Below are 263813 nucleotides of genomic sequence, written 5' to 3' on the forward strand. Positions count from 1 at the left end.
TCCTGGCTGTGGCAGACAGCACGGTGGCCATTCCTACACTATGGGGTTAACAGTCGTTGGGATTGGGGTGGGGGGGCAGCAGTGACTCACCAAGATAGGCATCACAAAAATGCTGTCCCATGCGTGAATGATCACACCCCCTGGAGGCGGGGGACATGCCAGTATGATCCCTCCCACCTTGGCCTGCTTGCATGTTCCAGCTCAGCACCCCCACCCCCCCAGGCCAACACACACTGCGCCATACACCAGCCTCCCTCCAGCAAAATGCTCTCCAGCGCCCCCCTGTGATGTGCTCCTCCTAGCACCACTATGGAGTATGAGGCAAAGCATGGTGACATGATTGGGGGGAGGGGGTAGTGACATAGCTGTAGCAGCCAGAGTAACTGAACAAGATGGCCTTTAAAGGTGGGGAGAGACTCAAGGCTCCTCTTACAGATAAACCCCGAGAATCACTGAATAAAATCTCTTGATAGTAACAGCCGACGGTGGCATGAACCTTGAAGGAATCATCATCTGTTAGGACTGTGACATTATCGCACATACTCCTCCAACATTTGTCTTTAAAAGGGAGAAAAAGCTTTTTATAATCTCCGCACTTATTCTGCCTCTTCATAAGCACTTATTTATAAATGCAAAAATGCCCCTCAGTACTACAATGATATCCACTCTGCTGGCCGATTGTCCCTTAATGTGTAAACGAGTGCGGTCGTTAATGGGTTCTTTGAAGGACTCGTGAGGTTTTGGCTGTGATGTGCTGCGCCGAATGCCGTAGGGTGTTTATCTTTATTGTTCACCTCTGCGGGTTCAACCCTTTGTGTCCGTGTGTCTTTCATCCTTAAATACCTGCTCAGAAACATGTGTAAACCTGCATGTGAACAGGCTTCAGTAATGACGCCACACAGTTAACAGAGCATTAGCCACCGTTAACTGAGTGCCGTATCATTTAGCTCATCAATCATTCATGGCTGCTTCGCACTCAGTTGTGTTTCGTGTACTTGGCGCCAGAGTTTCTCGCTCGAGAGAGACGTCTTAAACGTTGGCACCTCCTGAAAAACTAAAAAGGCAGAAGCCAGGACGTATTCTCATGCTGAGAGACGTCAAATCTGAGACATTGTCACAATTTTTTTCACGCGTGGTTTTATGGCTTAAATACTTCACTTCCACAGAGAGAAACCAAAGAAACTCCTCTTGCAGCATAACAAGTACAGCAAGGTTCCCCAGTTCCGGTCCTGGAGAGGCTAGTCTGCCACACAGTTTGCGGATTTCCCAGCTCTGACACACCAAACTGGCAGTTAGGTGGAGAGCTGAATAAGGTGTGTTTCAGCAGGGAAATCTGCAAACTGTGTGGCAGACTGGCCCTCCTGGACCGGAACTGGGGCAGCCTGAAGTAGGACATTCTGCTAACAATGCAAAGATTGTGGGTTAATTTTCTAGGAACTCCACCTAAAGTGTAACCTTTTCCTTGACTGTGCTTTGATTTAAAGTTAGGTAAATGAGTAAAATATGAACACACATGCACCATGTGTAATGTTTCTCATCCAATATTGCACTTCTCTCTTAATGCATCTTCTCTCTTAATGCACTGCTGTCTGTCCTATTGTCCCCTCAGGCATCTGTCCTCCGCCCTGCAACTGTGATCGGAGGCGTTGCTAGAGATTTTGGACCCCATGAAGACATATCATATTGGCCCCACCAGTCCAGACCAATCCAATTATTTTCTAAATTTTCTAGGCCCCCTGTCACTCAGGGGCCCTTGGAATCGTCCGTACTTTCCCACGCCTTGCGGTGCCTCTGACTGTGGCATACAAGGATGCCAACTTTGGTCAGCTGGCTGGTATGAAATGTTCAATGTGAGACAAGTCTGCCCACACATTTACATGCATGTAAGAGTTTTATGACCTTGTCTGTAGGGTTTGCAAACTGTCCCAGTGCTTTTGACGCAGCTTATTTTAGGTTCGTAATGGAATAATATAGATTTATCGTAAGATCTCATGCATGTGTTGAGTGTCATGCCTGATGCATGAAAGTTGGTAACCTTGGGCATAAGATTTTCACTGTGTTCCTTGGATCACGTGTAACAATAAAAATCTGAGACTTGAACATGGATGTAATTTTTGGAAATCTTCGTCACTCCAACCTCTGTGGGATCATGGAGAGACTCTCCACGGTTTTCCAGTCCACAGCACAGGACAGAGCTCCTGAGGTTATGGATCACTGAGGCTGATTCTCACACCAGGCAAGAACTCATGCTTTGGTGGGTATTCTGTGAGATTTCCTGTAGAATTTTAAGTTCACTCTGCAACTAAAGACACTAAATGTGCAGAATGTTGATTGTCATAGACCTCCACTGGATCACGGGGGAAAACAGCTTTTATTTGCAGACTGAAACATTTGAAGGGGATGTGCTCTGCTTCCAAATGTCCGAGGTACATTTTTCAGGCACAGACTGAACAGAATCAAATGGGTATGACTATATGCATACATACTGTTATTCAGCACAATTAACAGTGTTTCACTAAAACCTGCTAAACCATAATAGGTGTAAATTACCCAGGAATACTGCTATTTGACATGACTCACAGTTTTTTGGGTGTCAAATGATTCCTTCTGAAGTATATCATTGTAACTTTCAAAGCACATGTGTAACATTACTCTATCGGGGGACCTCATGCAGTAAAGCGCAGCACTGATGTGTGATGATGCAGGGTGTAGTAACGGTGGTGCCGAGTGCATGTGGCAGCCAGGCGGAGGTGCCATCGAACTGGGAGCGTACCGGTAAGAGTACAACAATACTCACACCTTTAAATGAAAAACGGTTGTAGTACTCAAGACCACTTTTTCATTTACTCTCGTCTCAGAATTGAGAGCATTTCTGTTCTGTCTTGAATCAGACTCTACCCTTCAAGGTCTCGGTGTTGAATCAGGCTCTGCCCGTCAAGGTCTTGGTGTTGAATCAGACTCTACCCTTCAAGGTCTTGGTGTTGAATCAGACTCTACCCTTCAAGGTCTCGGTGTTGAATCAGACTCTGCCCTTCAAGGTCTCAGTATTGAATCCCCTTCACTAATGCAGTGTTACTCATTTTTAATCATTGACAAATTCTTAATAGGCACATAGAAAACATCACACGTTTGTTCTTGACGTTATTGTCCCTTTATTTGTTTTTTTTTTTTTAGGAGACAAACCCTAAATTGCCGCTGAAATTAATCAAGAGCTAGTAATGATTGCAAACAGGCTACCTATTTAAAATCATTCCCAAAATGTGCACTAGCTAATCGTCATTCAAATCATCCCCCAATTTTGTTTGATTAATTAACAGCCCAACTGACTCCAGCACCAGAACACAATGTGAAGATGAAAGGAACTGTTACTATATCAATTTTTAGGAAGGCAGGCCAGCTCTGAACAGTAGGCCTCTCTCTCACTTTGTGTCCACAGCTCTTACCTCCACGCCTCATCCCAAAGGCACCTCCCTGTGTCTCAGTATAGTGATTCCCCTGTGGTTAGTTATATCCTTGGGTGAGGTGACTTTCTAGGGTTGGCACCGTCCTCCAGCCTGCCGATGGGCATGGGGCTCCTGTAATGTTCATGATGGGATTATGCTACAGCAGGAATACGTAAATCCAGCAGACTGAAGCATGCCTGGAGAGCGGGTAAGTCACCGAAAGCCTCTTATATGTGCAGTTACAGTTATTTTTTATTTATTTCTCAGTGAGTAATTCATGTTTTCATTGTTTCAGCCTGCTGGGTGTTTGATGATGTTTTCTTCACATGGGCCATGATCTCCAGGTTTCTCTATCCTTGATTTCCTGGTGCATTATCTGGCGCATTGCCAACACAAAGGATAGCCCAGGACGCTGTAGAGTGGGCTGCGTCTCATTCCGCATTTAATAATCCTTATTTGCGTCCCGTCTCTCGAATAAATCTAGACGCAGCAGTTTGCCTTCAAGACATTTCCGGTGAACTTTAACAAAAACAATTCCGTGATATTTTAGCTTTACCTCCCGCAGTCGGTCATCAGCAGCTCTTTTGAGAACAATGAGTGTGAAGAGGTTTATTTTTTTTAGTCTGCTGTGATTAAAGGCATTTAAAAAAAATGTGTCAAGTAATGTACACTAAAAAAGCACATTGACGACACATAACAAAAAGTAAAAATGACCCCGGATGAGGAAAGGCAGCTCCCTGAATGAGATAATATTGCTCAACAACACCAACATTTGACCCACCCAACAGTTTGTTTAATTCAGCAGTAATGAACATTAACTCATGACCTGCGCAACGCTGACGCGTTTGCTAACGATTAGACAAAAGAGCTTTTGCTGCGAGTCCCGCAGGCCAGCAGCACACTTGAGCAGCGCAGCTTTAATTGCGAGTGCACTCCATTCCGTAATTGGCCATTTGAAGTCCCTTTTGACGAGCAGAGGTAACTCTGTATGACTAATTCTGTATATTCCGCTTTCAAAGCAGCTCATCTTTTAAACAAGAATGCACACCTGATAACAAGTGTAATTATTTTGCTATGGAGGCAAACATGGCGGTTTTCATACTTGCGCACTAACAGAGTCTGGGGTGGCAGATACGTTTTGCACTGAATCTCGTGTGGTGGAGACAGAATCCCAAGCAATTTCGGCCATTGTTCAGGGTTAGCCAGACAATCAGCATGGCTATAAGCCACTGTGACCGGATAGGAAAGTAGGTTTTTGTACTATGCCACCAGCTAAGATCATAAATATTATTTTCTGTGGCCTTGTCTTCACTATACTGTAGTATTACAGCACATGCTGAGCATGAAGGTTTTTTTTAAATACGGATGCTGTATTACAGAGACTCACAGGAAACTGGCCCGTCCCCAGCCAATATCTGCCCAAGCTGTAAACATTTCAGCAGCTGAGTGAAAATGCAATGCTCTTAAGCATGAAAACTACAGGAAGGGCTGCTTTAAATAATTCACTCAAATACAGCAACTTTTAAACTATTTATTCTGCAGATGTCTAAGCACAGCCTCTGAGCTTAATGACCAAATCCGTCCTCATTTCTGGAGACTGTCAGTGATGTTAAGTAGTTTGAATGAAAAGTGCATAAAATAATGCCCTTGCACAAATTTGCTGACAGTAAGGCTATATCATCCATTCATTTACGCCTTCTCGACATGTAGGGTTTTAAAAACAATTACATAGGATGTGATTCATGGAGCTGAATTCGTTTCCAAGAATCAATCCTTTTCAATTTCATCTGACAAGAATATGTGATGGCGGACTCACGTTTCCTATGTGCCTGGAAGACTTTGCTGTTGTACCCTTGATTGAGGTACCTAACCCTTATTACACGTGTAAAAGATCCAGCTGTATTACATAAATAAAGGAAATTGCAAGTTACTTTTGGATAGGGAGGTGCAGACAACCAGCATCGATACCCAGGATCAGCAGTCACTCAAAATGTAAGCTAGTGCAAATGATAAAAAAACAATCAATTTGTGGTTGTTGTGGTAGCTCTGTCGGTCGCACAATTAAATTACTTCATCCGTTTTTGTGTTGCCGTTCAAATCCCGCATGGGTGTGTGGTGTTTCCATGTTTTCCCTGCGTCATGGAGGTTTAAGCCTGTGAACTCCTAGTTGGTGTGCGTCCTGAGATGGATTAGAACCCCACAACAGTATGCCCATCAATCTGAAAAAGTAGGTAGGATATGGAAAGACAACGAAGTATTTATACGACACCTAGTGGAGAAAATGCGACCTAGCGCTATGCGATTGTAGTGCTCTATCAGAGTCCGAGTCCATCACACGCACAAAAACAAAACCACGCTGATGGTCCATTTACAGACGACTGGTTTATATACTTGTGGACCTGGGACGCCCCTCCAAGGCAACGCTATACTGGATACGCTTCTGGAGGATGGATGGATAATTATTTCTTCAAGGGTGTTTAAGAACCAGCCTGACCGCAATGGATTGCTACGCAAAAAGACAGTCAACTTTTCCGTCACTTAAACATGAAAATTAAGTTATATTTAATATATTTAATATTTACAGAAAAATATCGGTCATGAAATGGAATAACTAAGAGCCATAATGCTACTGTAGCCTACTTCTCATTTTGCCCGGTTTGACAGAAGGCGAACTTCAGGATAGTGATAGTGTGCATACACAATTATGTCATCTGAGTATACAAAATACTGTAAAAACGTGTTTAAAGACGTGTCTAGACATATGGCCACCCTCCAAAGGCTGGGATAAAGCATGGGTTAAGGCGGAACGTTTCTTTGAGGGTTCTGGTGGGTCACATCGATATTGTTCCCCCTCTATACAGACAGCTGGATGAGAATAGCCGTGTGATTTTCCGGATCATATCAACACAAAGTATTGCTTTGTTTTATGGAAATGCAGCTAACCCAGCAGCTGGAATTGTTTCCCGACAGTGTCGTGACCCAGTGCCTGTTTAAGGATGTTAAAAACGCGGCGGAGCTGCGGAAAGCGGCCATTGGAGGGGAGATCAGCTGCGCACTAATAAACCCGTCAATGGTGAGACACCGTGCCTATAAAAACACATGTGATTAAAACGTGTGATTAACACAGCGTTATGTCGAATCTTTGCAGGTACAAACTTAATGCGGGTTAGACTAAACCACTCGATACGCTGCACGCGTAAGCTTTATATAAACACAACATCTAGTAAACATCTGTTTACAGCGTGCATGTCCATACAGTAAGGGCAGCCTTTAATAGAGTCTTAAGGCTTTTTCTCCCATCACAGGTGGTCGGTCCGTTTCAGGTTCAGATTGCTGCAAATAAAGCACTTCATCTGCAAAGGGTTGGGAAAATGAAGACAAGGAGTCTTTATTCTGAAGTAATATTTAATCTTTGTCCTACAAATAACGTAAGTTGCACAATTATTCGTATTAATATGTTTTAAAAACACGATAATATGGGCAGGTTATGTGTGTCTAAGCATGTGGCATGAGTTTTGGGTTTTGATTTTCTTCAATTTCAGATATCAGAGGCTTTCAAAAAGTTTGGCACCTCCGACAGCGACAGTGCCGTTCTTATTGCCCTGATTCATACGGAAGAGGACAGTCATAATATAGATGCCATTTGTGCCAAGGTGGATGGTCAGCAGATTCCAGTTGAGCATCTTGCCACCATCAGCGACATCCCAAAAGTGAAAAAGGTTAATCTGCTTCAATCATCAATGTATCTTTCCGTAGGTTTGTGAGAGCTAACCACTGGCTACATACTTCCATGAATTCATGGCACTGCTGTCTGACAGGGTTTGGATCCATTCTCAGCCCCGTCTGTAAATTTACCCGTTTAGCTATGAATACACTGAGGTGGATTGGTGTCCGTTCGAAACTGTGCCCTTGGCTTCAATTCACAGCGTCCCCCTTGGGGTTGTGGAAAGAATATCCCAAAAAATGCAGTAACTGTTGTCTGCCACTAGGTGGCACAATATGACCATTAACTCCTTTCAGTAATTCACAAACTAGCACCATTCATCCCCAAATTCCAAATTACACGTCGTATGTAAACAATTGTCAGCTCCCTCTGGAAGGTGCTTAGATGTGGCATGTAAGGTGTGGTTTGCTGTTTTCAGTGTGGGCCCTACAGGAGTGTTTCTCAAACCGGGTTTTGGGGACCCCCAGACAGTCCATAGGATTGGGTTAGGAAGCACTGCCCAACAGCATCGGAGGACACGTGACGATTAGCGCACAGGGGCTCCCCTATCTGCGGACTTGGTGACCCTGAACCCAGCTCGCGCTCCTGGTAACCAGTGCAGCTTGTTGTTCTTCCTCCAGGTGTATAAGGTGACACTCGCAGAGGAGGCTTGTGGAAGCTTGCTGGATGCTGTGGTCTGCAGAATGGCAGTGAAGGATGTCCTTTAGCTGCACACCATCTTGGGAGAGGCGTTACGCAGTGAAGTGTGTTATGCAGTAAAGTGTGTAAAAAGTACAGGGCGGCAAATGGACATTACTGATGCTGTGGGACCTACCTGTGTTTCTGCTCAAACATTATGATGGTACCTCTGCAAAACACGGTCATCTGCCTTTCATGCTGGAACCCACAGATGTTCTCCTGGTAGGAAGTTTGAACTGCAATTTGTTAATCTGTAATATATTTTGTGACACGTTCTTAACAAAAAAGGGGCAGCTTGCCATTTTGGTAGAATAATACTTAAAAAATTTATGAGGGAAAACTGTCTTTTGTAATATGCTGTAAGGTATATGCACTTACGGGAGTTTATTTTGATGAAACTTGCAGTCCATTGGGATTCATGGCAGAACTGTAACACAGACGATCTGTGGTGAAGTGCAGGCTGTTCCTCTGGGACGGCTGCCATCAAGCTCATTGTTTATAAGCGTAAACAGGCTGCAAATTCATTAGCAACATTCAAATGTACCCTCAGTATAAACAAATGTGCATCTGTTTAAATGATGTGTGATATAGTCATTTACTAAACAAGCAAAGTGGTGCTTATGGTGTCTTAAATGGAGATTATGAATATGTGGAACATCAGCTGCTTGAAACATTTGTATAAAACTGGAGGTTTCCTCTTTAATGCCAAGTGTTCTGCCCTTTTTTTTTTCCTACCCAACAAAAGCTGCTTCCCAGCACTGCAGCAAAAAATAAAACAGCAGCCGACGCTATACATGTTTGAGGCCGTAAAAACCGTATTACTCACTATTCCAGCTCACCGGCAGTCATTTGGGTTAAGACTCATCTCTGTTTCTCCACTTTATGCCTCTGTTCAGCACATCCCTCCAGACTGTGTGACAGAGGCACCAGCTGTCGTGCTTCTGCGTTACTGGGCAGTGAACATTTCTATTTATGGGACTTATTTCCTCATTAAGGAAGCATAAAAGACTTTTGTACACTTCGTTTTTGATTTACACCGTATTGACAGTGGAAAAGTGCTGATGCGTTTAAATATTTCACCCATACAGTAAATTTAAGTGATGCTTTCATAGTTTTTAAACACTTAGTTGTTTCTTCTGTATGCTGTTTTAAACACACCAGAAAAATGCTGATGAGCAATCACTGATTGTCTTACAAAGTGGATTTATTAAAACTATGATACATGTGTTTAAGTGAGGTTTGCACTATCCTCTCAGAAAAAAGGGTAAAATTATGTACCTTTGTCACTGGGGCTGTACCCTTGTAATGGTACCATTTAAGGTAGAGAAACAGGTCTCTGAGGAGCATCCCAAAGGTACAAAGATCATTAATGCTGCATCAATGGTACAGAAATGTTCTGAGAGTCCATTTCTGTACCTTAAAAACTACTATTACCTACAGCTAAGGGTACAATTGGCAGATCCTGGAAGGAACAGCCCCAGTGACAAGCAGAGGTACACATTTTTACTCTTTTTTTTTCTGAGACTGTAGAGGATCATATTAGCTGGTAGGGGGCTCCAGTGTGTTTACTGTGGTGATTCCTCAGGTCTCCCTCATCCACGGGTCCCAAGTACAGTGCCATGATTGTTTGCCGGAATGGCAGTCGCGGTGGTAAACGTCTCCTTTTACATTGGTTTCTCCTCTGCATTAGTGCTAGGATGGACTGCATGGTAAAGGTTCAGCACAGCCCTCCATCATGGTGCATCTTTTCCCACATTCCTGTTTTCCCTCCAAAATGCGAGCGTCAGTTTAGAGGATTTAAGAAAAATTCATTTATTGAACAAACGAAATTGTACTTACTGTAATCAAACGAAAGTAGCGAACAGTTAGGCTTTAACAGTAAACATCAGCGGGTTGTTTCTACTGAAAATTCTTTATAAACAGTCAATCCTCAAAATAATGTCATTATTTAACTGGCAAATGCCTATAATTCACAGGGTCGTCCTTCCCTCAAATAGTAATAAAAACCAGACGTAACTTATGAATGCCTCATCTTCTGCTCGAGTTCATTCCCCCATCATAATGTGAGAGAATTGTGTTTTGGACTACTTGGAAAACTAAACTAAATGCGTGTGCTTGTAATGTGTTACCTGCCTCATTTGTACGTGGCTTTGGACATACAGTGTCAGAAATATAAAGGCAATCATTTAAATAATGTGATGCAGCTAGTTGCATGTTCACTTTACATTGCAGCTAGAAAACTCATCCCTGGAGTCCCCTGTGCTCTGAGCTCAACGGATTAAGCGCAGGCTCCCCTCGTGCGTCAGATTAGCGGATTGGATGGATGGATCATTACACTAGAATAATGTAGTAGTCGATGTTAATTTCTTCCGGCTAAATAGACGTATTGCTCCACCAGGTGGCGCTGTTCTCCACTATGGACATTATTGTATTTGCATTGAAATCATCCATCGTCTTCCATCAATACAAGTAACCCTGCAAAATCTTCAGAGATTTTTAGAAAGTGACACCACCGAAGAAGAATTCATTCGGTGCTGATGCATTTAAATATTTCACCCATACAGTAAATTTAAGGGATGCTTTTATAGTTTTTAAGATTATTAGATTATTGTCATCATTCTCGTCATCAACGTTCAATGGGATTCGCAATCACCATGTAAATTTACCTTTTCGTCTCTTTTTAAGTGTTAAACTCTTTGTTCTTCATTTTGATGACATGGGACTGCTCAGCGGTTCCAGGTAACGCAAAACAGAAGCTGTTCAGTTTTAGTTAGTTTGATATTGGTTCAAAATTAGTGTGTCAGAAGAATGCCTTTGAATTATCGTGGATTTTAAAGCTGCTCAAAGTTTTAATAGGGTTGTGGAGATGAAATTTCCTTTTCACAGACATGATTCGAGGTATGTAACATGACGTATCAGAGAATGACAATAGACAAAGCATTCCTATGCCAATAACTCACCGAGCAAAGTAAGAAGCAGGCAAAAGCCCATAATTCCAGGGTCTCGCATTACATAAAGAGCCAGAGAGGGAAACTGGCAGAATGGGGACGCAAGAGGGGTCAGCAGACACAGCAAAATCCCTGAGAGCTGCCCGCAGCCTCCCTTTCTGGCAGGACCTCACATGAATTCATATATATTCATGCTTATATTCATAAGGCAGCAAGCCTCCACACCGAGGGCGCTCAGCGAAGCCTAAATGTCTTTCTGCGCCACTTGCTGATTGCTGCCCCTCCTAAAAAAAGCAGGCCTACCTGACCAGTTAGTGACATGTATGTGTATGTTACTCCGGTGTTTAACACGGGTGTTTGCGGGGAATTTATGTGCTGATAACTGAAGGAAACATTTTGACCGCAATGGGAAAGACAACAGTTACAAAAAAGCCGACTGATTATTTTAAAGTCGTACTCCAGCTCTTGCAACAGTACAGCATTTTAAAACACGGACATGAGAATGTAATTTTCAATTTTTAAAAAGACTTTAGTTATTTTAATTGGTTGCGTAGGAAAAACACTTTAAGGCAGAATTAGTTCGATTTTTATCTTTTCACTAGTTGGATGTCAAATTACCGTGATACACCATTTTTCAGTAGATTCTCGTTTTAAATGTTAATAGTAAGTTTTATAAACATACAGTCGTTACGCGCCAAAGAATTATTACTTTAATAATTAATTTCTACACGGAGTGACAGTAATATTGTTCTGAAGCGTAATAAAACAGAATCTGCTGAAATGTGTCTATGCCGGGTTTAAGTGAAAATTGTCTGTGATTTATAAATACTTTTTACAACTGCATAAAGTAATATAATTCAGTTTATAACTAATGAATTCCTATAATTGTACCGTTTTATTGTATGAAATTTTCCAGTTCACGCATACGTGAGAGTCAGAATACGGCAGGCAATCAGGAGGAAGTTTCAGTGGCAAAAAAGCTCTTGATGTAACGGAGCTGGGAAGAAAGAGCATTTAAAATACAATGCATGTTAACAAACCATCACAAAGATGAGTGAGACAATGGTGGCAGATACCAGCCGATATCCATACGAAAGCCCCGGAGAGGAGTCCCCAGTGGGACACGCACAGCAGGTTTATGCTAATCACTTTCGGAGGAGGGGAACTGCGGAGCCATTTTGGAGTCACTTTAAAGTTAACGTGGAGATGATGGGACGCGGCGTGAAGGTGCCTGTTTAACGAGGCTCACGGACGGGGAGAGCAGCACGATGCGCCGGCACAGGTGGAGTTAAGGCACCTTCTCGGTGTTTTCCTGCACTTGCGTGGATTTGTGGACTTTTTAAGCCATGGAGCTGCCGGTGAGCTGGGTCTGGGTCTGGACTGCGCTTCTGCTCCACGTCCCCATGCTGGCATGTTTCGATCTACACGTTTCGCACTCTCTGCGCCCGGGCGCCGTTTTGGCAAACTTATCCGTCGGTCATGGCTGGATTTATAAAATCGACAGGACTTTAACCCCCAAATATCTCCGGAGCGTGTTGGAGATTGAGAAGCAAGGAGGAGCTCTGAGCCTGTCCCGCAGAGTTGACTGTGCGCTCCTGGAGAGGAACCCGGCGCCGCTCCATGTCAGGATCTCCTCCCTGACATCTCAGGCTCTCCTACGGGCGCGCTTCAGTGTCTTTGCACATGGCCAGGGCTGCTTCATCACATACAGGCGAAAGAGTCCCCTAGGTAAGCCTGATATCTACATTAATCACCTTTCAAGACTGAACGCAACATCCTGCTTCTCCGCAGGTAAATTGCCGTTGAATGTAAAGAAATATGTACCCGCATTTGCTCGCGATTTCCAGTTTTCTGATCTGACGTGCACAGACACTAATCCTCAGCTGCATTTAAATTTGCCATCATTGAATACTAAGGAAAGTTTACCACAGTTAAATGGGAAGATCTGTGTGCGGTCCGGGGACAAAAGCGAGGTGAATTTACACTGCTGGATGCACACCGCGAAGAACAAGCGGCTCTCCATGCGGGTGAGGCTGCGCTTCGTTGTCACTAATGGTTCATGGTCAGGACGGCTTACGGACCGCGATCCAAACCTGTGGATCAGACGGAACAAGAGAAACGTGAACTTCGCTCCTCAGTTTCAGCTGCCCAACTATCAGGTGTCAGTCCCGGAGAATGAGCCGGCCGGTACCCGTGTTATTACACTCAAGGCGCATGACCCGGACGACGGAGAGGCCGGCAGAGTAGAGTACGGGATGGAGGCGCTTTTTGACAGAAGATCCAGCGACTTCTTTCAAATCAATCCGCAGACCGGCAGTATAACCACCGTGCAGCGCTTAGATCGCGAGGTCAAAGACACGCACGTATTTAAAGTTGCTGCGACTGACAATGGCACTCCACAGCGATCAGCTATCGCCTACCTTACGGTCACTGTAAGTGACACCAATGACCATGGGCCTGTTTTTGAGCAGACAGAATACAGGGTCCGGATCCGGGAAAATGTTGAGGTGGGTTTTGAGGTGCTCACCATCAGGGCTACTGATGGAGATGCACCATCCAACGCTAATATGATCTATAAGATAGTGAATGGAGACGGTGTAAACTCAGCTTTTGAAATTGATCCCAAACATGGATTAGTTAAGATCAGGGATCGTCCGGATCGAGAAATTATGTCCCGGTACCAACTGATAGTGGAAGCCAATGACCAGGGCAAAGACCCCGGACCTCGCAGTGCGACAGCTACTGTGCACATCACAGTGGAGGACGAGAATGACAACTACCCACAGTTCAGTAAGAAAAGGTATGTGGTTCAGGTGCCGGAGAACGTGGTCGTCAACACTAAAGTCGCACAGGTAGAAGCTACTGACCAAGATGAGGGCAACAACGCCAAGGTGACCTACAGCATCATCAGTGGCAACGTGAAGGGCCAGTTTTACATCCACTCCCCCACGGGCGTCATCGATGTCATCAACCCGCTGGATTATGAGATGATCAGGGAGTACAACTTGAGGATAAAGGCGCAGGATGGAGGTCGCCCGCCTCTGATTAACAGCACGGGGCTGGTGGTGATCCAGGTGGTGGATATTAATGATAATGCCCCCATGTTTGTGAGCACGCCTTTCCAAGCCACCGTGCTGGAAAATGTGGCCGTCGGACACTCGGTGATTCACATCCAGGCCATCGATGCAGATTCTGGAGACAACGCCCGCTTGGAGTACCGGCTGCTGGACACCACCCCGGGCTTTCCCTTCACCATCAACAACAGCACCGGCTGGATTACAGTCAGTGAGGAGCTCGACAGGGAAACCACAGAGTTTTACACCTTCGGTGTGGAGGCCCGTGATCTGGGGTTTCCCACAATGTCATCATCTGCCAGTGTCAGCATCACCGTGCTGGACGTCAACGACAACATTCCCACCTTCAGCCAGAAGTTGTACTCACTGAAGATTAACGAGGACGCCCTGGTGGGCACCAGCGTCCTGACGGTCACTGCTGTTGACCGGGATGTCAACAGCGTGGTGACCTATCAGATCTCCAGTGGGAATACTCGCAACCGGTTCGCCATCACCAGCCAGAGTGGCGGCGGCCTCATCACACTGGCACTGCCGCTGGACTACAAGCAGGAGCGGCAGTACATCCTGACGGTCACCGCTTCAGACGGCATGCGCCATGACACGGCCCAGGTGTTCATCAACGTCACTGATGCCAACACCCACCGGCCCGTGTTCCAGAACACCAACTACCAGGTCACGTTGAGTGAGGACAAGCCCATTGGGTCCACGGTGGTGGTGATCAGTGCCACTGACGAGGACACGGGCGAGAACGCCCGCATCACCTACATCATGGAGGACAATGTTCCCCAGTTTAAAATTGACCCTGATTCGGGTGCCATCACTACCCAGATGGAGATTGACTATGAGGACCAAGCCTCCTACACACTGGCCATCATCGCCCGTGATAACGGCATCCCTCAGAAATCAGACACGACGTACGTGGAGATCATTGTCCTGGATGCTAATGACAATGCACCGCGCTTTCTTCGTGACATGTACCAGGGCTCTGTGTTTGAGGATGCACCAACCTACACCAGCGTCCTGCAGATCTCTGCTTCTGACCGGGATTCCGGGTCCAATGGGAGACTGAGCTACACATTCCAGGGTGGTGATGACGGCGATGGTGACTTCTTTATTGAGGCCTACTCTGGGATTATTAGGACGGCCAGGAAGCTGGACAGAGAGAATGTGCCCTTGTACAACCTGAAGGCCTATGCTGTGGATTGGGGCGTCCCTCCTTTGAAGGCCGCTGTTAATATTCAGATTTCGGTTCTGGACATTAACGACAATGCGCCAGTGTTTGCTGAAGATGTGTTGAACATCTGGGTGAAGGAGAACAGTGCAGTGGGTTCTATTGTGGCCCGGATCACTGCCACGGATCCGGACGAGGGCTCCAACGCGCAGATCATGTACCAGATCGTAGAGGGAAATTTCCCAGAAGTCTTTCAGTTGGATATTTTCACCGGTGACTTGATCGCGCTGGCAGATTTAGATTACGAGACCACCACGGAGTATGTGATTGTGGTCCAGGCAACATCAGCGCCGCTGGTCAGCCGGGCTACCGTGCACATCCAGCTTGTGGATGTGAACGACAATTACCCCATCCTGCAAGACTTCGAAATCATTTTCAACAACTACGTTACTAACAAGTCAAACAGCTTCCCATCAGGGGTGATTGGGAAGGTGCCGGCCCATGACCCAGATGTATCGGACAAACTCCATTACAGTTTCCTGGAGGGGAATGAGCTGGGTCTTCTGGTTCTGAACCAGGACAATGGCGACCTGAAGCTCAGCCGGGACCTGGACAATAACCGGCCTCTGGAAGCGACCATGAAGGTGTCCGTTACAGGTACGGTGCCCCTCCTGTCATCTCTGAAATAATGCAGCCATTTCAGTTTAATGTTCTGCTTTGCTTTTGCATGACTGACTGGCTCAGAAGTGTGAGGTAATCGTTGGGCAATAGGATGAGTTTTTTTAAAAAAGAGGCAGGATTTTGTTCCAGGTTTTGTTCAAGTGCTTGTGACACATTTGCTTTGGGTCGCAGTCTCTGATTGTGTCACGTTATGTTATTGGGCAACAGGGGCTATAATAAGCAGTTGTTAGTGTTCTTGGAATTCCGGAAGGATCGTGACAATGAACATGACAATGAACAATGAATTCTGGCTGATGAGTGAGGTTTTAAAAATAAAAATATTCTTTATTTGCTGGCGGACTGTTTTTATGCCTAATTATGATTAAATTGCGTGGCAAGATGGTGTTGAATTGAAAGCTGTCATTTATGCTAAGTGAACGTCCATATCTGCAAGCGTGTTCCTGTGATCTGTCCCTGGTAGCCCTCTGGGCTTCAGCAGAATTAGGCCGAAAGTTCTCAGTGATAAACTGGTTGACCTGGTGAGTCTATGTCTGCATTCTTCTCTTTTTTTTGGAAGCATAAAAGAGCAGGAAGACGCTGGTATTTCTTTCGTCCTGCAGGCAGGCTTCTTCATTTTCAAAGGTTAGCCGTCCGCCGGCTGAGAGCCTGGTACTCACGCTCTCCTGCGACCGGGGCGGCAGCTCACCGTGCAGCTGAACATCAGCATCTGAGGGATTCGGCCTTTGCTCAGAAAGCGTCTGTGTTTGTGTCGCTTGCTGTTGTCCTGCCTGGACCTTGTAATCACACCCTGAACACTGACCCTTCATCTCTGCTTATATAGCCTCTTGTAGCTGCTTCCATTTCTGGAAGTCGCTGTTATATATCAGCTTTTAAACTGCTACCTTTTCTCCTTGGAAATAAAGCCCCAGCAGACCCCTCTGAATGCCTCTGTTCAGGCTGTGTGAAAGGCTTTATCCACGAGACACAGCCATTATCAGTATTAATGAGCTGTCCAATCAGGTTCTTCCATTACGGACCTGACTCTGTGGTTTCCCTGTCAGTCGTGACCCCTGCAGTCCACCCTCAGAGCCCCCACTTCCTCTCCCTTCCTCTCTCGTGGCACCATGTCAAATGTTAGGTAACTGTTAGTGCTGAAGGCATGACCTTTCACCTCTGCGGTGTGGAGGTGGCCCGAAGCGTCATGGCGGAGGAGAGAAGAGAGGGCTGCGGTCCTACTAATTGACTAACTGATCCCAAGACTCTCAGAGCACTGCTGTTCTGGATATGAAGAGTAGGGATGTCCAGCCCGAGCAGTGAGCTCAGTGCCACGGCCGCCTGCAATAGATGAATACAGACGCTTCTCTATTTACGAACTTTCAACTTATGAACTTTCAGACATACGAACGAAGAGGACTGTAAGTCCAAATTGTGTTCCTTTGGGCTCCCGTTTCCTGTCCGCAACATCAATTTTTTTTTCTGCGCACCAATTCCGCCTAGCATGACTTCTGGCCGCTACTCCCGCCGCGCAGCAGCGTAGCTACGTACTCCCAGCATCCTAGTCGTTTGTACTTGCGTATACCCTTAAAATGATGTTGAAAAACGACTTACGAACATTTCAAGTTACGAATGGCCATTCGGAACGTATCTCGTTCGTAAGTAGAGGAGCGTCTGTACTGAATCTTTCACTTTTATCTGACTCCAGGTTTGACAAAGAAGTGCAGATTGCCTGTTTTTTCAGGCATCAGAGTCACTTATAAAGGCTTAAAATAATATGGCAGCCATGTAAAGACAGAAATGCTGTGCCGCTTAAGTAAACTAACATTCCAGGCACTACAACAGTGAGTCAGTCCCGCGTAGTGCGTGGAGATCGGCGAATAAATGACAGGGCAACAATGTGGGTGCTCTACAGATAACCCAGTCCCTCTTATCTCAATCTGTAAACATCTTACCAGATTTCCCCAAAGTGAGTCTTTTTTGTTTTTCTTTTCTTCTGAGGAAAGGAACGACTGAGTATTCCTCCTTTCTGTACATTGTCATAGTGAATATAGCACTGTACTGGGTGCGTTTGTTACCCTCATCTGTCTTTAGTTCTTTGTACATTCTGCCCTAGGCTAAGTCATTTGTCTCTAACTTGATATAATTATGTTCTGTGTGTTATACAAATAAAAATAAATAAAGAATCATGCGTGCCCAGTGATCAGCGGCACCTCCCCACCGCCTGGAGTGACTCAGTCTACCTGAGATGTGGGACGAGTTAAAACCAGACCTTCATTTCCAACACGTGTTATTTAAACCTCACCCCCCCCCACCCTCCTCCCCCCAGAGCAGCTCTCAGAGTCTCATAAATACAGGGCAGGTTTTAACCCTTGTAATGCTTTGAAGGTGAGTACGGCGGCCAGTTGTGCACTGGCTTCGTCCCCACTGGATGTAGATGGAGATATGAATTGTAGGTGTGTCGCGAATCGACAAGACAAATGGGTTTGAGTTTGACATGTGGCTTAATTGATGGATTCCTTCACGCCAGTTCTGCTCTCACAAGCGCGTCAGTTGCCATGGCTGGATGATTCATAGGAACCATCAAATGTGAAAATTTCATTCGCTGATGCCACGGTGTCTGGTCCTCAAACCCAGTCCTTGCTCGCCTCCTGATGAATATCGACACCAGCAGCAGCGTTTAGACGGCTCAGAGTCTCATGCCCCGATAGACCAGGGTTCTGGTTAAGGGGTCAGTAGCGCATCTTTATCTGCCCCACACAGTGATTCTCCTGCCCCACACAGTGATTCTCCTGCCCCACACAGTGATTCTCCTGCCCCTCGCTGTGTCTCCTGCCCCACATGGTGATTCATCTGCCCCACACAGTGATTCTCCTGCCCCACATGGTGATTCATCTGCCCCACACAGTGATTCTCCTGCCCCTCGCTGTGTCTCCTGCCCCACATGGTGATTCATCTGCCCCACACAGTGATTCTCCTGCCCCACATGGTGATTCATCTGCCCCACACAGTGATTCTCCTGCCCCTCGCTGTGTCTCCTGCCCCACATGGTGATTCATCTGCCCCACACAGTGATTCTCCTGCCCCTCGCTGTGTCTCCTGCCCCACATGGTGGTTCATCTGCCCCACACAGTGATTCTCCTGCCCCTCGCTGTGTCTCCTGCCCCACATGGTGATTCATCTGCCCCACACAGTGATTCTCCTGCCCCTCCCTGTGTCTCCTGCCCCACATGGTGATTCATCTGCCCCACACGGTGATTCTCCTGCCCCTCACAGTGATTCTCTTACCCCACACGGTGATTCTCCTGCCCCACACAGTGATTCTCCTGCCCCTCACAGTGATTCTCTTGCCCCACACAGTGATTCTCCTGCCCCACACAGTGATTCTTCTGCCCCACACAGTGATTCTCCTGCCCCACACAGTGATTCTTCTGCCCCACATGGTGATTCTCCTGCCCCACACAGTGATTCTCCTGCCCCACACAGTGATTCTCCTGCCCCACATGGTGATTCATCTGCCCCACACAGTGATTCTCCTGCCCCTCCCTGTGTCTCCTGCCCCACACAGTGATTCTCCTGCCCCACACAGTGATTCTCCTGCCCCTCCCTGTGTCTCCTGCCCCACATGGTGATTCATCTGCCCCACACAGTGATTCTCCTGCCCCTCCCTGTGTCTCCTGCCCCACATGGTGATTCATCTGCCCCACACAGTGATTCTCCTGCCCCTCCCTGTGTCTCCTGCCCCACATGGTGATTCATCTGCCCCACACAGTGATTCTCCTGCCCCTCCCTGTGTCTCCTGCCCCACATGGTGATTCATCTGCCCCTCACAGTGATTCTCCTGCCCCTCACAGTGATTCTCCTGCCCCTCACAGTGATTCTCCTGCCCCTCCCTGTGTCTTCTGCCCCACATGGTGATTCATCTGCCCCTCACAGTGGTTCTCCTGCCCCTCCCTGTGTCTCCTGCCCCACATAGTGGTTCCCCTGCTCCACACGGCGGGTTACTTCTGGGCCAGATAGTTGTTCTTCCGTGTTTTTCACTTACATCACAGGCTCCTTCTCGTCCCGGTTACTATTCTGATTCCCTTTGGCAAGCATGGTTATATTGAACCCAGAGCCTAGCAAGATGACAGGACTCTACACGGTGTGCCATGTTGAGGGGGGTCTGGGGTTTTCACCAGATGCGGCTCGGCCCCCTGCAGTGACTTTGCTGCCTTTTGGATTGTGTCTAGCCACTTTGCAGTGCGCAGTGCGTAGGTGTGTGTGTGGCCATGCTGTAATGGCGCGCTGTTTGCACACCGCTCACGTCTGTGTGCTGCTGAAAGTGGATATTTGCCTTGTTTGTATTTAATTTGACATTTTAAACTGTTTCGCCCAAAGGCTTTGGATCTGGGCTGTGTTTATGAGCGGATTTCAGCATGTTTGCTAGGTCGAGGCCTCTAGTCTGCTACTGGGAATGTGAGCCTCTCACACAGTCGGAGGCTTTTCAGTGTTTCCTGGGAGTGAGACGGCCAGAGTGCTTGTAAGGTTAGGAACCTGGGAAAGTGAATGGAGTGCAGGGACTGGGGGGCCGTCTGTCTGTGTCACATGACTCCTGTCACATGATCAGGCTGTTTGTTGAGTTAAACATTGTATTTCTCTCCCAAATTCACCTGCTTCTTCACTTAGAGCCCTTACCACTGCACTAGGTACCGTATTTTTGGTACGGTACTTTCAGTACTTTCTCTTTTCCATTGATTTCTGGTAAAAGTTCCAGCACCAAAAGCCTGCTAAGCTTTGCTTCACCATGGCCATACCTGATGAAGAGAGGCCAAATTCATTTTTATGACTGTACTTTTTTCCTCGTTTGTGCACAGTTCCCCGTCTTATTCATACAGCTTCATAAGTCTCGCTAATCTTGTTTTAAGGTGGTCCGGGATAAAGTGAGCTCGTATACTCCTTCATACTGTTCTCCTGTTGGTTGTGAGGCCACAGTTGTTGTAGAGGTGTAAGATACCAAGGGCCTCTGTTTTCCTGTCTGTCATCCTATTGTTCTCCAGTGGATAAGTGAAGGTTCCTGTCTGTGAACCTGAGGATCTCCATGTGTCAGGTGAAGGTTCCTGTCTATGAAGTGATCCTTATCAGCAGTTTCTGTCACTGTACATGGTGAAAGCCTACATTGGTGTCCACAGGAGCAGCTATTAAACAGCACAATGTCTGGGGCTTTCAGGACTTGAATACAACCCTGGACCAGGTTGTATTTGGCCTGTTGGAACCGGTTAAAGTCTCCTTTGTGATTGGACAGTGTAACATACAGGCAAGGCCCACACATGCCTGAAATTAGCTTTATTACAATACATTCATGCTTTAATGTGGCCCTTGCTGCAGGGTCCTCTTGTTGAAAAATGAGGAATGTTTCTGCATCACAATAATTGGACCAATAACAGATGTCTTAAGCTTGATGATTGAAAATGCCTTTTCGAATGTTTAGTACTGAAACAGTGAAGTGATTGTTGTTTGCACTGGACAGAGCATCGGGTATCCCAGAGTAAGACACCTGGGCTTGTGCTTCGAGGCCAAATGGGTGGAGACTCCATCTGATTCCATCTCACAGCATCGTTCAGAAAAAGCAGTTAAACATGGGAGGATTTAGGGTCTCTTGGCTCAGAAGCCACGTAGCTGCAACTCGATTCGGGGTCATTCGAGCAGAGAGATTACTGTATTTCGATGAGTTACCTCTCACATGCCAGAACATCTTGTTAAGAAATTGAGGAATTAGCAGTGCACAGTGTGAGGTTAAGTGGACTCCTGATCACTCTGTCTTTTGTGTGGTCTTGACCTTATGAAGAGGTGAATGAAGCAGGATGGTAGAATCAGAAGCTTGTCTGATGTCTCCATTCTGCTCCAGTCTGCCAGCTGGCCTGGGATTCAACGTAAAAGCTTCTGAGAAGCTCTCCCTTCATGGAGAGGATCTGATTCCCAGTCGGGCTCTGCTGTCGAGCACTGAGCTGACAGCTCCTCTGCTTATGGTGTGTGTGTGTGTGTGTGTGTGTGCGTGTGGATTATGTTTAAATTACATTGTGGGGAAATTATTTTGATGTCGTGGGGACATTTTTTCCGGTCTCCTCAAAGATCTATGAATGCAATCAAAAAACTAAAAATTCCAAAAACCTTGTATATTGTTTGGTTTCTTATGGCTAAGGTTAGGGCTGGGTAGGGGTTAAGGTCATCATGTTGGGATTAGTTTTCCCCATAGAAATGAATGGAGAGTCCCCACAAAGATATAATTACAAACGTGTGTGTGTGTGTTGGGTGAGGCCCAGACAGGTGCAACCACCACCCCTGAGTCTGAGGTGACCCTATCATGCCCTGCAACCCCCCCCCGCCCCCCCCACCTTCCTGCTCAGACTAATGACCGTGCTAAATCTTTACACCAGCCGCTCGTGTCTGAATGCTGAGCGGCAGAAAAAGCTAATTCTGGGGAACTGTAACGCGAGACACTCTTAGCAGGCGGGGGGGGGGGGGGGGGGCTGGGCCTGGGGGGCATCTCGTCACTCTTTGTCAGAGACCCCCTGTTCAGGTATGGCTCGCTGTCAGCTACAGAAGCACAGGAGAGAGATTCTGGGAGACCCGGCTCGGTGAAACAGAACCCAGCCGATCCCGGCTCCCTCCTGTCCGCACAAAGGCACCTTTGTCCACCGTGCCTCGCAGCGAATGCGGCATGCAATTCCGCCGGTGGCAGCGAGCGTGTGACATTACATGCGGCCAGTGGTCAGCGAGCGGATTACCGATGTCTGGAAAATGATTAATATCTGCTTATTATCATAGAATGAAAAATGAGATGTAAGCAGCGTTGTGAGGTTTGGTGCAGCCGTGTTGGGCTCATGTAACACTCGAGATGTTTGCTATTGTGTTCCCACGTGCGCTAGGGCCGCTTGAGGCTGTGAAGCCCCTATAAATATTCTCTGTCTGCTCCGTGTTCAGGCTTCTTCTTGATAATGCCTCCTACTCCTCCTCCACACTGATTCTATCTCCAGCCCAAAACTCCACCAGACAGATCCGTCCTGGATATGCGACCCTGACTCACTCCAGGTCCACGCCTATCTTCAGCCTCGGCCGGCCTGAAGATGCCTGCCTTCGCTTAATCACCTGAGAGGAGAAAGCTGGGTGATACAGTTGTCATCTGAAGATGGCTGCTTAGTTATGCTGGTGATGACGTGGGCTGCGCTGTCCCGCTTTCAGTTAATAACGCGTGGCCTTGCTTACGTATGCCCCCAGGTGTGGATTCAGGTGAAGGTTTGCCGAACGGCCGTCTACAAACATATCCGTTGTTCTGGGCCCAGCGATGTCTGCCCCGTCCGGCTCTCTCCACTCGGCCTTTGTGCCCCGCCCCGCTAAATAAACCACTTCGCCAGATTACCGGAACAAAGGATCCTGGGATTCCGAGCTCGTTCACGTTTTCCTCACCTTCAGGCAAACATTTCTCGCTGAACTGCAGCGATAAGGCCGGTTCACGAACGACTTTGCCGCTGTCATGTTTTGTCTACGAGTGCTAGATAAGTGAGATTCCAGAAGCAGCACTGTGTGATGGGACAGACATGGGGAGACTCCCCGCCTTCTCTGTCACTGCTTATTGGTCAGTGATAGCGTTCAGCGCTCATCTTGGCCGGCGTGAGAACCGGCTGAGCGAGGCCGGGGTGAAGGCAAGGGCTGCTGTCAAGTGGGAGAATGTCAGTATCAATCACTTTCAGTCAGGACCGGGAGTCTCCACTGACAGGCTGCTGATAGGTTACGCTCTAAACTGCTCAAGAAGCATGGCACAAAGTCAGTAATTAATGTCATTAGTTACACAAACTTCACGTCTAGGAGCACAGAGCTGTGTCACAGCTATTGTTAAGGTTTCCTCAGATGGACTGGGTCTTTAAGCTTTCTGCTGACTTTATGTTACAAGAAGTAGTGAGCAAGATGCGGAGAAGTGTGTGTGATCGGGAGGATGTCGATTCAGATCCTGGAACCTGCAGAATGATGTCACTTGCAGAATGATGTCACCTTTGGGCCTCTGAGCATGACCCTTAACCCCCAGTTGCTCCTGGAACTGTCTGATCCTGCTTTGTAAAAGTATCTACTGAATTAATAAAATGTGATGTTAGCTTCACCTCATGAAGGATGGGGATGAGACCTTCTGGTGGGTCAGACTCATTCAGCTGGATGTTGGAGAAATAATCTGCAGTACCTCTGGCTTTCATCTGGGTCCCTCCCACTTTCCAGGCCCCAGGAAGCATTGCCCTATGGGGGGAGGGGTGGCGTTTTCCATCTGAAATGGGGCTTTGTTGCATGCTAATCAGCTGTCTTTGTTGGCCCACAGTTCACGCTGCTAACTGGGTGGCTCTGAGCTCATTGGGACGCCGAGTATGAAAATAGCTGCATAGAGAACGACTCTGTTTACCTCAATGAACGTCACTGAAGCCACGCAGAATCGGGAAACATCTCGTTTTTTTGAAAAGGCAGCTTCTTGCTCTTCGTTCTGTAAAATGTGATAATAAACAGTGTGATGGACTTCAAGCTGAAGGTCATGCTGATGGAACCGGCTCTTTGTCAGCTTTGTAATTCATTCACAGCATCCTACACCAGGTCATCTCTGTAAACACCAGCATCTGATGAAGCGAGTCCTTGGTCATGAAAGGTGCTGGAAGGATGTTTGTGTTTAAAACAAACAGCCTGAATTGGAGGCTGAAATATGTTATTGGTGCTGGCAGGATGTGGGATGTGTTTTATCTGAATTTGTGTGTGATTATGTGAGCAGAGCACTGTCAGCCATCTTGGCCAGGAACGTGTTGCTGCCCCTCCTCCATATTTGAAAATAGCCCCCGCCACACTCTTGATGAGTCAACTGGGGGGTGTCGCCAGGACCGGCGTGAGGTGCGGGGGCATCGCAGGAGCGAATGGGGGCCGAGGCCACGGAGGAGCTGGGTGTTGCCGTGGCAACCGGAAGCATTCTTGGGGACTCTGTGAATGTGGTTTAGGGCAACGGTGTTGGGAAGGGTGCTATATAAGAATAAATGGAATTGAGGCGGATTGAAAGGGGCTGATGCTGGCGGCGCTGGGGCCCTTTTGTGGCGGGGGAGCGGCATCGGGGGCCCCTCTCAGACTGAGAGCGGGGGCCTCATTGTCCCCATGTAGATCGCTGTCACCGTAAGACAAAGCAACAGCTGAGGGCCGGCGGGCTGCCAGTGAAGCGGGCTGCCAGTGAAGCGGGCTGCCAGTGAAGCGCGCAGCGTGGAGGAGAGCAGGCCGCGGACCCCTCCGAAGGGAACTTTCTCTGTAGAGCCTCAGATGCGGATCAGCGGGCCGGCCCGGATGGCGGGAGCGAGGGGCCCCAAGGGGCAGCCGAGGAGCCTGGGACTGCCCCAGTGCCCGCCAGCCACAATGAGCCGGAGAAGGAGGGAGGGGCCCGAAGGTGCAGCCAGGGAACTAGGGGCCAGCCGTGTCAATGAAGGCGTATGATCCCCCCGTCCTCGGGAAAATGGGGGGCAGGAGTTAAGCGGGCCATTCAGCGGCTGCCCGACTTGCTGGGCCGTGACCACAAAGCGACTCTTTCAGTCTGGCTGCTTGAGCCGCCGGCTGACCGCAGAGACTCACCGCAGAGACTCACCGCAGAGACTCACCGCAGAGACTCACCGCATTCAGGAGCATGCAGCGTCCGCGTCTGGCTGACTCGCTCTCGGCTTCAGTACGCAGGCCCCGGCCAGTGCACCGGTGGCAGTATCAGATCATCCAGCTCTTGTCCGCCGGCCTGCAGGCCTCTCATTGAGGGGGTGGTGGTGGTGGGGGTGGGGGTGGTGTGCATTGTTCCCCTGGTTACTGATAAACAGGCAGCTTAGTAACCGGCTGCTGAGCCATTGGCTCGTTTCAGTTTGAAAAAAGCTCCGTTGCCGGGGGAACGCAAGAGCTTGTGTAAGTTTGAAAAGGAGAGCCGACAGCAGCACGGGGGTATGGAGGCATTTTCACAGTGATTACACACACATAAGCAGAAGGGTCAGAACCCCCCCCCCTGCCCCCGGGTTCCCTGCTTCAGAGGGCCAGTGATGTGGTGCTCTGAGGGGGCCATATGCCTGCAAGGGGCTGCTTGGAGACCCAGCCACCTGACGCACATTCAGAGCAGAACGCAGCTTTACTCACGCTGAGGTGCGTCACTGACCAGCAGAATTTTTATACCCGATTTGTTGGTCCAAAACCCATTATTCGGATGTTAAGGCTTTAAATTCATCTGCTGGCAGGACTTGTCCCTGGTTAGTAGAGTGTTTCACCATGTCATGGTGAGTAGAGTGTCATGCCTTGTCCCTTGTGAGTAGAGTGTCCCACCCTGTCCATGGTGAGTTCAATGCTTCACCTTGTCACGGTCATTACAGTGTTTCACCCTGTCCTGGTGAGTAGAGTATCATGCCTGGTGAATAGACCGTTTCACCTTGTTCCTCGTGAGTAATGTTCACCAGGGGTTCCTTCATACTCAGGCAGCACACCTCAATTCCCAGACTTTCTTTCTTATCCAGTCTTTTATTAATGTAGCAGATTCCTTTGTCCAAAGTGATGTCCCAGCGAGGCAGACAGTACAACAACCTGCAGGGTCGCACAGCCTTCCTGCACTCATTCCCCGTGAAAGGCAGTGAGTGGCTGCCCCCCCCCTGCCCCGGGAGACGTCTTAGCAGGGGGACCGTCAGCTGAAACATTGCAGTAGCAGTTTCTCACCCCATGCTGTTGGCTGCTGTGTTTTATTGCCTGGCTGAGATCAAAACAAAGCGGTCTATACTGGGGGGGGGGGGGGATGTGGGGGCGTCCTGGTGCTTTTTAAACATCCGGGCTGGTTGGTGCCCTGGGCTGGACATGTGCTTCTCATTCTTGCGGACCTTACAGTGCTGTATCATTAATGAACCCCCCCACCCCCCGTGTATTATTACTCTTAATGGCGGTCCTGGGGGGTGGGGGTGAGGGCTCACCTGAGTGCGCCGTTTCATTAATGAGTCCTAGAGAGGAATGTGAAGTACTCAGAGCCACCCTCACGTGTGTGAGGATGATCAGGCATGGGGGTCAGGGCTGGTGTCCCCCCACCCTGTCCCACCCTGTCCCATCCCACCCCAGAGGCCCGTGTGGCCCCAGCCCATTCTGCATGTGATGGATGGGGTGACGAACAGGAATTGCATGACCTAACCCTTCGTCTGCCCAGGCAGGCTCCTATCACTCTGAACATGGGGGGAGGAGATAACCAGGAATTCTGGATCCCACTGCTCTGCTGTGCTCTGCCAGACAGGGAGACGGCAGTGCTCCGTCCTGGGAATCCGCGTGCCAACCTGGAGTGGGGGGGTGGGCTTCTTAGCTGTTCACAGTTCAGACCCCTGGCCGCCCCCCCCCCAAACAGGTTGAAGCGGGCATGTAGACTGTCTCTCAGTGTAAGAAGACCAGCTAGCTGGCAGGAATGGGGGTTAAATTACCTGTCGGGCAGGAGCTGGACTCTGCCCCCCCCCCCCCCCACTGCCCTAAAATATAAGCCCACGGCGCCGAGGGGCTCTCCGTAACACCTGGTTACTGGCAGATAGAGAGACTCCGGGACAAAGGAATGCCTTCATGAGGACCCCGGACCCAATGGGCCAGCAGGCTGCGGACGGACACGCGATAGGGCAGGAATTCCTGACTTATGAAAATTCCTGTAACTCACAGGCTGGTGAACACAGTGCATGAAGATACCGTGAAGGGAAGAGGTCCTTGTCAATGGTTCAGCTGAATAAGGGCACCAGAAATCGTACAGAGAATCTGTTTCCTGAGGTCAGAAGTTCACCTTGGTTAGGGCTTCAGGTCAAATCAGAGGTCAGGCGTTCAGAGAGGTGCAGTTTGTCTGGCTGTACGGATGAAGCAGATTACAAGCTCAGCAAGTCACTATGTTTGCTCTGAAAAACAGTCCCCATGAAAGTGGAGTTTAGCAATGGTTCCATGTGGTATGCAGGATAATCATTTGGTTCATTAATGTGCAGGACAAAGTCGATCATCCCTGAAGACTCATCATGCAGCAATGAGTCAGAAGGTCATGCATCCCGTCCCAGACTGCCAGCTGCCTTTATCTGATGTCTCTGGGAGAGGTGTTTGGGTCACGCTCCACTGGAAGGCATTTAGGTGCCGTTCACTTCCCGGAGGGCTTTTGACAGGCCTAGTGGTGGCTGCATCACAGTTTAGTTACACTCCTTTATATTTTTTTAGTAGATTAGGCTGTTTTTTCACCCTATTCCTGTTGTCGTCTGAGTGTATCGCCAGAGGCTACAAAAGGCTCAGATATGCCCCCACCATCCTTCAAAACCTTTCATTCTCCGTCTTGTCTACAGTTCCAGACCACACTGTTTGTGTTTTACCATCCTACTAGCATCAAATCTCAGTTTTTTTATCTTCTATCTTTACATGACATACTGTGTGAAGCACTAACACTGCTAATTCCTTTGAGTCCTGTTGCTTTCTCCTTGCTTGGGGGGGTTTGAGTTTTGAGCCCCGCCTATGGCCTGCCTTCTCGGGTCATGCCCCCCCCTCCCAGCCACCACAGATAGGAGAGCGACTGCCCGACATGTTGACATGGCTTTAGCCCTTTTGTGTGTGGACGGGTGGTGGCTGGATGCCAAGGTGTGGGCAACAGGAGATTATGTAGGTCAGCCATGAGACGGGTCGTTGCCGTGGACACTGAAAACGAGCTCCCTTTGGGACGTGCGACTCCTTTGGGGGGGAAGACGCACTAATTCACCCAATGACCCCGCCCACCCCCAGCCCCCTTATAACCACCCTCTTCTTTGGCGTGGCGGTGGGCAGGGGCACTGCTGATGTTTGGTCTGTTTTATTAAGCTAACTGGCGTAGCTGCTGTGGGGAAAGCAGAAACGGGAGGCAAAGATAAACTTCGGCTACTTTCCCAGATAAGCTGAATGGGACCTGATTGCTCTTATTCTGTCAGTGTTGGCTGGATTCTAATGTTCTGTGCGATGAATGACATTAGCTAATTTGATAGAAAATAAATACATTGAAGTCATTTATTTAATGGTCCACCTCCCTTTGTCTGAATTCTTCCCCAGAATCGGGCACCTTGGCTACAGCCGTCCTTATGTGGTGAAATTGATCCCATTTGGGGAACGTTACTGTTTAGCACATAATGGTCTGTAGTCAATTGCAGTAATGAATGATAAGATCCCAACAACAAGCTACCAAATACAACCAATGTTATCTTATCACAAGGAAAGGCCATTTAGGGATGGGTCTGTATTACCCTTTGTCAGTGTAATGGCTGTTCTGAGAGTCAGGCAGTTTGTTTGTTGTCCCCAAGCTGCGTTTGGTGAGGAAGGTGGGGACCATGTAGACCCTTCGAGCTTCTGCTTCAATGTCACTGTAGAGCTTTATGGCTCTGTGGAGTGTGGCTCACTTGCAGAATGTAGACCCCCCCACCCCCAGAGAGATGTTTTGATTTGGACCGTGAGCGTGGCCCACTTGACCTCGTGCAGTCCCATGACAGATACAGATGTTCTGGAAGTGACTCCAGCTGTTTTGAGTAGGACACACACCCCCCTGAGACTCTTCAATAAAGACATGTCTGAGTGATCTCTGTGGTCTTTCAAGGAGAAGCTGCTTGTATATAGGAGTGAAATGCACAGCATTGCATTTACTTTGGCTTATCTGTTATCAAGCAGTGAATTTCATGGGAAACCGTGATGATTACTGAATGTTTTTCATCCTGCTGTATACCAGAAAAAATCGGCTCAAGCTGCCTTCAGACCATCTACTCCGCGGATTTCTGTTGTGATTTTTTTTTGCAATCTGACAATATAATATTCAGTACATGTTTTAAAGGCAAAATAATGGTCATAGTACACAGTACAGTTATTTATCTGATTTAGTGGAGATTGGCTCAGCAACCTGTTGTTAGATCAAAATGAAAAGTGTTTGTTTAGTGATTACAGTCCCCAGCACAATGGGTAGCTGTAATATATAATTAAAAAAATAATATCATAAACATTTCAGAAAACTTAAGAAAAGGGATAATATGTCTGAATATAGCAGGATTTCCTTACTTTCTGGTTGCTTACTGGTGTTTTTTTGGGATGCTATGCTGTGAAATTAGTACTATAACTAATTTAACTCCTTGTAACCAGCAAATTGGCTTGTGTTTCTTCTGGGCCTTATGGGGAGGAAACAGCGCACAGTGACCTGTAAGTGTCTTATGCTTTGCATGTCGCAGCTCGATTTGCTTCATTAACCACACCTCCTTATCTATAATGCATCATCGTGTTGCTGAGTCATCACCATGTCCCTGCTTGCAGCTTCTGATTCAATGGCAGACCCTGTATTACCCAGGATTAGACCTGGGCAGACGCTCAAGCCGTGTGAACACAAGACAGTGTGCTGTAGTCTTTGAGATACCTTTTAAGCCAGTCTGCAAGTCATCCTAACCCAGGGTATCCTAATCCCACCTATCAAACCAGTCTGCAAGCCATGCTAACCCAGGGTATCCTAAACCCGCCTATCAAACCAGTCTGCAAGCCATCCTAACCCAGGGTATCCTAAACCTGCCTATCAAACCAGTCTGCAAGTCATCCTAACCCAGAGTATCCTAAACCTGCCTATCAAACCAGTCTGCAAGCCATCCTAACCCAGGGTATCCTAAACCCGCCTATCAAACCAATCTGCAAGTCATCCTAACCCAGGGTATCCTAATCCCACCTATCAAACCAGTCTGCAAGCCATCCTAACCCAGGGTATCCTAAACCCGCCTATCAAACCAGTCTGCAAGTCATCCTAACCCAGGGTATCCTAAACCTGCCTATCAAACCAGTCTGCAAGTCATCCTAACCCAGGGTATCCTAAACCTGCCTATCAAACCAGTCTGCAAGCCATCCTAAGCCAGGGTATCCTAAACCCGCCTATCAAACCAATCTGCAAGTCATCCTAACCCAGGGTATCCTAAACCTGCCTATCAAACCAGTCTACAAACCATCCTAATGTCCAGCCTTGTGACATTCTGGAAGATCTTATAGATATGACTGCAGTGCTTCATGCCAGCTCCTGCTTATCTGCATGTGAAATTCCGAAAGGTTCCGTTTTTGTGACCGACATAAATGTTAGCCTTGTCCGGTCCACTTGTTTTGAATGATGGCTCAGTTTTCTGTGTAGACCCTGCTAGTAGTTTTTGTGCTAGTTAGTGATTACTTTTGTTCGTGGGGGTGGAGTCGCCCTTTTTGACTCCCCTTTGCCCCCCTCCTGCTAATTATTGACTAGCCGATGTGTTTGTTTGAGCAGGTGAGATTCCCATGGAACAGGCCATGTTTCTCATTGCATATCTGCTCCTCTGTCCCTCAGTACCTTGGTGGCTCGTAAGACCCATACAGCCGGCGCAGAGCTAAGTGCATTGAGTTCGGTGTATCTGTCATCCATAGTCTTGAGGCGAGAGAGATGCAGTCCCCAGGTGTGCCTCCTGTCACTTTGGTCACCTGTCGATGCCTGTCTGCTGTCACCAGTCCTCACTGGTATCGCGGCTGCATTCAGCATATGGCAGAAGTTATCACTTTGTATTCTCCTTCCCTTCACTCCTGAGTCAAAGGTTCCATTCAGATGCTAGCTTTCGTTTCCATTTTGTTTGTATCTGTGTCCACATGAAAAAAGAAATTCGTTATCTGTGATAACTTCCCCTGCCAAAAGTATCCGGGACGTTCCTGACTGTTATGTCCGCCAGCGCTATGTGATCTGTGCTATACTTTGGCAGACTGTGTGAGAGAGACGCCATCTTACTGGCCAAGCAAGTGAAAAACCTGAGCGGTTCGCCCAGGACTGATTCTGTAAAAATGTTATTTTATTAGACCCTTTTCATGTGGAATATGTGGCCAAGCTGGCTGAGCCGTCCCTGTTTGACAAAGCCTGCCTGAGTGACAGTTTAATGATTTATATTAACGGTGTGCAGTTTATCACTGAGGAGCCGAGCAGGAATGACTGGTTATAGTCGCAAATCAAATTTTGGTTAAGTGAAGTGCCTTTTGCTTATACATGTCTGTTTTTGTATCTGACAGTTTTTCTAAAAGACTTCATTGTGTTTTATGGCACAGAGTATAGGGGAGAAATAACCTCTTTGTGTGACATATCAGTCCAACGTAAGGGCACCATTTCATAGTTTATCGTGTATCCCTGAAGAAACCTGTGAAACAACCCGTTTTGTTTAATTGACACTATTGTTGAGAGCTTCCTGAAAGCTCTGAACTTTTCTTTGCACTGCGTGCGTTACTCTGGGAGATTTATCACACCTGAGAGAGCAGGGTGGGCGTGGTCTTTTTCTCACGTCTGATTGGCTGAGAAACAGGTGCTATGGAAACCTTGTTTTGATTCAAATTTTTTAACTTTGCTGGAACAGTCTACTGGGGGTTTTTAACAGATAACGCTTGGCCCTCAACAGCCATTTAAAGCCCTGTTTTTATAGTGATTACAGTGCAGCTTATCACTGGCTTTTACAAAGCACACTAATATTAAGAGAATGATCTTAAGTAAAATTAAAAAGTAAAGTTCATGTTTATACTATATGTGGATGTGAGTGGATAGGCTTGCGATATGTGTCCCATCTATAGGGCTAGGAAAACCCCTTTGTCTGTCATTTGTGGAAAAAGACCAAATTAGAAACTAATTCCATTGAGGAAATCCAGTTATTTTTAGAATGGACTAGAAGGGTAGACAGCTGATCATGTGTGGTCCAGAGATAGCGATTGCCTCAGGGTGACACTGGCTAAGAGCTCTTTCCAGTTTGTCTGACCATTGTCTTTGGGAAACCTACCTGCTTCTTTTCTGGGGGGGGGGGGGGGGTCTATGGTGGTTGAGGAACTGCAAGAAGAAAACACATTAAGCCTGAATGAGGGTGTTACCTGGTTTTGTGGTTGGGGACATCCTGTGCTGGCAATGGGGGACTCTCTGAGGGGATAAGGGCGCAGGGAACCCTGGGTTACTGTCCGTCCATCCATAGTGCCTGCAGTAGGCTCAAAGACCATGACAAATCAGCCAGGACGTCCCGTTTAGGACTGTAGCACGCAGACCAGTCCATGGAGGAGCAGAACTGGTGACTATTTGCCACAGTACTGAGATCCCCCAAAGCAACCTGTCCCACGGTTTCTGGGGTGAAGGCGGGGGGGGGGGGGGGGGGGGTGGGACGTTTCAGCAGTTTGGTGTGTCCCACATTCACACAACGTCCAGCTGCAGAACAGGAATTTCTCTGGGTCTAAAACAAACAACAAGGTGTGTGTGAAATATGAGAGCCTGTTAAGGGATTATCGTTTTGGGCTAAGTCCAGGTTTACAGGCATCTAGCTGCTTAGAGAAGTCCGACGGGAATTCAGCTTCACCGCTCCTATAGGGTTATGTGCCTTGGATACGTTGTCATGGGAATCCAGTGTGAGCTGTGCGTGTATTTCACGCAGTGCAGACGAACACAGTGTTGTTTTCAGAGTGTAGAGTGTAGCTTCCGTTTCTGTTTGAAATAACGTTTCGTTACATTATCGGAACATCTCTAGGAAGAAAACAACTTTGCATATTTCAGCTTAAATAAAGACTTTTGTTGAAACTTCCCGTGATGTCGGATACTGTAACCACAAGGGACAGATGATTAGCTCGCACTTCCTGGGGATGGTCAGTCTGCCTTACCAAAATGAAACACCTTCCCTGTCTGTCGCTGCTGGTCACTGGCTGGGACTGTGACTATGGCAGTAGTTCAGGCGTGTTTTCTGTGACTTGTCATTTGTGCTGTACACTCTCTCCTGAGCTTCCTAGCCATGAGCAGAGTGGCTCTGTCTTTCAACAGCTTGCTGTTTCTTTAAGGGGCCTCCAGCAGCTGTTGCCATAACCTACTTGAAGTTTTGGTCACAGGTGACATTTGGTCTCTGTTTTTTATTGGTTTCAAGGGAGTCACCTTGTGTGTGTGTGTGTGTGCCTGGGGTCAATCTTCAGGGAAATGGAGCTGAATGAAGCCAGCAGGTGGAACAACAGACACCAGAGAGTAGTTGGCTGGGGGCTGGACCCCCCCACATCCAAAGATCTGTTCATTGGCGTCTCTTTGGACATGGTCACTGCAGCACACATGCTCATCAGGCGGTCAGGCAGGGCGAAAATGGCTGCCCTCCCTCTGTCCTGATCGTGGACGGCATGCTGAGTAAGGCCTGCTGAGTAAGGCCTGCTGCCTTTTGACCTGCGGGTCAGGGGTCCCACGAGCCGGGTGACACGCCAGGCTGCATCTGGGCTACGTGGCTCGCTGGTTAAACCCTAGATCCTGCTTTACACAAAAAGGGGGGGAGTCTGTCAGTTCCTCTGATCTAGTGGAAGCACAGTGACAGGTTCTTAGGTTGGGACATTAAGTGCCGGTTAAATCTCCCCGACCCGTGTGATGGGACACTGTCTCTGTTTCAAAAGTGTGTCCTCTGCAACTGCTGTTTTCTGTGGTGACGTCCGGTTTTTGGAAAATGGGGCCTGTGGGTAATGTGATTACAGAGTGATTATGGTGTGGCAGTGATTATGGGTCAGTAGCTATGAGAACTGCACTGTTTTGATGTAAAGCCCCTCTGTTTGGACTCCGTGTCATTTCTGACACTCTCCTGGGCCTGTGTTATGTTTCATTTCACCAGTGTTGGGAAACTTATTCACAAAAATAATCCATTACAGACAGAGGTGTAAGGTTCAGGTCCAGAAAGTACAAATTCAGATCAGGGTTTTGTTCCAACCAACCAGTTGAGTACTCTCTGGCAGTGACTCTTTATACTGAACTGGTTAGTTGAAACAAAACCTTGGTCTGGATTTGTACTTTCTGGACTGGAACTTTCTGCCTTTGTCTTTAGTGGATTACTTTTGTGAGCTGCTTCCCCAACACTGCATGTCGCTGATGTGACTGTCATAACCCAGTGCCTCCTCGTTGCAGACGGGCTGCACCGCGTGACGGCACTGTGCTCACTGCGCGTCACCATCATCACGGACGACATGCTGACCAGCAGCATCACGGTGCGGCTGGAGAACATGTCGCAGGAGCGCTTCCTCTCGCCGCTGCTGGCGCTCTTCACGGAGGGCGTGGCCGCCGTCTTGTCCGCCCGCCGCCACCACGTCTTCGTCTTCAACATCCAGAACGACACGGACGTGCGCGGCAGCGTGCTCAACGTCACCTTCTCGGCGCTGCGGCCCGGCTCCGGCCCGGCCCGCTACATCCCGTCGGAGGAGCTGCAGGAGCAGGTGTACCTGAACCGTACGCTGCTGCGTCTGGTGTCCGGCCAGCACGTGCTGCCCTTCGACGACAACATCTGCCTGCGCGAGCCCTGCGAGAACTACATGAAGTGCGTGTCGGTGCTGCGCTTCGACAGCTCGGCGCCCTTCATCGCCTCCAACACCGTGCTCTTCCGGCCCATCCACCCCGTCACTGGGCTCCGCTGCCGCTGCCCGGCCGGCTTCACCGGCACCTACTGCGAGACCGAGATCGACCTGTGCTACTCCGGGCCCTGCCGCAACAACGGGCGCTGCCGCAGCCGTGAAAGCGGCTACACCTGCGAGTGCCTCGAGGACTTCACAGGTGAGCCGGCCTCTGGGGTCCCACCCTGCATCCACTGTTGCTCCTCTGTGGTCTGTGCTCTGTACTTTGTGTTCTGTGTTCTGTGCTCAGTGCTCCGGGTTTTGCTTTGTAGTCAGTACTTGGTCCTCATTGCTCAGTGCTCTGTGTTTAGTGTTTGGGTGTTCATTGCTTAGTGCTCAGTGTTTGGTGCTCAGTGTTCAGAGACGGTGTTTTATGACTCTGAGATAGGAGCTGGTTCCCAGTGCTGAGCACCCAAATGGCTTCACGGGAACCTTCCAGGTTCTACCATTCCATTCCATATCCTGGTGTATTATGGGAGCAGTAAGGTCCACTAAAGTTGGCAGGAAGGGTTCCTCAGCCTGCAGCCAAAATGTGACAGTGACACCCCCCCCCCCTCATCAGCAGCCTCCACGGCATGGCTCCACCCTCCTCTGCCCACATTAGGGTCTATTTCCCCTCCCTGAGCCCCTCCCCAAAGTGGGGGCCTTCGACCTGCTCCTCGACTTCCTTCAAGGGGACAATTACCAGCTAATCACCCCTGTCCGGTGGGGGGACCAGCCTTTGAAGGTCACAGTTCAAGCCCAGGTAGATTCTGGTCATTAGGGTGCTGATGACAGCCCCTTCGCGCCCCCCCCCTCCATTCTCACATTAGAGGAAAATGGATCCCCCTAATGGAGGGATTATCTGCCCCCCTAGTTGGCTCCTTCACCATCGCAGCAGCTACATCCTGTGTGCGGATCTTGTGTGGAAAATATGCGGCGAGTTAAAGCTGGACTGACAGGACTCCCGTCCCTCCCGGTCCAGGAGCCTCAGTGGCACCGCCGATCGCACGATCACTCATCTCCGGCGGGACTGCCATCAGAAGCCCATGGTGTCCCATCCGGGCCATGGGAGCCGGGGACGACAGGGGTCTGCTGTCAGCAGACGGGGCCCAGTGCTCTGGGGGACATGCCAGCCTGTGGACCAGGATGTAAACGAGGAGCCCGGCCTGGTCTTACACACACTTAGCTGTCGTTAAACATTAAGCAGGTCATCAAACATTAACCGCACATTCCAACTGCTGACTAAAGCCCCAGTAAACTGAAGGGAAGGGGGACGTTCTGCCAGTGGAGGAATGGGGAGGGGGTCAGGGGGTCTGCCAGTGGAGGAATGGGGAGGGGGGAATCTGCCAGTGGAGGAATTTGGGGGGGGGGGCGGTCTGCCATCTTCATTCCGTGTTGTAGATGGCTGAGCTGGTCACTGTGTTTCCTGTCTTTGTGGAACAACCTGACAGGGTTCTTGTTAAAATATATCTTTCGCCAAACAGATGCCTCTGTGTCCAGCACTGAAGTCTAGAGAGAGAGAAAGAGAGAGAGAGAGAGAGAGCGAGAGAGAGAGAGTAAGAGAGAGAGAGAGAGCGAGAGAGATATGGTGCCTGTTACTCTGTCTCATGCATCTGGCTGTGTTTGTCTTCTGCATGGACATCCTTCCCATTCCAGTGCTTGTTTACCTCCTTAACCTGACCCCTCCTAAGGGTCACATGGTGTTCACAGCGAGGGGCGGGGTCTGTCTCGTAGGCCGGGGGAAGCTCCCTGCGGGTTAGAGATACACCCCTGCTGCAGAACGCCGGGGTCAGGTCAGGGCGGGAACAGGGGTCCAAGTGCAGTTTGCTCTGACATGCTTCAGTAAACCTTCAGAACAAAAATATTTGCTAGGTATCTAATAACATATTTTCATGTGCATAATTACATAAACTGTAAGGTTTCACCCCTCTTTAACAGGTATTCAAAGCTGTACTCCAAATAGAGGTCGCTCAGGATTATGGGTAATGGAGGCTGTTGAGGCTTTTGATCAGACCTGCTGGGGGGGGGGGGGTGTCCATGATAACGGCTTTGACCTGTTACTTGTCCCTTCCAGGTGAGCACTGCGAAGTGGACACCCGCTCTGGGCGCTGTGTGCCGGGCGTCTGTAAGAATGGGGGTAGGTGCGTGGACCTCCTGGTGGGGGGGTTCATGTGCCAGTGCCCCCCGGGGGAGTACGAGAAGCCGTACTGTGAGATGACCACCCGCAGCTTCCCAGGGCAGTCTTTTGTCACCTTCAGGGGCCTGAGGCAGAGGTTCCATTTCACGCTCTCCTTCATGTGAGTATTCTGTACCATGTCAAGTGAGTACTTTGTACCGTGTCATGTGAGTACTTGGTACTGTGTCCTCTGAGTACTCTGTACTGTGTGCCATATGAGTACTCTGAACCGTGTCATGTAAATATTTTGTGCTATATCATATGTGTTTTCCATGTTATGTCCTGTGAGTACTCTGTACATTGTTGTGTGAGTACTTTGTACTGTGTCCTGAGTACTACAGTATATGTGTGCCTTACGACTATTGAATACTGTGTGTAATATAATCCCTTAGCCATGAGAGAATGGCAGAGAGATGATACGTGCCGGTCGAGGTCGTTTGGGCAAGCCCCTAATTGGTGGAGCATGGATGCACTGAATAGCAGTGTGCAGAGAGCCTTGTTGGTGTCCGAGCTGCCCAGCGCAGGCAGACCACTGTATTTTGTCCCAGCGGGATATCAGTACTATGACTGAAAAACAAAGAGCAGCAGCTTTCACACATCTGTGGAATCAGCGTGGTATTACGTGGTGGAAACAGGTCACCACTGGGCTGAGGAGCAGAGCGGCATGCAGGATGCGAGCAGATGGTACTGGGCAGTCTCACTGGCAAACGGGAGCCTCGGGGGCCTCGGCCAGGGCTGCCGGCGGCAGTAAAAACAGGAAGCATTTGCTGCGTGCCAGTGCTATCGGCGTTTGCGTGTGTAGACAGCGGCTTCCTGATATCCTGGCCTGAGCCGCCTGGTCTCTGACTCCTATACCCCCTCCAGCGCCCCCCCCCCCCGCCTGGGTCACTGCGGTGCCCACTCCTGACGTTGGTCACCCAGCCCCCAGCATCGCCCCCGCACATGGCGGCCCGTCCTGCCCATTTTCCTTTCCCTGTTTCCGGGCTTTTTCCCTGCTCCCATGACCCTGTCTGTCTGCACGGGCTGCTGCGCCTGCCGGCCTGCGGTGGACCTGCCCTTGGCTCTGTGACCGCAGCTGCGCTCTCTTGTGTGCTGTGAGGCTGACTGAACCCTGATTCCTTGCAGGTTTGCCACACAGGAGAGGAACGCCCTCCTGCTCTACAATGGCAGGTTTAACGAGAAACACGACTTCATTGCCCTGGAGATCGTGGAGGAGCAGGTGCAGCTCACCTTCTCCGCAGGTAAGATGCTCATGCCATGCAACACACTTCCGTGTTTCCCACATTTGTTTTTCCTGCGTGCCTTCCCCACCTGCAGTGATCGTTCCTGTGTTTGCAAGCAGTGCATTTGGGCGCCTGCCCTTGATCGTCATCCTGCAGGCGCTCAGCTTAGGAAGCATCTGGCCCAAGAGCAGTAACAGGCTTCCAGGCCTTTCCGTAACCTCCCTGTCCCCATGATGTTCCCTGCGCTCCAGCTTGCAAGGACAGCTGTGACAGGACCCTGATCCCGGTGCATCGAGAATGTTCCTCATAAAGGCGGGATGCTAGAGAGAATGTCAGGGAAATGGGCACCAGCACAAGGCCCAGAGAGCGTGGGGCCCAGAGAGCTTGGGCCCCAGACAGCGTGGGGCCCAGAGATCGCAGCGGGCCTGGAAAGTGCAGGGCCCATTCCGAGACAGAGGAAGGCAAACAGATGGATGGATTGAGTGTCGCACTGTTTACCAAGCCTGCGAGCACATTCCTGCCTTTGGCAAATACTCACTAAACCCCCCCCACCACCACCCCCCCCCCCACCCCCCCATTCCGTGACCACACCGCAATCGGTTTTCGAAATCCGATTCATCCGTGTATGGTGCGTTGGCAAAAACAAGCACAAAGTAGGCAGATGGATCATGTAGGAACATGAGCGGCGAGCTCAGCGCATGCCTGACATTCCTGTCCCTGTCACCTGCAGGCGAGACCAAAACCACAGTGTCCCCACATGTCCCCGGGGGGGTCAGCGATGGCCAGTGGCATTCGGTCCAGCTGCATTACTACAACAAGGTAAGCAAGGCCCCCAGCGGCTGAGGCAGTCGCACGCTGTCACAGTGTGGATGTCTGTGGGGACATAAGGATCTCCTTCCTGCTCTTCTGAACCATTTGCTGCTTGGCTCTTACTTGCTGTCGGTATTTGGGGCCTCTGCCTCTAGTTTGGGTCGGGATCTTTCTCATCCTGATGTTTGCGGTCAAGGCTAGTGGCAGTGTACTGTGATCAAACAGGACCGCCCACTGCATGGGGGGTGGGGGGGGGGGGGAGGACCAGCTGTGGGGAGCCCAGCTGTCAGAGTCTGTGGGGGGGGGGGTGTGCTCTACTGTGTGTGGTTGATTTACACACACCTTTGATCGGGGGACGGCCGTCCAAACGCTGCCCTGTGGGGTATAGCTGTGTGATTTAGGTGCTCTCTCGGTGAATGGTGCTGTTTAACACGCCTAATGGAAAAAGTGTGTTACTGCCTTCAGGATAAAGCTGTGGGGCGAGTATCCATCACCTAGGTAACTGTCTTGGGAATCTTATTGGCTCTTTATTAACACACAAGCTGCCAGGAAGATTAAAGTTTCCCGACTCATGATGGAAAGGCTCCAGGACCCCAGTGGCCTTGGGATCAGGGGAAAGTGACAGAGGGGCACTGGGTCGTTGCCCTTCTGCGTGCTGGGTGGATGGAACGCCTCTCTGGTTGACCCCTGGGTTCAGAGTTTTGGTGGTCGTCCTAGCAACAGACATCTCTGTGACATGGCTGGAATTACAGAAGGTGACAAATCAGTGAATTCCTCTTGTATTTTTTCTGGGGCTTGTGCGCAGAAACAGGCGGCCCTCAGTGGGTCATTGTTTTTGTGGGAGAATCCTGCGGGAGGGATCAGGAATGGGGAATGTGGAATTGGGAATGAGGAATCAGGAATGAGGAATCTGAAAGAGGGAATGGGGAGTGTGGAATGCTGAATTGAGAATCATGAATCCAGAATAGGGGATGGGGAAAGGTAAATGGGAATATTTGAAGGAGGAATGTGGAATAAGGAATGGGGAATGCGGATTTGGGAATAAGGAATCTAGAAGAGGGGCGGCTCTGTTTGCACCGAGGTCTAGACACAGCATCTTAATCTGCTCGCCGTGATCCAGTTCAGAGGTAAATGTGAAGGTCGACTGCCTGGAAATAAGGCTCAGACCAGGAGAGCCTGACCAGACTGAGCCAGCTTTAATTTGCTTGCTTATCTTCTGAGAGAGTGAAGTATGTTTTCATGTGGGATGATGGGGGGGGGGGACCCCAGATAACCCGGCCTAGTTGGACTCACATCGTTGGGTCAGGGCCGGCTCTCGGTCCTCTATACAATCTTTCACTGAAATGAGATGAAGATGCACAGATAGGGAACCTAGATAGGGAACCTAGTGACCAGAAGCTTCTGTGGACATCGGGGACGATGCTGGGTGCCGGACAGTGGGTGGGGCTCAGCTTCTCAGCGGTGCTGGGAGCGGGACAGGGTAGCAGTACCAAGGTCTGTCCTGTACTACACAACCCTGAAGGTGTCCTCTGGTGTGTGAACATGTCGTTCTCCTGTCTCCACACCCCGTGTCTCATGGTGTAGCCTCCACTGCCACCTGCCTTTCGGCCTTGAGATGCCAGCTTCAGGTCATCATTTCACTAAAATGGATCATTATTTTGACGGTTCTATTACTGTTGTATAAATATCATGTTGAAAGAATATGTCAGTGTTAGAATTTGGGTTAGTGTTCAGATTAGGGTTATGGGTAGGGTGTTATGGTAAACAAGTAGGGGCTGGTGACCTGACAGCCAGTGCCTACAGTCTCGCTGGACAGTGATTGGGTGATGTTTTGGGCGTAGCATGTGGCTCAGCGAGATAGGCCTCTTTGCTTCTGATCTCTAGGTCATCAGTTCGATCCTCACTCTTGGCAGAACAGGCACGGCTCCACTGGGGCCTTGAGCAAGGCTTTTAATCTCTCAAATCACCGGATAAGTGGCCTGACCCTGTGCTAGAACGACATATGATGGGAAAACAAAAGACTTCTGATGCAACTGTACTTCTGCAAATGGCAAGATAAGGCATCATTTCAATGGGAATTGAGTTGCATGTGAAAGGTTAGGGATGTGGGTTTACCAGCACTTATGTGACTTGGGGATGTGATCCAGTCTTGTGGTGGTGCTCACAGAAGGTCAGACTGACACCCATGGAAGCAGAGCTGCATTCCAATACATCTGTAGGTGCTGGGGTCCCAAACCTTCTGGGGCTTGGCACTAATGGAGAGACGCATAGCAGAATGAGTGATCCGACATGCAGTGAGGCGTCTATCAGTAACAGCAGTGCAGTCGACAGACCGGCTTGGAGGTTTTGTCTGCTCTGCTGCGGAATCCTAAACGTGCTGGAGGTGTGCACCTTCATCTCCTCACTGGATTTATGACGGGCTTCAAAGAAGCAGCCCCTCCCTGACTAAAGCGGCCCGACCGCTGAGAAATTTATGACGTCTTGGCTTTCGTGGACCTTTGATGGGGCGTACAAAGCGGCTTGGTGTTTTGCTGCTTTCAGGCAGGGAGGTGGAATCGGAACACGATTTATGGGATGTTTTTATGGACAGTGCGGAGAAAGGGGGGAAGATGACCTTTGTGCTCTCATGGGGTCAATGAGCCGGGTGCAGCTTCGCCATTTCTGCTCACATTTTGTGTCAAACCTATGGTGTAAAAATGTCTATCATCTTACTGAAGAATCTGTTGGTGAGGAGGTGAGTTGGGTCGGGGTGGGGGGTGGGGGGTGGGGGGGATAAGGGTTTATTATCTGCAGAGAGTCACGTTTCAGCCGATTACTCCCATCAAAATGGCGGTTTAACGCAGGCCTCCCTGCTGACAGATCTGGCCGGATAGTGCAGGTCAGGAGACTGCTGGAAAACCAGAGTATTAATAAAAGGTGGAATTTTATCTCGCGGCTCACGTCCATGTTTCTCAGATGGGCACGGAGATGGGGGCACGGAGATGGGGGCTCAGAGATGGGGCCATGCAAACAGGGACATGGAGACTGGCGCGATTACCCCGAGTCACTCCCTTGTCAGCATCACAGTCTAATATCACACAAACTGAGCACAAGAGTGGCGGGATTTGTGCCAGCAATCGGAAGGTTGCTGGTTCGAATCTTGTGAATCCGGCAGTGATCTTCCTCTGTTGGGTCCTTGACCAAGGCCCTTAACCTGCAGTTGCTCTCTCCTGGGTATGATGTTAATCTGCATCCAGCCCTGCAAGCAGGTCCTCCAGCTTATGGGGAAATTTGGGAGTTGGTGGCAGGATTGGGACCACATCCACCAGAAAAAACTCACACTGGTCCATCTGGACTGGTGTGGAGCTGAGGTACCACCTACTGCATGGCTGCACTCAGGTTCACATCCCTGAGGTGGTTTTCATGTGGTGGGTACGGCAATGTGCTGTAATCAGTGCGCACCACTTACCTACCTGAGGACCAGCACAAGTCTAGATGTCTGCAAGCTCCTGTATGGACTCCATCTGACTCCTGTTCATGTACCATCTAAGTGTGACTTTTGTGACTTGTCTCCTGCAGGGACTCCCTTTGACTTCTGTATGGGTTCCACCTGATTCCTATATGGACTGTTTGTCTTTGTCACTCTTGTATGGGCTCCCTCTGACTTGTATGGACTTTATATGACTCCTGTATGGACTCTTTTTGACTTGCCTCCTGTATGGACTCCATCTAACTCCTGTATGGAGTCTTAGTGACTTGCCTCCTGTATGGACTTCATGTCCTATAGGATTGTATGTGTAGGTCAGAGGTCAGCATGAAGTTCTCCCACCAAGCAGGGAGCTACATTTTCCTGAGAGCGGCTTTGCTTTGTGGACCTTCTCCCGAGACACTGTGAAGCTTCAGTGCAAAGGAGCATTAGCAGTGTGAGCTGGTGTTTCTGAAAAGTATCCCCCCCCCCTCGCTCCAACCCCGCCCACCCCGGGGCATGGATATTAGCCTAAACCACACTGGGATTTTCCTTTAAACCTCAGAGCATGTTTTTGTTGGCAGCTTTCTATACAATCCCATCTGCCAGCACAGGCTAATCTACACACAGGTTGGTCCTGTAGACCTGTCAAGTATTTCAAACAGAAACCCACGGCATAATTACTCCTCTGGCTCTAATTATGAATCTCAGTGTTGAATGTATATGTACATTAGTTTAATGTCGGTGCATCTGTGTGAATGTTAGAGGGGACTTTATTTTCCATTAGCAGTGGCATCCTGTTGAACTTCTGCCTGAGCATTATCTGGATGCTAATGCTAACCATTAGCGATCCTGACCTCATAAATGATACCAGATCTACAGGTGAGTCAATTATATGAGGGAGCGGATGTTTGTTCTGGGATGGATAGAGGGCACAGAGACACAGGGGTGGTCTGGGTGGGCGTGATCCACACGATTCCTCCCAGATCCATGTCCACCCAGATAGTCTCCTCAGCTTATAGATAGTAATAAACTGGAAGCTGGAGCGTTTTGGTGCATTTATGCTGTGGTTCATTATGGAAAATGCGGTTATTCCATGGATTATTATGGAAAGTCTGGTTATTCCATGGATTATTATGGAAAGTTTAGTCATTCCATGGATTATTACAGAAAGTCTGGTTATTCCATGGATTATTATTTAAAGTGTGGATATTCCATGGATTATTATGGAAAGTGTGGTTATTCCATGGATTATTATTTAAAGTGTGGATATTCCATGGCTCATTATGTGAAGCGTGTTTATTCCATGGTTCAGTATGGAAAGTGTGGTTATTCCATAGTACATACAGAAAGCATGTGTATTCTGTGGTTCATACGGGAAGCGTGTTTATTGCGTGGTTCTTTACAGAAAGTCAGGTGTGGTATGAAGGTATGCACAGCCGACACCTGCTGAAAAAAGCACATGTCTCACTGTTACCGTATGTTACATGAAACCACAAGACAGAAAGCATGCTTGTTTCTCCTGCCTTTAAATGGCCAGACGCCTGATTAATGGCTTCTGAAACAGTAGGTCAGTAAGGAGATGCTGTAACGTATAGCTCTGAAACACGCCTCTCGTACGGCGAGTCATTTAGCGACACGGTCGCAGACGTGTATGACCCGGGGCTAGCCCTGTGCTGGGGGCCTCCCGGCCCACACCCCTGCTGCAGGATGAGCTCATAGAGCCTGGGGGGCGCCGGTGCTCCAGGTGTATCCGATCCCAAGCTGCTAGCCCCACGGAGTCATTTACATTCTTCTTTCATTCTGCAGCTGGGCGTTACTGATCCACAGGTGTGATGGCGGCTCTGTCCCGGGAAAAAGATCCACAGCCTCACCATTAGAAATGCAGCTCATTTACTGCCACCCACTCCGCTTGGAGCATGGCATTCTGGGATCCCCTTTTTTAGGAACACGCCGCGATTGACTGGGGACGCGGCGGGTTGCAGATATTTAGCCAGAAGCGTTTCCCCCAGAATGCCCAAATAAAATGCTGCATTCACAGCTGCCTTTGTTATGGAAATGGGGCCTTTGTTTGCTGTTCGGGCTGCTGCCGCTTTCCTGCCGTTCTTAGGCGGCGAGCTTCACCAGCACAATCTGGATAAAAATAGTGCTCACATGGTTCCTGAATAGCTGCGGTGTTTCTGGCTACCTGTCACAGTGCCATTTGCCGGGGGGGGACATCACCCTCTGCTCTAAAGTCCAGTTGTATAGATGATCATTTGTGTGAATTATAAGATCTCTATTGTACACCTTTCACTTTCACAATAATCTGTGCTGCTGATAAACCTTCAGATTCATCAGTGATGGAGGTATGAGAATTTGGTGGGTGGGGTTTTTGTGTCCATCACTTATTTACCACTTCACATCAGTTATCCGATTGGCTGCAGCTGTTGACTGACAGCAGAAGCTAATCCTGCCCTCCATGTGTCTGACTGACACTGTTAATGGCCTGATGCTGTATTTGCTCTCTGCTAGTAGCAGGGTTCTGTCAGCACACTTTTGTCACCCATCTGTAACAGCAGCTGTGATCCAAGCTCAGAGCCAGAGGTCCAAATGGGCCTACAGGCCCTGCCCATCCCCCACACAGGGTCCCTAGCTGGCCCCCAGTTATCCGACTCCTCGTTTGTGTGAGAGCACTGGGGTTCTGCAAGCTGATTTCCCCGGGAGATGCGCGCGAAGAACAGGCCGGGGAATGGTTAACAAGACGGAAAGAGGGGAACCAAACGGAACCCTCTGAAGGCCCATCTCCCGGAGCCAGTGCTGGTGCTAATTAGGGATTTAGAAACAGCATAGAACTCGATCTGCAGAGATCTGTGGAGCGAATCTGAGACATTCGGATTTACGGTGTCCACACAGCCATTCAGCGGCATGGAAGCTGTTTGAATGAGGGGATGATGCCTGGAAAACGCGCCCGTTCTGGAGTCTGGCCTGCGCTGGGGGGTGGGTGGTTATTTGGGGTTGAGCGGAGCACTTGTGGTGCGACAGCTGGACAAACAGGAGTGAGATCCCAGAGCAGGCGGCCCCAGACTGGGCGGCCCAGGTCCCCGGGGGGGAGCTGCTTGCTGGGGGTATGCAGGAATGCAGGGGGCTGTGTTTCGGGGAAAGGGGGGTGTGCTCCCCACACCTGCAGCCCTACACCTCTGACAGGGAAGCCCCCATGCTCCACATCTGGGCCAACATCTGCGAGCCTGGATCTGCAAAGGTAACTCGGGTTCAGGTGGCTGATAAAATCACGGCGGTAAGAGGCTAATGAGGCCCCCATAAAACGACTTGTTTTGCTGGTTCTGGGGAGTGGCTATTTGAACTGCAGATTGGACTCTTCCCATCATAATAGAGTCAAGCTGGGGACCTTTGAGCCACTTTCAGCTGGGATCCAGTTTGTTAGCTCGCCCCCATGGAGGCCCTCATCTGTCAAGCTAAGATGGTTACTCACACACTTGTGTTACCCACAATGCTCTTTGGTGGCAGATCGAGGTGGAGAATGTGTCCCTTCACCTGTGGTACGGTCTTCTATGTGCCCCTGCCCTTGTTTATAAGCACCAACCGGGGCTCCCCTGCAAGATTCCCTGTCAGCTCAGCTGTAGCTCTCGTTCTTTATGTGACGCCACAGGAAAGCTCTGCACTTGCTTGTGTTTGCAATCAGGTGGGAGTAGTGATGGAACATTATCTTGGCTGTTTGTGGCACCTATATCCATGGGGAACACAAACTCTCAGCAGAAAGCTTTTGCTGCTAAACCTTCCCCTGGTGTGAGCCTCCTCCTAATGTGGGGGCCTCCCTTCTCCGTATGTGTGAGCCAGCTCTTGGTGTGTGATCCTCCTCCTGGTGTGTGAACCTGCTCCTGGTGCGTGAACATGCTCCTGGTGTGTGATCCTCTTCCTGGTGTGTGAGCCTCCTCTTGATGTGTGAGCCTCCTCTTAGTGTGTAAGCCTCCTCTTGATATGTGAGCCTCCTCTTGATGTGTGAGCCTCCTCTTAGTGTGTAAGCCTCCTCTTGATATGTGAGCCTCCTCCTAATGTGTGAGCCTCCTCCTAATGTGTGAGCCTCCTCTTGATGTGTGAGCCTCCTGTTGATGTGTGAGCCTCCTCCTAATGTGTGAGCTCCTCTTGATGTGTGAGCTTCCTCTTGATGTGTGAGCCTCCTCCTGATGTGTGAGCCTCCTCTTAGTGTGTGAGCCTCCTCTTGATGTGTGAGCCTCCTCCTAATGTGTGAGCCTCCTCTTAGTGTGTAAGCCTCCTCTTGATGTGTGAGCCTCCTCTTGATGTGTGAGCCTCCTCTTAGTGTGTGAGCCTCCTCTTGATGTGTGAGCCTCCTCCTGATGTGTGAGCCTCCTCTTGATGTGTGAGCCTCCTCCTGATGTGTGAGCCTCCTCCTGATGTGTGAGCCTCCTCTTAGTGTGTAAGCCTCCTCTTGATGTGTGAGCCTCCTCTTGATGTGTGAGCCTCCTCTTAGTGTGTAAGCCTCCTCTTAATGTGTGAGCCTCCTCTTAGTGTGTAAGCCTCCTCTTGATGTGTGAGCCTCCTCTTGATGTGTGAGCCTCCTCCTAATGTGTGAGCCTCCTCTTGATGTGTGAGCCTCCTCCTAATGTGTGAGCCTCCTCTTGATGTGTGAGCCTCCTCCTAATGTGTGAGTCTCCTCTTAGTGTGTAAGCCTCCTCTTAGTGTGTAAGCCTCCTCTTAATGTGTGAGCCTCCTCTTGATGTGTATGCCTCCTCTTGATGTGTGAGCCTCCTCCTGATGTGTGAGCCTCCTCTTAGTGTGTAAGCCTCCTCTTGATGTGTGAGCCTCCTCTTAGTGTGTGAGCCTCCTCTTGATGTGTGAGCCTCCTCCTGATGTGTGAGCCTCCTCTTGATGTGTGAGCCTCCTCCTAATGTGTGAGCCTCCTCTTAGTGTGTAAGCCTCCTCTTGATGTGTGAGCCTCCTCTTGATGTGTGAGCCTCCTCTTAGTGTGTAAGCCTCCTCTTAATGTGTGAGCCTCCTCTTGATGTGTGAGCCTCCTCCTAATGTGTGAGCCTCCTCTTGATGTGTGAGCCTCCTCTTGATGTGTGAGCCTCCTCTTGATATGTGAGCCAGCTCCTGGTGTATGAGCCAGATCCCTCTTGGCTAATCTCATTGCCATGGCTGCCACTGAATGGGTCTGGAATTGCTCATGCATTGTGTATGAGCATGTGCCGAGTGTTTCGGGGAGGGGGGTGGGGGTAGAGTTTCTGTTCTCAGATGAATAAGAGCATCTACCTGTCCAAACAAAGCCTCCATCCCCTCTTGCCTGGCATACTCTACCAGAGCAACCTTCTGTTGGTCCTGCCTGCACCTTCACAGGGAGGCTAAAGATCTCCCTGGAGACCTGTTGAACCCTCAGCAAACCGCAGGCCCTCTTCAGATAAGCCGTGTTTGATGGCCTCTTGACTCTGCGGCCCTGTGGGCTAACGGCGTTTTAACCACAAGCGCCCACCGGCCAGCTGGCACTGGGATCCCGTTTCCGGAGAGCTTGTCAGCATCTGGCCTTGAGTAGACGTCCATCTTGGTCACGGTGATGTAGAAATGAGAACATGAGAGCTGTGTAGGAGTTACGGGACAATGGGTATGTGCTCTCCTGGTGTGTAAGCTGAGGAGCACATGTAGGAGAGGGATTCTGTTGAGAAGGTGCTACTCCTTCACATCCGTCCTGCTGACAGCCTCTGTTTGATCTTGTGCCTCAGTGTTATTCAAGACACCAAGAATGTGGCCATAGTCAGGTTTCTGCACACAGTGAGTAATATGTCAGGCATATAAGTACTAAAATCTCTCTGTGAAACCAGTAGGACACTGTGGTGACTTTCTGTTGGGTCTCAGTGTGGTAAGTTCAGGCTGGGGAAACATCAGTATTTCTCAGAAACGTCTGGGATGCCCTTGGCCTGTCATTCTCCATTCCTTCTTGTGACATTGTGTCCTGTTACCATGGAGATGGCCTTCACCGCATCCCTGGTGATGACTTTGTCATTTCCTGTTCTGTAGTTCTTGGTATTCGCTGCTTTTTGGTGACAAGCTCTCTCACAACATGTATCTGTAACGTTCTCAGGGTTTGGTTAAATCCCTGGTCTGTACCTGATCTGGAGGAATAGCAGTCATGCTGCTGGGGTCATGAAGAGTGAGGTCAGGGGTCAAAGGTCAACTGCTGGGTTCCTCTCTGTAATGTTTGCTGAACCAGATTAGTAGGGACTGAGATGCCAGCTAAAATATGTAGTTACATTTGAAAAAACCCACAACTATAAATGAATGTCATATGAAAAGTTTTTTTTTCTGTGGGGCTACATGCAGATAAATCAGGTAAATCTCAGACGTAAATAAATATTAAGGAGCAGTTTGAGCCGAGCGGCTAATTTTAGCCAGACATTGTTTTGTCAAAAGGTAAATCTCAACTACTATCTTCTGGCAGCAGGACTTGAGGAACATGCCGACTTAATTCAGGGTTTCTGCTTGTCTATGTCATAAATCTAGGGCAGCAAGTTTGACAAAAACAAATGGTCTTCAAAGCTTTGTAGCTGAAAATGGCGGTCGGGTCACGCCCCCTGGTCCCACCCGTGTCCCCATTACCGGGTCCTTCTGTTTGGGCCGGTCACCATCTCCATAAGAAGAGGTCCCCACAGCTAGGCATGCCCGTGCGTGTGAGAGTAAACATAGTGGAAAGCGATGACCTAGGGTTCCTACCCATAATGCTCAGCGTGGCTGTCGCTTGGGTGATAACTGCGGCTCGTGTGTGAAGGTGCTCTGCCAGTGTGGCCTAGCGGCGCTGGTATCAGGTTACTGGGATCCAATTACGCAGGAGTCCGATAAACACTCAGAGCGGTGCGTTTCGCGAAGTTAAACATTCAGCTGTTTGGTGGAGCTCAGACGTGGCCTGGATACTGTCTCACGCATGATCCAGAGCAGGGATCCCAGGTGATCTGTTTGACACCTCCTTACAAGCCCACACAGAGAGCTCATCATATTCAGATCCTGCGTTTTGTAAAACTAGCAACATCTCTCTGCTCTGATATTCAGCAACTGTTTAAGAAATGAAAATGAGATTAAACATCGACCTGTTTGTTTTGTAGGTAAACCAGTAACACGGCTACAGCTAATCTAATCTTGGCTTCGTAGCTTGGGAAACAAAAACAGTGCTGTTCTGAACTGAAGCCACATTGCTCAGGCTCCAACTGCTTTAATGGCTTAGAGTGCAGAAAGGCCATGTTTGATGACACTGCAGTAAAAACTCTGCTGTGTGAGCTTTGCTTTAAGTGCTCTCTGGCTCCTGCTCCTTACTATTAACTGTAGGTGAAAGTTCCCAAATTCCGTCAATATCTGTCTGACATATTCTAAATGTATCCTTTGGGATGGTTCTGTCCATCGTCCTGAGCTTATTGCAAGAGCTGCGCTTGCTATTATGATCTCACAAATTTCTTTAACGGGAACAGTGACAGTGATGTACAGTAACTGCCCGTTAACCTTCCTGCATTTTGATTTCCGTCTTTTCTCTTGGTTTATCCGATCGACAGCCCAACATCGGAAGGCTGGGAATTCCTCATGGACCCTCCGGGGAGAAGGTGGCTGTGGTCGCCATCGACGACTGCGACATCGCCATGGCGATACGCTTCGGCGGTCAGATCAGCAACTACTCGTGTGCGGCCCAGGGAACTCAGACTGGCCTCAAGAAGTGAGCGAGCGACCTTCTGTTTCCGTCCCATTTGGGTCCGTTAATTCTGCCCCCTCCCAGTTTCTGGGGTCATTTCAGGAGTATTATGTGGATTCTGAAGTATGAAGAAGCAAATGTTTTAACGCTGAATTATGTTCCTGTTCCCATGCACCTATTATGTCTCTATAATCTCCCTGGATGGATGTGCCCAGTTCAGTTAAGAACTTTATGAAGCTGAAAATATCACAGAACTTAATCTTATCTCCCCTCTGTTTACATTCTCAAGTAATTGCTGAGCTATCTAAGAGCGGTGGCTGAGATCGCAGGGTGGAGCGATTGTGTATTCAAGCCAATTTAATAAAAATCTGAGAGCAAACACTGGAGACATACACAGCCAGCCCTCGTCTGATAAGCGATGACCGGGTTGATAACTGCCATTTAACTCCTGATCTTCAAATTCAAATTCAAATTCAAAAAACTTTATTTGTCCCTGAGGGGCAATTAAAGCACACAGGGCAGTTGAACAAGGACGCAGTGACGTGAAGTGCAACAGTGATTGCAGTGTTTAGAAGGTTCTGTGCAAAATTGCAGTCAATCAGGTAGATGGGAACTGAATAAATATGTAAAAGGGAGGGATTGTTAGTGGGCATGGAGGAGGGGGTCAAGTGCAGGCTGAATGACGGCTTCCAGTGCAGGGAGGCGGGGGGGGGGAGAGAAGTCTGTGAGTTGAGGAGTTGAACAGCCCTGGGAACAAAGGTCACTCTCCTCCTCTGTGTCCTGCAGCCGGGACAGCGGAGCCGTCGTCCTGAGGGAAGCCACTCAAACTCCGGGTACAGAGCATGGGAGGGTCCTGCAGAATCCTGCATGCTGCTCTTACAGTTTGCTGCTCACACAGGGTTGAAAGTGCTTTGACCGGAAGTCTGATGATCTTAGATCAGAATTTCCCTATGTTGTGAAGGCGGGTCCTGTGCTGCAGGCTGGTGGATTGATACCAGCAGCCGATGGAAAAACAGAGGACACTCTCAATGAAGGAGTAGTAGAAGGTTCTAAGCATGACCTTGTTGACCCCAAAGCTGTTGAGCTTCCTTAGGAGATATTGCCGCTGCTGACATCTCCTTAGAATGTCCTCGGTGTTGGAGGCAAACTTTAGGGTGCAGTCAAAGATGGTGCCCAGATATTTGTGCTCCTCCACCACCACTGTTTGCCCGTGGATTATGCTGATCTGTGGGTGACAGAGGGGTGACAGCAGAGTGACAGGTACACTCTGTACTGCCTATGCCTGCCTCACACATTTCAACTTGAAATGCAGTCAGAAAGCTGCAGTCAGAAACACACACACACAGCTCTCAATGAGGACAGCAGTCAAAGGTCACTTAGGGTCCTCGGTTTGTGAGTATATAGCTGGGGTTAATAAATCACATGGGCACACAATAATGCTGATTATTTTTCACACCGGTCTTTTGTTTGCTCATTATATGACTTTTTAAGCATCGGATGTGAGGGTTTGCTGGTACCAGTGCCTCTCTGATTGAGTCTCTTGTGTGTCCTGGGAAGATAGCCAGTCCCCCTGCCCTGATAAGTGACCCTCAGGCTCCATCACTGCAGAGAGCGACATTCCCTAGAGAAGCTCTCTGCTCACTTCCCTCCAGGTCCCTGGATCTGACGGGGCCGCTTCTCCTGGGCGGGGTACCCAACCTCCCTGAGGACTTCCCGGTGCGGAACCGGGACTTTGTGGGCTGCATGAGGAACCTGACGGTGGACAGCCAACCCATGGACATGGCGAGCTTCATCGCCAACAACGGCACCATCGCAGGTCCGTGAGCTGGAGGGGAATCGCCTGGCACCGTCTCAGAGCTCCCTGTTGCTTTGTGACGCTGTTGTACTTTATGATGAGGTAACATAGAGACCGTGCTTCATTCTCGCATCTCCTGTATTCCTTCCCGAAACTCCCACGCAGGCTGTGCAGCGAAGCGTAACTTCTGCTCCACCAGCGTGTGCCAGAACGGCGGCACTTGCGCGAACGAGTGGAACACATACTCCTGCGACTGTCCTCTACACTATGGGGGCAAGAACTGTGAGCAAGGTGAGGCGGGACGGAAAGTGAGGCGTGAGAGAGTGAGACACAGTGACCACCGTGTGGGTAAAAAAATGAGGAAATGAAGGACTCATCGGATTAAAGCGAATGACTGGGAATTCCCCTTTAAGACACCTCGCATGCGTGATCGTCTGGCACTGTGGAGGAAGCTTGTTTGAAGGAGAACCGTGGTCTGGGGGCAATGCTGGAGAGGTTAAATCTGCTGATTACACCAGCCTCGTGTGCAGGAAGCAGACGGAGGGATTAATGTCTCCCAGCTTCCTGTGACGGAAAAGTCTCCTTAACCAGTGAAATAACAGGAGCAGGAAGAGCGTCTCTGCTGATGTCTGACCGCCTCACCACCATGTGAAATGGCCAGATCTGTCCTGTTTTTACACAAACGGCAGAGGCAGTCAGCGCATTTACAGGCGAACCACTGGGAGTTGTTTTACTCGCCTGGTCGTCTGAGCACAAAATCGCAAAATGGCCTCTGTGATTCTCGCAGGAGGTTATCTTAAGTAAATGACAAACTACCTGTAGTCCTCTGTTTTACTGACAGGCAGGTAGCAGTCGGCAGGGGCGCCGTAAGGGGGAGGAAAGCTAGGACGATTCCAAGGGCCCCTGAGTGACAGGGGCCCTAAAAAATTAGGAAAATAACTGGATTGATTTGGACTGGGGGGCCTAATATGATATGCTTTCATGGGGCCCAAAATCTCTAGCAACGCCCCTGGCAGTCGGTGAGGAAGGGGGTGATGATTCACCCTTCAGTTTGTGGCGTACCTTGATTCGCCTGTCAGTTTGTGGCGTGTGATGAGTGCTGTTTTGTGAGCTTCTCCGATGGTTTAATGCTGAGTGACACGCCGGCCCAGTTGGAACAATTAGTGTGACGAGCTTCCGTGTTGCGGTGGCTTTGTGGCGAGGCCTGGGTTATTCTAGGAGACACGTCAGGAAAAACTCAGATAGAGTCACAAGAATGGATGGGGAAATTACCCAGGATTCCCTATGAGGCTGGGATTACCGTCCCTCGTATTACTGTCTATTACTGCATATGATGGTATATCCCCATGTGCAGTTCAGCTTAATTCCTTTCACCAGGTGAAGAGGTTCTAAGATGTTTCATCCATTATGGAGAGAGAATCCATGACCAGGAGTGAGACTCTTTTATGCACTCTGATGGAGGGAATAGGCCTCACAGGGGAGTGCAGACATTTTGAATTGTTCACCAGTTTCCGGGTAACGATGACAGAAGCAGCACGGTAACGCTGGTGATACTGTGTCTGCTTCGGGCTCATCAGTCTTCCGAAGTTTCCTCTGTGAGACGATCCTCCTGTCAGTCACTGTCTCGGACATGTCGGCTGCCGCTGTTAAATTCCGCATTTTGTTTTTCTTCTTTTCCTCTTGTTCTCGTGTGTTTTCTTTTTTCTTTTTTTTTGAGGAACGCTGGCTGGCGTGACCCTCATGCTCTCTCCTGCCATCCCACAGCCATGCTGTCCCCTCAGTTCTTCGACGGCAACGCGCTGGTGTCCTGGACCGAGCCTGACATCACCATCGCCATCCCCTGGTACTTGGGCCTCATGTTCCGCACGCGGCAGAGCGACGGGATGCTGATGCAGGCCGGTGCTGGCGATACCTCCACCATCAACCTGCTGGTGCGTGAAGCCTTCGCCGTGCCCGCAAACATGAGTGTTCGTTGTGATTAGTACTGGTGTTGTATGTCGTCTTTCTCTCTTCAGCAGACAGGGAAGCAGATTATCTGCTTTATTTTTTTCTTTTCTCTTTTTTTTTGTTTTTTTTTTCTCTCCTCTCTCTCCCTCTCTCTCTTTCCCCCTTCTTCTCCTTTGTTTCCCCCCTACTCTCTCCCTCTCCTTCTCGTGAGGAAGTAAATAAAAAAAAACAAAAAAAAACATGAGTGTTCCTTATTGGCCAGGACTGCACTGAGGACCCCGCCCACGATGAGTCACATTCAGATGGCATTAAGGGTGCAGTGTGTGTGTCTTGTGGTCTTTTCTAGTTTTATTGCCAAAATTATTAAATAAAATGAGGAACAGCATAATTACCCAAGTTCTGACCCTGCTGTGTGTTCCTGTGGCCTTTTACCTTTTTTTGTTTTTTTTTGCTTGAGTAGGCAGCATTCCTGAGCTGACAGGAAACAGATCCTCGCTTATTGTAACATAACCGCGTTGGTGTGTGGCCTTGTACACTGGATCCTTTTTGATCTTAACCATAATCCTCGTGTTAAGCCCTGTAGGTCTTCTGTGTTCAGTCATAAGTATATCATAAACATCTCTTTCAGTTTATAGAAAAAATCTGTGTTTAGTTTGCATGTTTTGGGAGAGTGTAAAGTACAAAGCAGGGGCCAATAGGACAGAGAGGCCAGAGTGTGTACCTGACGATCCAGGGAAACAGATTAATCAATGTGCCCTGTACCGGCATATTGTTTCAGATCAGAAATAAGCACCTGCATTTCGAGGTCTTCCTCAGGGATGGCCAGATTGCCTCGCTGGAGTTCCCCCAGGTCCGCGTGAACGACGGCGAGTGGCACCATGTCCTGGTGGAGCTCAAGAGCATCAAGGATGGAAAAGACATCAAGTACATGGCCAAGGTGTCTCTGGACTACAGCATGTTCCAGGTGAACATCCTGAGTGCAAGTCTGTCCACCTATACCTGTTCATTTCATCCCATATCCCCAACAAAGTCCGACTAGCTCCTCCCAGTGCTGTGAGGTGCTGCAGTTGCTCCTGCGGATGCAGTAATGTGGCTGTATGGGACACAGCTTCAGGGGAGAAACACAGGGTGGCATTTTCAGTAGGTGTGTCCTGTCAGGTGCATAATGGTAACCTCAGGCTCTGCCACACAGCGCACAGTGGAGATCGGCAATGAACTTCCGGGTCAGAGGTTAAAGAGGCTGTTTGTGGGAGGCCTTCAGGGCCAGGGTGACTCGGTCCAGCATGGCTTTCAGGGCTGCATGCAGGTGAGTCCAATTCCTGCCTGTAGAGGCACTGTCTGCACCCGTCACGCATCCTCACAGAATCCAAGCGTCTTCATGCATGTTCTGCAGGGCGTGCGCATGGGCGAGACGGCCACCAACACGGGCAACGTCAACATGCTGCAGGGGCTGAAGGTGCGGGTGCAGGAGGGCTGCAGCATGTCTGACCCATGCGACGCCACTGTCTGCCCAGAGCATAGCCACTGCAGCGACGACTGGAATACCCACACATGCGTCTGCGACCCAGGTGACCCTCTGACCCAGCCTCAGAAAAACACAATCTTTCGCTTTCCATTTTTTCCTTAGACACAATAATCAGCTGCATGACTCCTTACCTGCTGTGCAGATGTAGTCACTGTTTGCTCTCTACTGCCCCCCGCAGGCTATTTTGGGAAGGAGTGCTTAGACGCTTGCTACCTCAACCCTTGTGAACATGTGTCCAGCTGCGTGCACAAGCCAAGCTCCTCTCATGGCTACACCTGTGAGTGTGGCCAGAACTACTACGGACAGTACTGCGAGAACAAGTATGACCCGCACACCTACTCTGAACCTCACAATGTGTGTCTGTGTGTATCTCTGTGTCTATGTATATGTCTGTATCCCTGTGTGTGTATCTCTCTATATTTGTACTTCTGGCCCTACCTCCCTTCCCCATCTCACTGTGTACCCGTGTGTGTGTGTGTGTGTGTGTGCCTGCGTGCATACCTGTGTCTGTCTGTGTGTAACCATGTGCGTAGCTTGGTGTGTACCTATGTGTGTATACCTGTGTGTACCTGTGTGCATATCTCGGTGTGTATCTATGTGTGTGTGTGTCTGTGTGCACCCATGTGTGTACCTGGGTGTGTACCTATGTGTGTGTGTGTGTGTCTGTGTGTACCTGTGTGCACACCTGGATGTGTACCTATGTGTGTGTGTGTGTGTGTGTACCTGTGTACACCTGGATGTGTACCTATGTGTGTGTGTGTGTGTGTGTCTGTGTGTACCCGTGTGTGTACCTGGATGTGTACCTATGTGTGTGTGTGTATACCTGTATGTGTACCTCCTGCTCTCGCTCCCATCCCCCCCTGTCTGAAATCTCCCTCAGGCTACTCTGTCGCAGTTCTGGCTGCGGCTCCACAGCCGGAAGAATCGCACTAACCGAGTTCCTGCATGTCGCTACAGGCGTCTTCTGTCCCGCCTGCCTCGCTGCACCCCCCTCCCCCCTTCTTTAGAAGAACCCCTCTCCCCCAAAGATGTATCTAGCCCCTCCCGTGGCCTTCGTTTGCTAGCCTCTTGCTTGACGCTCTGCTCCCTGAGCCCAGCAGACTATCCAGAAGCAGATCAGGTCTTTTGAACCATTTGGTGCCACTTGTATATGTTGTGATGTGACGTAGAGCAGGTCTCACGCTCGCTGGTGTGTCACGGCACTGCTGTCAGCTGTCACCTGTCCCTACTGTCCCCTGAACCTGTTGCGAGCCATGATTCTTCTTAAGTGATTTATAGCAAAGTGTCCCCTATGGCTCAGTGACCAGAGTGACAGCCGATATGAAACATGTGCTGATAAAGGGAAACCTGAGATGCTGGGACCCCATGGGCCCCCAACAGGCCCCCAGCTGCTGGCGTCAAGCTCCACTTAGTCTTGGAGGCCTGTGGGCAGAGGGGCTTCCCGCCCCAGCAGCTGCCTCTGATTGTTTATTCTTTGGTGGGCGGAGCCAGCATCTGTGGGGTTATCATGTGCTTCTGCTGCTCTTCTCCCATAGAATGAATCAGCCATGCCCCCACGGTTGGTGGGGGAGCACTGTTTGCGGGCCATGTGACTGTGATGTCACCATGGGCTTCAAATCGGACTGCAACAAGACAACGGGCGAGTGCTCCTGCAAGGTGAGGCCAGCGTTCCTTTGATGGGGGCTTCTTTGGGCCTGGGGGAGACTTCCTTACTCCTCTGATGTCTGTTAGAAGCAGAAGCTTGTGAGCTTTATGAATGTGTTACCCCTCTTCGCCCCATAGGACAACTACTACAGACCCAAGGATGACGACACCTGTTACCCATGTGACTGCTTCCCCTTGGGGGCCCACTCTCGCACCTGCGACCCCGTCACCGGCCAGTGCTCCTGCAAGGCAGGGGTCATCGGCAGGCAGTGCAACCGCTGCGACAGCCCTTTCGCCGAGGTGACCGGCAACGGCTGTGAGGGTACGACCTCGTCCCGCAGCGTCATTACAGAACATCCACAAGCCATTCCAAGATAGCTGAGCCGACTTCCTGGACACAGGGCAGGCATGGATCCTGCCGTTTAAAGATGGCACGAGAACCTGTTCTATCTTCTCAATGGAATGTTATTTAAGATACTTTAATAACCGTGCGACGGTTTGTTGCTCGATTTTGGCGGTTAAACAGACTGGCTCATTGTGGCTTCTTTGGGTGTACTGCTTCTGAATGCTGTCCTCCACCCTCTGTTTGATCTGCAGTTGTTTACGAGGGCTGCCCTAAGGCCTTTAATGCAGGAATATGGTGGCCCAGGACCAAGTTTGGGCGTCCCGCAGCTGTGAATTGCCCCAAGGGATCCATCGGTAAACACCTACTGTCTTATATCCTTGGGAAAGTTATTACATGATTTCCACTTATGTTTGCTGTGAGCAGGAAATTCTCGCAAATGTCTTTCATTCTGTCGTCCTTAGATACGCAGCTAATCTGAGCCGTAAGGTTCCTCAGAGTCAACCAAGCTCTGACGTGCTGTGTTTGGTCGAGCTTTCCGATTAATCGCTCCCATTGGCTGCGAATATGACTCTTGTTGGAGCTTGCTGAATGTAGTCTTCGTGGTTTTCGAGCGCTTGCAGCAGCTCAGATGGACAGATGGAGCCTGAATGCTGTGTAGATTCCGAGTCGATTCTATGTAGATTCTGAGTCAATTCTTTGTAGATGTTGAGTAAATGCTGTGTAGATGCTGAGTAGATGCTGTGTAGATGCTGTTGGTGGCCCACCGGGCCAGCAGGTGGCTTTTCTGCAGGACCTCAGCTAACACTGGTTTTATCAGTGAACCATTCATTTTACTGCTCTGTCTGATGGGCACTTTGAAGGGGTTTTGGACCAAAGCTTCTCCTGCTTGTGATTTTGTACCTTCTAAAAACCTTACCTTCACTGGGTGATGTTCCCAGCTGTGACACTGCATGTCTCATCGCTCCGTCTTGTCTCCCAGGGACAGCCATTCGGCACTGTGGTGACGAGACGGGCTGGCTTCCCCCAGAACTGTTCAACTGCACCACCATCACCTTCAGCCAGCTCAAAAAACTGGTATGTGTCGCTAGCGGGAATCCGGCGTGCTCCTCCATGCCATTTCCACATGTCCCCCCCTTTCCACATAACCCTCACTGGTGTCTCACATGACCTCCCTCCAGAACGAAGATCTGCATCGTAATGAGTCTCTGATGGATGGCAAGTGGTCCAAGAGCATTGCCCACATGCTGCAGAACGCCACCCTACACACGCGCAGCTTCCATGGCAATGACGTGAGGACGGCGTACCAGTTGATCCTGCGTGTGCTGCAGTATGAGAGTCAGCAGGAGGGCTTTGATTTGGCTGCCACCCACGACGTGGAGTTCAACCAGGTGCTGTGCCCCCTGTTCCCAGGACGCTCCTCTATGGCTGCCCCCAGTGGCGTCCCGGTCCAAAGTCAAATGACTCTAAATGACATTAGCAGTCATGCTGATAAATGAGGATGCATTTATCATAAAGGAAGATGTGATTCATAGAGGAAGATGTGTCACTTATAAAGCAAGACACATCACTCATAGAGGAAGACACATCATTCAGAAAAGAAGATGCCTCCAGCCAGTATGGCCATTTGGTTCTTCTGGTTTTACTTCATGGGTGGTGTATGCCGTGCAGGTTTATACTGGCTGAGTGATGTGGATGGCCTGTTACATGTGCCCATCAGTGTAGGTTTCCCTCTGGGAATCAGGCCTGACTGTTATATGAGAGTAATGCAGCGTGTGAGCGTATCGTGATTCATGAACTGTCTGGGACCAGGGACAGCCTGACATGGGTTTAGAGACTCTAGGTCAGCAATAGGCATTTGTGGAATCCTCTGCAGCAGGTCTGGGGCAGGGAACTGGTGATGAGCTGGCCTTGACACTTGACCCTCCTTCGGTCCCATCTGCTAACTGACCTTCTTGTGAACCTTCCAGAACATCATCAGCGCAGGCAGTGCCATCCTAAACTCCAAAAACAAGGAGCACTGGGATCAGATTCAGCGCTCTGAGGGTGGTACTGCTCACCTGCTCCGGTACTTCGAGGAATACACAAACACCGTGGCTCAGAACATGAGGAGGACCTACCTGAAGCCCTTCACCATCATCACAGAGAACATGAGTATGAGTGTTTCAGATTTTACCTGGCCAAGTATGCGCCTTTGTTTAATCAGAAATGCAAATGATTCTTCTAATGAAGTCAGACCATGCCGAAGGTGTCTCATCTAGGTCATCTGATCATTATGTGTGTGCAGATGCGCAAATGTATCCATGTCTTTCTGTTCATGCCCAGTTGTTGCCGTCGAGTACCTGGACACTTCCAATCCAGACCATTCCAAGATCCCCCGCTTCCATGAAATCCAGGACACTTACCCCAAAGACCTGGAATCTTCCGTCCTATTCCCTGAGATTAACTTTAAGGCAACAGAGAGCAATGGTACGTTCGTCCAGTTCTGAGGACATGTTCTGTTAGTACGGTGGTGTGTAGAATCCATCCGGCTTGCTTGTGGTTGTAGTACAGTCCAGGTTAGTCTCTGCTCACACATAACCACCCAATGCAATATCAGTCCTATGTTGCCACCATATATGGCTGCTCTGATTTAATGTATAAACATTCCACATACAAGCTGCTAGTTTCACCTCCACATATTATTGTTCCGATGGTAGGAGCTCACACACACAGGCCTTCATCTAGATAAGACTGTCAGCCATGAGTTGATCTGTCTAAGGAAGACTCCCCACTCCCTGGTGTAATCCCAGGCTTTATTTATCACTGAAATAAACTCCTCCCCCAATAGTGTAAATAATTTGCCTACAGGTCACCCTAAGCTCTCTCTATGGCCTTCCACAGCGGAGTCCACAGAGACTCCTCCATCTCAAACGGACGCCATGGACCAGGATGGGCCGGCAAATACCAGGAGGAGGCGCCATGCGGAGAGCGGCAGACTGCCTCCTGTCGGCATGGTGATCGTGTACCGGTCCCTGGGTCAGCTCCTCCCCGAGCGGTACGACCCGGACAGACGGAGCCTCAGGTGCGGTTTGTTTCTGTGACCGGGATCTTTAGCGGGCCAGGGGAGAACAAGAGTCACGACAAGTGACGGGAGCAGACGTGAAATGGCCTGTGTATAACAGAACACAGGCCCCAGGCTGAATCGTAAACGATGCAGCACAGTGTTGACCCAGTAGGCACAGAGCTGACAGCGGGAAAGACTGTATTTATACAAATGTAGAAATGTCTAAATATTTAACTGCACTAATGAATGGTGGATTGAACAATGCACACAGATACTGCTGTCAATTGTGCAGCGCCTAAAATTAGCCTCTTCGCATTGTAGGTATGTATGAGTAGGTGTGTTAGTGGGCAGAACGTAGCTCAGGGTGGCTGGTGCAGTAATAATATCTCCGCTGAGCCTTGAGCAAAGCCCTTAACCCCACCCTAACCCTAACCCTAACCCTATCCTTAACTCTAACCCTGACCCTGCTCTTTGACCTCATCACCTTTAACACAAACAAACGGTCTTTTCCTTTTTACGTTCAGGTTGCCAAACCGGCCTGTCATCAACACCCCCATCGTGAGCACCACGCTGTACAGTGAGGGGGGGGGGCTATCCAGCCCCCTAGAGCAGCCCATCACCCTGGACTACACCCTGCTGGAGACCGAGGAGCGCACCAAGCCGCTCTGCGTCTTCTGGAACCACTCTATCTCGTAGGCACCATCCTTCTACCCTGATACCCCCACCCACCCCCCCATGCATTACATGGATATGTCACGCCCCCGCTGTCTTCTGGTTCCTAACAGGGTTGGAGGGACAGGTGGCTGGTCCTCAAGGGGGTGTGAGCTGGTCTACAGGAACTCCAGCCACATCCGCTGCCAGTGTAATCACATGACCAGCTTCGCCGTGCTCATGGACATCTCCAAGCGAGAGGTAGACCTTCCTCTGTGCAGATCCTCTTCTTCATGCATGGACCTTCTTCCCCTTCAGGAGACCTGGTTAATAACCCCCCCGCCCCTGCCTCCCCTATCCAGCATGGGGACGTCCTTCCCCTCAAGATCGTCACCTACACCACGGTGTCTGCCTCGCTAGTAGCCCTTCTCCTCACCTTCATCCTGCTCGCCGCCGTCCGCAAGCTACGCTCAAACCTGCACAGTATCCACAAGAACCTGGTGGTCGCCCTCTTCTTCTCTGAGCTTGTCTTCCTCATCGGCATCAACCAGACTGAAAACCCGGTGAGGCTCCATCCCTGACCGCACACACATCAGTCCAAGAGCACTTTGCTGGTGTTCTTCACATCCTGGTCTGGGGTGGCCCACCCTGTGGCCTCCAAAAGGCTGTGATAAACTGAAACTTCAGCCCTCCAGTACCAGGGGGGTTAAGTTGTCACAGTGAAGACACTTTCTCTCCATAGTATGGTGAAGCTCCTTCAGTGCAGTCACCCGTGATCTTTCAATCTGCAAAAATATTTGGTGCCTTAATGAAACGTTTTAGGTAAGCCCAAAGCCTTGATTAGATGATTCCTCATTGGTTACTCCTGTCCTGGAAAAAATAGAGAGATTAACTGGTGATACATCTTCTGTGTCCTTCTGTGATGGGATTATCAAATGATTAGTAATACTAGGAGAACATGGCACTTGTTAGGGGCAAACCGATTTGACTGCATTCCTGGTCCTGCCGAGGACACACAGATACAGCGGCTGCCTGTAGCTGGGTGGATCTGAGGCCAGCGTGGCAATTAAAGTGGAGATTTATGGGTAAAGAGCAAGTTGTACTTCTGTCGACCGTGTTGAAAGCAACAGCCTTGGGCAGAGCCAGGTACAGAACTGGCATTGTTTACCCAGAGAGCTCCCATATGTTAGGGATGAAAGAATATTAGTACTCTGTAAAACTGTCTGGCAGAATGTACCTCTGTGTACCGATTCTTACATTTCCTCGTCTGGCCTACAGTGGTAATTATTAAAATATGTATTCTTAGCATCAAGTATAACAGTGTATTAACTATGTAAGATGCATGTATTCACATCAAAAAATATATTTGTAATTCTATACACATTGGGAGGGTCCTTTTCCCCCATCGTGCAGGATTATTTGTGATTTACTGCCAGCTCTGTAATTATAGTTTCACACAGGTTAGGGCAGCTCTGTCCTTGGAAAGGTGCCAGCGTGAGATTATGGTCTGTTTGCTGCTTTCGATCAGTGCTCAAGGAATGCTGAAGGTGTGGCTTCCTGCTCTGCTGGGGGGTAGGGGGGGGGGGGATGAGGATGGTCCCCGGGCCCCCCGCCCCTCTTCAGAAAGGGGTGGTGGGGGGGGGGTAGTTGTCATGTACAGAATGACAGGTTAGGGGGTGCTCACTTAGGGTCTGGGGTGGGGGTCCAAGCTGAATGTCGGGGAGTCCTTGCTGAGTGTCTAAGAGAGTCCAAGCTGAGGGTGGCGGGGGGTGGGTCCAAACTGAAGGTCTTGGGGGGGGCCTAGCCATACCTGTTGTGGAGTTCCTGAGTCCTGCAGGAGCACCTGGTGGCCTGAGATGAGTAATGCGGTCACCACTTATGCCCCCCCACACATCTTCATGCTCAGACCTCCTGCAGCTCCTTGCGTGGGTGACCCACCTCTAAATGGGTCGGGCCATCACGCAACTGGCCTCTCACACCAGGCAATAGACGTCAGTCCCTCTGACTGGAGTTTCTCCTTAGAGGTCCAGGAATCTGTCTACTCAGGTTCTTCTGATTTGGGAAGAGGGTCATGCTCATCCTGATTTCCCATCTGCTCTCTTGCAGTTCGTGTGCACTGTCATCGCCATCCTTCTGCACTACTTCTACATGTGCACCTTCGCATGGATGTTTGTTGAGGGCCTGCACATCTATCGTGTGCTAACCGAAGTGCGCAACATCGACCACGGTCATATGCGGTTCTACTACGCCATTGGCTGGGGTATCCCTGCCATCATCACTGGTAAGAGCCGCCTCTTGCCCGCCCACTGGCTCTCTCACTATTGGCTGCTCATATAGGATGTCCTCTCACACCATGGAAGCACAGTGGGGAGGAATGCTAAGTTACCAGGAGGATTTGCTTTCACTGCAGTTGGTGCAGTTTCTTATTCGTTGTGGAGCCCCTGATGTGTTTTTTTGGGTCTTCCTGCAGGTTTGGCGGTGGGCCTTGACCCACAAGGCTACGGGAATCCTGACTTCTGTTGGCTGTCTGTCCATGATACCCTCATCTGGAGCTTCGCCGGACCCATCTCCATCGTGGTTCTGGTAAGCCCACGATGGGATCTCTTCCTCTGTGGGCATTTTCGTTAATCTATGGGTTTTATGTCTAAAGTAATCATACGTATAAAATGAATTGCAAACCTGAAATCCACAACTTGACCTGTAGCCAAACATTTTGCAAGTACACTTATACTGTGACATTAACAACAACGGATTCACACATTCAGTTCTCACTGCATGTCTTGCACTCTGGGTTTCTCATTTTATGATTATGAGTAATTTAGACAATTTGTGGCCACTAATGTGCAACTGATTTGTAGGTGTAAGTAGACCGTGCTTGCTAATCATTGTGGAGGTAATCCAAAATTGTTGGCATATCACTGAAACCAATTCCTTTATTCAGGAATCCAATCATTCATCCATTGCACTGTTTTTATTGTACCATCATTAGATTCTTTCAGAAGCTTTTTATTTCATATTTGGAAGGCTTGCTGGGCATGCATTGTACTTGTATTTTATTTGTAGCTTCTCGTCTTCTGCTTTCAGCCCTGCCCCCTCAGCTCTCTGGAGCTCTTCAATTGGCTTACGCTCATCAGAACTTGATAACAATGAGATAATTTGTCAAAATCCATTGGCCACTGGCAACGTAACTTTCCCCACATATCTAGTGGTTTGTAGTAGTCGTACAAAAGTTGTAAATGCATGAAATGCGATTTGTAATCGCAGCCTGAACATTGTAAACTCGTAAACTCGAATTCGCAATTGTAAAATCAGGATTGTACTCATGAAACTTAGGTGGCAGGCAGAGGTGCACATTTGCAGCTCTGAATATGGGTTTGCATTTCATAAAATTACAAGATCATCATGACATTTATGATAGATATCTTTAGATGGTAATTTATCTCCATAGAGCTCTGCCTGAGACTCCATATCTGTCCATCCAGAATCCAATTTCCATATTCCGGGATCTGCGGTTTGGCCGAGAATCTGTCACCACATGTGTGCTGGTTTCACTGCTGTCTGTTATCATGAACCAGTTCCTCACCACCTCCACAGGTCAACATTGTGGTGTTTGTGTTGGCTGCGAAGGCCTCTTGCGGACGGAGACAGAGGATGTTTGAGAAAACGGGCATCATGTGAGTGCTCAGAACCACTGAAGAATTCCCATGAAACAGGACATTCAGCCCTGCAGCATGTGTGAGATACGGGCCTCGTTGGAGGCGGTCCCTGCTCCAGGCCCCCTCACTGACAGCCTCCATTTCCCCCATCTCCCTTCCAGATCTGCACTCCGCAGTGCCTTCCTGCTTCTGCTGCTTATCAGTGCCACCTGGTTGCTGGGCCTGATGGCGGTCAACAGCGATGTCATGACCTTCCACTACCTCTTTGCTATCTTCAGCTGTCTGCAGGTGGGGGCTTCCTCCCCAGAGCACTGTGTCCTTTGCACCTGGGTCTCCGGCTACCCTTTGTTACTCTAAAGCCAACAATACACTTGACCCAGCACTCAGCATTTAATTTCATTTGGGGGCTGAACACTGAAGATGATGCTGTGTCCGTATCTGCAGGGGTGTAGTGTAGAGGCTCATGCTTATGGGGTGGGGGTAGAGGGGCATAGGAATGTCTACTCCTGATAAGAGAATGTGCTTGTAAGGCTAAATATGGCTGGGGTCTCACATAGATTTTCTCTATCTCCTTTTTAGGGCATATTCATCTTCTTCTTCCACTGTGTTTTTAATAAAGATGTCCGAAAGAATCTCAAGAATGCCTTTAAGGGCAAGAAGGCCCTGCCGGAGGAGTCGGGCATCACCCGCACCACCCTACTGACTGTAAGCGCAAACACAGTGTCTGCCCATCGCAGGATGCCCACTCTGCCCCCCCAAATGGCGGTGCTCATCAGTTCTTTATGATGTTGGAGTACTTTGTCCAATGGGATCCCATGAGTGGATGAGCAGGCGTGTAGGAGTTTGGGAGGAGGCAGTGTGGAGGAGAGGATGAGCAGGCGTATAGGAGTGTGGGAGGAGGCAGTGTGGAGAGAAGGAGGAGCAGGTGTGTAGGAGTTTAGGAGGAGGCAGAGTGTGTAGAGAGGAGGAGGAGCAGGCGTGTAGGAGTTTGGGAGGAGGCAGTGTGGAGAGGAGGAGGAGCCGGTGTGTAGGAGTGTGGGAGGGGGCAGTGTGGAGAGGAGGAGGAGCCGGTGTGTAGGAGTGTGGGAGGAGGCAGAGTGTGTGGAGAGGAGGCGGAGCAGACATGTAGGAGTGTGGGAGGAGGCAGTGTGGAGAGGAGGAGGAGCCGGTGTGTAGGAGTGTGGGAGGAGGCAGTGTGGAGAGGAGGAGGAGCCGGTGTGTAGAAGTGTGGGAGGAGGCAGTGTGTATGGAGAGGAGGTGGAGCAGACATGTAGGAGTTTGGGAGGAGGCAGTATGGAGAGGAGGAGGAGCCGGTGTGTAGGAGTGTGGGAGGAGGCAGAGTGTGTGGAGAGGAGGCAGGGCAGACATGTAGGAGTTTGGGAGGAGGCAGTATGGAGAGGAGGAGGAGCAGGTGTGTAGGAGTGTGGGAGGAGGCAGTGTGGAGAGGAGGAGGAGCCGGTGTGTAGGAGTGTGGGAGGAGGCAGAGTGTGTGGAGAGGAGGCGGAGCAGGCATGTAGGAGTTTGGGAGGAGGCAGTATGGAGAGGAGGCGGAGCAGGCATGTAGGAGTTTGAGAGGAGGCAGTATGGAGAGGAGGAGGAGCAGGCGTGTAGGAGTGTGGGAGGAGGCAGTGTGGAGAGGAGGAGGAGCAGGTGTGTAGGAGTTTGGGAGGAGGCAGAGTGCGTGGAGAGGAGGAGGAGCAGGCATGTAGGAGTTTGGGTGGAGGCAGTATGGAGAGGAGGCGGAGCAGGCATGTAGGAGTTTGAGAGGAGGCAGTATGGAGAGGAGGAGGAGCAGGCGTGTAGGAGTGTGGGAGGAGGCAGTGTGGAGAGGAGGAGGAGCAGGTGTGTAGGAGTTTGGGAGGAGGCAGAGTGCGTGGAGAGGAGGAGGAGCAGGCATGTAGGAGTTTGGGAGGAGGCAGTGTGGAGAGGAGGAGGAGCAGGCGTGTAGGAGTGTGGGAAGAGTCTGTTGTTCTCTGTTACTCTGCTTTGCTGTGTCTGATGTCAGTCAGATGCTGTCAGTTACACATCATGGTGCTAATGCTGCCCCTCCCCCCACAGCGCTCACTGAACTGCAACAACACGTACACAGAGGAGGGCGCCCTGTACCGCACGCCTATCGGGGAGTCCACCGCATCCCTCCAGCCCAGCGTCAGGTCAGCCAAGAGCCTGCATGGCTACCTTGCTTATGCGCTCAGGTAACAGGTGATGGGTGCATGGCACTCTTGGCTTCTCTACCTTTTACTTCTCCGCCCTCACGCTCCTCCAGCCTCCTGCTTCTCCACCATCCACTCTTCCACCCTCCCACTCCTACCTTCAGTCCTCCGCCTTTCGCTCCTTTGCCTCACGCTCCCCCACCGTCTGCCCTCACTTTTCCATGCAGCTTCACACCCGCTTCTGCATGCACACGGCAATGGTTTCATGCAACAGCTCTCTCTGTAAGTGCTCACTTAACCTCATGGCCCAGCACCCCCCCCCCCCCCCCCGGCTCAGATGGATGTGGGCCTCCTGGGGTCTGTTCAGTGTTCTACCTCAAGGCGCTGAACCACATGAGCGATGATGTCACGGTATGATGCCGTGGGCGGCCTCGGCCTGGCCCCCCACTGACGTACGGCACTCCCTCTTTCCCCATCCCCCCCCAGCAGGGACGACTCGGGGCAAAAGGCCAGTGTCTCCTCTGGCACGGCCAAAGCAGCACACCCCGATGGGGATTCCTCCGTCTTCCACCGGAAGGGCATCAAAGAGGAAGGTAGGTTCACTGGCGGCTGTGTCCCAGCGCCGTTGGGCTCCTCGCGTGTGTCTCCACCGTGTGTCACATTCTGACCCTGTAACCCTGCTCACCCAGACTCGGACTCAGACAGCGAGCTGTCTGCAGACGAGCACAGCAGTTCCTATGCCTCGTCTCACTCCTCTGACAGTGAAGAGGACCAGCCAGATTCCAAAAACAAGTGGAACCCCAGCACACCCAAGAACAATGAGCGGCAGCCACTTCACAGCACTCCCAAAGGTACCCGACCCAGCCTCTGACCCCGCCTGAGCAACCAACCAACCAATCACACTCACTCACTCACTCATTCAGCACACTTAAAGGTACCCAACCCAGCCTCTGACCCCGCCCAACCAACCAACCAATCACACTCACTCACTCACTCATTCAGCACACTTAAAGGTACCCAACCCAGCCTCTGACCCCGCCCAACCAACCAACCAATCACACTCACTCATTCAGCACACTTAAAGGTACCCAACCCAGCCTCTGACCCCGCCCAACCAACCAACCAATCACTCTCTCACTCACTCATTCACTCACTCACTCAGCACACTTAAAGGTACCTGATCCTGACCCCCGCCTGTACACTCATTCACCCATATGGTCACTCTCATTCACTCACTCACTCATTCACTCAGTCATTCATCACCTTTACTCATGCATCATTCACTCATGTATTCACTCACTTATACAAAGACTCACTGATTCATTAGCTCATTCACAAATTCATTCACTCATTCACTTACTCATTAATTCACTTATTTACTGTCTCACTCATTCACTCACTCACTCACTCACTCACTCATTCTTTCCATCATTCACAAATAACTCATTCATTGACTCACTTTCTTACTGACTCACTTGTTCACTCCCTGCCGCTGCCATCCAGTGGATCCTGTCGCCAATCACGTCAAGCCGTACTGGCCGACAGAGGCGATGACGGCCAGTGACAGCGAAGAGCTGGGAGGGGTGGAGAACCTGCGAGTGGAGACCAAGGTGAACGTGGAGCTGCACCTGGAGAACAAGCTCAACCACATGAGAGAGCCCACGCAGGAGAAGGAGACACCCTGCACGGAGGCCATAGCGCCCCCTAGCCAGCTGAACAGCAACCATCACCCGGAGCAGAGGAGGGGTGAGGGGGATTAGGATTATTGCCTGGGGCACTTGCTTTGAGTATTTGGGGTACTTACCGTGTTTCCTGCCTTTTCAGGGATTTTGAAGAACAAGATCAGCCACCCGCCTCCCCTGGCCGACAAGAACATGAAGAACCGCCTGCGGGAGAAGCTCTCTGACTATAATCCCCCCACCATCTCCAGCAGGCCGCCGGCGGACATGCCTAAGGAGCACGGGAACAACCACAGCATGATCATCAAGCCCCCCCAGAGGTCCGCCGTTATCCTCAGGGAGCAGGCTAACGGCATCGGCGTGAACCTGCAGGGCGGCACCGTCAACGGCGGAGATGGCACTGACTCCGAGTGAGTGGTCACCTGGTCCGCAGGGGCGGATGAAGGCCCGCAGAGTAGGGCTGCACGATTTGGGGAAAATATCAAATTGCGATTTTTCTGACAGAAATTGCGATTACGATTTGATTTGCGATTTAATTTTTTTTTATGTGAAGCTTCAGTTCAATATTCAGTGTGTAGTAATTTTAAAACATATGACGCAGCATGAGATACCATCAGTATTAACTGGTCTATATTCTAATGCAAGGATGAGTATTTAAAGATGTGATGTGTCAAGTTAAATAAAGTAATAATGAAAACAATGGCAGCAAAAAGAAAAATAGCGATCTTGTAGGTAACGCTTATTACCATCCTAATAACACTAGAACCGCCTTTTCCCAAGCCAATGAACAAGCAAGAACTACTCTGGTGTATGCAGCCCTTTTGTTTACACTATTGTGTTGTTAGCTGCTGTTATAACACTAATAACACTCAAAAAACCGTAATGCTCATAAGAGTGGCTGTTCTGTCCTGAAACCGTAAAGCTGGAAACATAGTATGCATTTTATAAAATATTGAATAAATAGAAGTCGTTTATTGGTGATTTCATGTTGGTCGAAGTTTCCGCTTCTTAACAACTGTATACGGATATTTTCTATACAAATCAATTCAGGTGAAACAAAAAATGTACGTGTTCATGGCTGCAAACTCTTTCAGACTCACGCAAGAAATCTTACGGCAAATCTATATTCTGTTCTGAACTTAAAATTAGCTGCATGAAAAACATTACGGCAGTTTGCAAACCCTACAGACTATTTACAAGGTAATAAAACTTACATACATGTAAATGTGTGTGCAGAACAGAGAATAGAAAATCTCACTCCATGCGGCTGACCGAAGTTGCCAACCCGGCATTTTCTTTTAAATGAGAAGTAAAATGCAGTTTTCGACTGAAGCAGCTTATCATTCCTTTGCTTTCTTACTCGGACAAATACAAAACGAATGATTAAACATTATATGCGTCTCTTTTTGTATGTTTTCTAAATAAGACCGCGTGCCCATACCCAACTGTAACAGCAATTAAAGCGATCTATTCTTTTAGTATTTATGTTAAAGCAAGATTTTTATTTTATTAATGTTGTGGGATTAATATTTGGAAACACTTAAATTTAATAAGCACAAAAACATATGACATAAACACGACTGTATTGTGGGTTTTACGTCTTTTTTGGAGGTCACCGACTCCGCTGCTGTGAGAATTATACGGACTGTCTCGTTGTTTTGATGGGTTAGCGGTATACTAATGTTATTGCTTATTAACAAAAACCAAAGGTATGATACCCTGAAGTATATTGCAGCTTGTCAACTTTGAATGTTGATCTGGTCCCGGGCTAGCGATATGCTGAACGATCATTTCCACTGATGACAGGCAGCATCCAGCCAGCCAGCCACACTTACGGGCGCTGTCGTAATCGCAAGTGTAAACGTTTCTTAGAGTGTTTAACAACGTAAGACGCGTAAGGTATTTAACCAAATTAACTTGTATTCATTTATTTACATTTTTTTACTTTTCAATTACTGGTATTCACTTAGTTGCAGTACTTATTAACTCATTCGGGGACAGTGTTTATATACTGCACATTTATTCACATTTATTGTTTGTCTATTCATATTCGACTTAAATATTTTCCATTTACGGTGGGCTAAGCCTCTGTGCCTGTGATCCGAGGGTTGCCGGTTCGAGTCCGGTCTTGGCACGTCTGTGACCCCTTGAGCAAGGCCCTTAACCCCCAGCTCTCTGGGTGCTGCCACAGGTGGCTGCCCTTCAAAGCCAACTTGCTTTCACCTACAGAGAGCAAGTTGGAGGAGGTGTGAAGAGAGTTTCTCCATGGGGATCAATGAAGTATCAATTATTATTAACTACACTGTCGAGGAGCACCTGTGTTTTGTCTGATCTGGATCAGGGTTATGACAGCAGTTGGCTGACGGTGTGTGTGTGGGTGTCTGTTTGCTCACGTCATCCTCACTCTGTCTCTCTCTCTCTCCGTATGCAGTGGCAGCAATGAGACTTCAATCTGACTCATGAGGATGCCGATGGAGGTCCTTCACCTGTGAGGGGAGGGTGGCTGGTCTGAGCCCCCCCCACCCCCACCACGACTTTGCGCAGGGACCGGTGTGCTACTCAGCTCCTGTGGAGAACAGTGTTACACAGCCAAAAAGGGAAAGACTGTGAGCGACTGGCCGTCAGACAGGCCCATCCACTCCGTGCCAAACCTCTGCGTGGGGAGAAGAAGGCCTTACTGACTACAGCCAGCAGCCAGGAGCATGTGCCTTGTTACACTATACTGTCACTAGGGGGGGCTGCTTCCCACTGCTTTTCATCACCACTTTCAAAAAGACGGCATTGTGTTCTTTCTGCCGCCAGAGAAGAACGCAGTCTCAACAGAATGGCCTTTGCGTGTAAAATTAATTTGTAGATACTTTTCGAATGGTTTATTTTGTACTTTATTGGTTTTATAGCACAGATGGAGAGGAAAATGCTAATTTGTAAATTGTAATTAGTATTTTTTTACTGAGTATCAGCACGAGAGGATCTGCTCTTGACTTAAACTTTACTGCTCTGTCATGTTTAGATTGTACATTTGTGTCTGATGTTACTGTGACGTGCAGCTGGGTGAAGATCAAAGGCTGCTTATTCTGGGAATGTGTGGAGAATGTAAACTATTAGAGAGTCAGGAGATATACTGAATATGGGTGTGGTCTACACTAGTGCCTATTTTGTGATGTAGGTCCACTTGCATCATTTAAACTGGGAAATGCACTCAGTTCAGATAATGGAGGAGCTGATCTTTAGACTACTGTGGGCATGTGGAACAATACGGTTATTGATGTCTGGCTCCATCAGAACCATGGAACCTCAGATGTTCTGGAGAACCTCCGTTCTCTGTGAACTGGCCCTTTGTACAGGGTTCTGCTTCCCTCAAAGCCACACCATCTCACATGTGGTGGGTAAACAACAGCACAGTCGAATCAGGCCAGCATCCAGCTGGAGACACCATGTTCCTGCTGCTAAGTCCAGGAATAATGAAAGTCTGGAAAGTGTCCCAGTATCCAGGAATGGGGTAACTGGAGAGTGCCACCAAGGCCCAGAATTCACACACTGCTACGATACGAAAAGGCTTGGAAATATGAGAATCCGCCTCCTGGGTGCATCGTTCGGACGTCATCGCTTCATGGAAATGGACTTGTAATCCAAACCACCTTCCACATCAGGCGAGGCCTACAATAGTGTCACATAAACCCATTTGTATCACTCACTGTTGTCGTAGTATTATGATAAAAAATGTTGCCATGGAGACGGCATGCTGGAAGGGGGGGTGTCCCTGTTCTATTGCCACAGAGCAAAGCTGAAGGACTCTAACTCAAATGCACAAGCTCGGCTATGAATGTAGTGTAACTACTTTAACCGGTAGCTCTTGCTCTGTGGAGTGTCCACATTGGCCGCTTGCAGGGTTGGTGCCACGCCCCTAACGCCCCCCTCATCCAATAAATCTTTTTTTATCCCCAGAAGTGACCTGATCTCTCTGTTGTGTTTCTGAAAAGCTGGTGATATTTTCATAGACACTGGAATCCTTTTGTAACATAAGTGTATTTATTTTTATTGCTTAAGGACACTGGAAAAGAAAACATGGTAAAAATTAAAATGAAGCAAAATTTTTAGACGTCTCCTGTCTTTCATGAAGTTTACGGGCTAAAGGTGATCATTGAGGTCTTGATGTCAACATCGTTGGCTGTTATGAATATAGGATCTGAGCTTACCTGGTTCTTCAGCTGTGAATCACTCCTGACAGAAAGCTGGTGACCCTCTGTAGGTGGAGATGAATCCCAAAGCTTCCTGTCAGCACCCCCCTCACCGGCCCAGATTTCATGTTTCATCTACGGGTGCGAGACGCCAACTGCCAGCCCCTTATTCCAACTGCCCTTGTTTTCCTTCCTAACCACAAAAAGACCTTGCAGCTCTTCATCTGGGTCCCATGGCAATCATCCTTTCCCTTTATTGTCTTTTTATTTATGGAGGCTGAGAATTTGTCCCCGAGTGAAATTAAGGAGCAAGACAGTTACTGAAATGCTTCAAAGTGCAAATGAAAGCTGGTTCTTGGTGCCTGGAGCTGTGAAGCATTCCAGTGGAGAAGTATCTGAGGTGCTTCAGGATGTGCCTTCAGGAACGGGAGCATTCCAGAGCCAGAGTGCTGGAGAGACCCACAGCCTCAAGGAAATCCATGAGCAAGCCCCAACCTTCATATGAAGGAATGTGCGTGATGACCCTGGGCTCTGTCTATCTGGTCTGCCTGTGTTCTGCCTCTCATCACCGGACAGCTTTGAGCCTAGTGGGTGGGCATGGACGGCCTGGAACACAGGAATGCAGGTTCTGCCTAGGCTAGACCTCCTCGGTGGGATGAATGAAATCACAAAACCCCCTATCTGTTCACGGGGACTTATCATCAGAACCATGAGCATATTGAAGGAATGATGACCTCACTTCTGAAGAGCGATGATATAACAACATTTTTTCTTATATTTTTTTATATGTAACTCTCAGTGTCCCTGGGATTAGAAACAAAAACATACAATCTATTACAACTTGCATAATTTCACTGGTTTGGATTAGCTTATATTTTTTATCCATTTATCATTTAAGGTGAGTTTATCACCAGTGATTACATCATCATTGACGGTCAGGGTGAACGTAGCCTGATTGCAATGCTTAGAGGTAGTGAGGCGACAATCTGGAGTTGCAGATGTGGAGATTTAGAGTTTGGAGCGTCTTTGGCAAAGTCTGTGCTCATATTCAGTGACACCAAATGTATTGAAGCAGCGGCGTAGTGGCAGCAATCACTCGTAATCGGAGCCATCGTTTACATATCATGGCTGAACCAGTTTTATAACTATGTCTTCCTGGCCTGAAATATTTTTTAGTTGACGGACAAATCAAACTTCTCCTGACTGAGGAGCACCAGTAATAAGGAGCTGAACCGAGAGCTTATAGCCAGGCAGCACTGCAGGCTCACACCCCCACTCTGCGTGTGGAAATTCCCTCTGTATGGTGCAGGTTTCCTCCCACAATCATACATCTTGGAAAACCGGTGTCTCTAAATAGCCCCTAGTGTCTGAGTGTGTGCACCGCAGTGGAGTGACTTCCTGCCCAGGGGTGTCCCCTGCCCTGTGCCTTACACTGCTTGGGAAGGGGTCCAGCCCCCCAGTGACCCGGTACTGGAGGCTGGTACATGGGTGGAGGTTACATCTACATATATATACTCATATATACTATTGTATATATTGAACAAAAGTGAGTCAGTGAGAAAACTGGTATTGAAATATATGTTAATTCAGCACATATCCATTCATTTATTTTTCTAACCCACGAGATACTTTGACTAATTTACTAACTTTATTTTGGATGCAATTTAAATTAAGGACAACAATCCCAAGGTGACTCAACAGGTATCACTGCTGTCTCAGACCTCCATGGTTGGGGGCTTAAATCTGACCACTGTGTGTGAAGCTTGCATGTTCTCTCTGTGTTGCAGAGGTTTTCTCCTGCAGCCCCAGTACATAGTTAGGCTAATGGGTGTCTCTAAATTGCCCACAGAGTATGATTGTGTAAACAGTATTGGTTTAAGTTTCACTGCGCCCATTGTCTGAGACAAAATGAAATTGGCTTGGAAGTCGGTGCCCCCTGAGGATGTGGCACACTATAGTCGCTAATGGGTTGACCAGCACTGACTGTATATATTTGCCCTACGCTGAACGAGCATCCCAGCCGTGTGCCATGTGCTGCGTGGGGTTCCAGGCGACCCTGTTTGAAAACGGATGGATAGACAAAGGTCCCCATCTAGTGGTGTATTTAGGAATTTTCCAGAATGACGCAGGTGTTACTTTCAAACGCGGTCCGAAGATACCAAGACACATAATTTTTTTCTTTTCTAAGTTCATGTTTATGCTATTTTCAGTAAAAAGCACCTTATTTACTCCCACTTCCTGTTACTTGAACAGCAATGTGCAATTTCAGTTTACTCTTACTGCATTTTCTGTCCACCTGTAATTTTAACATGTTTCAAGGCATTACTGCGTTTTTTTTTATATGAATAATTCATACATTGATAGTAATTTATGAATAACGACTGAAGGTGAGTCAGCGGCCTCAGGTACATCTAATAAAATATATTACATAAGCAAGGTTTAAAGGAAAGCAGGGCATCCCCTAGACATGCGGCTGTGAGTCCACGCATAGCGGCGCAGGGGCGACCGCGCGGTCCCTTTAAGAACCGCGCTCACGCTGACGACATTTCCGGGCCGAGGCTGGCGGAGGGAGCCGGACGGGCAGCGTTTCGGACGGGCTCAGGTGCCCAGCGGACACGGCCGGCGGTGCCGCGTTTGCCTATCCGGACCGGGGAGTGGAAAACGGCAGATAAAGCGGAGACCCACATTGATGAAACTCCGCTGCCGTTTACGAGTTGGGTAAGAGACATGAAGAGGCTCGGGGGAGGCGTGTCGGTACCGACGCGACCCCGACCACCCCCTCCGCGCGGTTCCGAGGGGCCGCTGGATCTCTTTATAGGGGTCGGCGTCTGCCGCCCTGTACTGCCGTGTCGTCCACTTGTCTGAGCTCGGTCTATGCCCGGACCCTCCGCCTGGTCCGTTACATGATGTCACAAGTGTCTGGCAGTTTGTTACTCAGCCGCACGTTCGCCGCGGCGCCTCTGGACGGGTTTGTTTATCTGTGTGTGTGTCTGTGTGGGTGTGTATCGTTGTATGTGTGTGTTTATCTGCGTGTATGTTTGTATATGCATCTGTATGCGTATTTGTGTGTGGTTGTTTACATCATATCTATTCATTTATGAGATATGAGACTGGAGGAGGACGTCATGGGTGTTTTTCCGGGAGATAATGTTCATGATGATGATGATGATTTATGACTGAACTATTGTTTCCTGGCCTTGAGAAACAAGACTGAATTGGAAATATGGCTTCACCTTCACAATGTCTCTCATTAGTACAGGACCAGCAGTCCATTTCTGCTTACCATCATTATCATCATTTTTGGTAAATAAGTCATAGAGAAGGAACTTCTTGATCTGTAGTGGGGGTAGGAAACACGGCCCCACCCACTCCACCCTCGCAAAGAGGCTCTTTGAATCCAGTCAGCAGTGTGGGGGGCCTGGGGTAGTTTTCTGTTCACCCTCCTGTGAGTCTCTCTGAATTTTGGCATTAATATTACAGGGATTTTCAGATTCACGTGTTGGTAATGTGATGCTGTTTAGGGTCACTTGTCTGTTGCCTGTTTGGACTGAATTGGCAGGCAGTCTGACCTCTGTAAGGTCTGCAGATTGCCCTGTAAGACCAAATTGTGCTTCCTGGTCGATCGACAGGGCGAAACAGGGCCTTTCACGGGGGCTGATGCGAGGCACGTTTCACATGCACTGCTTCTACCTGCAGTGAGCATGTGCTCGCTGGCTGTGTGGGCTGCCTGCTTTCCTTCTCTGCTGTCTCTAAAAATGGACCTGGATGGTGTTTCTGCTCTCAGCTCCATGTCCTGCCTCCTGTCTGGCGTGTATGCGTGAGCCTGCCGATCAAACGCCCCGTGTGTAGGACTGATATGGGAACCAGCCATCTGGCTTGACCCGCTGGGGCTGTCAAAGGACTGTCATGTTGATGGGGTGATGAGGAAGAGTTGTTCAAAGGCTGTTAAGAACAACCAATAAAGGGGCCTTTATTGAGTGCAAGTTAATATTTTATGATTGCTTTCAGAGTAAATGATTCTGTCGACTTTAGAGGCATTAACAATTCCATTGATAGTGTTAGGGAGGGCTCTGCCTGTGTATACACCATGTTGGAGATAACGTCCCATCTAGTCCTGAGACCTCAATGCTGTATGGCTGCCGGGCAGGCAGGTTGTGCTGAAGTGTGACGGAATCTCGTAAATAAAACAGGTTTCCTGTTTGGAGCTGCACTCTCGCCAGCTGCCGGAGCATTCATTGTATGGCTGCTCTGTTTACAGTGGAGGTCACTTTGGTTAGGCCTGTAACACCTAAGGTAATGGAATTGTGAGGAAACTATGTGGTGACTCTGCTCTTGCACAGCGAGTCGCCTAACATGCCTGAGCCTGGTGTAGGCACAGCAGCACTGTGACCTGAGGTTTTGTGGTTTAAGATGACTTGTCATGTACCTTGAAGTAGAGTGATGTGTCATGTTTGCCTCTGGAGCTGGGTGTCAGGGCATTGGTGGGGGGTTAAGGGGAGAAATGTGAACCTGGTGAGTCTCACCTGAGTACAAGCTGACTTTCTCCACCTGTGGTGGCATTAGAGTGAAGGAAAGCTACCTTCTGCCTCCTGAGTAGAGCATGGCTCTGAATCCAAGCCCTGTCATCACCCTCTGCTGTTCACCACTTTGCACTAGGCATTGCTGTCAGCCTCCCATTTGATGGCATATTGCTTTCTAGTTGTTTTCTTCAAGACTCGTTCTTGTATTAATCATTTTGTGCGTGATTCCTTTTGATGCTGATGGAAGGAATTTGACAACCTTGGATGAGCAGTTGGATGGATGGATGTTTAGAAGGACTTTGATTCCTTAGTAAGGGGCTAAAGTTGGGCTTTGTTGATGTCAGTGTCTGAAACTCTGCAAACAAGTTTTTTTGGATAATCTACATTTTCTTTTCTGTCTGGGATCCAAAGAAGCCACCTCAATGAAACTACTCATCCATGTACCTCAGTCATTGTAACAATATCCTGGTTTCTGGTTTTGTGTGGAGTATAAAATTCAGAGTAAAGTCAGGGTTATGAAAGATTCTGTGGGATATTGTGCTTACTGATAAAGACCTTGAAGCACTTCAGAATGTGTTGAATTCTTGAGATGGGAATTCAGCGGTCGTCCTCCATGTCATCGCTGTATGGAGAGCATGTGCTGTTTCTGTGGAAGGCCTTGTTGTTATTGTGCTCTTGTTGTCATGCATGTATTGATCTAGAACTGGGCGCTGACAAGGTAGTGACATTTACTGGCTTCAGAGAGCTGTGCTGACCCCTCGCTCCGCATGCATGTGCGGAGTAGGCACAGGGCCTTGACATGACAGTTGTATAAAGGCAGAGAGTGGAAATTGGCGTCCCCAGTTCCCGGGAGTGGGAGTCATCAGATACTCTGTGTCCTTGTGGCTTGAGGCACTGCTTGTTGCCTTTTGTCTTTTATGTCATTCTGCTGTTTCAGGAGGAGCCTGAAGTTTGTGTCTCTGTTCGAGCAGAGAGATGGTCGTTTTGGAGGGAGTAAGCCAGGTTTTGTGGGAATCCATCCATCCAATCCATCCATTCCAGTTTCTGTAACCGCTTGTCCTGTTGAATGTAGAAGAACTTGTGACATAGAAATAGAAAGTGATTCCAAACCGCAGCTGCCCTGGGCTGTTTACCTGAGCCACTCTTCCTCTTGACCTGCTGATGCCAAGTAGCCTGTCACAACCATGCCTAAAGGGTTGGGATGGCTGCCACTTGTCCCCAGGTGGACACATTGTCTCATGTGCACTGTCACAGGCTTGTGGGGGCCAAATCATGGAGTCTCCCTGTCTCACTGTAGCTCACTCTTTGTTGATGGCAGGAAGAGCCAAGCAGACCAGGTTCTTCAGTGGTTGATGTTACAGACTGAGCTCTTCTGAGAGGTAACCTCTTTATCGCCCTCTAGGGACCTTGACTTGGCGAACCAGAAAAATATGGAAAACTATCTGTATTACTCCCATGAATGTTAGCCTATTCTGCTGAGAGTTATATTACGCGTCCTGGTTGACCTGTGACCTTTTGATATACAGCTTTATATCGAATAGGGGTGAAAATTCATCAGGTTTGTGTGTCCTGCACTTTGAACGAAGAGTGATGTGATCCTCATAATGTCATATTTGATTACCCTGATGTGCCTGCAGTGACCTCGTTGGGATGATTCAGCTTTCAGGTGGAGTGAGTCTCAGCTATGGCCCTGTCTGTAATGAAATGACTCTAAGCTCAGAGATTTAGAAGGGCTCTTAGCATCAATCCAGCCTGTGCTGCTAATCTTCCCACCAATTTCCTCTGACTAGCAGCCAGCAAAGTGATGAGATAAGCCTCACTTTAAGAAGAAAGTTGCTCTTCTTGCAGAGCAGTGTAACACCTGGACTCAGCCCCCTGTGACCTCCCATTAGTGAGGACGGTCCGTTTTCGTCCTGAGCACCTGGCTGCCAGCTACAGCTAATTATCACCCTCTTTGAGCTGATTTAGCTTTTTGGCCCACTAGCGACAGTTCTTTGAAGATCTTCGGGACGCTCAGTTTCTTCACGAATCACCGCAAAGGATTGGTACCCTGGGGATTACGAGCTATGGGATATTCAGTAGTTTATGGTTTTGTGGTGATGTGTTTTTTGTCCCCACAGGAATGTCGTACGCCATGTCAAGATAAAGTCGAAGAACTCTGTTTTGATCATGCTAAAGCGTTTGGACAAAATACGGTTCAGAGGTCAGAAGCGAGATGAATTCCTGGACCTCGCAGAGTCCCCAAACACGTCGGACAATGAATGCAGTGACGACGTCCCGGTGAAGCGCCGTCCTTCTTTGAGAGACCCGGAAGACCTGCGCGACTGTGTAAGTGTGGCCGTCTTTAGGCAGAAGTCCAGGTGTGTGGAGTAAAGGGTGGTACAGACCACGGCTCTGGTTCTCATGTGAGATGGTGGTGCAGGAGGTAGTGCTACCGTTCGGCAACCGGAGGGTTGCAGGTTTGAGCCCCGGGTCCTCCTGACCCCATCGAAGTGTCCTTGAGCAAGACACTGAACCCCAAATTTCTCCCGGTGAGCTGGTTGGCACCTTGCATGGCAGCCTCCACCACCGGTGTGTGAATGTGAGTGTGGATGGGTGAATGTGAGGCATAGATTGTAAAGCGCTTTGGTACTCGTAAGAGTAGTAAAAAGCGCTATATAAATGCAGTCCATTTACCATTTACCATCTCAGCTGCTTCATTCACTTTGTTGAATGTCTTCTGAAGCTGGTATCGGAGCATTCAGACTGGCTTCTTTAGGATTTTTTAAAAAACTCTAATGTCCCAAACTTGTTTTGTCATTGCCTCTTGACATGGTTTGTGTTTGTGTGTGAGAGCGCCCCCATGAGCTCCTCTCAGTGCTGTCATCTTTCCACTGGGGTTCCATTAAACAGTTAGAATATTGTGGCCCTTATGGTTAGATGCGCAGTTTTGTGGGAAGCCTCAGACTGGCTGTTTGTATACAGAGGAGCCTTTCCATTTGGTATCCACTGGTGGCCCCGGCACAGAATCCTGTCCCCTAAATTCTGAGCTGAAGCTGTCCACTGCTTTTCTGCCTTCTATCTAAATGTACAAAAATGTTTGCTCCTGGTTTTCACTTTAAAGACACCATGCTTTAAATGGGTCATGAGAAGAATTCTGTCATAAAACTGCGTTTTTTTTATAAGAAGGCGTTTTGTCTAACTTCACATTTAAACAGCGTTTCTATTACAGTTTCACTGTGTTAGGTCTACATATCTCTGCAGGTTTAGCAAGTAGTTGATGGACATGGTGCCATGTTTATAATTTTTAAAGAAATTTGAATAATCTACAAGTCCTGTTCTATGCTAAGAGATCTACCCCTAGACTGAGACTGTGTAAACCCTGTGACCTGATTTCTGAATGCATGCAGCAAGAACATAGTGCACAAACAAATATACATTTAATGCCAAACAGACAAGGTGCAAAGGCTTACACATAATGCAAATGACGCAAAGGTCAAATAAATTTAAAAAGTATGCAATACACAAATAAAATATCCTGAAAAACAGGATATTGTGATACCACAGAAATATTTAAAGATACAAATAATAAATTAGTAGATGTGTGTCTGCAATTATAACAAATAGAGCTGGACCTTTACTGTAATGAGAGAGGATGTTTCCTGTTATGGCTGAGGGTGGGACAGTGGAAGAAGGCAATTTGGTGTCTGGCTGTAACAGACAGGAAGGATCCCCAGTAGCATTTTTTAGCTCCAGCATAGCGCCCCCTGAAGCCGACGGGCAGAATTGTTCATTGTATTGTCCATTTTTGCCAGCATCCTCTTCTCTGCTACTGCCTCCAAGGGGTCCTGGATCAGTCCTTTGATGAGCTGGCCTTCCTGATGAGTTTGGCAACGCCAGACCTAACACCACTTTCCCAACAGGCACAGTGTTTAAAAAAAAAAAAAAAAAAAAACACACACACTGGCCATTGTGGACTCAGACAACATACAAGGCTTGCTATACACATTAAAAGTCTTGAGCTTCCTGAGTAAGTAGTGTCTGCTACTCTGCTTTGGCCTTGTTTTTGTCATCCATATACAGGTATATAGTGACATGAAATGCAGTGTTTCTCCACTGCAGTCTTTTTGGCAGAAGGTTTAGCTCCTGCTAGCAGGATTTGACAATGCGACACAGGCTTGTGCGACTGTGTGCTTCTGAGAAGAGCTTGGAATGACTGAACAGAGTAAAGTGAGGCGCGGACCTGTATTCACATAGCCAGGACCAAGAGGCAGGGTGTTGCCCCCCTCCCCCAAAGACAGATACACGCTCGGGACCCAGGGAGTGCAGTTACTGTTGATGTGAATCGTCTGTTTTTAAAGTGCACATATTTTATTTTGGAAGTCAGGAAGATTTTTAAAATGAGCTGTTTTCATGGATGTAATATTTGGATCTGTGACATGATGATATGAGCTGAAGTCAGGCCAGTCTTGTGTCCTGTTTCAGTGGGTCCTGTGTTTGCTGGGGGCGGAGGGGTCTGCTGCAGTCTCTCCATGCCAAACCATCTGGGCAGGAGAACCATGAGGTCTCACTCAGGTTCATTGAGAAGGTGCCTTCCTTCCAGAATGTTCCTCTCTGCATTTGCTGCTGTTTATCATTTTAACTAGATGAAGACTTGGGGAACTGAGAGCCCTTGTGGGAAACTTTACCCTGCAGATAAGGTTCTGCAGGAGGTGCCTCCTGACCGCTTGCCTGTGCTCTGCAGTAGGTGAAGCGGGGAACCCCGCGTGTGGTCAGGAAGGCTGAGAATTGCATGGCTCCTGGGTGGGAGAGACTGGTTTTCAGGGGCCTGCTGTGCTGTGTATGGAGACGAAGAGCAGATTGGCAAGATCGTATAGGAGGAGATGCGGGAGTCCCAGTAAGGCTGTGGGCGACGCTGCAGGTGACCGGTCAGGTGACTCCACCCCTCGCGTGTGCCTGCCTTCCCGCCGTCGATTGGCCGGGTAAATAACCGGCTAAGTGTGTGAAGGGGTGTGTCCACACCAAGCCAGGGTTGGCTCTCAGCCTGCAGAGCCTGCATATGGTAACATGTCGCAGCCGGTCTGATTATGTTTAACTTCAGCATTACCTGAGAAGCCGCAGTACTGCGCATACCGGCTTAGGCTGCATCTAGTCCACAGGGCTCTGATTAATGCTGCTGGATGATTTCAGTTTGTGTCAACCCCCCCTCACTGTGTGTGTGTGTGTGTGTGTGTGTGTGTGTGTGTGTGTGTGTGTGTGTGTGTGTGTGTGTGTGTGTGTGTGTGTGTGCGCGGTCATGTATATTTTACATTTTGGGGACCAAATGTCCCCACAGTGTAATTAAAAACCTTCTAATTTGACCTTGTGGGGACATTTTTTCAATGCCCACAAGGGGAAACACCGCGTTATAATAATCAATACTTTATATTTATAGTTATATTTAATCGATACTAAATGTATGTGAATGCAACTGAAAAACTTATAAATATAAAAAGTTTTATATTTCGTTTGGTTACTTATGGTTAAGGTTAGAGCTGGGTAGGGTTTAAGGCTGTTACAGTTAGGATGAAGGTTATGTCCATAGAAATGAATGGAGAGTCCCCACAAAGATATAGATACCTAATGTGTGTGTGTGTGTGTACAGGTGTGTGTGTGTCTCCTTTGGGTTTCCTAACCTCTCTTTCCATGCACCTCAGGCATCTTTTTGGCCAGCCTCTGCGTGGGGCTTTTAGGGTGGTCTCCATGGAAACGGGTCTTGCAGCAGCCCAGCTCTGATCTGATGCTATTTATTGAACAGTGAAGCACAGGATGAATCCCAGCAGAGCCTGACTGCTCTCTCTGCCCGGCCCTGGGCATCTCCCGAGGCAGGAACGTGTGACAGAGGGCTGCTCTGAAGCTTGCTGCTTCTCTCTGCATATCGTTCTCCTCTGTTCTAACGGCCCCTCCCTGCTCTGTTTTCGGGAACTTGTGTGAAGCATAGCGTGGCTTCAGCTTGCTCTGCATTTGACCTTTTGGGAGGGGCGTGTTTGGCATTGCTGATGTTTTCTTAGTTTTCCATCCCTCTGCTCTCAGGCTGCCTCACTTGTCGTGTTCAAGGGGTGGGTGTGCAACCTCACACTCTTCCAAGAGTATATAAAATAGCCCGTTTTGCGCAACCCCCCCCCCCCCGCCACCTTTTTCTCCCCATTTTCAGCTTCCTTAGAGCTCTTCCACCTTCCCGCTCATAGGTATAACTGCTTTCTTTCTTCATCTTTCTCTCCCACTCCCTCTCTTTAATCTCTCTCTCTCTCTCTGAGGGAGCTGAAGGTGTGCCTCACTCTGGCCCTCCCTCTCTCCCTCAGACAGAAAGCAGACAGTGCAGAAATCCCGCCCATTGCCCCCCATCACGCTCCCCGTTGCAGTCTGTGCTACTTCATGCTCTTCGCTCTTAAAGGGGAAGCCCTTTGTGCCTGGGCCCGCAGTACGTCTTTGCAGTGCGGGGGGGCATGGGGTAAGGGACTGGAGGGAGTCAGGCGCAGTTTGCTCCCCGTGTTCTGACCCCGCCCCCAGTGGCAGGAGGCGGCAGAGGCGTTCGAGCTGTGAGTTACTACAACTGCTCACATGTGCGGATGTTCAGCTGATTCATACGCCTGTGTGTGTGTGTAACTACTTCCAGGCCAGCCCTGCGACTCTCCCCATGGCTGCCACCATGCAGGACTTCCAGAGGTCTGAGTCGGACAGGCTCAATGAGGTGAAGGGCCACCTGGAGATCGCCCTGCTGGAGAAGCACTTCCTGCGTGAGTATGGCACTGTGGGCCTCGCTGCTTGAACATCATGATGATGATTAAGAGTACAGTTTGTTTGTTGTTGGATATACCTGACAGGAACTCCTAAGGACAGTAGTTCAGTTCTGCTGACAGGACTCCACCCTGTACCAGTGCTGACCGCAGTGCGGCTGGTTTGGGTCATGCTGTTCCGGCAAACCGCCTGTCTGAGTGTGGGTTCTTGGCAATGTGGCGGCTCAGCTGGGGTCACCCGCTAGCTTTAGTGTGGGACGTCGTTTCTTGTGTGTGAGTGTGCTCAGTAGAAGCACTGGGCTGACCGTGGAATGTGAACCAGTGAGATTCATGAGCTGGGACATATCCATCCTGCAGTCTCCGTTGTGATAAACGACTGCTGATCTTTCGATATGACCCGACACTCTGGCACAAAGGGCAGATAGCACTCCACGTGCCTCCTGTCTCACATGCCCAGTGAGCTTGGGAACTGGTAATGTCTGCTCGTCTCCCAACGTGGCCCCGCCATTGTGAAGAGTAACCAGTTTGCACAGTGCTGTGCCTTTTGACTTCAGGCTTCGCTGCGAGGCATCACGTTTGGGGTGTGTATCCCTGAGCTCTGCATGTTGTGAACTGCCCGGGCTTGTCCTGGGAATCTGTTTACGTTCTAAAGACCGTTTGCTGTCACTGTTTGACCCTTGGCAGCAGGGAGCATGAGCATTCACGTCTCTCAGGGACAGATGGGCACTCTGTTGGTGTCTGTTGGTATCAGTGAGGATCTCCATGACAAGATGTCTGAGGGATTCACTCGGGGGCTCTAGCCTGGGGGCAACAGGAAGCGGGTAACGTGGTTCTAGGAGATCGAAAGCAGAAGCCACACTCTTGCAGGTGGGTCACATGACCTGCAGTGCTGATGGAGTAAGGCTGCTCTTCATTTCTCAGCTCACTTCCTTATGATGTGAGGATGCTTGCTTTGTCGTCAGACAGTGTCCCATCTGCTGCACATGCTGGGACGGGACCCACGGGGTGACAGACCCCAGCAGCAGACGCTTGATCTCCAGTTTCATTCAGTTTACAGAGGGGGTTGGGGGGGGTGGGTTCTTCTACTAAAAGATGTAGCACTATCTGCATTAATTAACTATTTAAATGATGTTGTATAGTTTTTAACATTGATGTCAAAGCTTACCCTAATTTCATATAAATTTATGCTAATTTCTCACCAATTGTTAACCGTAGCTGTTGTTATTTCCTGCCTCAGTGGAGATCAGTGGTAATGTTTAACAGATTAAATATGTTAATATGGAGAAGCCAGTAACTTTGGGAATGAATCAGCATCTGTGAGTGTCGTCCTGTCTTGGGTCCATGCCCATCCCTTTCTAAATGGTTCTGGCTGCATGGGAATCATGTTGTGTCCTATCTGTGATTAACACTCCAATGGCTGGTAATTATTTCTATATTCATTAACTCTCCTGGTGTGTTGGACACTACAGGGTTAGCTGAACCTCTATGGATGAGATGCTGTTGGTTGTTGTTTCTAAATCTCCAGTGTGGCTTTTGCTTATTTGCTTATTAAGGCCAGTGTATAGAAATTTGGAGGGAGGGGGGAGTTATTTGTTGGGGAGGCAGAGAAACAGCTGGTCCGCTTGTGTGCTTTTTGGGGCGACGGTCCTTTTCCTCATAGGCACAATGTCTGGTGTGAGTGTAATGGCAGTCAGATGAGGGTTTCCTTTTTGGACAAATGCTCTGAGTAAACATGGTGTTTAAAAATAGACTCTTACATGGCTTTTCCAGGTCAGATGAGAGATTGATGAACGAGTCGATCCACCGCTAATATCCTTCAGAGTGGTCTGACTGTGGTGGGACAACATTCTGATTTTGCAGGTGTCCAAACACCATCTTCATATACGGCTTTGGTTGTTTCTGAGTCTACCATGTAATGGATCGCAGAAAACTCTAGAATCGTTTGTGTGGCCCAAGTCTGTTCTGTTCGCCAAGTTATTTACTTCTATTTGCAGTACTTAGTTAACAGGCTGCAGCACTGCTCTGCCGTAAGTGACATAACAACTTAGGGGTCCTTCCAGAAGCGTTCATTTGGGAAACGGTCACATGAAACTGTTCCGCTTCTCAGAGCTGTTGAAAATTCCTCACTGCTTTGGAGAATGACTCTAGTAACAAGTCTATACTGGGACCAGATGCTTGCGGAGCGTTAGAGAGCCCGTTTTTTCTTACGAGAGTATGTGACATCTTCCAATGATATCCCGCCTGTTGTCAGAAATTCTATCTTTAATGCAGACCACACAGGTGTATCATTCAGAGTACCAAAGTCTCTGCGTCTTCACGATGCCTGTGATGAAGGCACCTGTGATGAAGGATACTTAGGGGTGCACAGTATCACATTGTGATATGTGAAATTTCCATGAGTAACACTGCAATATTTATAAATCATAAAAGGAAATAAAACAAACTACAGTCAAATAGAACATATCTCCCAATAGTGTGTGTCAAATAAGTTGATGTTGTTGCCACGAGTTGTTGAAAGATACAAAGCAGTGCTGACAAATGCAATATGATTATTGAGCATGCATAGATATATTGTGCAACCTTACCTATACTTGCATTTATTGGTTTATCAGATGCTTTTGTCCAAAGCAACATACAAGCGAGGCAGTTATGTCTCAAGCTTACAACTACCAAGCAGCCATCAAAGCATAGTAGAAAAATGCTGAAGCACCTGGTATAGCTAAGGAATAGCAGATGAAGACAACGCAGTTCAGTGGTTGGCTGAGCTAGTTTAGATGCTCCCTGAAAAGATGGGTCTAGAGGCATTTCTTGATATTTTAAGAGGAATTCTTATGACAGGACGTGAGTGGGTAGATTGTTCTACCTTTGAGGAGCCACACACAGATTGTGTGATTCATTGGAGATCAAAGTCAGGATCAAAGATTTGAACATGCTCCTATTGCTTATAGGGAACCAATGATGTGAGACAAGGAGGGTGTAACAGGAGAAGTATTTCAGCTTATTGAATACCAGACTTGTTGGGTTTGAATCATTTGCAGTGGTGAACAAGCTGGTTGCCTTATTAGCAAGGAGCTGCAGAAGTTTAGTTGTGAGATGACAAGTGCCTGGACAAGAAGCTGAGTTACATATTCTGGCAAGGCCTGATCTTCCTGATATTTTACATGGTGTATATGTGACTGTATCAGGGCTACAAGACTGGGAGATGAGAGATGATCCATGTGCCTAGCACAGGATAGCCAGTCATCTGTTATTACCCCTAGGATCCTGGCTGACCTCAAAGGAGACCATGGCGTGTATCCAAGGGGTACAGTGATGTTGTGGTGGATGGTAGGGCTGGCAGGGAAGATGAGAAGCTTGGTTTTGTAGAGATTCAGCTGTAGGTGTTGACAAAGCACAGACAGCAGTGTCCTTGGGGTGGGCAGGTCGGACTGAATATCTTCAGCGTATGAGTGGTAGAAGCAGCCATGTAACTGGATGATCGGACCTAGAGAAACAGTGTACAGGGACAAGAGGAGGGGACCAAGGAGTGAACCTTGGGGCACACTCGTTACCTGATGTAACTCTGGTAACCACTGCACTCCAAGACACTTGGAACAGTTTGCCTGATGGATGAGAGACAAACCATCCCAGAGTAGGGTTTGGCAATTCATTGTGTCAGTATTTGCAAAAATGTGCAAGATAAGAGCAAACGACTGAAACACAGCTCTTGTAACTTTTGGTGCATCATGACAGTCAAGAGTGTGGTCTGAGTTGAGTGTTTAAGCCCCTTAAGATAGTCTGACAATGGCCCAGGAAGATCTTATGTGTGAGTCAAATCAGACACTTGATTGAGGACAGTATGCTCAGAATCTGAGGCAGAAATTAAAGGAGTGAGACTGACCTGCAGTGACAGGGTGAATGAGGTGGGGGAGGTGTATGTGGGGGTGTGGAGGGGGACTGTGAGTAGTGGATGAGAGGAACCGGCTGCCAATAGCTGCTACTTTCTCTTTGAAGAAAGTGGCAAAGTTATAAGTAGTCAGGATGGTGGGTGGGGTGGTAGTGGAGGGTTAGGTGGTTTGTATCTGTGGTGGTGGTGCTCTTATGATAGTAGTCGGTTTTAGCAGCAGTGATGTCAATACAAAAATGTACGTGACTGATAATCAGCAAGGTCCCTGAGGTTCTCTGTCATTTTCTCTAAGCTAGCCATAGACAGTGCTGGACAGCCAGAGGTGAGAGGGTTGTGAGCCTGCTGACCTGGAGGAGAGGGGGAAAGGGGTGTTAAGGCATGAGTTTGGAACAGAGCATAGTGCCAAGCACTTGAAACAGAACTCCTTAGGAGAAGGAAGGGTAGAGGACATACAGGGAAGCAATTTTTGCAGAGAGTGAAGGCTATGGCAGATACTCGAGGAAGGCAAGTAGAAGGAAACTAGGGGAGGAAGTCAGGAGGAGATGTAAGGCGTGACAAGGATACCTGCGTGAAGCAGTGATCAGAGACCTGTCAAGGGGTGATGAGTACAGTGTTACAATGTGGAGTGGAAGGTCTTGGAAACGTTACCCTGAGTGGACCTCATCATGGTAGGTAAAAACGTGACACTTCCCTCATTGCTCTTCCTTTGTTTTGTGATGCCGTTTACTTGTGTAGGCAGTAATGGTGTGAAGCTGAGGATGGGACCTTTTGTCCCTGAGGTATTCAGCCACTGACCTCGGCAAGGTTCATATCTGTGTGCAGATTTCTATACTGCTCTATGGCTGCCCAAGAATGGACCATAACTGTTTCAATGAATGACACCACTACCTCTCAAATATCATACAGCAGGTTCCTAACTGCATGGACAATCCACTCTCTAAGGCAACTTCAATGCACACTGCACTTTGCACAACATCACCTCATGCGCCACCACTTGCCACTATTTTGCATTTTGTATATGTTGGATATTTTGTTAATTTTTAATCTTATTGTCTGCACTTTATATTTATATTTATATTACCTTATCTGCACTTTTTTTTAATCTTTCTCTTTCTCTTTCTCTTTCTCTTTTCTTGTCTTTGGATCGGTCAGGGTTCATTTCACTGCATGTTGTACCTGTTATAACTATGTATGTGACAAATAAAGAATCTTGAATCTTGAATGTGTGCTGGTATTAGGACCGTGAGCATGGGGTCCTGTCCATGAGATTGTCCTTCTGCTGAAAGAGGATTCATTCAAGATTTATACTGGGAAAATAATTCTTAACCCCATGAATTCCAAAATGTAATTATAAAATAACCTGCCTGGCTATGAAGTATATTTTTCCAGCTGCATCAGATTCCATGGCAGAGGTCACTTTGCTCGTTGAGGTATGAGCATCCTTATGCGTTTGAGGGTAAAATGATCTCTGTAACAGTTCCCTCTGCCAGAAACCAGAAAAGCAAGCACAGTGTGCTGCTCACTGGTCTGAGTCCTGAGAATCCAGTTCATGTTCATGAATGGGGTGAGAATGCTTGAGTGAATCCTGGGCTGATTTGTTCTGGAAATTGTAAGCCACGCGTGTAATGAGAGAGTGCTGTTCTATAAAGGCTAGTGTGCAAATGGCGCTTACATGACAGGAGGGGAATAACCCTCGTCATCCTTTCTGCCCCTTCTGAAACCGGAGACCTCTGTGGGGCTGTGTGCATGGCCCAAGCTGCCACATGTGATGTGGGTGGCTGGATATTCCGCTCAGAACACCAGCGAGAGGGCTTGGAGCTGACTCACTGCTTATTCACTATCTTAATCACATCAGCCTCACTGAAGCTGGCATGGCTTCAGGGGAAATGCACTGATTTTGTTCTGTAAACAGTCAAACCGCTTTTCTGCAGTTCCTGTCTGCTCCCGTGATGGGGTTTCCTTCAATGCACTTCCTGTTTGACAGGCCAATGATGATGAGATGTGTCTGCTAGGTGCATAGGTATGGGGAGACCTGCTCCTGTCCTTCTTGTTCGTTTCTGTTTGTTGGATTCCTCTGCATATGCTTCTCTCTTCTCATGTTCAATGACTGTAATATCTCATCTCATTAAATGGATTATGAGCGGATTAAGGAGGTGCCTGAAGCCAGAGCCTGCCTTTCCCTGCCTGTGGTCCAATGCAAGCTGCCTTCTGCTCATTATCTTCACCGTCTCTTAGGATCTCAAGGTTACGCTCCCATCAGAATTCTCCTGGCCTCTAGCATCCTCAGTGGTTCCTACCTCCACCAGCTGGGCAGTGGCACCTTAGTGACAGGAGGGGATGGGGTGATGACATCACAGCCTAGTAAAACACTGATGTCGGCCTGAGTACAGTTCTTGCAATCTCATTATTGTATTTTCATTCCGGTTTGCTCTTGTGTGAACACAAACTGATATTACAGCTTGGTATTTCCATAGCAGCAGTTGGCAGCTTCGAAAGCATGAATGAGCCAGAGTGTCCAGTACACTGAGGATGCAGTGGCAGTGTGTCTCTGTTCCTGTGCCTGCAGCATTCCCGAGCTGGGCCAGCCCCCGCGGGGAGGCACTGCCATTGTGGGTAATAGTCATGTCCGGCTCCACAGGGGGACCAGGCTCACCCTAAATAATCCTGTGGCCCACCCAACATGTCAAAGCTGGGGCTGGGCCTGGCGATGTTGTGGACAGGGAGATCCCAGAGAGTTGTTGGTTCAACAAAGTACTTAAGCATGAAAAGTAAAATACTCAGCTGTGTAATTGAATCCAAGTGACCAAGTGGGTTTGGGTAGGAGAACAGCTAATGTAACTGATGCGGTGATTTAGATTATGTAGATATTTGGCGATGTAGATATCATGCTGTAGATGTAGGTGTGTTTTCAGATGGTGTAGGTGTGGTGGTATCTATATGCTGTAGATATAGCCGCTGGTGGAGTATCGCCATCTTCCCTCCATCAGGGGGTATGAACCCATTTCGACACTCTCACTTGCCGTGACATGATCGTCCCCTTTTCTCCATTTGAGCTCCTCTCGGGGTAGCGGAAGGGAGACGTAAAGGTGATTTAAGGGACCCCCCCTTGTTGTGTGTTGTCTGCCTGGCATCCTGCCACACTGCACACATTATCCATCCTGCCAGTGGCGCCGAGAGCCAGTGCAGTGCGTTAATGTTTAATGACTCCTAACAGGTGCAGCCTGACTGCTTCTTCTCTGACGTGCGTCTTGTCACCGCGTGTCTCCCAAAGCTCACTTTCTGATCTGCACACGTGCAGCGAGTGCAACACGTTCATGAATGTTGTTTGGCACAGCTTAGCTCTACTGTTGCTTTCAACACCAAAATGGAAACTTCCGTGTCCTTTTAACTTCGGGGGGGCACACACCTCAAGAATGAGTGTCTGCAGTTGTCATGGAGGTTTGATGAGATGGTTCAGTCTGCAGTTTGGTTTTGTCGTGCCATGGGTCTGGAATCTGTGAAATGATTGTATGATTGTCTTTTTGTTTGGATCGTTTGGTTCCAAGTTTGCAGAACTCCCAGTGAGTGTGTTTTATACGATGGGGTTTTCCTACCACTTTTTTTTCCCCCCGGTGTTAAAATTTTTCTGATGGATGGGAGTTAGGGTTAGCAGATTTTCCTCAGATTTGTTTCTGTGACTGTTTTCTGCTTCTAGATAAAGCAAAGTTGTAGTCTCAATGCAAAAAAAACACCGTCAGTCCTATTCAGCAGCGCCACCTTCGTTCTGGTGGAGAGCTTGCAAGGTGGTCTTTTATCCTGCCGTGCTTTGTTTCCTTCTGAAAGGAGCCACTCCTGCTCCTCAAATATTAACCGCGGTATGCACAGAACAAAGAGACTGGAGAGAGATGCCATGGTCTGACTTGAATTCTCCTGCATGGTTTGCAGGACTGGCATGCTGCTTACGTCTTAACTGTAAAACAGCACTCCTGTGTCTGTTGATTGTCTTTTCAGGTCACATTTATGTGGATGTCATGTTTCATACACATCGTGTGGTGCTTCTGAACCATATAAAATGAGGCAGTGAATCATATCCTTCATGTTAAAATTCTTAAACATGTGCCTTTAAAAGAGAAAGTACGGTGTTAAGTATTTTTAGGCTTGTACATCCATCTTCTAAATCCTGATGTAGATTTCTTTTTTCTTTTTCCCCCCCAGAGGAGGAACTGAGAAAATTGCGTGAAGAAACAAACATTGAAACTTTGAAACAGGAGCTTGAAAAAGAACGAATGAAAAGATTAGACCTCGAGCAGAAAATGAACGAGGTCATTAAAGCGAGGTGAGTGTGTGCTGAGTGTTTGCGCCAGCCCTTCCGGACCTTTCTGCCGCTCTCTGTGTGAATGTGCCATGTGAGCACATGGCTCTGCCTTCCAGGCTATAGCAGGCTTGTGCTTCAGCAGGTTTTACCGCAAGCGCTGCTTTAAAAATAGTCCCGCCTGCTGGTCGCCCTGGGAGACCGGGGATTCCTCAAGGAGAGGCGGGGACCAGTGTGTAGCCGGACGTGGGCACGGACACGGGCAAGGGCACAGACAAGTGTCACACTGAGCAGCCTAATTGGGCCGCGGTGACTCATAAGCATGTAATCCTGAGTGACCGTGGATCTGGACCCGTTAATCTGTTTACAGTGACACGTGGTGTTCGTTTTTCTGGTTTGCTTTGGCAATCATTGAACATACTCATCAATCTCAAGACTTTAAGAGCATTTCTCAAAAAAGTTCATGCATATAGCACAACACTACGGTTTAGCTGCAAAAGCCTGTAATTTACCCAAAACAATTAACTTGTGTCTCAAAAGCAAATAATTCCACCAATGAATTAGTCAGTGCCAATCACAAGTACAATCAGCATCGTTTTAACCATGAGAGTCAAAATGCTTAGATATATTATCAAAATGTCAGTGTAAGGATACTCCTGAACTAAAAATTGTATTAGTCAGTTTCCAATTTCTCATTGTCACTGATCAGTCATTCTTTTTTAGCAAACTGATACTTATTCATGTCAAACACCTGTTTCAACTTTAAGCTCCATATTACACTATGTACAGTTCACTGTTGAAAGCACATATTTTTTATTGCATATATTTTTCATATCTCAAGTCACTGTACAATAGCTAACAAAAAAGTCACACAGCACTGTACAACACAAAAACAACAAAATGGCAATACAAGAACAACAAAACAATAATACAAGTAAAAAAAAATACTGTGGGAACCAAAAATGCAACAATGCTGTATCACTGCAATATATGGAACATATATTTAAATATATAAAAAAAAATTAAATCATATATATATATATCACAATATCTAAATATATTTAAATCATTTTGTAAGCTGGGTTAACTGTTTTGCATGTGGTGCAAGATGATCAATTATTACAGTAGGAAACATAATCTCTTTTAACCAACAAGGCTAAAGCAACTGAAAATAGTGCCAAATGATGACAATTGTACAAAACTATTTCCATATATGTACTAAAGCATTTGGAAATTTGTGAGGCAATAAGAAATAATGTTCTGCTGTGCAGAAGTGACATTATGGTGTGGGGATTACACTTGTTTTGCAAATGTTAATTGTCATTTGAGAAATGCTCCAAAGCAAATCTAGGAAAAACTATAATGCATGGTAAACAAATGGTGTGGCTGCTGTGTCATCCTCAGCTTGTTGATGCTTTGGACGATGTTGGATGTTGGCCGATGTGTAGAATCCCAGGGGGTTTGTGTGTGTGCCTGTCTGCCTGGGACCCACACTGGCAGTTTTCTGCATGATTGTCACAGGTTAGCGTGTCACCTCTTCTGATCGTCTCCCCCTGCAGGTTGGAGGACTCGCCGGCACAGTCCCCACCTAAGGCGCCATTACCAGTTGCCAATGGGGCAGGTGAGTCCGGGTCTCGTGCTGTCAGTCTGCCTGTTTTTTTTTTTTTTTTTTACGGCTTCTTTTATAGATGGTGACATCATCTTTGGAAAATGGCATTAATCCGCAGCTAGCTGTGCTGGTTCCCACTGATTAGCAGGTATCACGGCACAGAGACGATGAAACAGGCCCCCACCCCGGGTATTCAGTGCTGGAGACTCTGCCTGCAGTGAGGGTGGCTTGGGGGGCTATTCTAATAAAAGGAAAAGTGTCACCATGGTTATCAGAGAGGAAGTGAGTGAGGCTGGTTAAAGCATATCGCACCTCCACACACACACACACACACACACACACACACACACACACAGGCACGCGGTGGCAGCAGGCAGCCTCGTTCGCATGCGCCAGAACACCAGCACGCTGTTCGGCTTCCGGTGAACAGCACATTATTTTAGGAAGTGGGTTAAATGTGTGGATCACAGGAATCTAGGGCAAGTGGCTCTACGGAGGGGAGCTCAGAAAATCCTCTGGATGTGGGACAGGCGGACAGGGGTGGTGCTGTTAGCCTAAACTGGGTCTGTGGGTTACAGGTGCAGTGACGCAGCATGGAGAGCCCCCTGCTGGCCTTGCTAACCTCACATCTTTCGCCGCAGATAAAGGCCAGGACACACTGTATTACCGGCTGCAGAAGTGGCTATATGACAGGCTTGGCGTTTACATTGAGGACTTCCGCTTTCAGCCCGAAGAGAGAACGGTGGAGGCAGATGAGCCGCTGAGTGCCAAGAGGTAAGTAAGGAGACAGAGCACAGCACCCCCTGCTGGCTGCGGGATGAATTAAGATGGCGGGACTAGACATACAGGACAGCCCCAGCAAGCTGAAGGGAGGTCTGATGGCAGCTGCATGTGGCTGTACCGGTCTTTGCTGTGATACTGTCACTTCTGGGTCCCTGATCAAGGCCCTCGTCCCAAAATGCCAGCTCCAGGGGTGCCGGAAAAGTGGCTGACCATGTGCTGGGATCCCAGGTTTCATTCTTCGCTATGTGAGACATGCGAAAACTGTACAAATGGCAAATAAATATCAACAGCACTATTAATTTCACGGTATTAGCAGATGGTCACCCCAATTCTGGATTAACACAAATAATAATAATAATAATAATAATAAATTTAATTTATAATGCACTTTACATTTTACAAAGAAGATCTCAAAGTACATACAGACAGTGAGAGAATATCACAATAAAAACAACAATGAAAGAGGAAAAAAAAAAACAATTAGTTAAGTAGTCATTAAAAACATTGGTTAAAAAGAAATGTTTTCAGGTTTTTTTTAAAACGTAACAGTCTGTGGAGCCCTCAGATGTAGAGGAAGGGCATTCCACAGCCGTGGGGCAGCACTGGAAAAGGCCCTATCTCCAGTGTTACGGGAACGAGTCCTGGGAGGGAGGAGAAGGTGTGTGTTGGTGGAGCGGAGAGTGCGTGGGTGACAGTGCGGAGTGAGGAGTTCTGTTAGATACACAGGCGCATCACCATGCAGGCATTGGAAGGTAAGCAAGGAAATTTTGTAGGTGATCCGTGCAGCAACGGGAAGCCAGTGAAGGGAGCGGAGCACGGGAGTGATGTGCTCATGTTTCCTTACTCTCATCAGGACTCTGGCAGCGCAGTTCTGAACATACTGAAGTTTTTGTATGTTTTTTTTTCTCAAGCACAAATGTATGACTGCCCATTTAATGTGAAACCAGGGCAGTGACAGGAGCTGATTGGCCAGCATGGCCTGGGGCCCCCATCCAACAGATCAATAAAGAAACAGCCATGTTTTCACAGATAACGAACACACCGCTGTGTTCGCTGTCTCCGTTTAGTCCCTGGGGTCTGTCTGGTCCAATTTTTCCCATCTTTCAGATTGGCTGTTGGTGGTGCCTCTGTCTGTCTGATGCTTCAATTCTCCACAGTCATCTGTCGAATTTGGAGCAGGTTATGGAACAAGTCAATGCGATGCGTTCTGTCACATTTACAGGAAGTGACCTGATCTCATTTAACAGGCTGCTGCACTGTAGGACTGTGTCAAGACAGTTCTGCTTGTCCTGGTCCGTTTCACATGGGTTACATGTGAAGAGTCACACTTACTGAAAGTACACATGAGAAGAAACAGCTTTGCTTCCTTTCAGAGCTGCTGGGTACAAGAATCTCCATTTGGTTTTTATCATCACACACTGTTCCCCTGACTGGTGCAGTGAGAAAAGCAGGATATTGTGTGCTCTGCTGCCCCCTTGTGTTGCTTGGGCCACAGTGCAGCTGCTCCTGAGCCTCTATTAGTTGTGAAATTCTCTTGGATGCAGTGAACAGCTGTAGTCTCTAGTGCTGCATCAGCATCCTCATGCTTCCTGGCCTCCCGCACAAACCGGTTACTTGTCTCTCTCTTCTCTTCCAGGTTAACGGAAAACATGAGGCGACTGAGTAAGTGCCTCCCTGCTGACTTTGCTGTGCAATATCAGGGACTGTTCTAGAACATTGTGCTTTAGTGTTGGATCACGTGTTGTTCTCAATGGGCATCTGGATGACACGGTTCTCCTCTGTGGACAGAGAGAGGAGCCAGACCTGTCACAAGCTTTATGAGGAATCTGTCCGCCTTGTCCAACTGGCACTCTGTATACACGTCAGCCATTGCATTCATTGTAAGTATCAACCCCTTCAGTACGGACAGCCTAAGTTTGTAAAATTGGTAAAGGCTTCATAGGCGGGTGATGCGGTGTGTGTGTGTGTGTGTGTGTGTGTGAGCGGGTTTACCTATCCTTATGGGGACATAATGTCCCCATAACGTGATAAATATCTGTTTTTTTCCCCCTTATGGGGACCAGGAAACCGGGAAAAATCGGTGACTGCTATGAAAAAACTAAAAATGCAAAAACTTGTATTTTGTTAGGTTATGGTTAGGGCAGGGTAGGGGTTAAGGTTGTCATAGTTAGCGTTAGCATTTTTCCCATTGAAATGAATGAGCGGTCCCCATAAGGATATGTTTACCCTACATGTGTGTGTGTGTGTGTGTGTGTGTGTGTGTGTGTGGCAGATGGGTGGCAGGGTGTGTACGTATGCGTGTGGATTAGTGTCTCACGTGTGTTCCCGGCCTCCTCCTCAGATTTACATGAACGCGGCCTGGTATGGCTGGGCTATCCCCATGTTCCTGTTTCTCGCCATTCTGAGATTGTCCTTGAACTATCTCATCTCCAGGTAGGTTTCTTAGCCCCGCACTCAGGTCTTGGGGATGTTCATGCTTCTAGTGGCATCATCTGAGATGGGTGGGAGGCATCACATGACTGGGGCATGAGGCGCTCAGAAAGGCTGATGGTGTTCATTTGTAGCACATTTGAATCTTTGTTTTGGTCTTCAGGGGCTGGAGGATTCAGTGGAGCATCGTGCCTGAAGTTTCTGAACCAGTGGTAAGGACTGCCTATGCTTACTGAGCACTGCCTAGAGAAAACTAGAGGGAGCTGTTAGCATTGCTGCCGTCGGTCATGTTTCCCCACAGAGGAATGCTGAACATGCTTTTCTGTCACTCAGGAACCCCCGAAGGAGGACCTGACTGTGTCAGAAAAGTTCCAGCTGGTTCTTGATGTGGCACAGAAAGCTCAGGTAATCTGGTAGACACAAGGGTTGCCCTGATTGCTGCCACCAGATATCCTAAATCTGTAATATGTGCACCCTTGACACCCACAAGATGTTTGAGCTTCAGTTCTTAATATTTGTTTCTTTGATTATTTGGCAGAATCTTTTCGGTAAGATGGCAGATGTCTTAGAGAAGATAAAGAAGTGAGTATTCAGGGTGTATCTCTACTCTATGCCCATCCTTGTGTGTGAAAAGATGGAGAGACGTGTCTTCCTGACCATTTTCTTTGTGTGTGCCAGCCTGTTCATGTGGGTGCAGCCAGAAATCACCCAGAAGCTCTACGTCACACTCTGGGTTGCCTTCATCTCCTCCTGTTTGCTTCCCTACAAGCTCTTAGGCTTCATCATTGGTGAGATCTTCAACATCCTCATATTTTGCTCTTGTTTGTCTCCTGGCCTGCCTCTCTGCAGGGGGCAAGTGTCGCTGACACCCCTCCCAATTTTCCCTGCACCCAGGACTGTACGCTGGCATCAAATTCTTCATAATCGATTTCATCTTCAAGAGTTGCCCCAAGCTAAGGCGGAAGTATGACACACCCTACATTATCTGGACCAGCCTGCCCACCGACCCGCAGCTGAAGGAGCGCAGCAATGCCGCTGTGACCCGTCGGGTGAGCCCACGGGCATCGGACCCCTGTGCTGGGGTACCATGCCTTCATCACTTCAGACACGCAGTGCCATGCTGACGGTCATGTGACTCCCATGATTATTCATTACCTACGGGCAGCTGTATGTTACCATTCCTGTGCACCCCATTCATAATGTGACTCATCAGACTACTAACTTGTGGTGTTTGTGTTACTGGAAACCAGTTTGTACTACAGCATATCATGGGATGTTGTACATACATGTGTTTGTCATGTTGTTCCAATCCTGGCTATGTTGCAGCCTGTAATGTAGGGGAGGTTACATGTGTTACATGCGTGTTCTGCTGTCTCTCTCTCTTTCTCTCAGCTCTCTGCGTGTGAGAAGGTAGGGTCTGCAGCTTGTGTGAGTCTGCAGTTTAAAAGTGTGTGTGTGTGTGTGTGTTGTTTACAAACACACTTAGTGCCTCAGCGTGTTTCTGTACACCTGGGTCTGAACATGTCCTGCTGGTTTCATCTTAACAACAAGTAAGAAAAATGAAAGCCTGAGCTGTTTATTGGGGTAGTCATAGCCTGGTTAGAGGCTGCATCACCATCCTGGGATGACATGTCAGATCCATGTTCAGGGGTGCGCTCGGCCGTATGCTGCTCTTGCTGTGTTTAGATCAGTGGTTCTCAATCCTGTTCCTGGTGCCCTTCCTTCCAGAATGTTCTCGTTCCAACCCTACCTTAATCAGGCTCAGATGGTCCTTAATAGGCTAAAGCCGGTTTCAGACCGAACGCGCTGCTCGCGGAGCTTGTGCGAGCTCTGTGGTCAAAGAACTTTGACCGCTGAGCGCTGTGACGCATTGTCGCGCGATCAATAGAAACAAGGCACCGAAATCGAAATAGAGGGAAATTTATAGCTCTGGGAAATCAGACACGGACAATATATCACATAAGCGTAGAATCTTTTCGAATGCGAAATATACATCGTCGCTACTGACCGCGAACCGAAATGACAGGAGAGTGTTTTGAAAACCGCGCCTACTCTTTGCGCAGAAGCCCCGCGCGAGCACAGCGCGTTGAGCGGACACCGCTGTTTTTTTTGAATAGGGCGCGCACAGCGCATGCCGCGTTTGGTCTGTAACCAGCTTTAGCCTATTAAGGTAGGGTTGGAACGAAAACATTCTGGCAGATGGGGCGCCAGGAACAGGACTGAGAACCACTGGTCGTAGATGATGTGGCCTTTCACTGCAGCCCTTAGCTCCATGCTGCTTCTGGTACTGAACCTGATGGCCCTCTGTTTTAACCAGCTCCCCTATGGGTCAGCATCCACTTTAACCGGCCCTTCTGCGGGATGCCATTTGCCTTAACCGACCCCACTGCAGGTCACCGTCTGCCTTAACCAGCCCCTTTGTGGGTCCCGTCTGCCTTAAACGGCTCCCCAGGATTGACCTCTGCTTTAACCAGCACCAATGTGGGTCGCAGTCTGCCTTAACCAACCTCACTGCAGGTTGCTTTAACTGGGCCCACTGCAGGTTGCCATCAGCTTTGTCTGGCTCCTCTCTGGGTCGTGTCAGCCTTAACTGGCTGTCCTATGGGTTGACATCTGCTTTAACTGGCTCCCCTGTGGCTCACCATCTGCCTTAACTGGCTCCCCTACGGGGTTGGCATCCACTTTAACTGGCCACTCTGCGGGTCGCCGTCTGCTTTAACCGGCCCCTCTGTGGGTCGCCGTCTGATTTAACTGGCTCCTCTCTGGGTCACTGTCAGCCTTTTCTGGCTGTCCTATGGGTTGGCATGTGCATTAACTGGCTCCTCTGTGGGTTGGCGTCTACCATAACCATCCCTCTCTGCGGGTCGCCGTCTGCCTAAACCCACCCCTCTGCAGGTCACCGTCCACCTTAACTGGGTCCTTTGTGGGTCACTGTCTGCCTTAACCGGCCCCTCTGTCAGTTGCCATCAGCCTTAACTGGATCTTTTGACGGTCACCGTCCACCTTACCTGGATCCTTTGCGGGTCACCATCTACCTTAACTGGATCCTTTGCGGGTCGCAGTCTACCTTAACTGGATCTTTTGACGGTCACCGTCCACCTTACCTGGATCCTTTGCGGGTCACCATCTACCTTAACTGGATCTTTTGACGGTCACCGTCCACCTTACCTGGATCCTTTGCGGGTCACCATCTACCTTAACTGGATCTTTTGACGGTCACCGTCCACCTTACCTGGATCCTTTGCGGGTCACCATCTACCTTAACTGGATCTTTTGACGGTCACCGTCCACCTTACCTGGATCCTTTGCGGGTCACCATCTACCTTAACTGGATCTTTTGACGGTCACCGTCCACCTTACCTGGATCCTTTGCGGGTCACCATCTACCTTAACTGGATCTTTTGACGGTCACCGTCCACCTTAACTGGATCCTTTGCGGGTCGCCGTCTACCTTAACTGGCTCCTCTGCGGGTTACTATCAGCTTTAACTGGCTCCCCTGTGGGTAACTGTCCGCCTTAACCACCCCCCTCCGTCAGTCGCCATCGGCCTGCTGCCTGTGCACCTTAACTGCAGTGCAGGTCCTATGTTTATGTGGCCCAATGTGGCCCAGCAGTGTTTCATACGGAATCCCCAATCAAATGACCCAGCCGGTATTCAACTGCTTGTTGAATTTGAAGCTACAGGCTGCCAGGACAAAGGAACGATTTTATTATTTAATGAAAATAAACGAACAAAAATGATACATGGATTATCTCCCCAAAGTCACAATGTTGTTATGAATCCATCTGCTTTGTTCATTCTTTGAATGTTTTATTAAAATTATACAAGTTTGTTTTTTTGCCTGGTATGTAATCATCTCGTCCTTTGGGACTTTTGGTAAGGGGCACACACATACATGTGTGTGCACACACCTGGACACACATGCACACAGAGACACACGCCGTATAACTTTCTGTCTTCTTCTGGAGGTGTTTGGGCTCTTTAAGCTCAATGTATACTGTATTTACCTCATCATTCTACACATCTGACCAGGGCTGCTGCTAACGACTATTTTTCTAAGGATTAATCTATTGACTATTTTACAGATTGGTTGATTAATCTAAATTAATTTTCCTCCAGAAAATCAAATAGACCATTTTAATTGAATTTTATTTTGACAACAAACTGTGTTTTTGCAGGGCTTTAGATAATGCTTTTCGGCACTATATGGCCATTATTTTTGCCCACAATCCGATAAGCAAGTTACAGTACCTAAAATATCAATGTCATGCGTATTGTGATGCCCACAAGTTAGTAATCTGTAGAAATTTGGTATATCTTTATGCTTATTAAATACGATTAGCAGAGCATGCCACATGTACGCTTTTGGTTTCTTCAGGAACTCAGGTACTGTGTAAAACCACCTTTTTGTTTTGTGATAATCTTGGGAGTAGTTCAAATTATGTAGTGATATTGAAGAAAAGCATTAATTATAATGAACTAAAGTGTTTTAGAAATCATAAAGGTAATTTAAAATAATTTTAAAAAACGATGCGTCGATTTTTAAAAATATCGATGTCAACACATTTTCAGCATGAATCATCTGCAGCACTTGAACTCCCTTAATTTAATTTAACTCTCTTAATTCCCTTTCCAGAATATTTTATCTCTCTTGTCCTCATGGATGTCTTTTGGACCCCCCCTTATCTGTACTGCTTCTACATGTTAGGTACCCCCTCTTCCATGCGAAGTGTGTCTGCAGTGAATGAGTGTTTTTTTTCCTCTTCTGTATTGTGCTGGCTTGTTTGTTCACTAGACCGCACTCCAGCGTTCTTGAGACTGCCCTTCAGCATTCACTAGGCCATACTCCAGTAGTCACTAAACGATTCCTGGCAATTCTAATTTTACTGTCGCAATGGGTTCTTATAGCTTGTGGTGTGTGACCTGGCTGGCCCTGACTGTTGCCTGACCACCTTCCCCACAGGTCCAGCCGGTGACCTCCCGTGGTAACCTAGCAACCAGTGTCCCATGTGGCGTCAGCCGTGACGAGGAGAGCACCCGACCACACAGCACCAAGAAGGGTGCCTTCCACGAGATCTTTAACCTGTCTGAGAACGAGCGCCCCCTGCCGGGTACGGTCACAGCAGAGTGTGTATATATGTACCCTGTGGGTCCATTATGGTGTGTGTGCTTATATGTTGACCCGCTGGCCCATTCCAGTGTGTGAGAATGGCTGGAGGTGCTGCCTGATCAACCGGGACAAGAAGATGCCCACAGATTACATCCGCAATGGGGTGCTGTACGTCACTGAGAAGTAAGTCTCCATCACGTGTGCCTACACCCACACATGCACGTGCATGCAAGCACATGCACAAGACTGTACTCGCGCTGTCTCTAACCCCACAGCTACTTGTGCTTCGAGAGCTCCAGCTCCCGCTCTGGCTCGTCCAAGAAGAATAAAGTCATCAAACTGGCTGACATCACTGACGTCCAGAAGGTCCGTCTTTAGCCGTTCTCCTACGTGCTGTGTGGCGACTGTTTCCTCCCATGTACAACATGTGACCGACATGCTGATGTCTCTCACAGTACAAAGTTTTGTCTGTGTTGCCGGGATCCGGAATGGGAATTTCGATCGCTACACCTGCCACCCAGAAGGTAGGACTCTGATTCAGTAAGCACGTTAAAAGAGAGGGCAGTATTAAAACTGCCCTAAAACTGCCCTCCGCTTCTGTGAGGCAATGACTGTGGGGAAGCCACCAGTGAAAATTAGTGTGTCTGTCTGGATATTTTAGCTTGGGGAGTATCTGTGTATGAGGGTATGTCTACAGAGGTGTGTCTGTGTGATGGTGAGTGTAGGGGCATGTCTACTCCTTCCTGTCCCCCCCCCCAGCCCCTTTGCTCCCAGACTGTGTCCTTTCTGACTGTCTGCTTCTCGCTTCTTGTGTCCCCCAGCCCCTCGTGTTCGGCGCCATGATCCACCGTGACGAAGCCTTCGAGGCGATCTTCACACAGTACATGAAAACTGTGACCAGCACCAGCCCGGACACCTAGCGGCAGGCAGACGGGCAGCCAAAAAGCTGGGGGGTGGGGGTGGGGGCAATTTCCTGCAAGCTCTACCAGCCTCTGAGCGACTGTGCTGGTGGTGGGGGTGGGGCTTGGGCCTGTGGCTGACCTCCCCCTCTCGTATCCTTTGCTCTCTCGCTCTGGTCATCTGATGTGGGCTTGGCAGGGGGCAGAGCAATTGGGTATTTCCCTCCTTGTTTTTGCAGAGAGGCCGGGGCTGGGGGGTTCCTTTGGACACTGATGTTTCATGGCGGTGGGGGGGCTGGATCTCCCTACCCACCTGCAGCCCCTTCCTGTTACTCGATGTAGATGTATGTTGGATGCTCTGGCTCTTTAGTACTGGCTTGATGAGCTATGTGCTTTGCCTCCTGGTCATCACCATGGCCACCATTGCCCTGAGAGGGACTCTGCACCCCACAGATGGAGAGAGGATCACCGGTAATGCTAATTTGTGTCACCGGTTACCAGTAAACTCCTGAGTGACCAGTGCAACTATTATTATAACCTGTAAAATATTTTACATATGGCCTTTCCTTTGAATTTTTTATGTTTTTTTTTTTTTTTTTATAATCCAAGATCTACTGAATGTTTTCCTAACTAAAGCACACATCCTTATGCAGAGGAAATCTAAACGGGAGGCTTTTGGATTGCATACAAAACCATTATTTCCCAGGATTTTACAGCTTGTTTATAATGTTTTTACAAATGTTATACATGTGTAAACTGCTGCATCTCGTAAGGGGCTTTGACATGCTCAGCCCAGTGTACTTCAACCTGCTAAGGACTTCCTGCACAGTATTTATGTGACAGTCAGTTGTAGAGTGAGCCAACCTTCCACCTAATGGCATGTACTGCATGTCCTCTTGGACATTATCATAGGGGCATAGATTTGGAGGTGAGGTAATTGATACAGGCATTAGTCGGACATCATTTCTTAGCATAAGAAAGTAAAAGAATTAAAACTGATGCTGATTACTGTTAAAGGTGAAAAATTAGCTTAATTAGCCGTTTAACATCTGATTACTACTTATTTGGTCAGTACAGATTATTGCCTTATTTTGTTTCATCTGCTGTTCGAGTTTGCCCTCGAAGTGTTATTATTAAAAGCTGGAATTTTGAAAGTTTCTGAATTCAGTGCTAAGCCATGTGCTGACCTGCAGTGTAACCATGGTTATATCTCCCTATCAAATTTTCACGTGCTTCCCGTCAGGTCTGAGGCCCTGAGGTGTCCTGTGTTGGACAGTGGCCTGTGCCAGCCTCCTCTATGTTTTTGTGTGTTTTTATTAACAACAATTTAGTAGCGTGGAAAAGCAGGATCCTGACCATCCCTCGATATGTGACCGTTGATGTCCTCCTGTACCTTTTCATCATCAAAGCTCCGTCCTGCCTCCTGCCCAGAGTCCTCATGCATTTTTTTTTTCATGGATAACAGAGCTTTTGCCAAATGTTTATTTTATAATGACCTGCAGTATGTACACAGGAGGCCAGTCAGGGTTTTGGCCTGGCCATGATGGGGGCTTGGTTAAGGTGGGATGTGGTTGGGCGTGATTGGTAATGGGCGCGTGACCGCTGCACATGGCTATGCGGCTTCGGTTTGGCCAGTTACAGGACGGCTTCTGCTCCCTCTTGTGGCTGGAACCTCCAGTGGATTTGTGCTGAGAAGTGGTTGAATGAGTTCCGGCGATGGTAGTGGAGAACTTTTGGTTCTGTTCCGAAGGCACCTGCCTGTCCTTGGGCTGGTGTACAGAGGAATCCACTTTTTATCTTAGTAGAGCCAAATTTGTCCTGGTATTAGGATTTTGTCAGGTCTCTCTGGCACCAAGAGAAGTTTTTTAGTGGCACTTCATGCCTCTAGATAGGGATGGTGGCATGTCTGTTAGGATATGAAGGCCTGACATGCTTGAGTGGGGTTCTGATGGGTCCCCCTCCCGGACCGGGGTGCAACGCCCATGCCGTGTACTCACACACTCTGCCTTAGTGTAGCTTTCAGTGTTCATGAATACTCACTGTAACCCTGTGTAAATGTAACTCTGTGATTACAAATCTGAGTGTAACCGCACATCTGTTATTGGTGTCACTGTTGTCTGATGACAATGGAAGAATTTATTTATATTTCAAAACATGTTCTGTTGGGGGTGGTCTGTAAAGTTTTTAAAAGAGTATCTATTGTAAAAATGTGATGTATGTTTTTTAAGTAAATGAATTTAAATGACAGCTTTCTTCTCTTCATTCTGTACCTCTCTTCTGACTCTTTATCAGTGAGTGACATTTCTGTATTTACCTGTGGTCCAATAAGACTGTCGAGTTATGGGATGTAGGCTCCACTCCCCGTGACTGTGACAAGGATAAATGGATGGATGGATATGGGGGATGACATACTTCTGTACTCTGGGTTGACTAACATGATGTTTCACATATCAGCTGAGTGTTGTACCTCAGCACTGACAGTTTGTCAGTGATTTGCTGGAGGAGGGAGAGACTGTCAAGTGAAAGTGGGTCAATGAACCATCAGTAAATATATGGATTTTGCTCATTTGGCCAAGGGCTTAGCTGAGATGTCAGCAACTGCTCACCCCCTCAACTGTTCAACCCCTGGAGTCCCCCTCATCTTAAAAGGTCAGGTGGCTTCTGGACCGGTTTGCCCCTTCAAGGTGTCAATGAAAATATTGATCTGGTGTGGCCACCCCAGAGCTGCTCTTTCACATTTCCTGGTGTTTACATCGTGCCATATTCCAGCTCCTGGGGGCATTGATAATGCATCTTCTTCATCTGTGTGCTTAAAGCACTGAGCATCATTCACAACCTCCTAACTCCACAAGGGAGTGCACAATGCTGGGGCAAAAGACAGAATTTCTCAAGGTCCATGATAAAAAGAGACTTGAAGCGACATCGCTGTTGGGCTGTCTGTCCTGGTTACGTCTCTTGGTTATATCAGTACCACATGGCTAGACATAAAGAGATGTTTGTTTAATGTTTAGTGACTTGGTAACCTGAGCTGAGTGTAATCCTGACCCTCATCTTCACTTCATCTGGCCTTTCAGAAGAGTTCGGGACACAGCTGTACCTTGATGTAAAATACCAAAGTGGATGCAATGCTGCGCCACAAGGGGGCACTAGAGTACAAAAATATAACTGCACATTTGCTTGAGGCTGAGCATGGAAAATAAGGATTTATGTACCCTGACGAATGGCTCCAAAGGGTGTACATACATTTACATTAAGCTCCTAATCGCAGGGGAGCTATGAAAGATGCGTGGGAGATCTTTCATAACCGTTTTGTTGTGTTTTCCAAGCCTAGTGAGGGTACATTTGGGAAAATGTGTAGATTAGTAAATCCCAAAAAACAAACCACCTGCCATCGCTGTGGAGTAAAACACCCCCCCCCCCTGTTCTTTAAATAAAGCCTACAACAACAAAGATTAGGTGACAAGTTGTTGATGTAGCTTGCAAGCATATGTTGCATGAAAATGGTACACTATATAGACAAAAATATTGGGACTCACCTCTTAATCACTGAATTCAGATGTTTGATTCAGTCCCATTGCCACAGGTACATAAACTCAAGCACCTAGCCATGCAGTGAGGATTACACACATTTGTGAAAGAATGGGTCAGTATGAAGAGCTCATTGAAAACAAGCATGGTAATGTCACAGGATGCCATCTTTGTGATAAGTGGGTTTGTTCATTTTTTTCCCTGCTAGATATTCCACGGTCAACTGTAGGTGGTATTACTGCAAAGTGGAAGTGTTTAGGAACATAATAAACTCAGCCATGAAGTGGCAGACCATGTAAAGTGACAGAGAGGTTGCTGAGTGCTGAGGCACATAGTGAGTGGAAGTCGCCAACACTCTTGAGTAACTGCAGAATTCCAAACTTCCTCTGGCATTAACCCCAGCACAAAAACTGTGCACCAGGAGCTTCATGGAATGGACTTCCATGGCTGAGCAGCTACATGCAAGTCTCGCATGTAAAGCATGCTGACACTGGACCGAGGAGCAATGGAAACGTGTTCTGTGGAGCGATGAATCATGCTTCTCTGTCTGGCAGTCTGATGGATGAGCCTGGGATTGGTGGATGCCAGGAGAACGTAACCTGCCTGACTGCATTGTGCCAACTGTAAAGATTGGTGGAGGAGAGATAATGGTATGGGGTTGTTTTTCAGGAGTTGGGCTAGGCCCTTTAGTTCCAGTGAAGGGAACTCTTAATGTTTCAGCATACCAAAATATTTTTGACAATTCTGTTTCCAACTTTGTGGAAACAGTTTTGAGAAGGCCCATTTCTGTTCCAGCATGACTGAGCCCCAATGTACAAAGCAAGGTCCATAAAGACATGGTTGGGTGAGTATGGTATGGAAGAACTTGACTGGCCCAAACCTCAATCCCATAGAATTCCTTTACGATGAACTAGAATGGAGCTTGAGCCAGACCTTCACGTCCAACATCAATGCTTTCACAGAATAGTAGCAGCTGTTATAGCTTAAGGGGGAACATACTCCATATTGATGCCTATGGATTTAGAATACGATGTAATAAAAGTTCCTTTAGGTGTAATGGCCAGGTGTCCCAATACTTTTGTGTATATACTGTACCCATTGTGATAGACTGGTAACCCTGGGTCTGGGTTTTTGAAGGTATTCTGTATACCTTGGTTGTAATGATTGGGTATTTCAGTACTGTTCCCCTTCTATCAGCTTGAACCAGTCTGGCCATTCTTCTCCAACCTCTGCCAGCAACACAGCATTTTTTATCCAGAGAACCGCTGCTCTCTGGATGTTTTTTTTTTTTTACATTTTTGGCCCATCCTTTATAAACCATGAGATGGCTTTGCATGAAAACTGCAGTAGATCAGCACTTTCTGAAATACTCATACCAGACTGTCTGGCACCAACAACCATTCCGTGTTCAAAGTCACTTAAATCTCCTTTCTTCCCCATTCCAGGGGGTATTCCATGAAAGTAGCTAAAGAAAGCCAGACGTTCCCGAAAAAGTCAGACTCAAACTAGTGCCATCTCTAAACTTAGCCTCATGTCGTTCCACTAATGCAGTTTAGTTTTAACTAATCAAAGCTCATACAAGACAGACTTGCATAGTCTCAGTGCACACACCCGAGATATTTAGAAAGCCCAAATGAATGGATGAACGATAGATCGATCAAATGAGTCGGAAAACTTGTAAAATTAGAGCGTTGTTTTTTTTACTGCTGCAGAAAAAACGCTGCTGATGGAGCTTATGAAAAATACAAAGATGTAATGGCTAAAAATATTAACAAATAAATAAAGCCAGGGAGTTGGCTTGGCAAAGAATTGCAGACAGACTAAATGCGTAAGTTATATAAGTGTTACAAGTGCCTAGTATGGTGGTACAGTGGTTTATGGTGTCGCCTTACACCACGAAAGTTCCTGGTTTGATCCCCACATAGTCAACGGGGACCCGTCTAGGTTAAGTTCACATGTCATTCTTACTGTATAATGTTATTGAATGGAATTTCATCCCACGAAATGATCTTTTGGGAATCTGTTCCCACACGTTGGACGTTCTTTGAGACAATGCTTAACTAAGAGTTAACCTGGGGCCTGTACTACGAAGCGGGGTTACTGGCTTATCGGAGTAACTTGTCGGATTTTAGGTAGTCTGGGCAAAATGTAAGTGAACGAATATGAAGTCCATAAGAACATAAGAAATTTACAAATAAGAGGAGGCCATTCGGTCCATCAAGCTCATTTTGGGAGAACTTAAATAATAGCTCAGAGTTGTTAAAATCTTATCTAGCTCTGATTTAAAGGAACCCAAGGTTTTAGCTTCCTCTACACTAGCAGGAAGACTATTCCATACTATTCCTACACGCTGTGTAAAGAAGTGCTTCAAGTCCATTTAAACTGTGGTACCTTAAATCCGACAAGTTACTCCGATAAGCCAGTAACCCGCTTCGTAGTACAGGCCACTGGTCTGGAGCAGACTTGTTCACTCGCCTAAGTTACCATGGTAGCTCAGCTGGGATTAATTTAAGACACGTTGATGGAACAGAACTCCCACTTAAATGAGCCAGACTTGTCGAAATAGGTCAGACCTTCCCTTAATCCTGCTTCGTGGAACACCCCCCTGTTGTTTAACGTAAACCTTAACTGAAGCTATATATATATATATATATATATATATATATATATATATATATATATACACACACACACACACACACACACACATATATATACCACACAGTCAAAGTAAAAAGCTTGTGAACCCGTTGGAATTTACTATATTCATGTGTAATTCCCATATAAAACATGGTCATCACAATAATGAACAAACACAGTCTCTTATAACTAAAAATACACATATTTCCAGAGAATTTTTGATCATATTGAATAATTCATTCAAACTGTGAAACTGAAGGTTGGAAAAAGTAAGTGAACCCTAAGCTAATGACTTTTAAAAAAGCTCATTGCAGTCAGAACCAGGAGTCCATTTAATGAAAAGAGGTCAGAGGTGTGGCCTAGAATTACTGTGACTGATGAAAAACTGAAAAGTTTGAGTTTGAGCTTTTCAAAAGAAGCATATCCAGATGGGAATCATGCAGCCTTGCACAAAAGAGCTACGATCAAGAATTGTTCATTTACATAAGGCTGGAAAGGGTTACAAAATCATCTCAGATATTTTAGAGATTCATCAGTCTACTATTAGGCAAGTTGTCTATAAATGAAGACAATTTGGTATTATGGCTACTCTGCCTAGAAGTGGGTGTCCTATCAAGATGACCCCAAGCGTACAATGCAAAGTCATCAATGAGGTAAAGAAGAACCCTAGAGTGACAGTGAATGACATGAGGAAGTCATTAGAACCGGGTAACATCACTGTTCATGATTCAAAAATACACAACACACTGAAGAAGAAAGGAGTCCATGGCAGGACACCAAGGAGGAAGTCACTGTTGTCAAGGAGAACATTGCTGCATACCTGAAGTTTGCAGTAGAGCACTTGGACACTCCACAACAGTACTGGGAAAATGTTTCCTGGAGTGATGTAACCAAAATTGAACTATTTGGGAGGAACAAGCAGAACTTCATTTGGCGTAAAAAGGGCACTACATATCAACATCAAAACATAATCCTTACAGTAAAGTATGGTAAAGGGAACATCATGATTTGGGTCTGCTTTGCTGTGTCAGGACCTGGACAGCTTGCCATCATTGAGAGGAAAATGAATTCCCAAGTTTATAAACAATTTATCCAGGATAATGTGAATGTGAGGCTGGGTGATGGGACAGGACAATGACCCCAAACACCGCAGCAAATCCACAGCACAATGGTTTCAGAAGAACAAAATCCACCTGTGGAATGACTTGCAGAGAGCCATATACAGAAGACAACCAAAGAATATGGAAGAGTTAACTCGTTTGCTAATTGGCAAGACTTCTGTGTGAGGGCATTTTTTAATTTGCAGCCGACGCTATAATCTGAGATAATTACTCGTTTGTAATTACTACTAGCGCCGGCTGTCATTAAGTACTATACATTTTAGAAGTAACTTGAGTATGTCGGGCAGACGTATGTGTGCTATGTGAGTATAAATCAGGAATTACTGCGTACCGAAGCACATTTTCCACACTACCACGAATACCACTCGTTTTAGAACGAATCGTACGGCCACATCTAAAAAACACAATTTCGTAGATAAGTAGGTACTTCTTTCTTTATAGAGAATATTATTCTGGTTGCCTGCCGGACGGGGACACCCCGAGCCGGTCGATGGTCCGGAGGATCCCACTCCTCCGCCGAAACTCCCAGGAGCTGTGGCAGTGCTGGTCCGCGGTCGTGGCCAAGTACTTCTAAAAGTGTCTTTGCCTTGTTAGCAAGTAGCTGGCAAGTCGGCGCACAGTCGCTATTACCTCAGAATGACACCACTTTGACCGTTTCCAGGTATTACACCTGTAAAAGTTCTCTATAATTCTAAAAACACTGTAATCATTTGCAGTGTTTCCGCTATAAATAGAGGAGACACTGAGATGTATTCTTGTATTTCTGTTAACCATCCGTATTTGATGTTGGTAAATTTACGTCTAAAATAGCATCAAAGGCAGTTATTAATTTTCAGATAAACTTTCTTACCGATATCTCTCTCGTTATCTCGCGCTCCCTCGTGGCCCTGCTCACACTCCCCACCTGTTACTACACATGAACAGAATTTAAAGATAAGAGGCTAAATAAAATTTAACATTATAAACAGATATACGAGGATTGACAAATATCCAACCATTGGCGGATGGTTAAAAATTAGCCGATATTTACCGCCGATAATTTCCTTTACAATGGTGACCCATATTGCTTTGCACACCCGCGCACGAAATAATCAGTTGTGTGTAGTTATTGTAATGTTAGCGAAAACGACGTTAGAATTGTATATTGTAAACACGGCACTGGTAACATTCCAGGAGGAGGATTTACAAGTCAGTCCTGCTACAACGGAACGAATGTGTTCCTGACATGCCCTTCGCTAAAATCACGTACTAATTAAGATACACATATCCAATGGCGAAAAGCGGGGTTAGGGGACTGCGATTCCAAACTCAGTAACTTATGGAAAACAAAATGAATTAAATAATAAAAAACAGTGATACCTGCAGTGGCCAGTAATGTAAGTATATGCATTTTTAATAATAAATAATACTAAGACATTAATCAATTATATCATATAGCTTTCATGGGTCACGAGAATTGAACAGCTTAAACCGAACATGCCAAACTCGTTATCTTGTCGATTGTCGAGAGTTGGTAGTAGTGATGGCCAAAAGGAGGCATTATGAACCATTTACTGTATTTTCTGACCGCACTAGATGGTGCTCTTGGTTTACTTTGGGGCATGCTTTGTGTAATTTTTACACAGAGAGCACCATCTAGTGTGGTCAGAAAATACAGCAAAGGGTTCATGAAGCATTGTTTTGGCCACCATTAGACTGGAGTAGGGAGCCACAGCTCCAATGTGGCCGGACATGCGCACAGCACAGATACAAGGGATTATGGTATGTGGAGGGGCACGGAAGGCAACACTACGGAGCTACAAAAAGCAAATGTAAGTGAATAAAAAAGGTTGCTGTGTTATATGATGATTTGTGAAATATTTTTATAATATAAGACTTTGGCGTGTGCAGTGGATGCATGTACATAAAGTTTGACTCAGATTTGAAAACAAGTTCAAAAATAACAATTCATTCACAAATGGGACATCACTGTCGCTCACTTGAATAGCTGTCTTCGCGTGCGAGTTATGTTTATCTCTCTGACCATATCATGTTGTAGTTCGCGTATTAATTGCTTTTCTCTCCAACTGAAAATCGTTCAAATACTAATCTGATTCCGCGTTGTATTTTGACTTGTACTAATATATCAATTATTTTAGAACAGATTCTCAGTGTGATAAGAAGCATTTCAACATAATAAATTTGATTGCTTAGTTTAAATCAAGTGAAGTACAGTATATGAAGAGTTTGTGAAAAAAATTCAGTGCAGACAGTGTAAAATCAAAAGATATTACTCAGAAAATTGGGGCGTTTATCACACTTAATGAATTTAAGATCCCAGAATCTGATATCCTAAACTAATGTGAATCCTGATCTCACCTATAATCTAAGATCCCCATTCCTCTGATCATATGCATGGCTTCCCTACCATCTTTCACTGTGATCCCCTCACGTCGAATTGACATTCTCCTTCTGGTGCATGTCCTTCATTTTTCATTCACGAAGGCGAGCTGTGTGGTCCCTGAACATCTTGTCAGTATAAAGTGCGGGATCTTTGTGTGGTTTGCATTAGAGAAAGTCTTTTTGTTTCTGGACACACATTCATGTCCCTTGGGTAACTTACCCCAGATGGGTGGGGTGTCACACACTGCTACTGGGACACGGTACACGGTTCAGTCCTGAAGGAACATTGTCAGGCATGGTAATAACCTTCAGCAAATACGCGTGTCCTGTTTACCATGTGCTATCATAGCTTTTATAGGCAGGGCTACCAGGTGGGGGGTCTGTTTAAATATCATTTCATCCCCAGGCGTTCGCTGGAATTTGGGCGCTGTTCCTCCGCCACCATAGCAAGGCCTTCTTCAGCTGCTCAATATGAATAATTCAGGGCGTCCCCATCCATAGTGTGTAAGTGTGTCCGGACCGACAGGCCGTAAGCTTCACTCCCTGGTGCCAAACTGGGAGCCAGGCTAGACTGCCGTGTCCAGCAGTGTCCCTTTTGGACACAAGGGACCGTCCCTGGGCGCTTTCTGAGTGCAGTCAGGAGCCATGCTGTGCTAACGTGGGTCAGCTGTCTGGCATCCCAGACTGAGGCTGAAATGCAGGAGCGCAGCCAACACTGCTGCACTATTAAGGAGACACTGCATCGCTGAGGTCCTGCTCCTGTTCTCCTTATGTCCCCTCTGTAACGGCTCCACCTGTGATTTAGCTGCTCGCACAGGCCCCCCCCCGCTCCGTCATTCAGAGAGTCGTCTCTCTGCGTGGAGGTTTAACATCTCCCTCTCATGCCCAGCTTGGCGGCCTGAGTTGGCCTGTCATAAGGGAAATCCCTCTGGCATGATCGGCTGACATTTCCCAGCTAATTACAGCCGGAATCCTGCCCCAGTGCCCCAGCTGTTCCTCTTAATTGCTGCGTAATGTGTTCTTAAAGTTCAGTTCAACAGGAGATTAGAGAAATTCTCCCCGAAAGAGGTGTTTTAGGGCCATTAATAAGCACTCCGGCTACCGGGCGGCTAAGCGGGGTCAATGGCTCCAGGCTCCATTTGGATCCGCTCTGTCTGTCTGTTAAAAACTAGTGTGTCACACCGTGACTCATTTTGTTTACAGGGTCAGCGGTCAGGGCATGCGGGTGGAGAGTCAAACCTCTGTCATATACTAAGCTTTGCTATTAAGTATCTCTGTTTACTTGCCCCACAGGGGACACTGTTATGTGATGTTCTCAGTGCTTCCTTTGTAAACCCCACCCCTGTGTGAATATGACATTATGACTGGAGACTGGCTCCCATTTGCATTTCTTATTGGACAGGATGTTGAGGTGCCCCTCCCACTGAGCAGAGCAGGACAGTGTTTTGTGTACGTGATTTTAGGCTCCAGCGGCGTCTAAATACTGTTTTCACTGCACTCAGAGGAGGAATGGTCCTCAAGAATACCAAACTGCTGAATCCTCCTTGCTGATGGCTGCCATTCCTGGATTACACAATCATCTCATCCTCCTCTAAATGATGGTTGTTTGTTTCCCTTCTGTGGTCTAATTATCGCATCACATGGGATAGGTGGTACTCTTGAATTATTGGCATTTGCCTAAAAGAACAGGATCAGACTGTCTGTTCTAATTAGCCAGCCGACAGAGGAGAGCCTATTGCCCGGGAAGGAGGAGGCAGTGGGAGTGTTTTTAATGATGTCGCTTTGCTTCCAAGCCAATCAGTGGCCTTTATTAGCCAGCAAATATTAAAATGAAGAGGCATGCACAAATGTGTGGGTTTCTCTATTGAAATCAACACAGGTCTTTGGAGGACAGTGGGGTTCTGGACTGCGGTGTAGTTTGTGAACTCGGGAAAAGTTCTGAGCGGCACGAAAGGCTCTCTGGGTGACACTGATCACAGCCAGATTCTTTATTAATTGAAGGGGAAGTGACAGCATGTCCAGTGTCACAGCATGTCCAGCGTCAGAGGCCCTACATCAATCAGGAAGGGCAGACACCCCCTGAACTGGTCACTCGCCCAGTGGAGTTAATTCCAGAATACCTCTGTTATTTTGTAATAACACAGGGTTGCCACCACATGTTACCGTGACATTGTGATTCTCCATTGTTTGTCACTTTCTCAATTTCTGCTGTCACCGGGGGGGTATTCGATTCGGGGGGGATGCACGGGCCAGGCAGCTGTGAGACAAGGCGCGTGTCAGAGCTGTCAGTGTCCATCAGTGAAAGCTGCATATTTTCTGGTGCGACGCCCCCTACAGGTCAAATCTGAAGTGCTTGAAGAAGAGAATGACATCCTTTCTTCTGAGCTCTGCTACTTTAAAAAACGAATTTGCTGATCACCAGGAGAAGGGTCTTACGACACTTTAGGGAACACAGACCCTTCAGGGGGGCAGAGGAGCCAACCCACACAGGATATGGTAGGTCAGGCTGCTGCTCCTCTGTGCTCTGGCACCCAGTCAGGTTAGACTCCCCCTTTGTCTACACAGTGTAGCTGCTCTCATTCACTAATTTGCCTGTGGTGTGTGTGTGTGTGTGTGTGTGTGTGTGGGGGGGGGGGGGTTGCTGTTGTTCACCCCACTCCTCAGTGCCCCTCATATACTGCCCCTCCTTGACCCATCAAGCTACCCTCCAGGGTTTGCTGCTGGTGGTTCAGGGTTGACTGCCGCATTTCTTTGGCCGTGAAGTGCACTGATGTCACATGGTTGTGTGGACAGGCTGGCAGTGCCTGGGAGGGCATGGCATTTATGGCACCCACCCATGTAGAGCACACCGTAGAGGGCTCTGCATACCCTGTCCCCCCAGCAGTGGCTGATGGTGAGTTATTAGCATGTGTTGATTGTGTTGTGCTTGGCGTCTCGCTGCTCAGGCAGCCCCTGCAGGCCTCTGTCCTTCTCTCCTCCTCCTACTGGACTTGTCCGACTTTTCCTGGGGCTCTGAGGGTCTCCTGCTTGTGGATAATCAAAGAGCCCTGTCACGCATCTGGCCTGACCAAACCCTGCCGGTTTCATTACCCTGGATGGGGGCAAAATCAATTCTGGTACTGGCTCTGCAAGTGGAGTATTGCCTGTCAGGGGCTCCTGCTTTGTTAAAAAAAAACTAAACAGCAGCATCACTAAGGTGATACGACCATCTGGAAGGACTGTGAGTGGGTGATGGAAAGCTGCACTGTGTGAGTGAGGAGACCACTTGGGGGCAATGCAGCACACATAGGAGTGTCTTTGGGTTGCTGTCCGTTTGGGCGTCCTGGATTTCCCAGATCTTCCCCTGGTCTCTAATCATTCTGTTATATTTGGCAGGTGGGGTTGTTTACGGACTGCAGCCTTTGCTGAGGCGTCAGGAGTAGAGATAGGAACCCCTCTCCCCACACCTCATGACACTCAAGGTAAAGTGTAGTCTGTGACAGTGTAGCACTGTGTGGCTTGAACCCAGAGCCCAACACAGAAGAAGGTCATTGAGTGACTGATGAACACCTATGGTCTCTCCCTGTATGCACCATCTGGGCATTTTGCCTGGGCTATTTATCTCCTCAGCACGGTGGAGTCAGACCCATGTACATGGCAGAGGGATTGGAGGGTCGTGTTTGACACAGGGGAACAGCATTGAGTGGTGGAAGTGGGAAACTATGAGGAGATGGGGCCTCACTGCAGACATGCGAAAAGGGTGCAAGAAACCACACAGATCCAGATGTGAGATGCATTCCTGAATCTCTGATTTGCTCTAGTGCTAGTGGGATGACATCTTCAGTGAACATTGGTCGGTTATGCCGGTTTGCCTGCCGCCTGGGCTTGGCTCTAATTAGTCAACAATTTGCCTCAAGGCTATGAGCTATGCTTTTGGACAGGAGGTCGGCACCAGGCCGCGATGCTTTGCGAAGAGCTCAGAAATCAATGTGAGCCCCGTGTTTTGTCTCTCTTGGACATTTCGCTCGTAATGCAGACAATGTCTCTCAATGGACATCTTCACAATGCAGACAAAATGTCTCCGGACGTCTCGTAATGCAGACCTGCCTCAGTGGACATCCCTCTTGTTGGACATCTAATGTCTCTCAGTAGTCATCTCTCACAATGCAGACAAAATGTCTCCGGACGTCTCGTAATGCAGACCTGTCTCAGTGGACATCCCTCTTGTTGGACATCTAATGTCTCTCAGTAGTCATCTCTCACAATGCAGACAAAATGTCTCTCTCATTAGGCATCTCTCCTAGTGGGCATCTCTCTATACCCTGGTCAGGAACTAAATCAGTGTCAACAAACCAGTTTAATTGTCTGTGCAACAGGAAAACGCTAGTGAACAGTGTCCCGGTGAATCCAACCACCCCCCCTGCCCCGGACATTTTAAGTGTGCCCATCGCCCTGAGTGCGTAACGCAGCTCTAGTTACACTGTTGATGAAGGGGAGTGTAGACTGCTTGTGCCGCCCATCCCCAAACATGCCACGCTCCTGCCTTTAGAGGGCCACTACACTTTAATTAAACTGACCTTCTGACCTCCCCCTCGTTAGACATTCATCATGTAATTACTGCCCCCACAGTCCATCCCTGTCTCTGTTCATTCCCGGGCATGTACCAGCTTTCCACTGGGAGGCAACCTTGTAGCAAAATACCATCATGGTCAACAGGGCCAGGGAACTTAAACCCCGGGGCAGTGTGGCGCCCCCTGTCTGTCTGACAAGTTACATTACCATGATGTAATGCCACGGTAAAGGTGTCCTTCATATCTAGCTATAGTGTAATAATTAGCTTGGCTCTAACAGGCCCTTGAGTCTGGGCCCACAGACACTCCACGACATGAGGAAAGAGAATCATCTTGCACTTTATTTTAATCTGTGTGTGAAAAGCTTTGAGCTGCTGCTGGAATTTTAATATCAGAAAAGTTAGAACCCAGTGGAGAAGAACCGATAAGCTACTGAGACTTTTCCTTGAGGACTAGGATACCAGCCGCCCAGCCCCCAGGATATGTGTGATCTTGACCAGCTGCCCACCATAGATCTTCCCTGGGCCTGTGTGAGAGGCTGGTGCTCTGGGGAGGCCGTGATGAATGTGTGCTGGTCCAGCAGCTGTGATGCACTGAAGTTCGCCGAATGCAGCTGCCTGACGGGATTTATTGCTCCGGGGGCACGGCTGTCTCGGTGATCGGTCTGCCACAAGCCAGCTGGGGCCTCCCACCATGCTGCCATCGCTCAATGACCGCAGGACGAGTAGCTGTTTGTTTGTCTGCTGGAAGCTCTCGTCAGGATGTGTGAGGACCAGGATGGGCCACCAGGAGGCAAGTTCTTCTCTGCTCCATCCATGAGGGATGGACTTGGCTTGTGGGCCGAGGGCGAGCAGAGTGCTGATTGAGCTGAAGATTTTATGGCCACATAATAAGAATGTGTATTTATTTTATCACAGCGACACTCCACACAGCTCTCCGCACCCTCCACCAGAAAGGAGCTGTGGCCTGTTCCAGCTGAGCCTGGATTCTGCTACGGCTGCTAGTCCCAACTGAGCCTGTATCCCAGTCTGGCTCCCAGCCCCAAATCTTGTTCTCCGCAGTGAAAGTAGATTCACATTCACACACACAATGTTTCTAAGCATGACTCCCAGGTTTATCACCTGCTGTATGTAGCAGAACCAGACCTCTATTCTCCCCATGGTGGTTTTCCTTGGTGAAACAGCATGCAGCTGATTTTATGTTTGTGTTCATCATTGTGGATTTAAACTAACCGAGCGTTTGGCCTGGTCAGTCCATCATATGTCTCTGGCTGCTCCCCGAAGTGCCATCTGGCTGTGATCCTAGGGTGACTAGGACCGGATAGAGGACATCTGGTAAAGAGACGGATGTATTTGTTCCCCTGAATCTGATGGGGAACCAGCCTGCCTCTTCTGACCCTGCTCCAGTGTTCCCAGGAGAGCGGTACCGCCTGTGTGGGCTGTGTCCTCACATCGGGGTCAGAACACTTCCTGCAGAGCTGTTGATGGCTCTCGGAATACCAAGTGAAATTAAGGTGGCTGCATTTGATGCTTGGATCTCTCCTCTTGAGTTGTTAGGCTTATTTATGTAGTTTTCTATTTTAGCCCCCAAGCTCATTTCTGATTCAATCTGATCTGTTGCGTAAATGGGAAGCAAGTCAGTTCAGTAGTTAAGCAAGGAAAGTTGCCCTAGATAGATCAGTCAAGCAATTACAGTCATCAACCCCCCCCCCCAAATCGTATAATGCAGAGCTTACATGGTCAGCCCAGGCAGGATTCTATTCATTTTTATATAGTGCCTTTTTTTGATACATTCTTCCATCATTTATGCAGAAGGACACTAGTAACAGATAATGTGTGAAATTAAGTCCTGATGGCTACTAGGATCTCCTGTCTCACCATCCCACATTCAGGGCTGTCTGTATAGTACTGTGTGCTTTTCCACGTAGGACTGAGGAAGAGGATTTCACACATGTGCTGCTTTCTTCAGGCAGAACCTCAAGCTGGTCAGTGCGTGCTGTTCCCATGACAGCACCAGTAAGACCAACAGCCGTGAGTGGAAATGGATCGAGAAGTTGCCTTCATGTGAAGCCAATTCCTAAGACAAAGATGAAGCTGGAATGTTATTACCTAGCAGGCCCTGCACAAGTGGACCTTGTTACCACAGCAACGACACCATGCTTCATTCAAACATAGGAATCACAGGGATAAAACCCCTCTCACAATGTGGTGCTGTCTTTATGGATGCTTTGGCTGGCGGGATGTCGATCAATTACAGTAGTATGTTAGTCTTTGTCTTTGTGCAGAAACATTAAGGTCTTCATCTTCTCCACCTCCTCTCGCAGTACTGAGCAGATGAATGTTATCAGTGCAAGGAGCAGTGTTTGTTTGTCTCTCCTGGCTCTCCTGGGTCCTTGCCCATCCCAGGAATGGCTCTCCTGCACCCACATGTGTCCCAGGCATGGCTCTCCTGGTTCCTTGAGTGCTTCAGGAGCAGGTCCCCTGGGTCCTCACATGTCCCAAGAATGGTTCTCTTGGGTCCTCATCTATTCCCAGCTTTCCTGGGTCCTTGTCCATCCCAGGAGTGACTCCTGGGTTCTTACATCCCAGGAATGGCTCTCCTGGGTCCTCTTCTGTCCAAGGAATGGCTGTTCCAGTTCCTTGCATATCCCAATAATGCCCAACTTGTGGCAATAATGCGGCAACTTCGTTGTCCCTTGGTTGTTTACATGTTTCAGGAACAGCTCTCCCGATTCATTGCATGTCCCAGGAATGGTTCTAAAGAGTCCTCATCTATCCAAGGAATGGCTCTCCCGGGTCCTTACATGTCCCAGGTATGTCCCAAGATTGGCTCCCCTGGGTTTATATCTGTTCAAAGTATGGACCTGTCAGGTCCTCACATGTCCCAGAAATTGCTCTTCTGGATCCTCGTGTGTCCCAGGAACAGTTCTCCCAGGTCCTACTCCATCCCAGGAATGGCTCTCTCGGGTCCTAGTCGTCCCAGGACTGGCTCTCCCAGATCCTGGCACATCCTAAGAACAGCTCTTCTGGGTCTGTGTCCATGTCATCCCCTGACCTATCAGAGGGAACTTCACAGATAATTGTGGCATCCCTGGTTTGCTGTCCTCGACAAGAAGATCGAAATGCACCTTGCCTGGCAGGATGGGAGGTGTACCAGACCCAGGACTGATTTGCCACCCCCCCACCATGGGCTTATTTCCCACAGGTGTCAATTTTAAGACAGGTAACTAGAGCTTGGGAGGGACAGTGGCATCTGTATCAGCAGAGGCATATATGGGTGGCAGCCGTGACCTTTGACCCTGAAGCAGGTGACCCACGGTGCACAGCCACAAGAGAGTGAGACTTGAGGATGAAGCTGCTGATGGGGGGACGGGGAAGGAAGAACAGATGAAGATGGGCTTTTGATTGTGTGATGGGATGTCAGGCCATCTGTGTGATGGATGTAGTCATTACAGCTCCTCTCCCCACCGCGGGGTTGATGTACATACCCACAGCCTCGTCCCCTGTCTCCTGACTGCCCCCTGACTGCCCCCTGTCTGCCCCCTGACTGCCCCCTGTCTGCCCCCTGACTGCCCCCTGTCCACCCCACTGTAGTCTTAAAAAGCCATGCTGCCTCTGTGAGTTTGCCTACATAACCTGTCGCCAACAGTGTGGCTCAGAGCCCCTTTCTGTTCAGCTGTACACAATCCCCTCCATTTGCCATTTTCCAGATTCTGGTCCTCTCAAGCTGTCGGGTGACCAGGGGATGGAGGGAAGTTTCTGCAAAACTATCAGTGACATCTGAGTGCTGATTGGCTCATGCTCTATAATGGTGTTTTAGACTTTACCTTGTTACTCTGTCCATTTAATGGAAAACTTATGGAAATGTTTGTTTACCTGGGGATAATAATCTGCACACATATTCACACACACAAAAAAAGAAAATCACAATGGTTAGGAAAGGAAGCCTAACCAAGCCAAACACAAGGGGGCACTACAAGACAGTATTTCACAGGGAAGGGCCGCCCTGGTTACACTTGTGTGTCTATCTTCCTGTGCATCTGTATCTCTGTGACTGTCTTGTTTCAGTATCTGTGTCCGTACCTCCTCACCTCTGTTTCTGTCTCTCTGCATCATCATATCTGCACACTTTATCATAACAGTGACTGCACTCGGCTGAGGGCCTGGTAATACCCATTCTGTAAATATGCTGTTCTGTGAGTACACCATACTGTGAGTATGCCTGTCTGTGAATATACCCTATGGTGAATACACCATGTGAGTATACCCTTCTGTGAGTACACTGTCCTGTGAGTATGCCTCTCTGTGAATATACCCTATGGTGAATACACCATCTGAGTATACCCTTCTGTGAGTACACTGTCCTTTGAGTATTATGTTGATTAATGAGTTGCAAAACTCGCGCACATAAAAACCACACGCGCATATGTGCTTGTGAGCAGAAAACCCACCCATTGGGCCAGTGGTGCAATGAATAACGCATCTGACTACGGATCAGAAGATTCTGGGTTCGACTCCTGGCTGGCTCGGCCATCGCCGCCTTTGTGGGCAGTGGTGGCTTAATGGTTAGGGAAGTGCACTTGTAATCAAAAGATTGCAGGTCCAAATCCCTGAGCAGTAAGATACCCTGAGCAAGGTACTGCTCCCTGGGTGCTGAATTAGCTGCCCCTGCTATGTCACATATGGGTTAAATGCAGAGGACACATTTCATTGTTGTGTGCTGTGGTGTATCAACAATGACAATTGATCCCTAAATTCTAAAAAATAAAAATTCTCTGCGTGCTTGCTGGGCCCTCTCTACATGCATGCATCTGCACAACACTCACTCGCTCCACAGGTTGAGTTTTGAGACTTTGGAGGCGGGAACAGTGGCTGATTTCTCCACTTTGTTGACTGGTTACTTTGAATCCTGTGATTGGCTGTTTACTTTGGAAGAAGAAGATGAACAGCCAGTTTCACACTCTGTCATGATCTTGGAGCAAGGAAGTCTTACACTAAGTGAACATCTTTCGGAAATCCTATTTTAATATTGCACGTTCAAGGTGGTAATCAGAATCATACATATATGATTCAGAATGTAATACCAGTTGATCAACGTGAATAAGGGGAGTACCAGCAATATTTTTCCGACTTCATCTATCTATGAATACTTTGCATGTCACAACATGCTTAATCCTATGAATATTCCATTTGCACATTCTGTACAGATGCTCTATACTCCAAACAAAAAAGGATACATATAATTGCTGTGCACTTTGACAACATTACCTTGTCAATGTGAACTGAGAGTGCGATATTAACTCAACTTATCGTCGGTAATACTACCCAGAGATATCGCTAGTATCAGGGGAGTGCTGCTCCCAGGATTTAATCTGGTTCAGTGATGTTGTAAGAAGAAAGATGCCTTATTCTTCACTATGAAATTTACTGTACGGTGGCCTATTCTGCAGTGATTTTTATATACATTAAGAGGATGGGGGAAATACCAGCAATCCTTCGCTGAATTTCAAGCGCTGCCTTAAGTACACACAGACATCAGATTCCGATTACCACTTTGAACGTGCAATATTAAAATAGGATCTCTGAAAGGTGCTAACTTAGTGTAAGACTTCTTGCATCGACTGGTCAAGGATCATCTTTCAGCCACTGCTCCCGCATCCAAAGTCTCAAAACTAACCCTGTGGAGCGAGTGAGTGTTCTGCAGACGCAAGCACGTAGAGAGGGCCCATCGAGCGTGAGACTGTAGAGAGGATGGGTTTTCTGTGTGCGTGGTCTTGGGTTTTGAGACTAATTTAGCGTGGAGAGGATGGGAGAGCATACGCATACATGGTTTTTATGTGCGCAAGTTCTGAGATTAATTAAACGCCATAGAGTATGCCCTTCTGTGAGTACACCATCCTGTGAGTATACCTTTCCGTGAGTGTGCCCTTCTGTGAGTACATCCATCCTCATTATATTCATGCCCCCCATGATTATGACAGCCTGTTGTGATAGGGCCTCCTGTAAACGCCGACGTGCCAAGAGGCTGCTGGAGGGGGCAACCGACAGACTCTTTGGGTTTATCCATTTTCCCCTTTGGCCTCGTGGAAACATGTGATCATTATTCTCACAGCAGGACAAAGATCTGATCTCTGGTTATCAGTCCATGACCTCTGAGCATGAGACCATCAGATTAGCTGCTTTGATGCATAACCAGTGCAGCGTGATGCAGTGTTGGGTCCAAGCTCCTCTAGGACCCAGGTTCAGCAAATTTGCTGTGCCTGGTGCCTTGTTGCACTACGCGACTCCAGTTGCTGTCCACTATTGTAAACGATAAGTGCTATTGTAAGCACTTTGTAAACTCAGTGGTTAAAAGTGTTATTTAAATAAAGATTGATTGATTGATTGATATTGGTCTGTGTAGGTTGCCACCTACTCTCATCAGGCTATCATGTCCAGGAACGTGGTTCCTGTTTTCTTAGCCGGATCTGTTTTCTGGTAGATTAGCCACAGACTCTGTGATGTGAATTTGTCTGGCAGCTCCTGAGTCAGCAAACGTGACATGGTGAATCGTGTTGTTTGGCGTGAAGCCCTGGAGAATTTTTGAGCATCAGACTTGGGATGATGGGTCCCGTAGGGGGGAGTGTATAATTAGTCTGAGCATCGTTAGGCATGCAGCTTAACGAGTCTCGTGGGCCAAGTGGAGCTCAGTTTTGCCTCCTTAACCCATGTTAGATGACGGCCCCACGGCACCTCCTGCTGGCTGCTCTGTGGAGGCTGATTTGAAACCAGCAGCAACAGTGCCTCATTTGGAGCAGGTTCTGTGCTGGGATGCCTGAACCATCATCTCAATTTACAGCTTGCTGTGGAACCCTTTAAATACAGTGCAAATAGAGAGATATTTTATTCATCCCTGGAGGGAAATTCAGGTGTTTCAGCAGCAAGTGGACAGGTATACGTTGCTTAATATCTCTGTTACGTTCTGTCCGATAGGACACTAGGCGACTTGGACGCTATGCCAACATCATATACACTGTATACAACCTTATGCATCATACTGTACTTGGACTGCCTAAATTGCCAAGATACTTTAAATGAGAGACTACGCACCAAAATAATGATAAAATTACTGTAAAGCAAATACATAAATGTGCAAAATGCATGTCATCGTTATCAAGTATTATGGGCAGGCCTGGAGTAGCTAATCGGGAGAGCCTGGAAAATTCCCGACAGACGGCTAAGCTGTTGTGCCGGTCAGAAACAAAATAATTTTACAACTTAAAAAATCTTCAGCAGTGCTTCAGAATGTTAACCAGCAAGTTTTCTCACGCCTGTGCACACGCTATCGACCACGATTGCCCTACCTAGAGGAACACGAAAAGATGCGGCACACGCGTGTATGTGACAGGTCACCATTTAGAACTGAGTGAGCGCAGTGCGCAGTTGCAGTGCCACAACTAATCTCTTGCTATTGCTGATCACTGGAGATTTCTCAAACGATGGATGTGGACCAGGCGGGGCTGAAAAAGTCAAGCTGCTTGAACAGTTCAATATTCTTTTCAATTTTCTTCTTGAAATGTCAGTAATAAATTTATCGGGATAATAAGACTTGAACTGTGGCATCATTTATCAAAGTTCCCCCCAGAACGAAGACAAAACCCCTGGGCTGAAAATGAGCCCCACTCTGTGCCTGATTATGGGTATTATAAGGTAGATATGGACTGTGCCATTATACGGCCGACAGGGCAGTCGCTTTGTTTACGGCAAGTACACATGGTGCAATATGGCCACTTACATCTGCTGTGTCTCATTAGCCAATCAGGATTTTTCAACTCTGTTTTACCCTTATGGGACCTTGGATGCTATGTCGAAGGAGATTGAGTGACACATGACTGTATAATTAACATGTTAGAGAATAAAAATAAAACTCATAAATAAAACTTAATAATGAAGTGTCTTACTATGTACAAGGAATAAATACAAATGTGCGAAAGGAGCCGTACAGTTCTGTACAGCAGTGTTTCCCAGTGCTGTCCTTGGGGACCCACACAGTCAGGAGCTGGGAGGGAGCAAAAATGGAGACTGTCTGTGGGGCCCTGAGGACCGGACTGGGAAACACTGCTGTACAATAATGTGACCTGTGACACCTGACTGAGAAATCCCCCTTCGAAAGCCGAGGAGAGCCATCTGTCTCACGTTACCAGTGACATCAGATGTGTGGAGGGTTTCCTGTCCTGTTCCCGGACTGACCTGGTGCTGCCGCTGTAAGGATTTGCCTGGTGTGGCTGGAATTGCATTGCTGTCTGCCAGATCGAGGCTTAGGCAGCAGCAGTGCCCCGCATTCCTGAGCTTAACGCAGCGGGGGTCCAGCTCCTTCCCACCTGCTTGGCTGTTTTCTACCTGGCTTTTCATCATGTGTTTGATTAACTCTGTGCTGTACCTGCTGCTTAATGGACCATCACCATCAAGGCTCTATATATACACCTCCCTGATTCTCAGCAGGTTGTTCTTATGTGAGTTTTGCATTAAAACTCACTCCCGCTGAATATGTTTTCTTGACTGATTCTTCAGAGAGACGGTTTGTTGTGGCTGACAAGTTCATTAGCGAGGAAATCGATGCTGGCGCATGATGGAGAGAAGCCCGCTGTTATGTGTCCCGATTTGCTGCCCGTATCCACGGCAGCTCAGAGCCACCCTAATGACTGGCTCGGAGCACCGGAAAGTGTTACTTAAGGGCCTGTAGGTCTCACCGCCTCCTGGGCATTTTGGAGGAGATCCCTTAAAGGGGCCAGGGAGTCGATCATTGATATAGAGTGACTAGAGGGGATGTCCAAAGCAGCTGCACTTCTATATCTATGGCTGGAATTATGCAGATGGATCCTCAGAAAGGGACGGGTTCACTGCTCAGACACTCGACCATTGGAACACCATGAACGACTGGCTAGCTGGTTTCATTTTTGACTTCCTTAACCTCCATCCCTGAGCTGAGGGTCAGTCTCGATGACTCACCTGCAAGGCACATGATTAATCGGCCGGCAAATACTGCAGTGCATGGCCAAGAAGCAGGGCAGAACGGGTGTGGGGTGAGCTGGGGTGAGCTGGAGTGAGCCACAATCTTCTGGAGTCACTTAGAACAGGGGCCCCAAACCACCACATCTGACATGCACGTCTGCCTTTGGTGATCCGCTGGTGCCGGGTAACCTTAGACAGTATAAACCGTACATTCCTGAGTGATCATTTCCACACAGCAGCTGCTGATACTGCCATCACTGGCTGACATTCTGTTAATGTCTGAATCCTCCAGCATGTGAGCGATCATGTGACTGCTGCTCTCCTGGCCTGAGCACTGAATGGACCCACTAACAGAGTATGCAGGCGAGTGGGTGCAGAGAGTGTCACAGTGTGTCCTCATACGCTATAATGTAGAGGCTCGGGGAGCTACGCTGCCCTTTCACAGGTCCCGGGTTCGAATCCAGTGACAGGTTAGTGTGTGGCGCAGGTTGTTTCCTAAGGCTATGGAGGTGTGGACTTAATCCAGGGAAAGAAGAAAGCTGGGAAATGTTTCTGAAGAACCAGAGGCTGAATAACTCTGGGGAGAAGGACCACAGGAAGAGTCACAGATGTGCATTTACACATTCTTTATTTAACCAGTTCAAAAGGACAACACAGGTCTGTTACACAGCCATCCGGAAATCTGCAGGACCTCCACCCCACCAGGGTCAGCCAACACTACTGATGGATTTATCAAGGACTGGCCTCCCCATTAGCTTCAGAATGTCAAAAATACACATTTATATGTCATTAAGGTGGCATCTAGTGGAGAGCAGGAGTGATGGCGTCAGACCAGCTGAAGGGTACGGAGAACATCTGCTAGGCAGCGCCTCGGCCTCCCCTGATGCCACCCGGCCAGATGTGCTTCTAACGGCAACAGCACCACCCAGCCCCGTCCTCCCAGCAGGCATGCAGCTGGATTTACAAACCTCCTTCGACGACCTCTGGGGTCCTGTGACACGCGGAAGGCTGACACTGTGACAGGCCTGATCAGCCAGACGGCCTAATTCAGAGAAGAATAATTTAAGACATTTGGAGTCATTCATATGTGCGGTGACCTGAGACGCCATTTCTAATCTACCTACTGCCAAAATTCAGCTGACTTTTCCCAGAGACAAAGGTGCTGACAGCGGAAAGCTAACAGAACAGGAATACAAATGGACGCAAGAGGAACAATAGAATCTTTCAGAAGAGACGAAAGGTCTACAAAGAAGCAGGACCTGCTGGATACACACGCCCCCTGCTGGCCCCAGATGCCCGGCCCACATGGCCGAGCAGCCACAGGAATGCGGATTTGTGCCCCCATGCAGCAGCTGATTCACACAGTGAGCTTCGACGTTTGCTGTTCATGAGGGCAAACCCTGCTGGTGAAAGCTGCTACAGCGACGTGCTCTGTAGTGAGCCGGGAATCGGGGTCAAGGACCTTAGGCAGCTGGGAATGTGACTGACGCGACACCGGAAAGTCATTCCCGCTCCTCTACATCTAAATCCAAACTCCAAACTGTGAGCTAAGCTTCCAATACACATGAATGATATAGTTCTTCCTTTTCTCCAGTGGCTGATGTTGGCAGGAATGCATGCTGCATTCATTTCATTTGTGATGCTAATGCTGTGTTCCCTTTAGGGGGATCAGACGCACCAGGCCGGTCAGTCCATCCACTATAGCAGGTGCAGCTCAAAACCTCAATGCTACAGTATATTCAAGCTGACAGCAGATACCCTATCAAGTCAAACAGCTATTTAAAATACGTCTTTGGCATAGCGGCAGTAAATTACATCTTCAAAAATATTCTGAGATTAAAAAAACAAACAAAAAAAAAAAAAACATGGAAATGAAACCATGAAGGGCTCCTGTCTGGATTCTGCTTAGTGGATTTTCAAGCTTACGATATGAATCTGCAGCAGAAACGTTAGATAAACGTTGCATAAAAGTCAGATACACATTATGTCTGCCCTCCACAGAGAGCTTGATGAAAGTGACAAGCCTCGTCAATCATCATCCAAGACAGCTCAGCAGAATTCCTGGCTGCCTCTATAGAGTGACCAGACTTGCTTGGAATGCCCTGTCCAGGCCGGGATAACGTGCCCGCGATATCCCGCTCGGCGCCAGGCCAAAGTCTGGGAGCCGGATCACTGCGCGGTCAGTCACTGGCTGGATTGCGGAATCCACCAAATCCACAAGGTCCTCCAACTACAGTAAGACCAGCTTAACTGCTCAAGGTCATACCGCCTACATCTCCTGGAAGCCGTGGATGCAGTAACAGCAGTGCAACCCAGCAAATAATGATTAGAAAACAGGAACGATGCACAATGCCTTCAAATGACAGGGAAATGGTTCACACTCTTATACGAAAGCCTGAGGGTGACTCTACAGCATCCTCTCCAGGCAGAATTCACCGGCGCACACAGTCACTGATGCACAACCCCCAGATCTATTTACATACAGGTAGCATTTTGGCAAAGGTTGTGCATGTGAGACGCCTGAACAGGACGCGATTACAGCAGCCCAGGTGCACGGCAACACACGCAGACACACGCTCACACATGCTCATGCACAGGCTCTCCGGCTCATTGCTGCTTGTTTTGCGTGTCAGTAAGTGTAAATAAAGGACGCTGTTTATTCTACAGTACATTATCACCAGCATCAGAAGAATGGTCCGGGTGGGCATGTTAAGGAGTGTGAGTTTCACTTTAATAGGGTTGGGAAAGTGGGAAAGTGGAAAAGTAATCCATTACAGACAGGTGGAAAGTTCAGGTCAAGAAAGTACAAATCCAGACCAAGGTTTTGTTTTAACCAGTAAGTTGAGTACTCTGTGATTGTGACTCTTTATGCTCAACAGGTTGGTTGTAACAAAACCTTGGTCTGGATTTGTATTTTCTGGACCTGAGCTTTCCACCTCTGTCTCTAATGGATTACTTTTGTAACTTCCCCAATACGCCCTTTAATGAGAAAGCCGTGAGGGGGGGGGGGAAATACACACAAACTGAACCTCAGGACCCCTGCCCAAAAATCCTTTGTTATCCCAGAACATTCCCACAGACCACATTGCCAGTGTACCAAACCGATGTCTCTGAAAATCCACACTCGCCATATGGAACAAGCAGGCAGGCAGCAAAATAGCCACCCGAGGTGAGCAGGGGGGGTGGGTGGCCTCGCCCCAGGCCCCTGGTGTCCAACAGCGCTCTGATGGAGACGTGCTCTCTACGTCACACTGCATTCAGGCCGCGCATGTCCTCAGTGATGACCGGCTCCTCGATCCCACGAGCAAACAGCCTGATCAGCTGGCAGTGCACCCTGGAGAGACAGAAGGGGGTGCACTGGTTAAAAACCAGCACCCTGAAGGGGCTCTGCTGCTGAAACTCTGACTGAGGTCTACACAGTCAGCTGTGTTTACACTAGTGTGTCATTCAGGATCAGTGACTCCTAGTAGTTCTGCAAACGTGATCGGTAAGTCACCTCAGACACAATTACTGTAGATAATAAAAATGCCACCAGTGGTCACTGTGTTTAATTGAAGACAGCCAGTAACGCATGGAAAGGGGTTATGTAGACGAAGGACGATTGTCTGCTTCTGCACTGATGACGTCGTGATTCAAGGATTTGCTGCAACGATGCATCAGGCAGTCAGATTCACTGGCAAACAGTTACATAATGAAGTCATTCTTCACCCACTGATTACAGCATTGCAGAGTTTACACGGAGACGACGGTGGGTGGGGCTCACAAGGTGAGGTTCTGAGACAGGCTGCAGCACCTCCCCCACCTGCCTCTCTCTCATTCACATATCTGTACCTATTTCTCTGGGTTGACGGCCACCTTTGGACCATGCGTGACATCACCAGACTGCACTGCCTCATGGGTAGCACCAAGGCCATCATCTCCAGATGCTACAAGACGGACCCCTGGGCAGGACCACCAGGACATAGGTCCTGCAGGTCATGTGACAGGTATGATGTCCGGAGGCAGGTGAGGCTGAAGCACGGGGACGGGCGGGGCAGGCAGGGCAGGCGGGGCAGGCAGGCATACCCGACGTCAATGGCGGCTTGCTGCAGGATCTCGCCGTCGCAGTTCCAGCTGCTATTGAGCGCGGTGCAGCCGCAGGCTGGGTGGTCCCTGCAGATGTGGCCAAACAGTGTCTTGCCGTGCTCCTTTAGATCCAGCTCACTCTCGCAGTGCCTGGGCGTGAAGCGGAAGCGGCGCACGCGGTGCACCTCCACGAAGTCCAGATCAAACTAAGGAGACCCAGCACGCGATACCCAGGTTAGGAACACATCTGTCACGTGCACACAGCCACTCGGAATGCTCAGGTCCCTTGCCTGAGATGCACCACCTGTATATATATCATGAAACCATTCTTCCGCCCTAACTGTCCTTTCCTTTCATCACCTCTCGTCTCCCGCAGCCCCTTGAACACCCTGAGCTTCCCTGATGACCCCCCCCCCATCTTCAGGCACCACCCACCTGGTCATCCTTGCTGGTGTGACGCAGCAGATGCCGCAGGAAGTTGAGGCGGGAGCACTTGCGGACGAGGATGAGGTCGGCCGTGCCGTCGGCCAGGTGTGCGGCGGGGGACAGGCCCTTGGGGCTGCGGGGGCACGCACAGCTCATACTGGCTGAGTTAATGGCCAAGAACTTCCCCCGGAGCACCTGCCAGCCCCCGGCACCGTCGTCCTCTGCGGGACACAACGAGAGGGAGGTCAGCCACACACTCCCTTAACACCCCCGACACAGCAAGAGAGGGTGACTGACCCGTCCCCAACATGAAGCAGAAGGTAACCCATCGTGTGCTCACTCACAACCCCCGACAGGCTTGCATGTATGTGGATTGTGCTGCCTGGGACAGGCTCCAGCCCCCCCCCCCCCGACCCTGACTGTGACCGGAAATCGGATGAATAGTCACAGACCAAAGATCAAATGGTCCTGGTTTGAGGTTTCCATGCTCAGTAATGAACAGCTAAAGCTGGCATCTACTGATGCTTGGACATGGATGCTGCACCCGCCACCCCCCTGGGTGCCACCAGCTCTGACCCACAGGAAGGGGGCTTCCTAAGCTGGAAAACGCTACCTTATGGAAGAAAAAAGGTTAGGAAACACTGTGCTAAGCTACTGTTGGGGGGGGGGGGGAGCAATCTGTTTTCTGTAAACAGCAGCTTCTCTTTTTCCTGGTGACAGGAAACGCGAGGCATTTTAACAGCACCCCTGCGACACCCTTTCCCCCAAAGTGTCAGACCTGTGAGACTGGAAGATGTTTTGTGCTGCCTCTGGTAATACCCCCCCCCCCCCCCATTCGGGGCCTGCACTCGGTGTCCTGGTTAGACATGGGGGAGTGCGAGTGCTTTCACTGGAGATGCTTTGATGTCGGTGGTGTCGATGCCTGCTCCTCACCTCTGCCGGAGACGTCCTCGTCCCCCTCACACGCCCGCCTGTCCCGGGAGTGAAGCTGCCCGCTGTGCAGGCACACGTAGCACCTGTGCGGATGAGGGGTGAAAGGTCAGCGCCGGCATCACCCTGTCACACCGAGGACAGTTTCCGGAACTGCCCACAGCAGCTAGGTGTACCCCTCCTCCAACAATGCCATCTCCGAACATAAATCCGGACGACTGTCTGTCTCTCGTGGCCCTGTTACTATGGAAACGTCCCCCTGAGCTGACTGAGAGGGACTGGGAGCCTCTCGGGGAGTCATTACCCGGCACTGCATCTCGTCTTGTCCCGCGGACTCCCCAGGCTGCTCTGCGCCGGCAGGAACGATACCGTCCCTTCGTAGTAGTTGTGTGTCAGAAACGTCTTGACGCCTGAGACACCAGGGGACAAAGGGGACGGAGGGGACTCTGTCAGTGCTGGGGACAGAGCGGGGGAAGGGTCTGTGCTGCAGGTGATGATGCAGAACATGTTTCTCGCAAGGACTCACCTGAAATATCGTATCTAGCTGGCCCCATCCACTGCTTGCTTTCACTGTCTGCCAGGACATCGCCGTAGAAACCATATCCGAGCAAGGAGACGGAGTACCGGAGGAATGTGTTGTTGTGGTGGATGGAGCAGACATCCATGGGCTGGGAGTCCCCTGCGGAGGCATTCACAGGCATCAACAGCGTTTATCATGGTGACTCTATGTCACATGATCCAAAGCTACAGGGGGGTGGGGAGCTCACTCACCCACGATGATGTGCAGGGCTGATGTGATTGGGTCGTTGATGCCCACCGTCGCATAGCAAATGCAGTCGGTCGAACCTGTTTTTAAAACAGCAAGTGATACTGAGTCTGCAGATTAAACATTTAATTATACATTACAGGGACGGCTGCTGGGACTGGGCGTTACCCCAGGCGACAGGCCCGGTCCCTCAAATCAGCGGAACCCAACCCCCTGCTTCACCTGCAGGGATGATGCCGACCCGCAGAGTGCACGGCACCAGGCTCTCCTCAGCACAGTTCTGGTCCACGCCGGCATCCCTCTGGGTTCTGGCCAGCAGCCCATGAATGACCTCGCTGAACATGCCATCACCTCCCACACACACAACACTGGTGGGGGGGCAGAGCTTCTGTTAGGCGCCGCGCACTCATCCGGTCCACCGGGTCACTCGAGGTTAAAGAAGCGCTTTCAAGTATGTTTACACTCATTTTACTCTAAATGCTGGTGGTTCAAACTCATTGGTAAGGATGTTTGGTGAGGAAAGGGGACGTGCCGATCGGCACACCACTGAGATGGTTCCTGAGTTCGCATTACGCTGAGAATAACCCCGACTGACTGTAACGTTTTGGCACCCCTAAGCCGCCACCTGATGGCGCTGGCGTAGCCTTACCCGCTGTATCTCCTCAGGTCAGCTTCGGTGTTCAGGTGGTCCCTGGCGTGATTGGCCCGCTCCGTAACTATGGACACAGGCACAGTCATACATGTGCACCTGTCCTGTGACACAGTGCCAGGCCCAGCCCTGGGGAGTCTCAACCGCGACATGGCTGTGTGGCAGGGAAGAGGCTCCACACACTTACACAAGACACCAGCAGAGAGAGGCTTGTGTGGCTGATCGATGCTGTGTTTACCAAGCATCACCCTTTCTATTATTGCATTCCTGTGACAAATCGTGCAGTAAATAAAAACATATTCCTGGCCGTGTTGGCCGGGCTCGGTCATTTGCCTTCCCGGATCGATTTGCATCCATAAAATCCCATCGCTCATCGAAATGCTAATGTGCGCCAAGGAGGCAAACCCACCGATCACCTCGGTGGATATGGAGGCCCGCGCAAAGAGGGGGGCCACCTTCTGCTCGTAAATCCGCTTTCCCTGCCGCTTTCCGCCGTAAGGATTAATATAGACCAGCAGGCGTTTCGGTCGGCTGGCTGTGAAAACACATGGGTGGGGGGGGGGGGTGAGGGAGAGAGGCTCGGTGTCATGACTGAACCACAGCGGCGCCACGCTTCCCTGAAAATGTCACTGGGCGTACGGAGGAGGACAGGAACGTACTCAGAAGGGACAGCTGCTCCTTGATAGCCTGGACCCAGCGCTGACACAGCGCCCCATCCGGGCATTGGAAGGTCACGTCCACACACCGCCAGCAGTGTTGGCTGCCTCGCTCCACGTAGGACACTGCCAACAAGACAGGGGGCGCCACTTGTCACTGTTGCTGAAAGGAAGGGGCTCCATCCCCAAAGAGACCACACCCCCCCATACCTGTGAAAGCACACGGATGCGTCTGGGCCATCTTCTGCCATCTCCCATCCTCCTTCAGGCAGCTGTCCGGCTCAGTCTCTCGCACGGCTATGATCTCTGACACAGCCACGGAGCGGCTGCCTGTTTGAAACAGAACGGCTGCATCAGGAAGCCCTTCACACGGGGTAATTAGTCTATAACGACCTTTGGAGGGAGAGAGAGAGACTGGAGAATGTCCCAGAAATCAGAATGTGAATTGAGGTTCCTCTAGTTCAGTAGAGCAAGGTGATGGCTGACTGAAGGGGGCGCTATAAGCATAGTCAGATATCTAATCCACTTCCACAAGGCCTCCTCTCCCTGCCCTCATGCGAGCTAAACGTACATTTATACCACACACCGAGGTAACTGGGAGCGGCTTGCACGTTGGCATGGAACCCAAGACACAGGTGTTCCCACGGTAACCCTTGTTGCGTGCCTAAGCTGATTCGCAAGTCATCATCCTCCAACTCGACGCGGGAGTCGGAGAACCGAGATCAGATTATCGACTGTGAAGCATCACGGTCGCCACAGCTTATGCTGCCCTGGGGTCAGACAGAAGGGAGGGTGGAGACGCTGGAGCATGCGGGGGGGGCCAAGCCCTGCTCAAAATAATGCCAGCGTCCCCTGTGACCCTGAGAGGGCACAAGACAATTCCTCAGCTTTTCGCTTGTTAGATGCCGATCGACACGCTGGAATTTACACAGCTCACTCCAAACTCCAAAGCAACAGCAAATCAATCATGGCAAATGAAATACGACATTTATATGCTTTGATTTACATGAATTAGCAAAACAAAACTGCAGTGTGAGGCACGTGGCAAATGACAATGTTTTCACGTCTACAGGGCGGAACCAGCGGGATAGAGCAGGAGGGGAAAAAACATCCCATCCAGACGCCAGCTGAACGTTCTGGAAATGTTCTGGGACACCAGAGAGGGGACTGATGCCCCAGAGGGGAGGAACTTTAGCAGACAACTGAAAGCACCACCTCTAAGATCTGACGTGAGCTTCTGTCTTCCACACTTGAGTGACCATGTGTGACAGGTCACATACTCTGCCGCTGAACATGATCCAGGAGCCAAGGGCCATGAAAGGCAGGAAGCCGTCTGGAATTTCGCCCTGCTGAACCCTTTGAGCGCACCTTCTCTTGGCTGTGATGGAAAATGGAAATTCCACAGGGCCTGTGGGGTCCTGACATGGCCTCTTTATTTCTACAGGCAAGGCAGGAGGAGACAGGAAGGGGAGGCCGGGAGTGTGTGCAGCGCACAGTAAACAGGAAGTGACAATGAACCACATGACCAGAATATGGAGTTTACAGGGTGATGATTACTGTACATATACTAATTAAACTAAACACACAACATGAACAGCTACTGCAATCTACACAGACATACTGACGTACTGCGTGACCTTGACTCACCCCTAGGCCTGCTGTCTCCCTCCAGAAGGGTGCTTAATCATGCATAACCTCTTACACACACACATGGTCACGTGACCTGCTTGAGCTCCCGACGTAAACTCCACATTCAAAAGGGAAGCCAATGGTTTAGCTGCTACTACAACTAGAGAGAGAGGTAGCGAGAGAGAGAGGGAGAGAGAGAGAGAGAGCACTACAGGAAGCCACAACCACGGCTGTATTTGATGTGAGGCGTCCACATTATGAACGGCCACCCGTCTGATTCAGGGCTTCGCTGGAATTGTTCTAATGCTCTCATATGAAAGCCTCACAGTGACTGCATCGGTCTGGATCCAGCGATCGAGCGGTGATCAAACAGCTCATCAAATACAGCTGTTGGAGGCAGCAGTCCTCCCCCCGCTGAGGGGGGTGGGTCCTACCTGATGTGTCTCTGCTTCTGTGCAGAACCTTTGCCAGGCAGAACCCTGGAGAGAGACAGCAGGGTTCACTACACCTGGTCGGAGTCCCGTTTAAAGGTTAGCATGGCACGCGGCGGGCAGTAAGCGTATCCGATGCCCAGGCAGACACCTCGCTTCCCTGGGCGTGGACCGGAATTAACTGATAAAGACTCCCTTCACAGTGGAAAACCACCACTTTCAGTTCCCTGGAAGCCAAAGGCTTTATTATGGGGTAGGAGTGGGAGGAACCAGTCTGTCAGGGAGTGTGCAGGACAGCCGTCAGAAGGAACCCGGCACTATGTCTTTCCACGTCGATGGAAAATGAAACACAATAACCTGGGCGATGACAGGGCTGCATGGCTGTAAATTTCTGTGCTGCTTGATAAGGTCATTTGCAGGCATCTGAGATGCCTGTTATCTGGCAGGCTCTCGCTGGGGTAGCCTGATTTCTGACTTTACCGCTGTTTCAGACACGCCTCAGAAGCGAACGCTCCTTCCTATAAATGTAAAAACGAATCAGCTTGTCGAAAGAGCCATTGTCCTCAAATGAAGCTACTTCGGATGGGAGAGAGATGACAGGGAGTGATGTCAGCGACCACGTGACATGGCCTCCATTATATACAGTGAGCGTGATTCCATCTAGAACAATCCATCGTTCACGGTGTCCGCTCATATCGTTACAGACCTGAATTAATATAACGAGGTCGTTACGCAGCAGAATGTCACAGATAAGTGCACCACCGGGATCAGCGCACTGAAGCGGTGACGTCCTAATGGAATGTGATCTCACTATTGGACCGACTGCCAGGCCAGTGACACTCATCCTCTGGACCTTGATCAGAGACCAGAGCAGGAATGATCCTTCACAAACACATTCCGTGAACCACCATCACTAAGAAAACCCAGGGAACCCACACTGGGCACCACGTTCTTACTCTCCTTTTGTTCCCACTAATGAAACTCCTTGTAGTTCATTTCAGAAAAATAAAAATGCTATTAATAACTTTAGTCAGACTTTATCTAAATGCAACGTACTTTAAACAGCCTTCAGCAAAGATAATATAAGAACAGTTTCTTTTATGCAGAAATTTAGCATCTATTCTGAAAGTGGCCCTGTTCTGTTCCCTTATGTTAGGGAGGAGCAGAGAGATGCAGAGGGGGGTCACATCGAAGACATACCCGGGGGGGGGGGGGGGGGGCCTTAACTCCCACTGTCCCGGTAAGGAAAAGGCTACATACCTTGTCCCTCTGGGACCTCTGGGATCAGCCTGTACATTCAATCCTTACTGGGAATAAACAAGAACATGCATCTATGCTCTGAAAGGCTGAGCTTCAGAAGCGCTTCATCTAGCATGAAGTCCACCGCGTTTTTAAAACCCTGACAAGCGGAGCTTTGTGTACGGAGATACAGGCCGCTGACTTGTGAAGCGATCTTTTTATAGCTGATGGGTAATGTAAGCCTTCAAGGGTAATGGGAACTCAATCTCCATTAAATGCAAGGCAATGAATACACTAAGGGGGAATTATGTGGTGAATGCCATTGTGCAAAATACCAAATGTCACTTAAGTCAATGAAGGTTTAAATCATCTTTACTGTGCTGGTGTCCTGAAGCCCCAAATTCTGTAAACTTTCTGAGTGGCTGATGGTGCATTTTAAAAAATCAGTATCAAAACTGTGAGCGGTAATACCTCTGAGAAACCAAAGAGCAGACTGTGTCTATTATGGGATGGCATGAGGTGACCGGCAGGAAGGTCCCTGCTCAGAGCCATCTCCGGAGATTGAGACACACAGCAGTGGGTCCAGCTGGCTGTCCCAACAATCACACCTAGCCCAGATCATCAGCCTAAATCCACAGCAAGCAGACCTGCAATCCGCCTCAAGAACAACCCCTGCACCCTGAACTGGGGAGTGTCAGCATAAAGGGACATCCAAAGTCCAACTCTGCTTAAAACAATCCTTGACGATGCAGGTCCTTTCTTAAATTCAGGCGTCTAGTTTAAACACAGACGCTAATCTCTCTATCTTGCTTACATTTCCCCCACCTGTGACAGAGGATAAACAGCCCTCCGTGAGAAACGGCAGTCCAGGCACAGGTTGTTTACACAGTTTTCAGATTATGCGGTTTACCTGGACTTGTGGTTAGTGTTTAAAAATGAAGGTCGACCATTCGTCTTTGAAGTGGAGGACGGACGCTCTGCATTGTGGGAGCTGGGCTCAGACGACATCAAGCAGCATTTTCTGCTCAGTCTACAAGCCGTAAGCAGCAGGCTTTCCTGACTAACGGTGACAGAAAAGGCCACTAATATCCTGGCGTTTTGCTGAGACTCAACATAAGGCTTATTACGCTATTTTTGCAGGCTCGCAGTGAATTACCTATAGTTACACCAAATATGGCGCATTCTATGTACACAAGTTTAATATTAGGTGGTGACTTGCATTAATGTGACGTGAATGTTGTTTTTGGATAACTAAGTCACCTCTTCAAGGACAAGTGAGTTAATTTTACAAAACATTTATTAACAACAAAGATGTGCAGTGTTTCTGAAAAAGTCAGAAGCTTCCTCTATTAATGCACGGCATGCTATTATTGACACTGTCCAAGTTAGATAGGATAAGAGGAGATAAAAAGAAGAGGCAAACATTATATCAGCCATGAAGACCCTGCATCTGATCCGGCAGTGGAGACTGCAGATATCAGAGAACATGCAGACGTGCACAGTGTAACCCTACCTGTCACACTGCACCTCTGATACCTCTGCTAGATATTCATTAGTCTCCCTTAAGAAAACGAACATCATCCTGCTGGTAGGACCATAACGCACCATCTTTAAACACCATCCTGTCCTCTTTTGTTTGGCTTTATTCGCTCTCAAAGTCTTAACACTTTCCGTACATTTAAAGGGACTGCGCCCCCCATCGACTTAATCGAGAATCGCAGTCTGTGACTTTGTATAACAAAACTCACTACAATATTAGACTCATTATATCGTTAAAAATATTTTCCGCGCGCTGACACCGAGAGCTCGCAGCACGATGAGCGGTACAGGGCTCTGGTGGTACCGGTATCGAAAGCGAGGTTGCGGCGGTTGGCTACAGGCGGCCGAGCCCCTCAACCGAAGGGATAAAAAAACGCCGGTTGGCCTCGGGCTCTGCTCGCACTCACCGGCTCTCAAGGCGTCCCTGACGCCCCCAGAGATGCGCGTCCTTCGCACCAACTCCCTCCAGGAAAGCAGATCGCCATCTAAGGCCACTTCAAACACCCTGTTCTTCACCAGAAGCTGGGATGACAATACCCCTTGCTTCTCCATCTTCCCCCTCCGAAATAATAAATAAAAAGGGATCCCAGCAATCGGCGTGCGGCGGGTTATCTAATCCCGGGCATGGCGATGAAGCGGCGGTGCTGGGCGGTGACCGGGACCGAGCCGGGACGTGCGAGGTACGTGGCTCCGGGCTCCCATCGGCGGCGGCTCAGCTGCGTAGCGGTTTCCTCTTCGCGGAGGGGAGATGGGGAGGGGGGCCTCTGCGCGTGTCGTCAGCGCGCACGCGGATCCGGTCACGGGGGCGGGGTATTCTCTCGTTACCTCAAACACAAAAGCCTTCTGGCAGTCTGCGCTTGGGGAAGCACTGAAATAGAGAAACATCCCCAACCAGCGCAGGGCATATGGCTTTGTTTTTATTTTTGGGGAAACAGAGTAAATAGTGTAGCACAGCGGCAGAGGGGTCAGCGCAGTGTCCTGGGAGATTCTGAGGGGGATGTCGAAGCATATTTCCTGTCCCTATCCACGTGGGCTACAGTGCCTTGACCACCAAACCCCAGCGGCTGCTATCTGGGTTTTACATTAGACGCAAGCCTGGTCACCAGGGGCAAACTCCTGCCCATGACAGCGGGTGGCGTAAGCTCAGTCACATCATGCCGGAAAGAAACTTAATTAAGACACATCTCCTAAGCTGACAATGCGGTCAGATCTAAAATCAATTCTGGATGAATGTTTACAGATTAAGGATGCTGACGCACCAAGAGCACGGCGCTTTAACACATGGGAGCGCTAGTAAAATGTGATAAAACACACACCCCCTTTTACCTTTGACATTAAGCTTTTACATTTGTTTAATGCCGCTTTCAATTTTCACCCATTTGTACAGCTGGATATTGCACAGAAGTAATTCATGTTCAGTACCCTGTTCAGAAAAGCAAAGTGGTAGATTTATTTTAATTGCTTAGGTAAAATGAGCTTTTAAATTAAAAATAGTACACCTGTAGAAGTTTAATGTGTCTGCTACAATGGGCACGATTGGTAAATGTCTTATATTAATACATTTAATATCTGTTTTCATAGCGATTCACCACTGTAATATTGTCAGATGGTTAATGATCTTTATCTGTTTCCATTAATTTAAATGTAATTCTTTTCCCTTTTCAGCCCTAGATATTATCAGTTAAGTCTGTTAGCAGGTCTTACAGAGATGAAATGTAGTGCTGACCTTAGTTAAATGTTTATCAGAATCAGAATTCTTCATTGTCATTGCACCAATGTACATACAATGACAACATGTTTGGCTCGCTCCCAATAGCTGCATCAATAAACAAACAAACAAGGACACATGGCAAAGGACAGTTACGGAAACAATAAATAAACTGTAAATAATAACACAAGACAGGGTTTGCAATAATAAATAAGATCACAATATACATAATAAAGCGGCCGCAGTGTGTCAACAAAGTGACAATTGCAAAACAAGTCCAAGGTAGCAGCGTTAATAATAGATAACCTGCATAAAATACTAAACTAATTAAATAAATATCACTTTTCTTTATTTGTAAAATAATATATGAAATAAACAGTATGTTTTTTTTAAATGTGAGGCCTATGTTCTAATGCGTAGTTTTTTGGCTATATCATTGCAGATTTTTTTTTGTGTTTTTTAATGTAAAGTTTTGTGGTTTTTCTCGAGTCACGTCCCTGTGGCATAACATACATGAAGTATATTTGTCAATCACATCCAGATTTCATGATAAAGCGCACGGCTCCACATATTACAATATCAGAAGCTATTCATCGAAAGACGAAGCGTACAGGCGCTCGACCTACATTCGTTAGAAAGTACAGAGTAGCGTACAACTCCCAACGTAATGCGAACGATGTACGCATTTACTTATTTATAAAAAACAAACAAACATATAGTATCTAAAATTCCATCCAAACGCTCAAGGATAGTATAAATAAGTCCGCTCGGGCAGTGACACGCCCAGTGACGCACGCTAATCCGTGCGTCGTACGTAATAGGCCACGCACGCCCGGCGTTTCTTTTAATTGGAGTATATCGTCGCGGAACTAGCAAATCTGGTGGCTGCTTTCTCCGAAGAGGAGAAGGAACAATGGTGGGATTAGTCAGAGTAGAGGGTACAAGTATCATTAATCTTTTGTTTTGTCGCCTTTTACCGTCTACCTTAATATACTGTCGCACAGTAGACATAACAGCCCGCCTGCTCCTGGAAAGGCAAAAGGCAGGCGAAGTTCTAGGCAGGTATGCGGCGCATTTTAGCTCTTCCGTGTCGCTGACGCGGTAATAATACGGAGCTAAATAGCAGTTTTGACCAGGTCTGCAAATATACGGTTTACAGTAACGAGAGCAACACTGTTTACTGTTATTATATAAATACAATATTTAATATGGAAATATGGAAACGGCACTGCCGCTGAAAAGAAGTCCCTGTAGCGGATAGTGAGGACAGCAGAGAGTATCATCGCGGTCCCTCTACCAGCCATCTCCCACCTGTACGAAAAGCACATCATCCGTCGTGCGAACAACATAGTGAAGGACACTTTACACCCCTCATATGCACTGTTCTCTCTCCTTCTGTCTGATAGACGGTTCCGCAGCATCAAAACTGTAACTGCCAGACACTGCAAAAGCTTTTTTCCTCGAGCAGTCAGAGCTCCCAACTCACTGCCACCAAAGGAATGTTAAACCCACAACACAGAAACACTACAAACTGGACTTTCACACTATGCTTATTTGCACACCTCAATTGAATATTTGCTCAAATTTTGTATTGACTTGTATTAGTACTAGTTCGTTTTCGTTTCTATTCATAAAAATTTAGTTAGATTTATTATTTATGTGAAATTTCTGTTTTATATTTGTTGGTGTATTTTATATCTTTATAATGCACCATGGAGAACCTATGTGGAACAACATTTCAGTACACTGTATACTGTGTATATTGTTGTATTGACAATAAACCAATCTCTCTTCTCTCAATATATACTGTGAATTATGCTGGTGTCATATTTGTGGCCGCAACGAAGCTAGTGGGATCGTATCTGAGGGAGTTCACAGAGCCCACCCCCCTTAACCAAAACTAAATTGTGTTGAGCACTTCTGATTAAGTCCTTTTACGCTGGCCTTCAGGTGGGACATAGTGGCCTGTATTTGTCACCCTGCTCATCCCTGCCACGCCCAGCCTCCGTGAGCCCTCCCCAAAGAGAGTTTAGCATGGAGGAAGTTCACTCTTCCCTCAGGCTTACTTGTGCGTGACTTTCAGAAATGGTACATTTAATTTGGTTTACGTCAGTTTGGTAACTTCCTGATTTTGTGACCTGTGGCTGAGAAAAAAACCTCTTTAAAACAAATGATTACTTGTTAAGTTGGGGAAGCTTCTTTAACATTTTTGAATGGCACATTTTTTATTAAACATATGGCATTGCTTTTAAACAAAAGTCTATAACATGACCCTGTTTAATGATTATTTGATGATTAGAAGCACTAGGACTTGGGACACTGTTGGATAATATGTATTTTTCCTGAAATTCCATACAGCCGTTGCAATTTGGAGAAGCCCTGTTGTCAGATTTACTGATCAATGTGGGCTAAAAGGCTTTAGATTTGTATTTCTATGGATAGAAACTTTCAAAAGAATAATACAAAGACCTCCTTTAGTCTCTGCTGACCCAAGGCAGTCTGTTTTTGAATCCTTTCATTTTCTCACTACCCATTCAGCTTTATTGTCAACCTTTAAAATAAATTGGATTTTCTTTTCACCTGTTTAATGATTTTCTTAACATATGAGGAAATTTAATCACAAAAGACAATTAGATTATATATCCCAGTTTCTTTACCTGCCTATTAATGTACTTTGGTTGAAAGTCTCTCATTATGCTAATTTTGGTTTTGGAAATAAACCTTTTCATTGCTCTTCAATTCTATGGAATATAATGGGGTATCCTGGACCTACAGGGGACAGAAAAAAACTTTAATTTGTTTTGTGTTAATATTATGGAAGTTCTTTCCCCTACTGAACAGGAATATAAAATATATTTTTTATTCAAACAGGGCTCCAGACTAACTTTTTCCACTAGTAGCTCTGGTGCTGCTTACAGAAGTTTAGGTGCACCACTTAAATCAATGTGCAAACCAACATATTCATATTTTTCCCATCTTGTGATGTTTTAAAGTCACAGACTGAAGTAGTGCTTTAAAAGAAAAGTTAAACTGTGCTTTTTTTAAAGATAAACACTGAGTTTTGTTTCATTGTCACCAAAGGGCTAAGTGAGATCAAGAGTACTTATGGCCCGGACACAGGTAGATGACATCGTGCGGAGAATCATCCCCAACCTGCTTTGTTATGATGAAAACAGCCTCGCGTGAGCTCTCCATTCGAATCACTCTCTGTCTCCCTCACACACACCAATAGGGTGAGGTATTGTTTAGATTTTATCCATTCCAAATCTGATTCTGATTCTTCTCATCCAATCTAGTTATCATCGATTCTTGGTTCCAATTATAATATGGTAAAAAAAAAAATTGTCAAAATATTTCAGTAACAAAACACTGCATGTATTCTCTTTGAAGAGTTCAGCTTTTACAACAAAAGTTACTTGAAACAGTTATGTCATTTCTATAATTTATTCAAACAAGAACACGGTGTTTCAAGATAATTAAGGTTAACAACCTCACTATGAATCTTGGATGTGATACTTAAATAAGTCGGATTTTATCCATAATGCAGCTTAATACCAGGAGAAACATAAAGCTGAATGAATGAAACAATGGCTGGATGAAAATTGAGTCACACTATCTCCAAAAATGGTTACAAAATGCAAATAAATGGTCCTGTTGGCAGAAGAAAATGTGACTAAATTGCTCACTGTATGGAGCACTGTTACACAGCTCTTTAAAAAATGTCCTATTTGGTTTTGAAACGACCCTTTGTACTGTCTATATAAAGGTCTTAACTACTAAATGTAAATAATGTATCAATTTTTGGTCTGTAGCTAGTATATCATGATTTGGTGATAGTTTTTAATCAGAGCCCGTTCTCTGTTTAATTTCATAGTTGATGCTTTGATCTGAAGTTGTTTTCCATCATGTGCTGTCATTTAGGTGACTCTGTCATTGGAGCACTTCAGGGTACATTAAAGGTCCTTTCGATGGGCTTCTGTTGTCCAGGCCCTAAACCACAATGCTACCTGTTACCCTTGGACAATGCTGAGAAAGGCAGCATTGTTCAATTTCAATTCAATTTCAATTCAATTTCAATTCAATTTCAATTCAATTTCAATTCAATTTCAATTTGTACAGCGCATTTTCGCACCATTACATTGTCTCAAAGCATTTTACATAATCCCCGCCCAAAGCCCCCAGTGAGCAAACCAGGAAGGAAAAACTCCCTAAAAGGAAGAAACCTTGGAAGGAACCAGACTCAAAGGGGGAGTGCATCCTTCAGGGGCCGGCAGAGGAAGTCAAATGGGCAAGATGGCAAAGTTCCAATTCACACAGTCCCAATATTAACATTTGATTCTCAAAGTGGGGGGCAGGCAGGTGATGGTGCTGATTCAGATGGCAGGACAACAGTGGTACAGCAGCAGGGCATTCAGGAGATACGTCACAGGTAGTGGAGACGTCGCAGGCAGCAGGGAAGGCAGAATATCTTGATAATTTGGGGTCTCCAGGCAACACACCCCAGGAGGAGTAGGGGAAATAAAATGTGCAATTAGCCAAAGTCAGGGAGATTAGTGGCAGGGTAGAGTCATCTGATCATGTGTGCCAGCGTTTAGGGCACAGTCATATGCAGAAATCAGCTTGGGTTCCGTGATCAGCACTGTTGTCATTTTTGCATGGTGTTTCAGCCAATTCGCACCTGCAAAACTGATGAAAGCACTTCTTTCACATTGGGAAGATGGGATCATATCAAATTTAATCGTTGAGAACATAGCGGAGATACAGTGAGGATGAAGAGGACTAACCAAGCTACTGAACTTAATGGAGAGCTTGTTTGGCGATGGTGGGACTTTAAAGGGTAACATCTCGCGTCTCCTCTGATTCAAAGCATGTTCTCACCGTTCTCGACTTATCCCAATCTTTGGAGGTGAAAACATAGCACTGTTTTGTTGTACAGGCTGTCATTCACAGTTTCACTATTGATTGCCAGTTTTATAATTAATAGGAGTATATGTGTTTGCCTCAAGGTAGTGCAGTCTGCCTTTGTTATGTGGTAGTATCATAATCTTTGCCCAGCTCAGTCTCGGTGGAACTTTGCCGGATCAGTCGCTCATTGGGTTCTGTGAGGTTTGCACCGAAAAATGTGTCCACTGTTGAAGTATTTCTGCATCCTGCCTGAAAACGTCGTAGGGTGCGGCTTGAGCTGAGGCGTCGGGTGCGGCTGCTTGGTGCGTCAGATGTTATCGTTTTGTCTATTGCTGACAGGCCCAGACTGCGCTTCAAGTAGCCTGTGTGGACGTTCACCGCAGGCACGGTCCCTCATTGCAGCCCGAAGCACCCTGCGTACAAATGATCCAGTTTACTGCAGCATAAAACCTAATGACATTTTGTTGAATGAACCCATTATGCTGCGTGTGTGAGTGCTGTATAGAGCTGTGAGACATGCGGCCGTGCCATAGTCCCCTTCAGTCTGAGTTAGCGTTTAGCCTGTTAGCCATCGTACCCTCAGACTGTATACACACACACTCCTGTGTTTTGTGCTGCTGTTCTTGGTCTTATTCAGTAATGGAAATGAAAGCAGTATGATGATGGTTATTTCAGTCCCGATCGGAATATGATGCTCAGCAGGCAGTTGATTCCCGGTGTTGAATGGAATGTAAGAGTGCTTGACCCTGGATATCGTAGAGCTCACAGCTAAGCAGACTCTGTAGGGGGCGCTGTGGCAGAGGACAGGGGGCGTCCGCGTCCTGCCGACGTGGCCTGCGGTGATACCGGGCCGGAGGTAATTCGTGAAGTGTCATTTCCCATTACGCCAGTGAGGCCGTGAGAGGCCATCGGAATGTTGGTGTTGACAGTTTATTAAATACACACCCTGGCTGCCAAAAAAAGCCGGTTTAATTACATGTATGTAATTAAGCCAGTGTGAGGGGGCATGACAGAGATGAATGTGTCTGCCGTCATAATTTTCTGATTCCTATGGCAGACTCATCAGAACGCTGCTCTCCCTGAACGTAATTAAACACTGCCTATGTATTTAACTCTCATTGTCTATTAATAATCCCCCCTATATACCTTGCACTCTACAGAGTGTAGAATACTGCCCCCTAGTGTATCCTGCGGGCCCTGCCTCTCCTGGACTGAACTCTAAATGAAGAGTTGTGTAATGCATGTCTGACTTATGCTGGAGCTCAGCAGTGAAACCTTTCAAACCTTTAAAAGCTGAAGTGTCCTGGCAGTGGGTCTGTACTGTAAATCAAAGATTAAAAGCCGTTCTCTTCTGGTAAGTTGATAATGGTGTGATGCGTTTGGACAAATACAATGTAATTAACGTCATTACAGGGTGGCTATATTACATACTTGTTTTTTTAAAGAAGATACTGCTGGTAGTTGAACATTAAGATGCCATTTAAAGGAGGGAGAGGGGCTGGCGCCACCTGCTGGCTTCCTGGGTCCCTGCTTCCATTGTGTGTCAGTTGACCGCCCTTATTTTCGCTAGAATAGGAAATTGGGGTAGAGAGTGTGCTGGTGTGTGTCAGGTAGGTGGTGGTGGTGGTGGTGGGGGGGGGTCGTTGTACCAAAAATCCCCACAATGTGCTAAATCCTGTTATTTTTTAGCTTGTGGGACATTTTTTAAACAAAAATTTGTGACTGCAATGATAATAATAAACCGAAAAATTGCCAAAAGTCTTGCATTTTGTTTCAGTACTTATGGTTAAGGTTAGGGCTGGGGTTAGGGTTTGTCATAGTTAGGATTATGATCCATAGAAATGAATGGAGAATCCTTACAGTGATAGGAATATATAACTGTGTGTGGTGTGTGTGACAGATAAAGAACCACGCTGCTCTGAGGTATTGTCTACGGATGGGTTTATACCTGAAAGTTTCTGTACTCTGATTGGATAAGCAACTATGGACGGTGGATAGTTTTTAAACACTTATACACACGAATTGTAGTGCTTTGGCAATACTAATGTAACATCATGTCAATAAGGACAGACATGGGGTCAGAATGAGGGAGGGCAGTGAATGATGCATTATGGGAAATGCTTTTAGGAACACCGGTGTCTGTTTGCTAGTGTGCTTCCTTGAGAGTGGAGAGGTTTTTGTCGGTGTCGACCTGGTTTGTGTGTGGTGCCTTGTGATAGTGGCAGTCACCGACTGGCAAATGGATGCTGCAGAGCACCGTGGCTGGGCCGCTTCTTTAACTGCAGCTGAGCGCTAATTCCATGACCTTTTGCATTTTCCCTGAAGCAGGCAAAACAGTTTGTTCTCCGATGTCTGTTGGCCGGATGGCCGGATGCAGAGCAGGACGAGTTCCCCGGCATCTTCGCCGGAGACATTTAAGTGCTCCCAGACCTCCTCTGAGCTGCAGGTGGAACCAAACGCTTGATTCTTACCGCATTTTAGTAACGGAAGTGAAAACATCCACCCGCTATCAGTCAGCGGTGGCGGTTGTGCTGCCGTTACCATGACAACTGGGAATCCTTGCCTCGCTCTCCGTGCTACTGCTGGGGGAGCTGCTGGTCCACTCAAAGCATCCAGCCCCGGCTTTAGGTCCCCATGCTAATCCCCTCAGTCGCCTGCTACACGCCGCTTCTGACATGATTCCCAGCTTAATAAGTGACGGTGCGACACAGATCTGCAGGGTACTTCAGCCCTGTACAATGCTGATGCATTCGAAGAAGTTTGCGAGAAAACAGGATATTTTGGTCACTTGTGTGCTTGGGGAAAACCTCATTATTCGCAACGATGCCCAAACTGGGGTATGTGTGTGGGGGGGGGGGGGTGTGGTACCGCGCTGGGCTGCTTGTTTGCATCATAGCAGCTAACTCCAATATCAGGGTGTGGTGCGTGTGAATCCGGCCGTGATGCGAAATGGAGGAATGAGCTTGAAATCAAACCGGAATCCAATTTCTGTGCCAGCCTTAGTGATTTTGGGTAACTCTCAGTCTGCCGCTAATTTCAAACTATCCAGCCCAGTGAGTGTTTTTCCTCCCTTACTGAGTCCGGTGGAGGTTAATGATTCATGGCAGTCTGGTGCTGTATACCTCACACAGAGGTCTTTGGGGTCCTTTGGAAACAGGAAGATGGTGATCTTTGACAAGCAGAGTATGGTCCCAGGGCCTGAATCTCCGACCACTTGTGTTCTTTGGTTGAATCTCTTGTGTCTTTCACTCTTGTAGATGTCGTTTGCTGATACATGTCCTTGATTTGACTTTTCAAGTGTGCCTCCTTCTACTTTGAAATATGTGAAAATGTTTTTAAAATGTATAAATCTAAAGTCCCTTCTGGAATTATTGTCTTTCCCTGTGAGCTATTTTACGGCAAAATCTGTAGCTGGGGTCAAAGTCTTTTTGGTTTGCTGCATTCCCTGTGACCCTGATCAGATGGATATTATAGGATGGATGTATGTTTTGTGTGTTTTTGTCATCCTCCGGATGCAGATCCTTGTGAGGGCGTGTACGAGCGATTGTTGTGAACGTGCCCCCTTTGCCCCTTGCCACTCTTGGGTGAGCGTTGTGTCAGAAGCCCCCGACCTGCCTGTCCCCCCTCCCGAGACTCTGTCCCAGCTGTGCCACCTGTCTGCCAGCTGCATGCAAGCTTGCATACTGATTTCCACGCACCAGTACCTGCACCCAGAACCTGGCTGCTGGATCCTCTATGGCCAGGCTTTGGGTCTTAGGGTATGTCAGTTCTGGCAGTGTTCTGTGGTCCTGTCCCAGAATGCACCTCTCTCCTCCCAGCATAACAGCCATCACTGGGCTCTGTCGTCATGCAGGAATAACGGTTGAATAGTTCATGGCTCTGGCCTGTCACCTCTTTTCCTTCAGCTCAGTGCCCCGTACCACACTCACCCTCGCACGTGTGAGTGTGACTGACAGCTCTCCGTGCACCCACACCTGGATGGTAGATATCTACCCCCTCTTACCCTCTCACCCGCTTGGAGGAATTTCTGTCCTCCAAATGCACTGTGTCCGTCAGAAAATCACATCCCCGAGACTATTTGGGTTGGGAGGGGCCTGAGCCCCCGAGGAAGACTGCAGGTTCGAGGGCGATCTGCCTGAAAGGTGCGGAACAGGAACCGGCACCTGCTATAAAACTGGCTCGTCGTGATTCAGCGTGTCCAGCGGGGAGAGCTGAAGGTGACTGAGGAGGCAGTGTGAAGGCAGCATGCAGTCGCCATGAGCTGTAAGCAGGAACGGGGTGTCCTCCTGAAGGAGCTGCTGGTGTATGAAGACAATCACGCTTCTGTCACAGGACCTGCTTCTGGGCAACACCGAGAAGTTTGGGCTTTTCTGTCCTGCAGTAACTTACATGCTGTTACCCTGATGTCTAAGCAATCCATTAGTGCAGATAAAAGCTAAACTTGTGCTTTTGTAGAAATGTAAAGCAGAATCAGTCTGAACCAGGGAAAAGATGGAGACCTCTAACAAGCAGGTAGGTCCCGAAGGAATCATACCGGACAGCTGCATAATCTCTCCCGGACGCTGTCTTATGGGTCTCAGGCTCATTGCGGTGAGCCTCCCCCCTCTCTCCTGCTCAACACATGGCCCTCTGCATCTCACATCATCGCTCTGCTGACAGTCGGATGGTTGTTTCCCCAGTAACGCCCTGTCCCATGAGGCTGCCTGTACCCGGGGGACTGTCCGTCCCCCCCAGAGCAAGTCGGCCACCTGGGTCTAAAGCCTAATGCTGTTGGGGACTGTGAAGTGGTGCAAACGTCAGTCTCCGCCTGGGGTTATGGATGCTTGTGACTGCTTCGCCCAGAGGGATGTTGGCTCTTTTTCTGCCTGTGTTCTAGTAGCATGTTCCACAATGAAACTTGGGATCTTTAAAGGGTGGTGGTGAAAAGCAGCAGAGCTTGAGGCGACCTGTTGGGTTGAAGCCCAGACCCTTTATGCATCAAATATAAAACTGCAGAAGCAGTCGCCGTTCCTCAGATATCTGCAGATGCCAATCTAATGCATCAGCGACCTTGTGGGAATTTTATGCTTTCCAAGTTAGGGTAATGCTGACTGACATTGCCGTGTTGCACGGGGGTCCAAGATGACGATCCTGAATGAATTTTGCCGTTTCAAATCAGCCCCTGTTTGCTTCTGACACTTTTTCCTCTTTCAAAAACATTAGTCGAATTCATTCCGATCTTTTTTTCTGTTTAAATCTCACAGGGTCTAGTTCTTTTGTCCGCTATATCTGCAGTGTGTTTATTTGAATATATATTCCAGGAAAAACAATTTGTTGGGAGAAATGAGACGGTCGGTGTTAATAAATAGATACATATCATGCAGCAGGCCGCTTCGCATAATGCATTTTGTAACTTTTCATCACGGCCCAAATAGAATTTCTACTTAGATAAATTATTCATTTGTAGGACATAAGAAGCCGTTTCTGCCTCCTTTAAATGTTATCTATTTATAGATTTAATCAATGCGGTGGCATTGAGCAGAATTAAGTCGCACGTTTCCTGGAAACTCGACAGATGGAAGAAGATTCGTCCGGCTGAAGGAGTAAACAAAGTAGTTGGGATGCGGAGGCGTCTGGGACCTGCTGCCCGGCGCTCGCCATGCTGACGCTCTCCGTTCCGCCTCTGTCCCTTTAGCTCTGCTTTGCATCACTTCTTTCTAACAGTCCTCGTGTTTCGTAGCTTGTTTACTCCTCTGACTGTGGGGGGAAAAAAAGCAGCATTTCCAGCTTTACATCAGGCTCGCTTTGAATATACAACAGAATGGCCACGGTTAGACCTGTCAGCGAATGCTGCAGGAAACTGGCAAATGACCATTTGTTGTGTATCTTCCAGATTGTAGTGTGTGCGGGTTTCAGGTTAAATATGAGCCGGCTGTCTGAGCGCGTGCTTCCTCGCTGCCTTTCAGCCATCCTGGCTCCGAAGAGCCGCAGGCACTGTGGATTCATCCTATTTCAATGGGCTGGCCTGTGGCCGCCGCTAAAGGTAATCACCACCAGGCTACAGAGAGGCCAAGATGGCCCCCGATCCCACCGGCTTGGGACTGCGCATACCTTGATCTGAGGGTAGGCTAAGCCTCACTGGCCCCTGCGGAGTCCTGTGCGTCACAGTGATGGGCTCTCTGCGGTGTCACGTGGGTATGCCGTGGAAGTGTCCACAGTTGACCCCATAAGTCTGAACTTGCTCGAGTTTTGTGACCTGGACGAGCCACCTACACAGTAATAGATAAATGGTTCAGACGCGGCCTGTGTCTGCTTAGCAGGCCCAGGTGAGCAATATAGCTGAAGGATGGCTGCCCCCACCTGGTAGAGGGCAAAGGTGGAGTAGCGCTGAGGGGAATAGCCCTAGATCCCCCCCTGGCAGGCCAGCAAGACAGTGCAAATGGTGGGAGGGGGGGGTTGTGATTGCCGTTCCTGAGGGCTAGTTGAGGTGGGGGCATGAGGGGAGGATGTAAGTTTGTGTCTAACTCCTCCTACTGGGAGATTAATGTCATGGGGGGAGATATAACAGTTTAATTAAAGCGCTGGGACACAAGATTCATTGACTAATTTCTTCAGCTGACAGCACAAAGGAGGGTTTCAAGCGGCAGTCTGAGCAGGAGCGCTGGAGCGTGGCTCTGTGTTTAAAGACTCGGATTTACTTGAGCGTGTTTGCGGTGCTCGCCCGAGGTTAGGGCGGCCAGCAGACATAGCTGACATGTATTCCTCTGGTCGAGTGGTCGGTCACTGACTGGTGGGCTGTTCGCACAGCCCCGCCGTCTCGTAGCTGAGCCGCTGAGCACAGATGATTCCCTCCATCTTTGCCTTGAACAGCCCCCATCATTTCAGCACCCTGCAGTGCCGCATTATTTAGGTACGCCCGATTCCCTGTGTGGGTTTAATTGCGTTCGATTGGTGCCCATGCGGGGTGCAGTAGCGCGGGTCGCTCTGTGGCTCTGGTAGGAAAATGTGAGTCGCCCCTGTGTAACTTGCACCAGTGAGGGAGGGGCATGCAGACGAATCACCAAGGGCGAGTGCAGCATCAGTGTTGTGTGTCACATGTCACACGGTGACGTAACTGCACAGGGCCAAAGGTCCGTTTCCCCAGGTTTGCCAGTGTCCGTGCCAGTGTGTTCCTCTCAAGAATCGGTGAGAACGCGACGCACGTGCATGATGAATAACAGTAATTTTAAGTCCTGAAGGCTTGTCAGATTCCCCCTTTCTTGCTTTATTAACAATCCCAGCATGCAGCCTGAAGCTATTGAGCGCACACAAAGTACACACTTTACAATGGGTGTAATTGGTTGGGCCAGCATGAGTGAAGTTCTTCACATTGTTGTGCTTCACTGCATTCTGCTAATACTGACGACCTGCAGTCATTACCGTTAGAAGTCTGCTAACCCTAATGATCTTCACTCGCCACGGTTAGCATTCTTGTAAGGTGCAAGTAGGAGGTAAATTTCAGGTTGAAGCTTGAGCGCTAAGAAAAGCCTATTTGATTATATATATGGTATTGAGAGCATATTCATGTGGCACAGAGCTAAAGCTGGCCATTAGGTCTTATTGTATGGATGTCTTTCTATTGATGCCCTATGATGAGGAGGTGAATTGTGGCTGATAGAGCCAATAAACTAGGGTATCCTCATCTGGGACCTGGGTCTCTCTTCTCTCTCTGGTCTCCTGCCCCTGCTGCCACTGGAGCACATCTGGGACCCGGGTCTCTCTTCTCTCTCTGGTCTCCAGCCCCCAGCTGCCACTGGAGCACATCTGGGACCCGGGTCTCTCTTCTCTCTCTGGTCTCCTGCCCCTGCTGCCACTGGAGCACATCTGGGACCCGGGTCTCTCTTCTCTCTCTGGTCTCCTGCCCCTGCTGCCACTGGAGCACATCTGGGACCCGGGTCTCTCTTCTCTCTCTGGTCTCCTGCCCCTGCTGCCACTGGAGCACATCTGGGACCCGGGTCTCTCTTTTCTCTCTAGTCTCCAGCCCCCAGCTGCCACTGGAGCACATCTGGGACCCGGGTCTCTCTTCTCTCTCTGGTCTCCTGCCCCTGCTGCCACTGGAGCACATCTGGGACCCGGGTCTCTCTTTTCTCTCTAGTCTCCAGCCCCCAGCTGCCACTGGAGCACATCTGGGACCCGGGTCTCTCTTTTCTCTCTAGTCTCCAGCCCCCAGCTGCCACTGGAGCACATCTGGGACCCGGGTCTCTCTTTTCTCTCTAGTCTCCAGCCCCCAGCTGCCACTGGAGCTTGTCTGGGACCCAAGTCTCTCTTCTCTCTCTGGCCTCTGGCTCCATGCTGCTGTTAGATCTCTTCTGGGACCCTGGACTCTCTCTCCTTCTCTCCACCTCTCGTTTTTCCAGATGCTTGCAGCAGATGCTGACCCAGTCTGGGGTTCCACTGAGGCCTCGTCCAATCATCTGAAGACTTCTCTCTACAAGTTACCCCCCCCCCCCCCCCAGGCCCGTGCGATTGTCATTTTAATGAACACGTTCATGGAGTGTACAGTCTCTTAAGTGATTTGTGAAAAGGCACACTGTTGTCCCTGTCTACACCCCATAAAATATTCATTGCAACATGCAGGTAATTTATTTATGGAGCTGCAGGCTTTATTCATTAGTTTGTAGCTTTTGTCTATTCTGCTCTTGCTTCTTCTGCCTTGGATAGCCATCGGCTTCTACCTTAGACAGCTGCCCGTCTGTCTCTACCCTCTCATCTTTGATGAGGTTTGCTAGGAGTTTTGTCTGGTTACATCTTGAGCAGGTCAGATCTCATAAGACCCAGCAAGGACTCACCTCAGTCGCCTCCCTCTTGAATCGTCTCCACTCCGACAGGTCGGTAGAGGCGTAATCACGGTATCCTTCAGCTTACCTGTCTTATCAGGGGAAAACGCCCAACATGTGGCTGAGTGCTATGCAGCTGATGGATAAGCTATTACCTTCAGAAACTTTCCTTCACCTAAGATAAGACCGTCAAAACGTGTGGGATGTTCTCTGTGAAGGTGACGGCTCTCTGGTAATGCTTCGCTTGATCATGCCTCTCTAGATTTCGACATGTTTAGCATGGAGGTGAGATTAGGACCGCCTTTCTCACGGCCCTGGGTTGTAATACATCAAGTTGAGAGGAACGATATGCAAGAAGGCTGGCGTTTTGTGACACTGTGTGCTCGCTGGGGGATTTAAGGGGACGTATTTTTAGCTGGTCGGGTAAAATAAATGTGTTATCCCTGAAAACAGCCAAGGTTGTACATTCCCAGGAAGCACTGCTGTCACATCGTCAGATGTTAGCGATTGGCTGCATTTGGCATTCATTTTAAGAGGGAGGCAATGTGCTGATGTGTTGGGCCACCTTGGTTCTAAAGTGTGGGCTGTAATGCTAGGTCTCAGGTGGACAGTCAGCAGGTCTGGCCCCTTATTTTTGTCCCCGGAGGACTTGAGCTGATGCTCCCACTGCCGTTGTTTAACTCTTCCTACATCTCTGCCCATCTGCTGGCCGTGTAGCTATTCATAACTGGGCACCTTATTACTGTACCCTGCATGAGTAACTCACAGTGCTTCTGCTGAAAGTTCAGTATCTAAATCTTACCCATCAGAGCTCTTTGACCTCTTAATGTAATGATACACAGGGAAACTTTTTGAGTAGTGTTGCAGAGAAACTGCCAATCAGGTGAGACAAATGGCAACTGGATCTGGATGATTGTGAAAAAAAGATTAAAGATTAAAGATTTTCAGATAGAAATTTGTTGCCTGATATCAATGGGTAAGTGCCCAAACAACATTGGTGAGCAACATTGCTCAAGAAGTTGCCTTGTGTATCATCACCCTAAGTATCCTTCATAAGAATAGGAGACATTGCTAGATACCTTGTGTGACACTGAAATCTTGCATCAAAAATCCTGCTCAGGTAGAAGGTGTGAAAAATGTTTGCTCTGATCAGTGATGAAAGGCAGAAGAAGGTTTCGTGTTCAGTGAATCCTGAGTCACGGAGATGGACTGTGCTGTGATGTTCCTCCTGATCTTTTTTTGTTCAGAATTGTCGCTCCTCTTTCATTTGTTCTCTCTGATGGCTGCTTAACAGTGCTGACAAAGGCCATTTTCCACATTTTTGTTCACCAGTTCCTCTTCTTTTAACAGGGGCAGAATCAAAGTTTAATTTGCAAGTAGTGTTCATCGGTAATGCCTCTAGAGGGAAGCTTTTTGGCTCTTTCAGATTGGTCCTCAGGAAGAGCTCTAACTATAGCCGTGCGTTTCATTAATGTGACTTGCCTGTTCATCCATCGTCCAAACGCTGGGGTCGGGTCCCGAGAAGGTTCCAAACAGACCAGAGTGTAAGTCAAGGGTATACTCTAGACAAGATGCCATTTAATTGCAGGGAGGACACACACACAAACACACGCACACACACACAAACACAAACACACACATTCATTCATATCTATGTGGGGACCCTGCATTCATTTCTATGGGGAAAAACCCTAATCCCCCAATAACAACCTTAAAACTTACCCAGTCCTCACCTTAACCATAAGTAACCAAACAAAATAACATTCTTAACATTTTTAGGTTTTTATAAAATTGAAATTCCCTTGTAGAGACCAAAAATATCCCCCAGGTCAAAATAACAGGTTTTTAATCACATCGTGGAGGACTGGCGAGGCGGCCTCCTGGGATGCTTCTCCTGCTGTCCCGAAGGGGCTCCCACATATGCTGAGCTCTCATTGGCTGCTTTTCCTTCACACTCTGCTCAGACTCCTCCCAAACCATCCCAACTGTATTTAGGCCAGGCCATGTGATGCAACACTCCATTATTATCCTTTGTAAGAGGCTTGGCGTATTCAGACTTTTGAGTGGTGCTGTTTACATGACCACATACACAGACACACTGGCAACCCTGTTTAATCTAACCACACGTCTGTGACCTACAGGAGGGACCAGGAATACCTGAAAGGTGGGATTTCATCCCCCAACACTGGAAGTGAAGCAACAGCACCCCCCCCCCCCCCCCAAGTGAGGGTTGTGAAGATGTTTAGCATAAACCCAAGTACCAATTCTAACATTTGCATCTTATTATCTTGTGCCGAGAAGCTTTTGGGAACCTTCTGGCTGCTTGCTTGCTGGTGCTGGTTCTGAAGGTGGCCACCTTGAGCTCGGTTCTGATCAGCTGAAATTTGCTGCAAGGTAACTCGTCTTAAGGGAGTTGAGCCAGAGGTAATTGTGCATCATAGTGCTGGAGAGCGTGGAGTTCTGTTGAGGATGAAGATGCTCACGGGACAGGGGTGATGAATTCATATTTCAGGGCTGGTAGGGAGGGGGGCGAAACGCATCTGATGAGGACTGAGTGTCTGACCTTTTCTCCTTCGAGTGCTTGCAATACCACCCTTTGCCAGGTCTTGTCTCTGCTTGGGGTAAGTTGGGTGGATTGCAGTAGTGAATCAGGAGAGTGGAACCGCATGTGATGTTCAGTAAGGTTACTGCTCTGCCAGAGCCTGAGTTTTAAGGCACAATCAATTCTCTCATCCTGCTGACTTGACACAACTGCGGAAAGTCTGACCACAGAATCACACACAAATGCTCTGCTAAGTAGAAATCATTTCTGTTGTCACTTCCTCGGTGCAAAATAAAGATTTAATTTACTCCAAAAATTGATTCCCTAAGCTTCTTTTTAAACAGTAGAACAGAAAAAAAGCAGGATGTTTACCGTTTACTTCAGCATCTATTAGTATAGAAGACGGGAAGGCAGGAGGCCTCGGAAACAAGCCGTGAGGTAGCGAGGAGCTGCTGCTGCTTGGCTTTCCTGGGCTCACTGCATTTTTCCTATTCGTTCTGAAGCCAGTGTCTTGTTGGATGCACTGGAGGCCTTCACACAGCTGCAAAGCCTGTTCCCCTGCATCTGAGTTCCCTGGTAACCTTTTCATGATGCAGGCTGGAGACCAACCTCATCACTTATGCCAGCATTCCTTTAAAAAGCTGTAAAAATGATAGATTTCAGAAAGAACTGCATGTTAATTGATTGAAGAATTGCGGGTGAGTCACAGACACACTCAGAGTCAGTGATGCGGTCGTGACCCAGCTGGACGACGCTGTACCTGACTCATGGCTGCAGCTTTTCTTTGGGTGAAGTATGGAGGTCCAGCATCACTGTAATTTGTGCAGCCTGGTGTCATTTTGAACCATCCAGTGAAATGTCCAGCTCCCCAAGAACAATGTCGTCCAATTTTAGCAGTGTGATTGTACATTATGTCTTCTATCCTTGTAGTTCTGTTTTTGTGTTCATTTTTAAATCTCTAATATAGCTGTTGACAGAACAGGTATGTTTTGTTTTGCAGATACATTCACTGAGCACATAATCTGTCAAAAAATTCTTAACAAGGATTTCTTAAGGAGAGCTTTTATGAAGATGATGTTCTTTAAAGGCTTTCAAAAGCATGTTTTAAATACAATGCATGTTGTGATTTTTGTCCAAATGTTGTGCTGTGTTCTTCTAATAAGAGTAGTTCCATTCTTCCTGGCCCTTCCCTTCATCTGTGTGGGACATCTCATCTCCATCGTCACGTAGGTGACTCAGTGTCCTCTGGACGCCCGGCTCCATGTTCACATCAAAGCCAAGTTCTCCCACTCTAGCAGAGTGCTGCACGCAAGAGAAGGTCCCGCTGAAACCATCCCATGTCTCGGCTATGCAAAGGGTTTCGTAAACCCCACTCATTTGCATTCAGGTGAGAGTGGAGTGTCCCGGTGTGGAGCTGAGAATGTTCTGCATTCAGAGCTCTCTTCACCACACTGCGACAAAGAAAGAAGGCTTTGTGTGAGTCTTTGTTTTCATTGTTGTTGGAGAACATCAGCCTTCTTGATCGCATCTGTGCGTTACATAGATGGTTGTGATGCTCCTCTACACATCCACTCCTAGGGGGCTCCTCAGGTGCAGAGCTCTGAGCTGAAACGAAAGCTGTCCTTCTCCTCAGTCTACGGGTGCCTGTTAAATCTAGACTTTTCCAGCTGGTGATGGGACACTGGGCTTCCCATTATGCCAGTCTTTCGGCATTGGGAACTTGCTGAAGGTGACCGGCTCCACTTTAGAAGTCTCCACCTGCCACCGCACTCTGTGTCTGCAGAGCCATGGAATGCATTACCGATTAGGGTTAATTATGCCAGCATATGTTAATCGGCCCTGTTTCTGGTGGAACGGGGGCCGCGCTTCTGCACATACATCTTGTTTAAAGGCTGTCTGAGCGAGGGTGTAAAAAATAGTTGCACAGAAAGCGACTTTACTGATTAATGGATTGCTGTGGTGGTAAATTTGGCTGTAATCAATTATGGCATCACGTGGCCGCCGTCTCATACGGACATCTGCTCGGTGTTTCTGCAGCACATTAGTGGCCCTCCGCTCGTCACCGGCAGAGCGAGCATTGAAGATGAGGAGGCCGTCCTCTGATGTACTGCAAAGCTTCTTGCTCAGGTCCAGCTCTGCCTCTTGCAGAAATCGAATGATGCGCTTCCAGGCATGATGATGCCCGTCTCTGTCGATTTGTGTGCAGACCCAGCTGTCCTGTTTGGGCCTGGGTCGTGCCGATTGATATGCGCCCCACTCCCCGACGGGAACACCATTACACCCTGCCAAGCTCCGTGTCTCCCCCGTTCTGCTTGCTCCTTGATGACCTGACATCCAAATTCAGATGGGCGAGCGCCGGTAGTGTGTGAGCTTTACGCAGCACAGCGAATGCCCGTAGCTCTTATCAACAGGTTGGCGGTTTGACTTTCAGTTATGGTGACCTCAGTCATGTTTGGGGCGTGTGGGGCGAGCTGGCTTGCAGTTTTCATGTTCTTCAAAGACAGAGGTGCCACGTTAGCAGCCCCTCGATGCTGAGTTGCATGGGGGATGGAGAGGCCCTCACGCCAACCTGCTATCCTCTCCCTGCAGGCAGTGCCTGCTGTGCCCCTGACTTCCTGTCCCAGCATCCATGCTGCAGACTGACTTGCTTCCTTTGGGTACCTGAACCAAGCTTAGCAGTTCCGTTTCCTTGATTTGCGCTGATTTCTCTTATTTTATTTTTGATTTTTGAGGGAAATTTAGTGCCCATGACATTAATTCCGGGACACACTCGACAATGTATTTTGTTATGTTACTAGAGCAGTCTGCATCAAAATGTCAAGAGCACGTTTCTGTGGAAGCATCTCTGAGAACGTGAGGTGATGTCTGTGGCTCCCAGTGAGGTGATGTCTGTGGCTCCCAGTGAGGTGATGTCTGTGGCTCCCAGTGAGGTGATGTCTGTGGCTCCCAGTGAGGTGATGTCTGTGGCTCCCAGTGAGGTGATGTCTGTGGCTCCCAGTGAGGTGATGTCTGTGGCTCCCAGTGAGGTGTACCCAGATTCCTCCTTCTTGGGACGAGCTTCAAGCTCAGGTCCATCTGGGACTATTAGTGGTCTGGCCTTGTCACATCACTCCATAGGTTCTCACAGGGAGGATCTTAGAGGTGAAGTGCCTCAGTGATTTTATATATATAAACAAGAAGAAACATGACACAAGAAGGCCATTGTACACACATACATATATATACTGTAAATACACACATATACACTCTGTGTGTGTGTGTATATATATATATATATATATATATGTAACTATATATGTATATATAGTTTTCTGTGGTTTAAGGCACAAAGATCTGAAAATTCCTTGTTTCTTCTTGTCTCTATTTTGAGCCCCCCCCTGCCCCCCCCCAATAATGAAGGGGTTACAGATCTAGCTGCCTTTATTCTAGGCCAGTCACAATTGTTAGAACTGAAACCAATTAGGTTCCTATGTCATCTGGAAGGTCGTGCCTGAGCTTATTAATAATGGCCATTATTAATGTATATCTTACCCATCGAGGTTTCTCAGTTTAGGATTTTGGGTCCTGGCTTCTGGCTGCTGCGCAAATATTTTTCATGGTGTTAAATATACTTGCTGTCTGTCAGCATTTCCTGTAGAGGGTTTATATGGAAACCTGCCATCCACCCAGCAGCCCACCTTGCACTCATCCTTTTTATGGTTATGGGAATGATGAGTCCGTGAGGGCAGACCTCTGAGGAAGAGCAGCACCTTCATCACGCCGGCCCTTGATGACCTGGGTTAATGCCTGGCTGTGTTCCAGCAGGGCAGGTATGTGACGATTTCCGCATCTCCTGGGGGCGGATGTCTGCTTGAGCGTCAGCTCTGATGTTGACCCGCTGCGTTGTAGCCATGCTGAGTAACGCGTCTTGGTGTCTCTCCAGCTTCCCCTTGGCTTTGGGTGCTGTGTGTAGGTGTTGTGAGGCTGAGACTGCATACTAATTAACACGGCTTTAGCAGCAGTCTTAACGAGCTGGGGAGATGGTCCCCAGCTGCAGCACGCCTGGCGCTCCGTCGCGCTAATGAGAAACTGGTACAGGAAATGAGGCCCAGAGTGACTTTTGTGAAATTAATGAATGGCTGGATTAGGCAGGGAGGCCGGGGAGGACCAGTGCTTAGTGTTCAGCTTCAGTGCAGAGTGTCTGGAGCTGCAGCCTCGTCACTCTGGCTCCCGGCAGCTGAGATGTCATGTTTGCATCTGCGGTGTGTGATTCCTCCGGGCTCCTTGGCTCCCCCTGCTGGGGCTAATTAACATCAAAACTACAAAAAAAAACACACCAAAATGACATCTGAGCTAAATAAACCTTCATATTTTGTAATTAAAAAAAATTCCATGTCACCCTGACTTTGACTAAGACCTGGACGTTTCAGGACGGTTTCTGTGCCCCAGGGCACTTGTTTATTTCTGGCAGTACTGACGTTATGCTGCTTTGGGCAATTTACCCGAGATTCTTCATCCCTTAGATCCTTCAGATATAAGAATGATGACCAGGGGCAGGAGGCCTTTCGTGGGGCATTTGCTGGTGCACCTGCAGAATGTGCCTCCTCGGTTCGGTGATGGATTTCTGTGGCCTGTTTTAGCGCCTCCATTCCCACCGCCTGACAGCGGGTTGGAGCGAAAACTCCGGCCTTGAATTCCCCTGGGTCATGCGGAACACAAACCGTTAGTGTGCCCCCCTCCCCCGACGGTGATAAATGTGACTTTGATGATGGAGAGAGCTTGGTGCCAGGCTGATGCAAATGCCATATGGGTGGGCAAAAAGGAGGCAGCTAAAGCACCGTGCTGGAGAATCGGTCGTTTTCAGGAGGAATGGCAAAGCTGTGTTACCCAGAAGGTCGGGCGGGCAGAGGCGTAATGGGATGGACCATGTTTTTGCATGAAATTTAGGAGGAACCTCAAGCTGCTTTTAATTTGGGTACGCTGGGAGCCATAGAGTCGGCTTTAATGAAGATATGAAGATGCGGGTGCTTGCCGAGGTGTGTGGAATGCGGGGTGAGGTGGTGGCACCAGAAATACGAGCCAAGCGGGCATGATGGGTCGAGCGTGAAAGGTACCTCTTTCTTTCTCTAGGTAAAGGGGCATCTTTATCATGACCCACATACTAAATGCATTCGGCTTACTGTCAGGGCAAATAACCAAACAGACACGCTCCTCTTGGTCTGCTGTCTAAAACTGGCCTTTTGGGTCATTCCAAAAGTCCCTGAACACTATGGATATTTTGGGGATGTTTCCACGATGTGAAGGAATCCACAGAGCGGGAAACCTGATATTTCACATAAGGCCACGCATTCCAAATATATGTATTTCAAACACAGTAAGATATCCGTAGGAAGTTTTGCTTGGAGTGCAGATAGTAAATGAGGTAGAAAATGAAAAGGAAATGAACTGTTATGTAGTTGGTTTTCTTTTTTTCCCCTATTTTCTGTTTTTTGTTCTTAAATGTACTTGCTTTTTGATAGTTGTTCCCTTTGCAGGTGATACCATACTGATAGACAGTCCCCTGGCTTTGTCTTAAAAAGCGCCCCCCACCCCCTCGGATTCTGCTGCCCCCGCTTTCTGTAGACCGGCTCTGCCACTCCTTTGGGCTCCAGTGTTCCCGCTTTCTGTAGATCGGCTCTGCTGCTCCTTTGTGCTCCGGTGCTCCCATTTTCTGTAGATTGGCTCTGCTGCTCCTTTGGGCTCCAGTGTTCCCGCTTTCTGTAGATCGGCTCTGCTGCTCCTTTGTGCTCCGGTGTCCCTGTTTTCTGTAGACCGGCTCTGCTGATCCTTCGGGCTCCGGTGTCCCTGTTTTCTGTAGACCGGCTCTGCTGATCCTTTGGGCTCCGGTGTTCCCGCTTTCTGTAGACCGGCTCTGCTGATCTTTTGGGCTCCGGTGTTCCCGCTTTCTGTAGACTGGCTCTGCTGATCCTTTGGGCTCCGGTGTTCCCGCTTTCTGTAGACCGGCTCTGCTGATCTTTTGGGCTCCGGTGTCCCCGCTTTCTGTAGACCTGCTCTGCTGATCCTTTGGGCTCCGGTGTCCCCGCTTTCTGTAGACCTGCTCTGCTGATCCTTTGGGCTCCGGTGTTCCCGCTTCCTGTAGACCTGCTCTGCTGATCCTTTGGGCTCCGGTGTCCCCGCTTTCTGTAGACCGGTTTTGCTGCTCCTTTGGGCTCCGGTGTTCCCACTTTCTGTAGATCGGCTCTGCTGCTCCTTTGGGCTCCGGTGTCCCTGTTTTCTGTAGACCGGCTCTGCCGCTCCTTTGGGCTCCGGTGTTCCCGCTTTCTGTAGATCGGCTCTGCTGCTCCTTTGTGCTCCGGTGCTCCCATTTTCTGTAGATTGGCTCTGGCACTCCGTTGGGCTTTGATGCTCCCACTTTCTGTAGATCGACTCTGCCACTCCTTCGGGCTCCAGTGCTCCTGCTTTCTGTACACTGGCTCTGTTTTTTGATTTTTTTTTATGAATACGAAAAAGTAAAACAACCCGATTAGTAGGAGCCAGCAGGTGATGGCCTAGTCTTTCAGCCATGCCAAAGGCTCTGCCGTTAATCTGTCCCACCACTTGGCTCCTCCTCCCTGCTCTCTCTCCTTTATTGCAGGACGCCCACCTCGCATTGCACCTGCCGAGGAACATTGTTCACGCTCTTAATGTCGACGGGCTGTGCGGATGGCTGCCTCTCGCTGGCTTAATTGAAAATTAATTGGGCAAATTAAAGTCTGAAAAGCTGCCCGAGTCACGGGCTCTTTGTGATCGCTTCCGTCTGACATTTTCACCCTCAGGACGGCAGTTGCAAAATCATGTGTTACCAGGACTGCTGATTTGCCTGCCTCGTTACCGACCGGGGGACGGAATTTTCCAGAAAGCAGCTGTGCTCTGCTTCTTCTGGCTTTGCCTCTCTCGGTTCCTCAAAGGCACCACCACTTTTCATCTCCTTCAATTCACAAGTTCTGTGAATATCATAGAATATCACCCTCAGCCTGCTCTGAGATTTTTTTGCCGCATGTCACATGATGCACCTGGGGTTTACATCTTGAAGAACCTGATTGGCAGCAACAGGGATGGGGCTGTCCATAAAAACTGGCGTTTCTCCTTGGGTCTCTGCCATGGCCACATGTTCCCAAGCTGTCAAACGGCTTGTTCGCGAGCAGCATGGTTCAGCTGCTTCACCCTGTATACCTTACGAGATGGAGACCACACAAGATGCACATGGACTTGTATGTAATTAACTTTTATTTACAGGATTGGTGTACAGGGGGACTAACATGTATCATAGTCTTTACGGAATATTAAGGTTTTAAAGGAACATTGCCCAGGGTTCTTACAAAAATCCCCAATAAAACAAATAACTCCCAAAAGATGACGCTGGGCTTTCTGACATGTCCTCTGTGATTCCACAGAATTATGTGGTTAATCGTGACCAAACACTCCCAAAATTCCAAACATTATGCCAGAATGATGCACTATGAATAGGTGGGATTTTGGTGGTTTCCTCCACATTTGCGCTCCTAAAAGATTCCGATAATTTCTGGAGCTCCTGTGGAATACTGTTACCTATCTGGACAAGATCTGCCTTGTGTTCGGTCACGAGAGGGTATGGATTGGGGGACGGAGAGGGCTGTAGGGCACGGTGTGATTAATGGTGATGTTCTCCAAGGGTCTCCCTGAGTGCTGATAGTATATGAATGGTGTGAGAACACTGCAGTGGACTGGTGTGACGGGGGGAGCTGGTGCAACCTGGCTGGCCCTAACATCCTGCATTATCGGAAAGGGGACGGTGCCCATGTTTAACAGAAGGAGAGATCTTAGGCTGCCAGCCAAGGGGAGAGCAACTCCCAAGGGTGTCCACCGGGGGCAGCAGTGCATGTGATCTGTCATTAAGCCTATAGCAGCACTGCGGGAAGTCTCAGCCCCGGTCCAATCATGGCGGTGTAAATGAGAGTTAGAGTGACAGCTGTGGGGGAGGAGGGGGGGAGTGATGAACTGATGAAGGTCTCATCCAGAGAGCTGTTAGATCAGGAAGCTTTTATTGTCTGCTGTTCACAACTGCGTCAGCCCAAACTGTGTACAAACATGCGATGTGATGCACCCACGTTAGAGGCATCGTTCCAACATTTCAAGCAGATGTGCAGCACTTTCTAGAAAGATCCTTGTATTGCGGCAGTGACATCAGTGAAGGACTTGGGTAGTATTGGGTAGTAATGGAAGGGTGTAAAGCTTTTACCTTGGAGAATAAACAAATTATTTAAAAGGTATGACCTACTTTACTAACTTTACAAATGCCTCCAAACCAGATTACAGGATTTCATGCTGGCTCTCAGAGATGGCCTTTCATGTAAATAATCAGCACAAGCCATTTAGACACATTTTGTCTCACTGTGTTCATCAACATTAATCCAATGCATGAGTATGTGTGGAATGCTGCCTTCATTCATGGCCTTTAAGGACTCCTGACATAGTATTTCCACCACCTTTCATCCTCTAAACGTCCAGCTGTGACCAGGCATGTGGAGTCTGGGGTGTGAGTTCAGAACTCGGGCTCTGACCTTCACACCTGCGGCCATGAGGAGTCCGAGGTCCATGTTTGGCAGCAGGGGGCGGAGCTCAGAGAAGAGGCAGCGTCGACTAAAGAGTTTTGACCTGCAGCCAGAGGTTCTTCCTTCCACAGGTGTCAGAAACCAGGAATTACGAAGGGCTTGAAAGATAATTGCAATTAATGTAATTATGAGGGAGGAACGTGCTCTGACGGGGGGCTCCGTGGACGGCATTGGTGTGAGCTCAGCCCTCTGCACCCCGCTGATGGCCACTGTGCAGTAATTACTGCTCCTCATTTGGCCCTGTCCATGCATCCCTCACAGATGGTGGCTGTCCTCACAGCACCTCCATCAGTGGAGTTACTCAGGAGCAATTGGCCCAATTAGGGAGATGCAGGACAAGCAGAATGCTTTGAAGGAGTAACGTTTTTAGGAGGTCTTATCTTCATTCCTCTAGAAAGGTCCACTCTTTATACATGTGCTTCTGAATCGGCAGCCAGGATTTAAGTCATACTTTAATATGTGCCGGACATCGCTGTGATAATGTCTATCTCTCTCTCAGGGAATTACAGGCATTAGGAGTCCGGATCCTGCATGGTGTACAAGCCTTGCTGTCCTAATAATCAGTTTCAAAGTAAGACATGACGAGGGCGGGGGGCATGGTCATGTGACAAGCCCCAGTTATGCCCCCCCGTGGCTGTTTTGCAGGTTCTGTTGGCCTTCCTGCCCGGAGCACATCTTGCATGCTGTAGATAATGTGCCCCTTGGGTAGGACTCAGCATGCGCTGCGGCGATATCTGCGAGCGCAGTGGGGAGAGCGGCATCTCTCTGTGAAAGGCCGTACTCCACGTACGGGCCGGTCTGACCGTCAGCGAGCTCAGCGGGGTGACTGGGCGGTGACCCCTGCTGTGTGAATGATAGCATGAGAGGGGGGGCTTCCCATCCAGAGTGCGGCCTTTCCCCTTCAGTGATCCCCCCTCGGCACCTTGTCATCCCTCTGTCCCATATCTGACCTCGGTTCCACGTCTTTGGTGCGAACGCTGCCAGTGGTGGTATTCGGCTTTCCGCGGCCCGTGTGTGACGGGCACCGGGCAGGTAAGGCTTCGGGGCCCCCGGCACGGCGAGAGGCACGAGCAGACCCTGCGGGATTTCATGCGGCTGCTGTGCATTTGCAGCTGGCAGAACGTGGAGAACCGACGCGCCTGGACACCCTGCCGGAGGAATAAAGGGAACCAAGTGTCTGATTAAAAAATGAACAGGCGTTTACTTATTATGCATCTGTAACTGTCAAATTGGAATCTGACACGCCAGGACACGCAAATTATGGTTTGATTACTTAGATATTTAATTATATCATTCCACTTCATGTATCTTCTTTTATGCTATATTACAATGTAATGCAGAACAGAAATTAATAGAGAAATTGTCACAAAATCATACTTTTCTTTGACTAATCACACCTATTAAATATTTTGGGCACTGGTTAATTACTCTGCTATAAAAAGCCATAAATTGAATTTCAGCATAGATTTAATGCATTGAAAAATTGTACTCTACCAATTTGCATACAACGTATATCATCTGTGACCTAATGAAATTTATAACAATTAAATAAGTCATGTTTTCATGAACTTGTATCCTTTCATCTGTTTGTCAGTTAGTTGTCAGCTTAAGTTTATTTGTGGCAGCATGAAATATCCGGTCATGTGTTTGTTCATTTGAACCCACTCAAACTCTGCTTCTCCCTGCTAGTCGGGATCTATATCCCCTCTTTTCCATTACATCTAATGATGTCGGTGATGGCAGATTACCACAAATTAATTCCTTAATGGACAGATCTTTTCTCATATTTCACACTCAGTCCTCCCCTCCGCATAGAAGTTAATTTCAAACTGCAATTCCTCTTTCCTGAAAGTTTTTCCCTCCCAGGTCACGTTCTTGGTGACCAGTGGGGATTCAGCTGTATCCTGCTTGAGAATGTCACCCCGAGATATGGGGAGACTCAGCATTGTAGCCTAGTTAGGAATGTTACCCTGAAATACCTGGGATCTAGCTTTGTGGCGTGGTTAGAAATGTCACTCTCAGATATGGGAAATCATGGCTTTCTAGCCAGCCGGGAATGGCACCCAGAGATACCAGACATACCGGCTTTATAGCCGGGTTGCCGATGTCATTCCGAGATACAGGGGATTCAGCATTGTAGCCCAGTTGGGAATATCTCCCCAAGATATGGGAAAATCTCGGCTTTATGGCACAGTTGGGAATGTGACCCTGAGATACGGGAAATTCTGGCTTTGTAGCCCGGTAGTGAGCGGCACTGTGAGCTACAGCGGGGAATCCAGCTTTGTGAGGAGGGCCTGCCATCAGATTAGAGGCCTGGAGGGTGAGAAGGTGTCTGAAGACCCAGCAGGAGGTGCAGAGGCTGGTCTGCGTGATGGTGGGAGCCCAGCGTGAGGGGCTGGCCCACAGCTCGCTGCTCTTTTGATGTGTAGATGAGAGCAGGTGTCCAGGAGATGTTGCTTCCACACTCCGGCACCCATCGGGGGCTAAGCTCCCAGCACGGCGCGGTTTACCGTGGGCAGAGCCTGCTACTTTGCTCCCGGTAATAATGGGATTTATGGCTCAGAGCTAAGCCACGACCTGCTGGAGTTTGTGGATCTGATGTCATCCGCACCTGTGGCATTTTCATACTCATATATTAAATAGTCATAAATAGTCAACATCCCGCTGGCCACCCTGCTGTCTCCCCCAGGTTTGGGCGTGGCTCTGCAGGGTCAGCACAGCCCTAACAGCAAGGGACAAGGGGGGGTTAGGCTCCGCCCCCTGGTCTCCTGCCTCATTTCCTACTTTGTTAAAATCATAACTTCACTTAGTGCATTTGCTCTCATTAATTAAGTGCCATTCCAATTATATCTTTGTGATTTTCAATTAAAGCTCGTTAGACAGGTCTGGGAACGTTCGCTTTAGTCTAATTTGATGATTTTGGTGAGAATAACTATCCCAGTGTCCAAGGTGATACATTCCCTCTTTCTTTGACCTGTGCCAGTCTGAAGGTCGTCTCCCAGGCTTGGTCAGCTCCTGTAGCTGCTCAGCGAGCCCCCTTGCCACCCTGTGCCACGCTGCTTCGGGTGGTGGTCTCACAGACACCTCGTGCCTCCTCTGAGTCACCAGCGAGGTGCCCCGTGGAAGCTGTGCAGGAATCGAGTAGATGGTGTGTAGATTGGAGACGGCTTCTAAGCTAGCGGGATGGCGGAGGAGGCGGGGCTTATTGCTGTGTTAATTTACACGCTCTTTACTCATGCGTGTTTACTGAGGTGTAGCGAGTTTTACATTTGCATGTCTGGGCCTGGCAGCACGCCTGTGTAGGAGCGCAAGGGGATATCGTACATGTCCTTCCATGTCTGTAGGTGATGGGGGTAATCGGGGGGTGGAGCCTATGATAACCTCCTGGGTAATTTAGCCCCACACTGCTGTAACTTGCTGAGTGCTTGATGCATGACTGCCACAGGTACAGCTCCTACGCTGCAGGGTTGCCCTGATTAACACCGCCGTGCAAGTGTACCGGCCCCAGCCCATCCTGGCCCAGCCTGCTAAGGGCGTCCCCATGAAGGCTCCCTTCCCTGGAACCCGGAGGGGGTGAGAAACGACAGGAGAAGCGCCTCCCAAAACAGGTGAGGACCCCGATATCGATGTGGTCAGTAATCATGCTGCTTTATTAGCAGATTTGCATATGTTTTGTATATATGTGTTTGTATAAACCCATCACACCGCTAGGTGTCTGCAGTGTGTGCTTACAGAGGGTCAGGTCTGACCGTAGCATGTGCTTACAGTGTAAAGGGCCATATGAACATGTCTATCCATCACGCAGGCATTTACACGTTACACTGAACAGCTGTGCCGCGCCTTTGCGGTAGCTGCGATGTTGGGCTGCCCTACTGCAGATGTGCACCCGGGGCTCTCACCATGTTTGGACAGATGGAGCGATGCTGTCCTGCCCACAGAGAGCCGTGGTGCAGAGACTGGATCTGGCACCTAGGGATTATGGGAAATTAAGCCTTTTTTTTTTAATGAACGGTCACCATCTTGTTTTTCCATGGACCCAGCCATTTTTAAGTGATACTGCTCATGATCTTGACATGCCTCTTTTCTCATTTGTCAGGAGAACCAGCTGCTTGCGTGTGCTCAGAATACTCAGTCGCGACCCTAAGTTTCTGAGTTTAGCAGGGTCTCTAATCCCATGTTCCTGGCCAGGGATCACTACCTGAATTGCATTTTATCTGCAAGTATCAGATAACCAACCAAATAAGCAGGAACATAAATATTATATCCACTTGTGATAACCCTGCAGTGTATACTTCTCCAAGTGACCACAGGGGGCACTGTGAATCCTCATCATAAACTTCTTCTGCTGCTGCCTGTAGCCGTCTCTTTGAGCTAAGTTTCTGTGGCTAAGCACTAAGCACTGTTCTGAGATCAGCTGTGCTCTCTGATTCATCCCCACACCAGTCCTTGTGCCTCTAGGATGGTGTCCATCGGATACTCAGATACCAGCCCACCTCAGAACATGGTAATGGGCCTGGTTATCTAGTCACCTGCCTATGCGCTGGTCTCCCAGCATGCATGTCTTCTTTCAGTAACTGTCATTTCTTACAGCCTGCAGTAGCGGATGGTTCAGCCAACCAGCTGAGTACTCCGTGACTGTGACTCTTTATACTCAACTGGTTGGTTGAAACAAAACCAACGTCTGTATTTTTACTTTCTGGACCTGAACTATCTACCTCTGTTGGCCTGTAAGAATGTAAATGTGGGGCCAGTGTTTCCATCAGACCTCATTTCCGCCTCTGCACTCCTCACTGTTGGGGGGGGGGGCGGGTTCTGAAGGAGCAGCGGGGCTGGTGTTTGATCTCCCCCCCCACCTCCCCCATGCTATCGCCACAAAAGCACTTCCAGGTCCTGCTCATATCACACAACGGGAACCAGCTGCTCGGAAACACTGAGATTTCATCCACATGCAGTCTGTCCTGTAGCCAGGAATGCAAGCTAAGTGTGAGAATTACATAATATATATCTGCCTATGTGGTTGATGTGAATGGCGTCCTTGTTTGTGACTCCAGGAGTGATGGATGCTGACTGACCCTGCCTTGTGACTCCTCAAACTTGCTCTCGCCTGTATGTGTATGTCTGTGTGTCTCATGGAGAGCGAGACGGGACAGGCAAAAAGACTATTTCCCCGTGGAGATGAATAAAGTGTCTCTATTCTATTCTGTTCTATTCTATTGTTGCTCTGTCAGACCGCTGGGGACCTACTCTTTCAGAGATGTTATTTACGCTCGATTTTCAGGATGTGCACGGCATCCAGAAGACTGATAACCCCAGACAGCTAACGGCCTGTGTATATTAATACAGGTGCTGCTGAAAAGGACAATAGTGGGGGGGCTCTTATCGCATAGCATGGCCCGCGGGATTAATCCGCGCTTCTGGAAAGGACAGCCGTTTTCCTGTCCCTATGCAGGCTGTCCCCCCCCCCCCCCATTTTTCTGTGGTCCCAGTAGAGGAGGAGGCGGAACATTCCGATATTTTCAGCGTGCAGGAGGAAGTCCTGTGGAACTTGCTGGGTGACGGCTTGTGCTGCTCAAACAGGCCACTGGATGGTATTCAGGTAAATTGATTTCCCGTCCACGGGCAGCACGCGGCCTGATTAATTTCACGGTTGTGTCTGGGGGCCCCTGGGGAGAGCGGGTGAGCGAGCAAGTGAGCGAGAGGAGGAGAGTACACGAGCATTTGGGGGTCTCACTCCTCCCTCCTCTTCCCTCTCTCCAGGAATAAGAGGTATGATGAATATCCCCTCCCACTGTGGTGTGAGACGCAGCCTCGTTACCCAGGAGGCCCGGCGGCGTGCGGTCGCCCCGGGAGGCAGGCTCCGCGTTCTGCCCGTCTCTCCGCCTCTTGTTCCGTCGCTAATTGATTGAGAGCTACGGAGGCAGGAGTGTTGGCATGGTCGCCTTTGTGTGCCGGGCCCCAGGGATCCGCCGGGGAGATGGGGCCGCCAAGTGGGCCGTTAGCTGGGGCTAAAGCGCCCAGCCCGCCGTGCTCCCCGGGGGCCGCTGCTCGCATCTGCCACCTCACTTGTCTTCCCTCCCTTTTTTATATGTACCTGGTCTCGGCTGTACCAGCAAGTCTGGGTCCGGGCCGGCTGGTGTGCAGATTTCACACACGTCCTGCGTGGTCATGTGTTGTGTGAGCATTGGGTTGGGGCTGTACGGCATACCTCACAATAGCCACACACAGGTGGCGCCACTGATCAGCTCCTGTGGATATTCTGGGATTTGCCTTTTCCCCTTGAGATGTGTTTAAAATGCATGGGTCAGAGAACCTTCTGTTGTGTTTTTTACTTAATTGCTGTGGTAATTTGAGCATTCGAGGCCGACTGTGACTGACGGGCGATTTTCAGGGCATCCTCTCCCCGCTATCTCGCTGGCCCCCCACCCACCCATGACGCCATAGCCATACCTTCATAATGATTATGGCTGTGTGCCTTCAGCTCGATCTTCTGCTCGCTCTGCTAATAATCAAGTTCCCATTCAAAAAGTTTCCATTCAGGGTCTGCTTAGGAGCTCAGTTTCCTTTTCTGGAGTCTTAATGGCCACATTAAGGGATTCTGGCCAGGAAGAATAGCCCCCGCAAGCCGTGCTGTGTTGTCCCCGTGCCCCCCACAAGCCCCCCCCCCCACAGGAACAGCCCTGAGACGGGGACCCTGGATGACTTCTCCTCAAAGACCTTTTTTTTTTCTGCTTGCCTGGACCATTAGGGTTGACAGGCACGAATCCATCTGTATATTTCCTGCCTGAGGTGGAAATGAAAAATGTATGTAACCATAGCAGTTCAAAACAGCAGCGATTGCCTGAGATTTCTGTCCCCCGAGCGACACCGTGACAGCAAGGGGGCCTTGAAGATCACCACAGGAGTATGAGAGCGGGGGGGGAAAGGCAATCGGCACAGCCTGTGTGGGGCTGCCTCTATGTGTGGCCCGGCAGCACACGGCCAAGCGATACCGCTGCACCCATTTCACTCTGCTGGCGGAAGCATCATCTCTGGGGTGCGTCTTATTAGAGAAGCTTCAGCCCAGAATCCCGCTCACCTCTACCCGCAGGCTTGGCCAGCTCTTCTGCATAATGACACCAAAGAGTTGGACCTGGTCTATTTGGGGCTAAACCTTTTCTGGACCTAGACCTCTGGCTTTCATACACCATTCACACAGATGGTCATTTTGCACTGTCTGAACTTTAATTTGGCCATCGGGTCCCTGTCATCTCTCTAAATGACTGAGGGAAACCTGAGCGAGGGGAACTTCCTGTAGCATATGCAGTGCAGTTCTCTGTCAGAGATTGATCCGACTTTCCTGGCCAGCGTGTCAGGGTTCGATGGCCGTCTTCATGGTTGATGGGTAGGTCCTGTACCCCTGCAACAGGAGCTTGGTGATACAGCTTTTTGATAATGACAGTCTCATCCACAGAGACCCATGCATGATAGAATGCTAGGGGGGGGGCTATGGGCCCACACTGCTGATAGGTCGCCACCCTCAGTGATTTGTTTGCATTGCACTTGCACATTAATGTGTGTGTGTGTTTGTGTGGGTGGGACCCAGTTTAATATATTGATACATTATACTCAAAGAGTTTTACACACTAGCCTCCTAAGCAACCCCTGGAGTGTCAGCTGTCTGATTATTATGCTCATAAGTCCAGTCTGCTGGAACTTAATGTACTGGTGTGGTTCCTCCCTCACTTGTCCTTCCTCACTTGCCCTCCCTTTCTGTTCTCTCTCTCAGTCCCTCACACTTGTCCCTCCTCACTCGTCTTCCATCTCCATCAATCCTTACTGGTCCTCACGCACTTGTCCTCTCTCTGTCGTCCCTCACTCATCCTTTCCCTTCTCTCTCGGTCCTCCCTCACTCATCCTCTGTCTTTGTCGATCCTTACTAGTCCTCACTAGCCCATCCTCCCTCTCTTTTCCTCCCTCACTCGTTCTCACTCTCTGTCCTCTCTCTCTGTCCCCCTTCTCACTCATTTGCCCTCCCTCTCTCCTCCTCCTCCCCCCTCACCCACCCTCCCTCTCTGTTGTCCCTTACTGGTCCTCACTCATTTGCCCTCCTTCTCTTGTCCTCCCTCTCTGTTTTCTCTGTCTCATCCACTGTCTCTGTCCTTCCTCACTTGTCCCCCTTCCATCCTTTATGACGTCTCATCTGCTCATTTCTGACTTGGTTGTGACCGATGTCAGCCCCCCCCCCCACCCCCAATGGATTCCTCACAGGGGTCAGCCTGTGTGCCATAGATGCGCTCTCGCTTTGGAGAGCATCACTCACCCCACTCCCATCATTTCTGATACACGGTAACTCCCCTTATTCAAGGTAACGCTTCTGAATTTCTCTCTAAGGACAGTACACCTCTAGAGATCATTTAAGCAGCTCTTTGAAAGTCTTCCAGGGGGAGAGAAGACCTTTGGCTGTCCTGGTGGGTTCACTTCCAGGTACACAGCTGGAGATGTTGAATATAAAGTTTTAATGCAGATAGCTACTTAGACCAGCAGCCGCAGGGCACATTTATCGGCAGACTCACTAAGGCACAGTCAATTTGCAGGACAGAAATGAGATTTTCTGGGAACATCACAAGTAAACATTAAAGGCATACTCCAGAAAGTGGAAGCTGAAGCTCTTTAATGACCTTTATTTTTCTCTGTGCTTGTTTTGCTTCTGAGACCCGCAGTGACCTTGCTGTTATCCATGACAAACACACAAAGGCCTAAGCCCTTCATTTCTGCACATGATACCTGCTTCACACGTGCATGGGGTAGTTGGTGGTGTCGACCGTGATTGACTTCTGTTCTGTTCTCCCTGAGCACCCTGTGCATTAATCAGTCATTATTGCGGTCATGTGTCGCAGATCACCTCTGCACCTAAGCCACTCTGCCTACGCCCTGTTTATCTGTATTAATTATTAATGACATCATTAACACCAGACACACGCATTAGCACAGTTTTCCGGTTGAGCAGTCTGAGTCCTCGGGTCCCAGTCTGTCCGTTATCTTGAGCTTAGCGTGGTTCTCGTTCACAAAGCTGTAGTTTTATTTTTCAGGCCCCCGTCTGCCCTGTTTTCATGGGCCACCAATCCTGCACTGAACTGTGCTCCTGTTACGGGAGGCAGCCGGCCAGAGTGACCCAGAATGCATTGCATGAGTGTGGAGCCAGTCCTCCGTCTGTGTCAGTAAGATTAACGGTCCTCCAGGAAGCCCCCCACCACACCACCACTGGCTGAGGGATTGGGGCGGGGCACAGAGGGGGCCACGGGATCACAAACTAATTAAGGTCATAATGGAGCTGAAGACTGTTCAAATTGTTTATAAATCATTAGGGGGAAACGTGGTTCCCCGGTGTCCTGGGCGTAATTAGCCGGAGCCAAGGTCAGGATAACAGGGCAGGCTTCCCCGCGTGGAACAGAACAGGCCGGCACAGAACCGCGGGCGGCTCGGGGGTACAGCGCCGGCTTTGTGCTGCGCGCCTCATTTTCCGGAAAACAGCCACACTCTCTCAGGCCTTTCGGGCTGTGAAATGCACTTTCTCTGATATTAATGAGCTATTCGTTCCTTTTTTTATACCCTATTTATTATCTGCTAACTAAACGAAAAGGAAGCCATTTACAATATCGCCCGAGGTGTGATTTTTAAATGTCATTGACTGTTTGGTATAAACAATGCAGTTGTGATTCTAATATCTGCATATTACAGGTTTAGCTTGCTTTCATTTATCAGAGTTGCAGAGTGCAGGATACAGATGGGTCATGCTGGAGGCCACATTCTGGGTAGAAACCCCCCACCCCGATGACTAACAGCGGAGACTGGACTTCCAAAGACACGGGAGCACTGCCATTCAGATTCAGAACTGGTAGGTTTGATCAGACTGGGATTTATAATCAGTGGGATAAGGTTGGGTAGATCAGGAGGGTATTTCTGAAAGGTGGCATCTGATCGAGTGGTTTCCAGTGGCATTTCTGACAACTGCCACCAGGTTGGGTAGGTGAAGACATGATTTCTGTGAGGTGGCATCAGGTTGGGTGGATCAGGATGGGATTTCAGTTGTTTGCTGGTTCCATCAAAGACCTTCTGGTCGTCATTCTTGGTGTCACCTGTTTCCATCGGAGACCTTCCTGCTGTCTCCTTTCGTTCGCTCACAACCTCATGGCTGCCTGCAAGGTGAGAGATCAAATTCTATCTCTGTAAACTCATTAAATAACACACATCAATGTATTAATGTTTGATTAGAATTCTGAGTTAAGGTTTTAGACGCATAGAATAGAGGTAGACAGTTAAATATGAGTCTGCTGGTTGGCATCATTGCCATGGAAACTGACCTTCAGCATGTGCCTTTAGCAGTCAGAGAGTTTACCACCGAGTTCATTAAACCAGAGGACCAATTTCCAAAGCAGCTTTAATAATGCAGATGTAATTAAAGAAGCTGCTGCGAGGCTTAATGCACATTTAAGGCTGACCCTGTTCTCTAATCTAGCAGGGAGTTGAGACGTACAGAAGGAGAGTCAGAGTGGGGAAAGCAGAGCAGCGTGGAAGCGAGTTTGTCACCTGTAGATCCCAAGGACAAGATGCACAATCCAAACTAAAAACAGTCAAAATGTCACCTGATCACTTGAAGTTCTCAGACATGGACACGTTACCTCATCAACTGATGCTCTTACATGGACATGTCACCTGATCAGCTCAAGGTCTCAAATGCTAGAACGCCATCCGATCGCCTGAAAGTGATGAACACGGACACATCATCTGATTACCTGAAGGTTACAAACATGGATACGTCACCTGACCACTCGATGGTTACGAACAAGGAAACGTCACTTGATCATCTGAAGGTCGTGAACCTGCACACTGGACCAGGACATCCCAGCACACCTCTGTCCCTGAAACGAAAGAACCCACAAAAAGTGTGTCTAGGAATGGCTACAGGAGACTGTGGGGACCCACAGTGAGTGGGATTGTCGTGTGTTTATTGCTGACCCATTTTTCTTTGGTTACTAGTTTCTCTTGGTTACCTTAAGTTAAGCTGGCAGTGTCAGACCCCGCTTTTACCCATAATGCACCAAGCCGCTGAATGCGTCCTTGAGCTCGTCAGCATTTGTTGATGATATTCTTTGTCAGGCGGGGTGGCGCCTGTGAGGCTGAGCGTGGAACCCCAGGTTCCTACTCTTGTATTCATTTGCTCCACCTGCTTTCACCTTGATGTCCAGGCTGCACACTGCAGAGCTGAGCTTGAGGGACGGTGGATTAATGAGTCCCCTTCTGAATGCGGCTCACGCCCCCCGTGAAAGTGCACCTGTGACCACGGCCGGATAAAAGCAGGTCTGTTTAGGATGGGCAAGGCTCCGCAATTAGATTTTTGGTTGGGCTTTGCATGCCAGAGGGACCACTTTGAGGAGCTGCAACAGATCTCTGTGTTTCTGCAGCCTTTAGGTTGATGTTTGATTAGGATTTGACCTGACACTGTCCTAATGCAGGCAAGCCTTTTTAAAGACGCTTGGACATCTGGTCTCCCACTGTGAAACTCCCTGGATTCGAATGACCCTCCTTCCTCTGCACTCTGTGCCTCTCATAGGAACGTGGCCCATCCTGCGTTCAACACTGCGCTGCCGGAGTCTTCCTCGCTTCGCTTGCCTGCAGTGTTATTCCGTCACCTTCTGTCCGGCCTCCTGATCCCCCGTCTGCTGTTCAGGTAGCTCGGCCTTCGTAATGGAACCTGTTGCGACACTGGTTAAGCTCTGGGGCTGCGGTAGCATTAGCTGGCTGGACACTGGGAGGCCAACAGAGAGTGAGACCAGTCAGTATGTTTACATGCTGACTAAGAAGCTCGAATTATTGTGTTAGTCCAACTAAAACTGGACTTTTAAAGTATATGTAAATATGTTAGTCCAACTGAAATAGTACTAAATTGAATTTCTTGAAGTTGGACTAAGACACCCAGATAATGCCATTGGGAGTCGATATACTCCTGTGTGTATATGCTCAATCGGACTCAAACTGGCCTAGGTGCTTTGCACATGCTCCATAATGCCCCCTTAAAGGTGTCAGATACTGTAGATTACGATCAGGCTTTTTCTTACCGCCAATTTGGTATGGATATTATAGTGAGGGAAGTCTTACTAAAACATTTTTACTCTGTCCAGGAGAAAAAAACGTAGCAAGGTTTGCAATTTTAATGATTATTCTTTTTCAATATTATCTAATATATGTTTAAACATCAGTTTAAAGTTTACCTCCGCTGCTTTTGCACGAGTGCTGCATGCATTCTCCGAGACAATCATAATCACTTTCATCCTTGATGTTTAAATCACTCCTAGACAAGTTTGTGAGAAATTTATGTTGTACTCCTTGTTTCATAAATAACCCAATATTTATTACAACAAAATTTATAAAAACAAAAATTATTTGAAAAATTTCCAATACCGTGCTGTCACATTATATTATGCAAAATACTTTATTTCTTGTTATGCTCTCCTGATCTTGTATCTGTTCTTCCAACCAGATCGCAATTAAAGCCTGTGTCACTTCATTTGTCCACACATCCATTATTATCCATTATTATTATTATTATTATTTTACATCTGTTACATAATAAGTCAACCGGAAAAAGCCCAATAATAAGACGTTGAAAGGAGCCATATCGCCACCTATTGTAGCGAGTCGGACATATTTCGATAAAAAAATCGATTCCGCTCCCGCGCATGTATATTGCGACTAGGACAGTAGTCTGATTAAATGGCATAGTTGAGCTATAACCGTAGCTCGACATAGCTGTGCATGTAAACGTACTAACTGTAGCAATTAATGCTGAATTACATTTGAAGTGGGAATTCGGAATTTCTGAGTTCCTAGTTGGAAATTTCAGCTGGAACACCGCCTAAAGTCAGAATTCTGACTCGGAAAGTTGGAGGAAGCTCTGCAACCCCGACCTGAGAATTTAAGAAGGCTGCACCCTTCATCAACAGAAGTGAAAGCTGTAGTTACGTGTTTATAGGCTACTGCATGTTTATCAGCACTTATGTCTTATTTGAATCTCATTAAATCGGTCAAACACAAAGTACTGACCAACCTTTATTAACCTGTGGGCATGTTGCTACAGTGTTTGTATGTGCAAAATACCGTGTAATGCATTGTTATCAACTGGTATTGGTAACATTGGACAATAATGAACCCGGCTGAAACTGGAACGCAGTGAACTAATGTGACGCGCCATTCTGACTTCTAACCTTTGAAGTAAATGGGATGCAGCGTACGTCATGCTCAGAATAAAGTGGCAGGATGGTGAACACAAGCATGGACAGGTTTAGGAAATAACCTAAAATTACCTTTTAGAGCTGATATTGATTAGTTGACGTAATAGATAACATTGACGCTGAAAATGCGATCGACATCAATATTTTAAATCGACGCATAGTTTTTATTTTTATTTTAATAAAATTACTTTTATAATTTATAAAACGCTTCAATCCATTATAACAAGTGTTTTCCTTTAATATCACTATGTAATTATGGGAGCAGTTCAAATAATCAAGAAAAGGAAAAGGTGATTGTACACTGTGCAAAGTGCGACAGCATACCACAGAGGTACTAGCGCTATGCAAAAAGCACACAGGAGATATTCTAGATCGCCAGAAAAGGCAACCCCCCCCCCGTTTTGTCTATTCATGTTTATTCAATTAGCATTAATATAGAGATGTTTTCAATATTTTTTGTTATTGTAGCTGCTAAAAATACGAATCATTAAAGCCATAAAGTTGTATGGTTTCTGCAGTAGAATCTCCATTGAATACCTGTTTGTGAAATGTTCAGGCTAAAATCTGGGCTCATACTACCCATTCGACTTGCTTATTCGACTTGGTCGTGCGCGTTGGACTTGCTGGGACCAGTGTCGTTATCGTAAATTAAAACTGAAACGAAAACGGACAGTAAATAAAAGAAAATAATTCGTGAACTGAAATAAAAATGAAAACTTTATTCTGCAAAATGTACCGCCACACCGCCAACATCGTTTTACCTTGTTTAACCACAGAATCTCCTCCTTTGGAAGATGTTGCAGCTGCTAATCTGTACCTTCCTTCGTCGCAACTTCAGTGCTTATCGCTTTCTTAATTTATTAGGCATGAGGATACGCCAAATTTATACAGATTACTAACTTTTGGGCATCACAATACGCATCTCATTAATATTTTTAGGCACACTACTAATCTGCTTATCAAATTGTGGGCGAAAATTCGATTAAATAGATAGATTAATTTATATAAAAATAGCTATTAGTGGCAGCCCTAGTATCTTTATCTTGTCTTAATTGTGTATGAGATCCACTGAGAGCCAGAGAAAAATTCCTTGTGTATATGTGAACATACTTCACCAATAAAACTGGGTTCAGGCTGGACATCAGGGTCCAACTGTGTATTTTAGGGCCAAGAGACAAAATGGATTTCAGTCTCATATGATGGTGCTAAGATAAGGTGAAGCAGATGATTGGCTTTGTCGTCAGAGTTCCCCCTGCCCTAGGGGCGCCCAAATCCTTGCGTCTTTCAGGGCTCTGAGATGAGATTGGCAATGTTGCTATTCTGTGTACATGTAGCTGGAGGGAGCAGCATGGCTCAGACTGAGATAATGTGTAAGAGAGTGTGAGCATCATGGAGGATGCGGCTCCGGGTCAGCCTGGATTTTGGATCGGTCTCACTTCCTGTCCCGTTCTGAAATCGTAATCCCCTTGTCTGTTCTGATGACGCAACATTCTGAAATCAAAATGGAATAGACGGAGCGTGGCGTGTTAAAAGTTGAAGCTGGAGCAGATTTTTCACGGAGTCTGATTTCCTGGGTGGGCGGAGACCGGGAAACCGCCGGGAACACGTAAGGACGTTCCGCAGGTTTGACGGGGGTGGGTTTGGGTTTGACGCATGTCGCGTTGCTCCGTGTCGCTGGGCTGGACATGGGCTGGAGCAGCAGAGCATTGCTCCTCGCATTTACTGCGCCAGGTGGAGGGGAAACGAAGGCAGGCTAACGAGAAAAAATGAGCTTTAGAATTACAGCGGCGGAGCCATCGCGTCTGACCTCAATTCAGCTAAAATGATGAATGTAGGAACTGCCTTCCCAGACTCTCACTGCTTAACTAAAAAGTGCAAATCCTGTCCACAAATTTATGATTGCATCCTCTTTGCCGGTTTCCAAAGTGTTTTGAAGGGCACTGGAATAGTTCTCACTGATCAGTTTTCCCACAGTTGCTGTGAAAGTCCAGCTACATGCTTGGATAAAGCATGTGCATCTCGTGGAAGTGAGCTGACGTCCAGCCCTTCACAGAGGTGTGTGATGTGTAGCAATAAGACCAATGATCCGGGGGTCGTCTCTGTCTGAATGGAACTGGCAAACGCATGGAGTGTAAATGTTGAACAAGGTGCTTCATCATAGTGGCCTATAGATCTCCAGTGTTTCAATAGATCAAGATCAGATTCTCTACCTGATCAAGCTCACTGGCATTTGGAAGTGTGGCCTGCTTCCTCTCGGTCACCCTCACCATCAGCCCTGTGGCCTATCTGGAGCGTATCAAATTATTCATGCATACACGCACACACAAACACACACACACACACACACGAACACACACAGACACATCTTCTGTTGGGGCACCATCCTGCTGGTCCTCTGTCTTTTTCAGGAGGTGATGCCTCTTCTCTGTCACCTCCTGTCCCACTGAGCTTCCCGAAAGAAAGAGGACTGGGACAGTTTCCTGACGACTCCTCAGCCTGCTTCTCGTGATGCTGGTGACTGTGGGCCATTTGGGAGATTTAGATGTTGCTCTGTGTTTTCTGAGGAGTCCTCAAGACCTCATCTTCAAGGCCTGTAAACGCCAGCAGAGTTGTCCAGAAAAACATCTGCTGATCAAAAAGGAAATCTCTTCTCCAGATGTTTACCTCCTAAGTTTTTGAATCATGTTGGATAAATATTTCAGTGTTAACAAGCATATGTTAATATTTAAATCTGAAGCGCCTTCAGCAGAGCAATGCATTCTGGTAAACATGCTTTATCAAATCATTCCTTTGTAAGCCAACTTGTTTCTCGGTTACTCTCTCATCCTTACAACTGAGGCTGTCTTTCATGCCATTGTATTTAATCCTGACTGAGAATTTGCCTTTGCATTCAAATAGGGTTTCACGGCTGTGCTGGGAAACCAATAAAAGAGAACAATTGATATTTGAGAGTGGCAGTTTCAGAGGAATTTTGCCGAGAGCTAAGAGGTAATGCTCACATCCTGCTGCATGAAGCGCTGTTATTATAATTTTAATTATTTTATCATCGGGGGACGTGTTTTGTGGCTGGCTCTCTGTGTGAACAGCTCTGCCTTTTGCAAGCTTAATGGAGGGAGATGTGTTTGCATTTCCCTGAACGACATGGCTATTCATACCGCCTATGAGCCTCATTTAAACTTTTCTATATCCACTTTGCTGTCTACCTGGTTCTGTTCTCCAGGTTAGCTAGGAAAGGTTAATGCATAACAGAATTTTACACCAGTGTGACACATTAAGTGAAATGCACTTTGCTGACGTGTTGAATGAGAAAGGTGTTGCTCATTTGACTTCCTCTGCCGGCCCCTGGAGGATGGGCTCCCCCTTTAGTCTGGTTTCTCCCAAAGTTTCTTCCTTCTAGGGAGTTTTTCCTTGCCAGTGTCGCCTCTGGCTAGCTCACTGGGGTTTTTGGGCGGGGATAATGTAAAGTGCTCTGAGACCAGGTAATGTTGTGAAAATGCGCTATACAGATATAATTAAATTGAACTTTTTGATAGGTGGAATGGTTCCATCCATAATTTTTTGTGTAATGTGGTAGGCGGTGCTGAGGCGGGTGTGTCGGCAAGCTGTCCCACGTCCCTCGGGCATCTCTCACTGATTTTTTTGTGCTGTTTGGGGTAAAGGCTGGAGATGTCTGGGCTTGGGGTTTCCACGACGGCTCGACCCTTCATTTAGGAATTGCCTCATCAGTTAAGTGAGTCATAGGATCTTCACTGTGCCGCCCAGTGTCTCCCTCTGGCCCATTCCTGGAGCTGTCTCTGACCTGCCGGACCTTGGCTCGTGCGCCACAGGGGCTAAGTAGGTCACTGGGTTCACATGCCAGCCCTGGTTCTCCTCTTGATGCTGATGCTTCCTCGGAATCCGACTTGCACTTCTGAGACTGCGGTTGGAAGCACCTGTATATTAAGTGTTAAGTGAGGGCTCGCTGAATTGTTATACTGTGAGCTGTGGGGGAGGTGGCTCGAGGTCAGGTGGGCTTTGACTATTGTTTATGGCCTTAGCTTTTTGTGAACAAAGTGGGTTTTTTCCAGTGAAGCTGGCAGAGGCTGGCCCAGTGCCTGTCGCTTTAGTGCTGGTCCTCCCGCTGCTACCAGATGGAGAGGCCGACAGGACTGGGCCCTTGGGCCATCTCTGGGGAGTTAATGGAGCAAGGTCGAAATATTTTTATCCCCACAGTCGTCGCAGTGGATTGCGGAGATCTTGCCTGCTTCCTCCCTCTCTCACTCCCTCTCTCCATTAATCTTGCTGTAGCCATCTCTCATTCGCCCCCCTTTTTTTTTTTGTTCCTTCTCTTCAGGTTAAATGCCCCTTCGAAAGTTTCTTCTGAAATTGAGTCCTAGGGGTGTTGGGGCTGTTTTTAAGTTACCCAGGAGGGCTTGGCTTTGCCACAGAGACATTTGAACACCAGATGAGGGTTTTAAAAATCCTTGGGCATAAAAATACTCTGTGTCAAACCCGTAGGCCTTGCATTCGGCACGGAGCTGTCTGTGAGTGTTACTCATTATCCAGCAGACTTCTCCCTCCGTGTCGCAGTAATATGCACTTTCCATGTATCTTGTAGCACTTTGCCCATGTAGCATCTTCCCGAAAGAAGTGAGCGGAGTGGAAGGCCTCAGCTGGCGGAGAGCTCATCTCTACTCTACATCTCCCATGTCTGGCCCTAATGTTTAAACATGTTCCTTTAATGGACTTCTGTATCCTTTGCCATATGCCTTCTCTCTGTTAGGTGATGGGACAGACCTTATTTGTCAAGCAGGCTGCTTAGATTCCAGCATCGTGTGACAGGTGTCCCCTGAAGGCTGCTAATCAGGCCCTGCACATGTCAGTGAGCAGCAGGAAAATGTGCTGCCAAGCGGAGAGCCAGCACGCTTTTCATAGGCTGCCGATCCTGTTGGGTTCTCGTTCGAGACGTGATTCACTATAGGTCCTGCTAGAACCTCCCTTAAGAGACGACTCACCAGCGGTCCTGCCGGAATCTCCTTGTGATTCACTATAGGTTCTGCTAGAACCTCCCTTAAGAGACGACTCACCAGCGGTCCTGCCGGAATCTCCTTGTGATTCACTATAGGTCCTGCTAGAACCTCACTTAAGAGACGACTCATCAGCGGTCCTGCCGGAATCTCCTTGTGATTCACTGTTGGTCCTGCCGTAACCTCGATTGAGAGGCATTTCTCCGTTGGTCCTACCAGAATGTTCCTTGAGACGTTACATCATCGCTCCTGCCGGAATATCCCTTGAGAATCGTTTCACCGTCGTTGGTCCTGCTGGAACATCCCTTGAGAGTCGTTTCACCGTTGTTGGTCATGCCGGAACCTCACCTGAGAGGCCATTCATCGTAAGTCCTGTCAGAACCTCCCTCGAGAGCTGATTCACTGTCTGTCCCACTGGCATCTTGCTTGAGACATGATTCACCATTAGTCCTGCTGGAACCTCTCTTAATTGCTAATTCACCATCAGTCCTTCCAGGAACCTCGCTTGAGACACAGTTCACAGTTGGCTCTGCCAGAGCTTCCCTTGAGAGCCGATTGAGTGTCGGTCACACCAGAACCTTATTTTCTGGAACCTCGCCTGAGAGACAATTAGCCATCAGTCCTGCAGGAATCTCGCTAAAGAGACCAGCATCATGCTAGAATCTCAACTGAGAGACTGCTCTATCCTATCCCCCTTCATTTTCTTACTTGACTCTGTAGAGGGCATGTTTCCCTGGTGAGGGATGACCTGAGGCAGCAGCCAGTCAGAACCTCACCCAGGATCCCCTCTTTAATGAGCGTACTGTCACCTCTCGCTGTGATCCCCCTCCCCCCCATTTTCCTTGGTTGGTCAGTAAAAAGTGGTACCCTTAACTGATCGCTCCAGGACTCCTCTGTGTTCTCGCTGATGTGTAATCCTTGTGTGCTTCTCTCCATGGTGTGGTTATTGACCCGCTCGTCTGCGTCGGTGGTTTGAACCGAGTCGATGAATGTTTCTCGAATGCCGCTGCTTTTGGGGGCAGTCAGGAGCCTCGGAAACTGAGCATCAAATCCCACCCACTCTGTGGGTGGATATAGTCAGCTAGTGTTTAGTCCTGTCTTATAAAATGTTCCAGTGTTAATCTCGATTTTCTGTGTGGTACAAAATCTCTTTTTTTCTGAAATTTTGCTGAATATATCCTGACTGAGCAAAAAAAAAAAATCATCATCACGTGCCAGACAGTTCCAAGGGGAGACTGTGTCCCAGACATGGATAGACCTGAAACCGGAAGAGTCTCTGCTCTGCAAGTGAGCAAAGCTGTGATGTCTGAATGGGCTTCAGTTATGGCTCCCTATGCCATCCCAAGGGTGTTTTTTGAATGTAATTTACCTTTAATTAATTCAGCAGATGGTTTTTATCCAAAGCGACATACATTTTTGTGAGAAAGCAGGGTCATTCGGTCCCTGGAGCAATTGAGAGTTAAGGGCCTTGAACAGCAGATCAACTCTGCTGGATCTGGGATTTGAATCAGTAACTTTCCGATCACAGGTAAGGGTGTGGTTGTGGATTGCAAAATAGTTGGGTATGTTTGCAGTATTGCTATATGATGTAGGAGTGCAGAGGCTGATTGGGTATCATTGAGAGCTGGTGACCACTGATCAGTGTGTCTTTGAGTGTGTGTGTGTGTGTGAGAGAGAGAGAGAGAGAGAGAGAGAGAGAGAAACACCCACTGCTTCATCTTGAACCCACAAGAGTGGTGAGTTTTCCAGCTGAGATGAAGAGCATGCGATGGATTTTGCAGATTTAGCATACCAGTCATTATCGTTAGCGGCCCTGTGTAATTACAGACGCTGTGACACGAAATCCATACTCTCGTTAGCACTCGTTACACTTGTAGCCGGTCCGTATGGTGAGACAAATCGGTTCCTTTGATGGCTTCCTTGTTTACTCATCTGCTTTGATGAAAGGCTGCCATGTGACGGATGTATTCTTCACATCTCACTGCTGAATGGAGCGAAATCACTCTGTTAATGTGCTATATGACACGTTGGATTCTGTGCTTATCCCTTGGACAGATGCAGCAATATGCTGAGGTACATTGCTGGGTGTGTCATCTGCATATGTGTCTCAGTGACGTTTGTGTGCTAGCCTGTGTCTGTGCTGACCTGTGTCTATGCTGGTCTCTGTCTGTGTACTGGTCTGTGTCCATGCTGATCCGTGTCTGTGCATGTGACCGGTGTCTGTGATGGTCTATGTCTGTACTGGTCTGTGTCTGTGCTGGTCTATGTCTGTGTGCTGGCCAGTGTCTGTGATGGTCTATGTCTGTACTGGTCTGTGTCTGTGCTGGTCTATGTCTGTATGCTGGCCTGTGTCTGTGATGGTCTATGTCTGTGCTGAGCTGTGCCTTTGCTGGTCTCTGTGTGCTGGCCTGAACCCCTGCTGACCAGACCTCCTGCCTCTCAACCCTCATGTTTGCTTCCTGTCTCTGAGCACCACATCCTCTCTCTCCCTCCTTCCCTGTTTCGTGGAAGCGGTGCTGGTCTTTAACAGGTTGCCGGTATTGAGCCCCTCTTTTCATAACGTAGTCTGATTCGCATCGATCCAGCTCTCGTGGCCCTTTCTTCACTGCTGCTTCCATGCCCATTGTCCTCTTGACCAGCAGATCATCGTGTGAGGTCAGGATGGCGTGCCGAGAGCTCGGCTAGACAAACTGGTAGATGGGGTGATTAACTCGCCGGAGACTCGGGTCAGGGTGTTAACCAGCACTCCTTAACCTAATATCTGGATGCTGCATCAGTGGATTTTACAGTTTTGTGCAGCGTGTTAGAGCTGATGTGGAGGAGATGCAATTGTGGGCCGGTTTGAGGGCAACCCACACTATTTAAGGGTCCTATAAAGCCCTTAAGGACCAAAACCACGACCCCCCCCCCTCAGGCCTCCATCAGGTAACATGCAGTTGTCACATGCTTGACTGCTAACGTCATGCATCTGCTTTTCTAGTTGAAGTCTAGCTCTTCTCCTAGTGGCTCATGCTAGATGGTTTGTAAGGCATTGGGCGAATTGTCTCCATCAAGTTTTCGCATAAGCGTGTGATGAAAGTGCCTGGCTCTGACGGAGTGGAGGTGTCCTGCATGGGTGGAGTCGTGATGGATGTATCTGCTCCCTCCCAGCGATGAGGGCCTGATTCACCGCCCCTCCCTAGCCTTGTCGTAATTCACAGAGCTGAGTGGTCCAGCGACTGAAATGAAAATGTGTTCACCGTTAAAATTAATGCAGTGAGGAGGGCACTAGATAAATTTGGAAGTAAAAACATGCATTCACCTTCAATTCGGTGGCGATGGAGCGTGTGGGAGAATGTGGTCGAGATGTTAAGGGATCCTAGGTCCCGCAAACGGCCTGTGCTTCCTCCCCTCCACCTGTCCTCGGTGATCTGCGCTACATACTCCCCTGTGAAAGTGCAGGAGATTCCAGAAGGTGATTAGAGATTGAAGAACCACTCCTATCCTTGAGGATCCACATGAACTCTTTAATCACCAAGAAAACCCATGTCTTTTTGCTAAAGAGTGGACCAGCTTGATGTACCTGGGGCAACACCAGTCAAGGCCAAAGGTCACATGTTACAGAAACGTCAAATGTAGTATTTATAGAACTTGAGTCATATATAACTTAAGACTCCAACTGTATAGGTGATATCAAGCTCTGTCTTGTTGTGGTAAATAGTCTAGTCAGGTTTTGAAACCATCGTTTAACCAGTTTCAATGTTGTGAATCTTTTCCTTTGCAAATTCTTAGTTCATTGTTCCTGTTTAGCTACTTATTGACTGGATGTTGACCTGTATCGTGGTCATCCTTGTTCTGATCCTCCCACTAGTTACCTCCTCTGTCATTAATGATAATCAGGCTCCCAGTCTTTGCAGTAACTTGTAAAATGCTGCTGTCCCCATGTCTGAGCTGAATTTTTGTTAGTATTCAAACAGCGTCTTCCCCTTTGTAGCCAGAGCCTGGACGGTCCAGTTCTGCCTTTAGGGTAATTAGGTGTCTGCTTTAAGATGAGGCTGTCTCTGTGCCAGCCTACACGCTTCCCGGCGTGGTGTCAAGCCGTGAAATGCAAGTGCCACGCCACCATGAATGAGTTAGTTCATGTCATCCCCTATGAGCTGGAACGTCCTGCTTCTCCTCACTCCTGTATCTCGGAATTCTACACCCACCTGTAAGTGGAGAGGGCTGCTTGTCCCTGGTTCGTTCAGACAGCGAGGGCTAAATTTCATGAAGGTCTCTGCGAAGGCCCCCACTCTCAGCCCTCGTTAATGACTTCTCCGAACGGGAGCCTGGAGATGTTTCCGTGCGATTCTGAGAGCAGCGTCCCTGTGGACTCTGTCCGTACGCCGACTGCATCCTGGAAAACATTGATTAGTGATGCTGCTGCTCCAATTAGCAGGTTTGTGTCACACCCATAAAAGCTTTTGTGAAGCTTCTAATTAAAGAGCAGGAAGTCGTGCTGTCACTCCATTTACTGCTCGCTGCCGCGTTTCCTGGGAATAGCGATAAGGGCGCTGCGTGTCCGCATACGGGCGTTGCTTTCGTACTGTCTGTCTGTGCTTCTCCTCAGAGGCGCCTTAAAAATTACTGTCCTTTTCTCGCCCGTCTCCCTGCATTTTTTAATATTGCGTTTAGTTGGCTTGTATGGCAGCTTGCATTGCTTCTATCTAGGAAGCTTAGCAGACTTGTAACCTGCCACACACCGGCTACATGTTTTACTAGCTGTGGGTTTTTTTCTGTTGTTTCGATCTTTATTTTTTTTTTACAGCTCTGTGTGGATAAACGGACCATATGCTCGGATGAGCCAATAGCTCTGGCTGTCATGCATCGTGCGTGATAGTCTGCCGCTATTGTTTCTGGCTGTGAACCGCTTTAGAAACATTGAATGTTTAGCTGCAAATCAGAAACTTTCTAACAGCACTACTTACAGTTTTGGTCTGAGAATCCAGAGGGCAATGATTTGAAGCAGCAACCTTTCAGATTAACTTTCCTACTTTAACTGCTACACCCTCTGCTGCATTGTTTAAGAATGACACTCTTATGCATTACAAATGGTGCATTTACAGTATGAACACTGGTGGTGTCTTGCCTTGTCCAGGGGATACTTATCTCACTCTGAAATGTTCATGACTTTGTCATGCTGTACTGTGCTTGTGATAATAATGAATTGCTTGTTAATAATGTACATGCAAGGAAATATTCTTGAATTATGACTTGTTAGCATGTTTTATTCTTTACAAGTTGTTAAATGCCGTCCTGTACTCACCTTCCACTGCAAAATGTTGCATGTTGTGTTCACCTTGTAGCTTAATATATTAGCAGTGGTTCCTAATGATTTCTAAACATGTGATGTGTAATCACCTGGCCCCCAGCCAGCAACGCAAGCCTTTTCATGGCTGATTTTGTATGTTGCTGTTGGTAGATCTGACCCACACCTGCACAATCTCTATGGCTGTCCTTGAAGGGTGTTAAAGTTTTCTGAGAAAAGCAGAAAATGTATTTGAAATGAATAAATACTATATATCTAAAAATATGCAGAGGGGCAAAACTCAGCAGTCTCTATGGAGATATGTGCGTGTGATTTGTTTATATAGGTTTTATCTGGATTGCAAACACCTGCAAACTCAGATTGAAGTCCAAACTCACACGGGGGGGCTGGACCCAATGAATGGGGTTTATGAGGCAGATGGCAGACTAATATATGATAAAACTCGCAGTTTGCCAACCTGCTGATGGCTCAGTCTCCTGAAAGGTTTTATATATAATTAGAAAGACGCTTGAAATGACCAGCTTAGAATCTTTCAATCTGCTAACGATTATATAATTTAATTTTAATATGTTTTAAAAGAAACTTTGTTTTAACCTTGTTTTTTTTTTTCTCCATGCACTCTTTGCGAAATTGAACGAGCCAAGTCTCTGGTCTGTAATTAAGTTCAATGGGAATGACAGGTACTCAAAAGAGCAGGTTAAGTGCAGTGTTGGGTCAGAGTGTACAGTAGGGCTGCCTAGAAGTGATGTTAGGTAGTAGGGCTCAGGAGGGAAGCTTTGGTGCAGTGTTAGGTAGGAATGCCTGCTTGGAGTGTTGAGTGTCGCCGATCAGCTGCACAAGGCCAACATGGGGTGGAATTGTGTGTTCTGAGACGGGGAGGACTCATATGGGCCCTGGCGTGTGTGAGGCTTTCTGCATGCCCCCCCCCATTAGAGTCTGGAGTCACCAAGGGGGAGCGGGTGGAGTGGGGAGGGGTGTTCTGCTGCCTGTCCCTGTTTGAGGTTTTCTGGAGGTGACATTTGTGTGTTTTATCTCACTGTGATGTCAGTGTAAAGAGTGGCCCATAGGGGGCCTCATGGCTAAGGTAAGCACAACTGCTTTGCCTTATTATTTAAGGGGCTTTAGGGATATTCCATTTTGGGAGTAAGCTGTGATCCAGAGGCCGAGTTCCTTGCCAAGTAAACATGTCAGGGTTCTGACTTGATTAGCATGCCAAAGTTCATTCATATCCTTTTATTTTCGGTGCTATCTGGAGATCATATCTCCATGGGATTTATTCACTGTTAATAAAGAGTGTTTGCTTTGTTTTCAGGGTGATGTTTATGCTGATGGAGGTGTGAGTTTCCGGTACTGGCTGTTGATGGTTCTGTGCGGTGGCACGCCGCCATGACAGCTGAAATGTGTCAGTCACATCACGGCCTGTTCCTGTTCCATGTTTCATGAAGATGTTTGGCGGGGGGGTACATTTGCTGGTGACACCACAAGTGCAGAAGCAGCGTGTGGGACGAGAGCTCCTTGCTGGGTAGTTGTGGTGTCCCTGTTTCAGCAGTGCGGGAGATGTTTGTCTGACGTAGACATAGATCTCCAATAAGGGGGAACCTGCACTAACTTGTGATGTTGGACAGTGCTGGGTGTAAGGTGTTCCAGATTGTTCTTTTGGGGTACCTGGTTCTCTGGAACACCTGCACACAAACTGAAGGGCTCAGTACTCACAATGTAATAAAAAATGCAGATACAGTACACACGTAGGCAAACGTACACAAACACGTAGCATCTTCTTGTTCATTGAGTCCTTGAGGACAAACTCCATCTTGTGGTCCGGGATGGACTCCAGATTGATCCGACACCAAACAGAATGTAATATTCCAACTCTGGAAAGAAACAGGTTTTATTAGAAACTGCAGGGACAAACAACACTCATCGATCTGTCCTTCGTGTGTCATTGCGGCCCCGCCCTCCCTCAGCAGAGAGAATGTGAAATCGATGCTTGGGGTTTCCAGATGCCATTCACAGGGCTGGTGGCCATGGTGTTAATTCTTCCCCAGATCTGACGGTCCGTGGGAGTCTGTGTTTCCAAGGTGCTGGGACAGGTTCTCCCCCGCATGCTGCACTGCTCTGCCCTGTACCCTCCATTCTCTGGTTGCGTCACTTCATTAATGATGCGCCGTGTGTGATGCGCACGCTGCAGCCATGCTGGCCACTCATCTGTGTGTATTTAACATGTTAACACAGCATGCCAAGCCACGCGCTTGCGTTTACCGCGGGAGCTGTGCAGTGCTGCACTGCGTGTGGTGCAAGTCCCTGATTGGTTTTCGACTTTTGTAGCCTTTGGGCGGAGCTGACAGAGAATGACAGGCTCATGCAGCGTGGTAACGAGCGGGTGGTGGGATGGATAACTCCAGACCTCTGCATGCGGGCATCGCTGATTCGAGCTGTCAGCTCTCCCTGCTCCGGCTCTCCCTCAGACGGCCCCCTCCTCGAGCGGCCTGTGGTCTCGCCAAACGTCTGCCCCACTGCCGCTAATACTAATGGATCTCGCTGCTGTGAGAAGCGCTTGCACACTTTACAGTGGAGAGAACCCACTTCGGGACTTGTCCAGCTTTTATAGTGGTTGTCATGACAACTCCCTTGGGAGGCATCCCAGCCCCATGTCAAAGGACCACCCCCTGTATGGGCTTCAGCTAGCTGGCTGTAAGGTTGCAGTCTGCCTCATGAGAACCCAGCCTCTAGATATGCTGGGGTGACCTGCTGGGAAGACCCACTTGGGCTTCATGCTCCCCTGTCTTGTTGACTTGTCTGAGCTGTCAGACAACTGCTAGTTTTTGGTTTCCCATTTACAAAGCATCTCAATATGACACTCGGAGAATCCCCCGGGACTTCCCACTGCTCCGTGTCTTCAGTGCATTTAGGCTTGTGAGTCTGAATTCAGGGTGGCACACTGGCCAAACCGTGTGCTTGAACCTTTCCTGAAAGTCGCCCCTTCCCTCAGCACACCAGATGTGCTCCTTGCTGACGTTGAAGATTGTCAACTATTCAACTGCTAAGAAGCTGCAAGTGGGAAAAATTGGTAGAGATCGACTGAATTGTGTCATGGAAGGTCTTGGTGTTGCATTCTCCAGGAACATGCTTCAGATGAATCGGGTTTGATGAGATGACCAGACATTATGAACCAGAGAAGCTGGTCATTAAATAAGCCTGTGTTCCCTGTCCCCACCAGATGGTGGGATCACACTGTCACCGCAGCCGCAGGGCTGAGGTCAGTGAGGTGAGGATGTCTTTGTAAGCGTGTTTGGTGGTGATAATATACTTATGATTTGGAAGATCGGATCAATGGATGTCACTCCTCTCGTGGGAGGTACATGCTGCATTTCAGAGGAATGGTTTCTACTCTGATATTTAATCATTCTGTGGCCTGGTGGAGAGATGGATTCAGCACCGTTGAGGCAACTGGTGCCAGCTCTGGCCTCGGTTTGTACACTTTGCAGTGTGTTGCCGGTGTGATCGCTTTCACGAAGGAAATACCCCACGTCGGTCCACTGCCTTTCTGTCCTCATTTTTGTCCCATAAAGTGTGTGAACATGTACAGATGCTCCTCACTTTACGATGGATGGACTTAAGAAAATTTGACTTAATTCAAATTTTTTACATTCAGTAGTCATTTTGGTCTGTTGCCGGGCTAGCGATATGTTGTATGGTACAGCCGGCTGTTGCCGGGCTAGCGATATGTTGTATGGTACAGCCGGCTGTTGCCGGGCTAGCGATATGTTGTATGGTACAGCCGGCTGTTGCCGGGCTAGCGATATGTTGTATGGTGCAGCCGCCTGTTGCCGGGCTAGCGATATGTTGTATGTTACAGCCGGCTGTTGCCGGGCTAGCGATATGTTGTATGGTACAGTCGGCTGTTGCCGGGCTAGCGATATGTTGTATGGTACAGCCGCCTGTTGCCGGGCTAGCGATATGTTGTATGGTACAGCCGGCTGTTGCCGGGCTAGCGATATGTTGTATGGTACAGCCGGCTGTTGCCGGGCTAGCGATATGTTGTATGGTGCAGCCGGCTGTTGCCGGGATAGCGATATGTTGTATGGTGCAGCCGCCTGTTGCCGGGCTAGCGATATGTTGTATGGTACAATCGGCTGTTGCCGGGCGATGGCAGCATCCATCCAGCCAAGCATTCAGTCTCAGTAGCAATCGCCAATGTAAACATCTCAAACAGCTTTTAACAACGTATTGTACAGTTTTTTTTTCTGTGTTTAACTAAATAAACTTGATTCATTTATTTACTTTTCAACTACTGGTATTTAGCCAGTTACACCAATTATTTATTATTCAGTGACAATAGTTATTTATTTGTTTATTGTATCGTATTCATATTCAACTTACTATACTTTTCACTTAGGAGGGGTCCATCGGAATGTAATCCCATCTTAAGTCAACGAGCACCTGTACGTAGTCTAGTGTGCTCTAAGTGATATCTGCGGTGTTTGTGTGATTTTATTTATTTATTATTAATTAATGCAGTGTAATTCCCTGAACAGATGAGAGAAAGAGAGACTGGCTTCCGCAGGCCGTGTTCCTGTGAAAACTGTCGCTTCTGCAGCACAGGTGCTGTTGGCCGGCCAGATCCGATGGGATGCTGCGCGTTGAACCTGGAACTGTCTCTGCGAGGACACTGGGAGGCCCTGTTGCATACCGGTCATAGCAGACATGATGTCCAAACCTCAGGTGAGTGGATGTTCAAAGGTGAATTTTTCATTTTAATAAAATTAAAACTTCAGCGATTACAAGGCCTCTAAGTACCATATGGTGCAGCTTTGCCTGCAGTAACAGAAGCAGTAAATAGTCTAGTTACATTTACATCTCTCCCCTGCAGGGACAGTAAAATGAATTAGGCAGAATGGTTGACCTTATGGGACCAGCACTGGTTATAATGTCTGACTGTAATGAACTTTCTCTATGTGTCCTCCGGTTCCAGCTTCGCCCTTTGCCATTATCATTTATACCTCAGATCACACTGAAAGCAATGCCCTTCTGTCACCTGGGAAGCTTCACACGACCCCAAGTGAGTCGGCTTTCCCCCTCCTCCTGGTCCTAGGGACGGCGGCCCCCTGACCCTGAGTGGACCGGCATTCCTTCACCTCCTTGTCCTGGGGACGGTGGCCCCATAAACCCAAGTCAGCCAGCTTTCCTTCCTCCTTCTTTTCCCTGAGACGGCCACCCGCTGACCCTGAGTGAGCCGGTTTTCCCCTTCCTCTTTTTCCTGGGGACGGTGGCCCCATAAACCCGAGTGAGCTGGTTTCCCCCCTCCTCGTTTCCCGGGGACGGCCTCCTCCTAACCCAGAGTGAGCCGGCTTTCCCCCTCCTCGTTTTCCTGGGGACGGCCTCCTCCTAACCCCGAGTGAGCCGGCTTTCCCCCTCTTCTTTTTCCTGGGTACGGCAGCCTCATAAGCCAGAGTCACTTTGTTTTTCACAGCACGTCACTGTGGCTGACCACAGTAAAAAAAATTAAATAAAACATGTATCTTCTCAACTACAGAGAGCAAAGTGCTCATTTGAAGATACACTGTCAATCCTTGGTGGATCCTGCTGTTGCAGTATGGTACCAAATGATGCTCTCGGTGCATTCAGGCACATAGCTAATTACTGCTCCGTCCTGCTGCGCTGAGTCTGATTTGAGAAATACCTTTTTGTCTAATTTTGATGGTCTGCTTTTTTGTGCCGTTTTTACCACTGTTTCATTTCCTCCCTCTTTCATGTTGTTGGCTCGTTAGCAAATCATTCCAGTTGATTTCAGCAGCTGACGGAGAGGAGTTCTCCACGTCAATCCCCACGTCTGGTCATGCACTGGGGAAAACAGTTAAAGTGCCAGAGGGAGAGCATTTTGGCCACCTGATTGGCCAGTATGACGCTGCTCTGCAACAACTAGCAGAGGCACCATAGCTGCATTAGCCTAATTTGAGCAATCAAGCAATGAAGAGCAATTCTGTCCTATAGAAGACAGAAACTGGACCACAGTATGCTCTTCAAAGCAATAGAGTGGCTGTTTGTCTAAGCAGCTATCATCTGCCAGCTTTCATGTTCATATGTTATATCCTTGTCCATTTCTTAGTTCTGTGCTTTTTCATCTTTGCCTTTAGGTCACACACAACAATATGTCTGCCTCTTCTCTGAAGATGTGTTCAAAGTGTCCCCTTCTGGAGGAGAACATTCTGTCTTTTTGAGCTCCGTTTTTCTGCAGGCTTTCTTCCCTGCTAATTTAGAAGAAAATCCTACACGGACTGAAAAGAAAGGGAAAATGCATTTGAACATCGATCAAAAGTGCTTTGAAATGATATTAGTTGTCGAATGGAAATTGGCTCCATTGGCTGTAGTAAGAATTCTGTTTGTGGCCTCTTGGATTTTACCAAGAAAGACGCACCAGACAGGGCTTCACCTCGAGTTCACAGGCATGTAATACATTAATTAGCATGTTCACGCACCCGTCAATTTATTCACATTTCCAGTAAAGAGAGAGGATGGTATGTATTCCAGCGAAGTAGAGAGTGATTCATGGTTGTCTCCATGAAGTGGGTGCAGAGACATTCCAAAGCAATAATGAGATAATGAGACAGGCCCAACCACTGTTTCCAAGGAGACCCCGAGAATGCCCAACCAGTGTCTTCATTAAAGAGAACCTGAGACAAGCCCAACCAGTGTCTTCATTAAAGAGAACCTGAGACAAGCCCAAACAGTGTCTTCATTAAAGAGAACCTGAGACAAGCCCAACCAGTGTCTTCATTAAAGAGAACCTGAGACAAGCCCAACCAGTGTCTTCATTAAAGAGAACCTGAGACAAGCCCAACCAGTGTCTTCATTAAGGAGAACCTGAGACAAGCCCAACCAGTGTTTCCAAGGAGACCCCGAGAGAAGCCCAACCAGTGTCTTCATTAAGGAGACCCCAAGATGAACCTAACCAATGTCTCCATTAAGGAGACCCCAAGACGAACCTAACCACTGTTTCCAAGAAGACCCTGAGATGGGCCCAACTAGTGTCTCCATTAAGGAAACCTTAACACCCCGAGACAGAACCAAAAAGTGTCTGCATTAAAGAGACCCCAAGACAAGTCCAACCACTGTCTACAGTAAGGAGACCCTGAGACAAGCCTAAACAAGCCCAACCAATGTCTCCATTAAGGAGACCCTGACACCCCGAGACAGAAACAAATAGTGTCTGTATTAAGGAGACCCTGGGAAGCCCTGACCATCCCCAGCTCTCATCCATGCTAGCTTCTCCCCTCTCTGTGCTCTCAGGCAGTACGACACCCCCTCCCCACACGCAAATCTGGGCATTTTAGCCTCATCCGGGGAGCCGTTGCTGCCGCCGCCGCCGCCATCTGCTCTTTGCATGCGGCTCGGTGCTAATGAAATGCTAATGGATGCCGGCGCGCTGGAGGCCCCGTTGCTGCCCTCATCTGTCTCCTGGCCTCCTGCCTCAGGTGTTGCCTGTCCTCCACTGTGACCCTGTGCATGAAATCCAGCCGCTTTGTTTAGCGAACATGCTTTTTAAATGTTTCTGTTTGTTGTGTATGATTTGTTTTGGGTGGGGAGGGGGGGGGGATTGTAACTATTTGTTTATTCCCTGGCAACAAGTGCCTTCTCTGTTGCTAATGATTATGCTTCGGTACATTAATTCTGCTTCAAAGAACACAGATACTTGAGTCTCTGGTTTTATTGCTTCGCGATGGGAATGTATTGTTCTAGCCTGCTGGTCCCAGTGCCCCCGGGAGGGGCTCACATCCGCAGCTGTGCGTCTAAGGTCGTAGACACAGGGTGGGTCATCCCGATTCCCTCGTTGGCATCCACGGTGTGTCATGCTGCAGTACCGTATCCCACACGGATTGCAGACCTACAGCGTGCCATTAATGTTTGCTGTGATTTACATCGTCTGTGGTCACACTTCCTGAGTACTGAGAGCGAATGCTTGGCTTGTTGCTGAGACTAATGACATGAATTAAAAAGAAAAGCCACTAGCTGGCTGGAAATAATGATCCCCGGCCCAGGCAGCGCTGATGGTGTCTGATGTATGATTGGTCAGTAGCTGTGTCCAGCCAGACAGGACAGGGTGGGATCACATGACCGTTGGGGTCTCTCTAGCGCCACCTGTTGAATGCTTGCAGAATAACAGGGCTTAGCTCCTAATTAAAGTGCCAAAACAAGAATTGTGAATGTTTATGGTGCGTGTCTATGGGGGCAAATCCCCCCCCATCCCCGCTCACAAATCTCACTGTCTTGCTGCGGTGACCCATGTTCGGCTGGGCATTAAATGGCTCATTACCAAAATGTAAATTGAAAAGCAGAATTCACCTCCTCTACTGAGCATGGATGTGGGCCGTGAGTCTGTGGGGAACAGCCCTCCAGGGGGCGCCATGCTCCGCAGTCGCCTTATGTGTGATATGCAGTTTCCAGAACAACGATGCACCCTGGCGTACCTGGGAACATGGCAGGGGGCAGCAGCGGCGGTGTTTCACGCTCGAGTGAGCAGCCGTGAGTAAAGCGTGGGCCACCATCCTCATCTGTATCCGCCGTTCAGAATACTCTGCTGCTTTAACGAGACACGAGGAAGCCGTCTCCGTAATTTATGTCACCTGCAGGAGAAGCCAATTCCGACGTCCTGACCTGGGGAAACATGAATGCAGCTTATGCAAGCCGGCAGCACTGGTAATATCTGCTTTTTTCTGACGTTGGTTACCACTGGCTCTATTTGGACAGAACATTCTAGTGCTACGATTAATTGATTTGGCTTTTGTGTGCAGGCACTGCAGAGGACCTGCTCACTAATGCACCGGTCTGTGCTCATATTCCTCCCCTGATTATGCGAATAGTTTGGCTTCGGGTTAGACACGGTCTCCTGTTTGACACTTTCACCCACCTGCCTTGACCTCTTGGGCTGTCCTATCGACTGCCTGGTTTTCTAACATGGAAAACCCGCACAAAGAGATCATAGGAAGGGTATGGGAACATCAATATTTCATCTCCCCTCTAATATGGCTCATTATGTGGTGTTTTTAGCACTTCAGAGCACTCAGCAGCCTGGGAACCATTTGAAGTGTGTCTGCGGTGTCACATCTGACTGGTATCCGTGGTCGGAACAGGAAGTGACCGTCGTTATCGTCTCACGTGGGCCTTTTGCCGACGGTTTTTTAATCCTCAGCCACCCGGGCTCTTGCCCTCTGGGAAAAGGGCTCCAAGAGGCCTGGCTTCTGTGCCTTAGGGTGGTTTCTCTTAGGTCCTTCCCTGGTGTCAGGCAAACAAGGGTTTGGTCCCCCTGCCATTCACCTTCAAAGCACATTTAGTTTGGTTGCGTCAACAAAAAGGGGAACGTTATCTCTGATGAAAGGAAGGTGCTTGGATAAAGCCCTGATGGACCAGGTAACCTGATCAAAATTTCATGACAGAGCAAATATCTCTGCGCTGATGGGATTTGTTTGTCAGTGATTTAAAGCCGAGGATGGTGACCGGCTGCTTTGGAAGGGAAAGAAGAATGACGATACAATCTTTACATTATATTTTCACTCCTCCTCTGTGTTCATGAAGCCCCCTGCTTGAGAAGTTCATTTCTCTAACTGTAAGGATTACATTAATATCTCCTCTGCTCTGACCAAAGGGGCTATCAGTGCTCGCTGCTGATTGCTCTCCCACTTGCTGCCTATCTCAGTGGTCATTGCTGCTTCTCAGCACTTAGACCTGCACTTCTGTCTGTGCTTTGGGTGAGATGCTGTGCTCCTGAAGTCTACCCCTGCCTCTCACCGGTCTGGAGGAGCAGTAATGATGTGCGGTGCAGGTTGGTAACTCTCACGGTGCAACTTAAGGCCTGTAGGCCGTGTGTTCCATGATGGCACACCAGGGTGGGGGTCCCCGTGTATCTCACAGGAGCCCCTCTTGTCACTCGACGATAATTTATTTGTCCAGACCTGGTCTATTCTGGTCTCCAGCACATCTTCGGCTGGGAAAGAATGTGGGCGTGGACCAACAAACTCAGACAGTTTTGCTTAAATACCACTGAAAGATCACCAAAGCAATTTGATGTCGTTGTTTACAGTGTTGGTTTTTTGCTAAGAAAAGTGAAATGTCAGTGTTATTAGTTTCAGTCCGGAATCATCTTCTGTTCATTTCCTGTAGATTATGTTGTAATGTTGTACTATTATAATTTTAATAGACTGCTTGATCTTTGCAACTGGCATTTTTGTATAAAACACATAATCTTCCAGCGGACACCCTGGATGATCTGGAAAATTTCATGATCTCGAAAATGTTGCTGGTGCTTAGATCTTCCATAGAGTCTTTTCCAATGCGGATGGAATGTGGAGGTTCACTCACACCCTGCGTGTAGGTGTGTGTGTGTGTGTAGGGGGGGAGGTTGCGTTTCTGCAGGGATTTCTCTGTTATTAGTGCCATTCCTTTTCATAGTTGGTTCCTCCACGTAGCTCAGGTCTGCTTTCAGATCCACTACCATGCTGGTCTGTTTCTTGTTAGTCGTTTGTTATATTACATTCATTTAGCAGATGCTTTTATCCAAAGCAACATACATTAGAGAAAGTAGGGGCAGCTGTCCTTGGTGCAAATGCGTTTAAGGGCCTTTCTTAAGGAACCAGTGATGAAATCACACTGCCGGCTCTGGGATTTGAACCAGCATCCTTCTGATCTCAGTGGGTCCTAATCCAATCTGATGCTGTGAAGGCCTCCCCAAGAAGACCAAAGGAGTCTTGGTCTGGTCTACATCTCCTGTGTGTGACTTCTGCTTTTCTGCAGGTGGTCGGAAGGCACAGAGCATCCAAGGTTTGAGGACCTGCCCCTGAAAGCTGCCATGTCCCGTATCGTGCCCCCCCCCCCCCCCCCAGCGATGTGTCAGGTGGTCAGTCTGGCTGGTGGGGGTGAGCTGGGGTGTCAGTACAGCACATTACAAAAATGGTCACTCATGCTTCTGCCAGGTTTCGTAAGGCTAGATGTTAGTGAGATCCTGCAGCAGGAGAGGAGGTTAAACTCCCCACTGTGGGGCTGTGCTGGCCGCGTGGGTGGGGGTGCTCACGGACTCTGCTTCACGTTACCCCCCCCCCACCCCCGCTTTCCCTCTTTACACGCTTGCCAACAGCTGATGAGCTTGATGGGGCTGGCGTCGGCGTGAGCTCAGTAAGGACATGCTTGGAGAGCTCTCTAAATCAACAGGAGACACGTGTGTGATCACTCTGCTTCACTTATTCTTGCTTTGTCGCTTTTATGGTTTAAATAACTGAACGATACATAACAATCCTAAATTAACTCCCCCGGTCTGAATTCTTATCAGTCAGGCAGTTTTTGCAGTTTTAATTAATAAGTAAACAAGCTCCGTTTTGTTCCTGCAGTTTGGCTGATGAGATATAATTTATCACCGTGTTTAGACTGCTCTTTCGTGAAGGACTGTCACCTGCCCGCAGCCTGATGGCACGTGTTTGCTGAAAAATCAGCTGCCTCACAGGGCAGCATTCTTAGTTCAGCTTTAGATCATAGTTTTGTGGTCGTATTTTCAGTCCCAGAACATTTTCATTTGTTTGTACATTTGAGAAAGCTGGTTTAGTCAGTCCTGGGGGTATTTTGGGCTTTAAGGGCCTTGCTCAGGTCAGTCCACTCTGCCAACTATGGGATTTGAACCAGCAACCTTCCAATCACCAGGTCAGAGTACTGACCCACTCACCCCCCCCATACACTGAGTGCTATGGATTACCTCTTCTCTGTGTTAATGTTAGACTCGTATATCAGTGTGCCACTGCAGTGCATTTGGGGAAACGTCCTCCTATTTCCTTCGTATGGTCCTCCACTGCTGCACTTAATCACATTTTAATGGCCATGTTTCCCATGTCTGCAGATGGACCATAGTCTCTCCATAGTACATCATCTCAGAATCAGTGTAGTGAATTTTGTCAAAGGTCTGTCAAAATACGACATGTATAAGTGTACTGGGTGGAGTCGGGAGGGTTTTTCATGGTAAATTGATATCTTAAGTGCTGTGTGAAAGAGAACATCTCGCCAGGCAGCCTGGATGGGATAGGGTGTCCTCCGTTTGACGTTGTTAGGGAGGAGCTTGTGATCACCGCGGCCACTCAGCCATGTCCCGCCGGGGACATGCTGCTGTTTCAGATGCCTAATTTGTGCCCCGGGCAGTGGGAGCGGTGCCCCCTGAAGGTGCGCTCTCTTTAGGACGTCTGTCTGAAATGCCGTAAGAAAATGACATGAATTAGGGAGAAACATCTCCGCTAAAAACCTTAATGACAGCTTTCCGCTGCTGTCTGACCTGCTTCTGCACTGATTTGTTTACCTTTTTTGGGACTCGAAGCTCTTGCATTAGCCTCAGATTGCGGGTTGTGTGTGTGTGTGTCTGTGTGTGTGCGTGTGTGTGTGTGTGTGTGCGTGCGTCTGTCTCCCACGACTTTGCAGGTCTTCACACTTGCTTCCCTGTTATCCCGGCCTTGCAGCCATACACTTTGGAAAATGGGATTTCCGACTGTGTCCCTGTCCGGCCCACTGCCTCGGGGTGTCTTTGTGGTGTCCGTGCGAGTCCCTGGGCGCCGCTGCCGTTATTAACTCTGGGGGTTAGCGGGTCGTCGTGGCTGCATTAGCGTCATCGCCACGGCAGCTGCTGTAAGGTGACATTGCTCCAGAGCCCCTCCCTCTGCGCCCACCCCGCACATCTGCTTCACACCAAACTGTACTGCCCCACTTCACCTTTAGGGGGCTTCCTCTCGCTTGGCCTTAGCCGGAGGCACCGGCCCTGAACCCATCGCTGACCGTACACTCTCAGGCTGTCCTTCAGTCTGAACATGGAGGAGCTCCTCATCCAGGGTATAGACTCTCTCTTCTCCCCAACCATGACCCATTTTCTCTGCCCCCGCACCCCCCATGAGATGGTCTCTGATTCCTGACCGTGGTCGCAGATTGGACTGAACACCTGTGCAGACGAGTGGCACAGGGCAGTACACGACGTTTCTCCACTGATTCGTGGTGTTTGCTCTGGCTGCTGATTTGGTGTGATTGCTCACTTCGCCAGACCTGGGGGGGGGGGTCGCACTAGCAGATCCTGGTACCCGTGTCCGGATTACCTGGTTTTTCTGCTAGTGATCTCATTTTGTTGAATTCACTTCGACTCAATACAGACGGAACATGTGCTGAAATAAATCTCCATAGTGAATCATTTTCATCATCATCACAATTTCTACTGATGAGGGTCATGATGTATCGTTCCAAAGCAGCAGGCTCTAGATGTCCCAAAGCCAACTGGGAGACCTGATCTGTCTGGCTTGTCCTGGGGCTGTGAGTCAGAGGATTGCGGTAAAGACCTGAAGACTGTATTTCACATCGTCTGAGGATCCAGGCTGGTGTTTATCTTACTTTCATGGATCAATAATTGGTAAGTTAAAGGACCTCGGCCCGAATGCCCTTCAGTCGGTGCACTTGGCGAGCCGAGCCTGTTCGGGCCAGTGTAGAAGGAGATCCACAGTTCAGTGACCGGAGATGGGCCCAAAATGGACCATGCAATGTCATGTTCACAGTTGGCACTGTGCCGTGTGAAGCGAGAGCATGGTGATAAGTGTTTACCGGAAAACAGTGCTAATCTCAGGAAGTGTTTGTGTGCAGCTTTGTCGTAATGATGGTGCTAATTAAGTGCATCACGCGCCATTGTGAGGAAGCGAATCGCAGCCATCGTCTTCATGGTAGGAACAGCTTCTATTCCTGGGACAGCTAATATGTCTGACCCAATTAGGCACGAGAGGGGGGCTCGGGGGACTCTGCTTTCCTGAGTGAGGACTGGTGACATGTCCTTAATGCTCCCAGCAAACCCAGGGGGGATGATATGGACCACGGTGTAGCTCTCGCGGGTGTAGAGAACATCCAGTGTGATGGTGTGGTTGGAGTCCCGCTCAGGTCGCCTTCTGCTACCCAGCTGCTCTGTCCTTCTGCCTCCTCTCCCTCATGCTTAAGGTGTGTTTGCTAGTCTGAGGTGTAAAGCCCCCATCGCCACAGAGACGGAATTTTCTTGCAAGACGTGAGGGTGTCGACTGTGTTAGGCAGCCTGGCTACGTCGTTTCTTCCTACACTGAATGTATTTCTCCATCTTCTGCTGTGTGGCCCTGGCTTCAGCCTCTCATGGACCCCCCCCCCCCCCCCGCAAAGCCCCACACTGCACCACAGGGCCGGGACCCTGTCAGCCGGATGTCGGACCCTCCCCCGCGTCATGTGTGACAGGTTCTCTCCTTAGGGGTTGGTTTATCGAGTTATAACAAGCTAACGAGACGGACACACAGCAGAGGGACGACACCTCCTATTACCCCTGATTATCGCGTTATTTCCCCAGGGGCCCTAACGTTTAATCGAGGCCGCAGGCAAGAGCATGCACAGAATGGGGCATAGACTCACACAGGCGCTGCTCGGTACCGGACAGACCTGTAACCTTTCATATCACCCCACTGTGCAGGGGCGCCATAAAATGGGGAAATTGGGGCGATTCCAAGGGCTGCTTAGTGAGAGGGGTCTTAAAAATATGGAGCGTAATTGGATTGGTCTGGGTTTGGGGCCCAATGTCATGTGCTTTCACGGTCTCCAAAATCTCAAGTAGAACCATTTCACTTGTGAAACAAGCGTGTAAATTTGGAATTGTGAAAACTGATTTTTGTCCCGTACCTCCTCATGCCGTGTAACGCATATCCTGACGGCGTTCTCTCCAGGTTCTGTCAGAGATTATCAGGAGGCGACAGCGGACCTCTCCTGCGTCTCTGAGGGTGGCAGCTTGATGTGCCCACACCAGCCGTCCTACTGGAGGCTTTTCATGTGCAGTACCTGTGACCACCCTTGCATCCCATGGTTGGGTTCATGCTAAGAAAAATTCCCGGCATCACATGTGAGAAAGATGGCAGAGAGACCTGCATACAGCCCTTTGAAGGCATTCGTGGGAACCCCACCTCAAAGCAGAAATTGAAAGAAACCCTCTTCCCACTGGAATTCTGTCATTTTATGGACATTTAATATTAAATGCATTTATCTGACACATTACACTCACAGAAGATGCCATTCATGCATGTATACATGTTCACCTCAATCACTGGCAGTGATTTCCAGTTAGATTCTGGATTCAGTGACCTTCATGTCAGGAGATTGTGCTCAGTGGCTCAGTGTAAGCACCTGATATTACAGGGGGAGATGTGTTCAGCATAAGCTGAGCCCCAGACACTGATTTAAACTGCATACTGAGCACCGGTCACTGCATGAACACTCATTTAAACTGAGCGACTATATATTACACAAGTTTTAAAACATGTAACGTATATGAATATAAATTGTACTCTTCCAAAAATAATATCGATGATTCACATTAGTTCTGTTCTGTGGAATAGTATATAAAATAGATATTGATTTCTGAGCTTCATGGCTTAACAGGTTGGTCAGGGATATCCCATAATTTCTGCATTTGGAATATCTGTAGTCAATATTTTTCCAGAGATAAATGTTAAAATGTTAGGAAGACGACTTGAACATTAAAGAAGACAAATAATCTTTGCAACATTTTATGTGTGCGAAGCTAAAGTGCCGCAGTGCTTGAAATTGATTTTGTAGCTTTAAACTGTAATGCGCGCTGCATTTATTTCTGCTGCCTGGCTTTTGTGGGAAATGGGGCAGGCATCTCTGACGCATTGCCTCTTTGGCACTTTTTGTCCAAGGTTGAAATGTCGTTGCATTAATTTGTGCAAAAAAAGACAGACTGTCACGGAGTGACAGGGCACACTTGGGGAGGAGCTGGAAGGGTGTGGCTTTGGCCCGGACTGGAAGACAGGACAGGGTGGGGGCCTCATTTCACCTGCTGTGAAGAATCTTCCATTTAAAAGTATGTGGTAACGGAACCTGTATTCCTACTTTTACAATGTGCAAATAAGTATCTGTTTCGTTATTCGGACACGTCGATCAATGCATCGCCTTTGGTTAACAACTGTTCCTAAACATGTTTGAGTTTGCATATTTAATAATAAAAAATTTCAAAACAAATTCTGTTTTTCCTGCTGTTCCAAATTGCACCAATCCGTGAACAAAGAGCAGGGGTTTGTACTCAACCTTGAATTTTGTGTGTGGACTTACACTGTTACACTGTTCAAAAAAGCGTGGAGTTCTGCGTGGGCTTCCTGTAAAACTCATTGTGTTTGCATCACGGATTTCCCCTGTCATTCTAACCTGTAGATGGTGGACGGATGTGCGTACCTTTGATGTTTGTACTTCAGTCACTTGAATCACAAAATGAATTTTATCCCTCTAATTTAATTCCTCTCCAGGTCTGGAGTGCGCACGGTTAGAACGCAATATCCCGAGAAAGACGATCACGTTCGGGTCCAAAGACTCCGGTAATAGAGAGCGAAACATAGCTGATGTCTTCGTGCCTGTTAAATTCATTATTCTGTTAAATTAAAAACCAGCTGCTATCAGTGTCGAACGGCCTCTTGTGCTTCACCTTGGGAGATTAAAGGCGTCTCCCTTTCTGTGAGAGTGGTTTAGCTGTGACTGACAGCTCCGCCTGTTCCCCGTGTGGCTTGGCCAGGGGCTGGACAGGGGAGGGCGAGTCCTGTGAGCGTTGTAGGGTTAGGGTCCACCTGGGCTGGACACGGATTCACCAGTGCGTGCGCGTTTGGTATGTGCGGAATGCTCCGTGATGAGCCGTGTAAGAGCGTGCAGGCAGGTTGCCAGAGTCACCAGTGGAAGAGCGAGGTTTCATCCCCTCCTGTGCGGTTGGCTCATTATAGCAAGGATTTGGATTGAAGGGAGCGTCTGCTTTCTGGTCTTTCCGAAGTTCAGCAGAAGGTGAACCAGTCACATGACTTCCATAAGGGGGCGCTCATAATGGGCCCCAAGGCCAGTGTTAGCGGGAGTTTCAAAAAGGAAGCGGAGGAGAGATCTGATGATGGTCATGCTAGCTAACGCCTATCGCTGCTGGACCACACACCCCCGCATACCCCCGAATACCCCCGGACTAAAGAAGAATGAGGCTATCCAAAACCATGCAGAATTACTTGAAAAAAATTGCATTTATTATGAAAATTAAATGATTAAGTTCCTTCTAAACTAATGTTTACCTGCATAAATATCTAAGCAAAGAATTTATACATCAACCAGGCCCATTACTCCAGAAATCCCCATAAACACAAGATGAAGAAAATGACAACAAATCATAATAAATCAATAACACAACAGCATTTATCTGAAAATGGTCTGGATGCTGTGTCTGTTGTGTGAGCTTTTCTGCTCAGCTTGTTCTTTCGGATGGACATGGAGATGTGACCCTAAGGTCACGCAGAATCACCCGGAATGGGCGGGGGCTTTGCAGTGGGACTCGGGTATCTTCTCTCCCCTGATAAGGATGGTTCTGGATCCTCTGGATGGTTTTGGCACGTACAGTATGAGCTAAAAGCCGTCTGTCTTGTTCAGATTGAGATTTCACAGCCATCGCCCCTCAGAGAGGGACGCCCGTGCTGCTTGCTGTGAGTCTGCCTCACGTGCTGCACAGCTTCGCCCTGTGTCTGTGGGCATGCTGTGCCGCTCTTTAAATGTCACCCATCCTTCTGGGAAAATGAGGGTCTGAAACGTGCCGCGTCGGTGCTGTAGCTGCATGCATGTTCAGCACGGCAGCTGACTGGGCTCTGTGTCTGATTTGCAGACAGAGCTGGGGAAGAAAATGGTGTTTGGGAGGTGGGATAGCAGCTTCTGATCTCCTCTCCTTATCATGTGACCCATCCCCCAGTATACCATGTGACTGCAGGTACACTGCACCATGTGACTACAGGCACACTATACCATGTTACTGCAGATACACTGTACCATGTCACTGCAGGTACACTGCACCATGTGACTACAGGCACACTATACCATGTTACTGCAGATACACTGTACCATGTCACTGCAGGTACACTGCACCATGTGACTACAGGCACACTGTACCATGTCACTGCAGATACACTGTACCATGTCACTGCAGGTACACTGTACCAGGTTTCTGGTTTAGCTGCCTTACGACTCCAGTCAGATCAGAGTCATTGCAGCCAGTGATCGTCACACATTCACACATTGATTAACATTATAATCATTGCATTGAATCTCTGGAGTAATACTTCAGTTAAATAGCCGAGCATAAAGCAGATATTTATCTCGGCACTGGCACATTGTTCTGAAAAACTTTGCTGATACAAACATGGAGGCTGAGGACGGCCGAATCCTCAGGTCTTGATGAATTATCCCCCAGAAATGTTGTAAGATGAAGCACTATCTGAGAGTAAAATTGCTTTAATTCATTATGTTGACTAAGTACAGAGGAGGGGGCTGCAAATGCCCTGAACGCCGAGGATCACAGTTAATATCCTGTAAGAAATTACCGCCCCCCCCCCCCCTTGCGGGGCTGTGTGGATGCAGTGCAAACGGGGGTGATCAGTCACACTCGGACTGCTCTCTCACAACGGAAAATGAGGATCAATCGCTGATAATCCACGAGCTTCTCTTCCCTCGTTTGATCGAGTCTGATGGCTTTTTTGCTCTTGGTGAGCAGACAGCCCTTGGTGAAAAGCCCATGAGAAGATGCCCGCAGAAACCTCAGAATGTGGTGATTATGCGTTACGCTGGGTGGCCTTCACTGTGCTAACGAATCCCCGCACCATCAGAGAGGGTTTGACAGAGAGCCTCTCCCCAGCTGACAAGGACTCAGGCCTTCATCGCTTATACTCCATTTCAGTAGGAGGATTTCAGGTTTTACTTTGGTTTAAAATTTTAAAAGTAAATGAGTCAATGGATGGAATGAGTGGAGCGGAGCTGGGGGCAGATTTTTGTGAGTTTGGAAAAAAGGGAAATGTGTGGATGTTTCCCCATGGAACAAAACAGCATAAATCTGCATAAAGTGGCCTTATCATGGACCAGAAGTGGGATGAAAGGGGAGAGCAGAGGGGGTGTGGCCTATAATTTGAGGGGGCGGGACTCATTGGCATGGTTGCCGTGCATATGCTCTTCACTTGCAACTTACCAAAATGAAGATATGGTGTCTTGAACCAAAAAAATAAAAAAACACAGTTATACATGACTGATAATGATTAACACAATGATTTTTTTTTGTAATATTTTGATTCAATTTAGCCTTTTTTTTTATTATACTCATTAAAGTGGAAGTAGTTCCCCTGGAGCTAGTTTACCTGGGGGAGCTGGAGCTGGGCTCAGAAAGCGCATAAAAAGATGGAGCAGCACCAAATGTGGAGGCTATTCTCCCTGTCACCCCCCAGGGTGAAACCTTCACTTCCCTCTAATGGACTCACTCCTCCTTAATAGAAGATACACTGGGAGCATTATTCACCCCCCCGTAAACCCCTGGAGTGACACGGGGCTTGGCCTTATAATCATATACAGGCCTCAGGCCCAGGGAGGTTCTGTCCGGCGTCTCTGATTAATCAAGTCCCACTGATGATACAGGACCCCGGATCTGCCAATTCCACCATTAGCTGCTGCTGATCGACACACTGGAAGATAGAGTGATCAGCGGCGAGCTGATCTGTACTTCTGTTTGCATGTTTAATCTGTCAGCACTGAGTCCCCCTCACCGCCACGCCAGAAGCGAGGGCCCCCCCCTCCTGCTGATGCACGGTCAGCGTACGCTCTTTATGCGAAGATCCCCCCCCCCCCCCACCCCAAGCCATCTTGGCCCCCATGTGGGGTATGCAGTAGAATAGGCTATCTTTCCTCCCGACAACAAACCGCTGAGATGTGATTATTCACATCGTCGTACTCAGCAGATCGCTTGACCCTTTAACAAATAGACGCTTGTAATTACCGCTCTCAGCCGAGGCTGAGCTGCTGCTCGGGGGGGGGGGGTCGATTTACGACTGCTGCATGTACCTTTAATTGCTTGTTACCTGCTTCCAGGCCATGATCACAGGGGCATTTTATTAAATCCAAACGGACCCCCAGGCAGGTAACTGCAGTCAGTCCACCAAGGCGTCCCCTGGGTCATCCCATGTGGCCTGATCCTCCCAAGGATCCCTGTGCCTGGGAAATATGAAGTGAATTACCGGCCAGCGTATCCCTGCCCTTACTCTGAGGGCCTCCGAGGGCTTGCAGGAGGATTGCCCTGTCAAAGTGTCTCCTTCCATTTGTCAGCAGGTGCCAGGCTGTCGTCGGCAGTCGCAGACCGGTTTGAGCGGCTGTCAGTGGGCATTCACGCTGCCGTCACCATCACCCATCTCTGTGCCTTTCTTCTGTCCTTTAACCCTCGACCATGCCTGTCTGCTCCATCCCTTAGCATCGCAGACGACGCACTCGCAGTGCCTGTGAACCATACTGTGCGAGGTCCCGTATGTGACGGACCTTCTTACCAAATCCCAGTTGTACCAGATTTGGTCCTTGATCTGCTTCCCTGGCAGCTCTGCCTCTCAAGATTGTTTGGTATTAACTTGCCAGTGAAATATACCAGAATTTGAGTTGCCTGTGATGGGCTGCCTGTATGTATCTGATGTTAAGGGATGTGTTAAAAATCGCAGTCGTATCCGAATTTAGCTTTTGCCACGACTTCTCTACCCCCACAGTTCTATATCATTTTTAATCATTTCAAACATGCTTCCAGTTCTTCCTTTCTGCGTATTTCCCTTCTTCCAATTATCAGGCCTGCTGGAGGCCCATGGGAATGGTGCTACCTCAGCGAACTCTCGCTCCTGATGGACAGCCTAATTAATTTCCCCCTGCTGTGCGCTCTCCTCATATCGCGATATATTCTGGCCGTATCTGACTGCATGGTACAAATGATATTCTCAGAACATGTAAACTCTAGGCTGGGATTGTGGGAAAGCAGGAGTCTGGGAGACTGAGAACAAGATGACCCAGTATTTCCAGTGGGACCTGGCTGGGTACAGAAGGTTTAATCCTGTTTTGGGCCGTTTTTTTTTTTTTTTTTTTTGTCTAAAGCAAAACATTGACTATCGCTCAAGGATTCATGTTTAATTTCGGCATGGTACCACTGGGAGACAATCAGCGGACCACCATGTCAACAACTTAAGTCGAGCCATCAGATCGAGCTCTGTCACTCAAGGATTCTGGTTTTTGTAATAATCGCATGGTACTGTGAAGAGACGACGAGGATTCCACCATGTCAACAAACCAAGTAGATCCATCAGATGGGGCCCAGTCACTTGAGGATTCTGGTTTTTGTATTAATCACACGGTACTGTGAAGAGACAATGAGTAGGCCACTATGTCAAGAAGCAAAGTAGATCCATTAACGTAGATGGGGATCCTTCATCCCAGGCTACTAACATCTTTGTCCCTCTTTACGGTATTACTTGAACATGCATTTCTTGTGCATAGAGCAAAGCAGGTAGTAACCAGGAAGTTGCAGCAATTTCACCACAAGGTCACCCAGTGTGATGCTGCCCACTGAGCTGCAGATAATATTAGTCATTACAGTGACGTGATTCTTCTCCCGTTGTACTGGCCCTGCTACATATCAGCAATATACTGTACAGGGTATATATTTTAAGGGTAGTAATGCTTTGTGCTTGTTTTAGCAGCAGACCGGTGTCACCCAATTACCCCCCCCCCCCACTACCTTATGACATCTTGTGACAGCATTCTGATGTTCATTTGACCACACTGGGGGGAGGGGGGGAATCGACTCATGTGGCTCTCTAAACGAGTCACCTCACCTGCTCGAGCTTCCCTGGGGAGGAGCATCATGCTAGATCTCGATGGCATCTATGGATCAGTTGGCCAAGTTAACATGCATCGAAGCAAGTCCGACTCGAGCCAATTGTAAGCAAATTAGCTGTAGCTGCGGCGAAGACCCCTGTGTTTTGATGTATTCTTCCTTCCTCTTGACAGAAAGTGAATAAAACATGAGGGCACCTGAAACTTGACATCTGCCTGGTTTTCCACTCATATTCATTTATTGTGTTAGTCCGTGATGTATTCAGCGTCACGTTTCTTGTGCAATGGAATTGATAAATTGATCCTGTATCAGATTAATTATATATACATACATACACAATTTTGGTGTGCTTTCTAGCACGAGGGTGTGTGCGTGCGTGCGTGTGTTGGTGCAGATACAAGCTCCCAGCTCTGCTGGACTGCATACGGATAAGCGGCCCATCAGAATTCACATTTAAACTGCACAGGATGAAGGCCGGCGTCTCCTCATGCACCCTGGAGAGATGCCGCTTGTGTAAGCAGCACACTTCTCAGTTTGCCCTCCAAAAAAGCGATCCGTCTGCAGCTGCCTCTGCCAGCCCCCACCCCCCCTCCGAGCTCCCCTACTTAAGAAGATTCTCCTAGTGGAATTCAGGCAGAACTATTTGCACTCGGTTGTGCCCCACACTCGCGGGGACTCTCTGAGGAGCCTTTGGACCAGCTGGGTCCTGAAGGGACATGGTGAGATCACTCATGATAACTGAAGGGAGATAATGGTGAATGAGAAGCCGCCGCTCAGCTGAAAAGCTTGTATGACATCCTCAGGTTTCCTCCTTTGTACCTAAAGAGATTAATGAATAATGGATTGCTGAGGCTGCTCTCCAGCGTTGTGTTTCTGCCCAAAGGAAAGCGTCAGGCGTTCGCTTTGTAGAATCCTCACATGTTCTTCATGCTTGGCTCAGAGCTGATGGATGTGCTTGTGATGCCTGTGGATCACTTTCTCCTCCATCATCAGACTCACCCAGATCTCTCACCACTCTGCCTTAACCTTAACCTTAACTAACCCAGATACTGAGGTGCCTTAACTCTAACCTTAAACAACCTAGATACTGAGCTGCCTTAACCCAGCTCTCTTGACTGACATGGGGATTCGACTAGATGAGATTGGTTGCACTGCTGACCTGAATGAATTAAATGTGCTGTGTAAATGAGCAGGAGAGAACATGGTTTCAGATGAAGTGATAGCTGGGGGTCAGAACGTCATTGGGCTTTGCTTAGAAGATAGGTACTGATGCCATTGTTGGCTTTCGGCTGAAAAGCAATGGCACACTGCAGAATCTCCCACTGGTTAAACATTTACATGCAACTCCAAATCAAGACATGCTGGCACTGGTGATCCTGTTGAATCCAGTTCTTGTAAATTATTGGGTAAAACCCCAGTGGTCTTGCTTGCATAGTGGGAATGAAATGAAAAGCAGAGCAGAGACACAGGAAAACTGCTTCATTACCTGCTTACTGATCCTCTTGGAGTTCTAAGCTCATCCAATTATTATAATGCTATAAAAAGCATAAGGTTTTTGTGAAAAACAGGGTTTTGACTTAATGCAGACTCTGGTAAGGCTTTATTCCATGACCCTGAGCTAGTTATGGTGTGAGACTTTCTTTTTGAGATTTTTAGTTCTACTGGAACTGTGCCTGAAATGAGAAAGATAACACCAGTCTGAAGAGGCCGGGCTGACTGGACAAGTCTGAAGTTCATCTCCTCAGAACCTCTGCTTGCCTTGCCCCACTTTGTTAGGCAGTCATGCTTCATGTCTGGCTGTGTTTTCTTTAAATAACAAAAGAGTAGAATGAGAGGGCAGCGTCATGGCTGGAGCCGCTATTTGTGAAAGTCCAAGGCACCACATGTGTAGATTTAAAGGCAGCAGCCAGCTGTAGATGAGGTGCCTCACGGGTTCTGACAGCTAATACCTTCTGACAGCTTGAGTGACATTGGCCTCCATCCTGAACCACCAGGGTGAACGAAAATGACCCACAGACAGGCATTTCTCCACGAGTTATAAAAATGTCAAGCTGTGTAGCTGACTGTAGCTTTCACTTGGCACAATGAGAAAAATTCGGTTTTCTGTTTTGCATTGGGGGTTTTAATTGCACATTGTTTACCCAGAATGCTTAGAGGCAACAAGGAAGTATCCTGATGGGGAGAACAGGTTGAGATCTGTTTTTCCCGAGGCTTGCAGATGCTATCAGAGATAAGTAATGCTGATGTCTTGTAAAACTCTCAAATTCACATCCTTTTTTGGGCTGCTCCAAACTTACAGCCACACGGCAATACAAGGAACATACGCTGGGTTTCTAAGTTCACTTTAATCACGGACGTCTACGAACCACCATGTCGTGTTCCAGCTGTCAGTCACACACTGTTCGAACTACCCACACTCACACACAGAGGTCTCAGTGCTTGCTGTCTGAGGGAAAATTGTAATGAAGACTACTACAGGAGGAGGAAATTACTTGAACCAGTCCATGAGCAAAAGATTCCTGGCCCTGGGGAATTGGATTAGTTTAAACAGGTTCCCAAACCATTCAGTCTGTTTCATGCTCCGATGCTCATTAAGGGAAATGGTGAAAGGAAAATGGTAAAAACACGCACAACTTCCGCTAACCTTCACAATACAGCAATATCATATTTCACACAAAGGGAGATTAAAGCGTGTGATGTGTATGAACATCGTACATCTGATTATTGTCCCTTTGGTGACTTTTTCAGTTTCACTCATTTCTCTATATCATACTGAAAGCTGAAAGACAGTTCCCCTTATTGTGGTTTCACAAGTCTCTTAACATTAAGAAGGACTCCTGTTTCACTCTTAAGGTTGCTTACCACTTCAGTCAGAGGTGAATCATACATTTTCTGTGAAGTGCTTCATGATGAGCTCACAGGATTTGAACATGTTCAGTGTTTGAAATGCTTCCTCTGTATGATCTTTGTACACACCATTGAAGTGTGTGCTCAAAGACTGATGTGAGATGTAATGAATTTTAAATATGCAAACACATGCTTCTCCTCATTAGGTAGAGTAACCTGTTTGTGCACTGGCACCTGTTAATTAGTGAACCCCCCTCACCTCAGTGAGGCCCCTGTTGTAGCTCGATTGGGTGTGGTCACTCCCATTGGTTAGAAGATGACCTGGGTGTGGTCTCCACGCTGTCGTTTTCCCACACGGCAGGTAAAAGTACACAAGATGGGATCTAGCACCATTTTTCGGTTGGTCAGCTTTTAGTTTCAGATTGTCATGTTCAGCTCCGAACGATCCTCGTGTGTGCCACGCCCCCTCATTACCTCATGTCGACTCCTGATTGTTCCCACCTATGTCTAGTTAATTCCAACCTGTCCGGTGTATATTAGTCCGCGTCTCCCACTATCCCCTAGATCCGTCATTGTATTGTGATGTATTGGTTCGTGCTCGTCTCGCTTGTGTACTGGAATAAACCCAGATTACCCGTCAGTCCGGCTCATTTCGACTACTTCCCCGCTCGCTTGCCTGCGCGCACGGAACCGAACGTGACACAGATCATTTTAAATTGTGTTTTTAGTCAGCTTCATGCTTCATTAACTCTTGTTAAAAAACATATAGATACTCTCCCTGGCCATTTTAATGGATGCACTAGCTAGTATTGGGTAGGACTGACTTGTCTTCAGAACGACTTCAAGTTTTGACAAGATGTGAGTTCAGGGATTCCTTTCTGCACGCCCCTGTTGTACTGAGTCTTCTTGCACCTGGGGCCTTACATCTAGCTTTAACGAGTCCAGACATTATCCTCTGACTTTTCTTATTAACGTTTTCGGACAGAAAAATATTTTTGCTTTATTGCACCATCCTCTGTAAACTTCAGGAGGCTGGAAACGCCAGGTGTCCCAGCAGTTATAAGGCTCGAATGTGCAGTCAGTGAGCCTCCTGACTCTCTCTGTGTGATTTGGTATCTATTCAGTTGCAGCCGAGTGATTGGCTGCTTGGACGAGCAGGCTGTTTGCATTAATGAGCAGGTGTGTGTAATTGGCTGGGCACTGAGTGTATTTTTGATTTTAAGTGTATGAAGTGGGTATTTTGAAAGCTCTGTGAATGGATTTGTATACAGGGACAAATGTGTATGTCAGTAGTACATACAAAGGCCATCTATATTTAAAACTGTCTGTTCAAACAGTTTGTATTACTGTGAAGCACCTGAGACTGGATTTATGGGTCCTGTATAGGGTGTGTATGCTGGTCCTGTATGGGGTGTGTATGCTGGTCCTGTATGGGGTGTGTATGCTGGTCCTGTGTAGGGTGTGTATGCTGGTCCTGTGTAGGGTGTGTATGCTGGTCCTGTATGGGGTGTGTATGCTGGTCCTGTATGGGGTGTGTATGCTGGTCCTGTATGGGGTGTGTATGCTGGTCCTGTATGGGGTGTGTATGCTGGTCCTGTATAGGGTGTGTATGCTGGTCCTGTATGGGGTGTGTATGCTGGTCCTGTATGGGGTGTGTATGCTGGTCCTGTATGGGGTGTGTTTGCTGGTCCTGTATGGGGTGTGTATGCTGGTCCTGTATGGGGTGTGTATGCTGGTCCTTTATGGGGTGTGTTTGCTGGTCCTGTATGGGGTGTGTATGCTGGTCCTGTATGGGGTGTGTATGCTGGTCCTGTATGGGATGTGTATGCTGGTCCTGTATAGGGTGTGTATGCTGGTCCTGTATGGGATGTGTATGCTGGTCCTGTATAGGGTGTGTATGCTGGTTCTGTAGGGTGACTCTGGTATGTGTGGCTGGGCATTACTTTGGCAGCACCTGAATCTCCTTTTAGTACATATTAGGCCCCAGTGTGATTAATATTCATATCATGTTCAGGGAGATATAGCTGAATTTTAAGAGGCACAAAAAATAAAGAGGGGAATGTTTCATCCTCTGCAAAAAAGTCAGATTCGCCTGCAGAAATAATCAGAGCAGAGTCATAGTTTGTGCTTTACAGGTTAACGTGGCCTCGATGGCTCAGCAGCTGAAAAGTGACAAATCCTACATCCGTGTGGCGTCACGCCTGGGGCTGTGGCGAGAACGACGACCCACCGTGCGCCGTGAAGACTTCACCGTATCCGTGTGCTTATCGCTTCCTACAGGCTCATCTGTCCCACGCTCTCATGCTCCCTGTCTGTCCCTCCCTCTTAAAAATGGGATAATTGGATGTGATTAAAGGTGCTGGATCCATTTCCCCGCAAGCTCTCCGTGACTCTAACTTAGTCCACGTTTTGTCTCGACGTTTTGTCTTGACTCTCTGCCCATTTGTGGGGCTTTTTGTCTAATCACTGTGCATGTCAGGGATGTAGGGGTGCAGGTGGGGAGGAGGAGCTCCGTGCTCCGGATCAGAACCAGAACCAGCAGCAGCTTGGGAGCCTGGACATGTACAGTAATATCTGTGTGTCTCTACAAAAGAAACAGAAGGACTGTGTGAAAAACAGAGTCATTACTGAGTTACATGCTGGCCTGCCAGCTTTCACTAAAGAGCTACTCAGATCCATAGCTTCTTGCAGGAGTTACATTTTGTATCCTAACTGATGGCTTGGTTTGGTCAATGCTTTGGTCAATGGCTGAAAATAATTCTTTGCGAGAATACAAAGTTTCCACAAAAATTAATGTATTACACCAAATATAATTAATTATACTTACTGCTCGCCCATCTGTACCCAGTGTTAACTTACCCTAATATCACAGAATACAGCTGGAGTTCATTAAGGTGTCAAAGTAGTAATTTGATGCACAGCTCGCTTCTTTCATTTAGAATTTAAAAAATGTATTGTGTGATCATTTGAATAAACGCTGATTTACATGAAACAGTAATTTCCCAGCTGCCAAATCCTAGGCGGTAGATGCTGGACGAGGGCTTTTATTAATTTTATTTACTCATTTTCACCTGAAAGCTACCCACAGAAAGCTGCTTTGGCAACCCTCATTTGCATGCATGTAAATGAGTTTTATCCTGAGAGCAGAATTCAAAGAATAATTAATAAATAGATAACAAGCTACTTCAGTTGTTTAAAACACACAATGCAGGCAGAGGGTACTAATTCAAAAACGTTTTCTTATTTACAAAAGGATTTGTTGCTGACTCCTGTTAACAAAAATGCAAATAACAATTTCATTGACTTAAACTTTTATCTTCTTGATCTCATTAATTGAAAGTGGTTCTGGTGAACACTGATATTCCAGAGTACTGGGTAACACTTCAGAGGGATACTGGCCCACAGGTACTGGTACTGTGATAATGGACACTGGCTCACTGGTACTGATACTGTCCTGACAGATGCCGGTTCCCAGGTTCAGTCCTGATGGTTACCGGTTCATAGGTACTATCCTAACTGGTACCAGTTCACATATAATACCTTGATAGATAGTGGCTGACAAATACTGTCCTAATAGATACCGGTTCATGGGTACCGTCCTGACAGATACTAACTCACAGGTACTGTCCTGATGGATACCAGCTCACAGGTACTGTCCTGATGGATACCAGCTCACAGGTGTTGTCCTGACTGATACTAATTTGCAGGTACTATCCTGTTGGATTATTAGTTATCAGGTTCTGTACCGATCGATACTGGCTCACAGGTACTGACCTGATGGATATTGGCTCGCAGGTACAGTGGTACCTCAGAACTCGAATATAATCTGTTCAGGACTAATCCTAAAAAGTTTGAGTTCTGATCTAATTTTCCCCATAAGAAATAATGGATAACCAATTAATTGGTTCCCGGTCCCAAAAAATTACACCTAAATATGTTTTTTTAGCATTTAAACACAAAATGAACAGGATAAAACAAGAGCATATACTGTACTAAACACATGTAAGCATATTTATCAAAACAGTAATTTAGTAAGAAAATAAATGTATCCAAACAATGTGTAAAACCAAAAACCAATGTGTCCTGCCCCGATCGTCCGCTCCTTCCGTGTGCCACGCCCCCTCGTTAACTCCATGTGAAATCCCCATGTGATCAGCTGTTTCTGGTTGTTGTCATTATTCCTCTGTATTTAGTCCGCGTTTCAGTTTGTTTCCCCAGTCCGGTCATTGTATTGTCTGTCTGCGTTTTGCCTGCCTTACCTGTAATTAAACCCCGTATTCCCCGATACTCTGACATCTGCGCCTTTGTCTCCGTTCCGTCCCCGCTCGGCACGACAATATTATTATAATTAAAAGTATTAATGGTTTATTATTAATGATATAAAAAATTTTTTATAAGAAATCTTTATTTTAAAATGTATTTTATTATATAATAATTACTATCACTGTCTATCATTGTCTAAATGTATTTTTACTGTATAAATATATGTATTCAGCTAATGTAAACATGCACGATGCTCTCACAGTGAATGCAAGACTAAGACTGAAGCGTTACCCTTTGTTTCCGCTGAGAGAAGTGCAGCGTGACTCATTTCCCCGCGCGTACAAGTTATCTTAGGTCGGCGTGCACAGTTTGACTTCTGAGATTCAGATTGAGTTCTAGGTCATTTTTCTTCCGAACTGGTTGGTTCAGCTTTTAAGAAATTCGAGTTCTAAGTTTGAGAACTGAGGTACCACTGTACTATCATGATGGTTGCCGGTTTTCAGGTACTGTCCTGATTGGTACTGTCCTGATATGTGTTGACTTGCAGGAACTGTCTTGATGGATACTGACTGGCAGGTATTGTCCTGATGGATAATGACTTGTAGGTACTGTCCTGACAGTCACCGGTTCGCAGGTTCTGTCTTGATGGATACTGACTGACAGGTATTGTCCTGATGGATAATGCCTTGTAGGTACTGTCCTGACGATTACTGGTTCGCAGGTTCTGTCTTGATGGATACTGGCTTGTGGGTATTGTCCTGATGAATACCGGCTCGTGATGATTTTCCACCGAGACAAGCAGCAGCTTACCCCTCCCAAACCTACTGAAGATCCTTTATGGTGGGTTTGCTGAAGTGTGAATGTGAGTGAGCATAGCTTTGATGACCATCTCTGAGCAGCTACAAGCAGCTCCTGCGTTTGATCTGCAAACTCCTCTCCCAGAGGCTTCCTTGTGGAAAGAACATTCCTGCTTTGCGTGTAAACATTCTTCCTGCCTCTGCTCATTTAATGGATGCTGGATACATCTAAGGAACCTTCCCTGAAGTGTAGTCTGTGTCTGTCCAAAGCCTGTAATGTTGTCAGCTTTTATTAATGGGTGAGCGGTTTATTCAGGAGGGATTTTATATCCATTTAGCACTCTTTGGAAGCCTCTTTTGTCTGCCTCCATCTTCATTCAAAAGTCCTGCAGACAGTATTAAAATTGTTCAAACTGCAGAATTGCAACTTTATAGAGATCAGACAGGCAGTACAGTCAGCTTTAAACTGTGAGACTACTCAGCCTGTTTACTCTGTAAATGTCAGCTGCATTATAACACTATAACACTGTTAGATTATTCAGTTCTTCTAATTATATCTGCGTACAATATTCAGCACATGTAAAAGAATTGTTCTAAATTATTGTTGTTGTTAATTATTGTTATAAAATCTTTTTAACAGATTAAATTGAGATGTTTCGGGCAATTAATGTAGCAATATTATTATTTCAAGGTGGAACATTTTTTGAGGTGGATGTCACCATGGGCCCAGGCAGTTGAGTCAGAAGGATGGGGCAGAGACCACCATCAGCCTTGAAATCAGATCAGGAGGATGGGACAGAGACCACCATCAGCCCATGCAGTCAGGTCAGGAGAATGGGGCAGAGACCATCATCAGCCTGGACAGTTGGGTAAGGAGGATGGGGCAGAGACCACCATCAGCCCGGGCAGTAGAGTAAGGAGGATGGGGCAGAGACCATCATCAGCCTGGACAGTTGGGTAAGGAGGATGGGGCAGAGACCACCATCAGCCCGGGCAGTAGAGTAAGGAGGATGGGGCAGAGATCACCGTCAGCCCGGGCAGTAGAGTAAGGAGGACAGGGCAGAGACCACCATCTATCCAGGCAGTCGAGTAAGGAGGATGGGGCAGATACCACCATCTATCCAGGCAGTCGAGTAAGGAGGATGGGGCAGAGACCACCATCAGCCCGGGCAGTAGAGTAAGGAGGACAGGGCAAAGACCACCATCTATCCAGTCAGTCGAGTAAGGAAGATGGGGCAGAGACCACCGTCAGCTATCTGTCCTGTTTTTCCCCATCCCATCCCCCTGTCACGCTCCATAGACGAGCTGCATGCCCATTACGGTCCTTTTCCTCTGTCTTACAATCCTCCAGATCAGAGCTGAGACAGCAGGCTTAGCAACAAAGAGGTAAAATCTCTGAGAATTGCTGCTCATGTCCTCTCTTTTGCAAGAGAAAGATTGCAAACATCAGCCTGTCAAAGTCTCTCTGGTTAACAGCAAACTGATAACATTTGAAAACGACTCACAAAGTTTCTTCTGGCTTGCAGGACACTCGTACTGCAGGATCGGACAGTCATAAACCGCCATTATTAAGATAACTAATAATGCTTGCTGAAATATTCAAAGAGTAAGGAGTTTATAGGATGGAGAATGTTCCTTAGCTCATTGTAATGTGGTTTCATGTGCATACTGTATCTGGTACTGTTCTGGCTCCATGGCAGTGCAGTTGGCTAGTTACTACCTACAGGCACAAACATCCTGAATGAGGGAAAGCGTGAAGTCAGCTGGACAGGAGAACGCAGGGGGGATTTCAAATGTCCGATGAGGGTATGCTAGGCTGTAGCCAAGCTAACCCGCTCCTCTGAGCTCCATCTTGCGTATTTAGATTTCTTAATATTCTATCCATAGTAAAAAAATAAGGGATTTTTCTTCTCTCCCTTCACAGTTAGGTACTGAACACCTGGAAGCCATTTTTTTTGTGTGGTATGGATAGGAAGAGAATTTATCTGATTAATTAAAAAAAAACACATGCTTTCAGTTCAAAGCTCAGTGAAAACCCGATTTGTAGCCAAATTGGGCTCCATTTTAAGTTAATCATTGATGCTGCTGTGGGATCCCGGGCAGGTGGATCAGGCTGGAACGTTCCAGATTGCTGGCCTGTGCAGCGTCCATGGAGCCCTCCTGTCAGTCTGGAAGATTCCTCTGAATGCTATATGAGTGTCATTCACATGATGGGGGGGTTGTCTCTGTCTTCATGGTCCCACCAGCAGTGAGCGATATAGCTTATGTGAATCATTAATTGCACTGCATCGCATGCACACAAAGGCCGCATGGGCTCCTGCTGCCTCCTCACAATGCCGTAAAGAGCAGCGCTCACAGTGTGCCTCTCTCTCCATTCCTTTCATCCCGTCTACGTACTGTAATGGCAAGCTTTGATTAACTGCCGTCCTGACCTTTCTCTCAAAGATGGCCGCTACTGTATTAGGCTCCCATTGTGCTGGGACCACCCAGGCCGCTGCCGGTCCTGACGATGCTGCGAGCGCATCCGTGGTTGTTTTGGAAACATTATTGAGAGCTGTCGCGCAGAGCCTCGGGGTTGGGGGGGTTATAAACCACGTGCCGTGTTTGACAGTGTAGCCCCTTAGCGCTGCAGTACCTGCTGGCCGTACGGCTTGTTTGTTGGTCTGTTGGCCTCAGATTGAGTCCCTCTGGACCAGAGTCTTTAAAAAATGAGCACCACCTCCCCCCCGGACTGCTTCTGTTTCTCTCTCAGTGTCTTTAATGAAAGGTACTGCATACTGTCTCTGCAGATACGGGGATCATGACCTGCTGACAAGGATATAAGCTGTTCGTTTTGGTCTTCGGTGCTATGTTTACTTCTGAGGTTAGGGTTGGGGTTAGGGATAGGGGATAGGAGGTTAGGGTTGGGGTTAGGGATAGGAGGTTGGGGTTAGGGTTAGGGATCGGGGATAGGTGGTTGGGGTTAGGGTTAGGGGATAGGAGGTTGGTGGTTAGGGTTTAGTGTTAGGGGGGTGCTCTCAATGGTTCCTTTGGGGAAGCCATCTTTTAGCTGAGGTCGTTTCTCAGTCACAGTCATGGTACCTCTAAGACGCAGGATAGTGAACAGACCAGCGTGAAATAGGGTAAAGGAGTGTCATTTTCACCAGACTTTGACCTGCCCAGGGACCGTCTACCCTAACCCCCTCCCCCTTGCTCCATTCTAGAGTATCTATATAACAACTCTAAATGATTCTAATATACTGTGCAAGAAATAGCAATTAATAGTATCAAAAGATTAGAATGATTAGATCCACAGCTGAAGTGCCTTGCAGATAATGTGATTTTCTTTCAGTAATATTTATGATAGATCATTACTCTTTCATTAACTTATGCTTTTATGCAAAGTGCCTTGCGAATAATGGAAGCCATTTATACCACTTGGATTTTACTATTCATTTAGTAAAAGCACGGTCTGCTTCCAATGCGCACATCTCTCTTTGACCTGTGCTCGAGCTCACGGCCCTGTAATAGCAGCGGCTTGTGCAGAGTGCTGCTTACCTTTGGAGAACTTCCTCCATACCTGCTTGCATAAGTGCCAGCGCTTCTAATGACGCTGCCTTTCGAAGGCTTGTGTGAATAGCAGCTTGGTCTTGAAATATCAAATCAATTTGTAATGAAATGTTTCAGCAGGGTCTCGGCTGGTTTTCCAGCGGACTGCTTCTGGTGAATAGCAAAAAGTACCTTTGATTCTTGAATAATTCTCTTTAAAATGTGGTTTAGTGATGCTGGATGTCTAAGATGTGCTTTTAACATTGTCAAACCTAAAGGTCACTAGAACTGTCATTTGTCATTCAAGCTGTAGAAGGTACTGTGCGAGTCTTGGATACCTTCTCCTCCATATCCCCCATACCTTCTCCTCCATGTCCTCTGACTGTAGCTATGTTACTGTTGACAGGATGTCTCTCCTTCCTCCATATCCCCCATACCTTCTCCTCCATGTCCTCTGACTGTAGCTATGTTACTGTTGACAGGATGTCTCTCCTTCCTCCATATCCCCCATACCTTCTCCTCCATGTCCTCTGACTGTAGCTGTGTTACTGTTGACAGGATGTCTCTCCTTCCTCCATATTCCCCATACCTTCTCCTCCATGTCCTCTGACTGTAGCTGTGTTACTGTTGACAGGATGTCTCTCCTTCCTCCATATCCCCCATACCTTCTCCTCCATGTCCTCTGACTGTAGCTGTGTTACTGTTGACAGGATGTCTCTCCTTCCTCCATATCCCCCATACCTTCTCCTCCATGTCCTCTGACTGTAGCTGTGTTACTGTTGACAGGATGTCTCTCCTTCCTCCATATCCCCCATACCTTCTCCTCCATGTCCTCTGACTGTAGCTATGTTACTGTTGACAGGATGTCTCTCCTTCCTCCATATTCCTCATACCTTCTCCTCCATGTCCTCTGACTGTAGCTATGTTACTGTTGACAGGATGTCTCTCCTTCCTCCATATCCCCCATACCTTCTCCTCCATGTCCTCTGACTGTAGCTGTGTTACTGTTGACAGGATGTCTCTCCTTCCTCCATATTCCCCATACCTTCTCCTCCATGTCCTCTGACTGTAGCTGTGTTACTGTTGACAGGATGTCTCTCCTTCCTCCATATTCCTCATACCTTCTCCTCCATGTCCTCTGACTGTAGCTGTGTTACTGTTGACAGGATGTCTCTCCTTCCTCCATATCCCTCATACCTTCTCCTCCATGTCCTCTGACTGTAGCTGTGTTACTGTTGACAGGATGTCTCTCCTTCCTCCATATCCCCCATACCTTCTCCTCCATGTCCTCTGACTGTAGCTATGTTACTGTTGACAGGATGTCTCTCCTTCCTCCATATCCCCCATACCTTCTCCTCCATGTCCTCTGACTGTAGCTATGTTACTGTTGACAGGATGTCTCTCCTTCCTCCATATCCCCCATACCTTCTCCTCCATGTCCTCTGACTGTAGCTATGTTACTGTTGACAGGATGTCTCTCCTTCCTCCATATCCCCCATACCTTCTCCTCCATGTCCTCTGACTGTAGCTGTGTTACTGTTGACAGGATGTCTCTCCTTCCTCCATATTCCTCATACCTTCTCCTCCATGTCCTCTGACTGTAGCTATGTTGCTGTTGACAGGATGTCTCTCTTTTCTCCATATCTCTCATACCTTTTCCTCAATGTCTCCACATCCTACTGTCCTTTGCCTTTAGTTTTGATATTGCAGTTCATTTTGAGACTTCAGGAAAGGAGTATAGTTCCTTATTTGTCAAATCGGGCATGTTTGCCATTTTAACAAGGCAAACTGAATGCAAAATTTGACATTTTCTCCAGAAAGACTGCACCATCTCCAGAATTCATATCAGCCAAGGATAGGGGCAAATTATGGAATTTCTTTTCTTTTGGACCACATCCTTAATAACAAATGGGGTTGATTGAGCTTTATCAAATCTTGTACTGTCCCTATGTAGCCTCAATGTTGATCATGATGTTGGCAGTCTTGCTTCTCAAAGACTTTCATCTAAATCATTTGTCATCAGCCAATTGGGGGCTCAGACCGGAGACATGGCAGAATCCGGTGGACAGATGTAGACTTGGATGGTCCCCTGTCAGATACCACTGTAGAAAAGGTCCTCCTTTCATTGTCACCTGATTTCATATATTTCTTTGATGCTGCATAATGATGTGCTTGTTGGGAATGTGTCATTTGATTGGAATTATGAAGATTAACTAATTAGGTGATATGGAAGTTGGTGTTGCATGGGATGAGGCTTAAAGCACTATTATAATGTCTGTGAAGGGATTAATTGGGGTGTTTATGCAGCATTAATGTGGATTATAAGCACATTCTGCAAGTTGTGTGGATTCCAGTGCAGAAAAAAATGACTGTCTGCTGTCAAAAAAGGATGTCTGCCAGGAATGTAGGCTGTCTCATCTTCTGTTTGGGAGAGGCTGCGCTGCCTTAAAAAATGACTGAACAGCTCAAAATGGCTAAATTTTATTTTACAATGCTGAATTTGCAGTGCTCAGTATATGGTGTTCAATGAATCTGAGCAATCACACCTCCTCGTGCAATATAAGGTGTGCAGTGAATACGGATAATCGCATCCACAGTGTGCAGTGTGTGGTTTCCAGGTCACATACAAGTCTCAGTGAATGTTTCCTGAATTTGTCACTGGTGGCTCATCTGTGTGACTCAGTTGGATAATAAACACCTGCTGATGACCTGACTGCAGCATTCACAGGGTGACGGGCATCTCCACACCAGCCTACGCTGGAGAATGCAGACATGGCTCAACTGAGCAGGCCATCAGAGAGCATAAACCCCAAGATGGATACTCAATGCTCCTCGGGGGACAGATGCTGGGATTTGCTTTGTGCCATTTGACCTCAGTATATCTGCAAAAAGCAGCCTCTGGACTGTTCTGGAGGACAGGGATGCAGCGGCTATCAGCACTGTGTCCTGGGAACCTGCATCTTTGGCCAGGCTGCTTCTTCTCTGGTGCCTTTGGGGGTTTTCTACAGAAGACGGATCGATTTGTCTCTGGGTCCGGTGCTCCGACTTGCTGGACCATGTCCAGCTTCTGATCGCCTTGCAGGCTTTCCCTCCATCAATCTCCTCTTCCGTCTGCCGCTAAAAAGGCCAGATTTAAGTAAAGCATGCTCTGTAGCTCCTTAAAGAGCGTCAAAATGTCAGGGTCGCTTCAGAAGGGATATAAAACGGACACGGGCTCAGTCCTCTGTTCTACCGAAAGGCCGCTTCATTACAGTCTCCTCCAGCCATTATATAAACACAGTTTGGAAGTTCCTGCAACTAAATGGGTTTCTGCTGATAGTTACTCAATGTTGTCTAAATAGAAGATTAAGGAAAATTAAATGTCTCGCAGTGGAACCAGAGAACTCTTCATAATAACATAAATAATAAAAGAAAATCTGTTATTATACATTTAATTCATTTTTAAACTTTAAACCTTTAAAAAAGATTTTTGTGGTGACCCAGAGGGAACGTGGTCTCCTCCATATTTCCCAGCATGCTTTAGGGTACCTGAGTTTCGTTTACCCCTCAGTCTAGGGCTCACAGTGACGTTTCTCAAAAGGTAGGAAAGACATTTCTTATTCTTCATTGGTGGGGTGTACAGGTAGCGGCTGTGAGAGGCACAAACCAGGCTGCTTCCTCCCGGCTGGCATTCAGCAGGTGTCAAAACACCATCAGGGCGCAGCGATAACATCGCAGCCATTAAGCTGGCATGTGAAGGATACGAAGGAGATACCGCATGCAACAAAGTGGTGGGTGCTTCAGCTCCAGAAAGCACCTCTGTTCCACATCAGATCGAATCCCTCACCCCATCCATCTTCTTCATCTTGTAAAGCTCCCTCACATATCCGAGAATGATTTATAGTGTCTTCTCTGTGAACAACTTGGACCTAAACAGTGGTGAAGCTCTTGCAAACTTCTCACTGGCTAAAATCGATGCCAAACAGATGTGTACCTCTTTAAGATAATGATGCGTGTGGAATGGAAAGCCATGAGTTCTGCTTTCATGGAGTAGTGTTTCATTTTATATCATTGGTGACATCTTCACATCTTCAGTTCTACTACAGTAGCTGTGCTGTTCCTTTGCTCCTGTTTGACTTGGAAAAGGTTACTCGCATCAGAAATGTGTAATTGTATCAGTAATGACATCATAGGGAATGTGTTATTTTTTGCTTGTAATTCTGTAATGAGGCCCCTGTCTGTCAAACTCCATGTCATACCCTCGGAGTGAGGAGATGAATGTGGGTTCAGAAGTTCAGTGGGTAGAGGAATGGCTCCACTTTAATCTGGTCATGGTTCCTTGGATCACACTCACAGTTCCCAGTGTCCCTGGTAAAGCCTGACTCAGGGATTACAGCTTGGAGGAACATTTACATGGAAAGATGAGCCAGGGCAGAGTGGCGTGTCCGTGTCTGCTGGCTTTTATTATTCTGGAGGAGATTCATGGGCTTGCAGTCAGAATACAGGACAATCCTGCTATTCCTTTCAAAACCACTGAAGTGCATTTACAAGTCAAAAAGTCAATTGCAAAGAGAGTGAAAAAGCAGCTGTATGCACCGACTCTACAACTGTAAACATATCGGCTCTGCGACTGTATGCACCGACTCCACTACTGTATACATATCGGCTCTGCGACTGTATGCACCGACTCCACAACTGTATACATATCGGCTCTGCGACTGTATGCACCGACTCCACTACTGTATACATATCGGCTCTGCGACTGTATGCACCGACTCTACAACTGTATACATATCGGCTCTGCGACTGTATGCACCGACTCCACAACTGTATATATATCGGCTCTGCGACTGTATGCACCGACCCTACAACTGTGTACATATTGGCTCTGTGATTGTATGCACCGACTCCACAACTGTATACATATTGGCTCTGCGACTGTATGCACCGACTCCACAACTGTATACATATCGGTTCTGCGACTGTATGCACCGACTCCACAACTGTATATATATTGCCTCTTCGACTGTATGCACCGACTCCACAACTGTATACATATCGGCTCTGCGACTGTATGCACCGACTCCACAACTGTATACATATCGGCTCTGCGACTGTATGCACCGACTCCACAACTGTATATATATCGGCTCTGCGACTGTATGCAACGACTCTACAACTGTATACATATTGGCTCTGTGATTGTATGCACCATCTCTATGACTGTGTACATATCGGCTCTGCGACTGTATGCACCGACTCCACAACTGTATATATATCGGCTCTGCGACTGTATGCAACGACTCTACAACTGTATACATATTGGCTCTGTGATTGTATGCACCATCTCTATGACTGTGTACATATCGGCTCTGCGACTGTATGCACCGACTCCACAACTGTATATATATTGGCTCTGCGACTGTATGCAACGACTCTACAACTGTATACATATTGGCTCTGTGATTGTATGCACCATCTCTATGACTGTGTACATATCGGCTCTGCGACTGTATGCACCATCTTTATGAATGTATCCATACCGCCTCTACAACTGTACACACTGGCTCTGCAGCTGTACCTGCCAGCTCTGTGACTATGTAAATGCTGACTCTCTGGCTGTACCTGCATTCTCTGTGACTGTATGAACTGGTTCAGCGGCTGACTCAGTATGCTGGGCATTGTAGCTGGAAAGGGACGCGTGTGTCCTGACGTTGAGAGCTTAAAGGGTTTGGCAGTAACAAACGGATCCAAATTGGCACCCCTCTGGCCACAACCCTCTTTGTATTTTATGCATGAACGTCATGAAATGTAGTTTAAAATCGTGATATTCCAGAGATCCTACACAGATTGTAACAAACTAAAGATGAGTTGTGGCAGAAATCATAGCTACGTCAATGATTTCCGTAGGGGCTCCTGGCTGTAGATGTAGCACTGGGTGGTGCACAGTGAAGATGGAGCTGGACGTACCTGGAAACACCTCCATTTCACTGGTGAATGGAGTCTGATCATTGACTTAGTTTCTTCAATTTTTCAACTTAAGCCACAGACATCTTGTGCAGTAATCAAAGGGGGTGGCTTCAATTTAATTTAGCTCAAGTCAGATTTAAGTCTAAACAAAGTAAAGTTGTATTTCCCCATCTGTTGCAGGCAGCCTTTTCCAAATTCTGCTGTCAGAGGGGTCCGTCTGACATTTCTGCTTCTCCACTTTCATTTCCTGCTTCCCCCCGAACTTGCTGGATGATTCCAGATGCAGAGATCCCTTCATTATGCCCCATAGTGCCGCTGTTCCCGTCAGTCATGCTTCTCAGAAACCTTCAGAATCTCCTCTGGAAAAACACTTCTGTGCATCAGGACCATCAGACCTCTCAGTACGAGTCTCTCTGCATGAATGTCCGGGACCAGCCTGTTTGGGAAGCCATGAATAACCAGCTTTTCATTCTTGTGAGGTTTTTCTATTAATTTGTGGAGATCTATATTATCTACTTACTATTTTTATCAAATTTGCGCAAATATCCATTTGAATCATGTTTTTGGATGGTGCCAGGAAGTCTCCATGTTCCTCTGAAGGTCCTTATTGTGGACTGCTTCTCTGGGCCCCAGGTTCATTAACTAAGTTGGACCCAGGTGCAGATAATTAGGCTGCGTTAAGTGGGGGGTTGACAGGTGGCCTGGGGTGGGGGGGGGGGGCTTTGGTGGCCTGAAGGTTTGTTGATTCCACTGGTGAGTGTGGTTCTGTTCCTCCTTTCCCAGAATGCTTAGCTCCTTTGGGCTCTCAGTAACATCAGCTACTACCTCCGAATGTAATTAATGGGTAGAAAAGACCTCGATGGGAAAACGCAGCCTAACAAAGATGTTCCAGTTGACTGGTGTCATCACCCATCATTACCCATCATCCTGTTTCTTGGCTTATAAATGGGTTGTTTCTCTCTGCCATTATGGTTATTTGGAGCTCTAACACATCATGTCGTACTCACGTAAAAGCAGCGTCTAAGCTGCAGTGCAGCCGCTGCAGTGAGGTGCATTTCCATGCACCATGTGCAGCTGTGACAGCTGTCAGGTATACGTTGGCTGCATTTTTCTGTCAGGTGACAATGCTGGAAAATGAAAGCCCCCCCTTCCCTGAAATGAGGGAACTAACTGCAAACACAGACACATGCCAGCTGGGGGTGCTGGGGGTGTGGGCACGTGCCGAAGGGGTCAGGTGACCGGGATTGTCCCTGTTCATTTGTCCCATTGTCTGTCAGTGTACAGGTCACATGACCACAGATGTGCATGTACATGGAGTGATATCTGAAAACAGCTGTGAGACTGGACTGGCTGACTGGTTTGATGTAAGGAGCACTGGAATGCATGTGCTGTCTGTTCCACAGAAACAAGTTACAATTACATCACACATCTCCCTTTGAGCCCAGCTGACCTCAAACCCGGGGGGAGGCTAGAATCCTAATAGGGAAAAAAGTCTCATAAACATGATATGTAAAAATATTTGTCTGCCTGGGAATGTGTCGATGTATCTCAGAAGTGCGTTTCTGTGCAGGAACCCACTGCTGTCAGAGCGCAGCATCCCTGAAATCAAGCATAGAATCACAAGTGTTTCAAGGCATTTATAATCTCACAGTACAAATACACCTTTTAATTAGAAATGAACAAGTTAATTATCAACTGCCAGTCTGCATTAACAGGTAGTTTATGTTTTGACACCGCAAGGTGTTGCAAAAAAACATTTTAGGAACACCAGTATCTTATAGGGCTGCTTGTACTACCTCTGCACGCCGCCACTGCACGGCTGCTTGTACTACCTCTGCACGCCGCCACTGCACGGCTGCTTGTACTACCTCTGCACGCCGGCACTGCACGGCTGCTTGTACTACCTCTGCACGCCGCCACTGCACGGCTGCTTGTACTACCTCTGCACGCCGCCACTGCACGGCTGCTTGTACTACCTCTGCACGCCGGCACTGCACGGCTGCTTGTACTACCTCTGCACGCCGCCACTGCACGGCTGCTTGTACTACCTCTGCACGCCGCCACTGCACGGCTGCTTGTACTACCTCTGCACGCCGCCACTGCACGGCTGCTTGTACTACCTCTGCACGCCGCCACTGCAACGGCTGCTTGTACTACCTCTGCACGCCGCCACTGCAACGGCTGCTTGTACTACCTCTGCACGCCGCTACTGCACGGCTGCTTGTACTACCTCTGCACGCCGCCACTGCACGGCTCCTTGTACTACCTCTGCACGCCGCCACTGCACGGCTGCTTGACATGTATTCCCGTGTTAACGTACCTCTCCGCATCGGTCCTGCCAGGGGTCAAAGGTCATTTACTCTCACCCTGACCTCTGAGCAGAAGCGGCCTGATACCGCAGTGACCAGGTTCCAGGGTTGATCCCAGAGATGCGGCACCTGCAGGTACCTGAATGAGGCCATTGTTCTGGAACCACCACATATACCGATTCAGAAAAGTCCAGGTTACAGACAGAGCTAAGTGTCTTCTGTGTGCACGTAAAACATGGATAAAGCTGGAAAATAATTCCCCTTTACGTTGCGAAGGTGATATCTAGTATTGGAGCATCGGGTGAATTTTTCAGCTTTGGTGAGGATGCGTTTTGACCTGCAGTGCATTCTGGGAGGATTTCTAAGGGACTATTGGCTCGGATTGAGCCGAATGGATTTTCCAGAGTGTCCGTGATGGGTGACGTGCCTCGCCGTCTCTGTGAGGTGCTCTGTGGAAATGTCCAGGCTGTGCTTCCCCACACAGCCGGGCGAGGGATGGGGGGGGCTGCTGGTTGGTCAGAAATTGAACCCCTATTGCACATCGACATGCTTCCAGAAGCTGAGCTGCGGTGCAGAGATAGCTATGGCTACTCTTTGCTGTTTCCGTGAATAATGGACACTTCATGTTTTCCCGGAGTGGATGAAGCATTGGTGTCACAGAGTGACGGCCATTTATGTGGGAGGTCTCTCTCTCCACTTGGCAGCAATTTGGACTCCAAGCCCGATTGCAACCAGTCAAGGCTCTACCTACAGTCAATATCCCATACGAGCGACATTCCCATCAGCGGTAGGGATGCAGGTGGGATCGATTTCCGAAGTGGGCCAGGCACAAACCACTCTCACACCTCCGATCGCATAACGACTGGGAGCCTGTGGCACCCTTTAAATGTTTTACCATCAATTTAGAGAATTTGGTCCCCTGCTAACGATAGGTGTGAGCAGATTACAAACCTGCATATTAGCATTAGCCCAAGAAGTAAAGGCCATACTTACATCTATTACTGATAAAAAAATTGCATTTTCTCCCAGTTAACGCCTGTGCTTATAAATTATATAAGATTTATGAAGTCTTACTTTCTCCTGAGTTCTCGCAATAATTCTTATTGTTTGTCTGCATAATTAAGGCACGCGGTAAGAGAAATATTAAACTGTTATGAATAATATTTTACACGCTTATGATGCACCCTCTGCATACAGCGGAGACAGATAGCCCTGGTTCCCGCTGGGGGACACTCTGCTCGCCACATTGTCCCATGATTCATTAACAGTTTATGTCATTATTTATTTGCCCAGGCGACTAAAGGAGCCCTGCAATGAAAACAGCCGTGCTTGTTTTAAGTGAAGGGACATGTGAAGGTAAGCTGAATCTACTGTTTATATGTGCTGGTCCCAGAGAAGATGCACCTGGTCTCCGAAATTCAGGACATGAAGGTTGGAATCCGGAGCCAGAATGACTCAAACGACATCCTGGGAAACATAATTTATGAGTGTGTGTGTGTGGATTATGTTTATATTACATTGTGGGGAACAAGTGTTCCCCACAATGTGATAAAAACCTGTTTTTTTGACATTGTGGGGACAGTTTTTCAGGTTCATTACTAACCTCACAGCCCCTCCCACCGCAATGTCAGCCGACCCTCTCACCTCTGACCCCTGGTCATTATCTCTGTAAATGGGTAGCAGGTTTTTCCAGCATGTAGCAGCGATGTCAGGGTGAGCTGGGATCAGAGGTTAGTAATGTCAGTATGGGGGGGAATGTCCCCCCCCCTAGCTATAAGGGTGCGTATCCCAGTGCCAGCAGAATCACGGTTGCCGTAGGTCGACGTTGCCGTAACATTGTAGCAACGTTTGCAGAGCGCCGTAGCGTCACAGCCTTCAGAGATAATCAGATGGCGTTAGATGTAGGACAGTTACTGTACCTGTAAGACTGATGCCTGATTAAGGATGTTTACATGTTTAAAATTAATTAGCAGGAGATATGACACATTGAGCCACTGAACGCAAGGAGTTATTAGAGACCGAGTGACTCGTTTACTGGTTTGGAGTCTTACGTGATTCTCAGTTTGTGATGTCAAAATATGAAGGAATGAAAACTGTAGAGGTTATTTATGGTGATCAATAATGTGCATCAGAAAAGGTCTGATAAATGTCTGAATAATAAAACCCGCCAAAGCTGAGAGATCGGCATCCGGGATGGCGGTGCCCAGCTTGCTGTGGAAACTGGGAAAACTGGGAGAGGAAGTCGCAAAGCATGCGCCCGGTGCCGGTGCTGGACACATGCGGCGTCTCCGCTGGGCTGCTCAGCAGCTGTATAAACCCCTATAATTCCCCAGCAGTTCCCAAGGCCAGGCTGACATGCATATGCAAACAGTGGAAATATGCAGATGTGAAGATGATTTATTTTTGTTTAAATATTAATGCGCCTGAAATATTCATGCCAGGGATGAGGACCCAAGAGAAGCAGCTTCTGCCCCAGGGTGATGATCAGACCAGTGCTTGGCGGAAGGACATACACACACGCACGCAGCCCTTTGGCGAGTGACGCACCTGGGAGTGCTTAAAGGGACCTGCTGCAGGCCATCGAGGTGCCACAGTGTGTTACACCTGGTCCCCTGTCACCTGCTCTCTCACATCACGCACTGACGTACCAAGCCTGTAGTCTGTGGTTCTTTTCATTTATAGGGTGTACCTTGTGCGCTCCTTTACAAACGAATGGCTGCATGTCATTTTGTTTGCCTCATTTGCCAACATCATGTGTATTATTGGTAATTAGTTTGAACAAATTGACACACAGGTGGCTCTTCTGTTGAATGTACCTCTGGATCCTGCGTGAAATATATAAATGAATACAAATGAATTGACCAGAAGCCAAAGAGCATCACAACACGGTCCTGGGTAAAAGGTGTCCCTGCTCCATTTGCGGATGAGCTGGTGAGGTTTTGCAGCGTTGTGAGTGCGTAGTTCGCCATTTCTGTTCATTTCTGCTTTGGTGATTGAGAGGTGTGTTCGGCACCGATGGTCCAGGTGTTTCCAGGGAATTACACTTAAATGATTCAGATTGATCCCATAATGGGGGCTTGATGGGTATTGATGGCCAGAAAGACAGAGGGATCTGGAATGTTCCTCTGCAGACAAAAGATGATGATGACTATGATGATGATAACTGCTTAACAGATTTTGTATAAATACTGCAGCTCTGTGGAACACACAGATTCTGACAGATGTATTTATGCAGAATTTATTCAGGATAGTCCAGGTTGTGTCCAGTTCTGTCCTCTCCAAGTTACTCTCCACTGGATGGCAGAATGGGATTGCTATATATGTTCAAATCAGTCACAGGGGGACATTCTGGGAGGATATGGACGATACAAACAGCTTTAACGCGGTGGAGATGATGTCTTCATAAGTACATCAGCACCACACAGATGAAACCAAATTTAATCAACTAAATTGTCAAAACAATGTGGAACGCATGATTAGAATGCCTCAGCAGAGCTCTCTTCTTCCGCCTGAAACTAATTAATTTGTGCTGCATGGTGTTTTATAGCTGGTTGCCATTTTACACCTGGATTTTGTCTCCCTGGGGAGATGACTTCCAGCCCGGAGAGCCGGGGAGCCGACGGAGCCCCTCGCTCTCCAGGCAACGGGAGGAGAAACATCCGACTCACTTGGAGCCAGAGAATCCGTTGCCGGGGGTAATGGCCCAGCCTCTTCCGATCCCCCTGAGCTCCCCATCCTGATGTGGGTTTTGTATGCCCTGGGTCCTAGGAAATAAAGTGAGGGAGCAGGGCGTCTACAGCCCGCCTGACTCACTAAGTGCCCCTAAGTAAAGATGTTTCTCCAGATGGTGTCATGGGATGGACAGTTCTTATACAGCATTATGATACATAAAGACCCACTCACACTATCTCCCACAGGATCTCTGAAGGTTCTCCAGATGTTGGTCCTCACACAGCAGTTTGAATGTCTTCGTCACTGCACTGCAAATTGCTTTACTTATCGTGTTATGTGACTTTTTGAAATTATTACCAGGGCTGTTTTATTGCACCATAGTCTAACCTTTAAACGTTGCAGAGCCCCAAAGAACTGCCTCATAAATTTCACAGTGAAACCCACCTTAGTGCCTCCAGTGAAACTCACACAGAAGCCGCTACGTCCGCTGGCTCACACCTGCTAGCGCGTTATAAACATCTCACTGCGTGTCTGACTTTCAAGGTCGCTATCAGGAGCCACGGTGCAGCGAGACACTCGATCTGTTCTGAAATCTCACAGAAAAAAAGGCAAAAGTTAAGAGCGTGATGAAGATCAGACGTGATCACAGAGATGTCGTGCCATACATGAAACCTGTGGTAAACCCTTCAAAGTTGAGATTATAGATGTATGATTATCTCGGGGGTGGGTGCCCCACTGACAGAGGAGGGGGGGGGTTATGTTAGAGAGGGATGCTCGCTGTGATCTTCCTGATTCATTCGTGGACAGAGAGAATCAGTATTTTTCCTAACCAACGTCGTCTCGCAGTTGTGATCCTGAGGGATTTTTCCAGGGCATTGGAGAGCTTGGACCTGGCTCTGCGCAAATGCTCACTCTCCCCCAAGAAAATAGTGAGCCGGGGTGGGGGGCAGGAGTCACAGGCAGGAGATTTGGCCCAAATCCTGGGGGTTTATGTGTTTATTTAAAACCAGATCAGGCAAACACAGGTAAAGCCTGTGCTTGGCTGTCCGTCACGCATGTGTATGCGAGCGATTCCTTCTTACACGCCTGTGCCTCTCATGGGCACGCACTGACAATGAGACAATCACTGAAATGGATTCACCTGCAGGATCTGACAGAATAATCATATTTTAATATTCTGTTCTGAGTGAAGCTGAATAACTGCACGGGTTAGAAAAATAAACAGGCTTTAAACACAGTTTAAAAAAATCAATTCCACTTGGGAGAGGTAATTCTGGATTTCACGGCTGGGTATAGATCCAACAGCTTAGTCTGTGTGTTCAGGCTTATCTGGAAACTGGATCGGTGGGTAGGTGGGCCACCTTCACTGTAAAGTCCTCTAAACCCGGCACACAACCCGTCTGGATCTGTGAACAGAGCCTGATGCAAACGTCTCAGAGAGGTGTCACTTAGACGAACACGTCTGCCTGCTACCTAGAAATGCCTCGTATGTGGCTCAACCTGCTTTGACTCCCCAGAATCCTTGGGGACGTACAGCTGTCGTGCTCGAGAACCAATCAGGCTCAAGCGAGCCTTATTGCTGGGGCGGTGGTGGATTGGAGGGTCCATGTCTTTAGTGGGGTCCTGTTTTTGATCAGCTTCTCTTCCCCAGAGCATGAAACATGCCCTGACCCAGCCTTTGGGTTGCACTCTGCAGAAGCTCTCTGCAGGATCCTACGCCCTGGAAGCGGTCGACGTGCACATGCGCACACATCGGTCAGGCAGAGACACAAAGAACTCGATGATTTTTATTTGACTCATGCAAGGTATACAGTCAGACTATAACATGCAGTGAAATGAAAGGTGGTCAACTGCCAAAATAGAAAATAGCAATATCAATAAAAGCATAATGCAGAAAAACTATGCATAATAAATATGTAATAAAGAACAGAAAAAATCTATTGAACGAGAAAAGAAAAATCAGAGACGTGCAACACGGCTCAGATAAAGTGCATATGTAAGGAGCAGGTATTAAATAATATCTGCCGTAGGGGTATTAGGTAATCTGATGGCTTGAGGGTAGATGCTCCTGCTGAGCCTCTCAGTGACACTGTCATGGTGGTACAGCAACACCTCATGTCCCTGAAATACCCTTAGTGACCTGAGCACTTCATTTCAATATCTCATTTGTGAATGGCTGCATTATTTGTGGCTGCCAATCGCATCGTGGGACACCGGGCAGGAAACAAGCTCACACCAGAGGGGCCGATTCCTGCCTTGTCCATGCAGCAGGGGGCGCTGTGCTGGGCTTCCGATGTCACCCAGGGGTTTGGAATGGTGAGCTTCCCGTTTCTACCTGTTACAAGCCGGAGGAGCAGGATGGGTCTGTCTGTGAAGCCCGCAGGTTAACTGGAGCAGGTGTGAGAGCCACTGGATGTGACCATCAGGCTAATTTTTGGGCCCTTTTTTGTTCTCAGATTACCTCCATAATTTGGCCTCTGTTCCTTCTCTAACCCTCCCTGGGTTCTAGTTTCATTCACCCCCTTCTCTGTTCCAAGATGACATCACAGAATAATAATGGCTGTTTATTTGTTAGGCACGAGAAACGCATACAATTGCTCTGTTCTCACATGGGAAAACACTTTAACAAACTGAAGAGGCAATTCAGATCCGGGTGTTGGTGCAGCTGGGGAAATTATCTCATGGGATGCAGATATTTTGAGTGTGACAGCACTTCTAAATGTTCTGTTGAGTACATTAGCTTTTAATTGGCTCTAGATTCAGTTTGAGTCCAAAAAGAGCTTTTAAACAGTAAGCACACTGTCAGAAGGAAAAAAAAAACAGCATCCCTAAGCCAGTGAGACCGCAAAGCAGAATAGTTATGTTGTATTTGAGAATTATGACAGAAAACCCTCATGTTCCAAGCTGTCTGGATAATCTCCAGGCCCCTCCCTGACCCCGTACTAAATAGGTGGGAAATGAATGGAAGGGGCACAGATGTATTTGAGGAGAAAGTCAATGAATTTCAGCAGTTGAATTAACAAAATGATTTTGAGAGGCACGGCCCAAATCTGACAGAAAACATGGAACTGGATGTTTAATGGTAGTGTGATGGCGCCCAGAGCGTGGGGGTGCTCTGGTTAAACCAGGTACACTACGTAATGACGGCCTGTCAGTCAGTCTGGGGGGGTGTAATGTGCAGCAGCTGAAGACGTGAGCGGGTGTCATTCCCACGCTGAAGTACGGCAGCGACGCTCTCCTTACGGGAACGCCGTGTCATTACAGAGACAGACAGCGCGTGCCGCGAGCCTTTCAGCGTGCTGTTCTTGTAGGTTAAACACGTGTATCGACCGACTAAATGGGGCCCGTTTAAGTGAGGCCGGTAAGGGGGTGTTTTTTTAGATGCCCGTGAATCCAAATCATCTGTGACTTGTGGAAACGGAGCAGATCAAGATGGTCGTCTGTTAAACAGGGCAGGATGCATTTCTGAATGAATTCACAGCATACTCGTGTTTTATTAGCGATCGCTGGGTGTCCAGGCGTTTCTGAGTGGGACCTGTTTGACGTTCAGCGTGATTATAGCGGATCTAAAGTCCTACACTGAGAGAGAAAAGAAATTACCTTAAAGGTCAAACAGACGTGACCAGGTCTCAGGGAAAAGCCTCCATCAATCTGTTTGCCCTATAAAACCGACTAATTATTTGAAGCTCATGAAGAATCCTGATAATCCCATGACCTCGTCAGGATAATTGGTTGGAAGCAGGATGGATCAGCTCACTGATAAAAAACAGCTTCTTTCGGTGATATTTTTATTGATGTAAAACCACTTTCTATTCTCTTTGCAGTCTCCCCCACACCGTTTTCAATAAGTCTCCTTTTCCAAAATGTGGTGATTCATCATTTTTATAAGTAATCTCTGACTTCCCTCCTTATGCCACAATATTTGTTTTTCAGTGTGGGTCGTTCATGTGGCCCCACCCAGCACAGCGTCCTGAATGTGTCACCTGAGGTCTGTCTCTGCTTCTGTAACAGCCTCACAAACCCTGTGAGCTAGGAATTTGGAAGTCCCGCCCTTTCCAGAACATTGATACCCAGTGATTGGACCCTCAGCCATCCGGGGAGCCTTTCGGGGCCGTCCGGCCCGCTGCCCGCTGGCTGTGCACGGCGGTCTGTCCCCCCCCAACGATGGTCCCGTTCTCCCAAAACACAGAATAATGGCTTCCCGGTAAAAGAAGGAAAGCTGGAGCGGCGGAATCTGAGACCCGCCACAGTCACTCGCTGTAAACCGTAAGCCTGTCAGACATGTTGAAAGTTTGGCCCGAGGCAAAATTAATCTAAATGCGGCAGCAGCAGCCGCACCCCGTCACGGCCGGAGCGGGAGACACGGCGTCCAAAAAAAGATCAGCCGCTTTCTCCGCACCAGCCTGACGGAAGCGGCATGCGTCTGCGAGATATTTCTGCCTTTGCTTGGAACTCAGAGAAAATCCAGCGATCCAAGGAGCTTCCAGAATGAGAAATGCGTGATATGCACGCTGTCGCACTGCGTCATATGACAGACCTGCTGTTATGTTCAGCCAGGTACCTTTAAACTGCTCTAATGCCAGAATCGGCACTCGCAGGACACAGAAGTAGGTCGAACGCGTACACACATCACATATTTAATAAGCGTGTTTCTCCTGTCATTCCAGTGATTGGGGCTTTTCCTGACTACACAGGAAAGGTGTACAAGCTCTGGTATGTCCATAGGGGGTCCTGGCTTTCAGAGTTTCATTTCGGATCTTTAACCAACATCAGGGCAGTGGAATATCGAGAGGCAGTTATGGTTGGTACGTCAGTAACGTGATGTCATGTGTGTCGAAGTGAGTGTGATGACCGCATACAGGAGCATGTCACTCTCGTCGTGTGCACCTCCAAGCACCATGGCACCTTAACCTGTATGCTTCTGCTATCAGACTGAAGTGCGAGGCCCACTTGCATGGCGTCATGTGACCTCGACCCATCACATGTAGGCTACATTGCACCACAGAAGTCATGTGACGTCATATGACTGCTGCCAGGGCAACACCCACTGCTGTGTCCCTCATCTCCCACAGCCACATGACCCTTGTTTTTATACAAAGAAAGACCCACATATCCTGCCCGGAACACGCTGCCAGGACAGTGACTGCCTCGCCTGGGATTTAGGGGGATATAAAGGGTGGATTTTATCCGGCAGATGTCCATGACTGTGGCAGAAACAGCCCCCCGCCTGCTATTCAGCTTCTGACCTTGAGGCTTCCCTTTTTAATCCCTCCCCAAAATTCACCCAGTTTGTGTTCTTTCCAATTTCCTCTTCTCTTGCGGGGTGAGGCATGTGTGTAATTGTCTGGTGTTATAACTGCAGCGCCCCCTGGCTTCTCTTCTGTGCCATGACAGTGGCCCAGCTGCCCCATCAGCAACGCCCAGATCTGTTACCCCCCCCCCACACACACAAGTACATCCCTCTGCTACAGTGATGCCATGTCCAGTAAGCTTCTCCTACTGGTCTTACTGGTCAGCAGCTCCCAAATTCGCTCACATGGATGGGTCACTCGCCACCATGGGCATTAATTAAAGTCTTCTTTAAAAATCTGTAATTAAAGTGGGAAAGTGAGAGTTCAATGATGAGACACAATTAAGGGCCTTGCTGACAGCAAAGGGCTGCGTGCGACCGAGAGCTTCATTAACGCTGATCATGGTGGGACAGCATGGCGGGGCCTTGTGGGGGCCCTAGTGGGGGGCTCTTGAGGAGGCCCTCAGGGTGAGGGAGCACAGGCCGGAGGAGCCGGGTTGGGTTGCGGTGTGTTATCGTGACTCGTCGTGGACTCAGCGTAACGAGAGAGACCCCCATTAAACGACTGTGAGGCCTGCCGTTTTGGGTCACTGACCCTGCAGCTCCTGCACCCACCCCGCTGCTCTTCCTCTCTCACAGTCTGGGGGGGGGGGGGGGGCATGTCTTTGTGGCCCCTGCATGGTCACCATGGCATTGTGATGCAGAGAGGAGCATCTGCTGCGACCTGGCAGACATCTGCGCTCCCGAGGACGCCGCTTTACGCAGTGCTGCAGGGACGGAGAGCGCTGGCACGAGTCGAGGCTCACGCGTGGAGGCGGCTCTATCCGGCTGGCTCCGCTCGTGGTGAACCCGCTGTCGCTGCTTTCACCATGCGGCACACGATGCCACACCTTTCCGTTGGAGAAGGGAGATGCCAGACAGCACCGGGGTCACCGAGCCCTGCGGTGCACTGCGGGCACGCCACTGCATCTCAGATATTAGCTTTCATAACAGGGTGAAAACACTTACAGTTAATCTGCACTTAACTCCACGATCTTACGATTGCGTGTGAATTGAGGTCTTATATGAAGCGTATTAATTTGTGGTCCCCCGCCTTTGGCCCCCCGGGACACAATGGCGTCTTTTATCTCTGGGCAATAATTTACTTGGAGTAATTTTCCATCTCTGTTTGTGGGCTCCTCATCTGAAGTAGTTATTAAACTGCAAACAAGCTCTCAAGAGCTTTTCTATGTAAAGTAATCACCCTATGCATTACAGAGTCGGGAATCACATGGTACAGCGGCGTCGTTTTAGAATGCCGACGGGATGCAGCGAACGTGAGGAACAGCAGAGAGGTTTTCAGTCCCGTATGGGCACTTACCTTGTAGCTAAATAGAGTTCTGTCCTGATATCTACCACTGCTGTAAAGGACTTGAGTTTCCCATCGACAGGTGCTATGCATGATGAATGTCACCACTTTGATTTATGCTTGAGACTCATTCACGCAGACGTGAGCGGTTCTCTGTCCGAGACCGTTCACCCTGCAGGCTGTGGTCGTGCACAGTGTCTGCCTTCACGCCAGCGGCCGGAGCAGGTCCGATCGCCTTCCCGGGGAACCGGCTTGTCCTACGCTTCTCTCAGGTTTAGGTAAGCGGAGGTGTGCTTCCAGTCCTTAAGCTCTTCGTTAAGTCTGGCCCGTTGAGCGGTGCAGAGTGATTTCTGTGGCGTGTTGACGGGGAAAAGCAATGCAGGGCGAGCGTGGTGTGAGGGGGATGGTCCCCTGTGGGTGTGGCCTGTTTCCTGGTGACCCTGTGCGCAGGGCTCCCCCCTAACCCCCCCCCCAGATATGTTTAGGTCCATCCTCAGTAATCACTGACTGCTGGGTTACAGTCTCACTGTAAGGACAGGGAAGCCCTGATGGTGTGAGACGCTGCTCTTTCTCCTGGCCCAGCGTTGGCTGGATGGATCCTTCTGATGAGCTCCAAGCTGTCTGATGTCCACCTGAGCTGGAGTCTGTCCTGCGCAGGGGATCCACCAGCTTTTTGATAATAGGAGATCCTGAGTATGCAGAAAATCCATTTGTATCTGGATGGCACATGAAGCCTGCTTGCTCTGTGTGGACAGATCACCACCTGGTCCCTGCCAGGACACGGGCCGCTGCTGGTCCCCCCCCCCCCTCCCCCTCCATCTGCCTGGTCAGGGGAGTCAGCGTGAAGTAAATACACCAGGAAGGCTGAGATGCCCACAGCGTGGCTGAGGAATAATGGGTACAACAGAGTAAAATCAGAGTACCTCTTCAGGTGATGCTGGTGGCAATAGCGGAATATACATATTCATGCAAGTAGGAGAAACGGATCCACAGGAAACGGTTAGAAAAAGAACAATATATTTATATCTTACATATTTTTATCTTTAGTAATCGAAATGAGCTGACAGACGAGGTGCAGCACCCCCCTGTTAAACTGGCCCCCCAGGACCCGTCAGCCTTGCCTGAGTCTCCAGGTGGATTCAAACCCAGTGCATCATGCTCTGTCTAAGAGTTAAGCGAGGAAAATCTAAGAAACTCTTTACACATTAAATTCAAATAAACTTCTTTTCTATGCCCAATTACAGCAATTTATATTCCTCAGAAATAAATTAAATGCGTTTCCCTGTTTTTAAGACGCCTAATTGCAGTAATTGCCGGTGTGTTCCCTGAAATGAAATGTTTAATTTGGCGAGCGCCCGGCTTCGGAACTCGAAGCCGCTCTGCCGCGTTTCCGCCGCTCGCGGAGACGTTTATTAAAGTGCTTCTGTGCTTCTTATATAATCTATAAAACGAAAGCCCCCCCCCCCCAACTGAGGGCAGGCCCCCTTTCCCTGTACACCTATCATTCATTAGAGTATAACAGATTTTAGGGCATTCTCCCCCCATTAGCATGCCCACTATGCTAAGTTGCTAATCCGGCCGACGATGAGTGCCCCCCCCCCTCCACCTCTTATCTTGCTGCACAGGCACCCTTGACTCCCCCTTTAATCTCGCCTTTGTCGCCGTTCCTGGTTTCCTAATTCGCGCTGCTATTTGAACGTCTTTCCCTCAGGCACATTCCCAGCCGCCTATGCAGTTAGCGGCCATGCATCGCATCGGCTGCTTGATGGCGCGTTTGCGGGACGTCCCCCAACGGGCACGCCATGAAAATGCCCCCCCCCCTCAGTGACACCCAGTCCCTCTCCTCATGGGATTAGCCCCCTGGTCTGGTTCTCTCTGGTCCTAGACCCATCTGCTGTTTGCACACAAGACCACCTCAGTGAGTCTGTGGCGTTCGGCAGGGTCTGGGCGGCAGCGTTGACCCCGAAATCGGAGAGAGTGCGTGTGGCTAAAATGGCCGTCTGGATTCCTTCAGACTCTGTGAGAAGCACGAAGCGGCTGCGTGATAACAGAGAACAAGCCGGGAGCCGCTGAAACAGCAACTTCAACCTCTGCAGAGTTCAAACCGGTATGCTCCCCAGACTTAAATCATTTCATTTGCAGATAATGGAGAGAAAATAGAAAAATATGAATTGCAAATTTTAGGTTAGAGGGAATTTTCTGCACGTCGATCTCTGGGATTTTAGGGTAAACAAACAAAGCTTCAGAAGATCGAAGGCAAACCCTGGAACGTTTGGCCACCTGTAACTGCCTGCGCTATTTAGACATTTACTCTGCTCTTACCGTTTTGAAGCATCAGCTGTTCCTGGATCAGCTGGGAAGCAGAACATGTGATTAAAAAGCGGTTTGAGGAAGGAATGTAAGCAGAGAAACAGCAGGCAGCTGATGTCATGCTGGTGGTGAGAAGATCCACTGTGGCGATCCCCAGTAGACCCTCCAGACACTCGCCCGGCGGGTTTATTTAAGCACTGCGTGCCCCTGCACACCCTCGCACACTCACTCTGGGGGCTGTGTTATCAGCTCATTAAGCTCTACTCTCTGGGGAGGGGGATGATTCAGCCGGTCTCCCCTGGGATGGCGGTGCTGAATGTAGGATTCACAGATTGGACCCCAGGGACCGAGCCTGACCCAAGCCCCAAATCTCCAGAACTCTGCGGTACCGTGCTAGTGAGGATTTCCCTTAAAATCATGAAAATCAATGCAGACACAGTGGGGGAAATGTGTCAGTAAGGTAGAGGAATGACAGTGAGTCACACTTTGTGTTTTCTGTGTGGCTCCAGAGCCCAGCTTTACTCGAACCATAACCCCCACCTTTACCTTAACACCCAGCCTAACCACACCCGTGTTGAGTCGCTCCTCGCAGACCCTATTCCGTTGTCAGCAGGAAGGGGGCGCCTGTGTGCATGACCTTACCTGCGTGTTCGTGCTCCTCAGCTGGGCCTCCCATGGACGGGTGTCACAGCGGCAGTGCTGATAATGCTTGACGCCGTTCCAGTGGCCTCCTGCTGCTGACGCGAAGGACAGCCTCTTCATTATTCCTGTCATTGTCCTGACGGCAGTGTCACGCGAAGGCACTCGTGACCTTGCCGACGGGAGGCCTGCGTTAAGCACTAATGAGGATGACTTTGGGAGGGCGAGGCAGCCAGGGAGAACGGCACCCGTGCCCAGGACCGGCTACAGCACAGACAGCCGCCTATAAAGACGAGAGCCGCCATTTGCTGCCTGTGTCTGTGCGAGTGGCCATGTGTCCGTCAGAGAGGTACGTTATCAGATCATCAGGATTAACAAGCCATTATTGGAACTTAAGCTGCCTTCATTAAACAGCTCATTTTCCAATCAGAAGCTGCGTTGATTAACCTATTGTTCAAAGATCAGGAAAGACAGGCAGAGGCACTGCCCCACCCCACAGCGCCCCCTGCAGGTGCCGTGCCGCGACACCTCACACATACCGCACTGCAGGATGCTGCCCCCCCCTCCCAGCCTGTCTCGGTGTGTGCCTGTGTCTGGCATGTTCTGCTGCCCACTATCTGTTAAGAAAACCTCATATGGGGATCAAACGGAGGGAATGACCACACCTGGGATCCCTCCCCCAATCCCTGCCCCTCCCCCACATTGCCCTTTCCATACTCTACACATACCACACTCTGCTCCTCCCTTTCCCACTATTTGTCCCACCCTCCCTCACACTCAGCCATTCCCTTTTCCCCACATTGCCCCTCCCACAAACTCTACCTCTCCATTTCCTACACTTTGCCCCTCCCACTCACACACTCTAACCCCTCCCTTTCCCACTACTTCCCTCCCACCCATACATTGCCCCTCCCACAAACTCTGCCCCTTCCTTTCCCACTATTTGCCCCTCCCACCCACACATTCTGCCCCTCCCTTTCCCCTACATTGCCCCTCACACAAACTATGCCCCTCCCTGTCCCACACTTCGCCCCTCCCACCCACACACTACACCCCACCCTTTCCCCCACATTGCCCCTCCCACACACTACGCCCCACCCTTTCCCCCACATTGCCCCTCCCACACACTACGCCCCACCCTTTCCCCCACATTGCCCCTCCCACACACTACGCCCCACCCTTTCCCCCACACTGCCCCTCCCACACACTACGCCCCACCCTTTCCCCCACATTGCCCCTCCCACACACTACGCCCCTGCCTCCTACAAACACTGCCCCCCACACGCTTCCCCTCTGCAGTTTACTGTGCTGCTGCTGAACTGTCACCCTGCTGGACATCTTTGGCTTGCCTGAACACCCCACAAGCTGTTAGCTCACGACTTTTACTGACTGCAATGAGCAAAAGTAGCTTGGAACATTTTTCAAGATAAATATTTAACAGTGGAATAAATATTTAAATTTCCAAATCTGGGTGTTGCTAAATGAATATTCATCCAGAATCTAAATATTTAATCTAAATATTTTATGAGTACCTCTGTGCTTTCAGGGGTTTTATTTGTGTCTCTGTGTCAGGAAGTGCACCTCGAGGACTGCTCACACTACAGGCTGCGAGTGGTAATTACAGTGGAATTATTTCAAATGGGGAGTGGTTCACGTCCCACAGATCACCGACGCTTTTCAAAGACGATTTGACATTTTAAGTGTTCGCTGTAATCAAGCACTGGCTGCGTTGCGTGTACACCGGGTCAGGAGGTGCAAACCCACAGGATGCCGGTGCTCTTCGCAGAGGTCAGAGTTCAAGCGGAGGGACATGAGTCACAGCAGTGCCCCATTCTGTCTGAAAACCAGCTCAGCGTGAGTGTCAGATCACACCGTCCCATGGCAGCCATGCATCACCCTGTAGGTGGGGTTGGGGTTGGGGGAGCGGGGGCCAGGTTCATTTGTAAGCCGTCAAGCAGGACAGCTGGAGAGGAGATCAAGGACGGCCCAGACTGAGATTTTTATCTCAGCCGTCCCGTACAATAACAGGCAGCCGATGGGCCTTAGAAACCGCAGCTGGCAACAGACCAGAAGAGGCGGAAACATCCCGACTGGAAAGGTAGGGTTTCTCATCCAAAGTAAGACCGTAGGACAGTGCACATATACACAGCAACACGGACACGAAGAGACTGTCTAACAGGTCATTTTCTACTTGTCATTTGTGCAAGATAATTACTGCAAAACGAAAGAAATGAATAGTGAGAGTAAAGAGGTGTATCCTGATGAGGACAAACATGCAAGGCTGCAAAACGCTCTTTTGAAAAGCTTCCCATTATTGGATAATGACATGAGACCTCTTAGCCACTGGAATTGTGGGTGCCGTGTTGCCGAGGTCCTCAGCAATTCAGGATCAGTGGGATTTGTAGGAACTTCACGAAGACCTGGATTTGTGGACTTGGCCTCTGTGCCGTCAGGAACACGCGTGCTGGGATCCGGGAGTGCGTGAAGTGCGGACCCTGCGGTGATGTTCTCCTCAAAGCAGGGTGGGGAGAAGAACCGCCCCTCCAATAATCCACACCTCATTACCGCATCCACACCCCGAAGGTGAGAGAATAAAGCTGTTAGCTGTGTCTGTACACACTGAGACACATGTTATACATTCCTCCTGACAAGCTCTCTTCCTCTCACCTCTGCTAAGTGATAAGTTTGGCACCTTGATTTGTCTTTAGTTTAGCTAGCTCCGGTAAGTTCCCAGCTTTATTACCGACGTGCTACATCAATATCGATAATAACATCCAAATAATTAGCAGCCCGGCGAGGTGGCAGGTGGTACGACGCTCCTCAGCTGGCAGACGTCAAGCATGCCGCTTTGCATGATGGGAGTTCGGAGCCGGTTGGTTGTGCTCCCAGGACAAAGGCATTAGCGGTGGAGTGTCGTCCCCAGCTAGCGCCGCACTGGAGGTGACAGTTAATTTCGCAGAAACGTCTCCGGCCGTATCGGTCCTTGGGATGGCGATGCTGCAATTCGTGTCATAACCGTGACTCTGAACAGGAGGAGGTGCCGCAGCCAGGGACAGATGGCTGATGACATTTGAGCTGGATGTTGAAGCTAACAAGGCTAACGGGGGTTGCGCTGTCTATCTGTGGCCACCCCAGCCATACCTCCCTCGAGGTATCCCTCTGTCCTATTGCATACTCACACCTGGCCCGGTTGCCTTATACAGTACCCAAGCATAACTGCCCCCCACCCCTCCACCCTCCTGCTGGTCTGCGCTCACATTGTCTTTAATGCTCTGGGCCCAGTCATGCTTTCGTCATCACCGTGCGACCTTTTGTGTCGTCGAAATCTTAGGAAGAAAAGCACCACCGAACATCGCAAAGGAGCCCAGGATTTAATGTCCTTACTTTGTGGTCCGCTTGGTGTCGTGTTGGCCGTGATGGCACACGGCCCTCTTATAGATATATTGAATATGCAGTGCAGAGACCGTAATGATTTATCCGTGCTGCATGTATAAGAAGATCGTCCCATAATTTTCAAAAGTTTCAGAGTTTTGGTGTGTTGCATCCATACTCTAGTCATTCCAAATTTCCAGCAGACACTGCACCTATCCCGCAGACAAAAATTTTCCCTTTGCCGCCATGTTTGCTGAATATTTCTCACTACCCGATCTGTACCCGATTCCTTCCAGGCCCACTTCATGTAATGTGTACATGTGTGCATGCACTGGTGCCTCCTCAGAGAGACTCCTACGCTGGGCTGGTCAGAGCGTGAGTCCTTCTCTTTTTCCTGCATGTCTCCCTGGGTTTTCCTCCCCAGCACTGATCTGGCTCCATCTCCTCTGTGTCTCTTCAGCTTTCGCTGTCGCCGTTATCTGCTGGGGTGCTAATTGCGCTAACAAATGACATTTTAAAAATAACTGCGAAACCTTTCTATTCATTGTGCTTTTCCTCGAATGGTGAAGGTACCGCTGTTAAGTAGCATTCAGAACACAAACAGACGTCACCAAGAAAGGTCTGTCAATAGTAAATCCATACAGCTGATAGATCGCGAAGGCTACAGGAAGTCAGATGCAGGTCTGTGAAAATGCCGCAGGGTCCTATTGGATCTGGTACCGATCTGTCTGCAGAGTAACTCGGACCCCCCACGTTTCCAAACGTTTTTTCCCTCTAATGACATACCTGAAGGTTCCTCTTGTGCTTTCACAAAGACACACCATGCTAACTTACCCAGAGCCAGGTGCTAATGGCTGTTCTGAAAATAAACAAATCATTGTGCTCAAGAGTGATGCACAGATGTTCATTCACATCAGCTCACCACGTTTGCAGTCTGGGGTTTCCACCGAGGAAGAAGGACTTCTACGAAGGCAGCTCTTCGCAGGCTTGGGTTCAGGCAGTTTCACAACGGGAGCTTCTGGAATCTTGACTGACGCTGGCTGATCTCCCAGCTGGTAAAGGGCGGTTTATGCGGCGATCCGACGCGGGTGTGATGGACAGTTTCCTGTCGGCCGGTGCCGGCCTGCCGCTCTGCATTAAGCGGCCTGACCGCTCAGTTTCCATCCCGGCTGACAGTCCTGTGCTGGCATCTCTTGCAGATCAATAAGAAGTAATGGAGAGAGACTGAGGCTCCGATGAGACTGATGGAAGTGCTGTGTTGTTGTCGGGGGGTGGGGGGGGAGGGGGTCATTGACACCTCTCCGTCAGGACTCCCGGCCGGGTCAGATGCTGAAGTCGACATGGGGCTGAGGTTGTGACAGGTGGTGTCCTCCATCTGTCTAGGGTCAGGACCTGAGTTGCCCTTTTCACCAGCAGGGTGGCTCTCCATGAGGCCACTTCGGTGTTGGATCTGAAGACCGATCATCTGCTGACTGGAGGAAGCAGACTGCAGTGATCGTAATGTGTATAAATCATAGCCAGGAAGAGCGTCCAATTATGAACACATTCGGTGTCAACCGGGAGTCCGCCTGGCCTTGTCATTCCCCCCCCCCCCCCCCCCCCCCGCCCCACTCTTATGCCTCCGATTGATGACTTTTGCCTCATGGTGCGTGACAGTGACATTCGGGGCACCGGTATCACATGCCGCTGGCGTCTAGCTGCGAAAGATGTTGCATTACGGGATCTTCACAGAGATCTGTGTTGCTGGGATGGAGATACCCACCGATATGCCCCCTGCCATAGAAAATCAACCTCCTGAAGTGGGGTGATTTGGTGGCTGTGTCTGACAGTCCTCTGCCCGGCCTTCCCAACATCTCTGGCCCCTTTGGCCAAAGCATCCCCTAACGTCCGTTGCCAGGTGATGCGACTCCGACTCCCAGTAATGACAGATCTTATTTATTTCTTCACATGTTCCAGAAAAAGGCGCCTTTATCTGTATCCTTGGTGCTGGGACCTTTCGCGGCCATGGACTGTAATTGCTGTATTTTTCTGACCCTCTCATCGGCGACCAGTTTCAAGTACCGCACTCCTGAGGCTGGAGAGGGTGATGGGGTCTTCACAAGCCTCTGCGGTCCTGTGACGGGGCCCTTTGGGGGAGTTTGTGAACGATACCTCTAGAGAGTGGGAGCCCTGCACTCTATTTCGACTATTTTTGCCAGAGAAATTAACTGCTGTTTCTGTTTCCAGAGAGCGAGTGCCGAGCAAGGGATCCGCAAAGAGAGACGAGCGTTTACTAAGATGGCGGCTTCATGCTTCCAGAAGATGCTGCCGATGAACGCTGGTGTTGAGCGAGCATCCAGACAGATGTTCTCTGATATGTTTGATTAGCCTGCTCTGTATGCTGATATATCAAAGGAGGCCACTCAAAACAGCTCATATAGCACAGAGTAAATGAGAATGAAACATTAAAATTACAGCAGCAAGCATGTCCAGGCTGAGGCAGACTCGAGTCCTCGCAGAGTAATTGCACCGCGAGCGTGTGTTTGTTGATTCGTGAGTGCTGACATAATGAAGAACCTTCTGTTCCCATCATTACGGCGCGGCGGCAACGAGCGGCTCTGTCTGCTGAGGGTTCAGCCTGTAATTCGCCCACTGACGCGCTGAGCTGGAAGCGGAGATTAGTGGGATCACTGCTGTTTACCTTCCTGCATTACCGCCTTCCCTGGTGCCGCCTCTGATAGTGTGTTTCTTTATGTTTATACTGGTGGTTTGCTGCGGTCTTTAAGGTCAGTTAGTGGCACAGCTACATACTGGGTGGCTTCACGCCACCAGCACTTGAATCTCACCTCCTGTGCGGTTTTCATGTTCTCCCCATGTTTCCTCTAGGCTAATTAGTGTCTCTGAATCACCCATCGAGTGTGGTTGTCTGTGTATGTGCCCTGTGATACACTGCAACAGGCTCCAGCTCGTACCCCTCCGGCCTTGACCAGGGTAAGCGGCTGGAAGATGGATGGATGTTGCACTGGAAGCTTCCCCGAACATCTACCTCACTCGCATCTTCAGGTTGGAAAGCTGTGTGTGGGACTAAGCTAAACTGAGTTTGAAAGGTTGGAACGGTTTGAAAGGCTTCTAGGTTCAACGTCCTATTTGGGCCCTAGAGTGGAGATGTTCGGTAGAAGAAACTCCGCTTGATGTGCCTACAGACACAATTACAGGATGCTTATGCCGAAGAGCCTGAAAGATGTTTTATTATTGTGCCCCGGTCGATGACTCTGGTGATGGTCTGCCCTCAGTCCGAGTTTCTCTGCCAGTCCATGTGACTGTCTGCCCTGATCCATGACTGTCTGCCCCAGTCAGTGTGCTGGTCTTCCATGGTCCATGTATTGGTCCTTCCTGGTCCTTGTGCCTGTCCGCCCCAATCCATGTGCCGGTCTGTATGATTTGTGTAATGGTCTGCGCCAATCTGTGTGCAGGTCTGCCCCAATCCATGTGTCAGTGTGCCCCAGTGCGTGTGTGGGCCTGCCCAGTCTGTGTGCCTGTCTGTCTGGTTTGTGTGCCAGTCTGCCCCGGTCCATGTGCTGGTCTGGCATGCATCCTGACCTACGGGTCTCTTGCTGTCTCCCCACAACCCACAGCTCTGCACTTTGCAGGAGGAGTATAACACCTGCACCCAAAAGGAGGTGGAGGTGTAGGGAGCTGGCCGGGCGACAGGTTCTTACGGTCCCCCTATCACCCCACTCACAGAGGAGCAGGTGAGATCTCCATCTGGACCTTGTCTAGAAAGGAGCGGCACTTCACCTCCCAGGGAGGTGACCGTCAAGGTCAAGGTCTGGTTCCTGCAGACAGCAGACTAGCAGCGTCAGGTGTCACCGTGGAACCTTCTAGAAACCCCTGTGTGGTGTAAGTTATGTGGAGTTGTTTAATGCACAGTCCCTGGGTGACGTTTAACATCAGATTCCTGCTAGTTTCAGGTGTGCTGTTACTACATTAAATATTAACAGCTCTTAATCAACCTAATTAGTGCCACAGCTCTTTGTGTATTTTTATACTCATTACTGTCTGATTATTCCTTTGCTTCAATGTGAAAGCAGTGATTACACCAGGCCTGTATAAAAAAATTAAGAACTCCTGATTATCGTGGTGTCCTGCCTCAGAGCGGGGGGAGGGGGGGGGGGGGTCAGCCGCATGTGATCGCTGCCTTGTTAGCTGATGTTTAATTACTGGCTAATTGTCCATCAGCCTCCTTGCTTGAGTGATTCCAGCTTTGATGTTTCCAGTACCTGCTCAGTTTGACTGAACGGGTCCGACCGGCCACCTGCCTCAGCTGGCAGCTGGAGATGCACCTCACAGTGATGCTGGCAACAGCCAGAGTAAAATACTGTGTTGCTCAGTGTGGTTGAGTGTGCTGAAAAACATGCAGTATATCCAGTACATCACTGCACCAAATCAATGTGCATTGGAGTTTTGCTTACACAAAAAATGTTCAAAAAAATTATTGGTTTAGAGATATAACCAATCAGATTATAGAGGAGGTGGGTCTGAGCAACTAGAGGGGGCAGGGCCAACCAATCATATGTCTTGGTCCCACCTCCTCTACTATCTGATTGGTTATCTCTCAGAACCAATCAGAGCCTGATTGGTGTGTGATTACATAGTGTCATTAAAACCCCAAACAGTAGGAGCTGGGTTTCCAGCCCTGGTCCCCTGATCTGCCCAGCTGATTTGTTGTGTAAAATACAGGGGGGGGGGGAGATATGATGATTCCATGGACCCTGGAGTGACAGGGGCCCTTAGAAATTTAGAATTTTTGGATTGATCTGGGTTGGGTGCCCAGCATGATATGCTTTCATGGGGCCGAAAACTTCTAGCAGCCCCCCTCCCCACTCATTTAATACCCCAGTGCCCCCGTTGGTGAGGGTCCCACTGTGTGGGTGTAGGTCATCACGCAGTGCAGTGTGTCCGCAAGCTGCCCAGTGGGATGACAGCGTGTCACGTGACATTCCACAAACACAGTCCGGCAAATTCTCCTTGATTCATTCACCTCTCCTCTGTGTGTATAGCTCATGTCACCTAGTTTCCTCACAAAGACGTCCCATGTAGCAATCAGACATCAGTCTCATTGCTGGAAGACACACAATCACAGCGAGGGATAATCTCATTAAAAGATACTGCTAAAATCTCTTTTCTCATTAACAAAAAAATCAATTAATGGGAGATTTGCAGCATTTAGCAACTGTCCACCCTACTCGCAGAAACACAATTACTTCTCAAATAAGAAATAATCATTAGTCTCAGTAATTGGCAGGAAGTCTACTGTCACGTCTCATCGGGATAACAGGAAGTCTTCCGCTCTCTGCCAGCAATGATAAGAGTGTTTTAAAGCCCATGAGAGAGACTGCCTTCAAAGAGCCCCCGGAGTACCCACAACCCCCTTCAAGTTTGTAGACAATTACAATACAGTCAGCCGTCCCAATGTTGTCAATACGGCGTCTTCCCGGAAAGTGAGGGGAATCGTCTCTCCTTGTCCGAGCACAATTGCTTTTCTCCTGTTTAATTGAATTTGTCGGGCAAGGCTGGTGCTTGTTTGAGAACGAGGTGCTGGGAGCTGGCTGAGAGCGCAGGCAGGTAATCTTCACAGCCGAATGACGGCGAAGCGCTTTGCTCCTCGGAAATGTAAATGAGGGTTAGGCCTTCCTGTCACAAAGAGGCCCTCGGCCAATCACCTCTCCTTTTATCCTGCAACAATGCCTCCTTCCTGCGGCTCTCCCCGCCATGCCCGGAAAGATCCGGCTTGCTTTCCTAATGGTTTTGGAATTAAATGGGTCCCTCTTTTTAATTAACTGAGGAGAGGCTGAGATGGAGTGTGTCTCGCTTCAGCTTGGCTGCCGGTGAAATCCCACATGCGGGGTCATGCGCGATGCCTTCCGTGGCCGGTCGCGGCAGGGGGCACTTTGCCGTGTTGCGGGGAACCCAGGAAGGCACTGCCATCAGGAAAAGCCCAACATGCAGAACCCTCACAGAGTGCAGTCCGTAAGTCTGTCTTACACAGAAATGATTCACGCAATTAACAGAGATGGAGAAATTCAGTCTAGTTCTCATTAACCCAGATTAATATAATGTTTTATTTTATTCTGGAGAATAACTATGGTAGCACCCGGACAACAGGGGGCGTGGTGATTAAGGGTGAACAGCAGAATGCTGTCCATCCCATATTCCATGTAGTATTTTGTTTTATTATTTACTGCTTACACTACGATTACTACTGTAATTTACTACTAGGATCATTTATTTTTTATTAGGAAGTAGTAGTGAGGGACAGGTGACTCTGTAGCATGACAGGATTTGTGGGACCGTAACTGGAGCCCATTTGAAGACAGTTTTATCACACGCTGTTCTAACCTTTGTCCTGTGTTAGTTTCCTGTTCCAATCTCTTATGTTAGACGGGTCGATGCCGACCCGTGTATTAAATCACCCATAAAATACCTTCAAAATAATTATTTATCATCCAATTTGTTTCTTACCTCTTGGGTATCTTGTTCAGCTTCCTTATCCATGAAAAGATTGGTTTTAATATTTTTGTGTGGCTTTCTGTACCTTTCTTTTGACAACATACCTCTTGTTTTTTTTTTTTTTATATATATAGTAAAATAAACCTCAAGAGAATTACATAAATAAACTGAATTGGTGTTATGTTGCCTTACAACAAAGTAAAAAAGTCGTGGTGCAGTACAGAAATCTGTGTGATGCTTTTAAACACCATAGGAAGGTTAAGATGGCCTGTGATGTCTCCGCCCCGCTCCCATGCATTGTATTTGATACTCTTGGCGTTGCTGAAAAAGCTGTTCTCGCTGCCTGTGGCGTGGGCTGTAACAAGATCCCTTGCTCCCCCCACCTCCTCCAGCTGCACGGAGGAGTGACCTGCCCATGGTGAGTGTAATTTGCTTAGCTCAGGTGCCGGAGGTGTGCAGTGTGTTATTCACCTCCAGGCCTGTGTTTCCACGATGACACGTTTCCACGATGTCTGCTGATATCCATCCGTGTTCCCTGTTTACCACCTGCTGGCACCCTGCAGTATCTGTATCCGTGTTTCCTGTCTGCCGCCCTGCAGCATCTGCGTTCACGTTCCCCATTTAGTGCCCTGCAGCATCTGTGTCTGCGTTCCCCGTTTACTGCCCTGCAGCATCTGTGTCTGCCATTCCCCATTTACCACCTTGCAGCGTCTGTATCCACGTTCCCTGTTTACCGCCTTGCAGTGTCTGTGTCCGCATTCCTCATTTAGTGCCCTGCAGTATCTGAGTCAACATTCCTTGTTGACTGCCCTGCAGTGTCTGTGTCCACGTTCCCTGTTTACTGCCTTGCAGTGTCTGTGTCCACATTCCTCATTTACCACCCTTCAGCAAGTGTGTCTGTGTTCTCCATTTACCGCCCTGCAGTGTCTGTATCCACATTCCCTGTTTACTGCCTTGCAGTGTCTCTGTCCACATTCCCCATTTACCGCCCTTCAGCGTCTGAGTTCTGTGTTTACTGCCCTGCAGTGTATGTGCCTCGTGTCCACATTTCTCATTTACCGCCCTGCAGCGTCTGTATCCACATTCCCTGTTTACTGCCTTGAAGTGTCTGTGTCCGCATTCCTCATTTAGTGCCCTGCAGTATCTGAGTCAACATTCCTTGTTGACTGCCCTGCAGCATCTGTGTCCACGTTCCCTGTTTACCGCCTTGCAGTGTCTGTGTCCGCATTCCTCATTTACAGTACCACCCTTCAGCACGTATGTCTGTGTTCTCCATTTACCACCCTGCAGTGTCTGTGTCCGCATTCCTCATTTACCACCCTTCAGCATGTGTGTCTGTGTTCCCCGTTTACTGCCCTGCAGCATCTGTGTCTGCATTTCTCATTTACCGCCCTGCAGCGTCTGTATCCACATTCCCTGTTTACCGCCTTGCAGTGTCTCTGTCCACATTCCCCATTTACCGCCCTTCAGCGTCTGAATTCTGTGTTTGCTGCCCTGCCGTGTATGTGCCTCGTTCGTTATTGCCCTGCAGCATCTGTGTCCTCATTCCCTGTTGACCATTTTGCAGCATCTGTATCCACGTTCCCTATTTACCGCCTTGCAGTGTCTGTGTCCGCATCCCCCATTTACCAACCTTCAGCGTGTGTGTCTGTGTTCCCTGTTTACCTCCCTGCAGCATCTGTGTCCACGTTCCCCCGTTTACTGCCCTGCAGTGTCTGTGTCCATGTTCCCCGTTTACCGCCCTGCAGCGTCTGTGCCTGCATTCCCTGTTTACCTCTCTGCAGTGTCTGTGTCCACATTCCCTGTTAACTGCCCTCTGTGCCTCACTGAGTTCTTGGTGATTATGATGACTGTGCTTCTTGCTGCTGCTGTTACTCAGACGGAACTCTATGTGTATGTCTGTGTATTTTCTTGGTCCTTGTTATGTCTAAAGACAAAGGATATAAATGAGTGTGTGTTCTGTTGAATAGGGAAGCACAGGAGGGCAATGACAGCATGTGGGGTATGAGGACTGCAGGAGGAAGGGGACCTTCACCGGCCCATCAGTTCTGATTCTGTAACTAAACCCACAGTATTGTGCGAAAAGTCTGAGGCAGTCAAAGACAATGTTTAAAACTATTTATCTGTGCAGTAAGTGTACATTTGCTCAGAATACACAACTGAACATTAGAATACAGACACTCCTCTACTTACGAACTTTCACCTTACGAACTTTCAGACATACGACATAAGTCCAAATTGTGTTAATCGGGTTACCGTTTCCTGTCCGCAACATCATTTTTTTTTTTTCTGCGTGCCAATTCCGCATAGTATGACTTCTGGCCGCTACTCCCGCCGCGCAGCAGCGTAGCGTGCGTACTCCCAGCATCCTAGTTCTTTGTACTTGCGTATACCCTTAAAATGATGTTGAATAACGACTTATGAACATTTCAAGTTATAAATGTCCGTTCGGAACGTATCTCATTCGTAAGTAGAGGAGCGTCTGTATATGCAAATGAACACTAAAATAATAAAAAATAAGAATTTCTTAATTTCTCCATAAGTTACTAATATCTTTACAGACGACTATAAGAATACATCTTCGGTTCTGAAACCTCTCCTCCTTCATATATACTCACTAAACTTGCTATGAGCATGCTGGATACTTTCTGCAAATACTGGTGTGGCTTTAGCAGAGGTTATGAAATGGCTAAGATGACACACTTGACAGACAAAATTTCATAGTTGTAGAGTAACATGAAGGTCATTTGAACATAATTTCCTTTGACTGCCTGAGACTTTTGTGTAGTGCTGTATGTAAGGTGAACAGTGGGAGCTGTAACTCCCAGCTCCATCTTGACATTTTAATCTGGCTGTTGTGCGTGCCGCTGTACCTTTTAAATCCATCAAATCAGTGTCAGGCTCGACCAGATGCCAAAATGCACAGTAGAAACTCCTCAGGCGCGTCACATAATACACCCCTGTCATTGTGACTAATTCCCCTCTTTGAAGATCTCCCTTCTACTGCTGGTGTTGCAGGGCTGAAGCTCTTCTTGGCTGAGCTCCCAGCTGTCCTTTGTTTGTGTGACCAGCTCTGCTCCTCACATGCCTACCCTGGTGTGACTTTGAGATATTTCATCCTCCAAGCTGACGGCAGCTCAGTGCAGCAGATCAATGTTCTCCTTGCTTCTCTCCATGATGCGACAACACACACACACACACACACACACACAAATGGTCCTCATCTCCACGATCGATCAACACTCCACCCTTGGCCCATAGCTGCAGAGTATGACGAGAATCATCTGATGTGTGTTTCTGCAGAGATACTGGCATGCTCTGTCCTGGGAACGAGGCAATGTGGTGGAGATGCTGATGGCCAGATGTGGAGGATGGAGGATCAGCCCATGGTCCTAAGTGTTCTCCAGACTCAAGAGGAGGTGCCCAGCACTAAGCAGTGATCACACGATCCCAGATGGGTTTTGCAGTGTTGGGAGTCATCCACTTGTAAGGACTGCGGAGACATCTATATATAAACGCAGGGGAGCATCTAGGAGCGCCTATCCAGAAGCTGCTGAGAGCAGCGCTTTCTGCAGTAGCTTCTCATCATGGAGGACATCCATCTTCACAAGCCGGTGGACATCGGCCAATTTAAGCAGCATGACGTGTGTGGGGGGGTGCCTGGAGTTTCTGGGGTCAGAGTCGGCCCCCTCAGATGTCCAAACAGGTTCCGACTCGGACACACTATCACCCGCATCGCTCAAGTGCACAGAGGAACGGCAGGTTTCCCCCCTATATGAAAAAAACATGGACAGCGAACAGCTGGCGTTGTTTATTTTTCATGGGTCATGAATTAAACATGACTGGATATCCACAAAGCCGCCGTGAATCATCCGGTATGGATACCATACCCTGGAACGGGGCCCAGCTCTCGGCATTCTTACAGTGTCCTGGGGCATCGATAATTTGGGTGTGATGCAACCTGGAGGATGATGAACGGGAGCATTGATTCCTCTGCAGGTGCAGGAGGGACTACAGAAGGCGTTCTTGGCCCTGGGGTGGGGGTGGGGGGGGTGGATGGTCTAGGGTAGAAAGTGGGATTCCCCCCTTCAGGAAACTCATCTGCGCCTCTGATTTCCCCAGGGAGGGAAGTTGCTCAATAGGTTTGGTCAGTGGCAAATCATAACGTCACTGGTAAATTATGGATGCACAGGGAAGCTAAGCATTTCCTGGCAATTGCCAATGTTCTGCTCTCCGATCTGGGATATGGCTGGTGAGTATCACTCATAATCATTCATAAAGACACTGAATAAAGCAGAGAAATGATGGTCAAAGGAAGTGATGGCTAACTCCATGAAGGATGACTCCTTCATGGGAATCAACGGCCAGTGTCCTTTCGCTACATACCCATGCTCTTTACTTTCCCTATACTCTTCACCTTCCTCGTGCTATTTAGGTTCCCTGTGTGCCTTGTTCTCCTCACATTCCTTTTGCTCTTCACGTTCCCCTTATTCTTCAGGTTCCCCATCTTCTTCAAGTTCCCCTTGCTCTTCATGTTTCGTTTCTACCTCATGCGCCCTTGCTCTTCATATTCCAGTTGTTTCTCACATTCTCCTTGTCTTCAGGTTCCCTGTGTTCCTTGTTCTCTTCATATTCCATTTGTTCTCCCAGTTCCCCATGCTCCTCACATTGCCAATTCTCCTCATGTTCCCAGGCGTACCTTCTGGTCCTCATGTTCCCCTTGCTCATCATGTTCCTTGTGCTTCTCATTCTCTTCATGTTCCTCATGGTCCAAGTTCCACAGGTGCCCTCCTTACAGTGTGGATCACCACCGGGGCACCAAAGACTCTCCACATCCCAGGTACCCAGCCTCCCGATACAGGCTGGGTGTGGGGGAGGAGGCTGGTGGGGTTAACGCACTGCCCGGGACAGTTAGCTTGCTGGTGAGTACACTGCCTCGTTGCGTACAGAATCAGGTGTGACAGGAGCGAGTGCCTTCTGTGCCCGACTCTGCCGTCAGAAAGCCCAAATTACAGCCCCCCGACCGGCTGTGACAGGCCCCGACCAGAGGGATTTCAATCTCCATTTCCTTCTTTAAAGGTCACATGGAGATAAATCCAGCAGATATGAGGTGAATTTGTAAAGTCAGTGCGGCCCTGTCCTCACACTCCCGCTGTTGTGGAGATGGGGCCGTCCCCTGCCCCACTGCTGTTTTTTTTCTTTTCCTGAAGGTTTATTTACCACTGTACAGAGTGTGCTGCATCTGGGAGTGACCCAGCATGAGCCAGCTGTGAAAATGGGCAGACTGTCCCGGTGTGTCAGTATGGATCAGGTCTGCGCCTCCCCGTGATGTGAAAGGACACGGGGCTTTTCTGGACATTTCCAGGGCTCTGGCGAAGCTGCTTCCCTCCACCTCATCGGTTCTGTGCTCCTCCACAGTCGGACTTTCAGCTTAGGAGGCGTCCGGAACTGCCTGCCATGGTGGTCTCCGGCCTCACTCGTCCGCGACGTGTCCACAGTGACCGCAGGCCGCTTTCTCGCACCATGGTTGCCGTTTTGAGAAGGACACAGTCTGTGTTTGATTTTCACATTTAAGCCACAGACTAGATCTGCTTTTTATTATTTCATTTCTTATGTTTTTGTGTTCTTGTGGCATTCAGCCACACCCTGGTGGTCGTCTGGTGTTTTCATAAGCGTTTCTCTCTGCGGTGATGGCAGCGTGGCCGATGGTGCTCAGATGGTGTCACACGGAGGGGGTTTGTGCCCTTGAGGGACTCGCACTGCCCGTCCCGTTCTCTGGTGCTAACAGCCAAGGTGGGATTTTGCCACCGACGCCGACGCTCAAACTTCTGGGAAATACCGTGACGTGGATGGGTTTCAGAGAATGTATCTCTCACGGAGCATCAGGCTTGAACTGGATTTCCTGAAATCAGCCTTCATCTGCTGTCCCCCCCACCTCGGTGCCCCCCGTCCCCTCAGTGGCTTTTTTCCCCATCGGTGGTCTTCCATATCAACGGAGGGGTCCAGACCACCCCCTAGTTCCCGAGGCTACCCTCCAGTCACTTCAGGCCTGACTGGGAGAGTTCTATGCTGGGGGGGGGGGGGGGGGCATGCAGAGCTGGTAGAGGTGTGGTTGCGCTGCCACAGCTGGTTGCAGAAGCATAGCTGTACTGCGATAATCCGTCATGAGCCGGCCGAGGGGGGTCAAGCAGAAATGGACGGGGGTCTCAGTCCATCGCTCCTCCCCCCCGCCCAAGCTGCCACATCTTTATCTACATGGTTTCATCCACCCTGAAGAAGCTGGCAACAGGCTGAAGGAGCAGCGGGGTCTTCCTTACTGTACCTCCTGTGCGCTTTCAGGTCACTGCAGGTCACAGCCGGGAGACTGCAAGCACCCAGGGGGCCGGAAAATAACATTATCCTAAAATTTTATTCTGCAGCCTTTAGTGCTGTAACATATTTTTGTGTACATGAAGTCTAAACTGACCTAATGACCCGTAGGTCCGATGAAATCTAAATGCCACAGCTGACATTTAGAGGAAGGAGGTGCCGTGTCTTCCCACGGAGTCGCCGGTGAATGTGCAGGGGCGTCTGCTAACTGCCGCCTGTCAGGCCGCTTTAGCGCACTGGCGGTTTTCATCATGAGCCGCGGCGCAGCTCCCAGGCGGACGCGGTCTCCTCATTAAGCAGCTTCAGCATTAAACACTCTGCTGCTCTCTGCTTCTGCATTCAGAAGTGCAAATTCTGCTTTGCTATGGGGTACCACTGGTTCACATACCCTGAATGATGTCTTCCCATCCATCCATCCATTGATCCATCCGTCCATCCACGACTGATTATGCAGAACAGGATCATGGTGACCCACAGATATTAATATATAATAATGTTCAAACACATATGCTGTTCAAAGACTTTCCCCTCTATTGGAAAATGGACCAGTTATTTATCAAAGTCCGTTATTTCGTGTACATATTGGATACATATTTTAGTATTTCAAAGATCTTCGTGATTCACTGGACCTTCTGGGATGTGAACCCTTTCCAGTCTGTTACAATCCAGCCAGAACCTCATACATAAAGTTTCTCCTGCCTCAGCCCCGTGTCCCGCCTGGGAAATGTATGCCCGAGACCTTCTCTTGAAACACGCCAAGTCCATTTAGCAGTGAGATCGACCTGGTTAATGCACCAGTCCCTCGGTGTGTCAGTAACGAGCTGCTGGTGTTTTGCTGGATTCCTGAGTCACGTGCCGCCGTGAAGCCTCATGCTTACAGAGGCGTCCGCGGTCGGTGTGACTGATGGCGCACTTTGATCTGTTTCTGGAGCGTTTCCAAACTCCAGAGCCTGGAAATAAATAAAAAGCAGCCGGGTGAGTTCAGGACATTTGATCGATACTGAGCAGAGCGAGTTTGTGTTCCAGGTAGATGGGGCCCCATGCCAGCGGAGTGTGACAGGAAGCGGCTTCAGAGCACAGGAGTGTGGTGGAAACAGTGCTGCCCGCTGCAGCCTCCCAGGAAGGGCACACGAATGATTATTACTGAGGACAGATCTGCATAATTCCCTCGTTTACTGCTCTTGTACTATTTCTTTCACCGTCACAGAAGGCCGGCACCGAGTGGTTCTGCTCCATAACGAAGGAAACAAGGATGTCAGCTCTGTCACACCCGGTGTTCATCGCACACAAATATGTCTCTTTTTATAAGTTCTCTAGTCTGTTTTTAAAGATAATTTCCTCTCTTCTCAGTTACACCTGGCAGAATTTGGCCCTCCTCCAAGAGGGACGGCCCCCAGCCACCATGAATTTTTTAAACGGTGATTTTTTTTTTGCCTCAAAGCGCCGGAGTTAGTCTGACTCGAGCCTGAGAGCTGCGACGTATTATCAGAATATTTGGTGTGAAGGACACCAAGAAAACAAAGAGATGCTGAGCATTTGTCGCAGATAATGAACTGGCTTCCCTGCAGGCCAGCATTTCTATTGTCGAGGTCCATGGAGGTGTGTACCTCAGTGTGGGTTGTTTCTTTGGACAGCTGATACAGAGGCCCCACATCGGGATGGGATGGGGGGTGGGGTGGGGGCTCCTTCCCCTGCTGCTTACAGCTGCTTCACTCGGCTTTAGGTGGGTGACCTCAGGACCCTCCCCAAACTACTCATCTGCCACGAGGTCATGTTCACCTCCTCCTGGACTCCTTTGATATTAAGCTTGGACCCCTTTCTCTGGAATCCATAGAAAAAGATGACCCACCTCAAATGTCTAACGGTAGCATGGGACGTGAATGGGTTCACACCCCCAGATGGCTCATGTATGGGGTGCTGATGATCCCTGTGACACCCCCTGCAACATGGCCCCCATCCATCATGACACTGAGGAGGCCAGTGTCCATCAAGCCATCACCAGCTCTCTGGAATCAATGTTTTCACACACATTTGAAGGCAACCTTGTCTGTGAACATATATCACCTGTTCAAATCAAACATAGCATTTAGTAAGGATATGATATATTTCTAAACAAAATCTCATAACTGAGGGAAGCTTCTGGATAATGATCTACTACTCAACACGGCTAATATCCCTGAAGTCCAAATATGATCCCATCAAGCTCCCATCCCCCCCAACACTCTCCCCAAGCGATGAGGAGGAGAGACTCACTGTAAGGGTAGAGACTGCTGAGCCCAGTCAATCTGAGTCCTGGTGTTTCATGCCGTGTTAAATTTCGCCACGTTGACCATGCTGCGGAGAGGATGTGGAACATCCTGCTTTAAAGAGCAAGGTGATTGGTCCAACTGCGTCGTATTTACATGCTCCAGAGCCAGTCAAAAGCTTGCAGCCTCCAAGCCGCGATGAGCCAGCAGAAGAGCAAAGCTGACCCTAAAGAAGAGACATCACAGATCTGACCATTGTCCTCCAACCTTAAAAAGGAGAGCAGGATTCTTCAGTCCACCCTGCTTTTCCACACCATGGAGAGTTGCAGTTGTGTCCCATACATAAGACGTTAAAGTTTAAATGTGTTACTGTATGTTGCAGATGGCTCCATCGTTCCTTCTTGGTGATGCGTGCTGCTTGAGGGCAGGTTTTCGTGATGATCTTGGAGGTGGGGCAGCGTAAGCAGCGTCTGCTGACCCCTCACTCTCCCAGTGTGAAGGACTTCCACCTTCTGACAAGGGGCAACTTCCTGAAAAGGCCAAGGGCGTTGGTGGGGTTTGTACTGCTGCCATTAAACACACCCCAGGTCATATATTAATGTCTCTCATAGCAATATAGCAATAACCACACTGCAGTGATATTTTAGCGGTTTGCCCTTCTAACACTGCGTGTGTCTGAGGAGGGAGACGGAGGCTGGGCAATCACTCATGGTCACATGATGTGTCTGTGTCAGTCGTCGCATTTCCTTCAGCGGCACGGACGCCTTTTGGAGGAGCGTGTCAGATCCTTACAAAGTCTTATCTGAGGTGCGCGCCTCCCCCGACGCCTCAGCCTTGGAATATTCATACCGTATTCCGGGGAGACTTTCATTCTGCGAGGCGCTGGCATGTTTGCAAGCGAAGCCACCCGAGCCACGAGCAGCAGAAGGCCTTTGATTTGCTGCCAGCGCGGAGATGCAGCCAGGGTGGGCTCCATTATCACAGCGCCAACCACGGGGAAGAAAGCCATCTGCATCCGTCCATCATGCGCCTGTACGTCTCTGAGTCTCGTCTTTATTTGAGTCCATCCAGTGTGTCCTTGTACGTCCCTGAACACTGTGTTTTTCCGTATCTCTGAACACTGTGTTTGTCCATCGTGTCCCTGTCTGTCTCTGAACTCTGTGCCATTATGAGCTCGCCCATCGTGTCCTGTGGGAAAATGGTCAGCAACTAGAATGAAAAGTCATAAATGAGTTTTATGAAGCTCATTTGGGATATTGAGTCCATTAAAGATGGTGATGACAGGAATGGATTGTCTAGTGTCTTATGGCTGAAGCTAGAGTCTGTCAATAAAGTCTCACATTGCAAAGATCTATACCCAGTAGGTCACCCAGGACTGGAAGAATCACTGGTTCACTGCCACCTCCCTTCTATACGGCACAGTGGTCTCATTCTGCCAGAACAATTTTTTAAGTTGCCTTAATTTTTCATGAGCATTTACTGCAGTCAGACACTGTTCCCAAAACCACAAAGTAAAATGATAAGTGAAAGTGCCACAGGCCGAGATCAAAGTGAAACCCTGATACCGATAAAACATACTTTGGATGCGTCTGGACAGATCAAAGGAGAGACAATGAGAAAGGTTACTGCTCAGAAAATACCTGCAGTCCCATTGGGAAAGTCCCCCAAAAAACTGTGTGTGGCCACAAC

At 48.3% G+C, this 263813-nt stretch overlaps 4 protein-coding genes and 2 long non-coding RNA genes across 18 annotated transcripts; 5 read left to right on the plus strand and 1 right to left on the minus strand.

Annotated features, from left to right (window-relative positions):
* Nucleotides 1-5635: 5635 nt before the first annotated feature.
* Nucleotides 5636-8548, plus strand: tprkb (Tp53rk binding protein). Of its 2 annotated transcripts, XM_023830198.2 has the most exons (5): nucleotides 5636-5670; nucleotides 6414-6516; nucleotides 6749-6871; nucleotides 6986-7162; nucleotides 7788-8548. In XM_023830198.2, the coding sequence occupies exons 1-5, from the start codon at nucleotides 5651-5653 to the stop codon at nucleotides 7872-7874; spliced, it is 510 nt and encodes a 169-aa protein (XP_023685966.2). In that variant the 5' UTR covers nucleotides 5636-5650; the 3' UTR covers nucleotides 7875-8548. The 2 variants fall into 2 exon arrangements, with proteins under 2 accessions (XP_023685966.2, XP_023685965.2); XM_023830197.2 differs by lacking the exon at nucleotides 5636-5670 and having other exon boundaries at nucleotides 6276-6516.
* A 3279-nt stretch (nucleotides 8549-11827) lies between these two features.
* On the plus strand, nucleotides 11828-72958 carry celsr1a (cadherin EGF LAG seven-pass G-type receptor 1a). 3 transcript variants are annotated; one of them, XM_023830223.2, is made up of 35 exons: nucleotides 11828-15695; nucleotides 34624-35262; nucleotides 37159-37381; nucleotides 38386-38501; nucleotides 39214-39302; nucleotides 50289-50446; nucleotides 52075-52238; nucleotides 52383-52508; nucleotides 53982-54148; nucleotides 54943-55128; nucleotides 55357-55470; nucleotides 55558-55732; nucleotides 55868-56009; nucleotides 57225-57345; nucleotides 57472-57655; nucleotides 57931-58032; nucleotides 58659-58753; nucleotides 58858-59067; nucleotides 59647-59830; nucleotides 60002-60145; nucleotides 60560-60740; nucleotides 61247-61414; nucleotides 61508-61634; nucleotides 61736-61936; nucleotides 63480-63654; nucleotides 63844-63956; nucleotides 64968-65047; nucleotides 65191-65317; nucleotides 65609-65734; nucleotides 67088-67224; nucleotides 67669-67775; nucleotides 67872-68033; nucleotides 68686-68928; nucleotides 69007-69271; nucleotides 71293-72958. In XM_023830223.2, exons 1-35 carry the CDS (start codon nucleotides 12140-12142, stop codon nucleotides 71315-71317), a joined length of 9132 nt encoding a protein of 3043 aa, XP_023685991.2. In that variant the 5' UTR covers nucleotides 11828-12139; the 3' UTR covers nucleotides 71318-72958. The 3 variants fall into 3 exon arrangements, with proteins under 3 accessions (XP_023685991.2, XP_023685992.2, XP_023685994.2); XM_023830224.2 differs by having other exon boundaries at nucleotides 11829-15695; nucleotides 67088-67182; XM_023830226.2 differs by having other exon boundaries at nucleotides 11829-15695; nucleotides 67088-67182; nucleotides 67672-67775.
* Nucleotides 72959-75585: 2627 nt separating this feature from the next.
* gramd4a (GRAM domain containing 4a) lies at nucleotides 75586-105570 on the plus strand. 3 transcript variants are annotated; one of them, XM_023830227.2, is made up of 20 exons: nucleotides 75586-75757; nucleotides 79680-79887; nucleotides 84194-84314; nucleotides 92395-92515; nucleotides 94051-94112; nucleotides 94742-94874; nucleotides 96520-96545; nucleotides 96672-96763; nucleotides 97225-97316; nucleotides 97477-97525; nucleotides 97647-97718; nucleotides 97852-97895; nucleotides 97992-98101; nucleotides 98208-98362; nucleotides 98706-98723; nucleotides 102278-102425; nucleotides 102514-102607; nucleotides 102700-102790; nucleotides 102880-102948; nucleotides 103246-105570. In XM_023830227.2, the coding sequence occupies exons 1-20, from the start codon at nucleotides 75729-75731 to the stop codon at nucleotides 103342-103344; spliced, it is 1833 nt and encodes a 610-aa protein (XP_023685995.2). In that variant the 5' UTR covers nucleotides 75586-75728; the 3' UTR covers nucleotides 103345-105570. The 3 variants fall into 3 exon arrangements, with proteins under 3 accessions (XP_023685995.2, XP_023685996.2, XP_023685997.2); XM_023830228.2 differs by lacking the exon at nucleotides 98706-98723; XM_023830229.2 differs by lacking the exons at nucleotides 75586-75757; nucleotides 79680-79887; nucleotides 84194-84314 and adding an exon at nucleotides 88339-88868.
* Nucleotides 105571-112301: 6731 nt separating this feature from the next.
* LOC111853396 (uncharacterized) lies at nucleotides 112302-137115 on the plus strand. 4 transcript variants are annotated; one of them, XR_002840448.2, is made up of 5 exons: nucleotides 112302-112423; nucleotides 116370-116455; nucleotides 130416-130520; nucleotides 130728-130833; nucleotides 130976-137115. It is a non-coding gene; the product is annotated as an uncharacterized lncRNA (long non-coding RNA). The 4 variants fall into 4 exon arrangements; XR_002840450.2 differs by lacking the exon at nucleotides 112302-112423 and adding an exon at nucleotides 115338-115490; XR_011989320.1 differs by lacking the exons at nucleotides 112302-112423; nucleotides 116370-116455 and adding an exon at nucleotides 116482-116759.
* cerk (ceramide kinase) lies at nucleotides 127146-139692 on the minus strand. Of its 2 annotated transcripts, XM_023830218.2 has the most exons (14): nucleotides 139272-139692; nucleotides 136090-136134; nucleotides 134237-134356; nucleotides 134030-134152; nucleotides 133780-133905; nucleotides 133371-133437; nucleotides 132944-133089; nucleotides 132727-132801; nucleotides 132482-132634; nucleotides 132260-132365; nucleotides 131959-132041; nucleotides 131035-131246; nucleotides 130600-130805; nucleotides 127146-129868 (listed from the first exon to the last, which is right to left on the minus strand). In XM_023830218.2, the coding sequence occupies exons 1-14, from the start codon at nucleotides 139414-139416 to the stop codon at nucleotides 129781-129783; spliced, it is 1695 nt and encodes a 564-aa protein (XP_023685986.2). In that variant the 5' UTR covers nucleotides 139417-139692; the 3' UTR covers nucleotides 127146-129780. The 2 variants fall into 2 exon arrangements, with proteins under 2 accessions (XP_023685986.2, XP_023685987.2); XM_023830219.2 differs by lacking the exon at nucleotides 136090-136134 and having other exon boundaries at nucleotides 139272-139690.
* A 40471-nt stretch (nucleotides 139693-180163) lies between these two features.
* Nucleotides 180164-204975, plus strand: LOC140587646 (uncharacterized). Of its 4 annotated transcripts, none has more exons than XR_011989329.1 (4): nucleotides 180164-180297; nucleotides 193587-193706; nucleotides 195119-196102; nucleotides 203714-204975. It is a non-coding gene; the product is annotated as an uncharacterized lncRNA (long non-coding RNA). The 4 variants fall into 4 exon arrangements; XR_011989331.1 differs by lacking the exon at nucleotides 203714-204975 and adding an exon at nucleotides 193957-194043 and having other exon boundaries at nucleotides 195119-196570; XR_011989330.1 differs by lacking the exon at nucleotides 203714-204975 and adding an exon at nucleotides 194077-194212 and having other exon boundaries at nucleotides 195119-196570.
* Nucleotides 204976-263813: the final 58838 nt, after the last annotated feature.

Source organism: Paramormyrops kingsleyae, chromosome 1 (genome assembly GCF_048594095.1).
Source record: "Paramormyrops kingsleyae isolate MSU_618 chromosome 1, PKINGS_0.4, whole genome shotgun sequence".
Classification (NCBI taxonomy): Eukaryota; Metazoa; Chordata; class Actinopteri; order Osteoglossiformes; family Mormyridae; genus Paramormyrops; species Paramormyrops kingsleyae.

Bases quoted from the DNA above. Each gene is read 5' to 3' on its own strand.
- tprkb (XM_023830197.2), top strand. From the start codon at position 6,370: ATGGAAATGCAGCTAACCCAGCAGCTGGAATTGTTTCCCGACAGTGTC. The intron at 6,872-6,985 runs GTAAGTTGCACA...CTTCAATTTCAG, and splicing joins ATCTTTGTCCTACAAATAAC to ATATCAGAGGCTTTCAAAAA. The intron at 7,163-7,787 runs GTTAATCTGCTT...TTCTTCCTCCAG, and splicing joins ACATCCCAAAAGTGAAAAAG to GTGTATAAGGTGACACTCGC.
- celsr1a (XM_023830223.2), top strand. From the start codon at position 12,140: ATGGAGCTGCCGGTGAGCTGGGTCTGGGTCTGGACTGCGCTTCTGCTC. The intron at 55,129-55,356 runs GTGAACATCCTG...TCTGCCACACAG, and splicing joins TGGACTACAGCATGTTCCAG to CGCACAGTGGAGATCGGCAA. The intron at 58,033-58,658 runs GTAAACACCTAC...CTTGTCTCCCAG, and splicing joins TTGCCCCAAGGGATCCATCG to GGACAGCCATTCGGCACTGT.
- gramd4a (XM_023830227.2), top strand. From the start codon at position 75,729: ATGAAACTCCGCTGCCGTTTACGAGTTGG. The intron at 94,875-96,519 runs GTAAGTAAGGAG...CTTCTCTTCCAG, and splicing joins GAGCCGCTGAGTGCCAAGAG to GTTAACGGAAAACATGAGGC. The intron at 97,719-97,851 runs GTAATCTGGTAG...ATTATTTGGCAG, and splicing joins ATGTGGCACAGAAAGCTCAG to AATCTTTTCGGTAAGATGGC.
- cerk (XM_023830218.2), bottom strand. From the start codon at position 139,416: ATGGAGAAGCAAGGGGTATTGTCATCCCAGCTTCTGGTGAAGAACAGG. The intron at 136,135-139,271 runs GTGAGTGCGAGC...GTCTCTCTCCAG, and splicing joins CAGGGACGCCTTGAGAGCCG to GGTTCTGCCTGGCAAAGGTT. The intron at 132,802-132,943 runs GTGAAGCAGGGG...TTTTAAAAACAG, and splicing joins GGTCGGCATCATCCCTGCAG to GTTCGACCGACTGCATTTGC.